General features: G+C 44.9%; 2 protein-coding genes across 13 annotated transcripts; one reads left to right on the top strand and one right to left on the bottom strand.

Annotated features, from left to right (window-relative positions):
- The first annotated feature begins 52886 nt into the window (after nt 1-52886).
- On the top strand, nt 52887-227851 carry RUNX1 (RUNX family transcription factor 1). 5 transcript variants are annotated; one of them, XM_041124767.1, is made up of 9 exons: nt 53317-53381; nt 122719-122940; nt 133825-133949; nt 150830-151083; nt 156233-156389; nt 173637-173741; nt 191742-191933; nt 218588-218749; nt 222305-227851. In XM_041124767.1, the coding sequence occupies exons 3-9, from the start codon at nt 133862-133864 to the stop codon at nt 222796-222798; spliced, it is 1452 nt and encodes a 483-aa protein (XP_040980701.1). In that variant the 5' UTR covers nt 53317-53381; nt 122719-122940; nt 133825-133861; the 3' UTR covers nt 222799-227851. The 5 variants fall into 5 exon arrangements, with proteins under 5 accessions (XP_029876289.1, XP_029876292.1, XP_040980701.1 ...); XM_030020429.2 differs by lacking the exons at nt 122719-122940; nt 133825-133949 and adding an exon at nt 52887-53079 and having other exon boundaries at nt 53268-53381; XM_041124768.1 differs by lacking the exon at nt 191742-191933.
- Nucleotides 227852-254007: 26156 nt separating this feature from the next.
- On the bottom strand, nt 254008-286849 carry CLIC6 (chloride intracellular channel 6). Of its 8 annotated transcripts, none has more exons than XM_030020419.1 (8): nt 285859-286849; nt 285637-285756; nt 285093-285594; nt 260399-260508; nt 259827-259952; nt 258477-258583; nt 257314-257495; nt 254008-255908 (listed from the first exon to the last, which is right to left on the bottom strand). In XM_030020419.1, exons 1-8 carry the CDS (start codon nt 286725-286727, stop codon nt 255747-255749), a joined length of 2178 nt encoding a protein of 725 aa, XP_029876279.1. In that variant the 5' UTR covers nt 286728-286849; the 3' UTR covers nt 254008-255746. The 8 variants fall into 8 exon arrangements, with proteins under 8 accessions (XP_029876279.1, XP_029876280.1, XP_029876278.1 ...); XM_030020420.1 differs by having other exon boundaries at nt 285919-286849; XM_030020418.1 differs by having other exon boundaries at nt 285637-285884; nt 285945-286849.
- Nucleotides 286850-288358: the final 1509 nt, after the last annotated feature.

Raw genomic sequence — 288358 nt, 5'->3', positions numbered from 1 at the left:
AGCTTGAATCTCTCTGGCTACAGTACTTGCTTTTTGATTTGTTATAGAGTTAATCCAGCCAGGAAACAGAAATAATGCCACATGATGCGGGTAACTAACTGACCATGGCACAGCTGAAAAGATCAGTTCTGCAGCTGAATGCATTAACTGAAATTTCAAAGTGTTACCAAAAAAAAAGAGAGGAGAAAAAAAAGCTCCAGAAGCTCAGTCAAACTGAAATTAGCTGTTGAATTTAGAAGAAAATCTGTGAATTTTTTTTCAGTTATTCATTCATCACTAGTTACAAGTTTTGTCACAACTTCAGTGATAAAAGTGGCACCCTAATCATGATATTTAAACTAGTCGCAGGACACAGATGACTCAGCTGCAGTTCAAAGAGCCTCTTGTTTCTGTCAGACCAAGGCCAATAGCATTCACACAGTGAATTCACACATGCAGCACTACTGCGTTCAGCTCTGGGGCCCCCAACATAAGAAGGACGTGGATCTCTTGGAGCGAGTCCAGAGGAGGGCCTCAAAGATGGTCAAAGGGCTGGAGCACCTCTCCTATGAAGACAGGCTGAGAGAGTTGGGGTTGTTCAGCCTGGAGAGGAGAAGGCTCCAGGGAGACCTTACAGCAGCCTTCCAGTACCTAAAGGGGGCCTACACGAAAGCTGGAGATGGACTCTTAACAGGGACTGTAGTGATAGGATGAGAGTTAATGGCTTTAAACTGGAAGAGGGTAGATTTAGATTAGATATTAGGGAAAAATTCTTTACTGTGAGGGTGGTGAGACACTGGAACAGGTTGCCTGGAGAAGTTGTGGATGCCCCATCCCTGGAAGTGTTCAAGGCCAGGTTGGATGGGGCTTTGAGGAACCTGGTCTAGTGGAAGGTGTCCCTGCCCATGGCAGGGGGGTTGGAACTAGATGATCTTTAAGGTCCCTTCCAACCCAAACTATTCTATGATTCTCTGATTCTATCCTATGATTCTCATGTGAGAAATGTTAAGATACACCAAACTGAGTCATTGTGGGCAGTTCTCTGAATGTCAACTCAGTGCTCAGCAGCGATCAAATGAAAAATATTGCTGTTAAGACAGTAGTCGGGAATAAAATAGAAAACATCATTAGGACACATTTTAACTTGAATGCCCGTCTTGGCCCTGTCTCAGAAGTATGTCAAAGTATGAGTGCAGGAAGGACACATGGAGTGTACTATGGAAGAGCATCCATAGAGAGACTAAATAAACTATAATTTGGGAAGGTGGCAGTAGGAAAGGTATAATCAAAAGGGGGTGTGCAGTTACAGCAGGAAGAAGTGACTGGAGGAGGAACTTGGCATCACATGAGAGCTGGGGGACAGCCTCCAAAACAGTCAGGCACAGGTATGGGATATGCCAGAAGAAGGACTTTTTCCACATGGCAGTTTTCCCACATGTTTTTTTTTTTAAGCTGTGGAAGTTTCTGCCATCAGATATTGTGGAAGCCAAAGTCTAAATGGAAAAAAGGGCCATTAGGAACTATGAAACACAATAGAGAAAATACAATCTCCAGCTCAGGACCTCCCTAAAGCACTGATGGCCAGACCTGGGGAGGAGGGAGGAGATACAAGAAGACGTATCCTTGCATGCCCACTATGTTTCTTGCTCATTTTCCCTACGCGTCCACCACTTACCATTGCTAAAAGCAAGGTAGTGAGCTAAAAGGACGTCTTCTCTGAGCCACTGTTGACTATCCTTTAGTTCTTAGGAAAGGCTTAAGGAGAAAAAGCTTTTGCTTGGAGATGTCCTACTACACCTCAAGACAGAGCAGCTTAGTGCTAGGCCCTGATCATCCAGACACTTGCAGACAAGTGACTTCACACATATAAGTAGGCCCATTAAATTCCCTGGAACTACTCAAGTGCATAAAATTAGGCATGTGCAAAAACGCTTCCAGGTGCAGGGACTTTAAAATGCACTCACTGTGGCCCCAGCTCAGCAAAGCGCTTAAGCATGTGCTTAAGCCCCCCTGCCGAAGAGCTTCGGTGTGTTTGGCAGAGCAGGCATGGACTTGTGGCAGAGCTAAACCAGTGATTTACAAACATGTAGAGCACAAACAGTAAAATCACGGGATACTTGTTTAAACTCTGATTAAATACATCAGCAACCAAGTGTACGGTGTACAGCTTGCACACTGCGGTTGCAGGTTTATGAACTCCAGACATGGTGAGAGAAGAGTCAAAATTCTTCTAATATAGACATTCATTTCTGATCTTTTCTTTTACCAGGCTCACTAATTGGACAGAAATTACCTTATTTGTGGGCATCAATTTATCATAGTCATGATTGTATACAGCTATGGTTTTACTCTTAAAATCTCTTCCAGAGCAATAGGATTAGGTGAGACTGTCATTAGAGTATTGTGATAAATAACAAGAAAAACCTTAAAAACTCGCTGACTGCAGAACGGAGACACTTATAACAGAATGTAGTGTTTAGCCCCGGGCCTTGGCAACAATTGAAACAAAATGTTTTGAAACAAAGCAAATTGGCATTTTGCTGACTTTTAATGTACTGTCTTTCCAAGCAAGACACCTGGTTCAACTACACAAAACATCTATTCAGAATTATAGTCTGAGCTTTTGTTATGCAAAAGGTAAATGAGGGCAACATGAACTCTGTGAGAGAGTCAGGTTTGGGGTTTTTTTCTTTTTCCCTAGGGTAATCTGTCAAGAAGATACTGGTTACTGACAGGAAACCAGGAGTCTTTTGAGGATGTGTTGGTTTCTTTTTGGGGGGGTGGGGGGAGACAGTCCAGTGGAAAAAGATACCAAGTGCAGTAAAATACACTAGCTGCATTAACCAAAAGAAATGGTCCCATATTTGAATATCAGATTTTATAAAAATGGCGCATGTTTGTGTGCACACGTGCATGCATGCAGGGGCATACCAGTATATAAGAAGGGGGATTCACGTATGTGAGAGGCTAGAAAGGTAAGTGTCATGGCATTGCTCATGTGTTACCTTAACTTTGATGCTTTCAAAGGCATTTTATGAGATCCCTGCCAGGTGGTGAGGGAGTCGTTTGTGTGTTTCCTTGGATGTCTGCTGGCTTGGGATTTTAATGAATTCAAACCATTCAAATCTGATGGATTATCAAGTTTATTAACCATAAAGATGGACCTAAGTCCAGACTAACGGAGACTGCAACCCCAACTCTGGTATTTAAACTTACGGGATGGTATAGAGTCAATAAAATCCTTGCCTGCTCATTCAGAACATCTCTTTCATCTTGAATTTAAGTTGAAGGGCAAAATATGACATATTTCAGTATTAAATCTCAGCCATGCTGATCAGAAGCCCAAAGACCTTGACCAGTTTGTCCACTCGCTCTTCAAGCTCCTCAAGCTTTCAGGCAACAGCAAAGTAGCTTGAAGCCCTCCGTCAAATAAAGCAGGGTGATCTGTCAAACAAAGTGCCAACATTACAACAAAACCCCCCTGTGTTTGCTCATCAAGCCTCACACCTAAACAAAGTGCACAAAAGCCGTCCACAGCTGATGCAGCCCTTGTTCAGGCTTTTTGAAGGTCACAGGAGAGGCAACAGTTGGATGCGTATGCCGTGTTTAACTGCAGTGGATTGATCACTGCTGTACGTGGAGTTCCTTTTGCTGCTCACAGGCAGAGCCTCTCTGACCAACAGCTAGAAAAGAGTTGCTTGGGAATGTTTCAACAAAAACTATTTTGTCAGAGCTGCTGAATAAAAACTTCTCAAGAAAGACTTGCCTTTGACTAATTTCTCTCCTTGAAAAAACTATTGAAAAAAATAGGAGTCGTCTAAATGTCTCCCTTTGTAATTTCAAAGGAAAATTGGGGGGAGAGGGGAGGAGGTTCTCTTTAAAACCACTTTTCATTTTGTAATACAAGCTGAAATAAAAATGAAAAAATATTTGAAAGTCATTAAATGAAACCTGTTTTGTTTTATTTTGTTGGGTTTTTTTAATTTCAAAAAGATACTTGATATTTTAACTATTTGTCCTGACATCAATGGATTTTTATTTTTTTTTTTTTTATTACTGATTCAAGATAGTAAAATATTCAAAATCTTGAAAATTTCCCATGGGATAGAAAAAAAAAAAAATCCTACCCAGCTCTACTAGAAATCACAACACAAAAAGACAATCCTGACTTTATGCCTGAACATGGTTTTTCGGGATGGTGACCATGAAGGAGGTAAACACTACTGTCAAGGGATGCTTCAGGAAAATCAGACCTGTGCTGGAGCATATGGGTGGCAGATAAACTGGGCTGCAGGATGATGGATCACATGGGTTCTGTGAGATGATTCCCTGGGATAAAAAGGTCTTACTGTAATAGTGTACAACAGACAATTGGCTACTCCCTTCAAATAATTATTTCTTAAGGCAGAAAGGCCAGTCTCCTTTGCTGGTGGATGCCTCTAATATTATTATTTAATTACAATCGTGACAGTATTGCAAAGTGCTCCCATGGCAAAGTAGGACTGGTGCATTTCCAACAATATGGGAGAGAAAGGGATGGGAGTAGGGTGGGCGGCCCAGGCATCGAAACAGGGACTCCAGCCCCAGCCCGGCTGCCCTAAAGACTGGCAGCCTCTGCCTGCCTTGAGCATTTATCCCCCCAGCCCTCTCTTCCCAAAGCTCCTCCAGCCCCGTGCCTGCCTGAGGCTTCCCAAGCATCCTTCCACATCCGTCGCCCTTACTTCCAATCTCGCGCATGAGAAGCCCCTGCCCTGTCCCGGCAGAGCCCCCAGCCCTGTGCAGCTTCCCTGCTTCAGAGCCGCCCAAGCCTCCCTTCCCACCAGCTCCTCCACCCCACCCCAAACTCCTGCCCCGTGGCCCCAGCCCCTTTCCCTGACTCCCTGCTTGCTCCCAAACCCTCTTGCCCCAGCTCCCTGTGCCCACTTTCTGCACTGGAACCCACATCCCCGGCTCCAAACTTTCCCCATCCCTGAAGTCTCTCCTGTCTCCCATCTGGCCTCAGATGCAGCAGATGATTAAAATTAATATAATTAATCCCACTCTCTCTGTGCTAACGGAGACAAGTGCAGGCACTAATTCATGCTCCTGCCCCTTGATGTAATGCTCACTCTTGGCCCACAGCCCACAACCCCTTCCACTGGAGGCCTTTTCTCCTTTTGGCCCCTTTCCCCATCCCAGGGTCCCACCAGAGACCCATGGGACCCCTGGACTGCGCAAAGTTTGGCCCCGTCCCATGGGCCACAGGCTGCTGGCTGCCCCGGGGTGGGTTTGGCTGGCCAAACCTGCCTCCTTGCTTCCTCACGGAGCCGCCTGGGCTCCTGGCAGAGATTTCCAAAATCCAGACAGGCGCTGCAGCTCAAACTCCACCTGGATTGAGCCTGGAGGGAAGAAAAAGCGGACATGTCTGGGAAAAAGGAGCTTTATGGTAATTCTGCAGCAGGCAACTAGACTTTTAGGATGGGAGCCGATTTTCTAGAGGCTTGAAAGGGGACGGGGAGCCCAATATCCATGGGCAACAGCAAGTGCGAACACAGCAAGAGGAGGGTGAGACTAGTCCTAATCTGCCTGGTCAGATCCACATCTCACACCAGATGGATGCTGTCCAGGACAGCAACTTACAACATATTCTTCACTCTGACTCACGGCCTGGGGCTGGAGCTGGCCATAACTGCAGGGGTGAGGGGTTCCTTGGGGCGTGCATGGACAGGCAGCGCTTCTCCCGAGCACCTGGCTGGCTGGCTGGCTGGTGTAGGTGGCCTGGGGGACCGAGGGTGGCATCCTCAGCCCTCCCATCGTAGCGCTTCCCTCTCAGTTTTGGTAAACTACCAGCTCCAACACTGCACGGGCATCAGATCCACAAGCTCCAACTTGGGCATCTCAGAGACCTGCCAAGAGCACCATGAGGGCATGCATACAAAAGACGAGAAAATTAAACAAAATAAAGACCAGGGGAGACTCGAGTGCTCCAAACACTAACAAACAGAAGTGAGAAACATTGCTGCCCTCGCCCAGAGCAGAGCAAATGCGTACAGAACGGTGAAATTGGGCTGTCGCTGAGCGAGCGAGGATGGGGCTGCCAGGCACAATGGTCAAACAGGGGGACACCAGAAAGCCGTGACAGTGGTGCCCCCTTCTCGGGTATCTGGCAGGGCCATGTCCCCATCAGGAGGGGTGAGGATGGGCTGCCTGCACGCCTCGGGCAAACCATCTCAGACCTTTGGGCTCAGTTTATTGTTTGGTGAAACGAAGGCGATAGTATCTGCCTCACAGGGGAGCTGTGAGGCTTATTAACGTTTTGTCTAGTGCTTTGAGATCCACCGAGTGAAAGTCCTTTATGACTATTTTATTGTTATTGTACGGAGATCAAAGAAAGAGCTCTAATCTAATGCCATCCCTTTTATGTTTATACCACCCACTTGTATCCAGAAGTCAGCCCGACTGCAGAGTCTCTCTTCAGCCTGTTGGTCTTTCAAGGCTGCGAGTGTTTGTTTGTCGGTGAGGTTTTCCAGGGTAACTGGCTGCTAGTCAGTCATAGTCTGAACCTTGTAAAAGAATGAGGGCAGACACAAAATTGCATCATTATTTAGCAGGGCTGGAAGTAAACCATTGAGCTCAGTATTTTCTCTAGTTATGTGTTATGTTAAATAGATAGGTGTGGCAGGCCAAAAATGTGCAGTACCAAGGCAGTGCTCTATTTGAAATAATTTTTAATTTATTGGTGTTCAACCTCTGGTCCTTTTTTTATGCATCGGGGGTGTTCTTGGAAGTACAGATATATATACAGGCATGTATACACGTGTGGTTTTAAGCCACAGAAGTCTGTAAGTCACAGAACAGAATACAGCAAATGGGTAATTCATGGATTTTCCTTACCCTGTTTGAAGGAGCTAGTGTCAGAGTGTGATCTAATCCTAAAGAGGGTTGTTTTTTTTTTCCTGTAAGGGAAAGCTACTGCTGGGAATCTCAATTTATTAAGTGTATGTACTTGTTTCTTCTTGGACATCAATTTTACAAAGTGCCTTAATGTGTGAACTGTACACAGTGTCCAAGATGTTGAAAGGTGACAGTAAGTGCACTGTTGACAGGAGACTGTGTGGTCCAATTATTACTAGAAAAAAAAAAAAAGAAAAAGAAAAAGAAAAAAAAAGAGTATGCAACTTCATGTCCAAACCTGAATGGAAAGGAGGAAAAACATGAGCTCTGTAGAACAAGTCATACTCCTGTTCTTGGAAGAAGACCAAACCCCATGGCAGATATGTTTATTTTAATATTTTTATTGTGTTATATATTGCTCTAAAACCTGTTCATTTGAAGTTCAGTACCAGAGGGTACAGCTCCCGCAAGCAACCTAATTCTCCACTTGTGCAGCGATTCACACCTGCCTGGGTATGAATGTAGTGCTGTCTGGGTAATGGAGTTTTCTGTTCAGGGACTGAACTGAAAAGGGGCAAAAACAAGGATTCAAGAAAATAAGTTGTCCCGCACTGGAAATGTCTTGATTCTTGGCAAATCAAAGGGCAGCGTGTTTTATTTTGGATCACTCTCAAAAGATTCTCTGCAGCCAAAACTAAATGTTTGGGGTGGAGGGGATGTTTTGTTTCAGGTTGCTTGCACTTTGTAGTAAGAAACAAAGGAAAACCAAACTGTTAAAACAACAACAAAAAGATCTTTTTAAATGAACAAGTAATCAAGATGAAAACTTAGGAGTTTCACTTCAGAAGTGCTGAAACAATGTGTTTTGATGCTCTGGAAATGTCTCTCTTGCTGTTTTTTACCTCACCTAAAACTGATTACTGAATTCGGCTCAAATTTGCAAAGTTTCTGACTGCCCAAGCCTGTGTTTTCAGCTCCTTTTTATTTGGCAGAGCAAGTAAGAGCATGTGTTTAAGTACTTTTTATAAATAGAGAGCTCAAATAATTCACAACTGTGGGATTTACCATGGAGTAATTACACAGCCTCATCTATCAGCAAACCAAGGCCCTACTTCATGAAAAAGTGAAAATGTGCATATATCCTGGTGAAAATAAAAGAGAGTCTGAGGAATGCAGGCACATCCTGTGAAAATACACAGGCAAACAAACCCACATTTTCCATTAGAAAAGTAAGGGGTAGGATTTTTTTTAAAACTACTTGTGCAGTTCAAATAGAAAGGTGCGCAGCAGATGAACTGCGACCACAGGGGCACTTCAAAGAGACACCAACACTAAGGCAGGTGTGAGATGGGATGTAATTGCAGAGAGAGATTTTGCGATATGGGTTATTTCCAAATTATCACCTATCTACTTTCAGTGCCCCGTGAGCTGCCATATGTGTGTCTATTTATCTATTCATATAGGTAAGTATATTTACATATATAATCTGTTCAACAGTGCCAATACCTGTTTTTAACCATTCAAAATGTCCTTCTACTGCAAGAAACCCCAAACCTACATGACCGTCAGCTCTAAGCCCTTGACCTTGAAGGATTCCTGTGGGTACATTTTTGAACTAGCATTCAACATCAGTAAATCTTGTACTAATAACCATAGCAACTCATAGACTTTATCTGCCTTTTTAGGGTCAGATTTTCCAAAGTCCTGAGTGTTTGCCTACCTCTCCCCTCCCAACAAGGCCTTCCCCTGACTTCAAAGGCACGAGAGACAGGCCAACACAAATTGCTCTTGAAAATCCCACCCTCATCTACTTGGCTGCTCTCCCAGCCCCATCTGAGCATCTCCTGTTACCCTGGGTAGCAGCACATGCCAGCTGCAGGTAGCACAGTCCTGACTTGTACAGTAAATGAGAAAACTACGCGCTGCTGCCCTGATGTGTGTACAGCATTTCAGCAAGTCGTTGGTTAGAATGACAGTAATTTTTAAAGATGATTGTGGGATTACATCACAGAAACTACTCCCCTCTGGGGTGGGTGGCACTGCTGCATTGTAGGTGAGAAATTATCTTTTTTTGGTTCTTCCTGAAGTAAGGAGTCAAATAGATTTGTCAGCAGGCAGTGTCCTGGGACTGCATTATCCATAACAGGAACGCAAGCTCATTTTTACTGCAGTTCAGCAATAGGATTTGATTCTTTTTTTTCCCCAGGGTGGTCTTTTTCTGTGCTAAAAATGCCTCATCATGGTAAAACACAAAACAGAACCTTCCTTAAAATCCCACCGCCTCTCCTGGGGTGTTTGTCTCATCCAACTCTTTGGAGATCCGTGTGACTCATGTAGACTATATCAACATACTTCATCTTTTTCTTTTTTCCCCCTTCATCTTCAGTGCTTGAAGAGAGGAAAAAGTTTGTGAAATAGTGCAGGGTGACAGCAGGGTGAAAGAGAGCTTCTGGAAAGCTGACGTTGCCCTGGCATCTCCTACCCCAGGGGCAGGGATGCATACCCAGTGTTAATGCACCCTCCAACCTGGCACCAAAGCATTACCGAAGCCCGTAGCTGGCATCCACCAAAACTTACCTGTGCAAAGGGCAGGTGCCAGCCTAGGAACACATTTGGCTTGAACTTTGCCCATGCCCCTGCTCTCTGAAGTCCCCGCTGTGGTGGGCTCCTGCAGTTCGTGCTCCCAGGCTGACAGTCAGCCCTGCTACGACAGACGTGAGAAGCCGGCAGGGTCTTCCTTGCCAAGGCGTTTTAGCCTGTGTCTGCTTACTGCCAGATGCCCTGAGTAGCTTTTGTGAGAAGAGACGTAGCCTTGGCCCCTCTGGAAAGCAGGACACTTCCACAATGGATGGTGCCTTGGGAGCTTCACGTGTGTCCTCTTGATGGCTAGTGGTCAGCTTGCTGCGGCACAGGTGGCAGCTGAACCACAGTTTCTGGTTGTGTACACGCTCTTGGCCTGCTACAAAGGCACAGTGAACCGCCAGGAACGACTCGAAGGACGTTCTGTCCTATCCAAACAAGCGTCCTAACCACAGGGACAGGGCTATGGGGACACTTACTTCTTAATCCTCTTTGCAGACCTTCTCTACTTTTGATAAGAAAAATCTATCCCTGACGCAAGAGCTTTCTGGCGAATCAGCACTGCTTGGCAGACATAATCCCAGCTGCACTCCTGTTCAGCGGCAATCCATCCTTGCCTGTATGCTGTCCTGCCAGCACAGAGCTGCACCTACCAGCTGCACCCCACTCCTCTCCTTCCAAACAGCCTTGTGTATACATGAGCAGGATTTCAGGGGGCTTTGACCCAGTTTTATGATTTATAGAATTTTTGCAGCTCTTGAATATAATTTTACAGAAATACTTAATTTAGGTTCCAAGAAAATAACCTCTTGATGCTATTAATTTGCTATACTCAGTGCCCTTGAGAAAGGCTTGTCTTCATGTTTGGTAGCAACCTGTCACATTAGTGACTAGATTGCAGGGTGGGTGTCTGGGGTCCCTTCTGTTCACTTACCGGTTACTGATAGAAGTCCCCTATGTACCTTGTGTTGTTTTGCTGTTGCCCCCACTCCAAGCTGATAAATTCTGCTCACTTGGAGATCAGGCTGTCCAAGGGAAGCTCTGTGTGTTTGTACATGTCTGTGTGTCTTCGTAACTCTGAAAATCTCTTCTGCTACAGCAGTGATTTTCTTCATGATGCACAAGTTCCTTTGCAAAAAACCCATGCTGATTTGCTTTCCCTCAGTCCACCGGGGCCAAACTCTTTGTGCTTCCCTCCCCTTGCCGAAGGGGCAGATAACCAGCATACCAGTGGACTCTGGCTCTCCAGGTTGCACCCTGTCCTGCTGGTGTGGCTCAGCCGTATCAGTGGAGTTACGCTGCCCCTGCAACTGGCCTGATGTGGTGATTTTCCAGGGCCCAGTACACACGAGTTAATTATGAAAGGCTAGGTCGTCAACAGAGGGAAATCAAAGTAAATCTGCAGTTGCTAACCACAGCTAAGGTAGTGTTATGAATCAGTTGAAATTTACACCATGTATTTCTTGGGATCGTCAGCTGCTTCCGTTGAGAGGCAGTGAAGACTCCTGCCCAGCACCTCCTGTGGAGATGCTCTGGATTTGGGTTAATGGTGGGATGCAGCACCACAAATCTGTCTGACTGAACCAAACTGAGCCTTCACAAAGTACATATAGGAAAAAGTTAGTGGGTTTTTTTGCCCTGTACTGTTAGACATGTTATCACTATATTTTCCATTTTACTCTAAAAATAGAAATAGGAGCCAAATTTTCCTGTCCTTTATTAACTTCATTAGTATAAGCTAGATTTATTTTAGTTGAAATACATGTGAGAACAATGTGGAATTATAATTCTACACCAAATTAAGCAAAGACACTAATGGGTAGATTGTAATGATAAATATATAGCAATAATAGAGAAGGAAATAGAGTCAAAACTTGACCTTTAGACCCAGGTCCCTAACCCCATAACTTTCCTCACCCTAGTTTTATTCCACTCAGCTTTATGATAACGGAAAAGCTGAAATGCAAAGATCAGAGTTAAATCCTGACTTTGCAATAACTCACAGCGTCTGGTCCCTCCGTTCCTTACTGGATTGCTCTCTCTGTCACTCTCTAAGCATCATGCTGATGATTTGCAGTGCCACTGCTGTTTGACTACATGACCCATTTATCATCTCCACACTTCAGCATGGTCATTTTTTTTAATCTAACCAATGAATGAAGTAGCCCTAAATCACAAAGTGGAAATGAGGAAAGTGCTTAACTGGATCTAAGAAAAATGCTGGCTAGACTCCTTTTGGGGAAAACAAAATAAAGTTCTTTATTTTCAGTCTCAAGTTTATCACATACTTTCTCAGACTGAGAAAACCTCCCTTACTAGGTTTACAGTTTCCACATTGCGCAACAGCATTTGCTCTGACTCATCTGTACAAATCAGTCATTTTTGGATCGGGGTCCCATTTTTGCAGATTAAGTTGCAGGGAAGAAACATCTAAGTGCTAGAAATAGTCATCCCAGACTTCTTCTAATCAATTAGTCCCCACAGATGGTCAGTTGGAGTCCATGCTCCTGCCTGCAGTAGATGTGTTAGGCACATTCACGCTTCTGTGAGTTTCTCCATGTAAACTCTTCTCTCCATTCCCACCAAGCCCTGCAGCAGGGCATTCCCCAGCGTTGTGTTAAGGACCCACAGATCCCTGCTGTGCACCCGCCTCCTGTCAAACCCACCTGGCGGCTCCTAGCTCTTGTATGCTCAGCTGCTATGGTCTCTGCTACACTAAAGGGTCCTAAACTAACCACTCATTCTTGACACAGAAGCTGTTTGCACATGCTTGATGATCCTTGCCACCCTCCTGTGCATCCTTTCTTGTCCCATTATGGCCTTTTTTGAGAGGGACAGCAGGACTGCACACAGTATTCAAGACAAGGACACACCAGGGTTTTATACTGGCTAGTGGTGACAGTGGTTTGGTTAGGTTCTTCCTTTCTGTGGGCATGGAGCTGATATTTCTGTAGCACTCTTGCCCCAGGACTCCATTCCTGGATGCGCACAGGTGACTCAGAGCCCAGCGCTGCATATTTAAGGTTAAGATCTTTTTTTTCCCAGGGTGACATCACTTTACAATGTTGAAATTCATCTGCCATTCTTATCTTCAGCTCAGTTTCCTTCTGCAAAGTATGAATGAGTCCCTACATCTTAGGGTTCAGCAGTGTTCACCATCACAATGCTCGTAAATGTCTTTAGAAACGGGCTGGTAGTAATACATTCATAGTATTATAATTAATCCCTTCTATTGCCTAACATCAAATGCAAAGAAGTATACTACTTTCAAAGCCAGAATTTAAAAGAAACCTCACCAATGACCATTTGAGAACTGTGGAAGAAAAGCAAATAATTAAAAGCAATTGATACCATCCCAGCTCTTTGCCTGCGAGCAAACCAAATTATCCACAGCACACCATTTTCTTCTACTTTGAAAATGTGTGCACAGGGAAAAAAATCACTCTAAAATTCTCAGGCTCATTAGATCATGTTGAAAAAAGGGTATAATTATGTTAGTACTTTTGGAATATTTTTCACATCTTTCTCTTTCATATGAATTTTTAAAATTTGTATTTGAAAAGTCATCATATTGCAAATTTTGGAATTTTTTCATTGCCTCTGTATCCAGCAAGAGGGAAAAGAATAATATATTTTAAATGGCAAGTGACAGGTTTTTTGTCTACAGAAAATTGCTAATAGTTATGTCAAAACTACACGTTCAAAAAATTTTCAACCTACTCTAGAGGCATCATGGAATGAAGGTGTAGGAGAATTGAAAGCAATTTAGGGCACTCATGAGCAAAAATAGGCCCAAGTCATTGCTCACAAAATGTGTGTGTGGTGATGGATGGGGTAAAGAACAAGGCTAGGAGGTTTTCAAAGCAAAATATCAGAGATTCCTCAGCAGAAGGACAAAGTTCAGTGTGTGAGGAAATTGGAGCTCCCTTTTGCTAAGGGAAATGGAGAAGATGCATCAAAATAATCAACTGCAAAAGTATTTCATAGTCTGTCCTTGACTTTGGAGATAAATGCAGGATATTATCTTTTTCTCCCAAAGATATATGTGTGACCAAGAAACTGGTTCCAGTCGTATTATAACCAAATGAAAGATAAAGACCAATTAACAGAGATGAACATGCCGCTTACAAATCAGGACTTTCAAAGCTAGCGCAAGTATTTTCCCTGAAAAAGGAGAAAAACTGAGCAGAAAATTTCACTTCAAACCAAACAAGTAAACCTGCTTTTGAAGCTTTACGTTGCTGGGTTCAGCCCTGCTCCTAAAGCACAGTTAGCAGGACGGGGAGCCACACCAGGCACACGCTGGACTCAGGTTTTGCCCAACTTGCCCCCCACAAGCCCGGACAGCCAGCCCGTGGCAGCGTGGCTGCTGGCAGGAAGAGGGGGCACACCATGGCCCCAGACGGGAAAGTGTTTGGGAAAAGCAGGAGCCCAAACTGTCCAAACCAGGGTTTGCAGCAGGAAATGTCTTAGACGGAAAAGCAGAGCAGCACCGTGGACACAACAGGAGAGCTGGAGCTGGGAGGCAGAGCGGCTCAGCAAGGGGAGTGCTGGCCGCTGGGAAAGCCTGGCATGACAAGGGAGGCACATCAAGAAACCCCAAAGCACAATCTGTGCGATGAGTCAGGCTGGGGGGAGAACGGCTTAAGATGGAAGGGGAAGAGATGTGTCTACAAGCGCTCCTGCCTGGATCTACACGTACGGTGCAAATTTATTAAAGCCTAGGCAGCATTTCTGGCTGAAGCTATCATGTCTGCTCCTCTTTCCTCGTCTCCAAATTCAGTTTTCTTAGCCGGGCTTGGTTGGCTGTTTTAATCCTTTTTTTTTTATTCAGCTGAGGCACTGAAGCTCCAAGGGGTGTTAACTTACAGTCACTGCAGAAAATCTTGAAGGGAGAACAAAAGCATCCCAACTTTTCCCAGGGCAGACAGGCAACGGCCAGAGAAGCATCACTTGGTCACGAGGAGGGAGGCAAAGCTGATGGGCTGGCTGTGGGCAACCGCAGGAGGATGGGAGCAGCGGTTCCAGAGAGCAAGTGATGGCATGTGCAGCAAATGATGATGAAACGTGGCTGAACTAAATAGTTAGGGCCAGATTCTTGCCCTTCTTTCCTAAAGTCAGCAAAGTTTAGCCGGCTTTACAGCAAAGCCAAGTGGGGCTGAGAAATCAAGTTCGGTGACATCCAGTTTTAACCACCCCGAGTGCCTGCAAAGTGTACACAAGGTTAAACAGAATTTACCGTAACTCGTATTTTAAGTGTCTCTGAACTTGGCCGCCCACACAGGAAACAGCTTGGAGCAGGTGGTCAGCGAAGCCTGCGGATCACGGCTGGCTCCGCTCAGGGTACTTGTGGGTTACTGACTCACTGCCCAATTATGAGCCCAAACAAAAGGCTTTAAGATAAACTTGAAGTCAAGAAATTGAAGAAGACAAGGTAAAGGAAATGATGATCCCAGCCTGTGCCCTAAATGCACGCGATGGATGCGGAGTTGGTAAAAAGCAAAATAAACCAAGGGGCTGTTGTGCTGGGATTTGCTCCTCCTGCTTGCCAGAGCACCTGAAGGAGAAATCATGGGAGCGTGACAAGAAATGGCAGGTGAGGGAAAAGCTGTTCTCAATGTGTCATGCTGCTTCTAGCCTGCTAGTAAAAAACCCCTCTGTATTTTAGAGGATATTCCAGCCATCTCATTGGGCTGAAACTCTTTGCTTGAACATATTAAAAACATTGAAATTCTTACCGAATAATGGCTCCTAGAGTAAAGTCTTGTGAATACTGCAAGAAATTATTCCTAAAGCCGATATTTAATTTTTTTTTTTCTCTGTCACTTTTTGAAGCTAAAAAGCTCACAACTGTGGGAGAAAATCCTTCCAAACTGGAAAAAGTTTGCTGCTTGTTCATCAGCCATGTCACATGCTGAAGTTTTCTGTGAGAATTACTCTCAAGGTACTCAATATTATTAAAATAAATGCTTTTATTTCAGATACTCTTAAAAATTAGACATAAGCGTAAAGGAGAAGAAGTTGGCTTTAGATGACAATATGTCTTTAACCCCTCCTGTGCTCTGGTTTTGCTGTGAATGCCATGCAGTGGGTGATTTTAGGCAGTTCACGATGCAGTGACAAAAACGGTTTTGCACAGTGACTCCTAGCCCTGCACTTTCCATGTTCCTCCCCATGTCTATAAAACGTACTGTATGATGGCAGAATTTCGTAGTTTATCTGGCAGCCAAAGGGACCCCACTCAGGCATGTCCTCTTAGACTGGTTCACAACCCTCTCTGGAAGGGAGAAAGGGCAAGCAGGAGGCTTGCGGGGAGCAGAGTCAGAGGAGGAGGTCAACACAGCAACACTATGCATTTATTTACTTCACTATTTCTCCCAGGCATCCATGTGTGGTGGGGGTTGTTGTTTCATTTGGGGGCCTTCCATTTTCTTACCTGACTGCAAGGTCTGCAGTCACCCCAGAAGTCCCCTGCCAAAGGGGCCAAGGGGGCAGGGTGAGCTCCAGCCCGGACCAGCAGTGACATTAATTTACTTTCTGTTTGCTCTATTGGCAGGTCTCCTTCCTCTCACCATCCCTCCTGCCGCTTTCTCAACAGCATTCGTTTTAAGACCTCCCATTTATTTGATGCATAAACCCCTCCACCACCAATGCTTTTAATTTCTGTCGAAAAAAGAGGAAAAAGCAGTCACATTTCCTAAAAGGGGAGTTTTCATCCAGAGAGCACAGATCACATCATGAGTTTGCATGCTGTAAACTAGGTCTGTCTAGATGACTCACAGCAGTTGCCAGCAGACATACCTGTACAAACACACACCCTGAAGTATTATAAATTAGCCTAGTTGTCTAATGCACTCACTGAGTACCTAATATTGCTGGTAAAATATGTGCTGGCTTTGCTAGCACGGGAGGATGTTGTAAGGTCTGATCTGAAGCCAGTTTAACTCAATGAGCTTTAGATCTGGGTTTAGATGGTGAGAAATGCTCCAAAATAGCTCTCATTCAGCAGAGGACATCAAACCGCTAGGGCGGCTCTTTTCATGCTTCAAGTGGGGATTTAAATACCTGGCAATATCGGGGTCTATATGTTTAGCTAACAATGCTAAGAGCCAGCACCCTCCTTCCCAGATTGGCTGATATTGTGTTATAATCTTGGCCTTGGGTGTGTACCATAAACATCTGACAGAGTAGCAATACAGTTTAGAGGTGTGAACTCTCATGGGCATTTTTATACCAGGATGCTGTGTGAGCTGAGCTATACCACAAAAACAATTGCATCTATAGTAGGAGCTTTTGCTGGTATTAAAGTATTATGAAGAACTGCTCCCCTCTACTTTAAAGTTTCTGTGGCAGATCAGAACCACAGAATCATTTATTAAAACTAAAAATGTAAGAAACCTAGTGCTGATCTGTACTGGGGAACCCTTTCTGCCCTGTGTTATGTGGGTGAAAAAAATAGAGGTCTTTCCCTTTTGGAAAGAGTGGTATATTTCCAAATATTCGTATTCTGTGGTTCAGCTTTCTTCAGTTGGGCAATGTGGTTTAAGTCACAAAGATATAATAATGCAGTTCTGCGGCAATCTCTTTTCTGATATATTTGTGCATGATACAATACAACAGGAAAATTTCAAATGTTCTTTCTAAACTCCCTAATCACAAATTTTAAAATAACCATCCATGCAATGCTTGCCGAGAACATTTCACGTGACATGTCTTCAGGAAAAAGCCTACTATTCGGAAGCCTGTGTGCATCAGGAATTCAGCGGTCTTTTACATCTTATTGGAAATTAACTTATTTGGTTTTTAGTTTCACCACCTTAAAAATGATTGCTGTGGCTGTGCTCTTTGCTGCAAGTAGCTGGCAGAGCTAGGAAATGGGGAACAGGAAGATTTTGGGAATACAGGCTTCCACCCACAGTTATGCCATTTTTCAAGGCATCTATTTCATTCTGTTTACCTGTCCATGTTCTTTTAAGTCAGTGGAAAATAGCTCTATCTCTCAGTGAGGCGGGCTTGGTTGTGGTTACATGCTGGTCACAAGCAGCCAGAGCAGCCTACAGAGGTTCGAATGAGCTTTCAAGCATTGAGCTTACACGGTGGAGCAATTTTCCACAACAGCGTGAAGTGGGAGGATGAGCTACTTGACGCTTCTGAAGTGTGTTTCCGAGTCCCAGGGAGTTGTGCGTTGCCTGCTAGAGTCAGCCTGATGCTGGTACCCAGCTGAACGCTTTAACTGCGCAGGAACTTCTCTTCATCCCACCGTAGCAGCTGTGATAAGGCTCCTCTTGCCTAAACTAGCCCTCTAACAGGGAGGTGTCTGGTTATCCCTCCCAGCTTTGGCAGCCCTTCTGCAGCCTCCTTCCAGAGGTAGGAGCTTCCTTCCCTTCCCCATCCAGGGAGCCGAGGTAATTAGCTAGGACTACAAGTCTTGCTTTATACGGCTGAAGTTGGGTGAAATTAAACCTTCCCTGTGTGAATTCTGAGACTGCGGTGCCCTAAGTGGTTCCAGCATTGGGACCCTTCAGCTTTTACTATATCTTTATTTCACCACAATATCCAGATTGAAAACACATTGCAAGGATTGTTTGGGGCATATGTTAGTGTCAGATCTGTTCTGTGAGTTTCTGAAATTTGGTATTCCCATGTTTGTAAGACAAGACAGCAGTTTCTGCATTAAGTTTTGGCTTTGATAGTTTGATGCTGTCTCTGAAGCAGATGGATATTCAGTTCCATATGTCATCCAGAGCTTTGTTTTGAAAACACCAGGAAAAAAAAAAAAAGAACAACTTTTGTCAGATTTTAGCCTGGTTCATTGACCATCACTAAAAAGTGGATAGACATTTAACAGTTTTATGCATGGGTCTGAACACAGAAACTAGAGCAATATAGCTTCCAAGTATATCTGCAGCATAAATCAGTCAAAAAAATAATCTGAAATTTTTTTATTGAGAAAAGGAATATTTTAAAATAATGAAATCTTCTGGGGTGTTTATGTCAGTTTTGCCACATTGCTTATATCAAAGAGGTATTTAAAAGCCGCATGACTGAGGCATTCTCTTGGAGACGACCTCATTATCACTTCCTTCCACTATAGTTAAAAAAAACCATAAAAATAAGTTTTTTGAAGGGCTTTAGCTACAGAAGAGTTTTCTGTTTCTGGGTCAGGTAAGACAGTTCATTATCCAAAACACATAGTTTTACTTGTTCACACCAAATCTCTCCAGCAAATTTTCTTGGCATAAAATTGAGTCTCTCCCCATTCAGTACATTGCCATAGAAAGGAGAAATTATTTGTTCCATCTTTAGCCAAAAAGACACCTACAGAGTCGTATATCTGGTCCCCACAGCTCCCACCTTCTTTTTTTGGCACCCTTTTCTCCCTGGCACACAGCCACCGCACACAGCTGTACCTCCTGCCCTGTCACGGGGACGGCTGTGCTCACGGGCGATCAGGACCAGAAGCACCGCAATTCGCGGCGAGATGGGTTCAGATGAGTCCTCCCTGAATTTGCCTTTCCTGAGAGCGGGAGCCGGCTCCTGAGCCTTCCCGCCATCCGCGCGGTGGGAGCGAGGGAGAGCTGGGAACGGCAGATGTCTTGGGCTTAGCCCTCCCTCACTCCCGCCAGTCCAGCGTCAGCTAAGGGAGCTGTGGCGGTCTCGTTGCGGGGCTCTGTGAGGCCCAGCAACAGCGTTCAGACCTTAACGCAAGCCCACCAACCTCGCTTGTAAAGCAGTTGGGTATTAAAGGGAGGAAAGCAACTGGAGCGCCTAGGCAGATAGCCACGCTTCCCCATGGAGATCATCACAGGGGAGAAATAAAGGCCTTTAAAAGTTAGCTTTTAACCCTGCAACTGAAGTGCATACGTACCTATTTTAAACCAATACCTTTGGTAAGAACATTGGGGGGTTTCATCGCATTTCGTTTTTTAAAGACTAGCGAAGGATTTTGTACGCACCCGCTGATACTCACATGCGCACACAAGGGCACGCATTTTTTTTAGTCGTTAATCCAGACAAACTAAAGATTATGTTGTCGCATTAAAGGCTAATGTGATGAAAAGATCAAGGCATTTAATGAAGTGCAAAATTCATCCTACTTATGAAAAGAAATGTTGCTCTCTCCAGGGAAAACTCTGTACAGAAAATGTGGCTTTTTAATGAAAGTTATTTGTGTCTGTTTAATATTCTGGACCATGAGAAAAGATTTTTGTTGTTGTTTTGGCATGTTAATAGCGCGGAGTGCCACACCACTTCATTTTTTCTAACAACTTGAACTCATTGGCAGACAGCCCCACGCAAGAGCGGATTACCTCTCTACTTTAATGGGATAGTTCATTAGCAGATTCGGTCATGTAATTGAGGAGGATAGTAGCAAAATTTTAAGAACTTCCTAGCTGCTGTACGCTCAGTTCACCTCCTATTGAGCACTGGGAACCCAGACCCACTGCAGCCTCTGAGAGACTCAGTTAATTACTCTCTGTCTCAGAGCGATTATTCCTGCCCCAGCTTCCTCCTTGCGGAGGTTAAGAACTGTCTAATGAATGTGGAGAGAGAATTAAAAAATCACAACCCCGAGTGTGCAAAGATCAACCGAGTGAGACTTTTCAAGCTGCGTTGTAAAGATGGAGTTAGCAAAGTGCACGTGAAAGAGAAATCCCTCCGACGCAGGCAGTTGCCTGTGACCAGCTCTGCACAAGCAGCATCATAAAAACCTCCGGGGGGCTCTCGGAGCAGGCTGCTTTGCAGAGACTGCTCTGCCTTGTACTCAATGTGCATCTTGAAATACTTACATGCACCGACTGAGTAAGCAGCTTCATATCACACAGTATTTTACTTGCAGTCAAATACACCTATATTCCTACCCTCCAATAAATTGCAGAGAGCTAAATTTGGAATTCCTTGTCAGGGGGATTTGGAGAAAAGAAATGCATTACAGATGAATGCTTTCAATAGTTTCCACAGATTCAGTCTAAAGCTAAAAATCACCTGTTCGCTTTTCCTAAGGTGGTTTTGCCTTGCAGCTGAGAATTGCAACTGATGATATCCTTATAGTGAGCGACAGTATGAAACTATTTATTTCCAGCAGTAAGGTCATTATGTATTACTCACAAGAGGTATGGTGTATTCTGTTCTTGGAAGTCCATATTCATCTGTAAGTTTTACAGGAACAAGGTTGTCAGAAGCACTGAACACTCCTGGCCCGCTAGCGAAGTCAATGCAAACTGGGGATTTACTTGTAGTTATCAGAGTGTGATGACAGCTTGCTCTCAGGAAAACCTGAATTACAGGAGCCATGCAGCAGATGTGGAAAGCTTGGACAACCTCATCGCAATTGTCTGTAGAGGAAGGAATGCTGCAGTAGGCTGACAATTATTTTTAATTTCTAAAACGTTCCTAAACCTGGGATTTGTGGGAGCGAGGGAGCAATCTTCACCAAGCTGTCCTCACACCGTGATGTCTCAGAATAACTGGGGTTTCAGAAAACTGTTCTATAAAATTGCAGTGTTACTTTTGCAAGCACTGGTTAGGGGTAGACACCTCCCATTTGGGACTTCTCTGGCTCAGAAGTAATTTTACCAGGAGATATGGTGGATGCTAAAGGAAAGGTGGAGACCCCTCTAAAAGTTTCCACATACAGAGCTATAGTTGAATGTGGACCAGCTTTGGTGAGGAGGGCTCTGGCAGAGCTGAGGATTATACCAGGTACTTAGGGGTGAACTAAGTCACTCAGTGCTGTGAATCCTGCTGCCCTTCTGCATTTCAAGACCTTTTGGTACCATCTTGCTATCCTCACCACCGGGGAGGATAATCAGGGCACTTCTGTTGATTTAGACCCACTGAAAAACATGTCACTGTGTGACACAAATCCTGTAAGGCTGTAGCGGGCAGCAGGGAGTCAAAACGGACTTACTAAGAAGTTAGAGGTGGCCACAGTGGTTCTGGGAGTACCCTTCACTAAGACACTGTGAAAAACATATGGCTTTCAGCAGGTATTGCCAGGTTATGAACTAGGAGGAGTGAAAGTCCACTGTTTTATTTCAGGTTAGAGGCTGTGATTGTGGTAGTACTTGCTGTGTACTTTCAAAAAGTCATAGTCTGTATGAGAGGCACACAATTTATAAGTGAATCAACACCCCAACCCTGATTCATTACAGCTGAAATGGCAAAAGAATAGGGCTTTAATATTCATATGTTAACAGATGGTGTAAATTCACTGTTTAGGGCTAACCTGCATGGGAAATTTTGCCCTAGCAGCTATGCCAGGGTAGCTTCCTTTGTGGACTCTATTCCAGAATAAAAAATTATTTTACTTCTTAATAACACTTGTACTCTCAAAATGGAAATACTATTCTGGAATAAGGGGATATTTATTCTGGAGTACCACCTATATGGGCAGTCACACAGAATAGTAACAGAATACCAGTTCTGTCCAGAATATTTATTCTGGTTGATTTTTTTTTCCAAGGAGAGAGCCCTGTGACAAATACATACGGGTTGAGCATGCTGGATGCAGAAGGCATGTCTAGGGTAGGAACACATTTAGAGTAGTTCAGAAAGAGCCATTTTTTTAAATTTTGGAAAAATGTCTTCTTCAAAATGTTGAAATTTTAGAATTCCGGGAAAGTTCCAGTCTTCAAAACAAACACAAGACCCTTAAAATGAGTGGAAAACACAAACACTCCCCAAAGCAAAGCTGCCTATTTAGACAGTTACTACTACCACTAGCACATTGACTAGTCATGTTGAATGCTGGAGCAGATTGTTTTTACTCTCTCTGTACAAAACAAAATAAGAGATTGCCATATTTCTGGTGTTGTATCAGAAGATGGACAACAACCCCATAGCTCAACTGAGACGATCCAATTCACAAACGTTAGCCCAGCAAAACACCAGGGTTTTGGTCTGCTGAAGGAGGGCAGCAGCCCGTAGCCTGTCTTTGGTATGCAAAAATAAATCTTCGATCAGGATTAAGTTTACAGTTTGATGGACAACCCAAATATTAGGCTTGCCTATGGAACACAAACTCACAGATCCAGTAGTTGAAAAGGTTAAGACAGAGACTCCTCTTTACAGCTGCGCTGTTTCAATGCATTCTGTGCAAAACCTTTTCATATGTCTGAAAAAGAAAATGCTTACTTTAAACGATTAGGGTGCTGTCCTCAGGGGAAGTTAAAGACATCCATGGTAACAAAATAAATAATGGAGTAAAAAATGGGTCACGCTTTATTACAGCATTTCACGATAACACAGATCTTTTTTTGAAGTGTTAAACTGTGTCTTTTATTTAGTAAAGCATACCAGCCAACACTGGCATTCGGCAATCTGCAATTTATTAGCCATGATCCTCTTTCATCAGAAGTCATTCTAAATAAAATTGCGGCTGTTTTTTATTTACTGTAACTCATTGCGTTCACTAAGAATGATGATCTGGCAGGTGAAAGTGAACAGCAGAGAAAACTGTTGGAGATTTTTCAGGCAGGGCAGTTGCGCTGGTGGGAATGTCATGGGGCAATGGCAAACATGTGGAGGGGCAGCAGGGACCCCGTATGCTGGAGGTCACATGTGTTCCCGACATGGGCAGCGGTGACAGAGACCTCTTTCCAGCACTGGGTTTTGCTCCCCAGTCCCTTGAGGACCTGAGGTACCTGCCAGAGGACAACAGTAAGCCTAGCACTGAGCCTCATGAGAGCAGTTCATGAGGCAGGTACAAGACGAGGTTCAAGGTTAAGGCAAAAATTGATGCCTTCAGGATTTTGCTGAGCAGCTGAAGTTCTCCTCTTGAGATGTAAAAGCTGCTGCTGGGAGTGAGGTAGAGGCTTAGCCTTCCTGAATCTATTTTTAATTAGCACCTCACTTTCTGGGAAATGGACTCTCTGGGATATAGATTATGTAAGGGCAGAGCACCCACTGCAACATGCCTTGACAACCACTTGAAGGAATGACCTCAGTTTGAAAATCTTCCCTTTATTTTCCCAACTGGCAGGTTACCAGTTTTTCTGAGGCACATGGAAGGAGAAAATCATCACCAGCTTTGAGCTGATCACTCCCCAGAATAATCCCAGCCTGTGAGGGAGCCTCCTGACACTCAGCAGAGTCTGTTACTCCTTGTTTCGAATTTCTAAATTCCCTGCTGAAAAGTTAAGCCTGACAAAGATACAGGTACATCCTGCCTCCTCTATCTTTTCATCTGTGCTATCCCTGGAAGATCTTGCATCCAACTTTCCCAATTTTCAAAAATCTGCTCAGTCAGGCAGCTTACTCCATCCTCTATGCTTTATGATGAGAATAAGGGACATTATCTTTTTTCTTCAAGTGTGAGAGGGGGAAGGTGAGAAATACATAAGAGGTGCATTAAAGTCCCAGTCTAGCTGCCGTGCGAGTGGGGCAGCTGCAGAGGCATGGACACACCATGTGTCTCTTGTAACACCTTTGGTGGAAGGGTATGAGTTCCTTGTCCTGGCCCTCTCTGGGTGAATGTCACATCTAAACACCAACGCAACAGGCCGCCACTCTGCCAGTGTCTCCAGCCTCCAGTTACCCTCATTTGTTACATGGAAACATGTATTCAGCATCACCTAGAAGTGGGAGATGTAGCCCCTGCTCCAGCAAGCTTTCCATTTAAATGATACCTCAGTAGTACAATCTGAACATCCAGCAAAGGAGTAAGATGTACAATGAAGACAAATGGAGTCTTTGATACAGTCATGGCAGGGCTTTTAATGTATTTTTCCTCTCTTCTTGGGTTATGTCTTTTGCAGACAGACACAATTTGGTTTGCCCATGCTCTGAGCTATGTATGCACAAGCCAACTGTGCACCGGAAAGCACATGGCCGTGATTAGTGTAGCACTGTGCCCAAGCTAATAAACTGGGAGCCCAGGCAGGATATATTAAGTTGGGCTCACTGCCACCCTAATATGTCTACCTGGCATCCATCTGGTACAACATGCAGGCAAGGCATAGCTCCCTTTTCCTTCAAAAGAGCATGTAGCTGCACTCCCAGTTATCTCCCCAGTGCTTGGGGGGTTAGCTCTGGAGGAAGAAGCATGTTGGAGGAAAGAAATGAAATGGAGATGTCGCTCACCTGCCAGGCAAAGGTGAGGAGGAAACTCTATGGACGGCGATCAACTTGAAAGAAATTAGGGGGGATTAGAAGGAAGACACAGTAGGAACAGCCAGGACGTGCAAAGGCAAACGGAGAAATAAAGACTTCATTCATTCAGCTGTGGTAGATTTTATGGTGGTATAGGCCCAAAGTCCTCCTGGTGACTGAACATGTCGAGACCACAAGAATTTGTCGCTCACTGCCTCAGCCAGATATGAATGTCCTGAGTAGAGGATACCTCTCACACTGCCATCCACATTGCTTAGCCAAACACCAAAAACCATTTGCAGGGGTTTTTTATCCTCTTGCTTCTCAGGTCCCACCCAAACTGGCAACCCTCGGTCACATCCCAGTCCTCTCTGCACTAGTTCCTGGGATGCTCTGTGGTCAGAGGTGCCCCTGACATCTTAGCATCAGCACCAGCTAAGTCCAGCTGAAGAAGAGGAATGGGAGCCAGTACGGGGAATTCTACCATCAATTTCCTCCAGCCACGGAGGTTTGTAAGATTTGGTGTGAGAAAATTGCCAAATAAAGAGTCAGACCTGTTGTGTTGGATAACTCTGGAGGGGTAGGAAAAGAAAATTTTTCTAGACCACAAACTCTATGGAAGTGGAAGCCACAAAGATTTTGGCCTTCCCCTTCATTCCCTCTCTCATCCTACAGTTTCAGTCCATCTCGTACAGCTGTTTCCCATTTCTTTCTCTCCTGTTTCTCTTGAGATCTTGCCTCATGATTGCAGTGTGTTTGATGAAGAAGATCTGGCTAATTTCCAGACTGAGTCACCTCAAAGGGCAACTGCTGAAGCACCTCCGCTCTTAGGTGCAGAGCATCCAGTCTGTACGTCTCTGGTGAGCTGAGGAATTGGTACTGCAGAGTATTCCCCATGGGTTGCTGTAAATAGCTATTTTATTTTGCTGCTACCATTAGACCACCCTAGAGCCTCCTAAGATTCTTTGAGACAAGAAGTCCTCATTTTAGAAATAGATCCAAGGAATCATATTAAGTCCTGGATCAAGCTTGGGGTGGAGGGAAGGTTGAGTTTTGGCCTATTGTAGATAGAGGGCTCACCCAAAATTTTTGAGCTGGAGCTGGATGCTGCCACAAGATGGAAGGGGGGAGCAGGAGGAGGCAGAGGTCCTCACAGGCCCTCCTCTGGGGAGCTGTAATAGATTCCCGCACATTCAATTAGCAGGGTGGAGAGCAGATTAAAAACAGATTATTGTCGCTGTAGCTCATGCTGAGCAGAATCTTCACTCTGTTCAAGATGTTGCTCAGATGTGAGCCAGGGTGGCCCTTTACCTTCCCAGAAGTGATTGAGGGGAGGGCTACCTCTCCCATCAGAATGGGTTTAGCCTGCAAATGTTCACACCATTTTTGCAAGTGGTTCCCTGGGTACATACATGTGAGACTGCAGTTAGTTAAAAAGAATTGTATTTATTCATTATTCTTTCTTTTTTTTTCTCCCTGACTGCTATGTTGCTTTTAATCCATACTAGAAATTTGTAATTTCCTTAAGCAATATGCTCAAGTTCATTTGCATCACGACCATGCAAATGTGTGCGTAAACATCCTGCTTTCTAACAATACTTTCTTCTTTGGTGGAGTTTGGTTGTGAAATTCTGACCTTTATTGTATTCGTGTTTGCATCTTAACTCATTCAGCAGGGACACAGAAAGAAACATGCTGCACAAGCCCTATTCATACAGCAGCAGCAGCAGGGACAACAACAAAAGACAACTAGGATAAGAACACATCTGATGGGAAGCTTTTCAGTCCAAACGTGGGGGATGGATGGAGTCGAGGAATGGCATGGTAACCCAGGGAGTCTGTCAAAGCTTTAGGTAGGAATAGGAATCCAAGCAAGATGAGCAGCAGTCTGCTTCACTGCTAGCTTGCAAAAGTCCTGTCAGGCTGCTTTCCATTCAGCCTTGGAAAAGTAATTTCCTCTCTTTTTGCCTCCGTTCCCTCTGTAACATGAGGGTGGGTGCTTCCTTCTTTCTAACCCATTCATTTGTCTCATATGGCAACAGTACACGTTCGGCTTTGTTTCTCTTCCTGTAGACACTGGGCCCCAGATTGCACCTGAGGATGCTGGCTCCTACTGTTGTATAAACAAATGAGATGGAAGAAAAGCTGGAGGCAAAGAAGGGGGAAGAAGGGGGACATGCACCCTGAAAATGAACTTAGAAACAGAAAGGACACATATTAATTGATGCTATAACTTGCCCCAGTTCTTTTGACTGAATTCATGTTGAATATGCTCCTCTCAGCCTAAAGACAGAGAAAGAAATGATGCCACCAATAAAGGCAGAGTTTGGAGAAACAGGCCCCTGCGAAGTACAGCTAACTATAAGTAGGATCCTAGCAATGCAAAACGAAAGATATGACTGAGGCAATAGCCAGAAATATTTGCCAGACAGAAGAAACAAACTTCCAGGAACTCAGAGGGCATGGAAGTGAGGAAGGGTACAGACTGAAAAATGCAGATATTTGAAGAGAAAGGAAGAACATCAGACCACAAGGCACAAAGCTGGTGCTGAGAACCAAGAGGTGACTCAGAGGACAGAGCACACTTCTCTGTATGAAAGATCAGACCTTAGAGATTTGTATCAATTAACGTGGATCAGCCAGCACAAGATGAAAATGTTTTCACCTTCTCATGCACTCTTAGTCATTTTTGGAGGAGGTGGGCAGGGAGCAGGAGAGGGTATACATATATGAATGTATATTTATACATACACATATATATTCATGGTAGGACCTTTATGTTGCATAGAACAGACCATTTCTGGGCACTTCTCCATATTTAAAAATACGTTCTGGCAATTCAAGTGAATAACACCCAGCCACTTCCACTTTGGCCCGACAACTGCCTTTCTTTTCTTGATTTTGTATGTCTCCCCATAACAATGTGCTAAGCAGAGCCCAGGGGCTTGCCAAAGCAAGCCTCCTCACCACGGTGCCCTCCAGACCCCCGAAGGCTAGCTCTGGCCAACTCTTGGAGGAAGCAAATTCCAGAAGCAAGAGTTCACCCCTGGAGCAGGCACACAGACGGGAATACTCCTCTGCTGCAGAGATTTCAGATATACATGGTTTCTGGCCCCTGTCTAGCACACGCAGTGTGTGTTGGTATATGAGTGATATAGCTGTGCTTTGTATGAGATAAACTTCCTTTTTTATGTAAATAGCTTTCTGGTTGCAGAACAGATCTTTCAAAGGCAAAGTACAGTATAATGAGGTTGTCTGGAGTTCGTGGATAATGTGAACCAAAGCCTCAGGAAAGTAAAAAGTTGCCCATCCTGTAATCTCTCTGCAGTGCTCACTCAAACAGATATGTTTAAGGGGATCGCATAGGGAAAGGAATCTAAAAGTAAGACAGAGAACAGAGTGAAAGAAGAAATACAAACAAGGTCAAAAAAGCAAAGAACATAAAGATTATTTTACCAGAAGATGATACTGAATGCAAAAATATGACACCAAATAAACAGTAATGGTGGTAACTAAATGTTAGTGGTTTTGGCTTTTACACAGCCAGAAGAAATCTCCCAGGCTGGGAGAAGGCCACCATGAACTGCAGTCCTGGAGACTGGCTAGAGGGTGTCCTGCTCTGTTCCTGTCACCTGGGACCAGAGAGCACACTCAGCCTCAGGGCTTGATCCTGCCGTCATTGACACCGCAGAACCTGGCGGGGCGTCTCTGGAGAAGCAGCTAGAAGCCAGGCAGGTGTGTTAGAGCACCACAAATAACACAGCATGCCCATGTTTAAGTGAATGAACGTCACTCTTCTTGACTGGGCCATTTTTTGCTGCAAAGCAGAAAAATATGTTTTTCTTCTTTGTCAAAGTGTTGTCTGTTTTCATGCTTGCTTATCAATACTACAGTGAAAAACAAAATAAACAGGCAACCAAGATGAACACCCTGCATTTCTAGGTTGCTTTCCAAGGAAACAATACCTGTCCAGCCGCATGATCTCTTGTTGTTCCCCTGTAGTAACTTCTGGGGAGGTAGCCACTTTCAACCAAAAGTTTGATGGTAAGTAGAAACACCAGAGATTACCAGGAAGGGCAGGTAGAGCTCAGCCCTATGTGTACCAGAAGCCAGCCAGGCAGCGTGCCTACCTGGGGAGCCCAAGCACCACGGGCTCTGGTGCAGCCACAGCCACCAGCTGTCCCTTGTGCAGCCCCCGGCAGGGGACACAGGAGGAGGAGTACGGCACTTGGGAGGGAGCTGAGGGCATCGAGTCTGGGGACAGCAGACAAAGTAGTGCAAAGGTGAGGGTGCTTAGGGGGCATCGAGAGAAAAGCTGGTGATGGAGGAGGAGGGGAAGATGGAGAGCTGGGGAAGATCTGGGAGCTGTACTGGAGAAATGATGGGAAACCGGACATGACAGCTGGAGGAAAGATGCATTCAGCAAGAGGCCTCACAGAATGCAAAACCATAATAAATAGTTATGGAATAACTTCTTCTTTTCAGTTCAACAAGGGAAAGGAGGCACACAGCTGGGCTTAATGGAAAGACTTCGCCTTGCTGGGGTCAAACAAGCAGTTTCTTCAGACCAAGGCTGAAGGTCTGGATCTGCACCTGCCCTCAGCGGTAGCTCTGTTGTAATGGAGTAACAAGCACCAGCTCCAAACTCTGGGTTAGCTGGAGAGGTGCTGTTTACAGGCATATGGGCGTATCCTCCACCTCGGGATGCCTTGGTGTCCAAAATGTGGGGAAGCTCCAAGGGATCTGTGAGGGGATTTCCATAACTTGGCCCCTTCCCTCCCCCCTTAAACACCTTCCTCTTTTACAAAACTCAGCAAAAGTACTTTTTTCAAGCCCTGCAAGTTCTGGGGAGAAATATGGGGCATTTGGCACTGCTCAGATTTTTAAGCCCAGTTGGAGACTCAAAGGCAAAGACATGAGCTGAGAGCACTGGAATTACTGAGCCTATCCATGGAAAAGTCTAGCAAGCAATAACTAAAGTCACAGTCATTTAAAACCAAACGAGCCCTAGGACTACAACAGCCAAGCGCTTGCTTTAGGCGGTGGGCTCCACAGGTGACAGCTGTGCGGTGGTGGCCCTGGCCTCCGCCACCAAGAGAGACTGAGGTAGCTCAGGGTCGATGGGGCGATCATTAACCCAGTGGGAAAGCCATGTGCTATAGTGAGATAATGCACTCTTTTTAACTGATTCTGTCCCTAAAGCCTAAAACCTGTTGGCTTTCCACTGCTTTGTCAGTGTGAAAAAATAACCAACCAGGTAAGCCTGTGTAAGGTCAGTCATGAAAGGACACACTGATCAGTAGTTTCTTCTCTCCCTGATGTTGAAATGCCAACAGCTCTGCAAAATAAATTCATAAGGCTGCACCGGTGATCCAGCTAGGACTTTTCCAGGTTACAGAAGTGTAAGGAGAGTGTCTCTGCAGCTTATAATTGCAGGGAAACAGGAGTGGTTTACAGCAATAGTACTTCCTGACTGCAGTTCAAACATAACATGATGGCTGCCTTAGAACAAAAACAAAACAAGAACTGTTCAAAATAATTGTCTTTAACACCATTTCAGCAATGACTACTCCACACTGGTGACAGCTTTTGTAAAGTTTCACTATGAGAGAAGTGCATGGTTTCCCGGGAGCTCCAGGCATCTAAAAGAAAATTTTGGCGCTTAGGAGGCTGCGTTAATTCCAGTAATTGCTTAAAGAGTTCAAACACAAGCCTCCCTCTGGCCTTTAGCTAATCACTTCTTTTTCTCCAGGTGAGACAATTTTTACATATCTCACAAAGATGTGAAGAGGGTTACTTAACAATTTTGTAAAACATTCAGTCACGTGCAACCATTAGCTGTTAGGATTGTTGTGTGCTGTCTGTGGCCACCTCTGGACGCTACGCTTTCTGTGTGCTGAGAGCAGGCAGTGCTGCGGCAGACGCTTACTCTGTAACACTCTCTTCCTAAGACCCACCGTAAGAAAGAAGTTTAGTCACAGCAGTCACGTCCAAATAACATTAAATTTCTGACTAGGTCCACAAGACAAGGCAGTTTAAAAGTTCTGATTCAGATTTCATCCTTTTCCCACTAGTCAGTGTCCTGAAAGTTAAGCTGGATTTGCATTCCTTCAGACCATCAGGTTGGGAGACATTTGTCTTCTGATGCACGCAGAATTATCTATAAATGTTAAGATGTTCCAGGTCTTCCGACAGTACGTGTTCCTGGGTCTCTGACAGACATCTACGTACCCCTGCATGAGAGGCTGGGTAAGGAAGACGTAGGTTGCTTTTGGAGAAGTAATTCATGTCCGTAATACTGATGGAATATATTGAAGGTGCAGTTTTAATTAGATGCTTATAAATGCAGGTTTTAATTAAATACTTAAACGATCAAGGTTAATCTGTGCGCTTTTAACCTGACTTTAGAGATCTGTAGTGCACCACAGAAGAAACATACCCACGCAGCTCCATAGCTGAAATAATTTGTTATACTGCCAATAGAGCTGTGATAACTCTTTGCAGTTAATTCTGCCCCCACAGTATTTTCCTCTGCTGTAAACATTACATATGTAACATTTAAAATTAATTACTTGACAGGTAATACTTGACACCTGTAGCACGTTCCAGATAAATATGAATGTATTTCCTGTACAAGGTAGGAGCATTCTGCTGTCCTTATCTAAGTTGTGGAGGAACCAAGGCAGAGCAGTTAAAAGACTTGCAAGTCAGCACAGCAGGTACTGTTTTCTGTCCATCTAGTAAAAAATGCAGATGAGACACAAACCCCCAAATTTTAACCATTGTCTTATGCACAGGCATCCTTTGAGTCTACCCCAAAGTTTGCTGAGGGCTGCAGGGAATGGCAGCTGGTGGAGAGCTGGCCTGTTCACAGGCCATGTAAGGAAATCCAGAGCAGATCAAAAAGCAGAAATAGAGAGTGCAAGTTTTTAGTGATATTCAAAACAAGTTGCATGCAGCGTTTGCGGCGTGTTTTCTGCCTGCAGTCTAGTCCTTGAGTCTTTTTGAACTCTGCGGTAAAGTTGCGTAGGCTTTTTTTCAGCTGTTTCTTTCCTGAGCACCTAGGAATAAATGCTGCTTACCTCGGTAGGTCTCAAACTCCCAGCAGATGAGCAAGCCTGGGCAATTTTCGCGGGAGTGGAGAAGGCTTTGGCACAGGCTTTGGGAGAGCCAGCGTCTGCTCTTAGCCGTGCGGGGGACTTGTCCCAAGCAATTGCTCCAGTTCCAACATGGGGAGAATGAAACAGATGTTTCTGTGCTTTAACATGTCCTGGTGAAGACTGAAATCTTGCTGTTTTGAATACCAGACTCACCAGAGGAGTCCTCTTTCCTGTGTCTTAATTTTTACTGTTGTGGTCTTTTTTATTCCATCTATATTTAGTCAGAGAAGGGATTTAGAGGAATGTAAATAAGTGGAATGTATGTCTGTAAACATATGAACGAACTTGGCAGTCCACTGTCAAGTGGTCTGTTAAATGTGTTGACATGATCATACTGTATTTTGACAGATTTAGGAGCCTGCCTGGTTTCCCACTTTTACTTTCTCTCTCTCTCTGTCTCACACACACACATAAAGACTCATTCACATTTTAAAACCGATCTAACCAGGCAGGCACTATATTTGGCTGTACAATAGACAAACTGAAACTTCTTTTAGATCTTGGGCACCTTAAGTTAACCAGTTACTGTTACAGAGATAGACAGATAATTTACCTGTAGATTACCAGATGGGTAACATTCATTTTCTTTTGATGTCTGCAAATAGCTCAGCCTTGCAGACTGACAAGATAGACACAAGTGGAATCAATAACGATACTGCTTGTGTGTCCTACAGTTTTGTCACCCTGAATCATTTTTGAAAGCTGTGAGGACAGCGGTTGGAGTCCCCAGAAGTCCGTGCTCCTGCTCGTCTGCCAAGAGGCAGTCTATCAAAATGAAAAACATCTTGGGCTGGAGCCTCTGGAGTGCATATGCTGTCTAATATATCCTTGAAGAGGAAGTGTAGTCAACTCCTGCAAATGGTCATCTGTCCTACTAGCCAATAGTATCAGGTGCTGAAAAAGTCCCTCCATATAAATTATCCCATATTATTTAGCCATCTCTTAGACTGGCCAGTAAAACAGCAGGATGTTTGCCAGGCAAACATGATTCCACATAATCAGCCTTAAACAGTGCGGTGGCCACAGTGAGATGACATGACATGTTCTGGGGAAGCAAGTTTTACCCAGAAATTAAGATTGTTTACTGAATTCTGCTGAAGTGAGAAGACAACTGGTCTCGAAAGCCATTTTCCCCCCTCTTCCCCCTCTACCCCTTTTAAAAGCATGATTTTTTTGGAGTGTTTTGTGAGCAGGCATGCTCACATACAGCAGACTCCACAGCCTGCCGGCTTCCAACGTGCACAGCCATCCTGGGGGAAGCCTGGACCCCGGCCAGTTTGCTGAGCCACCCTCCTGCCGTGGGTCCACCTCGCTGCCCTGGGGATGCGCTCGGAGACCTGCTCCCTGCAAGGGCAGCCGGGCTTATCCAGGGAATGGCCTCAGGGCAGCTGGTCTGTCCAGAAGGTTGGTTTCCATTGCACTGGCAGTGACGGCTGTGAACACTGAGCTCTTGCTGCTTTTCAGGGATGTGGTTTTGTTCCATTAATAAAAAAATATGGAAATGCTCAATGATGTCTACTAATGCAGAGTGAGGTGTAAGCACAGTAGACAAAAGCCAGTTCAGGGGGGTTGGGGGTTTGATTTATATATATATATATATATATATATATATATATATTTATATATAATTTTAATGAGAAGAGGCAGAGGAATGACTGTTTTGAGGAGGGCAAGTTGGCGTTGCTTTCAAGCTGCTCCGCAGGGCCTAGTAAAAAAAAAAGCTGACCGGGAGCAAGAGAATAGGTGTTTTCCTCAAACCTTTTTGACCTCAGTGGTTGAATTGCTGGTTCTGTTTTGTTTTCTTTTTAATGTAGGCGAACAATGAATTTCCAGCTCTTCTGTGTTGATCCCATGCGGTTCAAGTAATCATGGTGTTGTATGTGAAGCTGCTGTTTAGCTTTCACTTTTGACAGCCGAAGACCAGGCACATTTCAGAGGTGATAAACTGCTTAGTCTCTGATGGGAGAAAAGGCAAGCGGTACCTGCAGCCCCCTTTAACCACCCATCGCATTGCAACCAGCCGCTGTGCCCTGCTGCTTGCTCTATGCAGCTTCACGCACACCCTGGACACCAGCCGAAGCAGACAGAGCCTTTTTGGTGTTAAATCAAGCCTGTGGTTTGCAGGCACATTATTTGCAAATGTGGCCAGTGACCGGCTTGTGCGTAATGTCAGAGGTGGAGTACTTGGACGGCGTCTTTTTCTGGAGGAAGCGGGGAATGCCCCGGGAAGCTCCTGTGGAAGGAGCAGCATGGGCCACCTCTGCAGCCATCTGCAGACATGCAGCCAGCTCTGGTCCTTGCTGACTCTGAAAATGTGGGGAAGGAGGAGGGGTGAAATGCAAACAGAAATCTTTACCATCTGGCTTTGAGAAGATGAACATACAATGTTGTTGTTTTTTTAACTGACAAGCAGAGAAACTTGGGCTTTTTTTTGTTTCTGAGGGTTTTTTTTCTTTTTACATTGGTGTCTTTGACACAGTCTCCTAAACTCCCTTGTCCTACCTCGTCCCCCTTGCTTGCCTATGCAGAGCCATTACAGGCTTATAATGGAAATATTTTTGTATCTATGTAGTGGAAAACACCCGTTTAGACCGGATGTTTGAGATCAGAAGGACTGACCCAGAATCTGCACTGGGGCAGACATGAAAGCATGAAAATTTCATTCACAAAGGTTTTCTGGGACCAGTTCTCTTCTGCCTAAGTGGAGTCACGCACATGCTGGCTCAGATGCTCCCACAGCATTTCCAGAGCGGAGTCAATTGCTTTTAAAGTTATGCAGGGCTACATCCTTAATGGACAGAGGCCATGAGCGCGACTGGGAACAATTACCAGCTGAATAAGATGTTCATCTGCAAGGGGTGCATTTTTGCCAGCTACTACCCTTGGATGGCCCAGGGAGCTAGAGGCACAGTCAATCCCACGCCTACTTGTTTTCCTTCCCTTCATTGCCACAGTTTCAACTGATTTTGATTACTCTGGCGCCAAATAAATGAAAACATTTCATAGACATATAATCATCCGTCACTGTGAAGAAAGGAAAAATGCTTGTGTACTGTATGTTTATAAATACGCTTAATGAAAAAAGGGATAGCTCTACCCTTCCCAGCCTTGTGCGGCTGTAGCCAGCGTAGCTGCATGTCATGTCGGAAAAGCCAGTTGCTGCTTACATACCGACACGGTCTCTGGCACAGCTGCGGAGCTGGCAGTGCCACGGAGGGATGCGTAGCCCTGCCCTTTCCCTCCCTCCAGGTTACGAAGGTTAGTGCCCGGGGAGAGGTAAGTGATGCGAGGTGTCAGGAGGCAGGAGCGCAGCCTGCGCCCATGGACCGCAGCGGAAACACAGCACCTGGGAGGGAGCAAAGGGAAGGGGAAAGGTGGGGAGGGGGGAAGGAGGAGGATGATTTGCCCGCACAGTCTGCTGCAACTTGCTCAGTCCCTGGAAAGAACCTGACTCAGCTCCCACCGGATCAGGGGACTTCGGCATTGCCAGGTGAAAGGGAAGAGCAGTCACCGCTAGAACAGTACGACAGCCTGCATGCTGCTCTCAGCTCACAGGAGCACCCAGCTTGTCTCACGAACTCTGTGTGCAGGTGCTCATCAGGAGGTTTTTTCTGACTATTTGGCAATGGGCTTTCCTTACATATTCATCAATTTTTTACTATGGGGTATGTTTGGTTTGCCTCTGTTTTGAGGCGTGCACTGCTTGTCACGTCAGGCTAAATACAACTCAATACAGTAATGCCATGCCCTAAGTGCAACCTTTAAAAAGGCCAGATCCTCTTCTGTAAGGAGAAAATAATTGTGCAAAAATGTCATGAAAAATTGCTGCTAGGATCTATCCATTAAGCTCTTTTGACCCTTATTCTTTACATATCAGATCTGCTGATAGGTTACTGTTTGCATCTGGCTTGGACCCATGAACACAAGCATACTGTTGGCCTTTTCCAAACTATTACCTGAGCTGCAGTTTGCAGAAATCATTCACATCAAACTTTTTTCCCTTTGAAGGTCTTGTGAGCATTGAGTGGAGACGAATAAAAATTAAACGGATAAAGTAGACAAATTAAATGGATAAAATATTGCGGCAATATGTCATGCCAGGTGCTTGTGGAGGTGGATGCTGCTGCAGGAGCCATTAAATTGCACCACACGGTGTGCACTTGCAAGACTGTGGTGGGCAGGGAAGAAGAAAGATTAGATTATGAAAGCCTCCTTCTAAGTTGCTACACCTTGGCAGGAATATCCTGCAATAGCTGAGAGATGCAAGCGCAATCACTACTCTGAACACAGTGAGTTGCTCTTTCTAAGGTACAGGCAGCTTGTAATTCACATTTTTCTTTCTTTTTTTTTTTTTTTTTTTGATGCTATGTAGCTGACAGAGCATTTCAGGTTTTGTGACTCTGTTGTAAAAGTAACAGTGTTTCATGTTCCACTGGAAGCGCCACATTATGAAGAAGAGAAAATTATTATTTTTTCAAAGAATGATCAATTTTTCTTGCATCATGATGGAGGATGGCTTTAAAAGATTTTTCTCTCCAGGCATGCTTCAAAGCCTGTCCTGTGGTTTTTGGTGGCTTTCTTGTGATATCTGAAGATTTCAGATGTGGTACCAACACCACAGCAGAACTGCAGTCTGACATGGGCTGTAGAGCAATGTCCTGCCTTCCAAAGTGGAGTGACTGTTTTTTTCTTGAAGCCAGGACACTGGGTGTCCTGGTTTTGGCTGGGATAGAGTTGATTGACTTCCTAGTAGCTGGTGCAGTGCTATGTTTTGAGTTCAGTATAAGAATGTTGATAATACTGATGTTGTCAGTTGTTGCTAAGTAATGTTTAGTCTAAAGTCAAGGATTTTTCAGCTTCTCATGCCCAGCCAGCAAGAAGGCTGGAGGGGCACAAGAATTTGGGGCGGGACACAGACAGGGCAGCTGACCCAAACCGGCCAACAGGGTATTCCATACCATGTGATGTCCTGCCCAGTATATAAACTGGGGGGGGGGAGAGAGGGTGGCGGGGGATTCACCACTCGGGGATTAACTGGGCGTTGATCGGCGGGTGGTGAGCAATTGCACTGTGCATCATTTGTATATTCCAATCCTTTTATTATTACTGCTGTCATCTGATTAGTGTTATCATTATCTTTATTAGTTTCTTCTTTTCTGTTCTATTAAACCGTTCTTATCTCAACCCACGAGTTTTACTTCTTTTCCCCATTTTCTCCCCCATCCCACTGGGGGCGGGGGGGGGGGGGGAGTGAGTGAGTGGCTGCATGGTGCTTAGTTGCTGGCTGGGGTTAAACCACGACACCCAGTCATGGTAACTGGTTCCCTGGGTGTAGGTTGGCCAACACCACAGACTGGCAATGTGGAGAGAAGGGCTGTCTGGGTTGTGTCTCCTGATAGAAACACAGAGCTAGAGAGCTGGAGCTAGGAGCTCCATGCATAGAGCTAGGAGGTCATCACTTTCATCCCTAAAATATAAGCAGGACCAGCTATATCAATGGGCAGGACCAGTATTTCAAGTATTCCTGCTCTTCAGAACTTCCAGTGGTGGTGAGTTTGCAGCCTCCCTAGACAGTTTATTCTAGTGCTTGATTATCCTGAACTATAGAAAGTTTTTCCTCATGTTTAGACTGTGTCTCCCTACCTGCAGTTGAAGACCATCACTCCTGTCTACCTACACTGAATACAGAGCACGGCATACTTCCTTCCTACTTGTTAGCCTGTGACAGCTTTGAAGACAAGTATCAGCTCTCCCTTGAGAGACTGGGAAACAACCCCATCTGAATCTGTCCTACAGACCACATTTTTCAAGGACTTCTCCATTGGCCTCTCCAGTTTGCCCACATTCTTGAGCTATGGTGAACTGTGGAGGTCTCTGCACTCCCTCTGGGTTTTTGTCAGTACTGACTCAAACAGAAAGACTATGTTGTGTGACTTGCCTGTGACACTCAGCACTTGCTTTTTTCTGTAGCCACATGACATGTTCACACCATGTGGACTACAAGCCCCATATCTTCCTCTGCAGAACTTCTGCCAAGCCAGTGTTTCTACAGACAGTGTTTGTGTATCTGGTTATTGCTAAATATATGACCTTGACCTTGCATTGACTGAATTTCACCCTCTTTATTCACAGCGTTGGTCTTTGGGTCAAGATCTTTTAGGATTTTAGGCTTGTCGTCCAAAGTGTTTGTGGTTTCCAGTCTTCCAGTAGCATCAGTAAGAGTGCAGTGTCTTTCCTTTCCCAAGGAGTTAATACAGGGGGATCACACCTGATGCTTGTTTTCTTTGTCCTTGTTGGCTGCTCCTCCACACCATCTTACCTTCTACCTGCTGATAGGCAAATGGACCAGGAAAGCATCAGAGGTCCTGGAGCTGGCTTCCCTCTTTTCCAGTCCTCTGGGAACTTACCTGTTACCTCAGGTTCCCAAGGGTAGTTGCTAACAGCCCTGCAATAGCTTCAGCCAGTTGCCAAACTATCCTAGGGTTTGATTCCATCCAGCGTATCTGATGTTGAAATGCCCAAGGGCACAATCCCCACTGGTACTTCAGCATGAATCAGGAGTGTGCTTTTGAAGAAAACCTCCGGCCCATTCCCCAGGCAGAGCTTTGGTTCACACCGTGGAGCACTCACAGGACGCAAGAACAGGGTGACTTTCAGATGAAACTAAAATGCAAGGTACACTCTGGCCCCACTCAGTGTATGGGCCAGACTAGTGCTACTTTGAGGTAAAACTCCCTGACACACATATGATATAGAGGTCAAGTCCTCAGCACCTGCCGTTCCCTGGCACTATTACTTCTTGCAATTCTTTTCTATGTAAGCTTGAAAGCTTGCCTCCCTGTCAACAACAGGACTGTGTAAGCCAGGTCCTCGTAGCTGCCCGTTTCCATAAACACTTACATGAAAGATGTAGTATACCCTGTGGTTTCTGTTGGGACATGTTATCAGGTTTCCCTTCCAGTGAACAGCAGACTGGCTCCTTCCTTGGAGGGCAACTGTTAGATTACTCCTTATTTGACATAGACGTGCACGTGGGTACAATCTCCACGCAACTGTGAAAATGCCCCTGGGGTACCACTCCTCAAACACCCATTGCAGCCAGGCATCTGGCTGTGATTAAGGTATGGTTTAACCCTATGAAAAATCCCTTCTTCCCTCTTTCCATCATTAAACACAGGGAGTCTGAACATATCTGAGAGTCATCATCTGCATGTGTTACTCAAAGGGTTCAGAAAGGACAAAAATATCTTTTCCTGCACTGACGCAGAAGTGAGCACAGGCTTGCTAAAACCACACCTCCACATTCCCAGGAAAGTCATTCTCATCTGGTGACTAATGTTAAACAGTGCTGAAGTAGGTAGGCTGAGCAGGTAACTTAAAGCAGACCGTAACTGATTAAAAATATATAAATGAATATTGACTTCTATTTAGGATACTGACCAAAGTGGGTTTTCTCACATATTCCTCAACTTAGACAATTTCAGGGCTGCTGTCCAGGCTCTGATATCAAGACATAACTGGCTAACTGCTACCCTGTGGAAATGCTGTTTGAGGTTTTTCTTATGATCTTATGTCATTGTCCATGGCATAATATTTCAATACCACATAAAGTACGTGCGTTATGCATTATTACCAAGTGATATAGAAATGCACAAAGTTCTGAGTAATACAGAAGGAAATCTGTTGTTGATCACTTCTACTCAACTTTGTTGCAGATTGTTTTAATATTTTATTTAATTAGCATTTACTGTGCCTCCCATACAACAGCTGTCTTTCCACTGACTGCCACAGAAATGTCTGAACAGAAGAAAAATGAAGCTAAAGCGATGGAATATCTTCTATTTTGCATGCGTGTATAAGGTAGAGTTGTTGTGTTAGGTATGAGGGCTTTTTTAAAAGGCTCATTTGTTCAACCTTGCAGTAAATTTGTTCTCTGGCTTGAAAGGGAATAAAAAGGAATCAAGAAACAACCTACTTTGTACAAGCAAACAAAAGTAAATTAATAGATACAATTCCAGTCTTTTACAGTAATTGCCTCCTACTTTGTAGCACCACAGATCAATTTGCATTTAGGGGGAACTTCTGTTTGTAGTCATTCTTCACTCTGCTGGCTGCCCAGGAACTGAGGCAGGGTTTTCATTGCACTTCACATTTGATCTTCAAGGGTGTGCATCAGCTCATCCTGTACCACCTTTTCGAAGAAGACAGAATTGAAGTGCCCTTTAGCTTAAAATCATAAAAGTCTCAAAAGGTCTAAATAGAAAAGAAAACAAACTCAGACATTTATTAAGAGAAGGCAGAAAAAGGAAACTTAAAGGAACAGAGCTGGCAGATATTTGGCCCATTCAGCCATAGTCAAGCTCTAGAAAGCTGGTTTATTCTCAGAGCAGCTAGAACTTAGCCACTTCGACGTTGAGTACTCTTGCAGTCTTCCTCGGCAAATTACTGCCACTTTCTGTGCCATTGTCCAAGCCAGAAGGGAGGATCAGTAATGTCTTATATATACCATTTAAATTGTAAACTGTTCAGATCAGTTGCAAAAACTTGCTAAACAGCTGTAGAGTGTCTAAACCCCAGAGGCTGACAGTACAGTTTCTAGGAACAGTTACAGAAATGCACCACTGCCACTTCACTGGTGTTCCCCCTTTTTTACTCCCTTACCTAGTCTGGTTCTGAGGTGCATTCCTTGAGCTCTGTGTCTCTGTTGTCCCCCTCCTGTGACCTCTTGCATGTGCATGACTGTACATTTCTACATGTCTTGACACTGTTTTCTGCACTCTATCACATGCAGATCAGAAGGCAACACTAACCACTCTGTCATGCTCTCCTCCTAAAAGCAGCATGGCTTTTGGGTTGAATATATTTAGTCTCCATCTCATAAAGTCATACCTTCACATGCATCTGGAGCTCCTAAACTGTTCCAGGAGCTCAGAAGTGATTGGGAACATGAGAGATCCCCCATTGGGAGCGAACACCGCCTCTGGAGCAGCTTGTGTTATCATACTGCTGAAGAGTGATGGGTTTGCACAGCGAGTTATTTACTTGCTGGACAAGAATATATATATATATATATGACATATAACTTTGTAACTTTGTAATTATGTAACTTTGCTGGAGTGTATCAGACAGTAAAAGCCAACATCTGCACCACCGGTAAGCCAGTTAGAAAGGACTCTAGGCAAAGCTTTGTGATGAGTACAGGGAAGGACTTTCAGAGAGCTCAGAAGGGAAGTTTAGCTACAGAGACTGCCCTCTCCTTGGCCCACCTGGGTAAATGGAAGATTTCTAGTACCCCCAGTGAGAGAGAGGTTATTCAGACTAACTTTTCAGTGGTTTTTCATTAACGGCCCTAAACGGGCACAAAAGGAAACAGTACGTAAGAGCTGATGGTCTCCTGATTAGCTGGCACATTACCCTTTCTCAGACTCCACAGAGGAAGAAATGAAACCAAACCAGGTGACAGCCGCTCTTCAGATTCTAAAGCAATCGAAATAAGCTGCAACCGCTTTCAGTGGAAGTCCTAGGATTCACTGCAAGGCACAAAGGCTCCCTTCCCCTGAATGTGCATGTTAACACTTTTTTTGTTCTTAGCAGTGTTCACAGTCATAAGACCTTCAAGTCAGATAAATGTAGAGATAAGGAGAGAGTTCTGTTTTTTAAAGGGACAGAGCAAAATAAAGGACATGTAGCATATTCTCCTAGCAGGACAGGTCTGTGAGGGGATTGAGTTGCAGCCCCAGCATGCCTGAAGCTGCGTACAATCTCACAAACTTTACATAGGAAGCTTTAAGCAAATAAGCTGTTGCCAGCTCTCAAAGACGAAATAAATAAACCTAAACAAAATGTGCTTATTTTAAGACTATGGTTCAAAAACCAGGGGCTCCCTTTCAGTGACATTATTTCCATTGAGTTCAGTAGGCATTAGAGCAGGCCTTCAGATGTTTGAAACCGTGATTTCTGTCGATATCTCAGTAAGCAGTCTCCTTTCATGGGTTTCCTTCTGCTGGCATTTTATCCATCTGTGTGGTCTATTCTGAAGCTTGATGTGCTGTGCTGCTGCAATCAGAGGAGATCCAAGGATTCCCCAAATGCTTTCCCCTGAGGGCACTTGGCATGAGACTTTGCCAGGGAAGAAGCACCTTTGAACACTGTTCGGTTGTATGTTTTCAGAGATGAACAGGCAGCAAGTAGCATTCAGAGGTTCAGTCTGGGAAACATATCCCTGCCCCGTTCACTGCAGTTTCTCAAACAGACTCCCACACACGTCCGGCTAAGGGCTGTTCAGTTACACTGCAGGGCAAGAAACTCATATGATATGAATTGACAGTGAAATGTATTTTATCATTGATCCACTGGCAAACTGGCCCAGAAAGATGATAATGACAGCTTGTTTCAAGGGATTTGCTCCTGGAAAGAGCAAGATCACTCTGCTGTTGATGGCAAGTGACGTGGAGCAAAGAGAAACAGAGCTCCAGGGTATCCAAAAGTTTCCAGCAGTCAAGCTACTGATTGCAGGAGGATTTGGAAAGATTTCTTCCCCAGGGATCCCACCTTTCATTCCAGGTCTTTGTTCCACATCATTTTTTTCAGTGAGGTCCTGGCAGGCTGGCAGACATCATAATCCCTCCAGCAAAATGGAAACCTGCACTAGCTTTCCCTGATTGCTTTGAATGTTCACTGAATCTAAACCAGGAGGAACCATCACATGTGTGCCCCATCCCTGGAAGTGTTCAAGGCCAGGTTGGATGGGGCTTTGAGCAAACTGGTCTAGTAGGAGGTGTCCCTGCCCATGGCAGGGGGGTTGGAACTAGATAATCTTTAAGGTCCCTTCCAACCCAAACCATTCTATGATTCTACTGATTAAATAGAAATATCTGCAGTAGTTATTGGGAAAGCATACACTGTTGCCATGATTTATATTTCTGTGCTATTGAGCACTGAAACTTTAGGAACAGGGACTTCCAAAAAAATTGATAGGTGAGTATACACTATGACCAAGAGTTTCAGAAGTAGCTAATGGTACAGAGTGCCTCTGTCTTCTATAGCTTCTATGAACCAAATTAAAGGGACTTAATTTTCAGAAAGGACTAGAATTCCTATTGCCAAATCTTTCCACAAGCTTACGGTGGGAGTATGGAAAATCGTTAGGTGCTACCAACAATTTTCACCATCAAGTCTACAGGAGACTTTCTAACTGAAGGATTATTTCAATAAGATCACCTTCCCTCCCAAACCGAAGAGAGCTGCTTTTTTTCCTACAGGTGTACTAAGTTCACAGTGTTAAACCTCTGTCAACACAAAAAGCAGTTTTGCATATTGTTGCTTTCTGTGTTGTGGTATGATCTTTTTTATGTATATGCTTGCAGCCTGGGGTAAGGAGACTCTGGTATGGTATTTCAGGGAAGGTTTTCCTCATAATTTCTAGGACTACTGCATAAAAGGTTGCAAATATAAAGGTGAAATTCTTTTCTCAGTAACCTCTAAGCTTATAACAACGCATTTCCACTGAAAACTGTGGTATTTTCCTGTATTTAGCTACTGAACAAAGAGTAAAATTTAACAGAGAAGGTTGAACATGATTCAGTGCATGTAAAAACAGAAAGAAGACTTTTCATTTGCAAGTTTCCCTCCCATTCTGGTGTCTGCCTGTTTATTGCTATGCACTACCTTGAAGCTACAGGGAATCTTGTACAGCTGTCATTGCAGCTTTGTAGGTTGGCCAACACATGACAAGCTTATTAAGTGATGTGAACAGCGCTCTGCTGCTAATGACTGGACCTCTCATCAACTCACACTCCTATGACTCACCAGCACTTCTTTCCTTTAGGAGCAAGCCTTAAATGAACGTCACATTACAGTTAACTTTCATTAACTTTCTACAGGATACCTCATCCCACTGACGAACATGCATACACTTAACACATTTTTTTAATGTTGATTGTGCCGGCACCAGCACATCTGCATTATCAGATATACTGGTATTGGGTGAAATAGTGGCCCAATATAGGATGATCTACACAAAAAGCAAGACTGAAGCTCTTCTTTATGGAGCAACCTGACTACACCCCATCTTGCTTTCAGCCCTTTTATCTGTTGTATGAGTAAAGGTGTGGATGCTTTGTGGGCAGGAAGACTGTAGTCTCTGGGAAAACAAATGCATTCTTTGCCTGCTCAGATTTTTCTCATCACAAAAATGTGCCCAATGCAGCAGCCACTGGCTGTTTAGGAAAGCCTTCATTCACTTTCAGTGGGGGCTGGATCAGACCCAGTCATGCCTATCACTGAACGACCACACATATATAGGGGCCAGGCTGTTTGCTGGTCTGTAGGTGAAGGTCATAAGATACAGATACTCTCATAGCCACAACAAATTTTACTGTAATCAAAAGATGGTATAGGTTTGGGATGTTTTTTTTCCCCAGCCCCCTGACAGGGCCCATCAGGATGTTTATAGCAGATGTAATGGTGGAGATGTGCTGTGGCTGACAACAAGAGAAACTCAGACATTGTTTTGCAGGATGTACCCGACTCACAGCTGCCCTCCACTTCAACTTAGTACATCTCCAAGCCAGCAATTGAGACATCCAAGCATTTCATGTTGAGAAAAGGGGAAAAAACCCAGACAGTGCCATAAGGATCACATATGGAAGAAAAGACAAGTAAATCCAGCATGGAAAAATGAGGTAAACTACCCATTTGACCACTCTTTCTTTTGTTAAGCTGTTTCTCAGGATGCAGTCACAGCATTAAACCTTTCCTTCAAAAAGTTTGACAATAACTTTTTTGCACTGGTTCAGGGCAAATTGTCACTTCCACTCTCTTTCATTTAAGGCTGGATGAACAACAGCACTCCTCTGCTTTATTTAGTGGTAAAGGTTCATTTATATGATGCTACATTTCTTTTTCGTGAATGTCTGGCTCTATTTTCTCTAACAGAGTCCACCTGCCCTCATTGCAATTCCTGCAAGACTTGTCCGTATCCCTGATCACGTTCTTCCCTCTTTGAATTTCTCTCTGACTTTTCAATTTCTTCTAACTTCTCCCTCTCTCTCTTTCCTTCTCCTCTTGACTTTTCTCATGTTGTGAAATTGCTATTGCAAATGGATGCTCCTCAATTTCTTGTTCACTTTTTTACATCACAGCCATCTTTCCTCCATGCTGCCTCTTACACCCAAAAGGCCCTTCCAGATCCTGTTTGTTAGGCATCTTCCCTGCTCCTAATCATGACTACACAAAATTAATGTACTAATCATGATCAAATGGGGCAGGAGGAACAGTTAAAGCTAGTTAGGAGTGACTTTTATTAAACACATATAAAGAAATTTGGTGGGCATATTTCAGCCAGGTTCCTTTAGCAGCTGGGTACCTGAATCCTTTGTACAACATTTGGAAAATCTTCCCCAGGAATCTGTTTGCTGTTTACAGGGGCTGCACTGGGCGGGCATCCATCCATCTTTCATACTGGATCGGACCAGAGCTCTGTGTGGAGGCAGTCGCAGACTATTTTGGCAGAGGGAAGTAACCAGGTGCAACTCCCAGGCCACCAGCTAGTTCACCCAGAGCCAACTCATGTCATGGCACCATACTGGGAAGAGGTTGGCATAGCCATAAAAACAGCAGCCTTCCCTGAGAACTTGTTACCAACTTCAGATTTGTCCTGGTTTCAGCTGGGATAGAGTTAACTGTCTTCCTAGTAGCTGGTACGGTGCTATGTTTTGAGTTCAGTATGCGAAGAATGTTGATAACACTGATGTTTTCAGTTGTTGCTAGTAGTGTTTAGACTAATGTCAAGGATTTTTCAGCTTCTCATCCCCAGCCAGCGAGAAACCTGGAGGGGCACAAGAAGTTGGCACAGGACAGAGCCAGGGCACCTGACCCAAACCGGCCAACAGGGTATTCCATACCATGTGACGTCACATCCAGTATAGGAACTGGGAAGTGGGGGCGGGGAATCGCCGCTCGGGCACTAGCTGGGTGTCGGTCGGCGGGTGGTGAGCAATTGCACTGCTCATCATTTGTACATTCCAATCCTTTTATTATTGCTGTTGTCATTTTATTAGTGTTATCATTATCTTTATTAGTTTCTTCTTTTCTGTTCTATTAAACCGTTCTTATCTCAACCCACAAGTTTTACTTCTTTTCCCAATTTTCTCCCCCATCCCACTGGGTGGGGGGGGGAGTGAGTGAGCGGCTGTGTGGTGCTTAGTTGCTGGCTGGGGTTAAACCACGACAAGATTTAATGTATCCGTCACTCAACGTGCTGATATTCGTACAGGGAGAGAGCCCTGTCATAAATGTTAAAGAGTTTTCTGAGCAATTAGACAGAAGGTAGTTTTGCTAGAATCATTTGTGAAATACAGATGCCAAGCACTATTCTCTAAGCCCAGAGAGAAGTAGGAGATAAGTAATTGGAAGTTTTATGACTAAATTACCTGGATTACTTCTCTTTCTAAAGTAGCTACTTCTTATTAAGTAGATATTTAATTTCTCATTTTCTACATTTATAGGAATACAATGAGTTGCTTTGAAAAATATCACCAAGTTCATCCTAAAAAGCAAACAGTGGAACAATAGCTCATTACAATATCTAGACAATCTTACCGATGTGCCTAAAAATATGAAACAGAAGAGAAGGCAAACCCTGCAAATTTTCCCCCACTTGTGAGTAATCCCACTGATTCCAGTAAAATAACTCACATGAAGAAATGTAAGCATGTATTACCTGTTTCACTGTGTTTGCTTTGTGACTTTACTGACAAAAGTTCAAATTCAGTCCTTACAGATTTAATCCAAGTTCAATTCTTACCGCTGGTTAGCATCAGGATACTATTTAGCTGCCTCAAGCTGTTTCTGTATTTTATTTTCATCCAAATGGGGTTTTGCTGGTGCAGATATTGAGACAGGGTGAAGTGGTGGCATTTGACAATGTAAAGAGTGGGCTGGGACTCCGGCTGGAATTTGCTCCCCAGTAGGTGAGGAAAAAAAGAAAAAAGTCAATAGGGTCGGGAGTCGCTTGTTTTTACCAGTGTGCATCAACTCTAATTAGACACAGATGTGTCTGTCCCCAGGGGTAGCACATCCCTGGAACTCACTGATTCTCACAGGGAGTTTAGGGATGTGAAGGACAGATCTGAACTGGGGACGGCCTGCAACCTTTGCAATATTTGCCAGAAGATTAAAAATGCTCGGAAGCTTTATGTGAGCTACTATGTGCAAACATCTTCAGGTGCTTATCTGGATTTTTGAGACCTTTTCTTTTGGCCTCCTTCCCCACAAGTTTCTTGTTATTCCTTTTTTTTCCCCTCTTTTCTGCTTTTTTCCCCACTGGCCACAAACATTTGACTCATTTCAATCCACCAGAAAAAGGCTGATGAAAAATCCTCCAAACTTTATTACTGAAAATAAGTTATTGGAAATAAATGAAACAGCTCTTGTATCCAGGGAGAAAAAGGACCAAAATTGGTGGAGTGATACTGGTCGTGTTTCTGTACCAGCGTACTCCGCAGCAGCACTGATGTAGCATTTTTGGTATGGCTGCAAAACAGGAAGACCAGAAGGAAACAGTTCATTTAGGTCAGTCCTTTTTTTAGCTTAGTTATTTAATCTGGGTCAATTTTGAAATGAAAACCTAAAGCATTTTATTTTGAAACTGCCAGAGTGAGACGTTGGGGTGTTGTTTTAAAATGTTTCCATGCTGTCCTCTGCTGTGTTGACTGACAGCCTCAATTCACAGGCAGATCCAATTTCTCTGAAATGGCATCTTTTGGTGAGTTTTCTCCTCTGCATTTGTTTTAATTATTATTTTCATAACTCTTACACCTCATTCACAAGGTTATGAGAGGCCATCATAAGCCAGAGCTCCCTGCTGATGGCAAATGAGTGCCAGCAGCTCCAGTTTACTACAAAACCAGTTTGCTGTTCTGTAACTCACGCTCTGCTATTCCACAGTGATTTTGCAGGACTGCCTGGCCCATGACGTTCCCAGCCTCTCAGCGCTAACTCCACAAGCGGTTCAGAGTCAGGGTTTCTAACGCTGCCATTCAATAGCATTCACCTTTGACACACGGCGAGGGTTTAGGTTGGCAGCTGGCAGTTTTTTCTTTTAGAAAGGCTGAAAATTTGAGGTCTCTTTCTGACACTGCTGGATAGAGGGAGACTCATGCAGGTGTTGGAAGCCTGCAGCCTTCACTTTGTCTTCCAGAAAAGTAGGAAGCAAGGGACAGTGTTGAGGGAAATTATACATTATGTATTGAGCAAAATACACAGGCAGCTTCTAACCTCCTCTCAGTTTCCTCTCTGCAAGATCTGTGCCAAAAGCCTTAGCACGCAAAGTTGTGACAGAAAGAATCTGGGTCGTGTTTCTTTTGGGTACATATGCGGGTTGGTGAGAGGATGCTGTGAAGAGCAGCGTGGTGTGCCGTGGCTGACTAGGGCCTTTACCCAGACTGGAGTGTGCAAGATTTGGAGTTTGCCCTTGTCTGCTAGCCTCAAGGAGATTTTTGGTCCTCTCACTGTGAGCATTTGCTTTGCTTTAATCTTGCTCTGTGCTGTGGATGGGTCAAGTGGATGTGAAGGAATGACATTCTCCTGGTATTATCCTGCTCTGGCTTGCCTAGGTCCATTTAGCACTTTCCATCACTGCTCGTGTTTGAACCCAACCAGCTTTGTCCAAGGCTGGCCAGGCACACCACGCGTTTCACTCTGAAGTCCAGGCTTTGCTTGTGATGGAGCAGAGCAGCGGAGTGCATCTAACACACAGATTATGCCCCAGGGTCGAACACATCCTGCTGCATTGAGACATACGGTGTCTGTCTGGAAGATCTCAAGGGATTAAAGGCAGTCTAAATTGAAAGGAGGATGAAAACTGAGAGGCTGCTATCAGTGGAGGGAAGGAAGCCGTTGTTTACGTACAGACGGTCACTTGTAGGGCAGATGGAGAGACTATGCGCCTCCCTACATTGTTGTGTCAAACCTCAAACTGTAAACCTGACCTCCCAACACCTCCTGAGAGCAGCCAAAATAATCCCTAAATCATTCTGGTTTGGGCCTCTCAGTAGCTTGTGGGATTTTGCAGCCTGCAAGGTGGCTAGCGTCTGGGGCATACCTTGATGGGGTTGGGTGATTACTGTGCTCTGCAAGGGGAAAAAGTCAGTTTAGATGTAGAAACTGATAAATCTTAGCGCTCAGAGCTTTCCCTGTGTTAATTTGTCAATCCTACCTGTGAGACCTTAAGTATTTGCTGTTAAAAAACCGGACTTCAGTTGAGGGTTTGAGGGAGGGAATGGTGGGAGTATTTCCCAAATTTTGGCAACCTTATGAGATTCCAAACGGGATCTGTTGACCAAGACTTCAGAGTATGTACATGTCTGATGTCAGGGCTTGTTTACTGGAGGTCGTGTTCCAGCCAACAACCCCAGCCAAAAGGGCCATGCTCTGCAGTACTAATGCAGAAAATATATTCCTCAGCACACCTAAGTCTTTGAGTCCTACCCTATACACCAAATTAAACAAATGGCATGATAATTTGATCTTTCTGTTGTCATGTGGTCGCTTGTTAATTTGTTTCATGATGTGTCAGCTTCTAGATCTAAGACTGATACTACTCACTGAAGGTTAAACTTTATCTTAGATTTTATTCATTAGAAAGCAAAGGATGTCTAAGTACCAGTGATGTGAGTTTTCTAAGGGCCTCTGTTTACAGTAACTACAGGACAGCTTTAAAAAAAATTGAGACTGGCATTAACGGTGGCACAGCTCAGATGGCAACATTTGGATGCACTCCTTGGGGCATGAATTGTGAAATGATCCCGTTTATTCCTCTCCTCTGAGCAATGCCAGCTATGCTAACAGTACATTTTGACACAGATTTATTGTAAGGCTGTAGGAACAGCTGATGTGCACCCAGCATAAAATGCTACCATGGTGCATTGAGCATTGCCAGCAACCCTTGCCTGCTTTTTTAGGATTCATGGCTTCTCTGGTGGGTGTAGTAGTGGCCTGGGAGAAGAGTTGTCCATCCCCCTGCTTGAGTGTAGCACAGACCCACGTAGCACAGTCCTTTCCTTGAAAATTAAGGGTGGTTAGACCTTAATAAAGCATATTCCCATGTACTATTTGCAGCTGACTGTTGGCAGAGCAGAGACTGGAATGGCAGGCTACATGTCGAAACACTCAGGCTTTTCCCTTGCATCATCTGCCCTAGCTATGAGATGACAAAACCAGCCCAACTGTTGCTTGTCGCATAGCATAGCTATGCCACAGCCTTCATGGCAGATGACTGAGGTGAAGGTATTAACATAGCTGACATTCGCTGTGCGCTGGCATGCTGTGCTGCCGGCTGCTGCCCAGAGCTCTGCGGATGCTCGTGGCACATGCTCTAGCTGTCTGGGTGTCCGTCCCAGCCCTGGCAGCTCTCCTGCCCCAGCCCGTTGAGTACTAGAAAAAGAGAAATAAAATGCAGCACAAACAGTGAGGCTGTGATCGCTGCTGCCTTCTGAAGCAGCCAGGGACTAGAGCTCCTGCAGGAAGGGTCTCTTTCCCGGATGCCAAGACAAAGGGTCAGAAATAAGGGGCTCTGGTTTTTCCCTGCCACAACAGTGAGCTTGCCCAAGCACACCCCTGCAGCAGCCTGGTTCCTCAGGCTTGCTGAAATACACTCATGTTGGACTCATCTCAAACCTCTGAAGTCACTTAAAATCTTTGTAACACATCCTGCCTTTTGGGACTGAGCAGATATATAGTCACAGGTAGCTCAGCACATTATATATCTCTTCTGTGTCCCTGATTTAAAAATCTCTTTTTTTATATGGTGACAGATCTGAAATCTGAGGGCTTGGCTTACACTCAGGTGAATGTGCCGTAAGGTCCTGGTTCTGCTCTCTGACCAGCCGAGTTAAACTTGTATAATTAGGTTTCTGGGGCGGTTACCGTGAGAAAGTGAAGCCAAAATTAGCTTATGTGCTGGCCGAACGTACAGCCAGTTGCTTGACTTCCACCCGCGTCGTACCGTACGGCACGACCCAACCACATAGGCAGTCGGGGGAAAATTGGAGCCGACATCCACTCCCGGCTCGGCCGCCGGCCGGTACGTTCCCGCGTCACTTAAGACTCCAAACTCGGCGGCCTGGCTTCGGGCTTTCTCCCCTTCCGAGGGAGCCCCGCTCCCCGGGCTGCGGGCTCGTCCCGCCGGCCCGAGCTCCCTCTGCCGGCCCCGGCCCCGCAGCGCCCGCCCGCGGGCACGCATCCCCCCCGGGGCCGGGCCGGGCCGGGCCGGGCCGGGCAGGGCGGCGGGGTGTGCTCCCCCCCCCCGGGAGCATCCCCCCCCAGGCAAGAGCCCTAAGGGAGTCGGCGTTGCGGTCAGGTTGCGTCTTTGGCGGATGCTTGTTGAATTGTTTACATGGGAGTGGAAGGAGTCCAGCTCTGGGAGCGGGGAGAGGTTTATCCCGGACCAGCCAAAAAGTTGGTCTGGTTGCGGTAGGCTTGGGAAGAGCTGGTAAGCAAAAAAAGCCAAGCTTTGAGTTACTGGCTCAATTCAAGCGCAGCAGGGGCTTGAGCCGGGCTCAGCGCGTGGTAGCTAAGTGTCCTAACCTTCCTGGTCTTGCTGCTCAGGATCGCTCTGTTTGTGTTCTGGAAATTCATTCGGGAAAATTTCCCAATTTCCTAGATAATACATGTCGCTAGAACTGACACATCCTTTTGCATCACGAGAAGCTTCTGTTTCAGCAGACTGACTTTTTCTGAGGAAAACATACCACACATGCACACGCAGCTCCCCGCTAACCCTAAAAGGAAGCCAGGATGCTTGGGTAGAGTGCATTTGCACTAGAAATGCAGGCAGTGTCAGGAAAAGGCATTCTACTTCCATAGTTGCAGCAAGCAGAAAAAATCCAAACGCATTAAGCACCTGATTTTGTCTGGGGATCCCTGCTTCTCAATGCTGGAGGTGCTTCTGCAGAGCCCCACAGAAGTCTGGCATCAGTCTGTGCAAGCGGTATCTGTGTGCCAGGGGGTTTGACTGCAAGCTCCTCACGGGAAGAACTGTGTGTTGTTACGTATTTGTGCTCCACCTACCAGTATTTTTGATAATATTGCAAAGGCTTCTTGCTTTTCTTCCGAGGCAGATCTCTCACTCTGGTAGTCACTCAGAAGGTGCGGGGAAAGGCTCGTTCTGCTTCAGCCCTGCTGTCGGTGAAGTCCTTTCATTGCCACAGGTTTTTTGGCAAAGGTTTCATGGGTTTCAGCGTCCTGAACCCCAGGCTGTACAGGTGTGAGCTGTCCTGTGGTTTGCAGCAAGGTGGGAAAGGGCTGCTGCCCACTGTTCAGAAGAGAGGAAAAGGAGACAAAAGGTGGCACAGCAGCAACTTCTCTGTGCTGTAGTAAGTGACTTTTCTCCCCTCTTTTTGCACTGTCACAGCCAGAGCCAGAACTGCCAATTGATTATCAGGTTTAAGACCCTTTTTTTTTTCTTTTTTTTTCTTCTTTTGTGGAGGGAGAAGGAAAGGGAAGAATTGCGGACAGGACAGACCTGTTATCACCTCAAGAGATGCTGAGCTAAATCCTGAAGATTTTACTCAGGTTTTCTCTTGGGTAGGGATCCTTCTGATAGGAACAGGAATTGTGCTAAAGAAGGACTACTGGATTTGACTCTATTGAAGTAACTAACAAACCTTTCCAGTGGGCTCAGAGACTAGTGACCTTCAAGCGCTCCTTAGAGGGTACCATCATACAGGTTCAAAATAATGTTGGGGCTTTTTTTGTCTCCACTGACAGGTTCTTTTTCTTTGTTTTTGATTATTTTTTTTTTAAAAACCTCTTTACAGTGTTCTTTCCCCAGCCAGTGGTCTTTCCTACAGCTGATTCCTAATGTTTTACAGGATGACTTACACATCCTGCCTTAGCAGCAGACTAATACCGGGGTTTGAATTACTATTGAATAAGCAGCAATGAAATCTCTATCAAAATAATCAGTAGTTCCAAAAACCACAAACAACAAAACAAGCGGAGCTGAACTAACTCAGCAAGACCATTTGTAGCATCAGGGACAGTGAGTCATTTTTCTTTTCCCTCCCTCAGCAGCCTCCATCGCTGCCTCGCGCAGCCCCGGGGAGGGCAGGTGGAGTGGGTAGGGCATGACTTCAGAAAGTTAAAAAAAAAAAAAAAAGAAAGTCGACATCACTCAGGTCACGTGATGCAAAGGGACCAATGGAGGCAGGTTCTGGAAAGGGGAACAGTTAAATTTGTAATTTTGGTTGTGTGAAACACTTCTTTGGGCCTCATAAACAACCACAGAACCACAAGTTGGGTACAGAGGCAGTCACACAAGAGCGGGTCCGGGATATTGGTCAGCAGGCAGGGCGAATCGTTTTGACTGCAAACCACAGAGTTTCGTAGAGTGGTAAGCATCATCAACCACAACCGATCCGCTATTTTTTTTTTCTTTTTAAGAAACAATTTCAGAGTTCTTTTAGCAAAAGAACCTTATAATCCGCTTTGTGCTGCTCCTGAGGCACTGGGCTAAAACTGAGCGTGATGGCTGGGAGGAGGGTGGTAGCAATGACCATTCTTCATTTTTCGCTCCCCAAGGTAGAAGAAATCATATATTCCTTCACTGTAAAGAGAGAGTGAGTTTTAAAGAGGAAACAATGGCTTCAAACAGCATATTTGAGTCACTTCCTTCTTACCAGCACTTCTTGAGAGGTAAGTGCCATTCAGACTTTCTAAATATACTTTTTACTTTCCCATACTTAAGAAAATGCATGTTTGGAGAGTATCTGGGGACATTCTTGTAGTACATGCTTTTTCCCACTTCAGTTTTCTTTGAGGCGCTCTCATCGAAGCTAATATCTGAGCTTGCAGGAATACCATCTCATTACTTATCAGTCCGTTAAAGAGATTATAACAAGGACTCATTTAAGCTGTTCAAACAGTCATTGCATGCTTGTGAATTTTCTCTTCATAAATCAAAGTGTGCTAGAATAACTCACATGAATTACTGCAGATACAATAGCAGTAGCACAAGCCCCTTTTGATTCTTTTGGGCAGAATTATGACTTTTTGAGCCACTGCCACAAAAAATGACAGCCAACAGCATACGACACATGTTACAGGCTGAAGCATGGGGAGTGAGCAGCAAGCTAGTGCGTACAGCCAGCAGAGCGTGATGCTGTCTCACTTATGCTAGACCGTCAGCCTGGGTAAAGGCATGTTCACCGGGGAGAAGTCCGAAAAAGCTTAGAAACCTGCTTAAAGTTAGCTGCAACTCACGTGGCTCAGGAAAAGAAGCGGTGTGGATAGACTCAGAGTTTCTGTCGATGCCATGTAGGTCTCAGATGACTGTGAATTATCAGCTGCAGCCACCCTTAGAGAAATGAAGCAGTCCTGTAAGGGCTGGGGGGGCTAGGGGGGTTGGAATTGAAGGGCTTCACCCAGCAATCTGTCTTTTTTCACCAGTGACCAAGCGTGCTCAGAGACTCCTTCTAACATTCTCACAACCCCCTGTGGAGCTAATGGTTTAGTCATGGGTTATTCATACGAGTAAGCCAGGGGCTGGCACGAGAAACTTGTCCGCTTCCTCATAACTACCTTCCTAAATAGCTCATGCTACAGCTGAACTTTTCCCCTTTCCACCCAAGCCCTCTGACCGCTCAAGCCCTTTTTGCAGCAGGGTTGTGCCCGTGCGGATGACAAGGCGCACAAAGCCTGTCGCAGACCACTCGTCAAGCTTGGCTGGGGTGCTGCCGGAGAGCAGCCCTTCATAGCTCTTTATAGTTACGGACTACAGTTTCCCGGCCTCGCTGGCAGTGTCGGTGTGAGTCATGAGTTATTCGTATTAATAAGCGGGCTGGGGAATGCGGAAGGCTCGTCCCAGCTGCTGTGTCACAACAAGCAGCAGCTCCGCCGGCACCCTGCCGCTCCTGCGGCTCAGCGCTCCCCGAGTGGGACGCGGGCGGAGGGCAGCCGGCTGAAATGCTAGCCTGCTCTCCTGCCTTGCTTCAGGTCTTTTTTTTTCCCCACCCGTGTCAAAAGCTTTTCTACATCTGTCTTTCCTGGCACCAGAGGAGAGCTGAATCGCAGCAAGCTGCGTGAGTCACTCGGGCTCGCAGCACCTTCTAGCCTGGGCAAGGGAGGTGCTGAAGCGTGAGCAAGAAGTGGCTAACTGCTCTGCAGCGCTCGCAGCTAATATTTCCTCAGCACCCCTACCAAGCAAAGGAAGCAATACTGCTAGAATAACAAGAAGGATCTTCCTGCATTTCGTCAGCCTTTTTTTTTTTCTTTGTTTTTCTTTTTTTTCTTTTTTTTTTTTTTTATCTCACCCAACTGTTTACTGTTTAATCTGTAGCACAGGAAACCTTATTGAGGAAATTTTGTGCTTCTGATAAAATAACAGAGTGAACCTCACAGGCAGTGCTTGCAGTGAGTGTCAGAGCACAGCCAGTCCATGGGATGGGATGGGGATGGCAGAGGCCTTGGTGCAGGCAGGAGCCCAGAGAGCCTGAGAGCAGTTGGTTGGAGACGAAGAAAAGGAAGAGTTTCATTAAAGCTGGTTAATCCAGCAAGTGATTTAGCTCAACACTCCAGAATGGGTTTTATTATCCTCCTTATTACTGTTCTCATTATTGTAGTTAATGTTACTATCATACCAGTATTTTGTGTTTCTTCGCGGACTAGGCTAGAAGTCTTGCTAGGCTAGAAGTCATGCTAGATACCTTAAGATATTCATCCAGTTTGGGCAATCCAGGTACAGATCCTGGTACATATCCAGCACACACAAGGTCAAACTCCTGCTGTACAGTGCTAGAAAAGCTTGGGCAACAGCACTTCAGTTGAGTTATAAAGCAAATGTTTCAAAAATTGCGAAAGAATATTGTGTTTGAACGTGGAAGCCTGTGACGGTTTTCCAGCAGTTCCCTTTTTGTTCCTTTCTTTACTGAAATGAACTTCGCACAGTTTCAAAATCCTGGGCGCAACAAAAGTAACGCTTGGGCCTCAGAGCAAGAAAAATAATCATCCCTAGGGTCGGTTGTTCTCACCCATATTTCTCAATAGTGTTTACATAGACCAGTCATTCGAAATGTCCAAAACGGTCTCTTTTCTTTTTTTCCCGCCAAAATTTATTGCACTTTCTCTCTTAACTGAAATCGTGAGGTAAAGGGAAAAATAACAAGTTGTTTTCTGCCATGGATTTCACTTTATCAGTCCATGCAGTTCTCTGAGAAGGAAATCCATAACTCTTTTTTAGCCTGATACTATGTGAAAATTGGGAAAAAAGAGGGGAGTGGGAAAGCAGAACCATTGTTCCAGCCCCTGCAAGCAGTGACAGATGTAGAAAGCCTGACATATTAATTGAATGTGGTACACCACAAAGGATATGGCCCTTTTTCTATCACACCACACCAGGTCCTCTCTTCTGCCACTAGGTAAAGAAATGAGGATTATACTGAAACCTCCAGTGGTGTGCTCTGCATGCTGAACACATTCAAATGTTTACTGGCTCTGCTTTTAATGATGGCCTCATTTTCCTAATGGCATCTTTCAGTTTATGATCTGGGCTTGGTGTTAGGAGTACAGGGTAGGAGCATTTCTAAGTGCCTTGCTGCAGTGCAACCCGCAGAAAAACATCGCTCCATCTCTTCCTCAGATCTAGGACTGCATCAGCAAGGCTGCAGTTTAAACTTTTATTCTAGCAAGATTCATAGTATAAGGATGGATTTGCTGGTTATAGTGAGAGCTCGACACAGGTTCATGTGTATTGGGCAGGTCAACACAATGATACCTTTTGGGCAGGGGGACCAAAATGAGACCTGTTGGAGAGTCTTGTATTAAAGAATGCACATATAGTTTTTAAAGGGTGCCTAGATAATTACATGATAACACCCCACCCCACAACTTCTTTTAACTTCTTAAGGGTGTTAGACTGTCCTGTAAGGTTTCCTAATAATTTTGCCTACAAAGCAAGACAGAATAACTAATCTTTTTGCAGGGTTTTTATGGAGCTCTAAATAGCATGAAGCATAATATTTTCCAGGAGGGTACTTTTTCCTCATTTTCCCTTTTGCTGCAAGGTCTAATTATTTCAATATACAAAGAAGGTTAATCCTGGTTTTGCCTTTGTTGTTTTTTTAATTAATTAATCAAGGCAATGAAGACTCATGGTGCAACATTTTGTTGGTTTCTTATCAAATGGAAATGAACTCCAGCAGAGCACTTTTACAACATGGAAAAATACACTGTGCATACTTTCTTCTTAGTTCTAATGTGCCGAGTAGTGCCCAGCCATTGTGGGTTTCTTCCTTTGCAAAAGCTAAATAAAACTGTAGCAAGAAGCTCTTGCTTCACCTGCTCTGAAGGGCTTCCCTGCCTGGACCTATAGACACCTATACTTAAGCATACTGCTTCTCATTGAATGTTAGTGACTCTGGCTTGCCTTGTGATGGGATTTAAGTTAGTGGACTCCTAAAGTCCCTGGTGCTGTATGTGAGCAGAGGGGTGAAGTGATCGGAGGCTCGCTGTTATCAAAGTCTACATCTGCAGTCTCACACTCTCAGCCTACGAGGCCTCCCTAGGAGTAATTGTTTGTCTGCAGAGGGTGCTGCGTGAGGAGCAGGGTAGCAAGCTGGTAATGATTTCAGCCCTCTAGAATTGGTGACATTAAAAGAAGTGATCATATACTAGAAGTAACTCTGCCAAAACCAAGTTTCTCTGGGAGATGCACGGTACCCAACGCTGCCATGTATTTTCATTCACTTGCCCAGTAGAAGAAACCTATCTTCTCACAGTAGCATAAACTATACTGTCACTGCATAGGGGAGAGAACATTTTCCAGCACTTTTGCAGACTGCCTGAACAAAGAGTTAATTTGTGTCAGCATTATAAAATACTAACTTCATCTTGTGAATAGGAAATTGAACTAAAGCCCATAAAAACCTTGGCTTACTAGAAGAAAAAACTTGCACAATGTCTGATTTACACAGCCTTCTCTCTGTTTGAGCCTTTTTTTCATTTAAAAGCCTTGAGAAACATTGCGAGACCTGAACACAGGAATTCTTGTGAAGCAAGGGGTGAAATATCTGACAGAGATGAATACAGTGCTTTGGTAAGATCAAGAGATGTTATCCTAGGCTAAATATTAGACTGAGTGTTTAACCAGCCACACTCAGCATAGTGATGGGTTGTGATGACAGTCTTAGCAAGGATTTAGGGTTATGGCTGGCTTGCAGATCCCCCAGATTGGCTTGCCCTTTATCATGTGGCCATTAATAAGAGATTGTTGGATGATGGCAGCTCTGCCTTGGACCGTGTTTTACCACGAGAGCCAAACTGCAGCTCTGAGGCAGCTCTCTGGTGGGAAATAAAAGTATCTTCCCCACACTGCCGGTGTATACAATACGAATAGAAAATAAACTGCTTTTTTTTCATGACTAGAAGATAATCATGGTTTAGTTTGACTGCTAAGGCATGACCCTAAAAGAACAGTCTGCTTATCTTTAAATGCATGTGAAGGCCAGTGATATTGGCAAGTTTATGAAAGTAATTTATGAACTCCTGAAGAATTTTACTTCAGAACATAGAATGAGTAACTGCATCATCCTGTTATTCGAGTGGGGAGAGCCTATACCTAAACCAAGAATGGCAAAGAAAACACTGTTCTTGGATTTAGAAATAGACATACTTGCTTTTAAAAGCTACGCAGAAGCATTTCTAAGGAAACAGCAAAGGCATTTCTCTGTAAAACTATGAGGTGGTTCCTCCAACAGAAGAAGCTCATCCAACTTTGACACCCTGCCACATGCAGAGGGGACATGCTGGGTCCCAGCAGTCTCTGCTGCACCTCCGAAGCGGTGCCCAGAGGGCCGGACAGGGTTCTTAGCCCCTTGTGCTGTTGTGGAGAGCAATGGTGAAATGCAGAGTGGGCTCAGGAGCTAAGGGGGAATCCCACTGGCAGGAAAAACTCAGGGTGGGCTAGTGCTCTGCAGAAACTGCCGGCTGCAGTGCCTCACTAAGTGATAATTTGAGGTTGATCACCCTTGCGACGAGACAGGGAAACCTGTCTTCCTCCTGCACGCGTGGTGCAAGGGTTTGCACATAGGAGGCTGCCACAGAGTACCTGGCTGGCCCTGGTAGCTCAGTGGAGGAGGAGGGCTGCACCACGCGGCTGTGACAAGCTCCCTCAGAGGCTTGGGCTGCTTGTGTCGGAATGCGTGGGTGCCTCATGGGCTGCCGGGTGAGGCCAGCAGTACGGATCCAGCAGCCCCGGCAGGACGGCAAGGAAGAAGTAGCTCTGGCTCTGGGTAAGAGAATGGATTGAGGCTGGCTGGAGAGGGACGACCCGCTCTTTAAATCCAAATCCCGCCTGGCATCTCTGTCTTCCCTGTGCCAGCTCAGGCCTCCCGGACGCAGGGTGTGAGTTTAAATTGGGGCGGGCGGCGTTTTGGGTGGGATGGCTGCCGCGAGCATCAGGCTGCACACAGAGATGAAGCACTCCGGCGTGCAGTGGGGGAGCTCAGGACAGGCCACGCAACCCCTTCACTGCAGAGGCATGAGCGTGACAGATTTTCTGTGTTCCTGCAGATTGCAGTGTGCAAGGACGTGTTTGCTCAGATTTTTTTCAATTTTTATTTATTTACTTGGGTTTTCTGTTTGTTTTTTTCCTAAAACAGCTCTGATGATAGTTAGCTCACCCACTCACTCCTATTCCTTTCTCTGTGCTTAGTCAACAGGGCAAGGTATGGTGGAAATTTTTCTAAACAGTGGGTGATTACAGCCTAGAACTCATTGCCATAAAATACCTTTGAAACCAAGAGTTTAGCAGGATTCTTAAAACAGCTGGGTCTGTATATACATAACAGTTTCTTAATATGTACCAGCCAGGTAAAGAAGAAAGAAGCTTTGGAAGGGTTAAGTTCTCCCTTCATCTCTCACTGCCTTATTTCAGAGCACAAGCTGATCTCTGTTAAAGCTTGGAAAGAAAGCTTCCCATGTAAGCAGGTCTGTCATCTGCAGAATGAATTGTGGCTTCCTCCATGACATCTGGTACTGGCCATGGAGAGAGACAGGCCACTGGCTAGGTGAATCACTGGTCTGAGAGAAGGACAAGAAAACATTACACTACCTCATTACCTCTTCTGTCATCTTAACAGAATGGATAATATTTGTATAGACTTGAGTCAGCTTCCCAAACAGTCGATGAGTAGTAAGGATATCTCCTCTCTGCAGTGTATTAATGAACTGTACAGGGTGACAACAGCGGTGGTGTTTGGAGCAGTAGAGCACCTACAAAGGTCTACAGTATGTTGGTAAGTCCATGCATACACCAGCATATCCACAGTGATACTGAATGCAAGACACATCATTCTTTCTGCCAGTGGAAAGGAGACTAGAAATTACATATACAGATTCCCAATATAATCAATTTTCAGAAGAAATGCCTTTTCTTCCACTTAGGTCCTAGCAAAGTAAGGCCTGGGCTTGCAACCAAGATGCATTTTAGTACAAAACATCAAATTCTCTATAAAGATGTATTCAGACAATTGAAATAGGAAAAAAAAGGGCATAGAACTGACTGTGAAAGCAGGGAAGTAGAGAGTGACGGTAGCTGCTACCTGGTAGATTTTCCAATTCATCCTTAATACTATCCGCAGGGCTCACCACTTCTGCTTGCAAGTGAAACTGTGAAATTGGGTAGTTTCACTTCACGAAGATCTGTGAGAACATTTTCCCTGGCTTTGATCTAACTGGTTTTTTGTCAGCCTGTGCTTTTTGTTTTGAGTTTCTGATTCCAGTGAACCCAAAAGCAGTCCGAGTCAGGGGCTTGGGGCTTTTTATTTTGCCTTCTGAGTATTTTGTCTTGCAGTGTTTTTTCTGTTGTCTGGTTTCACGCTGAAGCTGTGATTTTGAGATGTGCTCAGAAACTGCCCTTAGGTAGGGTTTTGACTGTAAGTTGAAAGGCTTACCTCTCTTACAAATCTTTCCGTGAATGCAGTGTGAGGAAACTTGAAACCTGTCAAGTTTTATGTGATTTGCTATAAGCATTTCACTCGGCTGTACTTAGGGCAAGCCCTGTGATCCTTGTCAAATCAGCAACCTCAGAAGGCATTGACCCAGCCCTTCAAGTGCCTTTTTCTCATCTTTAAAAGAGAAGGATGACCATTTGCGAAATACCTTGCATGTTCAGGGCGAAGCAGCACAGTGCGGGGCTGAGCATCTGTTTCCTTTGTGACAAATGTCTGCACCTTCTCAGCCCCGGCACCACCTGCATCTCTCATAAGTCCATTTTCTAGCCGGTTTTATGGCATACACCTGCGCTGTGCTGGCCAGACGCGTGCCTCGGAGGTATCAGGGCATTTACAGAAGCCTTGAACAAGCACCAAAGGATGCCTAAGCATTGCTAAAGCACCCAGCAGTTGCCTGCTTTGGCAAAGGCAAGCGCTGCGAGCGTGCTGAGCGGGGGCTGAGAGCGGGGCGTCACAGCCTCTGTAGTGGGCAGACCAGGCTCCTTGCCTGTCAGTGCTCAGGTCTCTATTTATACTTGCTGTAGTATCAAAGGGTAGAGGAAGGCAAGCTGGCACAGCAAAATGAAGGCTTTCATCTGTCTAGCAAGGATAATGTAGACAGATGCAATCGCATGGGTGTAAGTCACCGCCAGCCAAACCCTGGAAGACGTCGGTACACATCGTGGTGGTGAGCGGGGGCGGGAGATGTACCTCTGGGTTTTCGCTACTGTTATTATACGGGCTGGGTAGATTTAAGCTAGCACTGCTTTATTCTCACATGCGTGCAGGCAGGCTTCCCCTTTTCTCTGTAGACATGACCAGGAGCGGAAAGCATGACCCAGAGCCAATCCTTAGGATAATATCCTAGCTCCACCCAGACAGGGACAAAATGGCCATCAACTGCAGTGGGGCTGGGTCTGTCCTTTAAGAACAAAGAAACCTGCAAGAAAAACATGAAGTTGTGAGTAAGACAGGAGATGAACTCTGAATACCAGTATTGACATGGGGGCTGAAAGAAACATAGCATTAAGGTGCAAGTGTAATTCATGTAATGCCAAGTATCAGAACTATGGCTTGAGAATCAAAGTTTTTGTCTTTTACCTAGGAAATATTGGCATGGAACAATTATTTATGGCATATTATGCACAGTTGTAGAAGGAGCTTTGAGTTGGCTGGGATTTTTTCCCTGCTTGGTACTTGTTGGTTTGTACTTAGCTTATACATCAAGGCTGTACACCTCACCCAGTGGACAGGTGAGGTGTATTTCCTCACTAAGCAGCGAGGAGAGACTCTGAAAGAAGCACTCTTTAGCATGTGCCATCTCCTGGTCTTACATAGAAGGACAGACAGGGACAGGACTTCCGTGAGTGCAATCCCAGCTCTGGAAAGCAACCTTAAAAGCACTTCCCAAGTAAGAGGCAATAAGGAGGAGGCCTCACCTGAGCGGTCAGTCTCCATGTGGCAAGGCTGACATGGCTGCTAAGCATCTGTCCATGTTGCACATCATCCAGAGCAGGCTACTGATGTGAGACTACATGCTATGCCCAGTTCATAGGAAGTGCAATTTACTTTACAATACAGTTACTAGATAATATCAGACTTCTGTAAAATGCTTCTGTTTTTCAGGACGTATATGTAAATGAGCTTTGGGTTTTGCATAGGTTGGGTGTAACAGAATTCATATCTGGAAGATACATTCAAGTTAACACTTTGTTAACCCCCATTTGCACAAGGGTGGGCAAATCAGTTACTGCAATATAGGGTGGTTTAATTGCTCCTATATATATTGTCCAAACACTTTGCAAAGAAATTCAGTACCGCTTTGCCATCGCATCTCTGTGGACTCGGAGGCAGGGAGCTGCGGAGGTTACTGCATGCAGGGTCCTAAGTAGACCTACATCCACTGAGCATGCTTCTGCACCAACCTGATTCCTGTTTTACTGCCACCATTTCATCTGAACCTAAGTTTGGGGGGGCAGATAGCATGTGGAAAGCATTCTGCTTATGACTCCAACTAGAGAGATGGAGTGAGCCTGGAGATTCATCAGGTAGGTTGCCCTCTTGTTAAAGAAAGGACCGCACAGAGAGCCGCCGTGTGGTTTGCCACACACGTGCTTTCTAAGGACCTCCACTAATGCAACCTGGAGAGATGGCCACCTCTGAAAGGAAAAAAGACACCTTAGTCTCTGCACCAATTCTCTCTTTAGCTTCTGCACCACGCCTGTAAAAAGTGATAATGTATGGTGCTAAACACCCACACATTTTTTACACTAAGCATAAAGTAACTTGCATATTGAAACCAAGATTCAGGTCTAATGTACAAACGGGAACTTGTTCTGGCTGTACCTCACTGCATTGGGGAAAATTATTTGCTTTTCTAAATTAAACAAGGTGTTTCAAGTACAGTATGTTGGGCTATTGTGGAAACTAAAGAATGTGAATGGCTTGCCTAGGTAAAAAGAAGAAGTGATAAGATAAACCTCTTGAGTTCAAAAGTGGTGAACCACTTAAATTTTAGTGTAACATTCGGAACTTTTATTGTTGTGGGGTTTTTTTTTTCCTAATAGTGATTGAAATGCAAATAGTAATTTTTTTTACAGTTTCATACACAGTCCAAACAACTTTGAATACTACTTTTGAGGAGTGATATTATTTTGTACTGATGTTTTTAGGTGCATCTGTTTTACACTATGCAGCAGAAAAGCTACATTAGCCCCAAACAGCTTCTTTCCTTTACTATGTACGAATAATCTTTGCCAGTATGAACACTTTTGTACCTCTGTAAGTCCATTTCCATTTGGGAGAGGGGTCTGCTGTAACTAGACATGTACCAACATGAAGAGGGATTTACAGCTCCCCTGTGGGGTGAAGTTATGTCATTAAACAGATGTGTATATGAGGAAAGATGATTTAGGTTCACATTTTACTGGGGCAGTTAAAGCAGCCCAGTATTTTGTGTACATGGCACCTGATCCAAGAGCCAATGAAACCAGTGGAAAGACCTGGCTGACACCCTTGGGCATTGGATGAGACCTGCAATGGCTGTTCTCCTCCAGATAAAGGTGTCAACAACCTGAAGTCACATCACTGATGGCCTGGGTCAGCAGTCCCTTTTCTCACAGCTGTCCTTACACCCTCACACAAGTGAAATACAGAGGGGTGAGGCTGGCTCCCCTTCTGTGCCACAACCTGCCTTTTCTTTTGGAGTGGTGTCCTGGCACTTTCTGCCCTTTTTGCCATGCTCACAAGAGCTGCTGAGTAAAAAATGGCACCGTTCGAGTTAAAGATCACATTTCCAGCCACCCTCTGAGGGTCCGGCTCCTTTTTACAGGCTCATTAGGGCAGCCCCCTCCCGCTCCTTCCCTCCCTCTAACAGCTCCACGCTTCGGGCACGTCCCCAGCACGCATGGAGAAGAGCGCAAAGCAGCTCCATAGGCCCGCGTCCTCCAGGTTTCGGTGTGTTGCTGCTTTGACTAAACCGCACCAGTTGGAGATCAAAAGCTCTATTTAAACAGAAGCGGTTGGAGGTTTTTCAGGCTGTCTCATCTCCCCTTTCAGCCTTCAGAAAAGCCCGCTCTAGCCAGAGGGATTAGGAAATACAACAGACCCCCGCTGCGTCCGAGGGGATTAGATGGTGTCGTACAAGCTCGGGGCAGTGGCTGGACCAAGAGAATGTCCTTGGTCTGCCTGCTGCTTTTGTGAAGTCCTGCAAAGGGCATCAGGGAGCCAGGGCTGTCCCTGCTCCCCACCCAGGGTCAGGGAGTCCTGCCTCAGGGCTGGGAGATGGCTTCCCCTTCGGGCACCTCCACCCGCCCTCCACTATGGTCAGAAGTAAGAGCAAAATCTCACATTTTGCTCCACAGTACCTGTGGGTAAATAGGAGCTCCTTCAGGGCAGCGGTGGGATTTGGCTTCACAACCCTGGATCAACTAAAGTAAGTAGAGGGAGGAGAAAGGGCCTTTCTTGGTAAACAGTTTTTCAACACAGTTTTCATCTTCATCTTATGAATTATTCTCCTCTCACTGTCAGACATGCTCTCATTTATTCTTTGCTAATTCCTTCAGCAAATACTGCTCAGTCTCCAGTTTGTTCACAAACAAATCCTGGTATACCTGGCAGTCCCCGCAGGAGAGACTTCCCTGCATGAGTCGGGCAGCTGCTGACTGAGCGGCACGCACAGCTCATCAAGGCAACACGAGGTGCTGGCTCGGTAGGTTTTCTCCCATGTACATGACTTAGGCAAGTAACTGAGCATTACTGCCTAGAACTGTAGTCTCCTCTGAAGGTTTACGCTAGTACAATTTGTTCACACAGCCATCTTGGTAAAAAAGCATCCAAAACATGATTTAACAGAAATTTGTTGTCAGATTCCAACTTGTCTTCAAGGAAAATCTTTTCACTGTTCCTCATATTCCTTTCTGTCTGGAGTACCTCACTTGTTAACATCTCAGTCCCCTTTCTTGCAAGGTCTTGTTGGAATTTTTTATTTTTCTGCAGGAAATACAAGCAACATTAAGGCATCCCTTATTTTAAACTGCAGTTCAAAGAGAGATTGAAATCAGAATTAGAAAAATAACCCATATAAAAACATTAGCTGTCCTATTTTAGGAGATAATTAGCTGTAGCAAAGTTTCCCTCAGTTATTTTTCCTTGGTGAGAAAACAAACTACCTTGTCATTGAGGTTTTTATAAAATGCTGCTGTTTGCAACATTTGCCACGAACAAATTAACCCAAACATTTCTAGTGTATGACTTACATTGCTAATTTTGCTGCTAGTATTCATTTCTGCATTTAGAGACCAAAATGCCTTCAGTTATCACACAGTGAAGGGGAAAAAAAAATGTGGATCATACATTTGACTGCTAAGGAATATGTATGAAAAAGTCCATACCGAGCATTTCTTTCTAGAATGAAGTGCAGAAGGGAGGGTGAGAGAGTCGGGAAGAGAGCAAGAAGGGAAAGAAGTATTTTATTGTGTGGCAGAAGTAGCGTGCCTGATTTAGCCCTTGTAATAGCAAAGGTACTTTTCCTCAGCAAACCTCTGGGATGTAGTACTATTTCCATTGGTACTGCATTTTCCAGCTTGAATAGGGCATACTCCCAACCAATTGTAGCTGACACGATTTCGGGGAATTGGTGGGTGATGGAGATACGAGCCCCAGCTGCTGACATTTGAGACACAGATGCTTGGAGCTGCCTTTGCCAGCCAGAGCCGGAGTAATGCAATATAGGCAACTCCCACAGGTTGTGCTCTGAGAATAATCCACTGGCATTTGTTTGGGTTTTTTTAGAAGCTCGGTGTTTGAACTAAGTCCCCTGTTGTTCATAATGTGATCCTATGGGCTTATTAAATTATCGACCTTTTCTTCACTGGTATTTTCCCACTTTGGTTAGAATTAGATGGATACAGGTGGCCAAAAGAACCATGCTTCTGTGCCTAGCACCTGGTACCAGCCCCCTTTGATCATGCAGCCTCTTCCCTTTCTAGTTGATACAGAAAGTCAGAAAGGGACGGAGGGACTGGCTCCTTGTGGTGCTGGTGTGCAATCCTACTCTTTAATTTCGAAGCTTGCAGATAGTCCTGAGACAACACATTGTGTATTTGGTTCTTTCTATGTGAGTGGTAAATGCACCTAAGAGGTTTCTCATTTTGTTTCCAAAATCTCAAGTTTAGTAGACTGTGCATAGGGTGCTATAGGATCAACAAGTGTGTGTTTCTGTGGGTTCTTGCTTTCTTTTTTCCAGCCTCTCCTAGAAACTTTCTGCACGAGACTTAGCCTGTTAGTTTAATTTTGGTAATGCAATGAAATCAATGCAAAGCTCGAAGGTGGTGTGTGCTGGGTGTGGGAGGGAGAACAGAGGTAGGAAAAAGAGAACTATTTCTAGACTAGTTTCTTAGCCTCTTACATTTTCATGTTTAGCATACACTAATAGATGTGAAACTTGGTAGGCAGCTTGTGTCAGAGTTCTGGTGCAAGTTACGATGTGGTAGATAAAAAGCGATGAGGGTATTAAGCTAAAGGGTTGGTTCAAGTACTAAAGGTTATACCTGCAGGATTTTATTTTTTCTTTTTTAATCCTACTGTAGCATTACCTTTCAGTGTGCCTTACAATAAATAAATAGTACTAATCATGCTGGCTTGCATTCTGCAGGGGATATCAGCACAGCACGGGGTACGTCCTCCACCAAACCAGAAGCCCTTTGCAGCATTATTAATTACTTTCTTTGTGAGACTCAGTGTTGGACCTCTGTGTTACTATGCCTGAGCCTCATGCAACTTTAGGATGCTAACATGAGGCTTTTTTAGTGTTGTTATTTGGAACATAGTTGGAACTGGAGCATAGCAAGACCTGTCTCGAGCCACAGCGGATGCTGATGATGTGATCAGTGACATCATAAATGTTCTAGTTGTGTTTTTAAAGAATTGTTGGGGAAGCACTTAGGATAGGGATAGCTTGAGATCTGCACCAAACACTATGCGTAATTACGCTGTGTATATTAACTCTATTAAATCCAAATGCTCTCATCATGTTGTTAATGTGGGCCTTCCCCACGACCAGTGTAATGTGGTAAAAAGCTCTCATGCTGCTGGGGCTGTGGGAAACTTCTTATTAGAATTTTTCGTGTTCTTTTCTGTGTAAGCCTTGCTTCACTGGGAAATTTCAAAAAGCTAATTTGGGTTGTTTGATTGAAAGCGTGCAAAACCACTAAAAATCTTCTCCATGGAAATGTTGGGCTTATGGTAAAATTTCAGACGGAAGCAGCCTGTGTTCTGAACAAAAGGCAAGTCTAGTTTGTCGCATTTAAAAAGCCAAGACATGCTGTCCTAGGCAGAACTAGCAAAGGCTGATTTCCTACAGACATGGGTCTTGTGGCTGCATCTCTAACATCCGATAAGGCTTTAATCTGATTGAAGGTTTTTCTCTTCTTGAGGAATCTTTAAAATCTCTGTTGGGTGCCCTTCAGCTGGGAGAACTGACAGAGCCTCTCTGCTACTGCCATGTTTCGTGAAAGCCGTAGGAACTTAAGACCACTTCTGCTCTATCAAGTTCAGTTAAAGTTGGCCCACAAACCAGAAAAGCCAGGGGAAGTACAGAGAGAATGGGAGCAATCACATAAGCACTGCCTCCACAGAAAAGCAGGCTGATAAAGGAGCTTTGCAGTTCTGTTTGGTGTGCACTGGGCCAAAGTGATACACAACAATAGTCAAATACATTCAGAAGGTGCTTAAACTAGTCTGGGAATAGGATGTTCCTCACCTTCATGGATAAAGAACCGGGAAAGAGTAGTCATATCAGAAGTCTGTGGGAGAGAGAAGTGGAAACAGAACCTCAATTTTTTTGACTTACAGTTCTGAGCCCAACTATCTACGAAATGATCTCTTGTTTACTTTGAATTTCAAATCTGATCAAGTCGATGTTTTCATCAGAAAGTTACCTTAGCATTACAGTCATTATTTCAGGGCCTGACTATTGTACATCTCCAGCTGCAACTGGGCAATCCACTTCAAATAGCAAACCATAAAGAAAATCCAGGAAAAAAAAGTTTTCCAATTACTTTTGAGCAGCAGGCGAACTTGAAAATATTATGAGTTGTTCGTGGACAATATGGGAACAGGAAAAGAAATAAGACTAGCTGACAAATGATATGCAATACAAGACTCATTTAGCTCATTAGAATTTCAGATCCAGGAGGACTGGTGCATTAGGGTTTTCTCCAGCCTGGCTTAGCACCATCTTGGCAGTAGCTGATGCTTTGCACCTCCCTGTGCCAGCAGAGTAGGGGGACAGCCATGGGCAGGGAGAGCACAAGCAGGGTGCAGTTCAGTCCTACCAAACATGCTTGGAGACTCCCTAAAAACCTCCCGGGGTCCAGCAAAGCTGGAGGTTGGTGTTGTGGGACAGGGAACTGTGAGAAGAAACTATGCATCCATTTAGAGGTGTTTCTCCTTTTTTTTTTCCAGAAAATATTTCAAAAGGAAAGCTTCATTTTTCTGAAAATTTCATTCTAGAGCTGTATTTTTTTTCTGCTTTCTCTAGTGTTGATTTGCCACAGCACTGGGCAGCGCCAGAAAGCTTGCAAGTTAGAGAGCCCTGCTGCAGCTCTGCTGCAAAGCCTGCGCTGCCATTGGCACGGGCTCCATCTCTGCTGACAGAGGCTAACCTTCGGCCAGGCAATTATCAGACCAGGGGCAGAGCGTGTTTTGCTTTTTCCATATCTAACTTCTGAGCAGAAACCCAGGCTGGTACCTCGCTTGTTTGCAGAGACAACAGGCTTCTCCATACGATAGCCCAAGCGACCTTGAAAAACAGAATGTGCTTCTTGAGGAGCCTGAGCAGCAAAGCTTGGTGCAGGGTTTTTTCTAACACTGGGGTGAAAACGGGCAGTAGGAGCTCTGCCACAGGCTCTGGTGCTGCTGGCTGTGAGGGCAGCCACTCCTTTGCCTCCTCTGGTAGCATCTCCATTCATCCAGTCCTGCCTTGTGCTTTCGCTCCAGCCCGCGCAGGGGGACGGCGCAGCAAAGAAATCGTGCTAGCCACATCCCTGCGGCCATCATGCCATGGGATGTCAGCGGCTGCTGCACAGACCCGCGGGGAGGTGAGCAGCTTGGATGTGCCCTTCGTGCCTAAAAGCAGCACAAGCACTTCCTTAATAACTGCTTTTGGGTGGAATAAGAAAAAGCGAGCAAGGTGGAAGCTCAGCCTTTCCTCTCCGACGCGGCCAAGCCCGTACCGCACGCTTCTTGTTTTGCTCATCAGCGGAGGGCTGCAGGAAGGAGATAGGTCTGTCCCCTCCGCGGCACCCTGCCCGGGGTGCACCTGAAGCTGCCCTCCCCGGGGGAGAGGGCCCAGCGGCCCCGGGGCGGCCAGAAGGACGCACACCGCCCCGCGCCCCGAACTTGCGGGGAGGCTGTCAGCCTGAGCGGAGGCATCCTGTTTGTTGAAAAACAAGTGACAGTTGAAGAAGGGTTGCGAGAGCGAGCAAACCGCAGGCCCTGCGCGGGCCTGATAACAGCCCTGCGCCGCTTTTGCAGCAGTTCCGTCCCCGCCGAGCGCCGGCGGGGGGGACGGCACGAGCCTCGCCGGCGCTTTCCTGTTTCGCGCTTTTTCCCGCCGCCGTTTCTTGCTGTTGAGTTCTGCCACATTTCTTCAGTTACTCACTGGTTTCTCAAAAGGGCCCTCCCCTGCTATAAACGGCATGCCTGCACCGTCCGACGGGGGGCCGCAGGCGTCCGTGGGGCTGAGCGGGGGGATAGGGCCAAGCTTTCAAGAAGGCGGCTGCAAACAAGTGCTGTTAAAAGTGTGTACCTGTCGTGGCTTGGGGTTTCGTAAGCTTGTACCCACGCCTGCCTCCCTGCCGGCACTCCTCAGCCTGAGATCTCAAAGCACTTTATGAGGTTTCACCTAACCCCATATTCAGAGCACTTTTGGAGGAGACCAGAACTGGTAATGCAAAGGGAAAGGCATTTTTGGGCCCAGAAGCCTGCAGTTAGGCAAACAGATCTGTATTTAAATCTCAGCGTGATGCAGACCTAGACCCCCGTTCTGCAGCTGTGCATGACTTTATTGCTGTGGCTATTGCTGGCTCCCTTGGGTCTGATTGGAACCCTTCTGCGGTGGTGAAGTGTGTGCATGCGTGTGTGGTTTCTGTTTGCAGCACGAGCCTTGACTTTGTGTACAACTATGTAAATGGTGCTACTCACCTCTTCAAAGCTAAGCACACGTGTAAGGCTTAGAAAGCTCAAGCTCACAGATGCACCAGCTACAAAGGTGTTGGACATATGTAACTCCCTCTGTGGGAAGCCAGGACATTCACTGGGCTTCCCATGACTTAGATTTACTCGGTTTTGAGTGTCTCACCTTAAGGTTCAGCCATGTGTTAACATAAATGGCTTTGCATTCTTTCTCTCTGATCAGAATGCTGGGGCTAGCAGAAAAGGGGTTTTCTTTCTCCAACCAAGAATGTTATTTTTCTTGAGCTTTGCATAAAACTCATCAATATTATCAGAGTGCTCTTTCTCCGGAAAGATATCTTGGGACATGCTTGTTTAAAACAGCTTGACTGGCATTCTTATCAGCATCAGCTACATAATCATTTAAAATCATGAAAAAAAATCATTTGCTGAAAGATGGGCTTCTAGTAAGGAATTCGATTTTCAGGAAAAAAATATGTTGGAAAATTGCTTCAATAAAATATTGATTCACTTTGTTCTTATAAAATATTGATAATTATTATTTATTATTATTATTATTATTAATAATAATAATAATAAAGTGGACAGCATTTTAATTTCAAATGCTGCCAAAACCACTAGCTTTTGAGTTTCACAGTTTTCCCTGTGACTTTGCCCTCTTTCTTTTTACTAACGCACTCCACTGCTGTGCTAGGAGCCCTACAAATGTACGGGAAAGCACCCTGAAGAATTTACAACCAAGAAACCAAATTGAAGATAGGCAAAGGGTATGGGCTTACTGGACCAGGACTGTTGAAACTTGGTTTGTGAGAAGCATGAAATGAAACAAAAAGATAAAAATGGTGTTGGCAAGAGCTAACGTCAGTCGCGCAAGTGTGTGGAGGAAGTTAGAGAGCCCTCTGTAAGGCAAGTCTGTCTGAAGTCACCTCGCTCTCCACAAATTACTCTCTGCCCATGCTTTTGCTTCTCTCCTAGCTGCAACAAAATTGCTCAAATGCTTGAGATTTTTTTGTTGTTTCTGTCCCTGTTGCAGCCTCTCTCGTTTCAGCCCAAATACTGGGATGTCTCAGGTCCTCCCAGGGCTCTGTGCTGTGTGGGCTCCCTCCCCAGACACGTGCATGCTCCTTTCCCCTCTGCTCCTTCCCAGTGCAAGACCTTCCTGGCCCTGGCTCCTTGCAAGGGCCCCAATCTGTGGGGGCATCACAACATGTTCCCCTCCGAGGCCGCCTCCTGCCCCATCACCTGCTCTGTTATCCCACCATAGAGGTGCCACAGCAGCACTGCCCTTTGGTCGCTTCCCCTCTCCCTCCAATCTGGTTACACATTTTCTGGGACTGCAGTACCCCCTACCTTCCTCCCTGCCCGGACCACGGGAATGCTTGCAAATTTTCTTTGCCTTGTAAGTGGGAAACCCCCAAGAAAACTTTCTGCAGAGCTCAGACATTAGAAAGGCATTGATATTCACATGCCAGCAAGCATTTAGACTGGGATCTTCAAAGGAATCTAGGCAAGACACCACCGATAGGCTTCAGAGTAACTTGCACATCCCACTCCCTCAGTCACTCTAAGTCTCAGGGCTTGCTGTGGCATCTCTCAGCATAGCAAGTTGTGATGAGAAAGTGGAATTGGGATTCATGAAACACTGCTGCTGGATCAAACTTACGGACTTCAGCTTATTTGTGTAGTGCTTCAGGCTATTTTTTAAGTGACAGAAAATGAAGCAAGTGTACTTGCCTGTATTTATTGGTAAGGGAAACATACACGACCTTCAGTATTTAGTAACCCATCTCCATTGGTTTCTCTTTTAAAAAGATTGGTTTAGGGTACAAAATCTTCTTTCCTTTTTCAGACTTTCCTTTCCTTGCCACAGAGCATGCCTGGAGAACAGGGCAAATAGCGAGCTGCCTCTTTAGCTGTTGGAGCCAATTAGCAAAAGTTGCTACAAACAGCTGCTCTAGCCAGTGTGGCGGTTTTCCAGGGCTTGTTTTCCTTGTCTTTGAATATGGAGTCAGGAGGTGAAAAACAAGCTGGCAGCTCACCACTCTCATCCCCCTTCCCACCCCATGCACCCCGAGGTGACAGAGGATCCTGCAGAGACCAGGGTCCCACAGGGACTGCAGCCCGGCTGCTGCGCATGCACTGAGCCCCTGTCCCAGGTGCTCCAGCCAGCCAGTGACCAGGGCAACAGCATTGCTGCCTTCGCTTAGTAAAGACACTCTTGCTTTATAAGTTGTAGTAGCTTTTTATTTTGCTGGCATGAAAAGATAGCCTTTTGGGTGTGTGGCTTGCTTTTGCTGAAGGCTTTTGTGCCCCCTCAAAGATAAAGAGTGGAGAAACTTCCAGGCTATCCAGACAAATCTTTTACAAGGCAGAGTTTAAGGGTTGCAGGGTACTTGCTCTGATGGGTTTTGAATGCCGTAGTAGTAAGGATTCTTTCCATCCTTTCCCTTAGGCCATTCACTGGGAGAATTTATGGTTAGGGATTTTTCCTTAGCATTCAGCAAGTTTCTCTTCTTTTCATCTAAGTAGCCTAGTTACTGTAGACTATTGTAGCTTATGAATGTGTGTTCGCAGTATGCAACATAGAGGTACACATACACGTGTGTTTATGTATAGGTATGTCCATACACTGTGTGTATGCACATTGTGTTTTATTTACTTTACACCATAAATAATACATCTTCTGTGTTACACCTTCTAAGTGTTTGCAGGATGTGCTGACCATGCCACGTACTCATTACTTGTCCAAGGACAGGCTTTCCAAGCTGTCCTCATAAACGTGTTCCTCGAGCCTACTAGCTACGCTCTCCTCAGATCACCCGCTCGCTCTGCACCGAGGGACCGTGGCGAGCGCAGCAGCCCCGCAGCCCATCCCCTGTGCCCGCCAGGACGGCGGCTGCAGCTGAGGCCCCGCTCACATCTCTCGCACCATCTCTCACCGACGCGCGTGACAGTGCCGCACCACGCCACATGCGGGGGGAGTGCGCAGAGGCGCAGTGAAGCGGTGGTTTTGCAGTGCATGGCTGCGGGGGGGGGAGACGGGGAGAAAGTGGCTCCCTCTGTAGCCACAATGACAGCTATGTGAGCAGGGAGCCTCAACACTGATATTTTACATCACCACTTGGACCTTGAAGACTGGCCCGAATCAGGCTATAACCCCTGTATAAAAAACCCTGTATAAAACCCCAAACAGGACCTGCTCTGGGGGAGATGCCTCTCTCCTGGGGCTGGCTCAGAGCACCCTCTGAAGTGTTGTGAATCCTCTGTTTTGGGCGCTTACTCCTCTGTGTGGATCTGCTAGGTGGACAGGGATGGAGCAAGATGTCCAGAGCACCTGCTCCAAGCGCCGGGAGGGAGCATGCATGAGAGTGAGGAGGAGGTAGGGACAGGAGGTGGGAGGGAAAGGTCTGAGACAGAGCACAGAGCACTGCTTTGTGGGAAGAACCATCATCGTCCAGCCCAAATAAAGCCCCAAATACTCTGTTTTACATACCTCTTCCCTTCACCCTCTCCTTTCAATTCACAGCTACCCTCCCAAAATCGGCGTAGGTAATAATCTCTTTTTTCTGAACTGAGACTAGTTCTCCTCACTGAGCTGGGTTCTGCGTAAGAGCAGATGAAAGAAAACATCCCTGCCTCAGTTTCTCAGCTTAAAAAAAAAAAAAGCCAGAGACAACAAATGGACATGCAGGCAGCGACACAGACTGGCAGGTTAGCCAGTGCTCTGACATGGCAGCAGCTCATGCCAAGTCTTTGTAGGTGCCACAGCAAAGGAGGAATTGGAGGGGGATAGTGGGACAGTATCACAGGTGTGCCACAAAAGTGAGGGCAGCAAAAGGGAAGGGTAGAGGCATTTGTTTGAGAAATCTCCTACGTGGTTAGGTAACAGCACGAGGCACCACAAGCTGAAGAGTGGTGCATTCGGCCCTTTGATCCTAAAAGGCAGGTGATAAGCAGGGTGGGGCGGGCTGCGAGCCTGTCTGTTCTGTCAAGAGAGCACCACAGGTATGCGGCTGCACTGCTCGCTGCCGTGCCTGCGTGGGGATCAGAGGAAGAGTGCGGTGTGCCGGGCGCTGCAGAGCTAACAGGCGGTGCGAGTGTTTCTCTCCCCGTTCCCCCACTGGCACCGGGGTAATCCTGGGCCATGCCCTGGGTGATGAACCTGCAAGTGTGCCTGTGAATTGCAGTCCTCCCAAGCGGGTGGGTGCTGTGAATAGTCGCTGGCTCTTCCCCAGAGGATGCAGTGCAGAGCCGTCCTTCCTGGCTGCTACGAGTCAGCGCTTGGTACCTCCCTGCATGGGTCTCCAAAGGAGCCTGCTGGTATCTTTATCTGTTGCCAGCATCAGTTTGGTTTGCTTTTATTTAACCTTTCTCTTCTATCAGTGGAAGAAGCTGCTCCTTAGAAGACAACTGTAGTCAGTGGCTTTGACTTTATGGTGCCGTGATTAGCTTTGATTTCATCTTGTAGTTACCAGAAGTGTGAATGCGATGCCGTTTGCCCCGATGAGTTTCATAGAAAGTGAAGCTGCAAAAAGTATTAGGTTTTCTCTTGTGGGAAGGCAAAAGCCACGTACACCACTAATTCCACCACAATCATTCCTTGGTTGCTGATGATAGGCAGGCTGGAGGTAAATGGGGTACTCTGCTGGGCCACAGATAGGGCTAGCTGACCTCATTTTTCCCAACAGCATTTCACATTTATTTTGCCTTTTTCCCAACATGTATTTTTTGCATTTGGCAGAACAGCAGAGAAGTGCAGTGGTGCCACCCGTCACCTCCCAAAATTAGCAGCCATGCTGGGGGAGAGTAGCATGGTGCAGGAGACTGGACTAGAGAGCTGATGGTGCGTGGGAAAAACCTTTGTCTGCCCTTGTGGCTGGGCCTTCCCTGGATGGAGCACTTGTTTATTTACTTTTTTTAATCTTCTTCCTAGAAAGCATTTCTTTACATCAATGCAGTAGCAGCGCTGGGGTGGGAAAGAAGCGTGACAAAGCTTAAAATGTTGAAGTTCAACCAAAGCCTGCTGTAGGCATGAGACGGCTGTCCTTTGTTTTGGCCGAGGTGCGCAGTTAGGACTGCAGTTTTGTTTCATATAAAAATATAATCCTAAAAGGATTACCAGATCTAACCACATATCTGCAGTCTCCTGAGGGGGCTCTGCCTCCACCATCGTCACTCAGAGGTCTCTGCAAAGCTCTGCCTCTCCTGATTCAGCAGAAACTCTCATACTCCAAGGGAGTTCAGCTTCATGATTTCAAGTTGGCAAGCTCCAATCAGAGCTTCCAGTTTAAGCTGTAGGGGAAAACTTACAGCTTGTGTTTTACATTTCTGACCCTCAATAGAAGAGTTGCTTAGGTGTGAACTCTGAACTTCTATCAGTAGCTTTTAAAACAGACTGTATGGTGGTTCATTGTCTATTCCCTACCATCTAATTTGCAATACAAATGGCTTTCTCCTGATAAGGGTTTTCCACTCAGATGCCCACAAAAGCCATTACTTGTTAACTCGAGCTACTGTCAAAAATAGGTCCATTTCCCTTACAGGACTAGCTAAAGGATGTGTCACTATTAAACACTTCTATAATGTGTTGCTGTCTCAGAATATTTCGTTTTCTTAACATAAAGCCATACAGAAGACAGCTTGTATTAATGACTTGCCTGACAGAGCAATTCCACAGAGATTTCATTAAATCTGAGAGGTATCACCTCTTCTGGAGAATTTGTCACAGACCCTTTGTGGCAGTTTCAGACCATCCCTTTAAATGAAGATAAATCCTTCCTAGACTACTTGTGGGTGTCTCTCTCTGGTTTTCTAGATGCAAAGCCACCCCTAAATGGCAGTCTTTTAGGATGAAGGATATTTGACAGCTGCTACAGTCAGCAATTCTAAATCAGCTCTTTTGGTAAAGGCCAGGGCTCAAAGGAATGGGTCCCCCTCTTTTCTTACGATAGTTGAAGTTCATTGCATTGCTTGGGAAGCCATGAAGACTGTGCCAGTGTTGGCAAACTTGGAAGTCCAAACCCTCTGTGCACAGATCAGGTGAAGCACAAGCAGCAAAAGTACATCCCTCCTTAGAGAGCCTGGCTAATACCTGACATGTCTTTAAAGGAGAGAGGGCAATTCATGTACCCGTTCCTTGTCTTTTTAAGAGAAGGCTGTGGGTGAGAGAGGAGCCAGGAAGGATCTTGAGAGAAGGCAGTTGCTGGATGAGCCTTGAGCTGAGCGGCCCAGTAGGCACAGAAAACCCATGGTAGACAAAAGCATTGACTAAGGGACCAAACTTTTCTCACATCCTCGTCAGCTCTCAGTGCCACAGGAGGGTACAGCTGCTCATGCTGTCCTTATCTGGTTTGCAAAGCCGGGTTGCTCCCTTTAGATGCGTTATGTGGTTGGTGCTGGTGGCCTGGATGCGCAGCTTCCTAGAAACCACAAGGCAAAGGCTGCTTATTGTGTGCTTGGTGAACATCTCTGGGTAGTCGGGAGCTTTTTATGCAGTGCTAGAGCATATCTTTTAAAAAGTCCCTGAAATGCAAGTGCCTGAATTCTATGAATTACCATGAATCAGCCTCCGGTAAGCTTGCTGCCTAGTAAATCAGGAAACACATGTTGTTGCACAGCCTGCCTGTGTGCTTTGGGCTTTGTGGTAGGTTGCAAGCGACTAACGCGGGCACCGAGGGCAGCTCCGCCAAGGGGGTTTTGGAGCTCTCCCTGCTGCTGTCAGGATATGCCTTACGGAGGGTTAGAAGCAGGGGGCAGGGAGGCATTGATATGTTGATATGATGGCATGGCTTGAGTAGATGAAAGTTTCTCCTATTGTATAAGAGGAGGCTGCCGGTGAGCAACCTCATTTGCCTTGAGGACAGGTGCATTCACTTTGTGCGGGACATGCTGTTGTGAGCTCTCCTTTTCATGTTCCTTCACTCCAAAGCAAAATGGGGCAGCTGACACAGAGGAGGGTCAATGTTTGTAGATGGAAAAAAGGCATAGAAGATGTGAAGACAGATAGCTGTAAAAGCAACTGCTATTATTCCTAGTTTAAAACAAACACACAAAAAATCTCTCTGACCTCTATGAAACAGTTTTCCCACTATGCTGAATTAGCTATCTTTTCTTATCGGTATGAAATAATTCCTTCCCTAATGCAAACAATATGCTTGCCATAAGAACAACAAATGGCTGTGAAGATCACACTGTAGAAATTTCTGGAGGATCAGCAATACTGACATGACTCCTCTCTTTATGAATTTGCCCCTGCCTCTTCAGGTCAAGTCTTCAAATTCAGCTCTTCAGATTCTGCATTTAGAGCAGAAAAAAAACAAGCTATGAAACCAGACCTATAAAAAAAGCAAGTGATAGTGTCTTGACAAGGGGGCTTGGGCAAAGCTTCTCCTCTGGATGAGTTCCTGCTTGGGGCAGATGCTGCAGAGATGATTGTGGGGAAAGAAAAACGCAAAGAGAATCAGAGGGTTTTGTAGGGGCAAGGAGGAACCATGGGGGGTAGGAGGAAAAAGAAGAAAGGGGATATCAGCAGAAGAGGGGAAATAGAAATGGAAAAGGTGGAGAGGAAAGGAGAGGAGAAGCTGCTGAAGAAGGACCCCCTGAGACAGGCAGGGAGTCGGGGCACACCTTTCCCCTCCGAATCTCCAACACAAAAATCCCCCTGCAGGCTTTTGTTTCTTTGAAGTGCAAAGCAGGTACGTGTGCTCCCCAACAGCAGGGAAAAGGGTCTCCCACAAGTTTCCTCTTACTGCGGCTCTGCTGCTACATGGAAAGCTTGGTCTTTTCTGTGAATATGTGACTCTCAGTGAGCTTTAAAGCCTAAGACCCTGGCTATGGGGTTTGCATGTTTACACTGGCAGGAGACTGGTTCCTATTATTTTACTGCTCTGATGCCACGGCTTCTTAGTACAAAAACCTGGTATGCTATATTAGACAAAGAGATTAGCTACAGCTCTGAGTCCATTTCCCAAGGCACAGGGCAGCAGAAATAAATCTGGATGTCCTGACCCTTGCTGTAGCACTCCTTTGAGCGTGGGTTAGGATGACTCCTGTCAAAAGCAACTGTTGTGCTGGTTCACGTTTGGGGATGTTTTTGCTCAGTCTTCAGGGGTGAATTGACAGTATAGTGTCACGGAAGGTATTCAGAATGAGAGCATGTTATTTCACAATTGCATTCAAGAAAACAAAACTATTACATAATTTTTAATGAAATACGCACACAAAAAAAACCCCTTTCTGCTACAAAATCCCAAATGCCTTGTAGGAGATAAGGAGGTTTACACAGTCGATGATGTTTACTTAAATAGCGCAAAAAAGCCCCAATTCAGAACTTGTTCATGGCCCCCTTAATCCAGTAGCACCTGCCAAAGGACATCCAATAACCCACTCTTTAGCTGGGAGGGCACACACAAAAGAGACCGTGGGGCGCAGGACTCATGTTACAGGCCAGCTGCTTGCCAGGATCGTTAGGCTTCTGGAGGAAGAATGGTCCAGATCGCTTTTGTGGCTTTCAACGGAGTTTATTTAAAAGCTGGGCGGGGGGCAGAAACTGTATGTTTAAGTGCTGAAGAAGAAGAGCTAGTTTATAAGCTAGCTGAGAAGAACGTCTAGACTTTGATTTTATGCATCTCGATCATTGGTGTTAGCATGAGGTTTTAAATGTTAGGTAGTATTTATTCACTATGTACAATTCATCCTTCCATAGGAAACAGGCTACAGCTGACTGTGGTCGGAGGGTATGGTGCAGCTCTGAAGTGGTACACAATATCTGGTCTGCTTAGGGGCAAAACTCCACATTTCTAGAGGTTCCCAAGGGAATTAGGAGTCCATCTTCCACTTACTTTTAACGGGACTTAGGTGCCAAGCTTACTCCACATCCTTTCTGGATCCAAGGCTGGGAGGGGGTCTCAGCTCCAGAAGGACCCTGTGCGGCCACCTGCCCACAGAGGAGCCAACCCACCCAATATCAGTGGAAGTGCTGTAGAAGGAAAGCAGAAGACGATTTTATGAGAAAAATCTCTTATTCTTCTTGTCAGATCCCAGCTTGAAACAAGTGTGGCTTTGACTGCTTCAGATTTTAGCCACAATTGCAGATACAATAGGGCTGGAAGTATTTTGTGTAGTCTCTGATTAAAAAAGCAAGAGCCTCATAACGTGGAAGCATGACCACACCAAGTCCAGCCAAAAATCCCTCTGGTCCCATATCTTCCCCCCAAGGAAGGCAACCCACAGGTACTTAAGGAAAACATGTAAGAAAAATAGCAAGCGTGACATGCTTTCCCTGACTTGGATAGGGGCTTTTTCTGCCATAAACTTGCATAGTTGCTTTCAAAACTTTTGACATCCCCAGCTGACTGTAACTTAAATTATACATTGTGTGAAAAATAAAGACCCCGATGTTAGGTGGTGCTCAGGATTTACATGGGTAGATTAAATAGCTGGTAGGGTTCTTCAGCTCTATCCATCCTCCATCATTTTTCTTAAGGTATTTAAGGTTTCATTCCTCAAATGAAAGAGAGCTTGGATGGATGTGTCCTCTTTGGAGATATGAATATATAATGGCTTTTTATGTAAGGCAATGAAAAAAATTAATCCATTTGTTTAGTAGAAAAGCCTCCTATTTGGAGACTTGCTGCTTAGAAATGGTAGCTGCATAAGAAATGGAGGTTTTAAGGAGCCTAAAGACTCTCTAGCTTCAAATAAACACCCAAGTGATTGTCTTCTGTGAAAATATAATTCTAAAACTATACTGAATATATCTATTCAATTTTTTCATTATGTATCTTTAATGAAGTGTTCTTTTTAAAAGAGAAATGACAAGTCATAGGCTTACGAGGGGGGGGTGTCTAAATTACTATTTTTCTTCCACTTAATTGCTTCCTCACACACACACCGAATTCAATGATTGGAGGTTGCCAGCTTTTCTTTTTCTCCTTTTTGCCTCAGACTTTACACTGAAGAAGTTTAGAAAGCTGTAGTCCCAGAGACAGAGATGCATGTTTGCTTTAATCAATCTGTAACTCTTCAAAATCACGGAAGTTTAGCAAACTGGCAGAATACTAAAAGAAAAAAAAAGGCAAAAGGGAGAAGAGAATTAAGAACTCATTCAATATGTTGCACTCAACAGAGAGGGGAGAAAACTGGAAGGGGAAAGCAAAACTTTAAGATAGAAATTGATTTTTAAGCTAGTGTTGAGAGTGCCCAGATGTTCTGTTTCAACATATTTCAGATGTTTTGTGAAACTTTTCTCTATTTTTGACCACTTGTAATCCCCTGAAAATCAGTATGTTCTTCAGTGAAAGGATACACCCAATTTAAACCACTTGAAGTATGTTTAAAAAAAAAAAACCAAACTAATCTACCAATTGCACTAAAAAGAAGGGGGAAAAGTTTCAAGGAAAGATTACTAAAACATCCCAATGAAAATGGTTTGCCCGAGGTTAGAAGCAAATGAATCCCAGTACATGTTCTCCTTGGAGTTTTTAGTAGAGGCACCATTTCAGTCTGTAATTCCCATTGCTGAGCACCTGGTAACCTTAAAAGGAATGGTAACTCTGGTCAGAGACACGGTCAGCGTAATGGCACCATATTCTGTAGAAAACGTAGAAGAAGATGGATTGATTTCTATTTGTGCTCATAGCTTGAATATAAATATTAATCTGAACTTCAAAAGTGAGTAGAGTAAATACCAAAGGGAGCAACAAAATCACTTGGCTGAGAAGTATGTTTCTTTAAATATTTTATTTGTTGTAACAATTCATGGTAAACACACTTTACATTTATTTCACAGGCCAATGCTTAAACACGAATAATCGTGGCTTTCATACCTTGGTCTTCCTCTAGGGTAGAAAGCGCAGCTGCCAGATATGGCAAATAACTTCACATCTCACGGCTGGAGGCCAAAGGATGGTTTTTTTGCACAGGCTGTCGGGTAACGAAGCTGTGTTGGTGTGGGACCCACCAGGAGAGGTGTTTCTCCCTTGAGTTCCTGACTGCTCAAAATGGATCTGCAATAGCTAACTGTACATGCACAGAGGTGGAATAGCAAAACTTTCTTTGACTTTTCACAACAAACTTAACTGTGGAAACAAACTGGACCCTGGTCCAGCCACACTGGCGTAGGGTTAAGGATGCCGTACTATTTTCCCTCCCATAGATCAAGTTTCCGTTTGACGCTCTTCTACATTCTTTAGGGCAAACAGTAAAACCACCAATAATTGCCTGTTATTCAATGCACACACGACCAACTTTCCCTCTGAGAGCCACGCATCTGCCTCTCCATTACCACTATGAGATTTATATTTTTTTTGGACCAGTGGCTCTTTTTATGTACGTGTCTATTTGATGTCCTACGACAGTGAAATTTCATCTTGCCCTCTAAGCTGGTCCTGTTCAAAGCCATTAATTATCATGCCCTAATCACTAGAGCCTGTTCATTTGGTTGAACAGCATGTGCTCACTTGCTATTTAGAGTATACACTAATTATGTTATTACTTTGTCAAGAGCAGGTACTGGGATAGATGGAGCGAGTCTGTGCTGGGTCTCCAAGGGGAAGCATGGGAAAAGGTGGAGTCCAGGAGGAGCAGGGATTGCAAAGGCTGTGGCAAGGCACCACTGGCTTGTGGCAGCTGGGTCTGTGGGCAAGTTGCTCTGGCAGAGATGTGGTGGAGGTGGATGCTGGAGCAGGGTGAGAAACAGCCAACGATCCGCTTATTTCTGTGCAAGGGGATTCACTCCTTTTACGCCCCGCTGCTTTGGTGATGGGGACTGATGAGCTTAAGAAACTGCCTCCTATGCAACTTGCAAGTGTTTAAAAGGGCTGTAAGGCAGACCTTATCTCACAGTGCTGGTAACCCCAAGCAAGACGGACAGACAAAGAGTGGCAAGTGGGGACCCGCCACCTCCTATTTCACTGAAGGGGAAGTGAGACAGAGGGAATAACCGTCTTGTGCATAGTCATACAGGAAGCTCATGCAAAGCAGAGAGTTAAAGCCAAGCTGCAGGAGGAGGGCTCTCTGAAAAAAGTGGTAAAGTCCAACTCTTCTTTTTATTTCCATTTCAGGTTAACCCAAACTGTAACAAAAATCCCTGTATTTTATATACAGTTTAATATCATATTTATTTCTTTCCACCAAAGCAGAAAAAAAAATATGCTTGGCATTCAAAGAAACTTTTAACTGGATCCCAAACCTTCCCTCATATTTTCAGTGACACAAAGCATTACCAGGACCCAGGTGCTGTTGACAGAGCAGCAGATCAGGGGTTAATACGGGGTCTGTCCTCTGGAGGCCAGGGCTGCAGACTCATGCACAAGACCCAGAAAATACTTATTGCAAACCCTGACTCAATGGCTGGATCACTCCTGCCCTGTCAGGAATTAAGTGTACAGCTCAGTATTTCACACTTGTGTTTTTGTTTGGTTTTCCAATGAGCAGCTGAGGTGTAGGCAGCAGTCTGCATATGCAAGGTTAGCCAGAAAAAAAATTAATCATTGGGAATTATCAAGAGGCTTCAGTTGCTCTGTTTTTAAAAGCCCAAAGTGGATGTTTACCTCTTGGCCTCATCATGTTTTCATAGCCACTTGGAAACTCAGCACTATCATCATCTGCAGTGATCCAAGCTCCCCTGCTGCCAGTGCAGGATAGTTTCCTACTCTGCCCTCTTGATCATTTTGTCCTGTGTAGTTTTAAATGACTCAAGCTATGGTGCTTCCTACCACTTCCCTTGGGAGACAAGTTTGCAGTCTAAATAGGCTATATGGTAGCAAATTTTCCTCCTATTCAGCTTAATTTCTTTCCCCTTGGTTTCATCCCGTAATGCCTATTCCAGACAGAGGCAATGTTGTTGAAGCAGGGGGAAGCAGCCAGAAGAGCTGGCAGGACTTGCGGCGGCACCCCTCGGTGATGGAAAGTGTGACTGCTTTTCGTAACGCAGGTGCATTGCTCGGGTGCGATGATAGGTCCTGGGCTGCTCCTGGCTACTGAGGGCTGTGACCGAGTGTTGGAGAGCCAGCAAAAGCCAAACCCCTCTGTTACCCTCTCCAGCATCATCGTAAGAAAGTAATGTGGAGCAAAGCCAGGGCTTTCCCTACCACAGTCTTACTTCCTCTCCTTCCAACAGTTTCTTTTCCTGCAGACAGGCAAAGGGAAGCAACTTCAGACCTGTGGTGTGCACTGACCTCCTGTTTTAAATTGCCTTCCTACCATAAAGATGTTTCTCATTCCTCACCTTTTCAATCACAGCGTCACCCTGTCCTCTGTCCTCTCAAGCACATCACCTAATCCTTTCCCTAAACGGTGCATTCTGCTTTAGTAATAGAAAAAAGTTAGTCTAGGTCACTTGTACAGGTTTCTAAAATATTTTAGCCCGGGGGAAGGGAAAGGAAAGGGTTTCTCTTCCTTCATTTCTGTACTTGGCAGATTTCTGGTTTAAAAAAAAAAAAGGAGAGAGAGAAGCTGTCTCAACTGAAAGGGGGAGGGGGAAATCTTGCTTAGAGGTGGTTCTAAAAACGGTAGTTTTAAAGTAGGTTTCCTGCAAATTGTGTGTTATGTGCCGAAAGCGTGTCGGTGTGGTATAAAGGTGTTATTGGTATTGGATGGAGATGACCTCAGTCAATGGCTTTGCCAATCATGAGTAATGCAAGTTTTTCAACAATCAGCAGTTAATTTCATTTCATATGTAATATATTAGAATTTGTATGCATATATTATATTTACATGTTGCTATTGCATAGCAAGGAAAGAAGCCACAACCCCTAGCCCCATCTCAAATTAAACTCTCAGGCCTGGTTTTCCCGTGCTGGGGACAGACAAAGCCCAACGGCCATGGGGTAGGAAGGGAGGGAGCTGACTGCATAGGCACACGGCTACAGCCATATCATACAGCCCTGAGCTTGCCCGTCTCTGAGAGGCTGCCAGGGGAGCTACAGCTCTCAGGGTCCCCTCCGAGGGACTGATGTAAAAACTTGAGGGACCTATGTAAAGGCTTCACAGAGGTCTTTGCAAATCGCCGTGCAGGGGAACGCATACCCTGCAGAGCAAGCTTCTTGTTGCTGAGCTCCCCAGCTGCGAGGGAAGAGCAAGGTCCACCTTTCAGAGTGCATGCTCACGTGCCTGTGGTTTGGGTAAATGCACTGCGGGCTGTCTACGGCTTTGTGCTACGGCATAACTGCCTCCGGCTGCCCGCCCCACCTCGTGCCAGCGCTGACTGTCATAGAAATTGGCTGGCTGCGGCTCCCGGTGCCTGCATATCTCCCCAGCCCTGGCACAGAGGCAGCAGCCCCTTGCAGAGGGACGTGGAGGAGAGCTGAGGACTTGAAATCCTAGAATTGATAGGGTTTTTCTGGAATCCTCCTAAATCACTAGGTGAACAAATGGGCTTTTGTTTTTCTGCCCTTTTTTTTTGCAAGAGCATGGAAGTGGACCGAGGAGGGCACAGAGCATGAGAAACCATTCTGCCCTTGTGCCCATAAGAGAAAAGAAGTCACCCTGGTCGCCGGTGAGAGTCTCAGTGCAAAGCCCAAGCTGGAACAGGCAGTAAAATCAGGATTTTAACTTTGGACATCTTCTGCTGGAGAGGAGTATTCTGTTTCAAGAGCTTAACGTTGTGGAAATTTTCTTAGGTAGAAACGGAAAGATGAAAGCTACAAAGTTGTGTTCAACTAGTTCAGCTAGTTCAGCTGTGTTGAAGGGAGAATGTGGGTCAAGGGGAGGGAGAGTAACCTGCTAAAACAAAACCACGTTTTTTGAGCTGCTTTACAAACTGGAGGCTGTGCAATGACATGTTTCTTGTACCAAAGCGAGTTCGCTGGTCTAGGGAAGGATTTACACAGCTAGAAGTGCTGAGGTTGTGCGGTAGCTTCATTCCAGGAGGTGTTGCAAGTGTCAAGGCAGGACTTCTGAGCACGATGTCAGGACACAGCTGCACAACATATTTGTGGACACATGCACCCCTAAAATGCCCACAGGTACCAGAAAAGCAGGGTGAAGAGGAACTGCCTTTTAGAAGTGAGACATGGGATAAATAACCACGTTATCTCGATGTCCAGTAAGTAACCCAGTGAGTATTTATTGTAAAATGTGAGGATTTACTTTATTTTCTTCCTTTTTTTTTTTTTTTTTTCCAGATGTGCAGACTAATTAAATTACTTAGAGAGGGGGGAAAAATCAGTTTGATCTGACTTCAATTTGACTGAAGTCTGGATCTAAAAATGTGGTGCTTTGAAAGACAGAATAAGCAGTTTCCTGAGTCATAAATTGAGTCACACAGACCCCTAATGGTGTTTCCAGGACTGCAGACAAGCTGTTGCTCTTAAGACAAAAAGTAAAACCTTTAAAAATAAACTAGAGTTTGTGGCAGATTTCCAGGGAGATTTGTAATGTCCTGTGAGAGTCACTTCAAAGGTACAGATCCTGCCCCTGCGAGCCTGCATCTTTACATGAAGTGGGTGAAGGGAAAGCTCTGGCGATGTGCAGAAATGGGAGCAACATGATAACAATAGTGGGTTTGCATCCGGGGAAGCCCAACAGCAGAGGACTTTGCCATAAGCTTTCAGCGCGCTTAAAAATAAAGATGTTATTCCCTGAGAGGGTGATGGAATTAGTTGCCACTGCAAACACGCAAGCCCTAGGACATTTGCTTGTGCATGTAGTAATATAACCAAGAAAAATTTCTCTGTACATTAATATGGCTCACTCTCCCAGAGGCTTTAGAAGGTCACTGCTACCTGTCTGTCCAGCAGCCATTCCCAAACAAATAGAGAGCCCACACTGGACAAGGAGGAGAAGCCATTATGGCTCCTATGTGAATGGTCTAAGGCACCCTACCCCAATCCAGCAAATGTTTTAGGAATGACCAAGTGCCACAAACCGCCTGCTAGATCAGGGACCTCCTTTGTGGAATGAGTGGACTGCTTCATACCCTAATTGTGAATTTGTTTGCTGACAGTCCCAGTGGAGACTGGGCTGCCTGTGTGTTCTGCAGTGTCTCCTCTTACCTCTGAAGCTGGACGTTGCGAAAGGAGATGCATTGTGGGGAATGGCGAGTGGGAGAATTCTTTGCTTTCTCTCTTTTATGGATTAACTGAGGATCTTAGTCTCCACAGCTATCAGTGAGTCACCCTTCACAAGCAATAAATTCACACAGCCACAAAAATGCTGCTTTATATTAATGCTTTGGTGCCATTGTTGATGATTTCTTACTGCAACCTGTGCCAACACCACAAACATTCATACTAACATGGGAGCTTCCAAGCCAGATGATGGAAAATATTTAAGATAAGAAGAAAATTGCCAGAAGGAACCTAGAGGCTCCATCTTTAATTTAAAAAAAAAAAAAAAAAAAAACAACCACAAAAAAACCCAAAACCCAGCCCTAGAGCAACTATCTTACACTTCTGGCTTTCTATGTTTTCTGAAGCAGATTTGGTCTTGGCTGTAATTCTTTGCTGGTCATCATTAAACTCCAAACGGGTGTGGGGGAGAGAGAGTCTCTATGACATAGAAGTAACCCAGCACCTCATTCTGATTTCAGGTATGTCCCATGCATTGTCCTTGAGATTGTGGTAAGAATTTAGTCTACAGAGGATGCTCCAAAGCGGTACCTGAAATATTGTCCTTTGTGCTGCCTCATGCTCTGGTGTGTGTCCCATGGCACAAGGGGATCTTTAGGTCTTGCAGCTGGCTCCCAAGCAAGGATGGCTCTAGACCTCCCCAGCCATGTGCTGCCTGTTACACCATGGTGTACCTTGCTGGGTGTCCGGCCCATGGTCCTTTCTGACCTCCTTCTTACCCTTTCACCACCACTCCACACCCTCCTCCCTTTTAGTCCACAGTGATTATCCAGCAGGTCTGGTCTGATTATACACACATCTCTTAGAGTACCTACACTGTCAGAGTATCGAGTGTCAAGTGCGGCTTGCCTTGGTTTTGTGCCTGGAAATAGAAATCCCAACCATACTGTAAGGGGTTTCATTTTACTTTCATGAATACAGTACACCACTCTTTGGCAAGAGAGAACACATTTAGAGAAGAATAGACTATACACACGGATGTGGACCTGTCATAAAATTCATTTTAGTTTCCAGTTGAAATTACCCCTGCTAAAAAGATCTCATTACCATGCGGTCTGACAGCATAAAACCCTGTAGAATAAAAAGGCCACCACCGTGAGGCTGGGGGATGGAAAATGACTGTAGATAAACCAGAACCCGTGTTTGCTGTTTTCACCAAACTCCTCCCAACTGATGCTGAAAATCCCATCTACTGGCCTAGGGTACAGAGAGCCATCACAAGGTCATGCTGCTGGCTTTGTTCGTATGGGCTTGGGACATCCCATGTAAGCGTATGCCTGGCCTTGCCCAGCACGGTGTACCTAGTTCAACCCAGGGGCATCGGAGTGGCCCTCTGGCAGCTTTCACTCAAGATAAGAAGGTTTGGGGAAAAAAGCCAGAAAAGGAATTATTTCCCAGGAGGCCCTGTGGGTGCTGCTGTAAAGGAGGACAGAGCTGGTGACCTGGGTCACCCTGCAGCCTTAATCAGCTATGAGTCAGGTTTTTACGAGCTGGATCGAGGATGCACAAGGTAAAGGTACAGGGAGGTGCTGCCTGGCTCGCTTTCAAATCTGTGCTAAACCCAGACAGGGCCAGGGGACAGCAGCCCTGGCCCTGGGGGCTGTGCGTGGTCACCTCCTGCCCTCTGGTGAGCAGCACCAGGAAAGGGTATGAGTACCCCGGGGCTGGGGGACAAGCTGCCACCATGCAAGGGATGGGATGCTGCAAGGGATGGGATGCCCCACGGGATGCCCCATCCTGGCAGCGGGCCACCAGCTCCTGCCAGAAAGCGGGCATTTCCCCAGGTGGCCACAGCAGCTGTCTGGTACGTAACTGGCCATAGCACGCGTGCCCGTGTCCAGCCATAAGACCTGGCAGAACCCCCCCTGTTCAGAAAGCCCCGAAGCAAGGAGCAGCAGCAGCATGCAATGGCCCAGCTGAACTTGCTGGCATCTGAAGCCTGAGTTTGCAAAGGCGTTTAGGAAACTGTCCCAAAGATTTTTTTGGAATTTTGGCTGTATTTACGAGTCTGTCCCTAAATGCTTGTTTAAGTAAGTGCAGCCACTTAGGTATTTCAAGATGAACTTGTCAGTTCCTCTGTTTCAGTACAGGACATCTCTTCTGGCTTTGCAGTTACTCTCTGAAACACTGCTTGTGCTTTCAGGAGGAAGGTGTGCTTTTCCCTTTGCAATCACTTTTCCAAGGCTTTCAGATTATTTAGGACAGACACATTGTCCAAAGCAAAGCTGGGGAGGATTTCCTGAACACTTTAGGACATTCTTTCCACACATGTCAAAAAAAAAAAAAAAAGTTTGATTTCTTCTCAGGTATGTTAACACACCAAATTAGGCCCTCCGTTATTTCCACGTCCATCTATGTCCCATAAATAGGATGTGCGTAGAGTTCAGCATCCGCCAGTTCCCCTCCTAAGCTGGCCATGCTGCTTTGGGTGCAGCTAATGGCAGAGCCGTGGCCCTGGAACTTACAAGAAAGGTTTTCATGTATATTCCTACCATCAGTGATGTCATGCAGCAGCACTGTTTCACAAGGGTGGGTTTTTTTTTTCCTTTTTTTTTTTCAAGAAAAAGAAATGGATGAGTCATGTCTTACAGGCAGCTCTTTCCCTTCTTGTTCACTCATCATCAAAGTGCAAATCATGGCTTAACTATGTGCATTTGTAAATTGGTTTGGCATAGTTATGTCTAGATCCACTGAGTTTCTCACTTGTGGGAGTCTCCCATTACTCTTTCTCCTCTCTGACTCACTTGCATGTGTACCAGTGATTTCACTACCAGCTGTCTCACTGCTCCAAAAGGTCTAAAATGGGATATATGTACACATTCCCTGAATTAGATATCTATCTCGCTGCCATTTTGGCATTGTGTGCATAACCTAGGATACACCTCAGCCCATTGAGATTTCACTCTTTTTAATATTAAACTTGGGTGCAGTAACTGCTTTTGCAGGCTGGAAAAATAATTAGGACACACATTTCCAAAGAAGTGTGTGGAGCATGAGCCGTGCAGTTCCTTTTGACTCTAGTGGAGGGTTCATATCTAAAGCCTTGTACAATTGCTTTGGAAGTTTTAGGGGAATTCATTACATTGTCTACTGGTTGAGAGGTTATGTTATTGTTTTACTGGTAGCCATAATCACCATAATGAAGTTACGCCTTAGAAAAAGAAGGTCAGAAAACAAATGTGTTCTAGTCATTACACTAATGCTGTTAGATCAGTTTGTACAGCTGTTGAAAAAAACTTTGCATGTATGATAGGATAGTCAGTATTTCAGATTTATGTCAGTCCTGCATGTCTGGAAGTTGTGCTCTGGATCTGCATGCCAGAAGACTACAAGTTCCAAAAAATGCAAAGGAAAAGGTGGCTGCTGCCCTGGGAGACTTGTAAAGTAAGAAGTATTGGATGAGGTGCAACTCACCTAACTATCTAGCTCAAGTTAGTCTGTTCTCTCTTCTCTAGTTAATGTGGAGAGAGAGGGAGAGAGGCACCTCCATATAGGGTTTGTTCCCATCACAAGATAAGTCTCTAAGATAAGTAGGTTGAATCACCCTCTGGCAGTGCCTTTCTAACCTCCAGTGACTATAAAGGGAGCATAGTTTAGACTGGCTTAGACAAGACAAAGCTAAAATTAGGTGAGACATATCCCACCCTAAGCTTTGCACCCAGACAAATTGCTCTGCAACAGCATGACTGGGGAATCTGAGACAAGTAGATTAGGATTGCTGACCATTTAGTTTCTGTGCTCTGTCCCCCCTGAGCTACCATCTTGCTCTCTCAGAGAGAGAGAGAGCCCTACCCCATGGGGGTCACGGGAGGCTTAACTAAATTTGAATTGAGCCTATGGTGCTCCTTGATAAGTTACACATGTAATTGTTCTTTCAGCTGGGAAAACTATGAAATGTGGGAAAACAGGATTTGAATAGGATGATCATAAGGATTTTTACCAGCACTTTCCCCTGGCTTTTAAAAAAAGGAAACTTTGGCAAGGATGCAAAACCCTTGAAGATTGGTCCACCTTCTTTCTCTGTAATCTTATCTACCTCTTCTGCCCTGCAGGCAAAATGCATGGGATTCCACAGGCTGACAGTTCCTCCTTAGTTCTAGGAAAGTACTTAATTATCTCAATCACTTTATAATTGACTCACTTCCACTACTCCAAGGAGATAGAGTTGGAGTGCTAAACCCCCCAGGAGTATAGCTGGGCAGCAAAAAACTTGCCAGTTTCTGTAAGCATGCTTCCAGGAAACCTATCTCTGTCCACTGCTTGGCTTTCTGACTTTTGTCCCCTCATTACTGGCTACTATCTTTTGGATTGGTGCCCTTCTGAATTGCAGAGTTGCTGTCAGCATGTAACTTTGGTTACAATTTGCACAGTTTGTTTTACAAACAAAAAAGTGACATTGGAAATGTGTCCCATTCAGTGCCAATAGTCCTAGAGAGCATCTTGTTTGGATACTCCTTTCCCCTGCTTTCACAGAGCAGCTGCCATCAGCAGGAGCATCACTGGTAGATGAAGAGTGAGCTGTCAGCATGTTGTCATCCAAGTCTGCCAAAATGCTTGTCTGAAATGAACACAATTCTTGGGCCTCCAGAACTGGGTTAGAGTTGTCACAAGACTGGGATTGTCCGTGAGCTCCCCAGTGCTTCCCACATCGCAAGGGCTGGACATGTCATGAGAACGGCCTGTGTCGAAGGATTTGGCAACTCCATCTTAAACCCTGGCCAGAGCTCCCCATCCAGAATTGTGCAAACAGTACAATCAACTTGTAAATCAGCTTAGTGCGATAGGCGCATTCACACAGAAAACCATTTCTCTGCACTTGCTATTTTTGCAATGTTACAGAACAAAACAAATCTTTCATTGCATGGTGGGAATTGTAGGACTTTTTAGGTCAAAGGAAGTCCAGAACTATTTATAAGATGTCAGCATTTCTAGCAATGAAATATATGTACAACCAATCCAAAAGTAGTATTATCTGAATTCTCATAAACAGGCATTGTCATTTTTAAGATGCTAGTTTTAAGAAACCCTAGAAAAAAAGGAATGGATTTACCATCAATTAATCAGCACGCTATAAAAATGTCTAGTCAATTAGACATATCTATATAATTGGTGGACTATAGCAATTAAACACACCGCTCTGGAAACTATGTATTTTCACTCTACATTTTTTTAAATTATTTCTGTAGTTCGTTGGTGGCTATTCTTTTAGCTTTGACATTGTAATAGGAAGAGATATAGCATAAACTGAAATTTATTTTTATGTGCATGTTGAGATGACTGTGATAGCTATTTGAGGAGTCAGCCATTTGCTACAAAGTACTGCCTGAAATGACCGTATTTTCTCCAGTAACCTAAGTATGAGATAGCAGTGCTGACCTGGAAACTGCCTAGTTGTTTTATTCATTCTCTCATCCTTTAATAGCTTTAGCCCCTCTCCCCCCATGCCAAACCCTCTTTTCAGAGGAAATATCAGAGGGGTAACTAAAGAATGAATTTACACAGCATTTGGAAAGTGAAGAAAACTACCTTGCCCTCATGTCCACTGAGAGTATCCACAAGAGTAATTAGTCTGAAATAACTTATGCACTGTCAGTGCACGTTCTTGGTTATATTGAAGATCTTATACAAAGTCGGAGGCATGTTTAAAGAAAGCCAATGGCAGAGGTATATAAAGATAATCATGCAGTTATCAACAATTTTTTGGTGCTTTCCAGTTTACCCTTGTGCTTTGTGATATGATCTCTCATATACCAGACCCAAAATGCATTTCCATTAGTGCAAGCTCATTAGCAGGGTGACTACAGTGTATATATTAATAGCCTACTGGCTACCTGGGAGACTGACCAACCAATTGTGCCTGTCCATAGAAAACAGAAGATTTTTTGTGGCCAGCCATTTCTTTAGAAGGAAAGGAAGAAGTCTGAGTCATCTGGATTTCCTTGATCAGTCCACCTCAGTGAGTAGTACAGGGCGAATTTTGTAAAGTTATGGATTTCATACCCAAACCAGTCTGTGTTAAATAATTATTTTAGATTCCAGATGTTTTGGATTTTCTTTTTATTTATAAAAAGAAAAAATCCTTTAATGGTTAATGAGAGTAGATAAAGCTTTCTTAACAATTTTGGAAATGATTAAAAGGCTTTTGGATGCACCCTCCTTTGTTATAGGAAATCAGTGGAATTTACTCAGCTTTTACCCAGATACATCAGAACAAGCTTTTGGCTGAAGTTCCACTTGCTTTCCAAGTCAAGGTGACGGGTTTTGCTGTGCCCTTACGAGCTAAATCACTCCCTGAGCTGCTGCCTCTGTCCTTACATGTTATCCCAGCAGCTAGAGAGAGGTGAAACGCTCAGACTGACTGTTTCCCGAATTAAATGCTGGCAGGAGAAGGCTTTCAGTGTCTCTGACAGCTGCTGGACAACCTGATTTATAAGCGAGCCTGCCTACTTGGCCAGTCTTGCTGTGAGCAGAGAAGTGTGTAGGGACAGTGGCATGTGTGGGACGGGGATATTGAGTTTCTTAGTCGGGAAACAGGCTCCCTTCTGGACATCTCTGTTCAATGTTTTAATGCAGTTTTACAGATTGAGAGAAGACTCTGTGGGAGGTTTTAGTGTTTGGTAAGTGGGGTGATGTGAAGACAGCTCTGTCGCTTCTCTCTTGAGAACAGCCTTGATCCTCATGGTGCTTCATCTGCTGAGGATCGCTTTTGCTGAGTGCGACTGAGACGACATTGGTGGTGCAAAGATGCAACACCTTTCCTTCTTTCTGAACCAAGTGGGAAGGATGGCAGCCGGGGGCCTTGAGGGGGTTTCTGCTAGGAGTAGATGCTGGTGTTGGAGCCAGGTATTTGCTTGCTGTAATCCTGTTTGTTTACAAACACCGTGCAAAGCCTTGTTTCCCTGACTGCAGCAAGAATCAAACAGACAACAGTTTCTTTGATGGTGGCTCCAAGCCTCTCTCAGCCCAACCGGTGTTTAAAGCTCTCATGAGTTTTTAGTTTGCAGCACCATGCTATCCCTCCTCTGTTGGCTTTGGGCTCCTATTATTTCAACCCTAAGGGAACTGACTGCCGTCTTCACATTTATCCTGAACGAAAGGTTATTCCCAAGCTCTTTGGGGAACAAAGATCTTGACTGTTGGGTTGCCATGCCCTGCTCAGACCTGCCACTGCACAGCCCCATGTTGACTTTACCCTCCTCGCAGCTAGCTGAAGTCAACCCTGGCCAGGGGAGCCATAGGTCCACATTAACTGGCCTGGGGCTATATGTCCCACCAAGGGGCTGAGGATGCCTCTCAAATCCTTCTGGGCTAGAGCAGGTTCATGTCTGGGCTGGGGCAGAGGAACAGGGTCTGTCTGCATATGGGTCGTGTAGATGTTCTCCTTAGTTATGCCAAAAAGCAAGGGATTTTGCAAACAACTTGTTAAGAGAGTTTCTTGAGCAGCAGCGTCTTTTTTGTTTTCACTAAATGGAGTTATTTTCTGGCAATTATTTCAGACCGGAATAGCTGGAGACTGTAGAGTTGTATTTGCATTTTTGTTCAAGTGCCTGCACATGTACTGCACACTGTGTTCCTTGTGAGGCAGTCATTTATTGTCCAAAAAGCTTTGCTTTCCACATCCAAGCACTACAGCAGGAACCTCACAGGCTGACCTAGGTTTGGAGAACAAAAACTGAATGGCCATGTTGATGTAGAGCCACACTTTATTATTGTTAAACTACTATATTACACAAACAAGCCCTAAACTTTCTGCAAAATGGTTGTTTCTTCCCTCTTCTCTACTGCTTTCCCATAAGACTGCATGCCAGTCAGACTGAAATCTGGTCTTAGTTTAGCACCAGAAAACTGCCCTAGTGGTCCCTGAAGGATATTCCCCTCCTCACGTGTTTGAAGGTGGATCTCCCACCCAGCATCTCACTGTGCTGCTCTCAGGAGCTGCTGAGCTGCAGTTCATAGAGTCTGTTCAGGAATCAGACATAATTCACATTTCAGTTATTCCCTGACATTGTCTTTAACAATTGGTCCTTTACAAGCCTGACACTGAGCTCATGGTTTGAGCAAGTACTGGGCATGTGTCTCACTGAAACTCCACACAAAATACTGGTTTCTGAAATGAAATGCCTAACTGGACTGCTACCTACTCATTCTCCAGGACATCAGAATAGAAAAGTATCCTAAAGGCTGTGGTTATGTTGGTTTTTTTTTTTTCTCCTAGCTAGCATAGAAATGTAGTGTAACCTATGTCAAGCAGCATTTACTGGTGGCAGCCAGTGCCAGTTTTAAAAGCAGCAAGAAATGACCCAGAAATAAGGTCTTCAACTAGGGGTCGTGCAAGAGACTCTTCCACAGGCTCTGATAGAGATTGAGACCAGCAAGACCCTAACCAGCTGGAAAGCAAAAATCCAAAGCATGGTGGGAAGACTAAATCAAGAGCAAAATTCTAGCAAAAAGTCATAGTTTTATAAGCAAACAGGAGCAGTGGTTACAGCATGTGTTAGAGTGCAAGCACTGTTTGCTTTGGTTTGGTTTTGATTTGTTTCGAGGGGAGGGTTCAGCAGAAATTTTCAGCTTGCTGTTAAAGCAACACATACTCAGCTGAACTGGGTCCCCAAATCTTTTTTAGAGCCACCTCTTTCGAAGAAAGGGAGTGGGGATTCCCTCCTCCAGTGTGGGAGTTTCCAAAGGCAATCCCCCACCTCTTGGTCATCAGCCGGCGATGCACCCGCCAGGCTGGAAGTCAGAACTCGGTATTTTTTTGGATGGAGTCAGCTCCTAACCTGAGCTCCCACATCCAGGAATAAACATTTATATTGATCTGTATCCAAAGCACATTCCTATGACATCAAATCAGCGCCTTCCAGCTCGTTGGCCTGACAAAGCACGACATTTACAACTCCCCCATGAAAAGCGGAGAGGGATTGCGGCATGGGGCTGTCGTCCGAGCAGCATCACGTCGTGCAGCCCCACGTCGTGCAGCCCGGCAGGGTGTCAGTGAGACCGATGAGAGCAGAGGTGCTTGGTGTCAGCTGCTAGCACTCATTTTCTGGGAGGATAACCTCAAACCCCATCAACTAAATCACAGCAACCTCAACCTCCAGCTTTTTCCCCTGCCCCCTGTCTCTGCAGCTCCAATATTGCTGAGGTTTAACAGAAGTTTTAGACGAGGGTTGGTTTCAACGTTGCTGTTTTGGGGTATGTTTTTTTACCGTCCTTTGCTTTTTCCTTTGGGAGCCCACAGCAGGACAACCTTGGGAGCAGCTAAGCCATCCAGCAGGTCGCAGGGGCTGCTGTCCGGCACGCCAGCCCTCCCTGCCCCACACAAAAGCTGCCGTCTGAAACGGTAGGGACACGGGCTGCAGCCGCAGAGCAGACTAAATGGGATTTAATTCAATCTTGAGGTGGCAGCTCACTGAACAAAGACCTGACTGTGCCTGGCCTGGCCCTCCATCAGTGGGGAGCCTGCAGGACAGTCAGCCTGGACTAAGCAAAATTTGCCAGTCTGGCACTGATTGAAGCTCAAAGCCCCTCGAAGGCCAGGAGCAGGGTCACTTTGCTGTAGTGGGGCAGTAGGGCAAATGCTGTGGGACCTCTGCCATTGAGCCTCGTTTACCTGCTGTAGGCACTGCACTTCAGAAAATGTTAATTCTGTAGGAACAATTGCATCCCTTCTAAACGCACTTGGCCAACCAAAAATGTGGCAAGTAGCTTGCAGCTTACTGCAGGTTATTCCCAACACAAAGAAATCGCCCATCATCTATCATTGCCTCAACCCACTGGTTTTCACTGCCTTCAGTCTGCCTTGCCTGTGACTATCCTAAAAGTAACCCAGGGTTTTACAGGTTTTTAGATTTGTGGGGTTTTGTTTGGTTGGTTTTTTGTTTTAAATGCCTATGATTTCTGACAGCTTGTGGGGTTGGCTGAGCAGCTGCAGCCCCTTCTCATGGGGTGCCCAGTTGCAGTATATCTCCCCACGCCTGGTGTGCCTCCCAGCACCGTCCCTGACAGGGGACAGAGCAGCACTGGCTGCACCTGGAGGACACCTACATTTCTTTCACTTCTTCCACCAGGAGAATGGCATATTTCTGAGCCGGGAGTGCTGAACCCACCTGCCGTGCCCCTGGGCACAAACAGAACAAAAGGCGACGGGGCACAAGGCAGCCAGTCTGGGGACTTCACACACATCATTTGCTACCAGTTGCAAGCTCCTTCTCTGCATGCTGGGGACAGTGCTAGGGGCAGGAGGAGAAAGGAGTCCACGTGCCCGTGCTATGGCCACCAAGGTATTCGGGCCAGTCCTGGTTTTCCCATTTCCCTGGTGCGGGCTCTGATGAGGCTATGCTGGCTTTCTGACCTTTCCCTCTGGATGTGGTGCCCTGAAGGAGTCTTTCCATGGGCCGGAGCGGACTTCTGCACAGAGCTTGCTTGTACTTACAAGGTAGTAGAGCAAATAAACTCTGTTGCTACAAAGCTATGCCTGTAAATTTTTCCTCTCTTTAGGCTTTTTCTTCTCTTCCTGCATTTTTTCCTCCTCCTTTCTATGAATGTATTGTGGCTGCCTTGCAGCAAGCCGGCCAAAAGGATCCTCCACAGCCAGGCATTTTCTACCCAAAATCTGAGGCTCAGTGCTCACTGCCAGATGGTAGCCAACATTGTTTCAACACGCACACTCTTGGTAGAAAAAACTAATCAGTGGCATAGAACTACACATTTCCTTGCCTGCTAATCATACTAGTTTTATTCTGTGCATGTATCTTAGCCTCGTGCTATGGAATATATGAAATTTAAGACACTAGCTACCCCCTGTTTAAATATCGTGCTGCTCCACAACATCGGGATGAGTAACCGGATTGAATCCTGAATCCTCCCCACCCGGGCTGCATCACATGTGAGCCTCGTTAAGAGCATTTAAGCAGTCAGTCACTCACGAGAGAAAACAAAACTAAATGAATGGCAACAACCACACTGGGGAGAATTATGCACGCTAATAATGGTGTCAGCACTTGCTGCCGGAGCTCTATTAATGTGCAAAAGCGTTGTCTGTGCTCGATTACAGCGCAATCCCGTCCCAGCCAGGGGCCCTGGCTGGTGCCGTTGGCAGTGCGTTTGCCGGGGCCCAGATGTGCTGGCCTGGGGCTGCACTGCAGGACCCGCTCCCTCCAGCAGCCCTCCTCTGGGCTGGGGGAAGGAGGGACAGCAAGCGGCAGGAGGGGGACATTTTATTTTGGGTGTTGAGATCAATGGTTAGCAGACCCCATACAATTCCAGTTTGGTATTGTCTGTGACTTGTGCCGTGCTCTGGAGGGCGTTGCGTCGAGCGGACCAGGGCTTTGGAGAATGTGTGGTCACAGTGACGGAGGGGACCTCAGCTACTCCCAAGGCATCCCCTCCGGAGGCTGGTGCCAAGCCGGTGGTCACCAACAGGGTCTTCCCACTGCAGCTGAGGAGCGGGGCCGCCCACGAGGGTCAGGTCCTGGAGGCTCTGGGCTGTGCAGCCACCCGTCTGTGCACATTCATTCTGCCAGCATTGCTCTTTGTCCTCACCTAGCTCTCCAAATCATGTCCAGAGGGTAGATGATGTCTGGTCTAAATAAATACGCTGGAAAGGCTGAGTTTCCTGCCTCCTTCTCCCCCTCCTAGCACATCTGCGCCGGAAGAAACCTAATTTAAGCCCTGTGTCTCTGGCACAAACAAACAGGAGCTCCAAGCCCTCAGAAAGAGCGGACTGTTCTTACTTTCTTAATACCTTCTTAATTCTTGCTCTTCCTTGTGGTTTCAGGTCTCACTGCATTTGACAAGGTAGGCAGCAACTGTGCTTTGAAATGATTTTTATTTGATATGCTGGAGTAGTCTCTGAGTTGAACTCTGCTGTGTGCAGTTTAACGTCCTGCCGTTTTGGATTTGTTTATTCCTTCAGCGGTCTCGAGAATCCCTCCAGCCCGTGCATCCATCAGTGAGCTTGCCGTGGTTTGTAGTGGGTTTATCTCAATCTGCAGAACATGTAGCAGTGCATTGGTGACTCATAAAGGGCTGTCCTGCAAAAGCACATGTTTAAGCACATGTTTAACTTTCAGCACGTTATTATATCTCACAGAAGTCAACGGGACGACTCACTTTCTTAAAGTCAGGCTTGTTCTTAAGCACTGTTGAGGGCTGGAGTCAGAGAGCTCAACACCTCACAGGATCGAGCCCATAACGATCTTTTCTTGCCTGCATAAGTCACATTCCTGAAAACACGCTCTAAAGGATCAAGCTCTGCTACTGTTAAATAGCACACATTCACAGATAGTCTGGGTTTAATCAATCGGTGGATGACTTTGAGCAAATAAGATACCCCTTCCTATAACTCAATTTCCCATGTGTAAAGTAGAGATAATGATACTTGCCTTGTTTGCAGAACACTTAAAGATTTACTGAGAATTCACTCCGTAAGGGAAAGGTTCTATATGTTGCTCTGAATAAATCAATATTAACATATTCTTACACTGGTGAATGCAGAATCGGGGCTGGGAAGTTATTTTTTGGTTTTATGCAGTTGCCAGCTCTCAGCTGTAGGCAATCTTTTCATGAGAAGACTGGAGAGAGGCAGCGTATCTTTCAGTACAAGAGTCACAGCCTTAGGGAAATAGGTTATTCTCCCTATGTGCATACATGTTAAAGCTATTACAAGGTGCCTAAGTAACAAAAATTAGGCTTGCTGTAAAAAAGAAACTTTTATGCTTGTGACACACCTTTTCCTAGGAGAATAAAATCTGTAAGGGAATAACATTCCTGCCACTCCTGGAGGCAGATCTCTGCACATAAAATCTGGATTTCCTGGTGACTTGGAGGCAGTTGAAGGTATTTTCTACCTTCACTTGAATGAAGCAGGATGACATTGTGCCAGATGTCAGCTGATAGGATAGAAACACTTTGACTTGTCCCAGCTAAGGATCTAACTCTTTACATTTAATTGTAAAGATTTTAAGTAAAAGGAAAAGCTACCTGTGAAGTATATTGTAAAAATGTTGTTGGAAGGATGACATTGCCTCTATGTGGTGTCATGAGTAGGCCATTGACATTTCCCAGCAAAATTCAGTTTTGCATCTTTCTAGTGACACCCACATCGTATTGTTTAACTTTTTGGCTAAATTTAATCCAAAAGTTTCTGATGTATTCATGTTTCACTCTCTATTTTTGAGTCTTCAGTTATTAGCGTAGGGATAATTCTGGGTTTCCAACCCTGCAGATATAATGTTGGTAGACTCTGAAACCTGTAAGTCCACTTTCTGCATTTTCCACATCTTTGTGTTTTCTTTTCAGTGGAGATTTTGTCTGCCATGTAAAACAAAGTGATTATTCCATCCAAATCTTTGGAAAATTCTGTTCTTTGGCACAGTGTTGTGTTGTCTGATACTTTTTTTTTTGAGTTTTAAATTTCTGGAAGGGAAACCCTTCCTATGAGGAGACTTAAGTTTCCATCAGTCATGAGAAAAACTCTTCCCTCTGGAATATAAGAGGTAAGCTTGGAAGACAACATTAAACAGAAATAAAATTCCAGATTGCTTCATTTTGAATTTCAGCCCTGTTTCTTTGGAGGGGTTATTGTTTCCAGAAAACACCTTGTTTTTTAAATTTTCTTGGCCTTTTCAAGTTTAGTGCATTGACTGTAGTAGCCAAGCCTTTTGGATACGCAGGAGACGAGAGAAATGTACAGCATCTGTCAATAGATAAATATACGTGTGTGTTATACACGACATAAAACTTTGTTGTGCTGCTATAAACGCAAAGCAATCTTGAAATGTTGCAACACTGGCTTTCCCTCTCAGTTGTTTTGCTTTGACCAAGAGAGGATTGGGATTCTTGCAGAAAGGTGTTTTGCAGATAACTTGTAAGACATTTAGAAAAGTTTCATGTAAGTTCTCTGCCACTTTCATGGTTTGGATGAGCCTATGTTCTCCCTACATTTTCTGAACTCTGCTCCTACATCCATAATACATAGTTCAGCCATATTCATTCAGATTTCTTTTCAATGATTCTGCAAATTACATTCTGATCTTTCTTAAGACTAACCCTGATTTCCTTGATCCCTGAGCTGCAGGCAAAAGCTTCTGTTCTGATTAACAGGCAGTGATGTGTAGCTATCAGTGACTAACTGCTAACTGAATAAATGCTGAAGCCTGCATTCTTACAAGGACTGACAGGGTTACAAATTACTCTTGGGAATAGGTGTCCCTAAATAAGTTTTCCTAATGACACCAGGGCCTTGATTCTGTTGCCCATGCATAGACATCTGGTGCCATTTGAGATGCCCTGGCGTTTTCCAGATGGCCTCCAGTTGCTCCTTGGCATGGCTCCCCTGTGGCATGGGTCCTCCATGAGTCACCTAGGATGTCTGCTGTCACCAGGTGGACATCCTGGACTCCTTAAGGCATCTCAGAGGGCACTAGATACCTGGTAGAGGTATCTGAATCCACTCCTAGTAGTCCACCACAAATAACTGCTCTCAGCCAAAGACTTTCTAGAGATACAAGATTCAAAGAAAGAGCTGTCCTCAAGCAAAGGAACATTTCTGTAGTAAATCACCCAAGAATGGGGTTTGTGGCATAAGAAAATGCCAGCCGTCCTTACTTCTCCAGATATCATGGGACATTTCATGCTGTTTCAGAACAGCTTTGCTCTCTGCAGCTCTGAAGTCACTGCGAAATATCGAACAACATAGAGAGGGCACTGTACAGCTTCCTTTATGCAACTGATTCCTAAATATTTGCTTTGGAAGAAAACAGTCTTGTTGTTTAGTATAAATGAAAATGTAATTTACTTCTCCTTTGATCAAACTGAAGCCAGTCACATGACAGGAGCACTGCTAACGCACGCTGTGTATCTGCTTTTGTCTATTCCCACTAGGCAAGCAGAGATTGCTTTCAGTAGCGAGGCATCCTAGCGCTTGGGCGTGGTACAGAGGAGGGTTCAAGTAATGAGCAAGCTCTCATTTCTCTCAGAAGACCTGGCAGAAGGCCCCGTCTGTTCTTTAATTACATTTCAACAGCTGTTTTTTATATATTTGTGTTTCCTTATTCAAACGTGGCTTATGAAAAAAAGAAGACAAAAAAAACCAAATGATGAGCATGCTTTTAACCAAGAAACACAAAACTCTGCAACACAAGAAGCTGTCATGGACTAGCCAAAATCTTTCCAAGAAAAATTATTTCCTTCCCAGACCCACATCAGTGTTGATGCCACTATGGATGAGGTGGAAAGAAAACAGAACAGGTTGGAACTGGATTAAGAGCAAAGGCTATAATCCATATTGACTTGCGAAGAATCAAACACTGTTAGTTATCAGTCAGTCATCCTGACAGAGAGGTAACAGCCCCACATTCACAGGGTGAATGGACAGGAACAGCATTCCAGGTCATTCCAGGGAGCCTTCATCTTTAAACAGCAGCTCCCAGATCTCACCTCTAGGCCTGAGCTTGGTTTCAGGGCAGTGATTTGCAGTACTCTCACCCATGCATGCGTACACCTTCCCCCAGACATCTGCAGCCAGCTCAGGAAAGCTGTGGTGGGAAGGGGAGCTATGGCTGTGAACATCATCTCTGCTTGCAGAGGCTATCCCAGCCACCAGAGTCCACGTGCCATTTCCCTTCAAAGCTAAATGCCAGCCCATCTGCCAAGAAGTGTGAAGACTCCTCCAGAAGACTTCTTCAAGATCAGTCATTGGGAGACAAAACTTCTCCCCATTAGTTTAGTTGATGTGAGCTAACGGGAAGGTTTCCCTACTGTGGTAAGATGATTGTCTTTGCCCCAGCAAGGGTGAAATTGAAAGGGATCATGCAAAAGCCAATGTGCAGAGGCAGACTTTTTGATTACTGAAAAGGAAAAGAAAGGTTTGCCCTCCTTGGGCAAGCTCAGAGCCTAAGCTAAAAAGTGAGATTGCTCTTTATAGCGTCACTGATGCATGAGAGGTTGTCTTGTTCCGTACATCACATCTGCCTTGTCACTTCTTCACTGCCCAAGGTTGTAAAAATAGGCATGTGGGGATGATACCAAAAGGTCATCTTGTCTCCAGCAATGGTCAGTAGCATATGGTTAAGGAAGGTACGCAGGACTTGGCACTCATGGCCCTTCACAGCTTCTAGCAGTCAGCAGCATAGGGATTTCCTGGCCTGGAAATTGCATATAGACTGTTGTGCTTAGTAGACAGTAACAGACCTTTACTTCCATGGGTTCATCAAACTTGTTCTTTGTGAACATGTTTAAACCTCTTTGAATTAATTTCTGATTTGGCCTCTACAGCATCCTGTGGCATAAGTTCCATGATTTAATTAAAAGCCATGTGAAAAAGTCCTTCCTTAGCTCGTTACAAAAATGCTACCTGATAATTTTTTGTTCTTGTGCGGCAAGAAATAATGAATAAGTGTTGCCTTCACCTTCTTCACTCTATTTATGATTTTATAGACCTCTTTCATACTTTTTCTACCAACACAAACACATGCTGAATCTTTTCTGGTCACCAAGAGGAGGAGAAAATGGAATGCAAAAACATCTGGAATACAAGTGGCTACATGCCATCTAGTTAAAGCAAGATGGTTGTCCATAAATATTTGTGTATGCATCTGTGTAAAGGGAAATTATAAAAATAAGAAAGCTCTGTTATCTTTGTGGTTAATGAAGACAGAGCAAAGAAACAATATATTTAAACTCCAGTGAGACTATGTAGGCAAAACAGGAGGACAAAAAGTCCTAGCCTCTGTTTCCAAAAAGGCTAGCTGTGGAACAAGTTTAGGACCAAGACGGCCAAGTTTGGACTAGATGTTTCCTACTGAGGAATGTGGTGGATAATAATAAAGTCCATTAGAAGTGGCTTTCAGCCCAAACGGGATAATAAATGCAAGGGTACAGTTGTCTCCTGAAAACAAAGCTGGTACTGCACTCAGAAACACAGGTGTTAATGAAATGCATCAAAACTAAAAATATCATAGAAACAAATGTGCCAAAGTGTCAGGATCAGCTGGTGAAAAATATGTACAGGCATTAAAATCAAGTGCATTTCTTGCGGGAGGTAAGCGAGTAACCTCATCTTCAGAAGAGCCTAATATAAAATCTCTCAGAAACATTTGCCTCTGGTTTTGTTTAAAGGGATATGCTTAAGCACAGTTAACTTACAGTTCTTTGCTTTTGTTTGCACAAGTGAAAGCAACATATGTTATTTTATGAACTGCCAGACATCATGGCAGAGAAACGAGCTCTATCCCCACGGTGCAGAGTGGAAGGGGTTCCAGTGCTTACCAATGTTACCAAAAGTACTGCTGAAAAAAAGATAAAGGGAAGGACAACCACCTTTCAAGGCATCTCTTATGCCATTCTCCTTAAAGTGCCCAGAACCTGAAATGCTGCAACCTAGAGAAAGGGTCTCAAGGAGGTGAGGATGCAGGCCTCAGCATTTATAAGATATCACAGTGCTATAGCTGCTATAGTTCATCTTGGGTTTTTTCAGATTAATTTCTATAACAGATTGTTCATCCCTGCAAAAATATCCAAATATCCAGAGTAGATTTGGATCTGAACGTTGTAAACTGCCCATTCAAAATAACTCTAATGGATTGCTTTTGCTAACTTAACATGACACCAACCTTTGGACTTTCTTTCAGTTCTCATTCCTTTTTAGCTTATTTGTGGAAACTTATAATTAGATTTTCCTTTTCCTCCTTCTCCCCCCACCCCAGTGATAAAGTGCCATAAATCCTGGAAATCATCCATGAGTGCAGTCATTTATGAATTTTGCTATTTTTTGCACATTGCACCATATGCAAGACAAACTAACTTAGAGGCACAGTTTCTTATTCCTGGCATGCAGGAGAGTCACTGAGAGATATCATATGGTCTCCTGGCAAAAGTACAAAGTGGCTCTTGTTGTTTGATCTACTGTCTTAAACTTAAATGCAAAATCTGATAATTGGGTCAGGCAGGAGAAGAACCTTACTAATAAAGCTCTTTTCATTTCCTTTTCCTATATTTCCTCTTTTCATCTTTTCTTTCTCCCTTTCTTGGTTGGTCCGAGGAGCTGGAATCAGCTGTTAGCAAAAGGGTTAGCAGTGGAGCTTGGCTTATGGAATTTCATCTTCTCCCCAAAATCCCTTTCCGTCTGTCAGCCTTCAGCATACGCTGTTCTGCCAGTGGATTCTCTTGCTCTCCTGGAGTTGCTTTGAATGTTTTCTCAGAAATATCTCAGTCTTTACAAAACCTGAATTGTTGAATGCGTGGTAAACATTTTCCAAAATCATCACCTCTTTAAAACAAAAATAATCTTTTTCACCTAGGAATCTCTTTCATGATGTTTTTAACAAAGGCAGAGGTTTGTACTCCTGAGGATACACAAGCTAAATAGATACTGAACTTTCTTTGCAAACTGAACGTCTCCATAATATAAGCTGAGACCTGAGCACTCACTCAGCTGAGTGATTTTTTTAAGCAGCAATAGCTGCTTCTCTGCTTCTTCTGTTCTCTGCTAGGAACAGCACAGCAGGAACATTTCATGGTCGGTTTAATTAATAGAATTAGATACTTGATGGTTGCCCATGTAATTAGTTTGGCTGTACTTTCCCTCCATGATTTTGCCTAAATTTCATCAAAAAATATGAAATCTGAATTTTGAAAAATCAGCCTACACACTTTGAAAAGCCCTCGAGCTTCTGAAGCAACTGAACGCCTGCAGCCCCCACCTCTGCAGCAAGCAGGCAGCCAGCACGTGAGGGCTCTGCCTGCAGCTTCGTCTGCTGCGTGGCCGGGGCTGCGGAGCCATCAGCCCGGCACGACTGCTGCAGAAGGGCTTTTAGATCACACGGGAGAGGGCTGCAGGAGCTGGCAGTTGTGGGCCAGGAGTGACTAAGAGCATTTTAATTGATTGCTACGCCCCAGCTGTAGCATGCTTAGCACACAGGAAGCCCAGCAGGGCTCCCAGACCTATGAAAATGATCAGTTTTACTACAATACGAACTCTCATTCGAATTTACTACACTCTTGGACCCATGACTTTCCTCCACATCTCCCCTCTGGGAGGCTTGGGAGTTCTCAAGGCAGAAAACAGATTTGATGTTTGGTGAAGGACCAAAATAGATATTTTTCTCCTCAAGTATTGACCACAAACACAGAAGCTCCTCAGCTATGATGAGGAACAATACTTCAAAAGCTGTTTGTCTCTAGCCAGTTAGGTACAGAGCAGGAGAGGTTTTATGGGTTTAGCTGTGCCTGCTGTCAAAACTGCATCCTGGCTGGTGTGTTTATGGGAGCAATTGCCCACCTGGAGTCCTTACAAACCAAATTGGCTTGCTGGTTGAGAATTCCTAAGTAACTCCTTGCTCAGGACAGAAACTTAGCTGATAAAAAAAAACCAACCCACAAAACAAAGCAAAACCCTTTAGAAAACATGTACTAAATAATGTGTATTGGAAGACGATATTTTTAGCAAAGATCAGCCGTGCTACATTTTCACTGTGCATTCCAAGTTCAGCCTTAAATACTGCATCTTGGTCTGTAGTACGGACACTTGAGCAGCTGGGCAATTTCATAGAAGAAAACATCAGAGCCAGCAAGTACAGAATACATGAGCAGAAAAATAAAATTAAAAGGCTGTAAGGCACCCTCAAGATACGTGCTGAAATTGGAAATCAGGAAGAATATCAGGTTTTGCAGTTGTTAAATAAGGTAGCAGAACAATAATGCAAGGGGTTCAGAGTAATTTTTACTTGTTCCCCAAACATTTTTTTCCTCCATTTCTCGTTTGGAGAAGATTAAACAAACTCATACAGCGAGGCAATAAGAACACAAGCAAGGACTGTCAGCAGGGCTTCTGGGTTATTTTGACTTTTGGCAGACATAAGAGGGCTTGCCTCCTAGTCCGTTTTGTGTGATGACTTAGACCTTTTGCAGGTTTGAATATTTGAGCCAGGGGCCAGCTCACAGTGTCAATTTTCCTCATGTATCAGCATGACAGGCAGCTGTGTTGATCCACTGTCAAACCTCAGCCTCGCACACTACTGAACAGGGACGGGGCGGTCAGATGTCATGTGCATTATGTGTCTTTATTGGCCCCTATTTTACACCCTAAGTTGTTTCCATTCCTACTTTTATTGTCATTAATTACTTCACATCCCATCTAAAGTAACGTACAATTCAAGTGATGAGCCATGTGTATACCGATAACAAGTGTGCCTTTTTAGTCATTTTACAAACTGAACGTTTCCAAATAGGCCTCTATGAGAAATGAATGAATTCATGAGGGCAGCAAAAGATGCTTGTGCTGCTTTGCAAATTCCTGTGTCCTTATCTTTGACAATTATCTTGCCTTTTGTCATTTGGGGTTATTGCTCTATTATTAATGTCTCCTCAATTTGGAGAGAACTGCTTCAGGTTAAAATAGCTGTAACATTATTGGCAAGAAGAGCAGCATATTGCCAAAGCAAACAGATCTGTACTAAGAGCAGCACGCACTTATAGGCAAGGAACGTCACTGGTGAGCTCAGGCCAGACCCAGCAGGCGACCCCGGTGATCCTCAAGCACCAAGGCCAATGCTGTAGACCAGAACAACCCTTTGGGGAGCTGCTTTCCTCAGGACATGCTCCCCTCTCTTTGCAGCACAGCTCCGCAGGAGTTGTGTGGGATGCCCAGAGCCACCTGTGCCTAAGCATCAGCTGCTTGCTTTTTTTCTCTGCGGCCACATCTTGGGGCTTTGTGGCTCAAGGGAGCCTTTGAGGATACCATGGGCTGGAGCTGGACAGTGTCTTCTCCCTCTGTCACACGGATATCGATCACCCGAGCCCACAGTCTCTCCCGGTGTTCACTGAAATGAAAAGTCCCTGGGTGGTGAGCCAGAGGGGCAACACCGTTGTGGCTCCTTCCGTCCAGCAGCAGTCGGCTGGGCTGCAACCGCTCCACCAGCGGCCGCAGGGAGAGAAAGAAAGAGAGACAACAAAAAGTCTTAGCCGTATGAAGTCTGCCAGGAATTGCATGGCTTCAATTATAATCAGTTTGTGGTGTTGGGGGTTTTTCCTATCTTTTTTTTAATTATTATTATTATTCCAGATTCACTGGTTCAGCATTTAATTCTACCCAGAACTTCCTTTGCTTGGTTCCTTCTTGCACACTGGCTGAAGATTGCCCAAACTTTTCACTTGCCTGTGTTTACTAGTTGACTTTAAAAAAAAAAAGTTTTACTTGAAAGGGCAGAAGCAGTGCTGTTTCAGTTCAAAAATAAATGTGAACAAAACTACTCCTGACAGTTAACAAATATGAAATACACTTGACTTCTAGGCTATTAAACAAGAGCAGCAAAATGTTCCCAGCAGTTGCTTAATGCAATTACTTGATTAGAGAAAGGCATTTCATTTCCTAACCGCTACAAGAATAAGCAATATAGCTGTCAATAATTTTGCAGTGAGGGGTGAGGGCTGGTGGTCAGCCTTAGACCACATCTTTGCATGGTCATTAACACATATCCATCAATGCACCCAGCAAAGCCTTAAGATTCTTAAGGGATTTCAGCAGTATGCGAATGACCTTTTCCTTCATCAGTTTCCAGGATGTTTTTCATTACTGAATATGCAGCACATCATAATGTTTTACATCAATCCTCCATTTAAGTCGTATCATGTTATTTTGAGACAGCCTATGATCTTGGCTGCCTTTTGCATTAAAGGGTTGATGTGTAAATGGGGTGGTTCCCTCACAGAAAGCACCATCAATGGGCTGCAAGATGTTGTAGGTGGTAGTGCTTATACAAAATATATATTCTGTCAGGAGAAGAGGGATTTGTCTTTTCTGTGACTAAAGTTGCAGCCAGTGACAAAGGGAGAGGTGGTGGTCAATCAGACGGCATGGTGCTCAGCTCCTGGGGCAATGTTGATCCATTCCCGACTCACTTATACAGTTCTGAGGGCAAAACTGACTCCATCCCAAAAAGACAGCTTCTCATCCCCCGTAATGTCTACTAGTGGGCAAGAGTGGGTCTTTCTTTGCATTTTAATGTGATCAGGATTGCACCTCTGAAGGGCATCTCCCAGCCATCCCCCACCATGCTGGCTCCCTTTCTGCTGAAATAAAACTGAAAGGCAGGGGCCAGGGGGTTCAGGTACATGCCCTGGCCACTGAAGAGCCCAGGCTAGCCTCAAGCAAGCACGTCTCAAACACAAATAGTGTGGCTGTGAGGTCTACAGCACTAGTGGTTTCTCTCTGCAGACCTACCCCTGTTGCTCAGCACTACTTGTACTGCGAGCAGAGCCAGAGTGTATGTCTCCCAAGTTCAAGAGCTGCTGGAGCAGCGTATGGTGGTGAGCCACAGTAAAATGCTCCCCACTTTTCTTTCGGTCACAGCACGTGCAGCCCAATCCAGCACCAGAGCTAGGTGCTGGTAGCCCCACAGTTAGGGTCATCTGTGCCATGAAGAGCCAAAGTCCATGTGCCTACAAAAACATGCACACGTGAAAATGGTGACATCGCTTTGCTTAAAACTAGGCTTCACAGGCAACTATGGGGTGGCAGGGCTGTGTAGTCCATAGCCAGAAGGGACTGTTCACACTTCTGTGCTCCCTACAGCCTGAAAGGCAGGAGCATTTTTGTTTCCATAAAAGGTGGAATAGTTTCCCTCCTTCATCAGTCTTACTTCAGTCATCTTTATAAATACATTCTGTCTGTGTTACTAAAGGAGACGTCTTGACCATGTGTTCAAAATTATAAGTGTGAACTCATAGTGTTCTGTTGTACATAAATATTGTCTGCCACGCTGTCATTCCTCAGCTTTATATTCACACCTTTAAACTCATTTTTGGTATAAATAATAATGCTTCCTTTTAGGGGGCTAGTTCCTGACTTGAGTGATACACGATGCATGAATTTATTGAGAGGACAGGACAGAATTAAAGGCAGGTTTTTCCTCATCTCCTCTCAAGCTCCAGGTCACATGATGCAGGAGGAAATAGCCAGCTCTGCTGTAAACTCTCCACCTTGCTGAACTCTATCACAACTGAAGTCATTCATCCAAAGCAGCTGGATGACTTATGAATTTGGGGGTTAATTTCCATGTGTAAAAAAAAAAAAAACCAAAACCCAACCCCTGCATCCCCCCCCCAAAAAAAAAAGAGAGAAAAAATATTGTGGAAAAATAAACCCTTAAAAAAACATCAATTTAAGTTGGTGCAAAATATTTTTGTTCAACCTGAATGTGTTTCACTTTGGGTTTGGTGTAGCATTGCTTTATAATTTTTTATTTCTATTTTTTAAATGTAGACCAGTCTTCAAACAAGCAAACAAAAATTACCAAAATGAGACATCAAAATATTCATTTTAAAAGTACCTTAGTGCAATTTAAAAAAAAAAAAAAATCTCATTTTGAAAATGTCAAAATGAAATTAACTGCTTCAAAACAATTTCCCCATTTTTCTGGAGTGAATCTATACTCAAATTTTATTCAAATTCCTGAACAAAGTTCATTCTCCTGAAATATCAACTTTCACTGAAAAAAAATCTTCAGCTGTGCTCAGAACTTTTCTACGATGATTTCAGAATTGGGCGCATTTCCTGCACTTCTGCATCCTGCTGCACGTCTACACTGAGATCAATTTTTTTTCCCTTTGCCATGTCTCTCAGGTATTGAGGTTTTGAGTCAACTCCCCTTTAGATACTTTTCAAGTAGAGCTTTTCTTGGCCAAGGCAATGTACACGACACAGTTCAGCTTTTGCTAGGAACTGGGAGATTTTCAATGTTAGGACTACTTCATGCGTTTTAGAGAGATGTGAAATCGAGAAGGCATCTGTTCACAGATTATGAGTAATACACTTGCTAACCTAGTTTGTAAGATTGTTAGCATGCAGCTGCATGCAGGAAGCCAGCATCCATCAGCAGAGAGTTAGTGCTACTACAGCTGACTTCTCTGCCTGTGCTTTTCATTCTCCTGCCTCTCTCTTATCAGTGACTGAATTATTACAAATTGGGTTCAGATCCAGCGTGACACAAGGAAATCGGGAGCAGCTCTGTTGCGTTCAGCGTGCTGACAGAGCAGGTGCTAATGAGCGGGGGGCGGGGGGTGGTTGTGCAACCGTTAGACATGGAAAGGCAAAATCCCCTCTGCGGGAGCAGAAGGAAAATCCCCACCATTGTAACTGCTCAGCCCCCAGTCAGCCTCTGGTGTGGCCCAGCACATGCACCCGTTACCTTACCACACACAGGAGTTGCTTTCTAATTTTATTTCAAAAGGAATTTGAGCGTATGTATTACCATAGTTGGGGAGAAACAGAATCCAGAAGTGCTTTCCTTGATGTGTTATTCATTCTCCTACTTGGTGTATCGAGGGCAAAATTCTCTCTCCTTTCTGATCCTGAGCATAGATCAAAAGGAAGAAAAGACCCTGTATTTGTTGTTTGCATTTTCAGGCTGCAGCCCTTACACACACATATACAACAGTAATGCTTGCGACCTATAGCTGAGAAAAATTCTGTGTGTTTGTAGCAGTTTGCAAACAAATTAACACAGCACTCATTTCTCTAGAAAAGTCATGTTTGTAATTGCAGTTCTGGCTACAAAATGCTACTGCACTGAGCTGAGTGGCCTGCTGAGACTGGATAGTAGCCTTTGCATTTGATACTCCAGAGTCAGATATTGCGTTGGTAGCAAAGTGTCTCATTTTTTATCCGTCCAGTTCCTGGACCTGCAAGTAACTTACTTGCATGAGTAATTTCTCTGAGTTTGCTGTCATGTGTAGATTTTTATGATATCAAACTCCTATCTTGCATTCATCACTGAGTGCCACACTTCATATGAAACCAGCAGGGAGTTTAAGCTTGTGCTATATTTTTTCCTCTTAATCTTTTTAGAAGTTCTACAGTGTTATCATAGGCTTCAGTGTCTCTTTTTCTATCTTTCTGGGTGTGCGCATATCCGTATATATGCGTGTTTTTGTGTATAAATACATATATATTTAACGTGTGCTTGTGTAAGTTTGTGTACACAAAACTGACTGTGCGCAATGCAATCAATCCCTTTTTCATCTGAAATGATAAAACACAACCGCCACAAGGATTCTTATTTTGTGTAAGAGGAAACTGTACCCTGGGAGCCTGAATTCCACATTTCTGTATCTTACATACTTTCTCAGCCATTTCAACTGCAAATATGAAATGTGTCGTGGTAGCAAATGTGAGGAGAGATGCTTACTTTCCAAGTCCCATACCTAGGTACTACACATTGCAACAGCACAGTGACAGAGCATTAGAAGCACTGGAATATAAAGCTGGTTGTAAGGTGGAAAACTATTCCTTTTGTGAACAAAAATATGCATTTGGGTTTTTTTTTTAAACGATATTTTTCTGAAGGAACAGCCCCTCAGTTCCTGAAGCTGGGGGTCTTTGGGGCAGTGCCATTCGGCTCCGTTATTTCTGCCTGGTCCCCCGCTGCGGGCAGTGGCTGTGCGGGGAGACTTCTCTCCTCCCCAGGCAGCCCACGGCGCGATCGATGCTTTTGAAGTGCTGCGCCTGGTGCGCCCAGCCCATTCCAATTTAGGCGGCTTTAACCGCCGCCTTTTAACCAGTGGGCACGTGGGGGTATCTCCGACCACGGGGTGCACACCTCCTCCGGCTGCCCCCGCTGCCTGCCCTGACGCTGCCAAGAAACCCGGGTGAGGGTGGCCAGCACACCGCTGGCCTCAAGTGTTGGCATCCCCCTGCCTCTTCCTCAGCCGCCCTGTCCCCCCACATCCCCCGTAGCCCCCCTGCACCTCCTTGCCCCGCCACGGCCACCGGGCTAGGGGAGGCTGGGTGCTCTCCCCAGCTCAGGCTGCTCTACTATATACATATATATATATACCTCTAGGAGGGGGTTGCCATTTGAGGAGGAGGAAGGAGAAAAAAGCTATCCCTTTGGGTAGCATTATTAAGTGGAGCAAGTGAGGAGAGAAAGAATAGGGGGGAGAGGGGAGAGAAAACAAACTGGAAAGCTCACATGAGGCAATGCAATTGGATGTCAGAGCAAGGGCTTTGATGTTGATGGAGGAGATTAAATGTCCACATAAAGGATTGGACTCGGGTGGTCTGCGCTGTTTCCTCTCACGTGCACGGCGGTGTGACAATTGCTTTTCAAACATTAGAAACTTACCACCTTCTAAACCAGAACTTAAAAAAAGAAGAAAAAAAAAAAAAAAAAAAAAAAAAAAGACATCAAAGAGGGAGGGCTTCTGGGCAGGGTCTGAGCACGGTGAGGGTTCATGTGTCGCACAGTCCTGCGGCTTCCCAGCGATGGAGTGGTACGGTGCTTTTGGAGATGGAGCGGAAACATAGCTGCAGTGTCAGGCAGAAAAAAATGCCCCCGCACTGTGACGTGTCCTGAAAGGAAAGGTCACCAGCAGTGAGTTATTCTTCCCAGACCCTCCGTGCTAGGCTCCCGGGCTTTCACCAGCACACACTCCTGAAATGACGGAGGAGCTGCCAGAAACCAGAGCGACCCAAGGGTAGCATCATGCATGTACCTTCTCACCTGGGTTCCCCTTCACAGGACAGCACCTTCCAGCTCAGCACTTAAGAACTTTCCAGATTTTAAGCACGTTCTTAAGCCATATCACCTCTGCAAAACCTTAGCACCTTATTAATTTTCACATTTAAGTGCTTTGCTATGTTTCAGCCAGAGCCCCTGCCAGTTTCTCTGCAAGTCTTGAGGTGTGAACCACATCCTTATGAACCGCTCTCCATAAGAGAGGACTTATTAGACTATTATTATTATTATTCCTGGGTGCAGTTAGTTAGGAAAGTTAACACTGTAGACGGAGGCAATCAAAAGTCCTTACTGCTTAAGGTTTAACAAAATATACAGATATATAGGGAGCGTGTACTGCTAATGTTTTGCTCCTTTGGTGTCGTTCCTGTAAGCGATAGCTTAAAACACGGTCTCATGCTTCAATATGCTAAATATGGCCCAAAGAAACCCATGGATGTAAACAGGAAAATTTTGATTGATGTTAATGGGCTTTGGATCAAGCCTAAAAATAAGAAAGAATGTACCACAAGTGACAAACTGCAAACACTCCTAACGAGGGTAGTGGAAGCCGAAGCTTTTGCCAATGAAGTTGAAGTTTGAACTTGCAGTAATTTGGCTAATGTGGTTTTGTGCATTTTCTGCTGCAGTCAGCATTTTTATTCTGCTCTGATTATAGGTGCATTTGCAATTTTTAAAGACTTGGGTAGGGTTTTTTTGCATTGAATAATTACAGAATAGTATTTACTGTTACTCCCTCAAACATTTTTTACTTCAGTTATTTATTCTGTTCTTTTTTCTTCTGCACAAATTTTCTGCAATCTCTAATTTTCTGTAAATCAGTAATCTTAACACTGACATATATTTTGATAGAAAAAAAAGAGGAAGTATTTCTATTCAGAAAGATAATGTAATAAAAGTCTGGTTGATTTTTGATGCCAGAAAAAAAACATTCTACAGATTAAACTGAACTGTGGAATCCAGCCAGACACTCCAGGCTTTATCAGGAAAATGTATATACACTAAGCATGCCACATGCACAGCATTTAAAATGAATACGCTAAAACTATGGCTGAAAAAAATTGCATTGATACATATACACCTCATCTATTTGAGGTTAATAAACTCATTTGAAAATATAACTCATGTAATTCAAGCCTACTGTATTTTCTGCGTAATAACAGTCCTGGTTACTAAGCTTTCACTCTCTATGTAGCCCTAAGCCCCTACTTTCAGTCTCCACTTGCTCTGCTTAGATCATAGGTCTTCAATACTGAGGAGTTTCTCTTCACTAAAACAGAAAGCAAGCGAATGAGATGGTGAAGGTGAAATTGCTTCATTTATGGTAAAAGCAGTATGGACAAGTGAATGGAGCATGGTTACCATGGCAATTAGTTCACGTTTTTGTCACCCTTAGAAGGAAAGTTTGCAAATCTCCCTAACAATAATGCAAGGAGTGAAGGCTTGGTCATACTTGTAAGGAAAATATTTGAGTCTATTTGATGTATGAAGTCTAAAGCTTTTCTCTCTCTCCTTCTGGTATCTCTAGAATGGATAAAAGATAATTATATTGTGTGGTTCAAAATACCAAACATAAATCAAAGGATTTAGCATAGTTTTGTAGGACACAGAGACAGTCTTAGCTTACTAAGCTTAAGTTACAGCATATGTTTTTCATTAAAGAATCCAATCCCTGATCTTCCTGAAAAACCACCAAAAATCGTTGTCTATAAGAAAACATCAAACAATAAAATTATCATTAGCTTTCTAGACCATTACGAAATGAGAATCCCTACATTAATCTTACTGTTATTTGGTTTTAGTAAAGGGACCTTCAAAAAGACTTGGGGTGAATAAAGCAGTAAGGTATTTGCAGTGGAACAGACAGCCTGACATTTAAGAGAATTCTCCAGTTTTACTGTAATCAACACAACATCACACATGCAGAAGCAATGATTTTAAAACTAAGTCTGGGAGATAAAAAGGTCTGTTGCTTAAGGGAAAGACCTTGAAAACATTTAAGAAAATGTCCAGACCGTAACGGAAACCATATAGGATCATCTTAAGACAGGGAAGTCACCAAATAAAAGCATATTGGCAAAATTGATATGTGAAGAGCATACAGGTAGAGTTCTGCGAATAAAAATAATTCCTTTACAAGTCACCTGCAGGAAACAGGCTCTGAGGATTTTCCCAAGTGAAATGTTTCAAATACAAAAAGGAGCTACTTCTGGCTGGAGATGCTGCAGGGTGGGGAAGGAGGGATCGTTTATCCAACGGCAAAGGGACAAAGGAGCGTGCGGCAGTGAGGCAGAGCCCGTGCATCAGCTCTCGTCGCCCTCACTGAGAAGCCAGCAGCAACCCCAAAGGGGCTCAAGTGCCACACTTGGACGACAGCCTGTGCTGCCAGGAAAGTGGAAAGTTTTAAAAAGCCACACGGCTGCTGTGGCGGTGGCTCTTCTCTTTTGTAGTCACCTTGGTTTGGCCCCCAGGAGGACGGGTGGCGAGGAGAACGCCAAGGAGGGGGCAGGCGTGCCACCCCTGTGCCCAAGGGCGACAGCAAAGCCCACAGACCCTGAGTAGGAGGGCGGCTGGACCCAGTCCCTCTGAAAGGCCCCAGGCAGGGTACATCAGCACCTCTGAACTTAGCGCAAACATCTTCCACTGGGCTGCCCTTGGTTTTATTTCTAACTTTATTACTTGGTGCTTCTGATTATTTTTAGTTACTAATGGATATATACAATAAAATACAGTTATTTGTGGTGTTTAGATATCTCTAATTCAGAACACATTTAACAAGGACATTCAAGGACAGGCGAATACTTAGCACATGGCAGACCACATGTTATTTTTTCCTTTCATCTGAAGTATTTGGAGCTTAAGCTAGAGTGGATCCTACTATTATTAATTATAGCCCAGATCATTAAAGTCCATTGAGCACTCCCAATTCACTGGCTTTCTCAGACATCCTTGCCAGACACCCACGCTACCCTGGGTGCACCCAGCTATTTGGTGTTGGGAGGATAGTAGTGAAATCCAAGAGGAGTCTTCTGCGGGGGACTCCCTGGATGGGAATGCTCTGCTGTCCATCGCCTCGAGCTGGGGGGGACGCTGCAGAAACAGTGGCGTACATGAACGTGACTGAGAAGGTTTAGCATATACACACCGTGGCGGGTAGATGGTTTTGTTACGTGCAACCAAGATATTCACCCATTCGCATAAGCCAGGCAAAGGCTGTACCCATGGAAGAGTCCTCAGTGTTAGACGTGCGGCATGAGGTTTTGCTAGTGCTTCAACACAGATCTTGGAGAAACCATGAATTTGCAATGGGACATCGCACTGGGCTCATAGGGTCCCTGCTCCTGGCTTCTCCCTGCAGGCTGCCAGGTAATTTATTCCTCTTCAAGTTAAAAAGCTCCCACGTTCCACCTCAGATGTGGTTGCACCTATTTGGTGCTTCCAAATCCTCTGTGATCAGAAACGCTCCACAAAATTCTTTGGGACGAAAAGAGCTACGTAAAGGAAAAATAGTATTGTGTAAACTGCTAAAATAGGGGACAAAGGATCTTTACATTTGCAAATGAGGTGTTGAAAATCCCACTTATATTGGCCTAAGTTTTTTCTTTTGATTGCATGTTCATGGGACATAAAGCAATAACAAACTTGCATACCAGTATAAAATTTGCATATGGGAAGAAGCAAAGTTGCACAAAATATGCAAGAATTTACAGCAGTGTTTTGGAGCCAATATTATTATAAGATGCAGTTCCAGAGAAGTACAGTTTAGCACTGTCAGCTTTTTTTAATTTATTCATTAATTTGGGAAAGAAGATGGACATGCACAGCTTCATTCCAGGCTGAGGAAATGAGAGCTCAGACTATGAAGGAATCACTTTTTTTTTTTCCTCCATTCAACAAAAATCTGCTGGATCCAAAGTGGAATATGAGTGCAAAATAGATTATTGGCTCCTGGCTTTTCTTTTCTTTTTTTTTTTTTTTTTCCACTCATACAGCTAAATAAGAATAATTTTCCAAACAGAAATTGAATCCTAAATGATTTAATAATAAAATCTAATTGCTTAGATATTAGACAGAACATGAACCAAATTCAGCCTTGGTATGTACAAACTTGCCTTGATTAATTCTACCTACTTGCTGAAAGGGCTGGGTTTGGCTGCACTTTTTTTCCCCCATCATAATATTAAAAGCTGGTGTGGAGTGAATCTGAAAAGCTACACTAAGCTAGTGAGAAGCAAATTCCCAATTTTTGCCTGGTTCTCCTCCAGGCTTAAAAAGGGCTGAGAATGGTGCTCTTCAAAAAACATCTCCTAGCCCGAAAGCAGCAGTAAGAGAGTTTCAGCTTTACAATGTGAACAAATCCTACTTCCCTTCATTCACTCAAGAAGCATTTACTTTCAAAAGTGCCTCAGCTTTTTGTTTGGTTCCTACGCTGTAATCCTATAAAGCATGACAAAATGCTCAATGTCTCCTGGAAAGCGCATGGCATTTGCCCTCCACGGAGGTCTCAGGGATTTCTAGGGTAACTGGCATTGTGCCTGTGGCTCTCTTTGCTGTTCCAGGTGTCCAGGTGAACAAAGGAAAAGATACCAGTGTGTGTGATAGCACCCATGAAAGCACCCTGGTCATGTGAATAAGTAAATCAGTGCCCTAAATTAATCCTCCACTTCAATTCTATTAAAAAAAAAAGTCTTTGACTTTCAGGGGCATGGGGGGTGCTGGGTTTTTTTGCAAACGTTTAGCCAAATAGCATTAGAAGAGCATCCCAAACAGAAGAATAGGAAGGAGGAGAGGAAACCTCAGTTCAGTGTAGACTTCGCAAGCGCGGCACGCTGTGCAAGCCTGGCAAAAAGAAGCGAAGCGACAGCCTCTGCGGGCAGAGGCTGCCCAGGAGAGAGGTGTGCATCTGGGCCTCGTCCCCCTCACGCGGGTGCAGCATCAGACCACGGCACAGCGCGGGGCTTGGTGTACACCACGGATCCCACGCTGGCTCCCAGCCCTGGGACACTCCTGCTCACCTCAGGGGCAGGAACTGGTTCTGGGTCAGCCCTTCGAAACTTCGTAGCTCTGCTTTTGGGTTTCCCACCTTCCCTTGGTGTCCACTGCAGACGTAATATTTAAATTCAGTTTATTATATCTTCTCAAGTTTAAAACATGAAGGAGAGAGGAGGCGGGAGGAGAGAGGAAACCATATGTCAAGAAGACTGAATCAAAGTGAAAGTGGTGTGTGTGTGCACATCGGAGAAGGCTAAGTTTGGCCTGATGTTTTCTATTTTGACTGTTGGAAAATTTTGGTGAGATGTGGGCTTGGTGTGTCATCTGTTTAGCTTTGGGGAGTGTGTACATGTCTGTGTGTGTGTGCATGTGTGTGGCGGGGACTGATGTCTTTTTTTGTATGAAGCTGCACCGTTTCATATGGTGATATAAAACATGAACACCCACTTAGAAAATTCATGCAGAGTCTGTCGGGGTATTTCATCTCTGTTCTGGTGGGTTTAACTCACGGGGCACATGCACAAAAAGTCTTCTTCATAGTCAATATAATGTCTAGGAAAGCTTTACACCAGTGATGTCTTGTGAATCAATGGTCCAAAACTGTGGGATTTTTTTAAAGCTTCTTTATGATGAATCCATCCTAACACATTCATCCAGGCTCTGAACAAATATTACAACAGGCATCAAAGGATGGTCCTCCAGTTAATGTAGCTTCCTATCCCAGTCTGCTACTTACCCTAAAAGCCATGGCATGAGTGATTGGCAGAGGCACTGCCATCTTACAGCTCCTCGTTTGAGTCACCCCTGGAAATCAGGCCACTGATCTTCTCTTCTCATGATGAGAAATGAGACAACAACCCAAGGGATTTGTTGTTGTTGCTGTTTCTACTGTCTCCATATTAACAGTCCCAATATTTGTTTATAAAATAAGGTGGCGGGGGGCTAAAAAGCCTATTTAAGCAGAATTTATAGAAAGTTGTACACAGCTCTGCTGAAAACAGAGCCCGATACTTCAAGGGTAATCAAGTGCCTGCAAACCAGCTTTTCCACCACTGCTGGCAATAATTAGCCATTCAGACTGCACTAAAAGCTGCCTGAAGGCGGAGAGACATTGCTAGTTTGGGGAGTTGCTTTAAAAAAAATCCATCAATATTTCTTTGCTGCTGTTTTGCTTTAATTTCATTCCATTTTCTGTGGCGTCTCTGTACAACCTGGAAATTTGTGGTGCCCAAAGAGCAACACTCAGTGTTTGTCAGTTTTTCAGGCAGTAAAGCATTTGACATTAGTGTAGTTTCTATTTTTGTGTAAAATCCCAAACATCTGTTTCACAGGAGATGGGTTTGCTACCAAGCACTACTGTTAGATTTCTCGCCAACAAGTTTCATTGCTTCATGTGGTTTGTGTTTTGTTCTTTAAACAGTTAATTATGTTTTATTCTTTCTTCCATAAAAGCTAAATTTAGCCAAGATCTTCTCTAATCTGAAACATTTTATGGAAATGACAGTGTTGTTAAAAAAAGCATTCTGGGTAGGGATTACAAATATATAAAATAAGTGAGCACAGTCTCCTTTACATCGTATCCCTGCTCACCACTCCATCTTTGATGAGTATGGGCAAAGGCTGTTATAAATGGAGATCAAGTAGCCTACTACACATACACGTGTGTACTAGTACACTCACACACACACGCGAATGGACACGCACACACACACACACACACACACACACACACACAGAGTGGTTTATATGCTGCTGGCAGCAACCGGTCCCTGATTCGCTGAGCTCAAAGAGAGGGATCACAACCCAGCTGATGGGATTTATAAGAAAATTTTGTAATATCTTCAAAGAGCAGGGCTGGAAGAGACCTCAAGAGGTCACTCCATCCATTCCCTGTCCCTAGAAAGATCAGCCTCATCTATATGATTGCTGAGGAGTGTTTTTGAAACTAGTCCATGGAAATATCCTGTACGGGAGATTGCACAGCTGATCTCTGCTGCAGCGAGGGTTTGCTGCTGCCTTGCAGCCACCTGCATGCTTTGTGTGCACCCTGGATTGCATCCCGGTAGCTGCTGGGCACAGAGCAGTGCTATCGGAGTGGGAGCCACTAATCTGAATGGGCAGAGCAATCCTGAACATACACAGCACATCTCTGATGCCAGAGGATCACCTAAGGGAGGGAGGAGTTTTGCCATTCATTCGAGTGGTGTCAGGATTTCAGCCAAAACATACCCGCTTACCATAGGGACATGAAATGCAGGGACAAACGTATAAAATATTGCCAAGAACGCTGGCAGTCTTACTTATCTGCCCCTCAACTTTTATCAAACCAAAAGATAGAGTCTGTTTACAAGAAACTGCTGAGAAATCATTCTGTAGTGAGTATGCTTAAAACAGGTTGCCAGCTTTTCCAAACATTCAGCATCTGTATCTTAAGCTGACTCCTACATGTTTTATATGCTTTCATTTTTCCCTCTGTGTATGGATACAATTTAATGCCTCCATTGTCTCTAGGATGACGAAATGGACAGCAGCCACTTTTAGCAAATGAAATGTGCTTCCCTGTACTTCAGCTCCATCAAGGTGCCATTTCTTCCTCCTTACACTCTCTTTGATTGAACTACTGCCTTGCTGGTCAGACCACACAGCGCTACATTCAAGAAGCAGAAACTCAAGTACTCTCATTACGAATCTTCATGTGCTTTTCATACCGACCTCCAGCAAAACATAAATGGGGAGTGTTCGTATGGAAATCTGTGGGAAGCTCACAGCTATGTATAACCTGAAAACCCTGCATGGAGGAGGACCTGTGCTCAGCCAGTGTGGATCCTCCTGCCGCCATCCCGTGCATAATGGCAGGGAGGTTGTATCTGGCTACCCGGTTTGGTATCCATAGATTTCTGGACTCCTCTACCTCACACTGAGCAGGGGTGCTTCCCCATAAGGGAAACCAAACAACACCCCTGCTAGGTTTGCATGGCAGTGCAGCAGCTGTTACCTTGCTGCTGCTGCTCTGCAGGACGTCCCACCACCTCCTAGCAAGGAAGGAGCTCAGAAAAATTGTGTGGCATTTACATGAACTAGCAGAGAAAGGTGTGCCTCTTGGGCCCTGAGCATGCTGAACACAGCCTGCCCTCATTTGCTGGAGAAAGCAAAACCCTTAAGGTGGTCACAGCAACAGCAAAATGCAGCATGTGAAAAGCAGGCAGGGTCGTGCTGGATCTTGGCACTGTGTTTTCCCACTCGTGCTGGATTTTGCACAAATGTTCCCAGCAAGCTCATGAGGAAAGGTAGGAATAAAAGAAAAAAAAAAGGAGGGCTAAATTTGCTTGAAGCAAAAGAGCCAGGGGAAAGCTCATCAAAATGGCAGCTAACGCTTCGTCTCCCTCCCGAGACTCCCGGCAGGATCTAGCCGTGCTGGAGTTCTCCCTGACAGGTGGCTCAGAGGCGACCCTGACTCAGGCGCAGGATTCCCACTGACGCCCGTGCACACAGCTCCCCCAGCACTCAGCCACTGCAGACAGGGATACCAAGCCCAGTGCCCAAATGCGGGGCCTTTTAGTTATTCAGGGGAGTTTCAGGAGGCCACAGCCCGGGAGGTGCATTTCTGGGGCCTGTGAAACTCTGTAAAAATCAGTGCTGCCACTGGTTCACTTGCTTGGTGGTCTTTTTTTTAATACCATTATTGCTGTTTTGACAAGAAAGGATCATGTGCTCTGTGCACTTGTAGCCTGCACACTTTTTTTTTTTTTTTTTACTTTTAAGTTTCACTGATTCTTCAGGGATTCAAAAGCTTTAAACCGTCTGCCTTCAGCCATCACTTAGACTTTGCTGAAAGACTCCAAGATTTCAGGGGCAAGGGCTTTTAGTGAAGGGGAGTCATCTTCAGTCTCCCTTAGCAGGCACTCTTTAAACATCTAGCAATACTAATTGTTGTTCTGCATAGAGCACCACCTGTATTGCAGAGTGCCAGCTGCCTAATGAAGAATTACCATCAAAATGTGCACCAGCTTCTGAACAGGGGCTGCACTGCCTGCGTCTAGTGCAGCAGGGAAAGGAGAGGGGCTAGAGGCAGGGAAGTATTCTTTTCTGAGCCTTATGTAGCTTTTGTAACACTTTGTTGCTCTGAGTGGTTATACCTGTGTAGCAGGTACCAAACAGTGACAATGTCCGGAGGCAGAATTCAGGTCCGTGGCGTACTCGACACCAGAGTGCATCCTTCTGCGTGCTGGCGTGCAACTGTCCTCGCGTCAGGCAGCAGTACAGCCTCTATACCGCCTGGGTCCCTTACTTGAAAAGAAGTATCAGTGCAGTTCTTGATGACTGTGGATATCATGGTGTGTTTCATGGTTATGGAGGTAGTTAAGCAATTTGAAATACGTATCTTTCATATCCAGGGATTAGGTTTTCCCTGCATCTTTTCTGCATGTGTGCAATACGTATTTATGTCCAAGTTACACCTTGTATTGGGGAAATGAAAATTGGCAGAAATGCTATGGAAATTCACGTCAGCACCCTGTGTTTTCTCCAGAGGTACAATATTCCCCTGTGCTACTCCCTTCATTACTTTGCATGTGTTTGCAAACTTCTAGCGTCTGTCTTCCTGGGAACTGTGTGACACATCCTTCTGAATTTTCTGTTCAGCACTATGAAGCTTTAGCCTCAGAAATACCTATAACTTCCTGGATCTAATTTCGGTTTGGCTATAAAATAGACCACCCAATTGGAGAAGGAAATCTTGTTATCTCCATGCTAATGGTTAAATGATTTTTTTCAGTACTCGGGCTCCACTGGAGAGGAGCCAGATGTGTAGTGGGATACAAACCACTAAGAACTCAACAAAGGCCACCAGATACACTCTTCTACAGGCAACGCATCAGCAACAATACAAAAACACAAAGCAGGCTGCCTTTCCTGCAACGTGAAACTGTTGCTGGCATTCAGCAACACAATTTGAACAATACTGCACTGGGTTCCTCATCTTCCGCTCAGTGCTAAGGTACCTATCATTGCCTTGCTCTTATACAGCAGATTTCCTTGTAAAATTGGTATTAATCAATCCTTCCAATGTGCACTAAATTTTTCTTGACCGTCTCTTCATGTCACCTTTTATTGCCAGGCTCTGCCTTGCTTTTATCTGCCATCGGAACCATGCTAAACTCTTTGGCTTTCTGCGTTGCAGATAAGCTCACCATTGTTTTAAACCCCTGTCCCGGCTCCTGGCTCCGCAAATCCCTTTTTACACAAAGAGGTCAGCACTGTCCCTGCTTGAGGCTCTGCAGAAGGGAGCCCCGGCACTTGGCTGGGCTGAGAAGCGGCTTCCCGGGGGGCCCTCCCCGCTGCGGGCAGGGGTCTTGGCTGCAGGAGCCGGTGCCTCACCTTCCCATTGCCAGCCACAGCGTGCTGCCACCTCGCATCCTGGTTTTCTTCTCACCGTTGCTCAGGAACAAACTCACCGAATTTGTGGATCCTTCTTCACCAAACCTGCAGTGCTGAAACGCTACTAGTATAGCATATATATGTCCTTGTATAATTTTCTGCTTCACACTCTTTGGGTGGAAGAAAAGCAGTAATCAGTCCTCAAGAGAAATGGTAGCGTAAGCAAAGGGATGCTATTCCTTGCTGTTCTCACCTGATCTAATTCAAGACAAATTATGACAGTGGTTTGCAGCGTCTAACGCCAGGAACCATTTTAACATGATTCTGAAGGCAGTCAAGGTGTTTAGGGCACAGCTGGGTGAAAAGATCTTCCTCCTCACACGCATGCATAGGCACACAGTTTCCAGTGAAACAGAATTCCCAGTGAAATATTTCATAAAACAAAAATAAATATAAAATGCCACTCATACTTACATACTGTGTTTAAACTTAAACCACAGAAAATACCATCATGAACTCAATTTCAAAATATTTCAAACCAGAAAGTGTTGTTTTCCCTTCTGAAATAAGGAAACACAATGTCAACTACTAAAACAAAATTTCAGACTATTTGCAAAATATTTTCAAAAAAATTGTTTGAAGCAGGTCCTTTTTGTCATGAAAAGATCAAACTTGATAAATCAGCATGTGAAAAATGTATTGCATTGAAAAATTGACAACTGACTGCAGTATGGATCATCATTCCCACTGTATCCACTAAAAGTAACTTCAAACTGTTATTGAATCATAAAATGGAAGATCACCAAGAAGATGACAAATAATATGTTGGTTATTTTTTTAAAAGAACTGAGGTAAAGGCTTGAAAGATGCTCAGGTTTCATTCTGACTTTTGGTCAGACTGGTGAGGAAGCCCTTCAGTTTATGCTGTTTCTTCTGCATTTACATTTATAATTTAAGAGGAGAGAATAAAGTGGCACTTGGAAAAGATGAGACCAGTGGTGTCCAACATCCCTGTTCTGGCTGACAGGAAGGGTCAGAGAGACATACAAAATCAGGTATTTCAGAAAGGTGAATTGTTTCTAGATAGAATGACTGTAACTGTTCTGTCAGTGCTAGCTGTGTAAAAAAAAAAAAAAAAAAAAAAAAAAAAATTGTAGAAAACCTCAGGAAATACTCTGTTTTGAGTTGACTCAAAGCAAATCATTAAGAATTTTGGCAAAATACTTTAAAAATTAATCTAGAACCAAAAAAAAACCCCTAAGAGTAATGTTTTCAGCTGCCAAGGCTTTTAGAACAATTTAAAAATAAAAGTAAATGTAAAGTATTATTTCCAGCAAAAACATTTGCTTAAAAATTTCATTCTGCAAACAGTTGTAAAGTATTTTGTTTTATATTTTTCACTCCTCTTTGAGTAAAATACATTAAAAAAATAGGCATAAATTCATGGAATGTCATATTAGCCTAAATTTACATTACTTCAGTGGGCAAAAAAATATTTTGGCCATAACATTTTATCCAGCTCTATAAAGCAAGATTTCTTTACTCTGTTTTCTTTTACTCATCCACCCTCCCTACAATTTGTTGCCTACTTTTCCCACTCTTTCTTCCCCACAAGTATTATTGGGGGCTATATAATACGGCATAATCAATGGCGCATGAGCAGCGCTGGTAAGTGAGAGGAGGAATCCCATTTACCGATGGATTATATATCTGACACTACCGTCCAAGTGGCTGCTTTCACGTCTTTTCAATTGTTGTGTCAGAAAATCAATCCATGACTTCAGCAAAATCTTGACACTTTCTCCCATCTACAGAGGGGACTGTTAATAATTCATGACCTCTATTCTTTTTCAAAACTCATTTATTCTGAAGCTAAACACCCCACAAAATGCTCATTGCTGAATCTGCCGCCGTTCTTCTATTGCTCTTCTTCTGAAGTTAAAATAAGTCATAACAGGGTTGCAGGTATTTTTAATGGCCAAATCTCAGGAGAGGATTGGCAATAAATAATTCTGAGGGTGGAGATTGTTTCGCAGTGTGGGACTCTGTTCTGTGCCATGTACGCAGAGTCAAGTCAGCTAATACCGTAACTGCATAAACAGGATGGTCTTGGTGAAGTTAATTTCCTGTAGCGGCTTCTAGATTTTGTGACAAGGCTGAGTGTGTATAAGAAATGTTCTCATATTCTTGACACACGAAAGATAAAAATGGCAGGCTTTCTTGAGGTAAATATGGATATAAATAGCTGAAGAAGGGTTTGTGCACCAGAAAGCTTCTTGGTTTTTCCCTGTTTTTACAGCTGATACAATAAAAGTACTTACTTCTCCCCAGAAACACTTTAACATAAAATATCCATAAAATATCTATAAAATATCTATTAAAAAAACACTTTTAGAGGAGAATTGGTCTGTTCCTCAACTTATGTTTCTGTGGTGTTTCATAGCAAGGGAAGGAAGGAGAAAAAAGACTCTTTGAGAACAGAAGCAAAACAGTGTTCAACATGTGAAGTATTCTGGAACACATAAAAGTTAGGGATTTGACCTTCTAAGTTATCCATGATGGGATTACCTATATCAAAGCAGAGATCACAAGCAAGTAAGCTCATATCCTCTGTAATGAATGAAAATATTTCCAGTAGTGTCCCACACACACTATCTATCCAGGTCAGAGTTTTCAAGCTTAAGTAATTAAACAGTAGATTTCTGAATTTGTGATTGTGGAGCATAATAAATGCTCGTAAGTTCCTCAGATAATTTCATTAAAGCCAGAAAAAGATGGTCTTCTTTTATTTAGTTATCTAACAGAATATGGCTGGTTTGAATGTTTTGACCACAGTAATTTATTTAACCTGCTGTTGCCACCCAGCCCTGGAGTTTATTAGAACTGGTGACTAACTGTAAAGATAAAAAGCTGTGTAAACCACCCTTAATCTCCAGAAACGGGTTCTGTCTTTTTGTCTTCCTGCTTCAGAATCATCCATATATACATCTGTAGGGCTCCTGGGTTTCAAACAGGGTAGGCAACTTAGTATGGAGAAAGGAGATGCTCCAGCGACCTCTCCCAGTTTGGCTATATATATGCACATAAAGACCTTCTGCAGACTCCCTTTCTGCAGTTCAACATGTGCTATTGTCTCCAGCTGACAGAAATTGTGTTTTCATACCTACCGGATGTTCTAAATTTAAATACTATTGGTCTACTGTAAATAACAATGAAATACTTTACTCTGACAGCATTGGAGGCAGCATATGGATTCAAGTTTTAGACAACACTACATGTAAAATGCCTTTCCTTTTATAGCAGAATATATTTAGAGTCTTTTAAGCTCAGCTCCTGAACCGAGTATGATGCATCTTGTCATCCAGCCCAATCAACAGCAGAATCACAACTTCATGTCAGTGCAATACATTGTTAACTGATATGTCAGAAAATCAATTAATTACTTTTAAGTAGCAGTTAAGAGTATCCACACAATACTGCTATGTGAATTATTAAAGAAAGCAAGGTTGAGTTTTCTCCGCAATTGAAACCCTGCCTTAGAAGAAAGTGCAAAATGCTGCTTCTGCCCTGAAGCCTAATCAACATTACTGGGCAGGCAACAGGAACCAAAAGAGTGGTGGAGGGTACAAAACAGGAAGGATGCTGCCTCCCAAAGCAAAGGCACCAGCAATCTGTAATGGCTACAGCTCTTAAGAAGCCTGAATGATAAACCTTCCCTTCTTCGGAGGTACAACAACCTCCAAATGGGAATAATGGCAGACATGGCTCTGAGAGACTAGCGAGCAAAGCAGCAGGAGAAGGGCAGAAAGGATGTTCTGTATCCTTCTATAGCTTCACCAAGGGACCTGCTCAGACTTTGAGCACCCCCTGTCACTGTCTGTTATAGATTTTCACCTGGGACTCTCTCCTGGCATGCTGAAGGGAAACATAGCCTTAGCGGGACATCATCGTCATGAAGCTTTCTGCTTTCTTCATGCCTTAGTCTGTTGGAGGTGCTACATGGGTGAATAAATCAGTGAAGGTGGAGAGGTGACTGTGAGGTGGGATTTGGCTTGGGCTTCTGAGTTTTTCTCCTCTTGTGCTGGGAAAGCTTTGCAGAGTAGAGTCTGGAGGGCTCAAGTAGGTCTTGTTAGAGTGAGCGCATCTGGAATGTTATCCCATCAGTGCCAACATCAGTGACACTGGGCAGGCTGTGTCGTGGTCCCTGCTCTGCAGGGTGGGAGCATGCCCTGGGGTAATGGAAAGTTGATAGTATTTGTTGTGGCATTCCTTTCACATCTGGAAAAAATGTGATGCTCCTGGTTCAGCTTGGCCACAAGCAGAAGTGTCGCATCCAAGTCTGTGAAAGATGGCCTTCACTCTTCTCCTTCCCAGCCTTCTCTTCTTCTTTCTGCCAGGAGCTGTGAGAAGGATTGGAGTAGGGGCAAAGAGCTACCCCATGCTCAGCCTGGTTTTCTGGGGTTTGTCCTGTCCATCACCATAGCCAGGGAGCTCCCGTTGGGTGGCATGCTGGAGGGGAGGATAGAGCAACGTGTCTGTAGTGCTGGGGTGCTACCACTACCCAAATACCTCAGCACATGGTGGGTTCAGGCTCCACGTCATTGCAGCAGCAGCTGCAGAGCAGACACTGTGGTTTGCTTCCTGGGGGTTTCAGTCCTACCTTTAAACTACTCACCAAATCTCCAACAGTGCTTGAGGCCTGACAGATTGCTAAATGAAGATCTGGGAAAGATTTTGCTCCAAAAGCTAATGAGTCATGGTGTATCTGTAGTGCCTGTTTTTTCTTGTCTGTGTGGCCTGTAGGAATTCTGGCCTTGCAGGGTTCAGATACAGAGGTGCTGGGTTTGGTGCTTTCCACACAGCTGCCCAGCACTGGAAAAGTCTAATAAATGACTCAAATTCATGACCCATGCTTGTCAGGGCCCTCTCTGATGGTGCTTCTTTGGCTCCCCAGATCACATCTGTCTTTCTGGCTAAGAAGAGAAATGATAGGTAATTTTGCACACACACACACTTTTTTTTTTTTTTTTTGTCCAAAAACGTCAGTTCATCAAAACTAAAGCTTTTCACAAAAACATATGTACTGGTTTTGACCAGAAAACATCCTTCAGCTTCTGGGATGGGATGTCGGGGTCAAACTAGAGACTGCCTCTGCAGAGCTGCCTGGATGTGGGAGGCCCCAGTCCTGTCCCTGCTCCAGTTGTACTCAGCTATTCCTGACCCGCTCCAACAGGAGAAGCTGGGAGAGCCAGGCGCTTGGAGGCTAGCGCTCTGCAAGCTTCACCTCCTGAGTATGGCTCATCCTGGCCATGCAGGCAAGCCCCCTACCCTCTGGGAAGGTTTGAAGCCCCACACAAGAGGAAAACTTTCTGAAGTATCACACTCAGACAGGACACAAGCTCCCAGCTAGCCCTGCGTCAGGTCTCTTGGCAAACCTCAAGCAACCAAGAAGTGCAAGGTTGTCAAGATGGTGACACAGATGTTGGTGGCTTGTTGAAATCTGCATGGGAAGAGCTCTGCCAGGCTTCTAGGTGTGGTTTCGTTTGGCATTTTGGCATTTTAGCATTTTAGCTGTACGGCGACACGTCTGCCTGATGTTGTTTCCAGTCGTGTATTTCAAACCAGGTTAGTCTACACCAGTCTGGGTCCATGGGCTAGCTTCTGTGCTGGTACAAGGCCAGGGAGAGGAGGCAAGCTGAGCTGACAGAAAATGTGTTGGTTCTGCAGTGACTCTGACTGCGTCTGGCAGTAATGAACTTAAATTTTGCCTAAAGCACGTGGGTGGGTGGCTTGAGGTGGGGGAGGTAATGGGCACTCTCACCTCTTCCCTGTGGCCATGTAATTACAGCCTGGGGTGGCTCTCACCAGAGGACAGAGAGATGAAAACTGCTCATCAGTGCAGATACAGCTGCTGCAGACGTAGCAGGGCAGAGACCCTGGCACTCGGGGTGGATGGAGAATTGGCATTTGGCTATGGCACAGGCTAGCTGGGTTGGCATCGTTGCTTGGCCAGGTCATTGCAAAGCTCCCTCTCCTGGCCAGCACCAATCTGAGACCTTGTGCTTCCCTGAGCCTGCAAACCTGCAGCAGAGCTCAGCACAGGGATGGCCGCAATGCAGAAAAACCCCAAGCGCTGTGTAGGGTGTGCGTTGCTACCTCCTCTGAGAGACGCAGCCGTCGATGCTGGCAAGGGGAGGCAGCTGCCTGACCCCAGAGCGGCAAGTCAGCAAACCTATTCCTAGGTTGCAAGGCTCCGTCTTTTTCTAAAAGTAACCATTTCACAATTCTTTGACTTTATTTAAAGGAGATAGTGATGGAAGGACAGGTCATGTCAAAAAAAAAAAGGATAAACATGCTTTTGATCGCTTTCAAATGTCTAGTAGGCAGCTCCAAAACAAATGAAATTTTAGCTGTTGCTCCAAATGTCTCACAGAGTTCGGTTTCACTGGAGAATGCATCCAGCTTCACCATGGTGAAAGTGCACATAAATATTATCCCTATCCAAAAAAGCCCTGGCATTTTAATTTTCCCAGTAGCCATGTGTAATTTCAGTGAAATCCACCCTCATCCACAAGTTTGGCAATCCCCTCAGAGACGTGGGCAAATGCCCGTGACATCCCGCTTCCAGAAAAACAACCTGCTTCAGAAGAGGGTTGCTAAATGCTCTGCAAAGAGGATGTAGTGCTTCAAAGCTAGTTAAAGATGGTGTTGCATGTCAAAAACAGGACGTGTGCTCCATCCTGTTTCATTCTTACTTGCCTCTTCGGTTTTTTTTTGGTTTGCATTATGCTTTTTTAAAATATGTCAGTCATTTAGCTCAGTTCAGAGAATCCCAAGAATACTTCTGTTCATAAAATGAAACTCTGTGTGCTTTATTGGGTAATCTCTGCACAGTCTTTAAAAAAAGATTGACAGAGGGTGGATGTTAAGAAGGGAAAGGAACATCAGATTACATTCCTTTCCTTGCATGTTTTTTTTGTATAGCACAGGCCACAGAAGCCCATCGTTTCTATAGGGAGCCCAGACCCTTGTGTTTGAGAAATTTAAGTTTATCAAAACATTGCAAGGTACATAAAGGGATGTGTGTGGGAACCCAGTCATTTCACAGTGTTCCCATCGTGCATATTCAGTGAAGTAAAGGTTTTATTGTCAACATAAAGCTGGTTTGGACAGATGTCCTGCAGTATCTGCAGGGATATTAAGAGCCATATATAAGAAGACAAAATGCTGCATAACTTCAGGAAACTTGCTTTTGGTAATAGGGCTATTTTTACAGTTTTGGAAATCTGTATGGCTAATGTCCCTTCAGTTTGAAAAGAGAAGCCATTAATCCGCTTTCACTTTTCATATTACCTGCTAATGGGACGCCATCAAATGGCACAGTGTTCCCGGCTACTTCCATTTTATTTCAGACTGATGTTTACTTTTGCTTTACAAAACAGATTATAAAGTTCCCCAGGGACTAATCTTAAAATTTGTGCAATGGTCCAGATTACTGAGATTAAAAAGTTATCACAGTCCTGACTTCCAGATGATCTGAACACCAACAGCTTCACTGAAAGTCCATGAGAGTTGCAGGTCTTTAGCACCTCCAGAAAAACAGATTTCCATTTTTTAAGCTAATGCCTTGCCAAAATGTATGTCTTCCTTCAATAAATATTGGGTCAAAACCTGCTGCTGGAGCAATGCTTGCAGTATATATGTATACATTAAGAATACCTCTTTTCTTGGCTCTCAAAACCTCCTCTCTGCCCCCTACCACCTCGGGGCTGAAAAGTGTCACAGCTAAAAAGTAGCCAGTGGGACAGTGAGTGCAGTTGATGCAATAAAAATTTAGCTGGGGTTTCACTTGCATGTTCCTTTGCACTGTTGAACACATGCACTGTGAGTAAAAAGCATTCATCAGAAAGGACTGATAGCTTTTTCCTAGGATCCCAAAATAACCAAACTAAAATAAGTGGTAAAGAAAGTCTTTTACAATCTCTTCAATCCTCTATCAACTAAGGCATTATATTAGGGAAGAAAAGTATGAAACCCAAATCCATCCCAGGTCTGTAGTTTAGTTTTCCCTGGAGATCCATCCTCTCTGATGTCAACATACATGTATCTTGCATAGGCCCATCATTCCTTATCTTTATGTAAATGTCCAGAAGGTGCTCACACTCTGATAGATGGGCAACAAGCAATAGGAAAAGGAAGGTGAAAACTGATAATAAAAAAAACCATGAGAGCGCCGAGGACTAAAGGTCTGTACCTTTCAAAAGCTCAAACCTAACACTATACACAGGGATGGAAAGAAGGAACCTTTTCTGTAGAGTTAGCATCTGAAGATAGCAGCTAGCAGGGGGTACTTTATCTGCCCTGTAACAGAGGGGCTATTGCATCTTTGCCGAACCACTGTCGGCAAAGCCCAGGAAACATCTTGCTGTGCAGTTGATGAAACATTTGCCTGAGGTCTCTCACAGTCCTCCTGTGGCAGTTGAATAATGTCATAACCCAGGATTGTGTAAGAGTTGCTAGAGCGGTAGAGATTCTGTTGTTTCATTTCATGTCACTGGGCTTTCTGTTGGTTTCTCCTTTTTTTTCCTCTTTCCATTCTTTTCCTTGGGAAAGGGAGTATGTTTCTTGTGCAGGTCTCTCCTTTACTCAGACAGTGTTAAGACAAAGTTCAAAAGAAAGGAAAACAATGTACCACTTCTTGTTTTCCTGTTCAGTACGACAACAACAGCCAAACACCCCCCAGAAGTTTCAGTATTAGCCTTTCCCAGAAGTACATTTTATTTCATTGTCCCTTTTATACTGGCTGTGGGGCAAGAGTTCCTGTGACTCCACGGGAATTGGAACCTGCTCTCACAGACCGACAGCTTCGGCTGTTCCTGGAATAGCTCAAGCACATGCACAATTTTCCTCATAGGCAACGTTGCATGTGTTGAAGTGTTTGTAGGGCCTATAGGTTTGTGGCCATATGCTGACAAGTGAGATTTTAGCATTTTTATAGAATATAATATTTAAAATGCTAACAGTGGTCTCTACTTGAAATGTGAAATTTGGCCAGCAGCAAATCCCTAGTAAATCTTACAGCCTTTTGTTTCCACACGCATTCCCTGATTTCATTAGAAACATTCCATCCTGGAATCTGGAAAACACAAACCAAAAAAAACCCAAACAAAAAAACCCATATCAGCTATGCATTTGGCAACGTTTCTTTCTGTCTACCCAGATGCAACTGTTCCTACTCGATTTTGTTTCTTCTTATCACTGTCTATGGCCATCTCTCCATTTTCTAGGAGGAGAAATGGATTACAAAAGATAAGGTGAAAAAGTACAGGGAATACATTTGGTATCCAAGCCAACATTCCCCTCCTTAAGTTAAAAACAAAGAGAGGGAGGGGATCATCATGTGAGCCACTAACTGCACAGGGGTTTTATGCTGCTGTGGTACAAGAGATGCTCTGTAAATCTCCATTGCAAGCTAGGTTCTGGTTGTCCTCCAACTGCCTTTTGCACTCTTTCAGTGACTGCAGCATTTTGGCATGCTTTGCAAAACAGCTGGACTAAACTTTGGAGTCTGGTTTAACACTTTTGAAAATCTCTCTACCTGTCTATCTATCCTTTCCTCCATTCATCTATGTACCTATTAATCTATGAATTCCTATGAAATTGCTGAATTTCACACTTGGTGACAAATGTGACAGCCTCTGGGGCAGCACTTGGACAGTTGTACACTTCTAGGAAGGATTATTTCCTCTTAAACACCGGAGAACTGAGATGTAGATCACTTCACCTGCAGAAGAAGTTTCAAGTTTTGCAGATACTGATTCATATTTATGGATTTATCAGAACACAGTGGCCAACTTCTGTTACTGTTTCTCATACAAAATTCCCATCCCAGGGACGTCACTGGAATTATTCCGATGTACAGGGGGAAAGAGGTTGGTCTTAAACTGTCCTGTGTATCTACTGGAAAAAAAAATCTCCTCTTCATAGTCAGAGGCATTCTCATGATACCACTGTCTGGTATCAGTGACTATAAAATACTCTGAGCAGGGGAAGTCTGCAGAAAGAATCGTTATCCGTATCATTACTCTATTTACTGGTAGTAGAACCTTGCACTGTCGAAACAGTGCATCAGCTGAAACAACAGGAACAACAACCTGGTTTCTAACAGCAAAACTCTGAACTTAAATCTTCATCCACTTCCACTCTAATTGGGCAGAGAAAAATCATCTGAGAAGCTAAATGAAAATTACTAGCCTATAAATGCCTGAGGCAAAAAAAAAAAAAAAAAAAAAAAAAGCGAGAGGGAGGGAGAGGAGAGAGAGAAAGATGGGAAGTCTCATGTGAGTTTGGTTAGTGGAAAAAAAAAAAACCACGTACTAAGTATGGCTGCATGTCATTTTTCAATTTGCTCATGTTAAATAATGATCTCTAGGGCAGAGAAAGAGTGGAGTGAAAAGGAAGAGCTCTCCCCTCATCTTGTTTAGTTTCTGCTGGTCTTTTGCAGTGTCTGGCCATTGCCTGGCTATCATATAAACTTAAACATGAACCACGGGCAGTTTGGCATGTCTTCTCCTCTATCCTGGACCATGTACCTGATGAGGAAAAACAGAGCAGCCACTGGCTTTTTTGGTAAAGACTTCTTTATCTTCCTTTTTAAAAGTTTTTGTTTGCATTGTCATGAAATAGAAATCTTAACTGTAAAGTAATAGAAAGGATTGGGTTAAAAAACTCTTTAAAGTAATATAATTTCTGTTGGAGCAAAATAAGGAAATCTCTCACTCTGTGCATGTGTGTGCGTTAACTTCCACAAGACAGTTGAATACATATGGGGGCTTTCGCTAATCTGTTAAGCGTGTTGCAAGCCTTTTTAACTGAATCAGTTTCTTCAGAGGAAATACTTCAAAATAGTTTTTATTTCAAATGCTTGGGATGGGGGTGCCACCAAAGCCGCAGGCAATTGTGCTGCTGAGTGTGGCAGTGGAAGGCGATGTCCGTCCGATGGCACTTAATGTTTGATGGTTTGCAACTTTGCAATAGCAAAGTGATCACGGAGGACCAGGTAGTGCAAATGGTCGTTGTCAGTTGATTTGAGTCCCAGGGTTATGATCACTAATGATGCTGTCTTATACAAGCTAAAGGCTCAGCCTATATGCTTGATGAGTTTTTAATCCCTCAAAAATGACAATGGAGTAAAAATTCTCCCATCAGAGCACCAAAGATAACTTTTTATCACCATGATATTTTAGATAAAATAATAAAAATTTTAAGAAAACATTGACAAATTATGTAGACCCTGCCATGGTCCATTTTGCTGTGTATCTGTAGAGAATAAGACTGCCTTTTCCAGCATCACCGGTACTTCTTGCCAGGCAGTGTGCCAGAGAGAAAGATATCATGCGTTTTGTTTAATATTTGGCATACTGCAAAATTTGTTTCTTTTCTATAATCCTGGGGCTAGTTTTGTTCTTAGTGACTATTTTTCTGCTAAATATTTACTGAACTAAACAAATGGATATCTGTGTGCAAAAGGGGTTTATAGCAAGATTTTAAATATTTTTATGGTTTTTGGTTTAGAAGATCCCATGAAGACAAAAGAATGAAAGTTGGGAATGAAGAAAGGAAAATCTATTATTTTTCATTCCCACTCAAAGATTCCTTCACTTTTCCTCTCCCACCTCGTGTTTTATCAAGTCTATATGGCACCTTCCTTAGGGGGCTGCTGTTAACATCAACTGCAGCAAAGTTTCTGTCTGCAGTTAGACAAGGGGACAAATATTCTTCTGATTTATAGAAGAACCATGAACCCCTTGAACTCTGAATTCCATTCATTCTAAATCAGTGCCAAATTGAGAGGATCACCATTCGTTTCTGTTGCAGAGCACTTGAGAAGATGGCATTGAGTCATTTTGCAATATACCTAAGTGCTAGATAAAGCCTGACACTGAGGACTTGCCATCCCAGCGCTAAAAGGTGACGTGCAAGCTGTGACTGCCAGAGGAGCAGCCGTGTGCCGTGCCCCTGGGACAAGTCTGGCCTTTCCCTGGTTTGCTTCCACAAAGCTTCACACACAGTGCAAGTGCTGAAAAAGCCTGCCACGCAGCTGGGTGATTTATTAGGTTTTTCAAAAGCAGGCAAACCAGTGAGACATTATTTTTCTGACTTGTCCAGGGTATTATGACCCATGCCTAGAATAAATCTTGCTGTTTGTGGGATGCTTTCTGCTTTGTAAGGTATGAGGATCCTTGGTAGTTATCTTTTTCATAGTATCTGAGAAATTAGCCTCTTAATTTCATGCTCACTTAAGAGTGTGGAATAAGAAGCAATTTAAAGAAGGACCGCAGAATCCCAGAAGGGTTAAGGTTGGAAGGGACCTCTGGAGGGCATCTGGTCCAGTCCCTCTGCTCAAGAAGGGCCACCTAGAGCTGGTTGCCCAGGACAAATATGAGTGTCAAGTTAGAAACATTTGTTGTATTTTAGATTCTGGTTTTAGCAGATGCAAGTAATTCTTGCTCTGCAAGACAGCGAAGATACTGTAGATAAATAGAATGTTTAGTGGCTGTCACAAGAGATGGTTTGCGTAGTGCATAAACCAAATGAGCAACTACCTTTGTTTAATATTGTGCTGTGTAGGTCTGATTTGGTGGTGATAATTCACACCTAAAAATCATGCAAGGATGCTGTGTGTTGGCTAAGAAAGGCTAAAACATATTGCTACATATGTCTGTTGCCTAACAAAGCTAAAACTAAGGCATTTGCAGTCCCTAATTTCATAATTGTGCAAATGAGCTAGAGGAAAAACAGATTAAAACATCCTGTTGTCTTTTAAAATGAACTTGCCAATTTATAGACAGCACATTGTGCCACTGGGTATTGTGTGCAACATCTGTAACTGGAAAGCAGTAGGTGAATATGATCTTGAGCTAATCTTGCTAAGCTTTGTTCACTCTACAGCAAATTTCCTTTTAAGAGTTGTGTATTGTAGTTGGTATTCAGGGAGCCATTTGTTATGACTTGCTGACAAGAGTATTTCATGCTCTTGAATATTCTATAAGGTTAGGGTATATTTCAGAGCAGATTTGTAGCAAGACTGAAGTTAAAGGTCTGGAATTACAGCTTTTCTTCTCACCTACCCTGACACAAATCAGGGCCTCACAACTAGAATTGAGTAAGCAGAGAACCAGGCCCGTGGAGGAGTTTGTTGCTTGGGAGAGATGGGAGTCATCCGGTTTTGTTAAGCCTTGCTAGATTGTCATCCTACTGCATGGCATTTCCAGGCCGCAGGAAGACAGTCCTAAGGTGGTCCAAGCCCAGCATCACTGTCCAGAGACCAGGAGGCATCAGAAAGGAAGAGGCAAGGGACGGCAGGCTGCCTCAGCAACCCCACTCGGAATGCGCAGGGGGACCTGACTCATCTCGCCTGCTCCCTCCCTCTCCCTGGACCACACTCTGTTCCCTTGCTGGCACACACAGATCTCACCTTGGACAAACGAGGGCGGAGGCTTTGATACGAAGTTGAGCCTCATTATGACCTGGGGGAGATCTGTGGTTGAGATCAAAGATAATAGATGACATACCTGGTAAATTAAAAACACTTAAGAAAAAAACCACCCAAGAGGAGTAGCGGTGATTTCCATTAAAACAAAGTAACACTTTTGTAGCAATTATTTACATGTTTTAAGTCCAATTGCTGGTGGTGAGGGATGCCAAACTGTCAAGGTAGCAACCTTCTGCCTCTGCGGGAGTCCCCAGCGCACAGCCATCCTGCACGCTGCTCCAGGACCACGCACAGGTCCCCAGGGCAGATCCAGGGGGTCTGGCTTTGCCCAACCTGACGCTCACAATGACCTGCTCCCTGGGTCACACAGGCGGTTGGGACTGTCGCAACACCCCGCAGACCTGCCTCCGTGCGCTCGCGCACTGGTTTTGTTCCAAGGGAAGGCAAAGCATGGGGAGGGAGGTGGTTCGCGCCCCGTCACATCCCTGTCACACCTGCAGTGCTTGCAGGCCACACAGTTCAGGGGTGGCCTCTGACGTCCCCTCTGTTTTAGTGGCTGCCAGAGGGAAGATCTTCATGATTAATGAACAGAGGCCATTCCTCTGTGCCCAGCAGAGTCCAGGTGCCCTACACCAGCCATGCATGAGCTCAGTCCAGCCACATCCTAGGACTTGTAGGGAGGGAGCCCCAGGTCTTGTCCAGGAAGCCTTTCCCCACCTGCCCTGCCCTCACCTTTTTTTCCCTACAAGTTAAGCAGTCATTTCGCCCCATCCCCCCAAATGCTGTGAACCTCCTATGTCCCACAGAAGGTGCTGACATAGAGTGAAGCCTTGGCATAGTATTGATCGACACTGGAAATGGACTGGGGTTTGCCCAGTGTGGATTGGTGTGGGCCCACCAGTCTGAGTGGAGATGCACTGGCATACCTTGCCCGGAGGCTATTTTTTAAAGCAGAAATTTGCACTGCAGTTAAATGAGGATTTAGGCTATGGAGAGCTGAAGGGATTGTCACAGCTTAAGCAGAGACAGTGCTGAAAACAGATAACTCTTCAGTCTCAGTGAGAGTGACACTGAGACCAAGAGTGACACCGAGAGTGACACTGAGACTAAAGAATTTGCTGCCTTTCCTAAAAACTAAAAATGAGCCCATCTCTAGTACTGCTGTGCTAAGGTATCTGGACCTGTTTTGAGTTATCCTTGGGGAATTGAGGGTAGGTCCAGTGCCACCAGAAGAACCTCAAATTGGCCTGTGAAAGGGCAAAATTTAAGAGCTCAGAATAGCCTGTCATGGACACGAACGTCTTGGAAAGTCCTTGTTTAACCGACTGACACAGACGGTTCCTGCAAACATTTGCATCAGCTTAGGAGTCCCCCAAAATAATTAAATTGTGGAAGTCCCCTAAAATAATCAAAGTGTAAAACAGTTTTATGGGTTAAACTGTAATTGTAGCATCAAAAGAAAGTAACACTGAAAAAAAGATATAAAAAGGAATGAAACAATTTGGAAAGTATACTTGTCCTTAGACTAACAAAAATAAAACCCAGGGGAAAGCAACATGCCATGGAGAGTACCACAAAGAATAAACCTTCTGAGTAACTTTGGTGCCTTTTGACTCAGGGAGGGGCACATTTTGAAAGGAGTGCAGAATCCAGCCTGTGGACCTCCTGATTCCCCTGCTTGTGCCACTGTGGGATTAGTCACCTAAGATTTTAGTGAAGGGCAATATATCTAGCTGTACCTGCCATTTACAAACCCCAGGACAACCCAGGGAAGACATACACGGAAAGATCCCAGTACAGAATTTCATCTATTATACACAGGCGTCGCTGTCAGTTGGTCGGCACAGGCGTTGCTTTGCCAATGAGACCAGCTGAGCATCAGGTCCTTTCACTGCAGAATCACTAAAAGCAAGTAACCAACAGCATCTACATACAGTCCTGAGCAGCTGATACTGAAGCATCATTAACATGGAGAGGTCTTACAATGCTGGATGTGTGTATCCTACGTAAAGCACGTCACACACACACACACTTGTACTAGATTTTTCTAGTAAATTCTTATTATCAAAGCAAAAGAAGAATTATAACCTTACACAGAGATAAGACTAGTCCTAGTACATCCTGCTCTTTCCTAGGCTTTGTCCTGTAAGCACATGCTCAGCCTAAAACTGCAAATGCGTCTTACTGGGTGAAGTTCAGCAGAAGATTATATGTGTCTGTGGCAAATGCTGGTGCTAACATACAAGTAAGTGGCTTTTTAGCTAGAGTTTTTATTATTAATCAGGATCAAAATTATCCAAATATTTTTCTCCTCATATTACTGTCATTAAGGCCTATATGTAGAGAGTTTGACAACATGTCTTCCTGAAACTTCTCTAATTGCTAGCCCACGCATCCCACAGCTGATGAGCTGGCCTGTACAGGGAGGATGCTCCCTGGTGAGTACAGGGCGGCTGGCACAAGGCTGACACCAGCATACCCAGGCTCAGACCTGCTCAGGCAGAGTCAGGCACAGGTGGGATGTTAAGTGGAGAAGAAACAATTTAGGAGATTAACTTGTGGCTTCGTCTGTGGCTGTGAGAATGCATTAGTGGTGCCGAGCGTGGTTAATAGCGCCTTCACATCTCAGTCGGGCTTTTCTTCCTCCATCCCCGGTTCGATCAAAGGATGTTGCAGTGAAAGTCCCAAGCATGATCCCCCTAACAGCTCAGAAACAAAACCCTTTTGTGCATTAAATCATTGCTGTGTGCATGAAATCATTGCTGTGCTGAGGAGGGTTAAATATAAAGTGTGCTGGCCAGTGGAGAGCAGACAGATGTGGAACAGGCTTAGCTGCCGGCTGAAGGCACTTGCAGGGCCTCGTGCAGCTGAGACCAGCCCTATCATCTGAGACAGACACTGGGAGAAGCCTAGTTCGGGGCGAGGAACTGCTTCTAGCCAAATGTCTGTCTGTGCCTCCTACAGAAATGAAGTATCTGGGATTTACTACTCCTAATCTCACTGAGATTCACACACCAGGAGAGGTTTCATGTTAGCTGTGAGTAAGGGGGCTCTCTGGGACAGCAGTGTCTGTCCCCCCCCAGAGAATCCGTCTCTAACCACAGCAATTCCTGCTGAGGCTCACATGGCAAGGGTACTGCCTGCTTTTCCTGGAGGGCTGCAAAAATATGAAAGTAAACTAGTTCTATTTCATGCCATGTGCTGTATTTGAAGTAGCAAACTGGACTGGATTCGAGACTGAAAGGCAGTTCCTGTCTCATCCAGTCAAATTAAACACAAAGCTCCAGCTGCAATAGCCTCTCGCTGTGTCCCCTCTGCAAGCCCCCTGAGAAAGAGACCCCAGTCATTCCTTTGCTGCCAGTTTGTTGGGTAGCTCTGCAAACTCACTGCGTGGAGCACTCCCACATGGGCAATGAACAAGCTACCATCATTTACCCCATCACCCTTGAATGGGTGATGGAACAAGGGGAAATGGAGTGAGAGAAATAAAACCCATCCTGACCCTTAAAAACAGGAGATGAAGGGCAGGAAGGGACAGAAGGAGCAAAGAAGCCATCCGTTCACTGAGTGCCTTTCCTAATAATATCACCTGTTGATATGAGCATCACAATGTCATACTGGGAATAACGTCATCATTTTCTTCTGAACACTTCCTGTTTCATCATTCTAGTCTGTCAGAGTTTCTAAATGGTGAAAGTAACACAGGAAAAAGAAAAAGGATGCACTTAGCATCCTTATTTCTCCCAGCTGTTAACTCCAGTCCAAAGCATTGCAAGACCACAACTTTCCTTCTGGCAAGCCTGGGAGGGAGGGAGGAAGCCTCCTCTGGAAACCATCTTTCTTCCTTTCTGTTTTGCTGTCAGGAGCTCCTTTTCCTTAGGATTGAAGTATCTCCGCATCTTGTTGACCTGAACAATGAATCCCTTATGTAGAGGGATAATGGAAGGATATTTTGGGATTTAGAAATCTTTTTGTCTTAATTTCACTGTCTCAAATTTGGGCTAAAGATAGTACTGATTTAGGCTTCTGTAGAAAGTTTTGATATCTCTTATTTATTTGCTGAAAAACAATGTTTATGTCATAAAACTCCCCTGTAATTGAGGGTTTTTTACTGGCAGAGTGAAAGTCTCCCAGTCAAGAGGCCATGGATGATGTCCCACAACTTCCCAGGTCAGCAGTAAAGTGCAATGGGGTGCCTAGGGAAGGAGCTCTGTCCCAAGAATACACTGAGGCTTTCAATCTCCTGCTTATGACCCTATAGGAACTGTTGCAATCATTTATAATTCATACTTAATTTTGACTGAAAACCAAGCAAACCAACCCTGAGAAAGGCAAACCCATACCAAGTAATTTGGTATGATGCAGTGTGAATGCTACCGTTACATTTTGCCTATTAGCACCACGGCTATAGTGAATTATTTGTCCTCAACCGAGTACATTCAGTGACCTGAATCTCTGTCCCATCAGTCACTGCTAACTGCAGGAGCAAAGTCTGGGGCACAGGAGGGAAATCTACCTGCACAGCTCCTAGCATAACTCAAAATATTATCAGGGCTTCTCCAATATGAATTGAGCTCACGGAGCACTCAGGGCCAGCTGACAGCTGAGCTGCAGTTCCTGTTCTGCCAGCAAGCCGTTGCCCTCAGAGGGGCTTGAGGGGGGAATAAAGTAGTTATATTAATTCTGTGCCATCTGCAGAATCCTCCTTACGCCAGAGTTGTTCCCTGCTGTCCAGGTGGGTCAGATTTACTGCTCCTTTTAAATGTCCTGGAACCAAAGGAGCCGAACTTTTTTCTTCCCCTCCCCACTCCTCTTGCTGGTACAAGGCATCCATAGTGTTCCTACCAGAGCAGAAGATCAAAAACCCAAATGTTACAATTAGTCCTGGAGGTTGTTATGATGTGAACCTGAGTACATAAAATGCCACAGAAAATACTAGGTGTGGGTGATGTTATCTGCATTAATCTAGGCATGTAATGAGCATAGTATAATGGCACACAATGCGTATTTTTTTAAGTTTCCAAACCAGCAAGTACTTATACCAGATGGCAGCTTTTCAACAATTTCCATTCCCTTCTCCACCCCACACTCCCCAGTATTTCAAGTAACTGGCTTCTCCTCTAGGGATTAGCCACAGTAGAATCATACTAAATGACTGATTTTCCTCACTTAGCCTTCCCCCAACCGCCTTTTAATTTTGAACTGCGCAGAGAAAGAAATCATCCAAAAGCTCCGAGTGTTTGCATGTGTTTGTTTTCCACAGCCCTCTAGAATGGCCTCAAAATCATCTGGGCTCCTAGGTCATGTGGTACATCCCGGTGATCTTTGGCTTCACTTCTACTATTTCTTAAACTTTCCCCTCCAAGGTGCTTGTCAAGCTCTGACTTGAAAAGTTCAAGTGATGTTGAATCTGCAGCTTCCCTGGGAGCGTATTCTCCTGCCTATTTGATCTTAGGATCAATGTTGCCCCTGCTCTTAAAACTGAACTCGTTTTACTTCAGTTGGCATCTGTTATTTCTTGTCTTATCATTTTTAACTAATGAAAACAGTCCCTCCCCTTCCTTTTCATAGTTGTCTTTTATGTACTTGTAAACCGCAGTCACGCTGTCCCCTTGGCTTCCCTTTTGCCCCAAATTATATGTATGTATTTAATTCCTTTAATCTTTCCTTATAGGTAGTTCCTTCCAGACCTTTAATCACTGTAGTTGCCCTTCTCTGTAATCTCTCTCATTCACTGATACATAGCCAGTAACACAGTGGCCAGGAGTAAACCCGTTGCTCTCCCTGGGATTTGAGTGCTGGGAAAACAAGACTGGATGCTCCCTCGGCTCTAGACGTGACCCCACTGCTTCTGTACCTCCAGATAGCCTATCCCTGCTTATCTTGCACCAACTACCCGAATTCCACTTTGAGGAAGGCAAAATGCATTGCATCAAAATCGCACAGTGATGCATTTCACACGTCTGGTTCAGAGGTATGAGGAGTGTACACAAGACAAACCACCAAAAGGTATTTTTGCAGTGGAAACTTCAACCCAGTCTCCACTTCTACTCACACATTTATCAACAGCTGTGTAAGACCAAGGAGAAAGTGTCTCACTGGTGATATTCTAGTGAGTAGAGCCAGGTTGGGATGCTTCTTGTGAAGTAGAAGTAGAGAGGAGAGAGGCACCCCCTGCCCTCTGCCTGGCCCTGCTGCCCCTGGCTCCAGGCGCTAGCAGCAAGCACACGCCGCACACCTGCGCACTGACACACACCCGCAGCAGGTGAGCACAAGAATGAGCCCAGCCCTGGCTTTGGCCCTTAACAAACCTCCCAGCAAAGCTGAGCCGGCCTGACTAAGCTGGATAAGGGAAGGAAGGGGGGCATCAACACAGGCTGCTGCTGCAGGAACTTCATGACTATTAAATCTCCCCCTTGAGGAAACGGGGAGGAAGGGTGCCATGGACAAATGTCTCCAGGGGTGGTGGCACTGGTGAGGTGCTGCATTGGTCACACAGTTGGACGCACTGCTTTGCTGGGCATTGCGATTGCATCCATGCCAGTAGGAAGGGTCAACCAAATCGCGTTTCACCACCCATTCTTTTGGGGCTCTGCCCGGTCTGAGCTCCTCCTTTGGCTGTTGGTTTGACTCACTCATTCACCTGGTAAAGCCCGAGGAGGACCTGCAAAGCTGGATGCAAATTCACAGTTTAACCTCTCCCGAAAATTGTCCTTTCCCGGGTGTACCCCACTCCCTGCCCATTGCTGCCACCAGTTGATAGTTTGAGTCAAGAGAGATGCAACTCTCTGGGTTGCAGTTTCTGAACAATGAAGGAGGTGAAATGGTAAAAGGTAGCTCCCTTCGTATGTAGGTCCGTGTCCTTGCCATCTATGTCTTTGAAAACATGCCAACTATTCAGGCAAATCATTCCCCACATCCTCAAAACAGGAGTCATGCCTACCTTCTATAATATTTTGAGTGACCAGAGCATGGATTGGTCTGCCCTATTTGAAAAGAAAAAAGGCTCTCGGCTTCCTCCCGGGAAGAACGAGACAGGCTTTTGGCCACTGTTATGACCTGGAGGTCCTAAAGTGGATGGAGAGTCCTTGGGAACTTTTGCAGCGGTAAAGTCGGGTCACAAGTAATTAGATGTCCGGGTTAAAGATATTGAAAGAATATGTGTTATTTCATCTTTCCTCACAACCCCTCTTCTTTGAATAAACTGAGCTGCAGCCAGTTTCCCTGCTTCCAGAGTGAATAACCTTGTATCAGTTAACAGAGATCAAAGGCAAGATGGAACGGTTTAGGCACTTTCCCCTCCCTGAAACAGAGAGAAGTTAGACACCATACACCTGTGTAGTCCTGGCCAAATTTCCCCTGCATCATGCTGGCCATCTCACATCTCATTCTTGGTGGCATCACGTGAGCACTTTACATGCCAGGATGAAATATGCATATTTCATTGTGTGTGAGAGAGCATTGCAGCAAGTAAGGAGAATCCTGACTTTTTCTTTACTGGCTGCTGCTTTTCTCTGTGCAATGTTTCATTATTCCCGTAGCACCAAAATAATTTAATATATCACTGTAGCAATTTTTTTCAGGTCAGTCAGTAAATCACCCATGATGGTAACTGCTATGCAATAAATATTTGCCGGAGCAATTCAGAAGCCTGATCCTACAAATTTCCTTCACAGGCATTAACCCACTGATTCATCACTAGTAGAAGCAAGGCACACTTACACCACTATAAACGTCTTTAAGAAGGTCTTAATACATATATTAAATGAATTCAGGTGCAAGTGGTAGGAGGTGACCCACTGAATAATGCCACGTTAAGCCCACACGCTCCAAAGAATTAAGTGCATGTGTAATTGCATTCCCCAAAGAGATTTTTACTGCATTCGGCAGAAACGCCACTAAGAATGAGGTTGGGCATGTTTCTAAGTGTTGGCAAGATGAGGGTCTGGAGCCGGTTCTCTCAGTTTGTGCTCATATGATACGTATGCCAGCTCTGTTAAGGTGTGCATTTTTTCGTCCTTTCACAAAATGTTTTGTTGGCTGCCTTGTGCAAGTTTTCTCCTGTCCCGCACAAATTCAAACCCTTGCAAACAAGTGTCCATTGCTGCCTGTTTGGCCAGGCGATATTTACCTGTGCAGTGGGAACTTGCATTGCGTTCAGGCTCTAATTCACCCTTTGCAATTTTGGCTGTTTAAAATTCATCCCTAAATTGTTGCTCCCTCTCTCATATTTCCGAAGCTTTTACTTAACTGTATTATGTAAAAAGCTCGGTGCTTTGTGGTCGAGTAATCCTGTACGACAAAGGCAAGGCATGGTAGATAGAGATTCACTTGTGGTTTGTTTACGGCTGTAATAAATTGATGTCAAAATACAAATGTAAGCAGTGCTGAATGTGAATTGGTAAAGTTATAACACCAGTTGCGATTCCCGCTTCAAAAGAATTCCTGCACAAAAGACTGACTGTCCGAGCGCAAGTCTTAGCATTAGGGATGCTAAAAAGTCTTACCATGTGAGAAGAAACATCAGCTTTAAATACCCTGCATCGTTTCCTTACTTTGCCTTGTCAGTGATATTCCCGCAAGCTGCTTGACTCATTAATTCCTATTCTTCCAGACTACCCGCATGAGATATACTAAGGGGACAGTAAATTCCTATGAGTTCCTCTCTTTGTCATGCAAAAATAAAATTATAAGGAAGACGATAAATTAAATTAGCTAAACAAACTAAAAAAAAAAAAACCTACAAAAACCAAACAACTCTTGTGTAGTTAGTGTTAATGGGCATGTAAAATATATAGCTCGATCTGTATCAAAATACCCTCACTACAGTATTTTCCCTATCTACCCTCTCTTACTTAACTCCTCAGCCTACCTTCCAAAATCTTGGCTTCTGTGCAGTTAAAAAAGAATACTGTCACCTTTAGTGTACATTAATGTCCCTCATCTCAGCATTGATAATGCTGCTAAGTTATACAAAACTGTAAGCATCTAGTATTTTTGCGTCTTCTCTTAAATCGTGGCATTTTGTATCTGACTATCCACGTGTGTAATAGATCGGGTTTATTTTGTATTTATAATAAGGAGTTCAGATTAAGACGGGATGCAAAGCAGCGAGTGAAATTCAGCTCAACATATTCATTAATTTCAATATAAAATACTCCCTACCTCTCTACTACAAAAAACCCCAAACGCTACGTGCATATTTTCACATTTTAGGCGATGGATGTAGATGTATGTACATCAGCAAAATAAGTCTTCTTATCTCTGCAATGCCCGTAAAAAGTTATCAGCCACTAATACACCCCAGATGGCTTTTAAGCTGTAGTTTAACAGCCATTTGCCTGTATAATTTTTTTTCCTTAAAACAGAAGGAAACCTCTCCCTAATAATTTAAATTCGGGATAATTTCATACAGGAAAGAAGTAACCGTGTAAAAGACGGAATTAAAAAAAAGGGGGGGGGGGGGGAACCACACGCAAACCATAGAAACTTGGTGTGAAATAGAGAGCTTTCTGCACCAAACTCGCCTGCTTAAAACAGGGACCTGTTGCAAGCGCGGCGGGAGGGCGGGCTGAGCCGCGCTCTGCCGCTGCCGCCCCCGCGGAGCCCCCTGCCCGGGCTGCGCTCCCACCGCAGCGCTTTGGCGGAGGGGGGGGGGGGGGGGGTGGGGCACGGAAAACCGGCCCCGCGTCCTTTGGCAGAGGGGAAGGAGGGGAAGGAGGCAAGGGGGCAGGTCATGCGAAGACGAAGCCGTAACCCTCCGGCGGGGACGCGCCGCGGGGCAGCCCCGGGCGCGGATGGGCAACCCCGGGATGGGCAACCCCGGGATAGGCAGCCTCACCGGTCCCCCCCGGCAAAGGGACGGAGGGGCAAAGGGGAGCAGCCGGAGCCTTGCAACCCCCGCCCCCCAGAGGGGAAGACGCTCCTGCCCCGCACTAGAGGGGTGCGAGGAAACCTACACCCGGCGCTTGTACCGTGAATGTGGTGGCAGGTTCCTGAACTCAGTTGCGCTGCGCGGCTCCCAGCGCAAGGAGCCCTGCCCCGCGGGGCACCCGGCGCGTCCCTCTCCCCGGCAGCAGGCTCCGGGGAGGCAAAAGCCGGTTTCTCTCACCCAGGGCACTCAGCCTGCTTTCGGTTTAATTGCGTGTAAAGCAGGTAGCGCTCAGTGGCGGGAACTCGCGCTCTGCTCCGGTCCCCGCAGGTCGCGGTGTGCCCGAACGCGTACCGACAGTTACTTTCCCAACTCCGGAGCGCTTCCAAAGCGGGTGTCGGCAAAACCGAGGATCGTCTCTGTCCTGTCCTCGCTCCCCGCCCTGCGCGCCCCGGGGTGGGGGAAAGCCGCCGGCGGCGGGGGGTGGGTGCCGGGGGCTCCCGGCCAGCGGCCGCGCAAAGCGGCTCTTCCCGCGGAACCGCGTCCCAGGGGATGCGGCGTGTCGCGTCCCCCGCGGGACCGCAGCCCCCCGTGCGCTCTGGCGGGGACGGGCGGCGCTGGCCGCCGCGGGCCTAGCAGGCAGCTGCCGTCCTCCCCGGGGGTCGCCCCGCGGCCCCCCCGCCCACCCCGGCTCCCCTCCGCCGGGCCGACGGCGGGCGGCGGGCCCCCTCTGCCGGCCCCGCCGCGGAGCTGCACCGAGGGCCGCCCCCGGGGCCGCCGCCGCCGCCTTGCGTAAGGCCCGGCGGCGGGCAGCGGCCCCGGCCCGCTCCCCGCGGCCCTTCCCGAGCCCGGCTGCCCGCGGCGGGAGGCGGTCCCGGTTGGTGTCCCCTCCGCGGCCGCGCCCACCCCACGCACGCACTCCCACCCAGCCCGCCGCAGCTGCTGTCGCTCCCCTTCAAAGCCCGCCCGGCCCCGGGGGAGCGCGGCCGGCCGCCGCCGCTGCTGCTGAGCTGGCGGGGGCGGTGGAGGAGGCGGCGTCCCGCGGGTGGCCGTGGGGAGGGGCGGCCGTGCCGGCGGGGAGGCGGCGGGCACACGGCGGGACCGCGGCCGGGAGAGGAGACACGGGAGAACGAGGGGGGTGAAATATCACGGAGGAACCCCCAGCCCGTGCCGGGAGCGCGGCGGGGACGGGCGGCGGCTCCGCCGCGACGGCGGCAGCGGGTCGTGATCGCCACGTTCCCAGGCTGGGTTACGCCAGCGGCGAGCCCACGACATTCGCGACCAGCAGCAAAAAAATAAAAGAAAAAAGAAAGAAAACCACCAAAACCAAAAAAACCAACCCCAACCCAGCCCGAAAAGACAGCCACGCCTCCACCCAGCATTCTCGCTACCGGCTCCGCGGGCCCAGGCCGGCTGGCGGGTCAGGCGCCGGCGGCCCGCTGCTGCCTGTGCGGCGCTGCCCGCCCGCCGGCCCGGCCTTGACCCCGGCGGTGCTGCCGGCAGGCCCGGCCGGTGGCCGGGCTGTGCCGGGGGCGGGGCGGGGAATGTCCCCCGGCTGGGGTCCCGGCGGCCGCCCCGACCTGTCGAGCGGCGATGGGCGCCCCTCGGGGCCGCGTCCTTGTCCGCGGGGGCGGGAAGCAGCGGGGCGGGCGGGCGGGAGACGCTAGCCCGGCGGCGGTTGCCTCGGGGGCTGCCGGTCCGGGCGGCGGCCGGCTGTGCGGCTGCGACCCCCTCCGCAGGGAGGAAACGCCCCGGAGCGAACCCCGCCGGGAGCTCGCCCCGGGGAGAGGACTGGGGGGAAGGGGCGCCGATGCGTGCCGGGGCGGCGTCCGCGGCGCTGCGGTCACCTTGCGGGCACCAGCCGTTCCTCGGGGGCGGGTGGTCCCTAAGTGAAGGGCAAGCGGGACCTGCGCCGGAGGCAGGCAGAGCCGGGGGTCGCGCCGCTCGGTCTGCCCTAACCACCCCCCGGCAAACCGCAGGCGCGGAGCGCCCTGCACATGGCTGCGGCGGGCCCCGCTGCCAGCGCCTTTGCGGTGGGCTCGGGCAGCGGCAGCCCGCGGCCCTCCCCTGGGTGCGCCTGTGCGCGGTTGCGGTGTCCGCGGCGTCCCGCCGACCCGGCGCTCACCCCCCGCGCCCCACAGTAGCGGCGGCGGCGGGCGCGCCAATTCCAGGAGCCCCTGGCCCGCGGCCGCGCCCTGGCTGCTCCCGGAAAGGGCTGTGATTGGCCGGCGCCCTCCCCGTATGCAAAGCAGCCGGGGGAATGACATTCCTCCGCACTCCGCCCGCCGCAGCCAACCCGCTCCCGGCCACCTCCATTCATCCCGGCGGCGGCGGCGGCGGCGGGCGCGGGGCGGCGGGGCGCCGGGCGGGCGGCGCGGACCCCAGCCCAGCGCGGCGCGGCGGGGCGCGGAGCGGAGCGGCAGGGCCTGGCCCGGCCCGGCCCGGCCCGGCCCGGCGGAGCCCCGGCGCCGTGGGCGGCCGGCCGGCAGGAAGCCTACGTTCCCCGCGGCTCACGTGAAGACCGGAGAGCTCTCCGCTGTGGAAATGCGCTGTCTCTGAGCGGTCGTCTGGGCTGGAGGCTGTCACTTCTAACCCTGGCTGGCAACTTCGGGGGTTTGATCTTCCCCGGTCCTTTCCGTCTCTCTCCGTGGGGGTCAGCGGCTCCTCCACCCGCGCCCGCCGCCACCTCCTCTTTTGCGGAAGGAAAGCTTTCACTCGTTCAAAAGTAGTGGGGTTTGGGTTGTGGGTTTTTTTTTTCCTTAATCGTTTTTTTTTTATTGATGCTGGTTGGTTGCTTTTGGTTTTCAGTGTGTGCGTGTGCGTGGGGGCTCTCCGTGCAGGCTGGCAGTATCCATCCCGCTGGCTGGAGGCGGCCGAGAGAAAAGTCATGTTTCCGAAAGCAGGCTTCCACCTGCTGCGGTTAAAATATTGTTAAGCAGCCGGTTCCTGTGGCCGAATTAGAGGAAGACTGCCTCAGATACCGAAAAAAAAAAAAAAAAAAAAAAGAATTGGCAATGACTGCCGAAGTTGTTGCAGACTGTTGGTTTGACTGCTGAGGAGGACGTGAGTGAGAGAGAGAGAGCGCTGTTGCACACGCAAAACCACAGAGAACCCACAATTTAACCAACATCCCCAAACCCAAGTTTTCAGCTGTGGACCTCTTAGCCTCAGAGCTTGCGATCGGCTGTGACCTTTCTCTAAGTTGATGAAAGACGTTATACCAAAGACAAGTACAAAGATAGAGATTTAAAGCTTGAATGCCATGCACTGAGCTTTTCTTTTTTCTTTTCTTTTTTTCTTTTTGCGCAAGAATGATTGAAAGGTCATGACACGAGTACTCTTAGAGCAACGCGAACCAAACTACTGAAGCTGATTTTCAAGGCTGCTTAAAAAAAATCTCGCAGAGAACATTAATGGATTCCTGTTGTGTTTAAATTCTCTACAGATTATATTGTAAATATTTTATGAAGTACAGTATATGTGTGTGTGCGTGCGTGTGTGTACGTGAAAATATATATACAGTTGTAGCCAGCTGACCTTTGGTCAGAAAGTCTAGCTCGCGTACTGCCTTCTCTGAAGACTGACCCCGAATTTCCCTCTCTTAAAAAGCGATTTTTGCCTACGGAAGACGCTGATGTGTTTTGTTTTCTCTTGGGACTGTAGAGAAATCACCTGGAAGAAACTGATAGGCAACTGACTCTCTGGGAAGCCCAGGCTTTGCATGCGTTTCTGACCGCGTCTTGTATTTGATTTGCCTAATTTTTGACACCGTGCTTGGGAGTTTGGAAGGAGCTTTCCCCCCCGGTAACTTTTGGCGTCACGGCCGCAGACTAGATGCACAGGCGTCGCGGTAAAGCCCCGCACGGACGACCCTTTCGCTTATCGGATTAACGTGATCTGTTCCGCCGCGCCAGGAAGCCAAGAGTTAAGTCTCGGCGTGCTCGCTATCTCAGCCGCCTTCAGCAAAAAATTAACTTTGGGGACTGGCGTAGAAACAAGTTTCCCCCGGGTCCTCAGCCTGTATCCGTTTATGTTGGTCCCCAGAGAGCAGATCGCTGAAGAGTTACGCTCGTTTCGCTGTTTTGTAAAAACTCTGTGGAGGTCTTTCACTCAAAAGGCTTGTTGTGATGCGTATCCCCGTAGATACCAGCACCAGCCGCCGCTTCACGCCGCCCTCCACCACGCTGAGCCCGGGGAAGATGACCGAGCCGCTGCCGCTGCCCGGCGCCGAGCACAGCGGCGCCCTGCCGGGGAAGCTGCGCAGCGCCGACCGCAGCATGGTGGAGGTCCTGGCGGATCACCCCGGGGAGCTGGTGCGCACGGACAGCCCCAACTTCCTCTGCTCCGTGCTGCCCACCCACTGGCGCTGCAACAAGACGCTGCCCATCGCCTTCAAGGTACGTCTGCCGGCTCCCGAAAATCGCGCTTCTTGGGCGGCAGGGGCGGCGGGCTGGCCCGGCAGGCAGGGGAAGGGAAGGGGAGGGGAGGGAAAGGGAAGGGAAGGGAGGGCGGGCTGCGCGCCCCGCCGCCGGCGGAGGGGGGGGGGGGGGGACGGGGCGCTCGGACCCGCGCCCGGACCGGGCCCCGGCTCGCCCCGCCGGGGAGGCCGCGTCGGGGCCGGCGGTGCGTCGCAGCCGACCCCGCGCCTCCTTCCGTCCCTCCTTCCATCCTTCCCTCCGCCGTCGCTGCCACTAGCGACGGCGCGGGAGGGCGCGGGGCGAGCGGGAGCGGCTCTCGCCCGGGCTCCGGGCAGGAGCGAGCGGCGGCAGCTGGGGCATGCGATGGGCCGGGCAGGCTCCCTCCAGCCGCTGCCTCCCTCTTCGGCCCATTCAGAACTCTGGTAGTGAGAGGCGGCTCTGCTCAAGGGAGGAAAAAAAAAAAAAAAAAAAAAAAAGAAAGAGAAAAAAAAAGGCCAGACCCGAGGAGTTTGGCAGCCCTGGGGACCAGATGCCGGCGCAGCCCGTTGCAGACGGATGCAGGCGTCCCGGCACTGCAGGAGCCCCGGGCTCCCCCAGAAGCCGCCCAGAGCGGGTCCCTCTGCAGGCAGCCCCGCGGCGGAGCGCCCTGCCGGGGCTGCCACGGCCGGGGGACACCCGCCCGCCGCCGCGAACCCGCCGCAGCCAGCGCCCGGCGGCACCGGCCGGCCCCGCTCCGGAGGTGTCGGGCTTCCCCCCGTCAGGCTGCCAGGCGCTCTTCGGAAAAAAACCCACATCTTTCCTTTTTGGGGGGCTGTTTTTTATAATAGTAAATGTCGGGGCCTACCCTGGGCAGACCCTGCGGCCGCTTGGACTTGTCCTGTTTCCAGAGCCCTGCAGAAAGCAAGCTGCGCTTTCCTCCCTTGGCCGGCCTGCCTTCCCGTTACCCGGGTTCAAGCGAAATTCATCCCCCCGCCTTGGGCACGCTCTTTTTTGACCTGGGTCTGTCGCTGACTTCTTGAATGCGCTGGTTTTTCTTGCTACTGATGTAGATACGCTTCCGAGCAGGGAAAGGAAAGGAAAAGGTAATTATTCTCGTTATCCTCTTCTCCGAGGCGGGAGCCGCGAAGACATGCGGCTCTCTAGGAGCCCCGGGGTTAGATTCAGGATCGGGATCTGTAAAGTTCGGTCACTGCTAGAGTCCGACGGCCTCAGTACAACTTTTTGGAAGGCGACCAGACCCGAGTCTTTCCGATGGCTTTTGGGGGGAAGAGAAAAGAGGGAGAAGGGAATCAGTTCAGCTCCCAGAGCTTCGGGAAATCCTGCTGAGGAGGCGGCTTTAGGGAAAAGTTTTATGATGTCTGGAGAGTCGTCTTAATTTACGCATATATGAGTCTGGGGAAAAGGAGGAACTAATCGGCAGGGTCAGTTCCTAAATTCGCACATTTAGATTAATTATTATACTGTCACCCACGCACTAGGCAACTGCTGCTAATTACTCGGGAAGCTCTCCTCCTGGAAGGCAGAGTTACGGTGTGGAACAGGCGTGAAAACCCGCTCCGCCCCGCCGGCAAGGGAGATAAGCGAAGTCCCCAAACGCGGCCGATGTTTCTCCCGGGGGTCCCCTGCGGCCGGTGGCCACCGCGGCGGCTCCCCGCCGTGCCACGCGTGACCGTGCCCGGGGCGTGCTCTCAGCCCCGCTCATCTCCCGGCGGGAGCGGAGGGAGGGCGGGGGGGGGGCACGACACGACAAGAGGCGGCTCTTCCCGCTCCTGCCCGACCGCCCAAGCCGCCGGCAGAGAGCGGTGCCGTCGCCCGGCCCCGGCTCGCCCCGGTGCCGAGATGCCGGGAGCCGCGGGGTCCGGCAGCGACCGGGGCCCCGCTCCCCCCTCGCCTCCCCGGGCAGGGGGGGCTTCTGGCGGCAGGCGGCTGTCCTGCTTATGTGAAAACCGCCCGCGGAAAACAAACCCCGGGGGCTGGTTTCGAGAGATACCCAACGCCGCTCTCGTTCCGCGGTCCCCCCCCGGCCCCCCCGGCCGCAGGTAGAGCAGCCCTCCGTTTTAACGAGCAAGCCCGCTCCCAACTTCTGCAAACAGTGTAGAGGGTCAGGTTCTCCAAACAGACGAAAGCAAGTGTTTGTAACACTGAGATAGTTTAACCTAGAAATACGCAACCAAAAAAAAAACAAAAACAAAAACAAAAACAAAAACCAAAACCAAAACCCAAAAACCCAAACCACAAACCAGGAGAGGGTTTCCTGATGAGCTCTTGAAATGTTGTGCTGGGAGGCACCTGCTTGCCGGGGGGCTCGGTGCTCCTCGTCGTCCCCCCCAAACAGTCCCTCCGTGGACCGCTTAGAAATGAGTCCTGAAATAGCTTGCCACCTATAAAACAATCTCACTGGTTTTATACTAAATATTGAATGTTCTCAAAGGCATATTTTAAAGTCGTAATTTTTAAGATCATTTGGACCAGGAGCTAGAAATTTCAGTTCAGATCATTCCTGTGCTGCCAATATTTTATTTGCATCTGACAAAAAAGAGCGGAGTTTTAGCAAGTGTTTGCTAACAACCGTTGCATCAATAAAAAGAGAGAGACAGAGATTTTTCTCATCATGTTTCCTTAGAAAAATTTACTCATGATGTTTGATCTTTAGGATCAGGATATTGTTTCAAACCAAAATTGTCATTTCCATGTTTGTTTTTTTTTGTCTAAAATAAAGAATGATTCAGAGAAACTTAGAAAATAATACCTAATAACTCTAATAAGGTGCCGTATAGATTCGTTGTCGAAACGCTGTTAAGAAAGGATCTAGATCTTAATTTAAAAGGCCAATTTGGTTTGATTGATGCAGCAGAAGTAGGTAATTTAGATACCCGGCAGCACTGCACTCTGATACTCTTCTCATTTCTCTGGAAATACATATTTTTAAGAGCTGAAGAGTACAACAAAGTACTAGATAACTCCAGTCAGCAAGTCCCAACTTATCTGTTTAGTCTTTTTTCTAATGTAAATGTTTGTATTTCTGTTTCTATTGTGTGTGACTTTTAACTCTAGTTTCTTTTCTGGGCTGTGTAATTTTTATACTTGTTTCTAATATTTTCTTCACCTGTCTTATCACTGAGGTTACCTTCAGTGTAATTTGAAAATGGTGATTTAAAATATTTGTCCTGTAAGAGACAACTGACCCTGGATTCACAAAGGTTTTTCATTCCTTAAAATGCTAGCATGTATTTCCTTAAATGAACATGTAAACCTTTGCATCGCAGGGAGAGGAGGGTAATGCCCCAATTTTCCCCTTTCCTTTTCTTGTGCCTTTAATATATGTGCATGCATTAAGGTTTTACGGTAACTTTTTAAGAACTGGGTGAGCATGCTGGGTTCACAGTTGTTGATCTTGTGAGCCAGCATGCCTCATGACACAAAGCTGTGCAAGAAGACTTCCTAGCTTAAATGTTTCAAGCAGGGACTAATTTATGCCAAGATCAGGGAAATTTGAAAAGTGCAATGCTGAGCATAGCACAGGCCACAGAAATGCATTACGGCACACAGAGGAGAACAAAAAACCAAAAGCCTGGGCCGCAGAGGAGTGGGAAAGAGGAAGTTGAAAAAGATACATAAAGAGGGAATTTTGACACAGTGATCTTAACTTTGCATGTGGAAGTGAAAATAAGGGTTATCGGTGACAAATGGGAGAGCACTGAAGTGAGAAACGCAGCCTCCTATAGAAGGAAAGGCTGTGAAATACCTGAGACAGGAGACCTCTCTCATATTATGGGAGGTAGCTACAGCTGGGGAATAAGCATCAGAGACAGATCAAATAAAGGAGCCACTGATCCTGTTTGGAAAGAACAAGTGTGATTAGGAACTAATAGAAATAAGACTGGGCTGTGACAAGTTTCAGACAATTATAACTGCATGGACATAAGCTAGAAAATGCTAACAGGAAGGAAAAATAGCGAGCTGCAACTCAGAGGACATGATGCAGGACTACTTCCTCTTAGAATGTGTAAAAGAGGAAATAAAAACTAGCTAGATTTTTTTTTCCTCTCTTTTCTTTCTCTTTGGTAGTAGTCCTGAGGTTGCTACTGTAGACTCGATTGGGGGAACAGCAACGGGATCTAAAAAAGCATAATAGGGGACCTAATTCAAGATCTTACTTTTTCCAGAGTAAACCAAGAGACACATCAGACATCCATTCGATTGTAGCAGGGTAAAATTGCTTTGAGAATTCAGTCCTGCTCAAGAAGATAAGATAAAATGAATTTTTTTGTCATTTAACCAGTGTGAACATTGTAGATACAAGTCAGAAAATTTAAGGGTAGAAATCTATGTAACTCTCAGCACATTGCATCAAAAACGCAGCGATCCTGTGTTCCTAAATATTTGTTTGGTAGATGCTGGCACCAAGGAGCTACAGCGCAAACATTTCAGACCAGGTGAAAGCTTTGTCTGAGCGATTGCAGATTTCATTAGTTCAGATCACAATTTCCATCCATCAGGTTGCGGGTGAGGTCTTAAGTCAATGATTTGCTTCCGTGCTTCTAAAGGAAAAAAAGAAATTGTTCAGTAAGTTGTGATTAAACATTCAGTTGAGGCCTGCTTTTCCATGGACTTACTCTGAATTTATGCTGGGACAGCTCTGTTTGGAGCGGTGGGAGGAAAAGATAGGGAACTGGTGCAGCTGCGGGGACTCTGACCCTCTGTGTCCATGAGATGATTGGCTCGGTTTTGTTTTCTCTTGAATTTTACATTTCTATCATTGTGCTGACACTACTGTAGCTTAAACATAATGCTACTGATGTACATCAGGCCAGAATCAGTTCCTGTTACTTGAATTTATTTATTGACAATTACAGAAGTATATTTTGGAAAGCTTATTTCATGTATTTTTCATGTCGGAGTACACATTATGCTGTATATTTCAGAGGTGCATCCATGTAAAAATTTTTCTGTAGCTCTGCAAACTAGGAATGGAAGCAATTCCTGTTGTCCCCAAACAGCTTCTTAGTCTACATAGATTTTTGCTGTTGCTGCTTTTTCCTATTTTATCATGTTACTTGTTGATCTTCTGTGCCCCAAATTAAATGCCACGTAAGGAAGCTAAGGCTTCTGCTCCTTGATTTCATAGGTGGTGGCCCTGGGAGACGTGCCCGATGGGACGCTGGTAACAGTGATGGCTGGGAACGATGAAAACTACTCTGCAGAACTCAGAAACGCCACAGCTGCCATGAAAAACCAAGTAGCAAGGTTCAACGACCTCCGATTCGTGGGTAGAAGTGGAAGAGGTATGTGTTTGTTCTCAACTACACTTTGGTCACGTTCACCAGTTATGTCAAGTTCTGGTTACGTGAAGGGAATTTGAAGACAACGTCTATCGAGTTTTCTGCAGCAGGGAATGATGCAAAAACTGGCATAGGCCGATGCCAAAGGCACAGGATTAGCTGTATGTTTTTCCTTGTTTTATCCTAGCCCGTCCTCCCTGTTACTTCAGTTTTTAAACAGTAAAATCTCATTTAAAAAGAAAATATCACATAGACAGCAAGTCACATTTTGACTCTGGAAGCTGCCCCATCAAATTTATAACAGCACAATATTACCCACATTTAAGTTTAAATAGCATATTTTCATTTTAAAATGAGAATTTTCAGCTTGTGTAAAGACTCATGACCGTCTTGGGGCTCCCAGGACTCTCGGCAAGAGTTGGTCCCTGTAACAGAGCGAGTCAACCTGAAATGACAAGTAATTCCTGCATAGATCTAAAAATTTTCCGGGTTCATCATGACCTGGTGAAGGCACAGGGCGCTTTTTCTGACCTTTCTTTCTCTGAAATAGATGTAGAACAATATGCAGTAGTCCTGTTATTATTGCAAAGTGGATAGAGTAGACCAGAACAGAAGAGATGAGCTTAATATCTGACTTGCTGTATCTCTGTGCTAACCAGTAATTACTAGTATGTAAATCAAAAGGCCTTATGAGTATAAATAACAAATAAGAGTCAAAGCTGACTTAGACTAGAACTATATAAAAATGTTGTTAGGAAGCTGCAAGTAGTACCTGACACGTGCGGCTCACGTCGCATGTGAGTGGGCAGGTGTGCAAAGCTTGATCCAAAAGCCCGTAAAATCAAAAGAAGGACCCTTCACAGCTTCACTCTTTGGCTCCAGTCCATAATCTTAAACCCCATAAATTCCAAGCAATCATGTTTACCTTTCTATTATAAGATTATTTTAAGCGCTCCTTTTGCATTACTACCCTTGTTGCTGTGAGTGGAGTCCCTTTGCGTGGGTCGGGGAGGTTCAGTAAAACCCACAGGAGAGAAGCCGGTGAACTGTTGCTCAGAAAAAGCTCGGAAAAAAGATCAGCCTCTCTCTTTTAAGGTCAAGAATGAAAAGCGGTGGCATCTTCCATGTGACTTCATGTGATATTTACTTAACTTATGTGGTTTTCTTCTGTTTCATTCGTATCCTTAAGTAAAATCGGAACGTAACATTACGGTGTTCCAAACACAGCAGTGTTATTTATAGGGACGATGCCGTGCTGTAACACTCACAAATCAAAATGATAGTGTCTTAAGTAGGTTTCTGTTTACTACCTTTTTGAACAATTTGTGCGATGGTGTCTCTCTGAACCAAATTGAGTACACGGGGCTCGCTGACCCCTCCTCACCATTTTCCCCTCCCCCTTTCCCCATGTGAGCATCCGAGCCATCTCCTGATGCGTGGTTGCATGCATGGTTCTTACGAACATGAACAGAGTTATGAGCATGCTTCGGGAGAGTTACAAAGCTGAGCCATTTCTGCTCGCTCGCTCGCTCACTCTCAAAATGTTTTATTCCAAATGGGAGATGGGTCAGGCTTCAGACCGAGGAAGTTACCCTGATTATACACAACAGCCTTTATTTGCCTTTGAAGTGAAATGCATCTGTAGATATTCTTCCAGTATAAATACAGTCAGCAATTGTGGAAGAACATGGCCCTGTTGAAACATACGTGCAAGCAGTAAATATGTTTTAAGAATAAAATACCAATCCAGTCCCTCTGTATCCTGCAGCATTTTTAGCTGAGGATACAGAGGGAGATGTCTTTTAAATCGTGTTGTTTGGGCTGTCTTCAAAATGCATTTGGTGGAAAACACCCGCAGCTGAGAACGTAGCTTCGTAATGCTAGCAAAGAATAATAATAGGGTAATGCAGAGAAAATTATATCCATTTACTGAAAACATGAGAGATGCTGTAATGTCTAAAAGTATCAGTCATTAAACATGTTCATTTGTTATATTAAAGGTACCACCTTTTCAGTAAATGGAATTTGCATTATGATTCAGAGATGACTGTTTAGAAGATTCAAATGAATAGCTGGCAAAGTGGCAGAGAAGCTAATAAAAACAAACCTGTAGTTCAGTTCCTGGCCATGGTAATGAAGCTAGAAATCATAACAGTGAAGTGTGTGAGTTTCAAGGTCAAAATCCAGCGGCTGAGAGAGAATAGTCCCTATTCATACAAAAAGCTTGGTGGGGAGCGTCGTTGAGCCCCTTACCCTGCCATAAGCAGTTGCTAGTGGCCAGTCACTCGTGCACAGACATAAACCTTGTATGTCGTATGATATTCGGGTGCTTGGGATCCTTTAAGCAATGGAGTGATTTGGGAACGCTGCATGCTATTAGTCAGTCTTCGAGGTTAAATCTCATCACCTCGATTGGCTGCCCATCTTTGGAGCAAGTGACTAATGTATGCTTTTGTTTACTTCTCGAACAGTGGATTGTTTTCCAAAGGTGGGGATTGTTTGCATTTGGTACAGGATTTCTGAGGTGCTGTTCTGTTGAATTTGTATAAAGCCTAAAGCATAAGGTAGCTGCTTCAAAGGGCATTGCTTCCTTTGATACTTCGCTAGAGGAAAATTAACCGAAACTTTGTTTGCTGTGTAATATTTGAGTTTGAATAAGTTCAGTTGCCACCAGTGATAATGCAATGCCAGGAGTATTATGTGAACAGTGATTGAAAGTTCACGTTGGTTACAGTCAGAGTGGACGCTCTTTGTGTACCTCGTGTGATTTAAAATCCCTGCCGGAGAATAAGGAACGGCTTCAACCGGTGACAGTTCCCTGTGCATTGGTTATCGCCCAGGTGTGACCATCCCCATTAAAAGCCTTGCCGAACCGATGGCAAGCCACCGCTCTCTCCCTTCTAAGAGAGCAGGAAATTGTCATTCTTGGCATTCTTAATAAATAGTTTAAATTTTCTTCTGTGGGCTTTAAATGAAATCTAGCAAGACAGTCTGATGGCTGTTTCAAATCTAAGATTATTGCCCACATTTTCATCTCAGTGAATAAGTGTCTCTGTGCTGACCGTGGGAGAGTAACAGCAATTCCCCCCATTTGGAGGTCTGATCCTGCCTGTTGGTCAGAGCCGATGTGCCAGCCAAACATTGGCCAAAGCTTAAAGAACTAAACTGTGTTTCCGCGTTCGTTTCGTATCTAACAGCAAGCGGTTGCCCCATGTTGCTCTGCCTGTGTCTGTCATTCAGAATTACAAAAAAAAAAAAAAAAGCACTTGATTTGCTTGACACCCAGAATGGGAGCTGAGAATATTACAGGTCGCCCAAAACATCGAGATGTTGTATAAAAGCAATTTGGCTCGCTTTCCTGAACAAAACAGATTTACATTGGAATTGGCTGGGCTCCAGAGTTACTATTCCTCACCCTAGTTTGAGAATGCTACTGGGAAAACCTGCCTGTCTGGCTTGTAAGCTCAAATAAGTAATTTCTGAAAGAAAAATGTAGTTTAAAACTTCAGCCAATCTCAGCCCCCCTTGCCTGATTACCTGGTTAAAAAAAAATTAATCTTTATTTTTCCCCCTCTCTTCATAAACACTTCAAACTTCAAAATGCTGCTACTGCGAAGTACCCTGTTTTCTTAATGCATAATGAACTGGTTTAGGTTACTATGATGAAATAAATCTGATGCAAAAAGCCTGACACCATAGAAGTTCATTGGATAAAATTAAAAATAAATAGTTATTTTGGAGAGGGAAAGCTTCGTGGCTCGGTAAGCATTACATATTTTCCTCATGGAATCATTAATCCCAGTAACTATCTTCTTTGTAGAACGTAACATTAAAAAAACCCCAACAAATAAACATGTTTTCCAGATGAAAATAATTATTAATAGGTTATCATAATAGTAGCTAATGGGGAAGTGTCTTGGCTTGCTGCATAAGATCTCAATCTAAAGCTGAGAGCTGGAGCTTCGTGATAGCTTTCCAGCAAGGCCTTTTTAAAAACTACATCTTGGAAAGGACTGAAAATTAAGCCTACGTATGTATTTCCTACTAGCTATCGGGATTAGAGTCACAAATAAGTTTTGCGGTAGTTTTCAATTTCCACAGAGCCAAAGAAGTACTCCTTTTTCACAGGTGTAGCTGGTAGGAGAACACAAGAGAGAGATATTACCAAGCATAATCAGAAATTTCTGCCATCGGAACTCTTCCTTCTGGGTATAATTTTGGGGAAGAAAAATCAGTTTAAGCTGGAATCTCAAAAACACTTCAAACCCAGAAATTACTGGCCTGGATTCTGAGTCCAATTACTTTTATTGGTCTTCTGAAGTCAGAATTCTGCTCCTTCTGTGCAGCTTCAGCTTGTGGTTGCATTATTTGAGCACTTTGTTAAAATTTGTTTTATTTTTTACTGAAACGCATTCAAAATTATAAAAGTATGTGCAAAACAGAGGAGGATGCTATTCAACAGGATTGTAAAATCAGTATTAAGCAGCCGGCTGGGTCCTGGTCCAAGCCATTGGAATGCTTCAGGGGATGCGGTATCAGATACTGGAGTAACAATGAGCCGCACTTGCCAGACTGGACAAAAATAGAAGAAATCCAACAGCAATCAAAACTGAAAAAAAAAAAGAGTCAATTGATAGAGTTTAAAAACAACCACTTATTTATACTTCGGATTGATAAGTATGAGGCACTAGCAGGATGCTATGGCCAGCGGGTGGGTGGTTTGGCCATAGAGAAATGGGCAGCAACTTTGAGACGTCCTGCAGCCCTGCCATCGCGTCGGGCACCACCAAGGCTGGCATGGCCTTTGGGGTGGGACAACTGGGCATCTGCAACGCTGCTTGCCCAGGGCTGCTGCTGCCGGTCCTGCCGTCCATGGGCAGCGGCTGAAGGAAGGGGCCACACCGCTGGTCCTCACCCTGGGTGTGTATTAGAGGGTCAGTGTTTGTCACAGGACTCTTCTCCCTCCAGTCTGGCCCGAATGGTGGTGTTTTCTCTAAAAGACAGAGGCCAGGAGCGGTAATTTTATTTTTAAGTGACTTAGGGTTGCTTAGTCGTGTCATTAATTTTAATCGAGATTTCTGTGTAAACCAAGTAGCCGTGGAAGAATTCAGCGTGCAGAGTCCCCGCACTGGTACAGAGGAGCTGATGCCTATTTCAAGCCAAATTTCCTGGGTTGACGTTAGATTGATCAGCAAACCCAGCCCTTTCAGGACGACGGCTGCCTCTGTGCGGGCCTTTGGCAGGGACGTAGTGGCAGGAGGAGGGGAGGGGAGAAGACTTTCTCATTACGCCAGTGCCGCCCAAGTCGTCTTCGGCACACACTCGCTACGTGCAGCCGGGTTTGCATGAATCGCTGATTGTGTAAGAAAGTATATGTATGATGCAGCTCTGCGCGGGGGTTTGACTCGGAAAACATCATGTGGTCCGTGAGGCTGAGCATGACTACGGCTGGCTTTGCCAGCTCCCAAACACTCTCTGCTGGGTTACTTAAAATTGCGTCTGGGCAAAAAAACTCTCGATCAGAAAGCGTCAACAGGAGAAAAATAATGGCAGAGCGATTTGGAGAACTTCCTGTCTCCGGGAGCATTACTGCTGTAAACAGTGGCCATGCCAAGTGCTGAACCACTGCCCTCAGTCCAATAACAATAAATCTATTTTTTGGTTCTGCAGAGCTCTGCTTGTACATTTTTGAAACTCGGGCTAATGATGAAGATGAGGCAGACGCTATCCTCTGAGCATTTTCTTTTTTTTTTTGCCGTGATAAAAGGAGTTGGGCTTACCAAGATACTGCTTAGGGAAAACAAAGTACCTCTCTAGATGAAAAGGTTACATAGTTTCAAGAGATCTGTTTGCCCTTCTTTTTTTTTTTCTTTGTTTTTATTTTGCTTTTTATTTTAGTGTGCCCTCCTTCAGAGGCTGCTTGAGTTCTGGTAAAGAAATACTTATTTTTGTGTGTACCTATATAGCTATATATGTATGTACCTGTATTACAACTCAAATAACAGCTACTATTTTGTCATCAAAATAAAATCATTCTGAGAGACAGATTAGGACCCTGGCTTCAGGGCTGGCTAGTGAACTTCAGCTAACTAGCCTATGGCATGCAGTTCTTCTCAGCTCACTCAGGATTAGCAGGAGTGAGGATGCTGCAAATCAGTGGCTTACAACTGCTGTCAGGAGAGTCTTTTCCAGCATAGTCATGTGCATAAACACTCATCAGTCTGAATCAGTCTCTGTTCCCTTCTAAAAAACCTTTAGCAGCACTAAAAAGATAGACACTCTTTTTCTATTACCTTAATGCCGTGTGACTCCCCACCTCTTTTGCTCCCATCCTACTTCTCCCCTGTTTTTCCCATCATATTATTTCAACACCGCTTTCTCAGCCTCTCCAAATCAACCTCATTCCCTTCATCTCTGTCCTGCATCAATCTCTGTCTCTTGTCCTCCTTCCTCTATTGATGCTCCTCCTGCCCGTCCCCTCTGAGAGCTGCTGCCTCTCAGCACAGGTTGGGATTCCTGTGTGAGCCTTTATCACAGGAGCAGGTTTTGGCCTCAAAGTGTGCTGCTAGGAACTATCCTAAAGTCCTTCCACCCTTTCCTACCATTCCCTCCGAGGACAGGGGAGCTACCTGCTGTGTGGCGCGGGGACAGAGCAGGCAGCGCGTGGGGCAGATGGAGGAAGTTCTAGAGACCGAGGCGAGGAGGAGGGAAGCAGCTGCTCCGAAGGCTTGGTGCCATAAGAGCTCTTCAGTGGGGCGGTGCTTGGAGCGGTGTGTATGCACATCAGTTCCCTGAAGTTTAGGGAGGAACTGAAGGAAACGCTTTGGCAAGGCCACAAAGTTTCCACAGGCTAGACTTTATGCACCACAACTCTAACAAAGCTGTGTCCGTATCTAAGGCCACAGAGGTTGCTCTACGTTGGAAAGTTGTCTCTGGTGGAACTTGGCAGGTTCCAAGTTCATAATGGCAGTGTTATCTCCCCCATCACTGACTGCATGGATATCCATCGAGTGACCCCAGACCTCTTCCAAGCTCTGAAATCAATGCACATTGCATTAGTGTAATGACAGCACGGAGGAGTCCTTCCTCTAAGAAAATGAACTCAAGAGTAAACAGTCCCAGTGCACACTCCCATGCTTAGCTAGCTACTGAAGAAGTGACTTGTCAGGTTGTCTTTTGGCGTTCACCTGCTTTAGGCCACTGCAGGCGGAAGTCCATCGCTTGCTAAAATGGTGCTGATGCTCCTTGCCTTTCATATTCAGAGCAACGCGTTGCTCTCCCAGTGAACCCACACCTTCCTTGTTCCCTGTACCTGGTGCCTCTGCCTGCAGCCATGCCGAGGGGCCATCATCTTCATCATTCCACAGGGCAAGGAACATGTTTGTTCCCAGCTCCTGCACCGTGCCAGAGCACTGAGGTATGTCAGCATCTGGCCAGACAGGTAGCCAGACTTGGGCTGGTCCCAAATGAAAGCCAATGCTGGAAAAAGGGAGAGAGACTGAGACAAAATCCACGTCTCAAAGGGCTATTTCTAGGTTCACAGGACAATGCACCATGAAATGAAGGTGCCTCAGAATAGGATCTGCCAAAAGCCACAACACCCGTTATACCAAGGTTTTCCCAGTCTGACGATCAGGCAAAGGATGAGAACAGGGCTTTGAGGGGTGAAGAAATCATGGGTTCAAATACAAAAGCAGTCCTTGGAGAAGAGAGTGGAACGAGGTCCTCCCCTCACGCCAAACTGCAGCTACCAGCCCCAAGAGCCATGTGTGCACCACCCTTCTGCCTGAAGGACCTCTTCTCCCAGAGGACCTCCAGCCGCTGGAGCCACCAGCGTTGAGGACTCTGCCACCCCACCACAGCCATCTGGCCACGGTGCCCTTCAGGGAGGTGCGAGGTGTACGTCTGAGGTGCATCCTACGAAGCAGGGACCTTCCCTGGGGAAATGCCGTAATGCTTAAAGAGGGGATAGGGGCCACCATGAGAGGCTGTCAGTGGGTGAGCCCTGAGCAGCAGCTCCCGAACCAAACCTCCCTGAGGACAAGGGGTAGAGGAGGGCTCAGGTTGTGGGTTGGGGCCAGCTGACCACGCTGAGATGCTCCTTCCCGGAGGCTGAGCTTGCAGCCTTGAGGGCACGGGGCTGTTTGGCAGGGGAAGCCCCCTCATATATCCACCGCGGCTGCTGCTAGGCACCACCTGGATGGGGGGGGTGGGAGGAGTGTGGGATGTAATTTTGGACTTAAGCATTTAAATCAAACCTGAATCCCACTTCAGGCAGCTAAATCCTCTTGTGAATCTGGGCCTTAACATTTTCATGTGTCTCTCATCGCCTATAAAGTGAGGGTGATAATTTCTACCTCAAAAAGCCTATTAATGGTTTGAAATTATAGCTGGTTAAGGACTATTATTAGGCTTAAGGATCCCAAGGCATTTTCTGTGAGAAGGTGGTAGCTTTGCATTTAAGCCATTTCATTTCGAACTGTCCTTTCCATCTGGTGTTCCTGTTGCTGTTTTTCCCTTTCTCTGAACCATTCAGCAGTGACACAGCAGTCTGCTGAATGATCGTTTCTTCGTTCTACCCTAGAGCCGGATGCACTTTGTGGAGGCTAAGTCATTTCTGAACACTTATTCACAAATAGCCCAAGCTCTGGTATAGAGAAGCACTTGATTTAAAACTAAAATGATATTGCCCTGAGAAAAAAAAATAAAAAATTCTTGATATGTAGTAGGTCACAGCTTGACAGCAGATGTTCAGGTTTTGGGGTAGCCCACTCACAGGAGCATCAGAGATTTCCATTGGAGTCATCTTTGGGGAAAAAATAATTCCACCCACTCAAAATCTGTGTTCAAACATTAGTGACATGTACGTTTGTATAAATTGCATATATACTTTTCAAGTCTTTAAAATATTTTAACAGTAAGGATTGCATTTTAAGACTCAAACTGTAATCTTCTTGTGCTGCCACTCTGCTGCAGAGGCTGGGCACCCCATAGCATCTCATTCTTCCTGTGCTGTAATTATTGTCTCCACCCAAGTTCATAAGAGTTTTATAGTGGTTACTGCAGCAACTCTACTTATAGTTAGAGGCTGCTTGGCTTTTCCATTAAAAGGTCTTCCCCCCATCCAGGTCTTTTAATGCTTTAATCCACTTTGCAAACTTGATCTGCAGGCTTTCAGTCTAAGAAGGCATCCCACCCAAAAAATTCAGTTAAAACAGGTCACTTGGGTTGTCTTTCAGAACAGAATGGAAAAACACTTTTTTTTTTTATGTTGTCAAATATTTTTGCAACTCTGGTGCACACGCTCACACACACATATGAATATACCACCTCCATCACAAAGCCTAAAAGCTGGTATTTACATAGGACTTAGACCTAGGGATGCTAAAGTACAAATAATGCTCCTGCCAGCCAAATTCCTACCACAGCTTGAAATAGTCTCTCTTCTGAACTTAGGCAACATCACAATATAGGGGGATTCCTGGTGGTTTTGTGTGTTTGTGGATTGTTGACGTTGGCATAGAAAAGTGACTAATGTCTATGTTAACTACTGGGTGTCACCCTAAGCTGACTATTGTAGGACACCCTGTCTTCAGAGACCTGCTTCTTGCCACCTCGGTCCCAAATCTCTTGACCCTATGCCTCTTCTCCTCAGTTAGTTCATTTATGTCCTTTCCCATAAGGTCAGAGTTATTCTCCTACCTGTCCCCTGCTGCAGCTCCCTTCCTGATATATGGCCGTGACCATTAATACCCACACCTGGTATCTCCTGCTACTCAACTGCCACAGGTTTTTTTGCTCTAAACAGAATAAGTTGTGCTTTTGTGGCATGTCTGCTGAAGCACATTCACAGGAAAAATAACATGAAAGTAGTAGAAGTAGTAACCTGAGGGAAGGAACCCGAAGAAATCCAATTGAGACTGATGCCTTGCGTCTAACGTTTTCGACATGAACATTTCAAATGAGTGCATTTCAAATCCAAGTTTCTTAAGCACAGAAGGGCCATCGGGTGCCTCGCAGGCAAAGAGTGGAGCAGCCGCGGCAGCGGCGGCTGCACTTTTACACACATTGTCAGGCTGTCAGGGAAGGGATTAGCACAGAGGCCCCTGCAAGGCTGGAGGAGGCGGTGGATGGTATCATCATGACAGCACATGGGACTGGGAAGTGAAACCGCTCATCAGCGCAGAAGTGAAACTGGCTGCGCACAAACTCTTGTCAAATTAAAATGTAAACATCTGGCCAAAAAAAGAGAGAAAAACTGTGGCTGTTTTAGTGAGCTGAGTCCCACCCTTGCAACACTTGAAAATCTGAGCGATCCTTGTTTGTGCAGTGGAGAATCGCTCTTCCGGGGGTGTCAGATCAAATACTAAAGGTGTTAGTTGCTACAATAATGGATAAAAAGCAGCGTTCAGCCAAAGATGTGATTTTTGAGTTGATGGTGACACGTTTCTGGGATGCGACATGTTAGCATTTTTTTGTTTATGCCAGCAGGAAAATGTCCTTTTTCCTGAGGAAAGGGATTTGAGTATTGGTACCACTGTAGCACAGCAAAGCAGGGGAAAACGACTTTAGGACCTGCTACCTGCATGGACATTCTCCAGTGCAAAGAGAAACGTGTATTGTAGGGGACAGGTCTTGTAGCATGCCTGGTACACTTGATGACAAGGGGCATGCACAAAACACTGCTGTGCATCACCAATATGTGTCTGCTGGAATAGCTGCTGAGGGCCTGAGAGAGCTGTGTTTTAACAGCTGTAAGTTACACCAAGTATAGAACCAGCATCTGCATCTGTTTACTTAAATATTTCATGTCCACAGCTTGCAGACTTTGGGTTATATTTTTGACTTATGAAATAAGAAGATTGTCAGGGACAATTTCCAGAAGAGTGTCAGGGACTATCCTTATCACCCAGATAATGGGCTTAAGGTAAAAATTAATTTTAGTGCCTGCTTAGGTTGACAGCGTCTCTATTAATGTTACTTGATTTCAGTTATGTAATTATGGTTGCTTAATACAGTTCCTGTGTTGCCTTAGGTTAAATGTACATACGCTTCACCAAAATAACGCCTTGAAACAATTCCACCCCAGACACAACCTTCTTCTAGCCTTCTTGCTCCTGGAATCCCCAGAGCCGCAGCAGGAGAGGCAGGTGGCTCTGCTGCTCTCCACCACAGCATTTGACTTGTTAGCCAGAAAAAAGCTTGGAGAATGGGCAGGAAGGAAAAGAGAGTGAGGTGCACGTCTTGGTTAAGCACTCGGTGGTGCTTCAGGGAGCTGGGAAGGAAAGGGATGGGGAGAAGCCAGCGCCAGCCACGCTCCCGCAGCAGCGAGTTGCTTTTCCACAACTTATTGCAAAGCAAATTCAATAGTTCATAGCTGGGTCCAAGTTTGCAGCAAGGCCATTTTTGGCCATTTGCATGGCAACTTGGACCCATATAAATCCAGAACAAAACACCTATTGATTTAACACGATGGCGATTTCATTCTGGGTAAGTAGATACTATGTAAACACAGATATAAGAACTTCCTGGAGTGAGACACTCAACAGAAATGTTCAAAAGTATACCTTTATGCTGACCCAGGCCGATTTGGCAGGAGACAAGTGGGTGTATTTCCCAAATCTCCAACTTGACACACACTTACACCCGCAAAACATCCATATAAATACACAAACAGATCCGTTGCCCATGCAATTGATTTGCATGGGCAGTTCTTGCATTTCGTTGGGCAATCACCCCGATTTGCTGACATCTCCCCATGTTCGCATTTATCTGTTTGGACCGTTGGTCTGTGGCAGTCAGACTTTGTAAACCGTTTACAGCGTGGTAGCAGATGAGGTGAATAACAGTTTTTTCTTGTATTTAAATTCAGTGGTAGTGTGGTGCTGATGATAAACAAATTATGTTATTTTTTTGATGCTGCTTACTTCAGCTGCAGCTTTTTTCTGATGAAATAACCACTGGACCAAACATAACAGGCAAAATTATATTCTGACTGTGTGAAACTGTCACCAGAGGCAGGAGAAAAGAGTCACCATCTGAGCACAGAATTTGGACTTGTGCAGGTTTTTTGCAATTGGACATGCAACTTGAACACCTACAAAAATATTTCACTTGTTTGATAAGCAGCAGTTAACTAATGAAGGGTCATATTATGTTGGCCCTTCTCATCCTATGGATTACATTTGGAGTACTCAGGGGCTTAAGTGATAAGAATGGCAAAATTTGGTCCCAGTGTCTAGTAGTCAACATTTGAGAATGAATACGCGAGTGTGTGTGTGTGTATTACATGCTGCCCAGAGATACAGTCAGATATGTTATTAAAACGCAGTAGACATCTTCACTTTGGCAGATAACCAGGAAGATGTTGTGAGAAATTGTAAAGGTGTATAAAATTGATCATTTAGCGTGGTTTAATAAAAGTAAGTACATAAGCACTAAAAAGTAGAAGCTGGATAAAAAAAAAAAGTATCACAATCTTTCTTGCTAGAACCTGGAAGTCTCCCACTAATATAATGGAAATGTTTGTAATATAATTTGTATTGAATTTGTGTATTACATTTCATATTTTTCCATCTATACCTTTTGTCCTTGTCAGCACAACCATTCTTGACTCCTTTCCCTTTTTTCTTCTTTTTATCTAATAATTTACTGTAACAATTAAAAAAAAACCCACAAAACTGTAATGACACATCTGTGATCATTAGAATAAATCCCAAAAGCAAAAGATAGTAATTGTAACCACATCATCTATTGGCCTCCCTTTCCTCCTCCTCCACCACAGGCAAACTTCTGAGGCTTTAACTCCATTTTTTTCTGTCCTTATTTGGATGAACCTTCAATGGAATCAACAGCTCTTTTTGCCTGAGAAAGAGGTGGATTAAAATGAAGTGATAGGTTCAAGATGTGGCCTCTCTTCCCTGTGTCTGTTCTCATTCCCCTCTGCATCTGCCCATGCAGCCACTTGTATTTTAAGTCTGCCTTCCCACCTCCAGACCCATCTGGTCATGACACTGCTCAGAGATGACTAAAGCAGCACACAGGAGCTTCATGTGACCATGTTGTCACTTGGGATTCATTTTTTCCCCCTTGGTTCCTCTCAAACATTCCCAGGGGCTGTAGCTTACAAGCCTATTGCTCCCTCTAGAGCCCTTCAGTGCTGTTCTGGGGGACCACTTAAATAATCTCTCATCATGCTAGATGTGAGCTCACTGCTCGTTTTGCTTCCAGCCTCTGTCAGGTGGGATGCAGACTTCAAGTTCCTGTATTGCAGTGTAGAGCACGGGCACACCACCTTCACATGCTTGGGTCTCGGAGGCTGATCTTCACCTTTTGCTGGTCCAGGAACACTATTGCTGAGCAGGTGCTGGTGGACAATATTAAGCTTTGTGCTTCTTCTTAACTTCTTGCAGCTTTGCACAGCATCAGGGGTTCTCACAAGCAATCCTATAAAGTCATGAGCTGGGGACAACCGGTTTAATCCATCTGACTTTGGCTGTCAAATCAACAGTGACTCTTGAGGGCACTTTTGGTAGTACAGTCTCTAGCAAACCCATCAACAGAGCCTCTAGGTATAATTTCAAAAGTCTGTATTGTATTTTGGCCAGAAATGCTACTGCTTTCCATTATTTTTTGTAGAAGGGTTCTGGCCTTAATGCTCTTGCAAAAACAATCATTACCAAGCAATTTTTTCTACCCTAGTTGTGAGGGGAGACTTGATGGAAGCAGTGACTCTTGTGCTCTTACACACATGAGGGTATGCCTGGTGTCTGTAGGAAGGGTTTCCAAAGGCAGAGCCCTGTCTCGCATCTGGAGAATTTAATCCTTGTGCTCATGAGGTGCTATGTGCCTAATATTAGGAACTGCCAGGGATAGTTACAGAGAGAGCAACAGTCTCTGAAGTTACTCTTGCACCCCAGAGAGGCACAGCTTGACATTGACGCCACCCTTCAGCCCTTCCACCGTGATGGCACAGTAGCAATTGGCTTCAGTATACTGAGGCATGCATCATAGACCTGAGCTACTTTGAGTATGATTTTCTGTAGTTTTATGGAACTGTTTAACCCAGAGGGTCTCAGATTTTGATTTTAGCTAATGAAGGGCTACGTGCCATCTTGCTGTGACTGCTAGGACATCATCAAATTGTCATCATGACTATTGGAGGCATCCAAACCAATGTTTCAGAATGCCTTCTTTGGGTGTTTGGCCCCTCTTTACTGTCACTAGAGAGGTCGGTCCATCACTTAAGCTGTCTAAGTCAGTTTTGGTGGCACCCACCCATTTCTAAGTTGAGCAGAGACACTAAGTGCTCAGTGTAGGTCTTCTACCAATAGTTAGGAGGTCCACTTAGGCATCAGAAGTCGTGGCATCTAGTACAGGCTCTGGTGCTAAGGAGTCTGAACACAGCCTCCACTGACTAATCTAGTATTATTTCTACCAGTTTAGTCTGCTGCATGTTGTATATGTATGTGTGTGTGTGTGCGTGCGCTTGTGTGTAAGTGTATTATGCAAGTGTATGTTGAAAATAAAAATCTGTATCATAATACATAAAAGCAAGGAGGAGACATTTATAGTCCTGCTGTCATCCCAAAACAGGAATATTCATAAAACACAGATTTCACTAACAATACCTCCAATCTAAATCTACCTTTGTCAACCAAACACATAAATGATGAATAATGTAGATGCTATGAATAAAAGTGATAAAACCACTTAATAAAGCTAAATGTAAATGACACAGAATAACCAGAGAAAAAACACAGACAGAATTACTGGTAAGCAGCAATGAGTGACACGTAGGTTTATGGTTATATAGTCCTGTGGTTAACCAGTATGTGGTTAATGAATAGTCTTCTGTCAACAAGAAGTAAGCTAAGTATCTTCCTGCTTTTGGCAACTTGTGTCACAACCTTATACAGGCTCTGAGATCTCTTCTGTTCTGTAGAAAATCTTGAAAGTAACTTCACGTCCCTCTTCTTCTTTATTCTGGTCTTGTAGACTGATAATGTGGCCACATTTTACTCCATTTCACTATTGGTTTTTTTTTTTCCTGCATTTCTTTTCCATCTGGAAAATCCACAAGACCCTTCTAAAGAAACACATTGACTATGTATTCTAGCAGAACAGCAGGAGCACCTTACCTAAGGCATCAACAGCTGTCAAAAAAAAACCCCAACAAATGGGAAGCAAGATGGAAATACTGCAGATTAGTAAGGAGAATAAAGTACATTTTCAAAGTCTCTTTCAGTCTTAGTGATCTAGGTGGTGTATATAATGATAAAGGGAAACTGTTTTTGGAAAGAAGGAAGATCTACAGGTGCCCCTAATATTTGTAAAGTCTAATGCTATGGGTGATAAAGTTTTTTGGAAGGAAGTTTATTGAACTTCATTACTGGTGCCTCATAGAAAGATCTGTTGTGCTGGCAGAGAAAAAGTAACACAGCTGTAAAGCTTTATCATGTAATTTGGTATGTAAAGAATGTCAAGAACACAGCCATCCTTGGTCTGGGTAGATGTAGGACCCAAGAGTTGAGGGCCAAAGGCCCCAAGACAGGGATCTGAAATGACTTTTGCTTCTGTTGCAATTCTTTCAATCTCAGGCACTGCTTTCTAGCAAGGATGTGGAGGTGGGAAGGCACTGGCCTGGGATTTGCGAGGCTTGCATTTCAGCTTCTGTTTTGTCAGGGCTGTGATTCAGGATTATAGTTGGATTTAGTTGCAGCAGCCAAAGTGGTTAGCATCGCTGGCCACAGGCTTCCTGTGAGATCGTGGCCAAGACACTTTATCTCCCCACAGTTCCTCATCTGTAGAGTGGGGAGAATACCTCCCTAATTCACAGAGATGTGATGAGGACAGTTTCCAGTAACAGCTATGTGTGTGTGCTCACCATGATGTTGATGCAGACCATTAGCACCAAAGTAGGAACTGCATTAAGAGAAGTATTGAATTGCAAGTGAATGTGCATAGGGAGGGGGGGAATATTGCTGTTAGAGGCAGGCATTTGTATTTACATTTGTATTTAAATTTATATTTATTTATATAGAGAAACGAAGCAAACAATTAAAATGGGAAGTCGTAGAAGGGAAGAAACTCAGCACTCGGGGGCTGAAGCCAAGTGGTAAAATGAAGCAGGCAGATCTGTATGGGAAAGCTCACACAGCATGTGCCCAGAGGAGGAGAACCTCAATTTTCTTACAACAGTTCCTGGTTATCTAACTTGGGGTGATGTCCCTTGATGTCTCTTACTGATAATGAAGACTCCTGTCAGTATCTGAGTCCTCCGTGATGCTGAGATAACTATGCTAAACCTGCTGACAGGCAATGTTTTTATTGTTGTCCAGGCCAAAGCCATAATGAATGCATATATGAGGTCTTATCAAAGATGCAGAACGTTACTTTTGTTGTTTAAAAAATGCCTGAAGTAAATGCTGGCATTGGCCAAAAGCAAATCTAGGGGTAGAAGGATCTGAAGGCATTGCAGTCACAAGGGGATACGAAACCCTCCCCAGCAGCCATCAAAACGAGTACTTTTCCCAACTTAGAGCCGTGGCATGCACATAACAATTTTGAAAAGACCTTCACAGTTTTCTTACTGAATAATAGAGAAACTAAGCATAATGCTCTGCTATGTCTTCATAAAATGTTTTAATTCTCTGTGGACAAGCTGTAGGGATTTTTTTATTTTTTCCGTTCCCTTGTTTCTTGGCATTGCAGCAGCAGATTATTTTTAAAGGGTTCTGGTTTGCAATATGGAATTGATCTAATGCTAGCCTCAACCACAAAACGTGGGATTTTACGATCTGCCTAGGGGATCTGAGCACCCAGTTCTCTTTAATTTTAACAAGCACTGTTGATCAGATTCCCGTGGCAGTTTTGGAAGAGTCAGCCACAATTTCTAAGCCTCTCTGAACTAACACCCTTTAAAAAGTACAGATAATGTACTAGCAGTCATGTAGATCAGATAAACTGTAACTGTTAGGGGTAACCTCCTTTTTTTACAAACAAAGTGTAGATCATTTAAATATAAATTAATTTTTTTTCAGAAAGCTTTGAGCAGTTGCCACAGAGGGAATGCATCCAGCACCAGGCAGTTGTGAGGTTATACACCCCGCTCTCTGGGCACATATCTATCTTCAGATACGGACAGCTAAAGTGTTTTAGTGCCATTTGGTGTGTTCGAGTGCTATCTGAAATGAGGAGTACACCTTTTCTCAACATGTATGCTCAGTAACATTTTTTTTCCTGTTGCAGGGAAAAGCTTCACACTGACTATCACGGTCTTCACAAATCCGCCACAAGTAGCCACATACCACAGAGCCATCAAGATAACAGTGGACGGACCTCGTGAACCCAGAAGTAAGTGAGCTAATGACAGCATTTGAAGAAGGCCAAGTTGGTGGTTTAGTATAGGGGTTCATCACCAGCCTCATGAAACGCAGCAATGTCCAATGCATGTGGAGCAGTGGGTATGTTTTAAGCCAAGGCTGTTCTACGAATGGTTTTAATTATGCCTTCCCGAAGCCTTATTTCTCATGGGTGTCCAGCTGATCTAGAATATGACTTGCATTGCATTTCTAAAGTATCTACCCAGGGATGACTTGGATCATACCCAAAAGCTGACAGAAGGGATGCTGGTAAAAGGTGGGCAGAGTATACCTTACGCATCATTTCTTGCTAGTCTTGCCTTTCAGATGTTAAGAGGATTTTAAAGCATTGGAAACCAATATGTCATTGATCTAACTTTTCAAGCTCAGCCACCCTGCAAAAATAAATAAATGCCTGAGAGATGACACCTGGTTGCTGCCTTGTGGAGTTCACTGGACCTCATGCTGTGGTATAGCTTAGGAGCACCCATTTTCACAGACAGCCAATCTTTCCTCTTTTTTTTTCCTTCCTTTTTTTAAGAATTAAGTACACGGAGGAGATGAATGGTTTGATATCTCCAGGGGAATACCTGCACCTTTCACATAGGCGGTTGTTTTGTTCGGGTGGTGAGGGCAGGCTGTTTTGTCTGCGGGGTGAAGTGAAGTGAGGGTGGAGCAGATCTGCAGGTATAGATGCTTCTGCAGCACATGCACTGCCTGTTACCAGAGGCAATTGTTAACCTCAGTCACTAGCCCAAATGGGGCATTTTCATGTTTTTATCAAAATGCCCTGATGGAAATTGAGGTTTGTGGTTAGTTTCTTGCACTCCTTCCGCATGCTTGGCAGAAGTTCTGGCTGCTGTTTAAGTGGAATCGTCCTGGGAGAAGAGAGCAGCAGGATTCAAACACCCACTAGAGAATGAGACTCGCAGCTCGGGGTTGCTTAACTGGCGGGGAGAAAAGAAAGGTTTGAAACTTCAACTAAAGTAGCTTAGAAAACTCACGTCTTGCCTGTGAGTTTTCTTCTCGAGCCTTCATTTGTCTGAGTTGCATCATGATGCTGCATGCATTTAGTGGAAAAATCTGATCTATATTTTTTGGATTTGAGGCCAGACTTTAAAACAAATACTGCTGTTGGGGTAAGGCTTCTTATTTAGTTTGCTTGGGGTTTTTTTGAAAATTGTGGTTGAATTGTCCCTGAAAAATATCCCCGGTGAACCAGGCAGCTGTGCACATAAAAAAAGGTATTTGTATATGCAAGTTCCAGATTTGAATATGCAAGTACCTGGGCATGTTCATAGTTTGCAGATAACAAATAAGCTTCAGTTTTTTGAATATGAGTCTGCTAGCACGGTAAGAAAGAAAATCATCCTGCAGGCATACCTACTGTTTTAAATCAATTCTTCAGTTGGTATAATAGTTAATATTTAATAAGATTCTACATTTTAAAAAGGAAGTAGAGATATAATACATACTGAAGCAACATACGTATCTTCCCGACTCAAATGTATGTAAAAGCTTCCTTGTAAATAATTTCACTTTGTTGCAGGCAAATCAGTTCCATAGTGGAGGAGGCTTTATGTGTGTCAGGAGAAGAGGTCAGACTCCCCCCTCAGTAGGAATGTACAGCTCCTTTTATCGCTAAGTCATTCATGACGTGGCATAGAAGGGATTATGCTCCTTTCATTTTTAAGAGGGCTGCAAAGTCCTTCAGTTTGACATCGCACCAAGGGTTTCTGAATCGCAGTGGCTCTTGCCATCGGTCTGGTATCCCTTCTCCTCTTCATACGTTTGACTGAGATACAGACTGGCCTGACGAGATACACCACAGGCCGTGGAGGAAAAAAGAAGTTCATTCTCCATTCTGAGACAGTTCTGGCGAGTTTGGGCTGTACATTTATTTTTCTATACTCTCGCTCCTATTTTGCATTGGTTCAATTAGATCAGTTACATGAGTAGCCTGTACAAAAGTAGATTGCAGGGCTGTTACCTGCACAAACTCACGTACAAGATTCACGGTTAGACGTATCAAAACATGCATGCTGTGTACTGAAGGGATTTAAAATTATATTGGCCTTCTTGTATTGAGACTAGAATCAAAATAAAAATTGCTAGATTAGAGTGTTTCTAGTTTCAGTAATTGATATTCGGGAACGTTCATGATTACAGATCCATGACTCACTTGCTTCAGCTAAAGGAATTACAGAAATACTGAGATGTATTTTCTAAGATGTCCCGATTCAAAAGAAATCTATGGAAGACAGTAATGGGAAAAAAATTAGATATTGCTCTCTTACAGAGATCTAGAAAAAACATGCCGAAGTCCAAAACCAACTCCAGCAACAGGTTTTGATTCTTTTACTTTATAACAGACAGTCTGAATTCTAGTGAGAGCCTGCATTCTCTATGAAAAATGCTGGAAAGTAAGGGGCCATTTCTGAGGATGGAGGCCATCTGAGACAAAAGTCAGAACTTCACACCAGGATGATTTTTAGTTAACTTTATGGGACATAGAAATACCTTTTTTGTGAAACCTTTAAGATTGATTAACTTAAGAAATAACAGAAACATTTTCTTTTGTCTTCAGAGAATGTCAGATCAAGAGTAGTTTCTGAGCCAGAATTAGACGGGTTCTCAAAGTGATTTTTTTTTTTAATGCAAAAGGACAACCTCTTCAAGTAGGCATGCTTGGGGAAGAAACTTCAAAAAGTAATACAAAGCAGGATTTGAAACCATTTTTGGAAAACAGGAAAATACTCAAACCAAAGGCTCCAAAAGCAAATATGCAAAGTGCAGACTTTTTTGGCTTACTGGGATGTGTGGAGGTGTCACGACAGGTGACAATAACATGGCGTGTATTATCACACGTGCCACCTTCACTCTGCACAAAGGCCTGCAGACTTTGGGTTCTTGCATGTCCCATTGTACATTTGGTCGCGGTTATTGTGATGGTCAGGTCTTCGCTTCGCAGTATATTTGCCTATGTAACTACCAGATTTGCATTTACAACTATGATAATTACTCGTGTGCAGGACTTACACCATTGTCCTTTTTTTGCCGTTGAATTTCTGGCTGTGCCTATCCAGATGATACTTCTCATCAAGTTGTCATGGCTTGTAGAGAGAGCCAAGGTACTTAAGAATCTGGCTCTTCCTCCACTGCTTTCATTATGTATTTTTAAAATCTCTTTTGAACTTAGCATTTTCATTCTCCAGCTCTGAATAAATGCTTATTTTCAAATTTTTTTATAAAAAGAAATAATACTGCACTGTCAGGGAGAAGGGCAAGATGACCTAACCCATCATTTTCTTCTCCAACTTCTATGATTCTATGATTCATAAAGCAATTTATGTTTTTATGAGCTAAGTCCACGGGGAAAATCATTAGCAGTAACCAGATCAAGAGTAGTGCTCCTGATGAAAATACTTTTGGTTAGGAAACTTGGTAGAAATAGTATGACTCTTAAATTAAATATTTCCCTTAGGCCATTTGACCTACTGTGTACGTCTGCTGAAAAATTAGGTTTTTCTTCTTTTGACTGCTTCTTTCTGTTTTTCTCATTGAATTGGTTTAACCTACATAGCTCTGAAAAATTCACTAATGGACCAGGTGCCTGAAAATGGTGCAAAATGAAAAGGCTACATGGATTTAGCCCCAGTGGGCCTGAGATGTCCAAGGTTAAGCTGGGCATTAAATGTGATTATCCCGTATTGGATATGTGGTTTTCCCAAATACTTTTTTGGCATCCTTATATCAAAGGGCAGGATGCTGAGGACCAGAGAGAGAGAGAGAATTATATTGCTGAGCAGGATCTGAGAAGGAGCTTAAAAAGCTGCTGGCCCAAGAAGCGCCTTTTTAGGAATGGAAATTTCCTTTTGCCTCCTGGCAAAGCTAGCTGGGGGGGAGGTTAACTTTGGTCAACCACAGTTAAGGACACCCTTAGAGCCTGATCTGAAGTGATTCCGTCTCACTTGTAAGATTCAAGGAAAGCCCATGGCCTGTAGCTGTTCTGAAGGAATTCTTCAAGAGCCCCCTTGCCCGGCCTGAGGTCTTTTTTAGGGAATCCCCAAGGGCTGGTGGTGGCAAGTGCACCTGATCTGCTTATCCTTTCCCCTGCCCCATCCAACCTTTGTCCACAGACCTCAGACTCCCAGAGCAGCGTCTGGGAGGAGAGTCAGCAGAGCCCGCGAGGGGCCGGCCATCGCCTGTCCCGTGGCAGAAGCGAGGAAGACTCTGCACATGTCAGGCTGGGGAGGGATGATGCCTCTGAGGGTTTCACGTCACTTCCACCTTCAGCCTTTCATGCAAGGAAAAGCCAAACCGTTCTCCAAAAAACCTTTTCATCTCAGTGAGTTGAAATAATATTAAATGCCTTCATTTCTTGCTTCCTTTCTGCTGCAAGTGCCTCCCTCCGTTGGAAACTAAGACTAACATTTACCAATGAACAGTTTAGAAAACATGAAAAAATGAATCATTGTGTCATTGGAATAGACCCACCATATAAATTTCAGTGATGGCTTATCAGATACTTCCATTCACCCAGAGACTTACAGTACATACAAATTACTTAGCAGAAAACATGTAGAGGAAAAGGTGGTGCTTACAAGTTGATTGTCCATATAACAGAAACGCAACGGGGACCCTGTCTTCCTCTGCTAACAGTAGCTGCGTGCTCCACAGCACATCACCCTCTCAGTATCATAACCCAGCTTTGCTAATTGCTTTTTAAAAAATCTTGGCTAAGGTACTTGCCCCTGAGAGCTTCCAATCTAAATAGACCGTGTACAGACAAAAGAAAGGGATGGGCTGCAAGAAAAGCTGACAGTTATGCACTGCCGGGTCTGTGCCTGTGTGTTTGTGTCCCTGCATCCTATTGTCTGGGTGACACTGACATGGGTGGATTAGTGCTTAAATTATGGGTGCACTCTGGGGACATTTGTAGTTGGCTTGTGCAATGGTTATGTGCAGGCATGCAGCAGCTGGGGGAAATTACAAAACATAGCTAGCTCAAATTCACACAATGTGACTTGATGCGTTACTGTCTCTAAATGGTTACTGGTAGGTAGGGGATCGCTGTCGGTTTCCTTTCCTTTCTGTGTGTGTGTGTCTCGTTGAAGGATGGACAAGGAAGGGCAATTGAATCCATTTAAATAAAGAGGTATATTGTTGCAAGGGCATGCTTGCAGACTGAAGGAGCTGTTTCTGAACAGGCAGGACAGTCCTGGCAGCCCCCCGGCAGCCAGGCCAGCTCCGCGGTCCCCCAGAGTGGCAAGGGAACAACAGCCTAAAATGTACGTCCTGCGGTTGGGCATGTCTTCCACCACTGTGAAAGCTGTGCATGCCACCAGCCCATTTTTCATAATGAAAGTACACAAAGAGCGAAAGAGCAGAGAGCAGTTTGTCCCTTTGTGACTTGTGTTTTCTGAAGAAAAGTGAAGAGTGAGGGGGAAATCGGCCTATTTCCATTATGCACGCACTTTCACACAACCAGCCCGAGTAACTCCAGTGATATAGCATTGGGCCTTCTGGCTTAGCACAGGACTGTATAGCACAGGACCACTTGACACTGGATGTTAAAAGCTTGGCTGCAGAATGGGACCCGATGTCGCATGTCTGGATGCAGTCAGCTCTGCAGAGCATCCACGGGCTCCTCTGCAGCTCTCGGGTCCCCCGTGTCCCAGAAAGACCTCTCTGCGCCCCACATCCCGGCTGCTCAGCAAGCCCCTTCTCCTCTGTGAGGGGATGGCAGAGCAGCCCCCTTGGGGCAGGGGCAGCTCCGGGCGGGGGCTGGCCCCCTCACAGCAGCTGGCAGGGCTGGCACAGCACCAGCCTGTTGTCTGAGATCCCGGAGTCCCCTCGCCTGGCCACCCCAGGAGGCTTTCACAGGCAGCAGGAACCTGAAGCAAAGCCCATACTCTGGAGCAGTTGGTTTCAGAATGGAAATCATACAGACACACCAGCAGGCATGCTGCCCACAAGCTGAAAAGACCAGTAAAAGCAAAGACCAGTAGTTGCTGTAACTACCCAGTGCAAAGATCCCTCAGTGCAGACGAGATCCAGGCAAGACCTGCCTCATATGGACTTTAACTGGCTAGCAGCTCCTAAAAAGAGTGCTGGTTGTTCTCCATCAGATGTGCAAAGGATTATGAAATTCATATGAATGCTTGGCACTCCCTGGAGTAATAGTGACAGGGAGGGATCCTTGTTGTCCTACTTAATAGGTGGGACCTCAATAGGTTTTTAATACCAGCATCCTTGAAGTTTCACGGTGCAGACACTTCTTTTCTATATTGAAGAGATGGAGCAAGATTATTTTCCCCGGCATTTATCAGTCTCGCTGCTGAGTCAGTTAGAAGAGTTGGTGTTGGGTGATGTGAGGCAGGGAATTTGTCATTTTAGTTCAATAAAATTGTCAAATATGTACAACATGAAATCTTGTGTAAAGACTGCTTTTCTGGCAGTGCGGTAGCTCATATATATTTGCTTGCCTAGTTATTTGGCTGTTTTTTAAAGATACACAGAAGTGTTGTCAGGACAAGCCCCTTCCTCGCATAAAGCAGGTAAACAGGAAACCAGAGTTGCTGTGGTGTGGGCTAGGAACAGCGGTAAGACTGGCCCAGTCCTATAGAAACTATTTCAACTCCTTTTTTGAGTCACTTAATCCCACACAGCTCTTTTTCCACCCCGCCTTGAATTAGAGTGATTTTAAATTGAGAACAGGTAGGTAGTTATTTTTCATTTCTTTTACTTCTTTTGTCTTTGTCAACCTTTTTTTTTGCACTTAGTATTCATTATTTTATTGCCTAGTGGTTGAATGGCTACAAAGACTGTGGTGAATATTTTTAAGTGTTTACCTATATTTGCATGGTAGGATTTTCAAGGGATATACAGTCTCAGTCTAGCTCTGCTGAAATCAGTGGGCAAGTACTCTGTAACTGTGACAAAAGCAGAATTTGGTGAATGTATATTACTGCTGAAAATGCTTCCTAAGCAGTCAGTAGGTCTGACTTTCTCCTGTCAACTGCACATACCTACAAAGAATTTATAGCTGTTAAGATCGGTGAACAAGTCTTTGGGGGGGGACATTTTCCATAGAAATATGAAAAAAGACTGCATAGATGCCACTTGTATTTTGTGTGTGTGTGTGTATGTAAAGAAAAGCATTAATATGCAGCACCCTGGCAAGTAGGTTGGCCATAGGGGATATGAGTATACACTGGTCCCCACCGAAGTCCCTAGTTCACTGACATGCCAAGTGTCTTTCCAGTGAAGTTAGTTGATGGTGCTCTGAATCAAGGATTTCTGAGTCTGGTCCTTCATCCATCATGTTTCTTCAGGAAAGAACGGTTTTTGAACGGCAGTCGTTAAACGTGAGCAAGTGAAAGTTTTGAAGCAGTTGCTGGGGCTTTGAATGAGCTGGGGAAGGGTGGACTTGTAGTTGAAACCCTGCAATGGAGCTGCCTACTGTGGTTTTAAGGGTGTCATATAGCCCCTACCCTCCCTAGAAGGAGGTTAGCTAGCAAAGCTGGGCTGTTAGAGCATCAGTCGACAGTCCCGCTGTCCCTCCAGGGCTGGCCACCGAATGCCTACCGCACCACTGGCAGACAAGAAAGTTTCCTTCAGGGATGCGCTGGAAGGCAGCCGGACCTGACTGCACACAACCTCTGCAGCTTGCTTCCTTCACCCTGCTCTCCACAGGAGGTCGGAGAGAGGGCCTTCTCCTTCTCGGGCTCCTAAGGGAGCTGGGAGAAGGGGGAGGGAAACTTTCACCCTGCGTGGAGTGGCCAGACACTCCCGTTTGCCAAACAAGCTTTTGGCAGTGCAGGAGCTTTTCTGAAGCCTCTGTTCTTGAGGAGTTGCCTTACTTACGGGTTTACCAAAACAACACGTGTCTAAGAGAAAGGCTGGATGAAGCTGTGCGGCACTTTCAGTGAGCAGCCCTATTTTCTTCTTGGAATATGACTGGAAGGGGTGAAAATGCATCTGCGTTGCAGTCCCTCCCAGCTCCGCCTGCCCTGGATTATCAGAAGGTGCAGCAGTTTCCTCCTTGCAGGCCCATACAAAAACACTGCAGGCTTTTGCTTCATTCTCTGTCACCCGATGTGAAGAATGCAGAAAGGACTTTTGCTCTGCATCTCCATTTGTGCCCTTGCTCTTTGCTCGTCCGCTGCAATTGGGAATTGTAATGAGTAAATGCGTTTTCTATTAGTGTTAATGATAAATCTTGGTCAGACTGGTCCTGTGTCAGGGCTGCATGGGTCTGTGCAAAGCATGAGGGAGAGCAATGCTTGGAGGAGGCCATCTCAACTCTGCTTCTGAATCGTAAGAGGAGCTGTCTGTTGTATGAGGGCACAATATGCTTGTTAATAACTGAAACACATCCTAAAGAGAGGGAAGGATGGAAACATCTCCCTTGCCTTCTTTAATCATGGAACAGATAAGAAACAGCCTGTAAAAATGGAAGAGGCACAAGAAAGCATTTAACCAGCCATAAATGAAAAGTTGATATATTTCTCTTTTTTTTTAATAGCACCTGACCTTTATTCTTCCCTTGCAGAGTGTTGTAGTTTCAGTCCATCAAGCACAACATGCACCAGGCCATCTTCTCAAGGCTGACCAGTCCAGAAAAGCCAGGCTGTGTCATAAACTTAGCACATAAAGCTGCAGAAAAATTTAGGCGACAGTGTTGATTTAATTATTAAGGATTCTGTTTGTCTGAGTATGTCTGCCTCTGCTACCTACACCCTGCATTATGGGCTGTTCTTCATTACCTGCTCTACCTATCTTCGCAATCTAGCCGCAAACAGTTTTGGTTGACCACACCACTTCCCTCTTGAAAGTTAATACTGTTTGACTCATTCTGTACTGCTAACACCAAGCCAAAGAAAACAAGCCAAAGAATAACCTGCTTGTATGCAGTTTGGAAACTTCTCAGAGGCCCTGCTTTCAAAACGCTATACAGTAGCTTACTATATCTCTCTGCAGCTGCAAAGAAAATGAGGAAAGCAAAAAGTGGTTCAAGAACCTAAAATAAAGACTAGGCAGAACCAGATGAGATTTATAAGCTTTCAGTGAACTCCAGTTCTGTGTAGGCACAATGGAGCATTAGTACAGAGGAGGGACTGCTTAGTAACCTACAGATTACAATATCTAAACTCATTTTTTCGGAAAAACAGGTATTTTCAACTATTGTGTGGAAACACCAGTCACCAGACTTGGTAAAAGCAAAAGTCTTTAGTTCAAGTGAAGCACGTAGCCCAGCTATATACTTTTTTGGACAGGAGCAAAGTTTTTTACAAGTCGTCAAAGTCTGAATGGTCAGTATCCATGGGGAGTAAATTTACTTTTGTGTTGTCAAATTCCCCTGGTTTACGTAAACGGTGAGCCACAGGACTTGACCTTTAAGTTGCAGGTCCCTTGTTCAACTCTGTCTGAGGCTGAATGATGGAGACCTTTTACTGTCTAGAGATATTTCAGTGGACTGATGAAATAGGTTTCTGTCTAAGCTATTTCTCTGACCTCCAATACCATGATGTTTGTGCAACTCACTTTCCCATTCATTTGTCCTCTCGGAGGCACCGCAAAGGTGGCAAATGCTATCATCCCTCACTTTTCCCACTCAGACTGAGGGAGGGGGTCCAGATTCACTCCACCTAAGCTTACACATTTGATTAAGGTGCCTGAATTAGGAGCCTGGTCCCCTGTATTCAGCAGAGAGACAACTTTCTCCCAAGGGCTGCTCAAATGGCAGCTCAGTCCTTGCTGCCCGAGCCTTGTGTTTCTGCAGCTTTTCTTTGGACAGAAGTGTCTTTTTGTGCCTGTATTTTTCTTGGTTGCTTGCTGAGCTGTTGGTTGGCTGGTTGTGTCTCATTCTGCACCTACTCTTTCATACATATCTTCAACTATGATGTCTCAGCCCACGGCTAGAGGGTATTCTTATGGCGGTTTGTACGTGTGGGAAGATGCAAACTATAAAGAAACAAAAGAGGCTTTTGGCAATGCGATGCTTAAGTTGGGAGTCATTCAAACTTTGTCAAGGAGTCAGGATTTTAAAGTATATATATTGACATGGGGGAAAGGGGAAAGAAAGCAAAGGGTATAATTTTGCAGACTAATTTAACTTTCATGAACAACTTCTCTCCAAATCCCTAATGCTCAGTTCCCTTACTTTTACTTTGCTGTGATGACCTAATTCCTGAGGTGAACCCACAGAATAATTGCACTTCCATGACAGAAATAGAGAACACACATGTGTCAGATTCATCAGAAGTTTTGGTGGATCCATGGCAAGCAAAATAATTGTGTTTTAAGTGGAAATACATTTGTGCATTGCTATTTGTTAGTACAGCACAGGCCTCACCAACAGAGCTGGGGGGAGAGGAAGCATATTTACTGCCTCGCAAAAATTGTCAAGATTGCTTTTTCTGGCTGTGGTACTTCAGGGTGGACGTGAGGCTTTTCATATGTTCGTCAGGAGGCAGGGAGAGAGCTGGAGGGACCCAGCCCGGAGGAGCCCGCAGTCTCGCAGTCAGTGTGCCGGCTGGAGCGAGGGAGACCAGCAGCCTCTGCTTATCCCTTTTCCTGGGGACATTCCCTGCTGGAGCTCTCCTGATGCAGCTGGACAGTGAATCAGTGATGAAGAGGGCTCTCAGCCTGGAATTAGGGCACTCATCTGGAAAACAGGAAACCAAAGTTTGTTTTCTAGTATAGACCAGGCAAGAGGGGCTTGATCCGGACTCTCCCGCCTGCACTCATTTGTTCCAGGGCAGGACTCCCTCTCATGGCAAATTCTCTCTACCTATAGCATCTGTTTGTGTGGTTTTTTTGAAAAGCATTGATTTAAAAAAGAAGAGGTAAGAAAAAAAACATTGCCAAAATATTGTTTAACTACTGTTAAAACATGTAGGAAAAAAATGCACCAGCTGCTTAGGGAACATGTTGTTACAGTAGGGCGACTAACCCCCCAACAGAGGTGCAAGAAGGTACCTGGGGTTTCCCCCAGGCAAACTAGGGAGTTACCAGAGAGCAGGGAACCTGCTGTGTAAATCTTTTTTCACCTTGCTGGTATCACTGGACACTCATTCAACATACAGCCAAATTGGATCACCTGGTGGAAAAATTAAATGCTTAGCAAAGGATCGTACCTGAAACATCTAGTCTGTCTGCAGTTACTCGGAGTAACAAGCAGATTTTTCCATAGAGACACAGAAAGGGTGAGGTTTGCCAGCGAGCTGATAGAATTGCATCTGGAAGGGCTTCCCAGTGTCAGTCTGTCTGTGCTTGGCATTGCTCAGCATTCTGCTTCTGAAGGGCGGCTGGATGTCAGCCTGGTCATCGAGTTGCATAATATCCAGCCCCATTCACACATTTCCCAGCACCTCGTGCCTACGGTCAGGTTGGGTCTGATGACCAACACTGATTCTGCTGGTAATTACAGACATGGCATGAAAATGTTGAGCATAATATCCTGTCTACCACGATGTTCCTTCTGTCTGGAAAGAAGGCTTGCATTGTACAGTGCTTAGGAAAAAACAGCAAAAAAACATAATTGTTGATGAGTCTACTCTAAGCTCTAACTACTATCACCATTATTTTTCCTCACCACAGCAATAATATTTTTCACTGAGGAAAGAGAAAATATCCTACGGTGTGTCTAATTCCTTTTTTAGGAACTTTCTACATTATATTTTTAACACTGTGCAAGATGTTGGTGAGCTCTGATACTGTCCCATCCTGATCCTTCCAATGCCTGAGTGCAGAATAAGTCTTTTCCAAGTGATGGAGGCTAGAGAGGAAACCACTCTACAGATTGGTTTTATTTTCAAGCCTGATTTCCTAGAGCCCCATGGGCTGCCATGTAACAACGGTTAGTGCCTTACGCTAAGCACGTGCATACATCTCTGCAGGATCAGGTCAGGTCTGTTTGAAAACACAGCAAATGATGTCCTAGCAAAGTTATACTACTTGCTCTTTCTGTGCAGATAGGAAATCAGGGAAAAAGAGTGTGCAAAGTATTGTATATCTGGGATACCTGGCACATAGCAAAACCTTACTGGTTTATGCACTTAAGACACTATTTCTATTGTTAGCAAAAAAAACCCTTTTTTGTTTTTTTTTGTCACAAAATGCTTTTTTGTGAGCAGGATAGCTGATTTTCAAGCATTTGCATTTCCCAGCTTGGTAGTAATATAGAAGCACTATATTTTAATTCACTTTTGTTTACAAGAATATATTATTTTTCTTCACTAAAGATAATGTGCTCACTTCCTGCAATAACATGAAAGAGTATATTTTCTTCTCATCCTTCACTATGTACAAAATAATTGGATTTATTTTAGCTCCATGGCACAAAGCAATGTTTACCACTTTACTAACCAGACACAATGAAACATGGCTTATTTTCTACCCCACTAGAGCTGGAGCCAGACCAAAGCCCTGAACACAAACAGCCCTGAAAAGAGGAGATGCTTGGATCAAGGTCTAACATGGCTCCAAAGCAACCAGCTTTCGTTAAACCAAAGCGTCACATCTCATCAGTCACTCCCTACTTCAGCAAAGTCTGGCCAGATGCTGTATTTTCCTGTGTATAATCCACTTTTTGGCTGTGAAAAGTTTCCATTTCCACCTGGGAAAGGGGTGGAAGAGGAGAGAGGGGGAGGTATTCTGCTCCCCTCAGGGAGAAAGGGCTCCGCTTAATTAAACTCCCCTTATACCATCTCCATGCAAGTATAACCTGCTGATTTGGGGCAGAAAACTTGTGGATAATACACACAAAAACCTGTGGCGTTTCTGCTCGGGTCTGCCTCTGGCCAGGATGCTCAGCAGGCATGAACCAGTGAGTCTCTGCCAGACACCTGGTCCCCTAAGCCCAAACCTTTTGCAGGCGTTTGTACCTCCCAATGCACCAACACCAAATAGTCAGATTTGTGAGTGAATGAGAGCAAGAGACAGAAGAGTGTACTTGTCCTGTGACTTGATTAAAAGAGAAAAAAAAAAACATGTCCATTAATCCATTCCAACAGTGTTTACTTGTAAAACGCTCCTGGGTACCCACAGGAATTTTGGTAGCTTCAGCTGGCAGAATGAGAGTAGCGATGCCTTTCCTTAGCCTCTGTTTTACCTGCTTCTCCCCCTCTGAACCTGAAAGACACCTAGTGACACTTTTAAAAATGAGGTTAAAAGGAATGTAACGGGAGACCTGTTTCTATTTCTGCACCTGGAGGCAGCCCGGAGCGCTGCTGTCTTCTCCATGGGGCTGGCTCCGGTGTGAAACCCAGACTGAGCAACCATTCCCAACAAGTGCCCGATGTGCACAAAAGTGGGGGTTGCCAAGGCACTTTGTTCTTGTTGTTTCCACATCCAGAGCCCCAACCAGATGGCCACGGGCCAAGCTGAGTGCTCCACAGTCTCTTAAAGTCTATAAAACTGCATTTCCCTCCCATTAAGTGGGAAAGCACTTTCATGTTGTGTTGCTGTAAAAGTATCGGAAAAGGTAGTGTTTTCTCTGCCCTCCTTGTTTAATATTCTGTGTAAAAGAAAATCCACCTGACCTCACTGAGACAGTATTTGAAACAGATAAGGAAAAAAGTCCCAAACCCCCCAAACCTTCTTGTTTAGCCAAGCAGGCTGTATGTCCTATTTCTTCCAGTGTCCCAAGGGAAAAAAATGCTGCCCTTTTCTTTCCTGTGCTAGTACCTGCAAATTGATGCTTATTAAAAACTACGGGGACATAGGGAGGGAAAGAGGACAGCGATGCCATTTTGTGGCAAGCCAGCTCTCTCTGTGAGCTCTGGGCCAAGGTCGTCTTCATTCAACAGCTGGATGTTTGACTAACTTCCATAAAGTCCCATCTGATTTGCAAAAGTGGCAGATCCTCGTGGCCAAACTGCCGGCTCAGCAGAGCCGCACCAGTTTCCAAGCGCCTTTCTGCCACTCTTTTTCATCCTGCCTCATGCTGCTCTCCTGGAAAAGGGAAGCCTGGGCTTGTGGTCACCGTGCTGAGCTGGGAGGCGAGCGTCTGCCACAGGGTCACTGCCTGACCACGGGCAAGTCACCTCATTTCTCTGTCATTCAGTTTTCCACCTATAAAAGGGGGATAATAATAGTCCTGGGCTTTACAGGGGTGAACTGAGGATAACTTGCCTGCTCTTTAAGGAAGGTATTTAGACGGTAACTTCAAAGTAAAGCTAATAAACACGAAAATACAAGTCACCCTAGCAAAGCTCTGCCTCTGCATTTATAGTGGCTTGGGAAAACCATTTATATTTGTTACATTTTTCTGACACAGTTCTTCACTTTCCTGCTGCAGACCTTCATGCAAAACAGGTTCTGTGTTGCTACCTGCAGCAGTCAGCAAGGAAGAAAAGGTTAAATAGCTCTTCTGATTGGGGGGGACGGGACAGCCACTTTTGGAGCTACATCTTGAGGTGACAATTGCCTGGCGTTGATTCTAGGTAGTTCCCACCAAAAATTACAAGATACGGACCAAAACAACAGCAGAGTTCCCCTGAGAAGGAACCTGTTGGTGCTGGTCTTTCTTCCCTGAGTGCATTGACACGAGTGGAATTTCCACAAGCCCAAGGGATGAGACAGATCTTGGGTGTGCCGATGCACCACTGGTACCCCTAGGCTACGGAGCAGGCCCCGTGCAGGAGGCTGCTAGCTGAGACACCCCCCTTCAATGCCCAAAATTCAGCAGGATGATCTGGAGCAGCGCAGGACTGGGTGGTGGGGTCCAGGAGTTTCACTTGGTGGATGCGTGGTGCAGAGACAGGCAGAGATATTCCCATCAGCTTGGAGGGAGCTGGCCTGGGAACGAGGTGCCCCGCGGTGACCTCGGGAGGATGCTGTGCCTGAGTTAATTTGCTCTGCTCGCCGCCTGCTCGCTGGTTTGTTCAGAGCGAGCTCGGGTTTGTCCGCCCTGCCCGGCATCGTGTGCCAGCTCGACACAAATTTAGTGCCTGAGCTAGATTCGAAGCAGGGAAGTTAATTCCTGCCTCAGCGGCCTTAATGCAGCCCTTGACCTGTTGGCTTCAGAGGAACTGCTCGCCTCTGTGCAGCGCTGCTAGCACACAGCCTTGTGCTGCCGGGACGCTTGGTTCCGCGCCAGGCAGGCAAAACTCCAGATGCTGAGAGGGCAGCAGCAGGGAGGCAGGAGGAGAAGGTGGGGTAGCAGGGGGTCAGACTTGGCATTGGTGCACCCACTTAAAAGCAGAAGATATCTGAGCGGAATTTGAAATTAGGAATAAGTAACATCGGGGGGATGGATTTGGAAGGATATGGCTCTTGGCTCTGCGAGCCCTGGGTTCAGCCTGCTGAAGCTTAAAAAAATCCAAACGTATGAGGTATTTTACACATCTTGTATGACTCCGCGTGTTTGTGTTCAAGTCCAGGGTCAGGAGCCCCAGGCTTGAGGAAGCATCCAGCTTTGCACTGCTGACAAAGGAAGCGTTTGCTCTTGACCAACCAGAATGTCAGATAAAAGTCTTTTTCATCTTTCTTTGCTTCTCCCCTCCCTTTTTTTTTTTTTTTTTGGAAGCTCTAATGGATCTCTTTAATGATGAAACCACTACTATATGTCTTTTTATATTTTAATTCCGCCCCCCCCTTGGGATAATTTACAGCACAGTGTGGAATCTGAGACAGTTCAAGCTGTGCCAAAGGACCTGGCAACAGGAAGAAACGCCGAGCCACTGCGATTTGGAACCATAATACAAGTTATAAAATTTAATTTTAGAAATGCAGCTACTGGGAACTGCTTTTAAATGCACATTTTCCTTCCAGTGCATAAAATGGTCCTGTGTCTTGGTTGAGCTGTTGGGGTGGCTTGAAAGAGTGCTCTGTAGAGTAAGGGACATACAGAGCTCTTCAGAGATCTTTTGCTGCTTATTCACTGATACTCAAAATTGGAAGCTGGATGTTTATGCATGTTTATGTATTAAATACTATGGGGATGCGTGGAATAGGGCACGGTGGATTATTTTGAGGAGGTTTGTGCCAGTCTTTTTCACTGCTGTAGCCGAGTCGCAAGAGGACTCACCATAGGAACAGCACGGGCCACCTCCTCACAGGGCGGATAGAGATGCAAAGAAAGCTGCAGAAGGCAACTCTTCATGACAAGAAAATGAAAATCGGGAGCAGATAGACAGCAAACTACGGTGTTCAGCAGAAACCAAGGATAATGCCACCTTCTTCAAGGGAACAAGTAGAAAAAAAGATGTTTGACCTCTGGACTAGAGATTTGACATGCATTCCTGTCAGGGTAACAGTGTCCTATGGGAAGAAGGGGAAGGGATAAGCCACAAAGATTCACGAGGCAGCTGATTTCCTGAGACAAATGCAACATGCTGAAATGGGATTGGGTGTGGGGGAAAAGGAGGGACGATGACATCCAGTGCTCCACAAGAAGGTCCCCAAGCAGAAGGTATGAAAGTGACATTTTTGGAGCTGGGGATCCTACTCCGTTGACTAAATACAGGTGGGGTTAAGGTATGTCCTCAGAGACTCATTGCAGTCAGTGTCTTGCCCTCCATTTGGAGAGACTGTCTTTGAAAGGACAACTTGTGTGCCAGAGACAGTCTGCTTTTGGGCTTTCTGCTGAAGGACAGTTTTCTGTGCTCTTTATGAAGAAAAAGACCTACTGGGGGATGGGGGAAAATTACAAAGGAAAGTTTTGATTCCACCTGGTTGGGAACATGGCTGAACTATCCCATTTCAGACATTTCACCAAACAGAAGTCTGCTAGGGAGGTTTCCATTTCATCCCCAAAGCGTGGTGTCAGCAGCCTTCCAGGATAAGATACCCCACTTTTGAGGGATATCTCGTAAGACTGGAAACCAATGGACACAGAAGTGGTAAAGTTGTGACAATAGGTTAGCTGTTAAGAGGGTGGAAAAAGAATTTTAAATTTCTGCTTTTGTCATTGCCTACTGGAGAGCAAGTGCTCCAGCAGACGAGGCATCCCTCTTGTATGCTCTGTGTGCTCTCTTTGTGGTTACAGGTTGACACACAAAGGATCCCAGCGCAGACAGCAGCCACAGGCAACCGTTAGAAATGCATTACCTTAGACCTTGCGTACTGCTCACTGCTGCTAGCTAAGGCTTATCTTGAAACCAGTGATGAGATATGTCTCTGCCCTTCCAGCTGAATCTGGACGTGCCCTGATGCTGCGCTGGAGCTGGGCCTCTCCAGCACCTTCCCTTTCCCCTCGAGGCCCCACAGGCCCACAGCACTGGAGCTTCATGGGGACCGTGCTCTCGAGGGCTGCCCTGGGGAGTGCTGGACCCTCTAACTCTGGACCCTCTAACTAACGTGGCCATAACCGTGTCCGCTGTGCACTGGCTGATGCTGTAATGTCAGCATCCACTCTCTTATGGTCGGATGTCTGGCGAGACCTCATGTTTCTGAAGCTCCCGATGCCACTAAGAGAGACTTCATTACTCCAGTTTCAATTCTGCCAGCTTCTGGTGTTTCTTTCCTATTTCTGTCTGTAAATCCATTGCAAAAGGATCCAAAAATGGGATTTGTTTGAGTTTGTTATTTTATAGCCCCAAAGTACTTGTCTAATTATGTACCTTATGACAAACGGGGATTGAATTTTTGAGGACTTATTCCAGTGCAGGTTCAGCACAGGGGCCACTCAACGTTTACTCATTTTATGCATCCCTGCAGACAGTCCTCCTTTTAGAAACGTCTTCTCTCCCAGTGCAAGTTGTAAGAAGGCACTGCAATTTTCAGAGGACCTGGTTCTTCAGACTAGGCCATGTCTCGGGCTGCCCCACAATACGGTTACAATGAACGACTTGCTTGTGTCTCCTGTTCTTGCAGAGAGGTGGTTTCAGTTTAATTTCAGATGGCCGCTAGCTGGTTAGGTACTTTGCCAGTGGATGAGGGGTTAAAAAAAAAAGAAAAAATTATTAAAAAAGAAAATAAGTCAACAGACCTCATGTATCAGTGAGATTTTCTGATCTTTTTCCCCCCCCTCCCACAATAGGACATCGTCAGAAAATAGATGAGCAGACAAAGCCCGGGAGCTTGTCCTTTTCAGAGCGCCTGAGTGAACTGGAGCAGTTGCGTCGTACGGCCATGAGGGTCAGCCCACACCACCCAGCCCCCACACCCAACCCACGAGCCTCCTTGAACCACACCACTGCTTTTAACCCTCAGCCTCAGAGTCAGATTCAGGGTAAGTACCTGAAATCCTCCCCCCCGCTCGCCCACCTCCACCCCCCCAGCGTGTGGAACGTGGGGGCTCGCAGGCACTACCCCCTGTCCCTCCATCTCTTCTAGACTCTCCTTGGCAGCCTTTAACAAGTGAGAGCCTTTAACGAGTGAAAGGAGGGGCTTCCTAACATATGTCTGTATTTCTAAAGACCTGACAGATTTTAAGGGGTCCATACTGTCTCGTCTTCCTGGTATCAGTACAGCTTATGGTGTTTGTTAACCTCATCTATGCTAGAACCATAACATCTTGAAAGCCGTTGTTTCCTTGCAAAGATGCATTATGCCAGGCCCTTTTCTTTGTGTAGGTGTATTTCTCAATGGCTGTTTATCAATTACATTGTGTGCTTGAATGAGAAATACCATCAATGCCTTGCTTTGACCTTTCCCAGGAAGGCAGCAGCAAAGAAAGCTTTGCAAAGTGCTTTGTCTCCTGAAGACGACCTCTCAGTGCTAAGACATTACTATGAGCAGGCTGCTTTGAGCGTATTTCTGTGGCTAGTGGTTATCCAGTGCATTTTATTTGAATGAAAACCTGCAAAATGGTGACTCAGGAGTCTGATTTCCTCTGAGGCTCAGGCTCAGATGATGCAAGTGAAACCAAGTCATCTGGCTTGAAATTTTATCTGCCACCACTAGAGCTGAGTCTGTCCCTGCTAAAACCAACTCTGTCCCTCGTGTCAACTGGAACTTGGTGCGCAGTGAATCAGGTCATTAAACCATCAGCTGATGCGTGTTCTGCAAAACACATACCAAAATGCAGATTGATAGTGAGATGCACCTAAAGGGAGGGTCCGGGACAGTATTAATTTTAGCAAGTGCTGTTCCTAATGGAGTTTTCCTTTATTCTTCCAGCCAGAATGAAATGGCCTTAGTCAAGGTTCTTTGCTGGGGTTTTGGGGAGAAATAGTTACCGTGAATCAGAATAAATTCTTGTTTCAGCGTTTATTTTTAAAACCAGGGTACTCTTTGTTGCATGCAGAAAAGGTTATCGCTTACCTAAGGCAAACGCTTGTTACATCCTTTTATTCCCATGGCTAGGAAGGTCTTTGGCTTAGTGAAATATACTGCAAATCTGCTGTTGACTTTGCTGTGAGCAGAAGCAGGCATTTTTGAGAAGCATGGGAAATAAATCAACGCATTGTCATGTGCCGTACTGTAGAAAGAGGCAGGCAAAAAGACAGCTGGAAGGACCACCCAGCTCCTTCCCTCCCTGGACCCGTGCCAGGTCAGCTCAGGTGAAGGATCCAGTCCTGCACCTCTCCCAGTCCCTGGCAGTCCCCTCACTTAGTTTTCTGATTTGCAGAGCAAACCACGTTGGGTTTCTCCTGCGCACAGCTCCGTTCCTATAAAAGAAAATGCACATATTATTATGGCTACTCAGCAGCCAGCGGCTACGTGGGTGGAGGTATCAGTCGCAGACTTGCATTCTTCAGCTTCTTGGGAACACTATATGCTTAGCAGAGTATCAGGTTTAACGTCAAGTATCCGTCTTCCCTGGTTCCCTGTGAAAGTCCCTCGCTTGTACAACTTCAGAGCGATAGGCTTTTCACGCTTGGCCAGGGATTCAGCTGCTCTCTCCAGAAATAGTTTTAGTACATTGCTCCACTTTGCTCCTTGCAAACAAGATTTTAATGCGTTTTGCCTGTGGACGTAGCTCAGAAAACGATAGCAATGGAGCTGCTAACATTTCCTCATTGATACCCTCCTCTTCACCTATAGAGCTGCTTTCTCCCAGTTCCCCTTTCCCTCTGCCTCCAAAATGTGTGCATTATCCATTGAGCAACTTGTTGAAGCTTGCAGTCACTATCAGTAAAATAAGCCCCAAACTGAAGCCTCCCTCATTTGGGACTATCTCTGCTGCAGATGCCTTTTAATTTCTAGGGCTCGTCTTTTCCAGGTCATGCTATCACAGCGGGGGAAAAGGGCTAGGGTGGGAAGGAGCTCCAGCACCATTATTTTTTCCTCTGTGTTCAAAGTATGACTGGTTTTTGGGCTTATCTCCTGTGTGACCTCTAGGGAGTTGGGATTTTTAAAATTTTTTCTATTTTTAATAAACAGCGCTACATTTCAGAACACAGACCTCCAAAACCAAAACACTTCTGACCTGCTCCATAGTACTGCTATACCTAGCCACACATCTTTGCATCCTGAAACACTTCTGTTGAAACTCTCTCACTTAAGAGAGCACGGAGGGCTTTTTATATAGGCATACAATAAGGCATAAAACCCCATACATTGCTAACTTCCAAGTAGTAGCGTTAAACTTTGCTTTAACTCACACCAGTATGAATCACAGGCTACTTCTCTATTCATCCAAGTCCAATTATCTTTTTTTGAAAAGAAAACTAACTCAAAATAGACATCTCAGACTACTTCTTGGATTTAAAGGGGCAGGTTGCCATGCCACTAAACCTCTGTTTATTTGTTGAGGTTTTCATCTATAAAAGGATTGAGGTTAATTTTAACTTCCTATTTTACCAAGTCTTGAATTTAAGCATAAAGCTGCTTGTGTCATGTATACAAGTCCAAGCAAGTTAAGAGACCATAAATTGCTATAATCGAGTTTTATGCTTCTTTCATATCACAAGGAGGGAGAAAGTACACCTGTTCTTTTAAAAGATCTAACCATAGCCAATTCACAGACCAAAGGGGAACAGAAGGGGAGAAAAAGCTTCCACCACATCACACATGGTTTAAGTTGAAAGATTACTTTGTGCCTGTACCAAGCGTATAATGTCAGAGGATTTGACCTACACGCACAGAGTAAGGATATTCAGTTAAAGCTCCAAACCCAGCCAATGCTTCAACCTTAACTCACCCCTTCCTTTGTACAGAGGGAGAAAGAAAATAGACAGAGCCATGTGAGCTGTGCTGGGGTGTTTAGGAAAGTTTAGGTAAGACCCTTGATGAGCATTTAAGTTTTTATATATAATAACTATAAATATATCTATCTATATATTATGGCTGAGTTTCTTCTAACACCAGCCTGAACCAGATACTAAATACATAATTACTAATGTTACAGTGGTTAATGTTAACCAGAGTAGGTAGATCTGTAATTCAAGAGTTTTACATAAATACAAATTTATATGGTTCCTTTACAGTATAATTTTTTTCAGGGCCAATAGAAATATTTTAAATGAGTAAGTCATCAGGCCAAGAAGGTATTCTTTTGCAGGCATTAAGGCTGAGTTAATAAATTGCATAAATAAATTTCTAACTAGTGGGGTTAGGAATATAATCCAAAACCACGTGCAATTAAATAACTTCAATTTTTTTTTTCCAAATTAGCCCAAACAATGTTTCCAACTGGTGATTTATTAATTACCCATAGGTTAAAAAAATTAATAAAATAAAGCTATTTCTCCTGTCTAGGGAAAACAAATAATTGTTGTAATCACTTTAAGCTACATGCTTCTGGTTCTCTTTATGCTTTTATAGCCTTAAAAATATCTGAGTTTGGTTGCTCACATTTTTTTTTTCCTTTTTTTTAAATTTTGTAACCTTATATGTTAAGTTTCAGCTGGGACCATGCTTTTATGACCAAGTCTAAAATCCCTGGAAACAAGAGGCTGTAATAAAATTACTGACAGATCTTCAAGCGAAGCAGCAGAATTAGCACCGATAGCAAAGCAAGAGAGATCATTTAAAGATCAGCTCTTTGAATTAGCATGAAACATAACGACTGAGAGATTATTTTGGTACAAGCCAGTCTTTTGTCTTCCTCCAGGTGCAATACGCTTTGTTTTAAGAGACATTTCAAGGTCCTTGCTATCGTAATCTTGTTCCACCAAAAACAGCCCAAGTTTATCAGGGTTCCCATGAACCGGTGAAACACAGGAGTGGAGTCAAGGGCAACGTTTAAGCCTGGGGAATTAAAATGGCTTTGTCCCTACTACGGCTGTATCCTGCCCCGATTTTTAATATTTCCACTTTTAAACCAGCTTAATAGGCTGTAGGTTAATAGACTTAGAAGCGTTCACAGCACAGCATTTCAGAGTGGGCTTCAACGGGGCTGTCCTTCTGCCTCTGCGTTTTGCTGCTGCAAAATGCAGTTTTCAGGCGCTTTTGAGAATCCAAATTGACGTGCTCGTAGCTCCCTGCCAAAACAGATAAACAGGCTCTCAAGATTAGGGACTCGCCAACTCTTTCCATTGTGCAATACGCTAAATGCCGATATTTTTATGCTCTCCGTACACGTCTGCGTCTCCCCATCTTCCCTTAACTCGGCGCGCTCGCAAAGCGAGTACATGGTGCTTTAACAGCGTATCATCCCGTTTCCACTTGATTAACCACCTGACCTCTCCATCCCAAAATACACTCCCGGCATGTCGAGCGACTGCCGCCTGAGCTTGGCACCCTTCCTATCAGCGTCACTCCTGCCTCCCCCGGCCGGTGGAGTAGCGGGGAGTGAGTCGCGCCAGCACGCCGGCGGGCAGCACGGGCAGCGTGGGAGCTGGCAGTGGGTACATCATTTCCAATCAGCGCGGCCAGGGCTGCCAAGCTTCCTGGCTCTGGCGGTTCTCCTGGATGTGCGGGAGCCCTCCTCCCCAGCCCCAGAGTACGGTTTCCCCACCATCAGCCAGGTCGCGAATGTTTTGCTAGCAGCCAGGGGAGATCCCCTTCGAGGGAGGTCCCCTCCATCGCACGTCTCCTGGGGCGGGCAGGCAACGTGGCGAATGCATGCCGGGAGCCCACTCCGGGCGAGGGGGAGAGATGGTCTTTCTCCTTTCCCCTCTTTTCAACGCCAGTAGCCACCAAATAGCTCCTGCATGGGGAAAAGGAAGGAGGTGAAGCCACCCCGGTGGCGTGGACCCAGAGCTCAAGTGCCACAGGCACCAGGAGGTTGCAGGAAGTTTGTTGAAATAGTGATGTTTTCCAAAAATATTTTGCAAACCAAATCTGTTTAGGTGGAAGGGTTCCAACTGGCTCTATCAAAAAGGAGATTTTACAGAGAGAAATATCTTTTTACTGGAAGTACAATATGTTTCTTTGATTCGCAGTTATTGCTCAGCAGAGAGTACTTTTATATAATGCCATGAGTAACCTCCTCAGTTTTTCTTTTTAAGGGGTACAGTGTCATTAGCAGCAGACTCACCCTGCTGTCTATTTATTGTGTCATAAACCAACTTGCATCTGAAGAGATGAGCACAGAAGCATGTGAACCAGATTAGCATGTGCAAAACAATTCTTCTTTCATTCAGTCTAATAGAAGTCCACTCTGGGAAAAATCCCTCCTTTTTCACACCCCATACTAACAAATATATATAAACCTCCCATTTAAGGCTGTCTGAATCCATCCTGTAGCTCTGCAGGCACAGGTGCTCCCATTTTTTGTCCAGAGTTTCTTGTGTCGACCAGACTGGAGTATGTCTTAGGAAGGTTGCTCTAAAGCATAAACAAAAAGGGAGCAGCAGCAATGTGACTCTTGCCATCTGCAGAAGCACAAAATTAAGTTGTGTAGCATTTCTGGCCAAATGAGACTTCTCATTTTGCTGTGAAAATAACGTGCTTCATATTTGTATCTTGGAGAATGTTTGTGAGGCTATAGTATATACAGAATATATTGTATAGACTAGAAAATATCAGTCTGGTAAAGATACACACAAGATGTGCATAATATAACTAAGTAACCTGCTGCTTCATAGTGTCCATTTTTTCTTGGCTTCAGCTCTCAACATCGTCTTTTACTCAGTCATTTCATCCCGTGTGCAGGTAGGCTCCTGAAAGCAAGAGGCATGTCGCCCATTTGATTTGTAAAGTTCGTAATGCCATTTGGGTCCTCTCCAAATTCTAATTTTGACAGGGATAAGATTTTGTTACTGTGACATGTTATCTCTGCCAAGACTTTGCTTATCTGCAGGGCTGGTTGTGCTGTGACACACAAGAGGGGTGGTGATACCCAGCAGGAGCCCAGGAACGAGAGCGGTCCTGAGGAATTCCCTCCATCCAGTGTTAGAAATCTCCTCTCTTCCCTCCTCCCCTGCCAGAAGTGGGCCACTAGTTTTGCCATTTTGAGACACCATAGGTGGGATACTGTATTAGTAGCAGTATAGAAAGTTTGAGAAAAATCTCATCTGAGGTCCAGATGAAGTAACGATCATCCAGTGTTCAAGAAAAATTTAATTCAAGTGGCAGCGGGTGCAAAGCGGGGCTGTTAGTATGACAAGATGAATAAAGACCTTACTTTAAAGAAGAGGTTAGCAGAGCCGGGTTTATTCAGCATGCCAAAACAGAGGCCGAGAGGGAAGATAATTACAGTCAATAAACACAGCAGAGAGGTTCAGCAGGAACTTTCAGAAGGACAGTGTTGGCTCAAGAACAAGTGGTTCTTCTTTAGACTGACTATCAATGAATTTAGGCTGGAAATCAGATGGTTCCTAGGTATCAGAGCAGCTCTGGCAGCCTTCCAGGGGGCTATCAGAGACAGAAAGACATAATTTAAGATGGATCTTGCTATGTTATGTAAGTGCAGAACACAAGATGTGGCTGGGCTGCAGGACCTAGGGGATGCTCTCCGGGCCCATATTTTCTTCCATTTCATCAATTCTCTGCACCTGTGGCTTCACCAAGGTGAAACAAGGGACATTTCGTTCTCTGGCACAGGCAGAAGGATGCTCAAGGATCTTCTCAACGTTTTGCTCTGTCGGTTCTCAGTGAGAAGATAAAACCTTTGCCTGCAAACTCCCAGTGCACTCCTTACTCCCACGTGGACCACCAGCTCTTCAGCAGTTCTCTGCATAAATCCCACCTGGGATGCAGGCTCAGCCGTCTCTCTGGCACCGGTGCCGGAGACCTCGCGCTTTGCCTGCTAAGGGGAAGACTTTTCTCATTTGAGGGTGGCAGGAATCCGTCCTGCTGCCCCCTCCATGCACCTCAAGGATTCCTCCCCTTCAGCCACAGATTTGTGCCTCCTCTGTCTGTTCCCACTCGGGGCAGAGCGAGGTGAGGAAGCCAGTTCCTCAACACCTGCCCGCATTGCAGGCAGCACGCCCAGCTCCAGGGCATAAGCCTTGCTCAAGAGCCTCCCCTGCCTCCTCACATTCAGCTCTAGAAAAAAAAAGGGCTTGAAATTGTTTAGCTTTTTCATCAACTTAAGGCACTAATGGAAAGAGTTATGTAATGGTGTTTAATCCAGAAGATTTCCAAGTGTCGATATATTTAAAAGATACCAATCTTCATATTCCAATTGCCTGGCGCTTCCTGAGATTAAAAAAGCAGAAGATAAGGCAACAAATATGTTCTCAGTCCCCAAGCAACATCTCCACTTACGCAAAGTTTTCTTTTGCTTTTTTTTTCCCTTTTGTCCTCCACACAGAGCATCCTAAAGGATGATTTTAACTAAAGAAAAGGAAATCTTGGTTTTAAAGCAGAAATCAAGAAGTTGAGAGATCTGTATTTCGTTCTAAGATTTGTCAAAGTCATTCTGCTTATCTTTTGGCAAGCTATTTAGAGCTTGATTTTTTACAGTGTATTTAGGAAAACTTAGCACACCAGAAAGGTGTCTTAGTAAGATTTTTGATAGTGCCCAAGCACCCAAGCCACAGAGAAATCAGTGACAGCTGTGGAGATGCCATTGGAAATCCCTTTAGCTGTCTAGCTGAATGTTTAGGCAGCTATAAAATGTGGCAGCTCGTGCCCAGACACAGTTTTATTTTTCATTAAGCAGTCCATGTCTTTTACCACATGAGAACAACACTGAGCTGATGGATACTGCTAAGAGAAACAGAGCTTGCAGGTAGGGACAAGTATCCCCGGTTCAGTTTTTAACTTGCATAGCGATCCTCTCTGGTTTGTTTTGGTTTGTCATCTTCCACTGAGTATGCCAAAGTCCCTTCTCCGTTATGTCATTGCAAAAGTGGAGCTGCTCTCTAACCCCGTGCAGGAATCTTGTGCCTGCATTGATGCTACCAGCCTAGTGTTAGTGCTGTCGGCGGTCCCTGTGATTGCCAGAGAAAAGAGTGAATTGCTCAGGCTCACTTCTTGCTCCTTTAGCTCTCTCGTGGTACAGCAGTGCTGCAGTCACCCCTCCAAGGTGGAGCCTCTGCCTGTTCTTCTCTCTTCCTCATTTCTGGGGCAACCAAGAAGGCTCAGCATCTTTCAGAATGGCAGCTTAAATGCAGTGTACCTCAGGGGACATTTCTATCTGCTGTTGAGATTAGCTGGGTCACTAGTCTCTCTTACTTTTCCATGGAAACACCTTTTTCTGGCTCACCGCTTCACGTGCCCCACGCTAAATCTCACCTATGGCATTGGCGTGCTAGAGATGTCTAAAGCAAATATCCCTGCCTGCCCTAGAGGCAGGTGCTTCCACCGTCCTGAACTTTGGATGGCAACGCATGGCCATGTGTTTGATAGCATTTCAGCATTTGAGGCAGCTACTCCTTGGTTTTTGGGTTATTCCTCACTGGCCCTTGAAGCATATTCTTGGCCTTTGAATGGCCCAATTGTGAGGAAGATTAAAAGCGCTGATTGCAAAACTCCAGTAAATAAAATCTCTCTCAGTTCTTTGCTGACAAACCCAGTTTCTTTCCATAGCATTCTCCTCTTTAATCCCCTCTTGGCAGAACATGACATGTTTTGATACCAGAGCTCAAATTACCTTCCATGGTAAATAAAACAAACAAAAAATAAATAACAGCTCCTTACCCTAAAAACAAACACCCACTGAAACCAGCTTCTTATGCAGCTGATGCTGCCCATGTGCCAAAAGATACCACTTCGATTTTGTAATTGAATGTATTCTTTTCTCTCAAATACTGAATTGAGCCTCTCCAAACTTGAAATGCTGAGGGGTTAGAGCAGCGTGACCACAGACACCCATACTATTTGCCATCTAGAAAACAAAGGAGGAGGAAACGAGGAGACCAGCACACCAGTTAGTATTCAAATGTTTGTCTCTGAGGTGAAAACCCCACCTCAGTATACAGAGCCCGCATGGTCTGGGTTGGTGCAGACAGCTAGATTTAGATGGAGTGAAATCAACCCCTCGAGCTCTGCAGGAGGCTGCAGCGGCTACCTGTGCTCATAGCAGCCAAGGGGCTTTGCATTCAGGAGGACTGGCACAATCTCTGCTTTCTTCAGCAGTGGGATTTATCCATGGGGCGGGGGGCTCCTTTCGAAGCATCAAGCGCAGACATGCCCTCATCTCTTCTTCTGCCATGCCTTTAACAAGATGTTGCGTCAAGCAGATCTTCTGTAATGATCCCACGTGGTTAGAGGGTTCACAGGGCTCCTTTTACATGACTGAGTACACAGTACGCCCTTAGCAAACTTATTTATAAGTTTTCCCTGTGTATTCAGTATATTACGGCCCCTATAAATGGAGATTGTTCACATGCAAAGAACAATGGGCTTGGACATGCTCAGTAAAGCAATCAATTATGTGGGGAAGTGCACATTATATAGTCAAATAGATGATCGTCTCTGTATGACCATTTCCATTCTATTTATACAACTCTTCTCTTAAAAGCATTGAAAAACAAAAGCATATGAAATAGATCCATTAAAAAATTGTGGGCTCGCTGTCAGGGTCAGCTTGATTTCCAAGAATAAATGCTCAGGTTTGTTTCAGAGGTTTATCTATGTTGAGCAAGATACTCAGTTCAAGATCAGTGATTCTGCGAGCTCCCAGGATTTGGTGTTCAACACCAGGAAGTATCACAGAGGCTGGATATCTGCAAAAAGAGGTGTTTTGAATGTCTTTGTTTAGGTATCCAGAAATGGAATTGGATCACTAGGCGCACTTTAGAAAATAAACCATTGTAGTTTGCATCCTTTGCTTTTTTAAATAATTACAATTATCAGAGCTTTTAGATATGACTTGGCCAGTTTAGGTTCCCTTAGCTTCTGGCAGATCAAATTCGGGTGATAATTACCAACAAAAAGCAATGAAACAAAAAATTCTTTGCATAGCAAAAAGTTATATATTCACTGCTTTATTCATTGATAAGTTTCCAGCATCCAGAGAAGTTGCTGTAAACTGCTACATCCTTTGGCCCACAGGAAAGACAACGTTTTGTCAGAAGTGATTCTTTGTTTTATTAGTGTAGTCATGATTTACAGCTAGCTGAGCAAGTGTAGCATTTATGATGATTTCAGTTCTCATTGCATAAGGTTACAGAAGTATATTTAATTTTAAAAATCCCAGGTCCAAATGATGATCCTCATTCTGCAGTAAAGCATGTGAATAACTGCTCAAAAGAATAGTCTCTTTGATATTCTTGAGACCTATATATACATGAGCAATTTTACATGCAAAACCATTTGCAAATTCGAACTCGGTATTAATTAGTTCATGGTAGGTATCCACCAGAAAACAGTGCTGCTCTGCCATATGTTATAAAAGTGAACACTTGTGTTAACTTGAAAAGGAACCACACAAAAGGGAATGAGGCATTTCAAGTGAGTGTAAACCAAGATTTGCCAGCTAACGCTCACCTAGATACAAATGGATCACTAGCGTATTGTCATTTTTACCCCTCCTCTGCAAATACTTTTTTGAAAAGCTCTCTTTCAGCTTCCTTCAGCTTTTAAGCACATACCTGGGTGTTTGTGCCAGGCTCTTGTGCTGATGGTGCTCCCCAACCTCCACCCTTGCGAGCCCTCTCCTATTGCCCGGCCAGCAGATAAGCCCTGGTGGATGCAGTAGGGGACCAGCCTGGGACCCGTGGGAGCCAGCCCTGGCCCAGGGAAGCCTCCTGCGAGTCCCCCTTTTTTCTCAGCAAGGGACCGTGAGCGCTGCCTGTCCACCTTATGAAATGCAAGAGCCCCGTGTGCTCCCCGAGGATGGAGGAACTGGAGAAGGGAAAAGGACTTGCAGCTGGGGTCGGGGGCAGCTAAAACTGAGCTGCCGGGGCATAGGGAGAAACCACATGGAGCGGGGTTCGCCAGATGCCTCGGGCCCAGTGGAGGGCCCGGCCATCACTAGCGCATCTGTGGGTCGCCCACGGGTGACCAAGTCCGAGGTGGCAGGGTGCCACATGGGACCTCCCCATGCATGTGTCGGAGCCTGGGGGAGGAGCGGGAGGCCGCCAGCATTGCCCTCTCTTGCCCTCACTGTGGTGACTAACGTGGCCAAACATAGAGCAGGGACTTGGTTGAAGCAGGTAGAAAGAAAATAAAGGCAGAGAGGAGAGAGTGTGAAAACAGGTTTTCCTGGAAAAGGGAAGGAAATATATCCATGGAAAAAAAGAAAGAAAGAAAGAAAGAAAAAACAGCTGTGCTAATTCTTGTGCTTGTTTGATCATGTTCAGAGCCTCCTAAACTCCCATGGAAGGGAACGGTTTTGTTTCATGAGGGTGGTGCATACTGAGTGCATGTCCATGTGATTTTTGTATTTGTACATTAAACATTTCCCCAAGATGTAATTCCTTCCCTCCTGCACTTGGAATAAAGTGACTTTACAAGAAGGACTGCCTCCAAACAGCAAGCAAAGGAGGGCTGTTGGGGCAAGATAGGGCAAATGTAAATGTGTCTGAGCTAGCTGCTCCACCCAGCCTCTCATCTTTATATGAAAAATAAAAAAAAATGTTTCCAATAACCGAAACAGGCAAGGTCTGATCTGCACAGACGGTCTGCAGGCATTTGCCCAAGAAGCTGACGGTTGGCTGGTACATCCTCATCTGATTTATGTTGTGTGTGTGTTAAGCCTTAAATTGTTGAGTCTCTGGCTGGCTGCAGTGGTATTACTGGATGGTTGGTGTATGTTTTCAGCTCACAGAGCTGGCTCTGATACTGGGGTTGTTGGCACTGAATCAATTCCAATCTCACACCTGTCTGAGACAATGAAGTCCTTGTTGCACACATCTCCACCAAAGGCTGTCATACAACTTATTTTTCACATTTGAAGAAGAAGGAAAAAAAAATAAGGGGAAGACTGAGGAAATGCTGTCTCCTCACAAGACACGTTCCCCATGCGTGGATGCAGCATGCCCTTCATTTCTTTATGGGAAAACATATTTACAAAACAAAGCCAGTGGAGTGCTTATGGAAAGTATAGCTTAATCCTGGCAGTTCAATGTGACTAAGGCTTGGTGTCCAGGGACTTACTCTGTAGGACCTTGCCTGGTGGATTAAGCATGGGAGATAGGCACCTAGTTTGTCACACTCTTAGTGGAAAGTTTACCTCCAGCTGTGTTAGTGCTATTAGTAGCTTCTTCTCAGTGTTCCTAGCACCTGTGCCATTTACCTAGCATTTGGGGGCAATTTCTTGACATCTCAGAGGTTGTGAAAGGTGCTGGGCTCGGATGCCAGCATGGCTGAGATCCTCTGCTTCCTGGCACTGAAGCAGTTCAGCCTGGGTGGAGCATCAGCCTGGCTCCAGACACCATTCAGTCCTGAGTTGAAGGCAGGAGTCTTGTCTTTGTCTTGGTCGTCCATCTTTGCCCTTGTAGTCTCCCTTCATCCACTCTTCCTCCTCCAGTTCTGTTGCACAGATGTCTTAGATGTGCAGTCCTCTGGAAACTGTAATGTTTTAGAGCCTTTTCCTGCCCTTGCAGGTTTTTTTCCATTTACTATGTTAATGGCAATTTTTCACCAACTCAGACAGGACACATGTGGCTGAGCATTTCCTTGGAGCGGGAGTTCGCTCCCTACTGCTGAAACAGCCTGAAAATGCGGAGTGGCATTCCAGACTCTCCCCACATACCTGTTTGTCATGTACCAGCAAAGGCTAACTGAGCCTGCTGATTCAGCAGAACTGCTGCGGTGCTGTTAGTGACTGGGTCCACCTGTCCAGGGGAAAGACTGGTTGTGCAGTTCAGAGGCTTTCCTATGTCCTTTTTCTACACTTTCTAGCCCAAGCTCCTCCATTTTTGCCAGCCCCATCACTGGTTGCATCACCGGGGCTGTGCAGATGGGAGTGGGTAGACGGAGGGCTGGGTAGAAGGGGTGGCATGAAATGCAACACAGTCTTGTGTTCTTGTTCCTCCTCATCTTGACTTTTGCAGTCTCCATTCTTTACCCCAAAACATCTTTCGAAGAGGAACGTGGGAAGGAAAAAAGGAAAGAGTGAGGTACTGCAACCCTGCTCATATCCAGTGAGTTTTGAAAGGAGCAGAATTAGACCAAAAGACAGCTCTTCAGCCAATGTAAGTTGGCCTTGCTCTACTAACTAGGACAGCTGAGGATCTGCCCTTGCACCTTGTTGGGGTGGTCTTCAGCATAAAAATAAATGATTAGCTATGTAATGAGTGAATATAAAGACAGATGGTAAAGTATACTTCTGTTGGTACTTGCATGCCTTTGTTTAAGAATACAGAAAAAGGCCCTGCGGTGATGAAATGCAGACGGGAGCGTGATGTTATCTTGCACCTATAAACCTTGCTCTGAGTCCACTGGTGGCCACTATCCAGAACTGCTGAGTTCAGACACACTGGCTTGTACTAAGTAGAAATGGTGCTTTCAGTCTTCAGTAAACAGCATTTTTGCCGCAGGGCCCAAATCCTTCAAACATTTGCCTAGGTAATTGTCTGTTTTTGCCTTCTAGTGTCTCATCATCAGCTTATCTGTAAGTTCAGACTGGCTAAATGAGCATGTGAGGATGGGGAAGAGCTGCTGGAGGATGGGGGAATAAACCATTTCATATTTAATTCACTGGCAGGAGACACTAATGTGAGTGCAGCTAAGCGATCATTTTAGGATCACGTTGGGGAAAAAATGAGTAATACAGCATATTAATTTAAACAGATTAAAGAGCTGCACAAATAAATGAAGGGGGTTTTATTTTATTTCTCTGGCAGTCCCAAAATATCAACAACTGCAAAACAACAACAGCAAATATATAATTTCTGGTTGAATTTCAATGAATTGTTTCAAAATGTTGCCAATTTTTAAAATTGTGAAAATGTAGACAAAAAATATTTCAATTAGGGCAATTTCTGAAGTTGTTTTTTTTTCCCCTGACCAAGCCAACAATCTGTAACCTACAATAACCTTGTTTCTTGCCATCACATTGAAATTTTACATTAAATGTAAATGCCTTGTTTGGTCTTACTTTTACTTTTACTTAAATAATTATTTAATATTTGCTTACATGTTATGATTATGTTTAACTTTGAGATAGTTTTTTAAACAGGAAAAAGTTCCTTTTGCTTATAATGATTACTTGTGATCTTACTCTCCATGCCACAGTTGTCAAACTGCTCAGTTCAGCACATTCAGTGGAGTTTAGCTGTGTTTAGCTAAGTTTCTAAAAAGTTTTTGATGTGTTTGTAACTGCTAACAGACAACAATAATTTTACGTATTTCTGAGCAGACAGGCTAGTCACAGGGTGTAATTTGAAAAGAGGTTATAGCAAGCTAGACTTTTCAAGCCGTTCAGAAGTGTTTAGTATATTAAAAGTTAATTTTTAAGGTGTTTAGTACAGAAAGTGAAACGAAACTGTTATTTGTGTAAAACATCACACATTTCCTATTCCAGAAAGAAATCTTCCTCAGTCTAGCAACACAACAGCTGTTTGTTGGTTAATACTGGGAATTACTTTATTTCTTCCACACTGGGACATTTTGCAACATTTGACATGTGTTGACACTTCTTTTCTATACTGGATTACAATTTTCCTTCAACACTGTTATTCCTTACTCCACCCATTCTGGTAGCACCTACGTGCACACAAACCAGAAATTATGATTGGGACATAGGTACACAAAATTCGGGGCTGCAGCGCACACTTCCAAGTAGCCTGGTTGTCCTGGGTCCCCTGCAGGAGGAACTCCAGGAGAAGGGGCAGGGAGGTGTACGGGAGTTGGGGCATCAGCAGGCTCCCCCCAGGCCTCCTCCAGGCATCGCTGCCCTGATGGGTGGCACAGGCGTATCCTCCCTGTTGGGGGCAGACCCCTCTCCGACCGCCCTGATGGAGAGTCTGTGTCCAGGACATTGCTGGCTGAGCCCTGCGTGTTCAAAGCCCTGCACCTGCTTATTCAAGGGTCTCAGTTTTGGCACCTTGCTTTGGAAGGACTACCAAGGGGCTTCAGCCCTGCGACAGCTTCTCTGTGTGTTGATTTGCTGAGTTTCTGCTTGGCATCTTCAGTAGCACTAAAGAGAGAAGCACTTTTAACTTCAAAGCTTATGCTGCCTCTATCTTGTGCCCTTCAGATTTAGATCTAGCTTGCTCTGAAATCTATCAGTGTAACATTTAAATAGGGCCAGCAGAGCGAACATGCAAGCTGAGCTGGACCTAGTGCATGTCTTGAGCACTTCTGCTCCTGCAACAGTGGCAAAGGGTTGAACACAGAGATGAGTCTTTACCTTCCTTTTATTCCTTCTTCCTCTGCCTGTACTTCTCCAGCCTCTCTGATTCAGGGGGGGAGTCAGGGAGATGTCCTGCTGCCACCCGCCGGGGCCATAGGTCGGGTGGAATTGGTGATGGCCGCAGCACGGCAGGATGCTGCATTCCTCGGCTACACAGCAAGTGCCAAGGGATTTCGTAAAGGAAGCAAAGCATTTCTTAAACGGTATTTTAAATGTATTTCTGGACTGAATGCCCCTGACAACCCAGTGAGTTGGGGCTTTCAGCACATACTTCTGGGCTTGACTCATTTTCCATTTCAGTTTTGCAGATCTCCTCAAAACCAGCTTGACAGTTTAGAGGAGCAGATCATTTAATAGAGTTTTCAACAAGTCCGTTTGAGTTTAGTACTGTAATGAGCAACAGTTTCTTAGTTACCTCCTTTTTAAAAAAATCCATGCATCGTTCTAAGTCAAACTGACTTTACAAATATATGTTCACATGAAGAAGACCTTATTTCACCTTGTAAATCAAAGCTGCACTCTGGAGAGAGGTTTCATACCACTGGGCTCAGTATCATTTTTCTCAAGGTGACCTCAGTTGTTAAAGTATGAAGGTTGCATTTGATATGTCACTTACTTTCTCTAAGTCAATAAAATGAACCAGTGTGTCTTTAGATCATCAGAGATCTGCTTATTACCAAAAGTTGTTTTAATCCTGGTTTGTGTTGGAATTTAAAAGAATCCAAGCAGATTTCATTTTCCATCCTGAATAAGAGTTTGGAGGGTGATACTCCGCTGTGTGTGCAGAGTGCCCCTGGATGAATTCTACTTTATTAGTTTATAGGCTTTCTTCTGAGCACTTGGGATGAGATCATGAAAGTGTAAATGACTGTTATCTTCAAAGGCCTCTTTTATACTGACAAAACTCCACCTTACCGACTTGTATTAATAATCTATTGCAGTCCTAATTAGTTCACATCAAGGTCAGTGTTTTGTGGTGGATAAAATGACTGTAAGCTCCAGAGAGTAAGTTTTTTCTTCCACTACTTTCATGTTGAAAAAGAGGAGGGAGCACTGAAAGTGTAAAAGAAGAGATTGATGAGGACTTTTTGTTTATCTGTAGGCTAAAGAACTTTAATATGGAGTAATTAGTTCACATCATCAGGAGCAACCTGTAAGATACCTGAAGCCACATTGTAGTCATCCCTTTATCACTGTGGCTCCCAGTGGACTGCAGAGACTTCCTCATTCAACTCTGCTCTTTTTTTAATGGCGTCGGTTTTCCAGTGGGAATAATCCAGCCAAGGAACTTTCAGCCTCATATTTAATTGTCTCAAAATGTAGACACAAAGCTAGGAAATGTTTCACTGCAACATGACCTCATGACTGCCTTCTCGAACACCCTAAGACAGAGTCCCACTCAGGCAATGGCTCTGGGGCTGGGCACCAGGGTATCAGCAGTCCCCTCACAGGACCAGCAGGGTCAGGTCCAGCCCACAGGCATGGAGGGTATTGCCCTAGAGAGGAAGGTGCGGATAATCCTCTGTCTGCAAGTAGTGACTCAATGTGACTTCCAGGTCCTGGCCCAGGAGATATCTCTCCACTTCCTTTGGTCTTGCTCCACCCCATGAAAGAGAAACTTTGGAGGTATAACCAGGCTGGGATTCATTTCACCTAACTTTAGACATCCGTGTTTTGTGTGTCTCTGTGTGACACAGTCATCTGGTATCCTTGCGATCGGGGAGAGAAACAGCTGTTCTTCGGGTGTGATTCACCCGCCTGCCTTGGCTTAGAGGTCTCCCTTCGGATGAAATGAGTTGCACCCCACAAGCGTCTCTTTTACCTTGTTGGCAATAAAGTCTAGAGTCTAGACAAGTAGCTCAGAGGTAGACACCTACATTGTAGATCTCTCGGGTGGGATGAATCCTCCCCCGAGAGCCAGGACACCAGGAGACAGCATTACACTTTGTACACAATTAGCACCATAGCTCTGTGTCTGCATTTCCAGGGCATGATATACCTGCCCAAGGCAGGCTGAAAGCAGCTGCTCTCACCAGCAGCAAGGTAGTGAGATGGGCTAATTGACCTGCTTCTCAGTGAACATTGTACCCACCTGAGCCCTACACTTCAGGTAGACCACTTTCAAGATGTGAGCTAACTAGGACAAAGTGGATACATCTACCCCAAGCTGTTCTTACAGGTGAACTTTCCTTGCCGGGGTGACATCAGGTAATTCGCATGTGCTCTGACTCAGCCAAGCACTGAGCTCTGTGCCCTGAGTGCTCTGCTGAGCTGGAGCCGTGCTTTCTGCATGCATCAGTTCTCCGTCTGCTAAAATGAGGATTGCAATAACACCCTTCCTCAGGGGGCAGCGTGAGGATCAAGGAATTAATTAGCTGGGAGGCGATCACGTACTAGTGTGGTTCAGGGAAAGGCGAAGAGGAGAGCAGTAGCTGGGACCTAGAGCAGCAGAAGGGAGAAGCTGGGGAGAGAACAAGCGGGATAGGAACAGAGGTGCTCTGTTGTCCGGCAGGGTTTGTCATACGGACCCTGGCAGCAGGTCAGGGGAAGCTGCCACAGTCCCCATACGATTCCCCTCCAGAATTGGAGAGATGTGATTTCTAGGTGAATTTACCGAGGTGAACAAGGGAGCAGTAACACCCCCCATAGGTCCCACCCCCTGGTGCCTGTACAGGTCACCATAGATCATATGCCCTCCCAGCAGCAGCACACAACCTGCTCTCTCCCTAGTGCCTCAGAAGTGAGAGGAAACCACAGTGCCATGCAGCAAGTAGACAAGTGTGTGTGCATGTACACATGTGTATGTGTACATACACGTGTGTATGTGCTTATACTGGCATCCTTCTGCCCAAGCCATGGGGCTCTCTGCACCGCGTCACCTCTCAGGCTGGGCACAATGTGATGAAGGGTGAAGTCTGCTCACCGCCAACATCCATGTGGTATCTGTCCCTGATTTCCTCACTGTTTCAGTTTGTGCTTTAGCAGTACGCTTAGAGATAGGGAAGAACACTGCAGCAGCATCAAGTCTGGCGGCATGTCTCCTCCAGGGGAGCCAAAAGAGTGGAAGGTCAAGGTTGAATTCTTTTACTTCATTCCTTATTGATGCAAAGAGGGAGGGAAGAGGAGGATGGGTGGTGGAATGGAGTCTCCCTCTTGAACAAATAACTGCAGCTCTCCAGGGTGACTCATACCTCTGAAGACAAAGAACAATGCATCTTTAATTTGCAAAACTCAGCTTTCCAACTTCTGCATGTCACTGGCACCCAGAGACTTTGCAGTTTGCCCATAATGCCATCACGTTCTTCAAAGCAGCAGTGACGCCAGCCCAGAAGGAGTGTGCTTACTCAGGAGGAGAGATGGTTTATATTTCATTTGAGCAGCTTATGTACTAACCTGCTAGGGCAGCACATAATGTTGATTGTGAAATCAGAGTTTTCACAGTTTGGTATTTGGAGTTGTCTGCACTTCCTGATTCTGGTACCAAGTTAGCAATGAGACCTGAGAGGTTTTTTTAGGCGACCCCAACCCCACAGCCAGTTGCCATTAACTAAAATGCTACTTGTTTATTTACAGAGCATTATGCATGTACGGTTCTGCTAGTCTAGGCAGCTAATTCAGGCAGCTTTAAACTGGATGGAATACACACTTCTCCTTCTATCTCCAAAATATACGCAGCTAGAACAGGTCCTTTCTCCTGCTGCCTTTGGTATCATCTCCAGGTATCTTACTATCGTTGGAGCACTGACTTTCTTGACATGGACATGAAAAGAGTGAAAGAAATCCAAACAAACCATTAGGATGTATTGTTTGGTTTTCTCCCTTCGCTGCCATCTGTTTCTAAAGAAAAGCTAGCAAAACATCTTCATGTAAGACCTCAGTCTTTCACTACATTCAGCACTGGAGGACTGATATCCTCAGAGGCACTGGCAGATTTGCATAATTTTTGTCCTCAAGACCCTTTCTAGTGCAGTGCTGAAAAGAAACGAGCTAACACAGAAGATGAGTCAGGGGTAGATGATGCACAGAAACTGAATGCAAAGTACTGAATGAACAGTAGAAATGGTGCTCTGCACCCCAGCACCTAATCACACCACTCTTTGTCTGTGGTTTGCCATGATCTTTACTATATGCTCAATCCTTCTCAGGGGCTGGTACCCTCCTGTATATCCATGCAGCACCTAGCATGCTTTAGGAATTTCTGCATCAACTCTAAGCACCGCAGCTAGAGTAAACAGCCTCAGCAACTGGATTTTGAAAGGTTTCTGCTTGAGGCTGATTTTTTTCTTCTTTATTCTCAAGAGTGTGATGCCTCAGTGTGGAGAAACTGCCTCATTCTCCTAGCCCACAGGCAGATTTTTTAGAGGCTCAAATGCCTCTAGAACTTCTCTAGCCTTTGCAATGCTCCACAAAACCACAGTAATACTGAAATAAAATGAAAGCAAACATTGAGGCAGGAGGTCACTGCCAAAGATCTCTCTCCCAGAGAATAGCTGGGGATTTGGGTGGCTTTTCCACCCCCTCCCCACCTTAAAAATTTCCAGACACGCGACATATCTGTCACTGTCGTTCTCAACCAGAATAAGTCCCGTCACCTGTTAGCAATCTAAAAGGGGCTTTTCAAGGCCGTGGAGAGCAGTGAATGCTCATCTCCTATAAATTTCCAGTGGAAATTAGAAGACTTTGAAAAACTTTCCCCGCAGGCAAATCAGAGCTCGCACCCACCTCTGTGAAACCTGCAGATCTCCCAGCTGTTGCGCTGGGAGGTGACTCTGTGGTGTGACAGTGGTTTCCACAGCCTGGCACACAGAGGGAAACCACCCTGCAGGGTGAAGTAGCTGCTGGTGGAATTTTACAGTTTGTGCTGTAATTTTCCAGCTCCTCATGTTCCAGTGCTGAGAGGTATGAGAATACCAGCCTTGTGCGGCTGCTGCCACTGCCAGTGATGAACTTGTCCTTTGGAAAGTCCCCCTTATTTAAGCTACTGACTAATTCCTTCAGCTGCCGGGAGATGACACACCTTTTCACGGTGCTGCATTGGGCTGAGGATTTGCTGGGTCCCGAGTGAGGGAGGGAGATTGAGTCATTTCAGATGCCTTGCTTCAGAGAGAGACTAGGTCAGACTCATGCAGGACCATATCACGGTCCCTTGCGCTTCTCACACCTTCACCTGCAGCTGCTGGGGCTAGGAGGTAATGCAAGAAAGCAAGCAGGAAGAAGAGGCAGAGACAGGCATGTAAGAGATGTTGGCAAAGCTGGGAAGGAGGAAAGACTGCGTTGAAGTTTTTAGGCAGGCGGCATCTTTCTCTTCAGCACAAAACTACCCAGAGTATTTCTGTGCTCATAGTCCGTTTCCTCTATTAAGCAAGACACCTCTCTGAATGAACAAGTCTCATCAAGACCATTCCTGCCTTACACTCAAAGGAAAGGAAAGTCACACTATAAAAAGTGTTTCCCTTTGGAAAGATTAGCAAATCAGACTCGGGGCGGGGGGGGGAGGAGGGGGGGCGGTGGACAAATCCCAGACTCGGAAAAGCCTTTCAAAGCAGTTAAGGATCCGACTCTCTCTCCTTGTCTGCCTCTGAGTTTGACACCAGTAAACTAATCCCAGCTTTCATTCACCCCATGTCTTCTGCCAGTTGCTGCCTTTAAAGTGCTTGCCAGGATGGTAGGGGAATTGCAAAGCTCAATGCTATGCGACTTTTGGGGTTTGTTGCGTATGACTGACAGAAATTTTTGCAACTTGAGAAAAAAAGTCTGGCAACAGCAGCGGCTATTTCGCAATTCATCTTCATCTCGCTATGCCGAGGATGGGGGGATTTTCACTGACATGGATAGTGGCTAACTAGCTGCTCAGTACTCGGGGCTGACTCCTTTGTCTCCCCGGACCCTGCCTTGGGAAATATCACTTGTAGCAGGTAGTTCGTCCAGGTAATCATATTTTCAAGCAGGCAGGTGCCATTTCTGAGGCAGAGGGGCGAGGGAGGAGAGAGGACATGCAGGCAGCCCATGTGCAAGTGCAGCCCAGCAGAAAGGGGAAGGTGGAAAGCGGGCAGCCTGGCTGAGTCAAAGGCATACCTGCTCCCTCCCGGGCTGCTGCCGGCTTCACCGCCATCCCGCCTTGCGCCACGGCGTACTGACTCACATCCTGCTGCTCCTTTCTGAAGCTTCCAGGAACATGCTGTATCATACTGAGATTTGGCCACGCAGCGCCTCTTGGCTGGGTGCAGGCAGCAATGTCTGACCTGCAGTGACACACGTAGAACCGTCTCTCTCTGCGCTCCAAGGGCATAAAACAGATTCAGAGGTGCACGGGATCCAGCTCAGCGCAAGCCAGTCGCATCCACATAAGTATTTTCCCTTTCGGCTCATAGGTGCAGTGGGACCTCTCATCTGATTTGAATTCGAAGTTTAAACCTTTTAATATGGCTAAACTGAAGTATTTTCTGATCAGAATATAAAATCTTGCAGGGGTTTTCTTTTAGGCAGCCTGGTATGGATTGTTATATTTGTTATATAGAAATGATGAGGAGAAAGATATTTTTGCTGTCATCTCAAGCAACATCCTGACATGGTACTATGAATCACTGCATTTCCACTGAAACTTGCTGATTTATACCTTCCAAGTGCCTGACAGCATCACAGCATTTTCTTTTGGAGGGAGAGGGGGGTGTTGTTTTACATTTTAAAGCGTGTGCCCCCTCTGAAAAAGAATCACATCAAAGCAGCATCCCAGGACTTCATGTTTATTATGTCCCAGTGATTTCTGCGTCCCGTATGCTCAGGATCAGTTCTACAGACGAAAGGATGTTGTGTGCAAGCTCAGGAGATATGCTGTGGTTTCGACTGAGGTCTTGACCCATCCTCTTGTGCTCTGAGCACAAAGGGAGTTCTTCTCTTTTTGTACTTGACTATCAGTAACAACTCTGGAAGCCAAAATATGCCCTGTGTCACACTAGGACTACTCCATTGCCTGGCAGGTGTTTGTTTGCCCTGCTTAACCGTGCCGGTTCTGCTGAGCAAGGGTACCTTCAGGTCTGGGCGTATACATCTCTCCCGTGCTCTTGGATAAGCACCGAGCCCCGAGCTGCTCCTAGGAGAGATGCTACTTCTGTGCGGTGACTGTGCAGCGCAGAGCTGCAGCGAGGCTAATGACTAATAGGTGTTAGCAAAGGTCGTACGAAGGGCTGCGGCGGCTCCGCGAAAATGCACGCTCCAGCTGGGTCTCTTACAGCGCGGGTCCCGGCGGCAGCGGGGCCGCCGCGCTCGCCGCCCGGCGCTGGGAGCCGGGGGCGCGGAGCCGGGCGGCCGCCGCTCTCTGCAAGGTCTCCACTGCCACCTACTGATAGACCGCGCCGGCCGTGGCATCTCTCGGCGAGAGGAGCGACCCACCGCCCTCCGCCTCCTTCGGGTTAGGCTTTTAATTTTCCACGGCGAAAATGGCTGGAAAAAATGCTAAATGCTAGGACCAGAGGGAGCGTCGTGGAAAGGGGAGACCGGCTTTCTTTTTTCGCCGAGTCTCTAACCAAAGCTTGTTTCATTAAACTGTTAAACATTATGCAACATTTGTACAGCTTAATTACAACTTTTTAAAACAAGCCGAACGCAACCTTTTTCGCGGCAATAAAACATGACGAGGCATGAAAGATGGTTCAATACTTTCTGCTTAATAGCTTGTTAGGCATGAAGCTAGAGGCCGAGAGCTCGTGACTACACAGCAAGGTGTGAATTATTGCACCATAATTCTCGCCCCGGAGTGCTTTATTGCAATTAATAACTGTTTTCATGTTTTAAATACATTTTCTCACACCATAAAAAGCAGAAATGGAAAGTACTTGCTAATGGGAGAAATACCGGGAGGATTCAGCACAGATCACCAACTGGAGCAACTTCCTTGGTTTCATGCTATTTTGATCTGCCTTTAAATGATTTTGGAATCCTGTTTGGTTTTAAAACTGTATGGACCCAAAGCCCTGTTACTTCCTTTTGTTGAAGTAGCTCTCCCTGCAAATCTCTTCACAGACATTCTGAGTTGGCAAGCAACTCCCATTTATTTGCAGCATGTTTTCACCAAATTAACTTCAGCCACACAAAGCCACACATTCAGTTCCCCATGCCAAGCTACTAACTTCTGAGATATGCACCTCTTTATTTTGAAAGCAGAAAAGAGATGGATTCAGAAAGAGTTTGCTGCCTTTTTGTGTAGCCTAGTCCTGTGGCAAATTTGAACCCATTCCAGTTTAATTTTGGGTAACCCGAAAGCTGAAGAAAAGCAGATAGCACCAAAAAAAAAAAAAAAAAAAAAAAATGCTATTTGAGACCCCTGATCCAGATTCTACTGAAGCCGCTGAAAATGCAAACCTTGCCTTTACTGGGAGCTGTGTCTGCCTCTTGATACTGAAATGGTGCCATAAAAATGCTATTAGAGTGATACCTTTCTCCACTTGTTATTAAAAAACCGTGAAGGTGATGCCTGGGGTTAGTCAGCACAACTTGCTTTAATATGTGTATATAATATAATGCGCTATATTAACCTCACTGAATAGATTGCAACTTGCTAACCAGTCCGATGTCAAAAAGCCAATCTTTAAGAGCAAATACAGTGATTGGGAATACAGGTACCAAGATGGAAAATTGATTGGTAGTTTGAACTTTCACTTACGAAAGACTTAATGGGATGAGGAGATTAATAATGGGGGTCTCTTGGGCTGTCTGTCACTGTTTCAAGTACCCCAGAGGTCAGTAATAACAGCAAATGGATGAGGCAGGTCAGATACCTTGGTAGTCTCTTTCTGGATGTTAGTAGACACGTACGTGGTCCGTTATCCGGTTTCCAGTTGGGACACAGCACAAAGCTAATTCTAGTAGCACTAAAAGGAAGAAACCGTACTTCAATTTAGTCTTGTCAGTGTTTAGCAAATCCGTGACAAGGTCTTGCTTCCTCTTCTGCCACTGAGGCAGCTGCTGCAGCTTTTTCTGCATCTTCTTACTGTTGTTTATTTGTTTATTGCACTTGGCACTGTTTTACGGACCAGGATCCCATACATGCTGGGCAAGGTACAGGACAAAACCCATGTCCCTTGTCCTGAAGAGCCAGCAATGTAAGAAACAGGAGAAAAGTGGCAGACAGAGCTGCCCAACCATGCAATGACAGTTTGTAACAGGAGAAAACAGGCAGGACGTTCCCTCCTTTCAGCCTGAAAAACAAGGATGGGTGGCAGCACCCCCTTCGCACATACTCGGATCACTCTGAAGACAGACTTTTCCCTTCTTCTCTGCAGTGCTGACCTAAGGACAGAGCACCTGGAAGCAGGTGGTAAAACATTTCCAGCCAAAGGGGTTCAGTGGCTTCTGCAGTGACGGTGTTGCACAGAGCCCTTGAGAGAGGTGACAGAGGGGAGGCTCTGTCACCTGTGGCGTCGGCCTTGGCAGAGCACATCGAGGGCTCCCCAGGCAGGAGGACTGGCCGAGGGAGTTTCCATCCCTGGGCCAGGATCTCTCCAACGCACATATGATTCTAGTACTCGGCCGCATTGCTGAACTGAAATCAATGGGATTGAGTACTGAAATAAGGGAGTAATGATTTAACTAACCCCATTTTAGAACTGGAACACACAGTGTCGTACCATTGCAACACTTGCTCTGCCAATGCTTTGTGGTATTTATCCTAATGCTATCCCTGGAGACTGAATTCCCTCATCTGTCTCCCTGTCATCTTTAATAAACACTGACCATACATTAACAGTGAGATGATGTTGTAATTCAGAATAAGACAGGCTTTGTGCCTATGTCTTTTTGTTTATTTCTACTGAAGTCCATTTAATCTGATTGGATGTTGCTTTTAAAACAGCATGAGTCAACTGAATTTATTTTTAAGGTAGTCTGCCTGAAAAAAAATTAAATATTAATAATATCTGAATTTGAATATGTTACTCAGCAGAAAAATCTTTACAACACTTTAGTTTATTCTGCAAGTGACTTCACTAGTTATTTTTTAAAAGCTTGGAGTTTTGTATAAATCTTCCCTTCTAAACACATGAAACAAACAAAATGTAAAACTCATCTCCATAAAGCACAACAAAATAATAATTTCCAGATGGGCTTTCTGATGGAAGATCAAAGTCCTTCATCTCAGACTTGGGAAATTTCCCTTCCATGCTGGTATCAGTTTTATCTGAATGCAGTTCATCCAACATTTGCTTTTTTTCAAAAAGGCAATTAGCTAGATAAAGCTGCAGGAGAATGCTCTTAGAGCTGAAGAAAATAGAAAAGATTTTACTAAAAATAGTTTAAAAAATCTGGGTAGGTAAGGGGGGGAGGAATCTTTCTCACTTGGATTTACACAAAAATCAGACTTTTCTATACACTGAAAAATGCCAGCTTCATATGCAAAGATGAAATAAGCAGAAAAGAGTTGTTTCTGCATTGGTGCAACTGGCTTGGTCAAACTCCCTGCCATGCATCTCTGGTTTCAAATGTCAGCCAAACTAGTCGTGTGGCTAGAAAATAATAGGTTAGTGTTTTTCCATAAATGTTTTATGCATCTGTGCATTTTGAGATTTTGCTTCCAAGAAGCAGCAGTTTCTACAGAAAGCCTGTACTCATAGGGTGTCTGCATTTTCAGCTTAGCAGTGCCATAGAGTTTGTGTAAGGCTTTCTGTTTCTGAAGTTCAACCACTGCTAGTAGATGTACCCATCACTCTGAATTGTATTTCTGTATTGTAGCGTATACAAAATAGATGTACAAAATACCTGTTCATTTCATTAAGTCTGGGATTTTCAAAAGATTGAGGAAGTCAAATTCCCCAGTCCTATTCATCCACTGAGGAGGCTGCCTTCTGGAGGACACTAGTTTCACTCTCAATCTCCATCTCTCTCTCTCCCCGCCACCCCCCCCCCACCCCCCCCCCCCGCACACAAAATGTTCACCTTGTTTTTCTCTCTTTACGTGCTTGCACAGAAACACAGTTCAGTATTTTTGTCTCCTTGGTGCCATGCAAGACATGCCTTTTTGGCTAACAGGGCTGGAAACACACAGCCCAAAATACTAATGCATCTCAGCAGTGAATAGTCTTTCACCTTGGAAAGCTTAATCTGCTTTTCCTTGATCGCTTTTCCCTGCCCACCGTCAATGTGAAATATCAAAAAGCTTCACAAGAAAAAATCAACCAATCAAAACTCACAGATGCACAAATAATATTTTAGAAAGCAATTCATCTGAAGGTCTCTTGACAAAAGGGATTATGGAACTGAAATGTAATTATCTTGGCATTTAAGTTTCTGTTTCCACCATGTGGTTTGGTTCACATATTTGATTGCAAAGTTTTATCATTCAAAACAGCCTATAGGTCTCTTTTTCATTGCAGACACAAGGCAAGTACAGCCATCTCCACCATGGTCCTACGACCAGTCCTACCAGTACCTGGGCTCCATTGCCACCCCCTCCGTGCACCCCGCCACGCCAATATCACCCGGCAGGGCTAGCGGCATGACATCCCTCACTGCAGAACTTTCAAGCCGGCTGTCAAGTAAGTATCTAAAAGTTAGTCCCCCCGCACCAGGCCTCACCAAAGCCGCGAGGCTGACTCCAATGCAAACCGGTTGCAATATCCTAGGGTGCTGCCGCAGCTTTTCTCCAGTTGCAGTGAAGCCTATTGCAGGCCCGTTGCAGCAAGCCTTCTCCAACGCTTTGCTGGGATTTGTGCAAAGAGTAAAGAAATACAGTTAGGGGCCCAACATATCATTGTCAAAAAAGAAAAAAAAAAAAAAGAGGAGAAAGCAGCCCTTTGAAGATGTATGGAACTATAAAAATAGTTTAGAGTGCTGAAGACCTATTGTATGTGCCAAGAAATGAATGCCACAGATATTTCAGTTCTGTTTCCTTCCCTCGCTCTAAATTCAGACCAGAGCACAGCAGGTTATGGGTGGACACACTGATTGCAGGATGGTCGGGTTTGACATTTTAAGTGTTGCACTGGATTGTCTTGTTACATCTTCGTCAAATTGTACTGCAGAGCTTTACAAGCCAACATAAAAATATAGCATGGAAGTGAAAGCTACCCCCCTGGTTTCCACCATACTCAACTGACCATCTGCTGACTCTAACCCACACATATTGAACCAATATGTGTGTGTTCAATAGCAGGAATTTTCTTAAAATGAATGAAAGCCATATAATTCAAATTTGCACACGGCTTTTACAAAAATATCTTCTTTGGCCGCACATATTGCTCTCATTTGAATACTCAGAGCTTCTTCTAAGATCAGAGAGAATCACTTGAACGTGCGCCAGCCTGTCCTATTGTTGTCATGTAGAGCCTGCTTTGAAAGAGTCACAGGGACGATGCCTACCAAAAGTAAATTATTTGTTAGGCCTGGGTGCTAATTACATCTTAGAGATAGCTGAAAATACAGGAAACCTTTCAGAAGAAAAACAAAAAAGGCAATTTCTTGTTTTAAAAGAAGTCTATAAAAATTCTCATTCTTCATTGACACGCTCTTCTTTTAAAACGAAAAGACTCCTTTTTACTTTCTCCCCTGTGTTTCCCTCCCTTTGGACACCTTTCCACTGGCAAAATGCAGAAGCAGAGAAAACAGAGAAGGGTGAAAAAAGATCTTCATAACAACCAGAAAATTTCAAATAAAACAAATAATTTCATCAAGTTTTTTACTTAGAAAAGTGATTTTTCTTGACAGAATTGTTTGAAATCAATATTTACCAGCTATTTTGATTTTCAAACCCTATACGGGGTGCCTGATGCATGTGTACTTGTAGGTGTAGATACGTGAACCGGGCTGAATGGAGATGTTAATCAGATTTTACCTTTACCAGTATGGCAACTGAGGTTGCCTTCAAATGAGGGAATGCACTCAGTATTGAAATGCAATATTTTTTGCATTGCTATAGTGCCCAAATGTCATCATTGTGTACCAGGGCCCTTACTGTGCTGCGCACGGTATGAGCACCAAAGGCTTCCATGGTGGCTGCCCCCAGGAGTGCACAGTCTTAACAGAAGATAGCCACGTATGCATGGAGTAACTGCATACTGTCTTTCTTTTGTGGCACATGGTGAGCATGGAGTTAGAGCACCGGCGCTAGGGCTTGTCGGTGCTTTTTGTGCCTGTGGTCAAAGTGATTTACCTTGGGGCAGGCATAGTTTCTCCATGACTTGTGAAGAAACCTAGAAGAGCTTCATTCCCATGCCAGCATTCTTTCTTTCCTGTCTTAATTCTGTACATGGGGCCTCATCTCTACACATCTTAAGTGGTTTTTATAATGCTTCCAAAATGTTACTTCTATATTAAATGTCATTCAGTATTCCCAGAAAAATCTTTCACAATATTTTCTCCCTAATCCCATTACTGTCACATACACTTGCTGTCTATCTAAGAAATTTCTCCTTGTCAGAACAAAGAGCAAATTTTTAGGAGTTTTTTAGCCCCTACCATCTAAAGACACAGTGCCTCAAAAGAAAAACCAAAGATATGGGACATCCTTGAAACACCTTGACATTAAGTCTCATTATTCTTCTTTTTGCCAAACTGGGCAGAAGACACTCTCATCTGGTAAGTGATGTGTCCAGGCAGTTTCAAGAAGTTTGATTACTTTCTCAGGAATGAGGTGTGGAAGTACCATTTAAAATCTGGCAGGTTGTCAGGTGCCATCTTCAAGATTAGCTACTCTGAAGCTCCTGCCGTTCCATATCGTAGTGTATCTTGCCCTGTTAAATCTAAAGGTGCTGGGGTCTAGGGGAAGGAAATGTGTTCAGGGGTCCCATTAATCTTCTAGAAAAAAATGGAACACAAACTCAAAAAGGAAGCATACAGCATGCGTCAGAGCTTTTCTAAGAAATTTATAGAAATTCATCAAAGTGTGCTGGCTGTGTCGTTGACGAGCTTTCACAACTTGGCGCTGGAGTGTGTCTGCTCTAGCTTTAAATCCAGTCAGAGCCAAGAGCTTTGTTTTCTCTCTGCTTCTTCTCATGAGTATTTCCTTCAGCGCATGGCTCCTCTTCTGCAGACTCCACGCCTTGTCTGACAGAAGAAGTTGTCTTCTGGAAAGATTTTTTCTTAATTATTATTGTTGTTATTTTAATCATGCATAGCTGCCAACTCTAGGGACTGACACCTTCCATTAATCTGAGTCATGATGAAGATCCTTCCTAAAGAGGCCATTATCTGCTCTGCTTGCACATCAGGGAAGGAGGCGATGGGACCAGGCATACTTCCACTGATGTCAGACAAAGCAGAGCAGAATTTGACTGTCCTATAAAACATTTCACTTAGCAGGATGAGAAAGGCCTCTAGCACACATGAAAGGAAGAAAAAAGGCCAACCTCTAAATATATCATTCTCCTTTAAAAAGGCAGTACTATTGCTGTCCTTTTTTACATACTGATTAGAGCCAAAATTTTCAGAAGTTAGTAACAATTACGTAGACATTATATGCGGACACAGATAGGAAGACCTTAAGTGAACCTGATTTATCTTGACGTTGGTAGTGTTGAGAGTCAACGGGGAACTGTGCTTCTGAGTGCTGAGAGCTGGACTGAGCCTGTGTGTGTCAACCCTGCCTGTGCACGTTCGTGTACCCAAAGGACAATCTCAGCTCCACAGAGCTTCCCATTTGAGTTGGCAAATAAAACTGGGTGCAAGGAGAGATTACACAGAAACTGAACAATTTATATTTAGGTCCCATCAGGGTCCCCGGTGAATCAAGTGATGCCGGGCAAGGAGCTTGAGATCTGTGTCCCACTTCCCCACCCACCCGTTGAGGACGAGGACACTCTAGAAGTGTACATAATTGCATGTGCTGTAAGGTCTCTAAGAGCGAACACATACACGTACAAAACAGGGCAAGAGCTTGGCACTCCTCTTTAATTGCTGCTTTACTGAAATTAATCCAAAACATCCAGATCTATAAGCATTACAATGGCTGCATTAGAGAGCTGATGAGGGATAGCTCTGTTCTGGCCACTTAGATTAACCGTAGACCAGAGTTTGGATGTTGGTTATCGCCTCAAATAGGTGAACCTCCATTCTGCCAGCTCAACGGTTCTCTGTCTCCCTTCCCCACCACCCAGGTGCTTCTGACTTGACTGCATTCAGTGACCCCCGGGTGGGAATCGACCGCTCCTTCTCCGCACTCCCCTCCATCTCTGACCCTCGGATGCACTACCCAGGAGCGTTCACCTACACGCCGACGCCTGTCAGTTCAGGGATAGGAATCGGTATGTCTGCCATGTCCACAGCCACGAGATACCACACTTACCTCCCACCTCCCTACCCTGGCTCATCGCAGGCTCAGGGCAGCCCGTTCCAGACCACCTCACCCTCCTACCACCTCTACTATGGAACCTCTGCCGGCTCCTATCAGTTCTCCATGATCTCGGGGGGAGACCGGTCCCCCCCACGCATCCACCCCCCCTGCACCAATGCCTCCACGGGATCGACGCTCCTCAACCCCAACCTACCCAACCAAAGTGATGTGGTCGAGGCAGAAGGGAGCCACAGCAACTCCCCCACTAACATGGCAACCACAGCAAGGCTAGAGGAAGCGGTGTGGCGACCATACTGAATGAATTTTAAGTAGTTATGGGTCAGGACTAATGTGCTTTCCATTTCCCGGTGCCCGTAGGTATCCCATAAACACCTGTCTTGCTTATGGGCCCTGCCATGTTCATACATCACTTTCAGAAGCAAACCCTCCAGAAGTCAGCACTCCCAGGAGTGGTGGCGTGTATTAGCCAGCCCCTGGCGAAGCGACGTCGCTCCAGCAAAGCATCCCTCGCAGGGGGCTGAGCTTCTGGAAAGGAGGACGCCTGAGTTGGTGGTCCGGAGGTAGCGAGGGTGGGTAGAAAAGTACCCCGTCTGTTTCCAGGCCTGTGGCTTTCTAACGAGCCTGGGCTTGAAGGTCTCCACACCCCTAAAGAGAGTTTTGGTTCACTTCTATTTTTAAGACTTAAAATCTAAAAAAATCTTAGTGAGTTTACTGCATCTTATGGACATATTAACTGTAAGGAAGTATAGGAAGATTCCCAGAGGGAAACTGTGAACGCTTCTGTTTTAGCAATGCTGTGAATGAGAGGTTTTATATGTTGGACTTCATTCTTTCTTTTTTTTTTTTTTTAACCATGTTGTATATTCCAAAGAATATGGAATTTTTTATTGCTGGGGTTTTTTTGTTTTGTTTCGGGTTTGTTTTTTTGTTTTTTTTTAGGATGCAGCTCATCCTGCTTTGCATCTAATTTGTTTTATTTCTCTTGGCACCTTATAAATTGCAAAAAAAAAAGATTTTGCTCTTTTTTTTGTTTTAATCATGCTTGCTTCTTTCTTGCTTTGTCAACTGAAAGAATCAGCCCCTTTTTCAATGAGTTAATTTAACTTTTTCCTCTTGGACTTTTTTTTTAATACAACGGCTACAGCCTTGGGTCATTTTCAACTACTGTACTACTTTGATGAGTTCATTGATATTTATGCTTGATATTTAGACTTTTCTTATTTGTTGATACTATTATTATTTAAATATGCCTATATTAAAAAAGATCAGCAATTGCCTTTTTTGGTAGCAGCCAAAGTCAAATTTATCACATTGAAAAAGGCTGGAATAACGATGGGTAAAATGACCTCCTAATTACCTAGAAATATTGTTTACAATTATCTCACTCTTAATTTACTCAGCTAACTGGGCTCAGATCCTCAAAGGAATTTAGGTGCCCAACTCCCACTGAAATTGTTTAGGCACCAAAATCCCTGTGAATTTCTGTGCCTTCCCATCCAGTGGAGTCATCTCTCCCTACTCCTTCCTCGCTTTTCCTTCGTCACCAGTGGTGACCCTCAGGATCAGTAATCAGGATGTACATATTTCGTAAGGCAGACTCAATATTCCCTAACTAAATACATCCCTATATGGCCCCATTCTGCTCCTGAGCTTGCCTGGGCTTCCTAACAGCGCCGGTAGAGGCCTCCTAGTCTTTCAAAAGTGAAAGCCAACACGCAGTTAGCATGGCAAGGGTGAAGTCCTGGCTCCGATGGAATCGGTGTGAGATTTGCTCCCAGCTCAGCAGAGCCAAGATTTCTGCGCAGTACAAAAGCCACGTTCCAGTGCGCTGGAAAATAGATCAGTTCACGCATCACAAAATAACTTGAACTGAACAGGCTTGTCAAGCTCATCTGGAAAGCAGGCTAGCAAAGAAGGGGCCTTAATGGTTCTCCCGTCACTGTCTTCTGAGAGAAGAGGAAGAGTATTTAAAACTGGTGCATACAATATTCTGTCCTGTAGTAAGTTTGCAAGGCTTATACTAACAGCATTTTTAATACAGAGTTGTCATCGTTGCCCATCGTTACAGCACAAACATATCAGATGTCACTGTAAAGTTTATGGCACTATTTTATTTGAGGGTTTGGTCTGAATGCAGTTGTTGTACTACTCATTAATTACAAACTGCTGATGTTGACACGTGTGCGTTCCAAATTAGCTGATTATTATTTAATGTACCTCTTAAATGAGTGAAACAATTGCAGGTCAACTCAGAGAGTATTTGAAAGCAGGACTTCAGATCAGTGTTTGATGTTTAAAAAAAAATTAAAAGGATTCAAATTAAAAAGATCCTTGGCTGCAGGCAGCAAAACAGCTGGACTTATTTAAAACCATTTGTTTTTCAATTTTTCTTTTTTTTAATATGATTTTGCTTCTTTGTTTAAGTCAGATGCAGTAGCACTTTGGTATTGAAAAGTTACAAACTGAAGAATTTACATTGTCAATAAGGTCATTTTTGTGCAGAAAATAGGGAGTGTTTCAAGAGATCTCAGCAAAAGTTCAAAATGTTTCTGTTAAAATACATGCACGGCCTTGTGCTTTTTATTTAGTATAATATTCTTTATCATTTTCTAGAGTTTGCTCTGAACAAAAAAGGCAGGAAACATCAAAGTTATACCTGAACAGTTAAAAATATATTTTGGAAGTATGGAGACCTTGCTGAATACAGAAATACAGACCCTACCTATTGTGACATTTACATAGTTGGAATCTCACCTCTTCAGTAGCCTAAAAAAAAGTCCTTCATCACTAAACAGTAGCTCTGTTGCAGAATCCATCTTACACATTCTCTGTCGCTGTGCAATTAAAATCATCATTTACTACAGCTCTCACATCTGCCTTGTGACTGGACCACCCAAGTGCATAGTACTGTGAGTGTGAACCCAGAAGCGAGGGAGAGGAGAGGACCTCAGAGGAGCCAGGTACCTCACCGCAGAGGGCAGGGCTGCCGCGGCTGGGTGACTTCAGCCCAGCGGCAGAAGGGAGGTTGATGTGGGCAGTATGCTCCCAGGCCTGTCTGTCACCACAGCCTGCTTTCTGCTAAAGCCCTGTGCCCCTTTTAGCCCATAGTATTGTACTACCCACTTTTGAAACTAAAAGATCAGGGATTCACAGGAACGGGGAGTTGGCATCTCTTAGCCTGGAGATTAGAGCCTATGTTGAATATTTGTCATGTCCATACATCTACTTTCTTTACACTTGTCCTAAAGGTGAAGTTTAATTTTACTCTCCCTGGTGTGAACAGGATGAGAAACTGCAGAACTGGTCACCACACTTACCCTGTGTCTTCACTGACACGTAACAAAACCCTGGGCTTTCCCAGTGTCTCACTTGTGATAATTGCCAGCAACTGCACTTCTGAGTCTAACCTCCCTGTGTATGTCAAGCACAGAACACAGCAGCATCCTCTTTACAGAGGAAAAGCTAAGTTCATTGTCCCTTGTAATTAGTCTGTTTAATCACTGTAGGTTTCAGTGTATTCACACAAGTGCTTATAAGAAACCACAGTTTACTCAAATCTATAGTTTTGTAGTGATCCCCAGTCCCACTGAGGACAGCAAAGATCTTCAAGGCTGTAAAAATGCTCTCATGTTATTCCTCTTGTACCTTATGAGCAATTAGCATGCAGAAAGAGGACATTCGGATAAAACATTTCCCCCATTCACACATCTCCAAATTACAGTGTATGAGTATATTTTTTTATATATCTATAAAATACATATATATTTATATAGTTTTATCATCCCAGTAGCTAAATGGAATAAAAAAAGAACTGTTGTGCTTCTGTTCACAAGTTGCAGTCAGCAGAGTGCCTTAGACACCGTCCCCTACTGAAATACAGTTAATGGCAGTCCTTACTATCAGCTTGTGTGTTCCTTTCACAAGACACAACTCGTTGTCCAGATGCAGCCATATCAAACAACTTCAAAGTAAATATAGGGCCGGGCTCCCATTTGCTCTAAGGCCCATTACTTTGCTCTGAAACAACATTTATGCTCACTTCAAGAGTTCCTGCTACGCTTCCAGGGCAATGTACAGGAGCTTTAGTACAAGGGGGAGGTGGATGCAGAGTGCATCCCTGCTACGAAGGATTTGATTTGTAGAATTATGCCAAATTATCTCCTGGAAAGGACAAAACCCCTTTCCTCCGAATGGCCCACAGTCTTTGTCAGAGTGTTCCGAATTGCCTGCACTCTTGAAACATTCATTACTGCTTTCTGGGTGACCTTTTCCATTGGTGTATTTGAAGATTCAGGTGAAGTAGATCATTCTTCTATTTGAGCAAAACACTTGCTTGTTTTCCTGCATCGTAACATTTTCGTATTTTATTTTTGTTAACCTTGCTTGGTCAGTACCGATCACTTGGCATTTTTCTCTTTGTCCTAAAAGGGTTGCATCAACAGAGTTACTTGTATTTATGTATGTAAATAGATTTCAAAAGCTTCATAGCAAAATATTTAGTGCTTGTAATTACTCGGCATTTTTTTCATTTTTCCGTGTTTTTAATGAACTTACCTTTGTGTTTGCTTAAATACTGTAGTGAGACTTATTTCTTTCTGAATTAGTTATTTTAGGCTTCAAGATTAACTACATTTTATTCACTTTTGTAAACAGTTATAGCATGGTCTCTATTCAACATTCTTCACTTTTTTGTGGTAGGGGAGAAATGAATGTGCAAAAATCTGTGGGTTATTTGTGGTATTCTGGGTTTGACAGTTCCATCTTTCTTTAAAACAAAAACTAAACTTTCAGTCTGAGGTGGCCGTATGGCAAGTCTGAGAGGAGGACACAGTGGGAGACGCACTCCTATCAGAATGGCATCAAAGTGTATTTGTTCAGCATTTACTGGCTATGTTTACAAAACAGATGCTGCAGCATCCTGCAACAGTCACATTTTCCCTTGACACTGTCATGCTGAACATTTCCAGAAGGGGAAACTAGCAGGTTCTGGAAGTTTGCTTTTTTGTTTTTGATTGCAGTTTTTTCTTTTGGGGGGGTGGGAAGGGAGAGGCTGTTTTTTTGGAACCAGATAGGAAAAGAGAATAGAGTAGGTTTTCCCCCACTACAGGAAGTCTCTAGATACCACGTCAGAGTAGACTCTTGCTGTACATAGGGATGGCTGTGTCCAGCGCCACGGGAGAATTCATTACAACTAGCACACAGAGCAGCTGGACTGCTGCGTTAGTTCTAATGAAGACTTTCTTTCTTTCTTTCTTTCTTTCTTTCTTTCTTTCTTTCTTTGTACCACAGTTTCCTCTGTAAATTCAGTATCATAATTAGTGTGAATGACAAATAAAATGTTTGACAAGTATGCACATTGGCCTGGTGTGTTCTTTCATCAGGGAGAAAACAACTGTCTCAGAGAAAAAGTAACCATCAGAAAAAAGGTATTGACCATGTATCACTCACATCAAAAATATGTTTCCATACTTTTTTTTTTTAACTGATTTCATTCTTTTTTAACAAAAAAAGGCATTTTCCTGCTGTGACCTGGCAAAAGGTGGGGAATCCAATAGGATCATCAAAATAGGACTGAAATGAGACTTTGCAGATAAAGAAGCCTAGTAATTGCATTATATCTCTGGCTTCTCGATTAAATTTCAATATTCCAAGGTCATCTACAGCTCTTATTTTTCTCCTTTAATCTTTTGTTCCTTGGATTGGATCCTTTTTGATATTGATGAGTTGAACCTTACTTCAGGAGCACCAAAACAGATAGTTTGAGGTCATATTTCTTATATGTTGTTTGTTTTTCTCTTTAAATAAATAACGAAACAGTAGTGTTAATCAAACATTAATATGGGGGAACCAAGCTTTCAAAATGAAAAAAAAAAAAACCCAGAGTCAATATTGAAAGTTCAATCTGAAAGCCTCTGTATCTATGCATATGTAGATATATATATAATCTTCTAATATTCGCCCTATACAACATATTGCACTATATTAAAGAAGCTTTCAGTAGTATCCTTCTACACATTTATGTATATATACAAAGATTAACTTTCATCTACTACTCTCAGCGAAGTGAAAAACAAGCTACAAAGTAAACTATGAAAGGTGTATTTTTTTTCTGACAACTTGTCAGGTCGCACTCCATCTCTCAACTGATAATTCATATTATCTTTTTTAAAATTAGGGCCAAGACACTAAAAGAAAACAGTTACTGAATTCCAGGTACCTCCTTAGAGGTTAGAAACACTAACACACACCTCTGATGCGGTTACTGGTTACCCTGCTCAGTATGACCATCTGACATTTCTTTCTGGCACAATCCCATGTTATCCTAACAATATTGCCCTTATATTTTTGCAAGGGTCTACCCTACAGATTCTTCTCCTTACCCTATGAAACCCAAGAGTGCTTCTTTAGAGGTGGATGATGAAGTAGAGCACATATTTATTTTGTTTCTTACTTTAACACTACAGGAAAAGAAGCTACAAATAGCGACAGTCAAAACAAAAACAAAAATATTACACCCAAGGGCATCTCAACAGAAATATTTGTTGCTAGATTTTGAAGACTATGTAGAGGACATACCAGCAGAGTTCTCATTTTGTGTAGGAGGGTAAGTTATCAGACTGCCATGGCCATTTTAACCGGATGCACATGAGGCTGCCTGTCCTTGTGAGAAAGGCCACGTCTTTCTTTCTTGACAGCAGCAGCTCATTCATTTGCACAGGCCAGCTGGACTGAGGTGAGTCCCTCCTAGCCCCAAGCCTGCCGGCTTTCACAGTGGTTGTGCCATTCCAGATCGGTGGCACCCGCTCCCTGCAGGGTGAAGGGAGGAAGCACGGGCAGCTGCCCTCTCCTGCCCCTCTGCCCTCCTCCCTGCCCAGGGGAGCTGGCAAAGGGGGGAGCCTAGAGCTGATGAGCAGGCAGTGTGCGCTCAGAGCAGCCCTCTGGGATCCCCGGGCACTGGAGGTGGCCCCGCCATGCCTGTTTTGGCAGCTGAGAAAGGCCAGCTCACAGCCCCCCTCTGGCTGCTTGAGGGGGAGGAAGAGGAAAGGGCAAAGAAGGTGATGAAGACTAAGGCTGGAGGCTGCTGTTTGTGAGAGGAGGGGCTGGCAAGGGTGAAGGCAAAAGGTTGTTGACTTCTTGGTGCACCTCACACCCTGACTGACAGTTTTAATGACCTTTAATTATAAAGGCCATTGTCATGGGTGTTCTCCCACACTGCTTTGTTTGACTTGCGCAATGAGGAAACAGCCGTAAGCCGGGCTCCGGAGCAAAAGCAGCTTATTAAATACTATCAGCCTGCAAGGCACCACACAACTCAACACAGATGTTCTGGAAAGACAACACAGGTGTGTTACCTTCGGTGTACATGGCTTTTTCCTTCTTTTCAGTGGCGTGTCTCACAAGACAACAGGCTTGGATTAGTGGTGCAGTGTACTGTGCCCAGAAGTGATATTCCTTTTCCTGAGCAGGCATGGAAATGCTGGTCACTGGCAAAGCATGTGTGGTCACAGAATGGACAATAAACTCTGTATTATCTGCTCTGAGACAGACCTTGTTCACAGCATTCATAGCTTAGAAGCCTATCACCACTGCAACTGCTACGATACTAGAAGACCTTGTAATGGCACTGTGGTTTCCAGACATGACTAAAATATGACTCAGTCCAGCATTGTAAATGGGCCAAAAATACAATTTATCTGTGGCCCCATATCTTTTTACAACACTGGGCTTCTTACAGGTCTGTAAGATGATTTAGGAACATGTCTCAACTATTACTTCAGACACCCCCTTCTTCTCCCTGGAAGACAGCACCTTTTTTCACTGTTTACCTTCATTGAAGTCTCACAATAACTTTGCCACTGGGATGCCCCATGGAGCAGAACTTCTAACATAGGCAGGATCTCAGGGAAGGAATGTCCGAATTACAGCTCATCTCAACTCTTGCCTGCTGGGGGAGGGAGGCACAGTGTAGATAAAAGCATGTTTAACCCTGAGGAGAGGGAAAATAAAAGCTCAGAACCTGCAGGTCTTCATTGGAATGTCTAGCTACTGAATTAGGAAGCTTGTTTTCTGGTTTTAAGTTACAGGGACACCTAGAAGTCTCCCAGACTGGATTAGTCAGCACGAGTCACTGTCTGGGAATTGTTTGGGTTTGCAAGAGGAGGATAAAACAATTTAGAAAGAAAATCTAATACACAGATTTAAAACATAGCCTGCTTTCAGAGCAGGGAGGGGGTTAGGTCTGATTTGTGGGCTTTATAAAACACTGGCTCCTAAGGGTAGAAAGGCTGTCAAAAGAAAGAGAACCTGTTCCCTGCTGATGCAGAATTGTTTCCTGTAGCATGTAGAAAAATGCCTCCGGCTGTTTTACTTTCAAATGCCCCAAACACAGGAACATCTGTAGCTTTTCTGGGGAAGCTTAGATGGCAATCTTACTATTATCTGCTGCTACACTTGACATGTCCTGTAAGCAGAAAAAAGAGCCTGTATTCAGGGCAGCCTGCAGTTAAGTTCCTCAGGAGGTCTCTGACATCTGGGTGTGCTTCATGTGGCCACCAGGCTTATGCCTGCTGGCTGCTTAGTCCCGTTTCCCCTGTTTTCTCACACCAAAATCCCTCAGGACCAAGACCTCCCAGCTCAGAAGGCAGCTCTGTTGCCATCTGCAGGGATAGAACAGGTATGAGGGTGCAGGTTTCCCAGCCTTAGCAGCTCAGCAGGTGCTTGCCTGAGGAGCACTGAACCCCATGCCACAGAGCCCAGCCCGGGTATTCCAGTGTCCTCTGATACCAACAACCACTCAGCTTTTTTATATGGCCTTCTTCAAAGGAGCCCAGTGGTCAAACTACACTATGTCTTTGCACCGGGTGCACATCACAGGCATGGAAGTCCTTCAAAATTGGCTGAAAATCAGCTGATTTTCACTGAAATAGTAAAATCCCTGCATGAAGACCCTGTGGCAAACTTCACCCTTCCTCTCTTAAACGTCTGTGATAAAGAGTTGCTCTGAAACAAGGCAATATGGGTTATTTTACATGGGGAATGTTTCCTGTTTCACTGTTGCTGTGTAAAGCAGTAGTGAAATTTGCAGAGGGGAAAAGCTACTGTCCTCCTCCTTTTCTTTCTCTCTTCTGCTCCCTCCTCTAACACACGCGTCTCTCATATTTCTCCAGCCTCCTGCAGAACTGGGAGCTCGGTGATGTCAGTCCAACACATGTAACTTTGGGGGATGTATGATCACAGCCGGTCAAATGCCAGCATGTCCATCCCATGGGCATTATGATTCTGGGGCTGGATGAAAGGAAGAACAGTTGTTCTATTTTGGAACAGAAAGTCATGTTTCCAAAACTTTCTGCACACGGCAAACATCTGTCCATGTGGTCCTGAAATAATGTTCAGTAGTATCCTTTTGAAACTGCTGAAACCAAAATGATCTTGGTTGCCAAAGGTTGGAGCCTGCCAGCTTAGCTGGGAATCCTGGGCCTTCCAGGCTCCTCACTCTGTGGGAAGCAGGCAACACTGCTGATCAGCAGCAACGGTGACATGGTTGGGGTGAGTCAGCATGTTGCACCACAGTTTATCAGAAATATTTCTAACCAGCCCCAGGTATGAGTGGCCAAAAGCAAGCTCTTCCTACACAGGCGTATTGGCTACTTTTCAGTGCTGTCAGGACTGTGGCTGTGATCCCATGGGCTCACTTGGGTGACCTTGCAGACCTAAGGTTTTAAAGGGGCAGATATTTCGCCTTGTAGTTCTGCCTTTCCAAATGTGATCCCTTTAGTTTGACTTAATTAGTAAGATCACTTTGTAATGCCCTGTGTACTTCCTAACCTCCCTGGGTCTTTAAGCATATGACCTGTTGGAAAATATTTGTGTCCTTTCTCAGCATCCGGTAACCAAGCTTGACATTTTCTGCTTTCTGAAGTCTTACACGCACCTTAATTCTCATTAAGACACAAAGTTTTTGGGTTGCAGTTCTTTTAGTTCTCCCAAGGATAAAGTTAATAAATAAGGAGTGAATCCAGCAAAGCAGAGGTGCCTTTTAGCCACAAACAGAACATAAGAGACTTTAAGGGCTGGCAGGCTACTCTGTTTCAATGAGTAGCCTATAGTTGAATTGGTATTTGGCTTCAGCTGCTGTCTCCAGAACAAATACCTGCCAGTGTTCTTCCTCACCCTTAAAGAACTGGCTTCTTCTCACTTATGTTTGCTTGCACTCGTTCCTCAAAGAAGGTTATGTCAGTCCATAGCCAGCAACCAGAGAGAACAGGAGATGGGAAAGGAATGAAAGGAAGAAAAATTATGAAAATCATGAAGCATGATTTGGAAGAGATAACTACAAGTATGCAGTCACTTTGCAAAGCGTGTTTGTTCTCCATACGTGTCTCAAGCAACGGTCTTTGGGGCAATCTTTGTTGCCATGTCTCCATTGCTGTCTGTCTCACAGGAGGTGACTATTCTTTAACTCTCCAATGTCTGCTTATCAGATTTTAAAGTCTTAAGATGCATCATTCATCCACACCTTGCCGTAGCATATATACAATTACGTGGTATGGTCAAGAAGTTTCCAAGTGTCCATTCAGCCAGTGTGTTTCCATTAAAGATGAAAAAGGAGTCACTCATTGCTGAGTCCCCTCCTTGGGAGTGGTGAATTTTGCCACTTTTCAAGGATTTTGATATAACAGTGTACTGAGACATGAGTGGGTGGAAGAGAGTGAGCCCTTCAGTCACTTCCGTGAGGGATATTTTTGTGCCTTGTTTGCAACAATATCTACAGGTGTATTGAGATTTGCCTCCCACAAGAAGCTTAGTGGTTTTGGTAACACAGCTACATATGATGGAAGAGTGAGTTGTGTTTGGTCTGTCTTGTGGGGGAGAAGAGGGGCAAGTGTGAGGTCAAATTAATTCCAATTCTTTAAGTAAGCAAAATTATGTTTCCTGTCTGTTATCCCTCCCACCTGGATTTTGCAACTAGGAAAGAGAAAAAAGTTCTAGCAGAAAAAACAAGTTCTGTTAAAGAGAATGAGGTTTTTCATTGTCTGTTAAAGAGGTGCAAGAACAATCCCCAAAGAGTGATTTATTTTTTTTTTCCTTCCAGTGAAGGAAGCTGCAAATAGCTGAAAAAAAAGGAAAACGTTTGAAGGTTTTTCTTCCTATCCTTGATAAAACAAACATATGTTAGAGCTAAACCATCCTAGGAACTAGGTTCTCCTCTGTGATGTTAATGGAGATGGATGCTGCAAGGAGGAGAATAACCTCATCTTCTCACAGTGATTGCTCAGCATCTCTCAGAATTAAATTCCTCAAGTGTCTCTTTTCTCGTTTGCACGACCACTCACACACACTGTGGAGCATTATGATCCAGTACTCTAAGCTGCTGGTAATAACCCACCATTAGAAACTAACATGCCTCCTACAAGTTGCTTATCTCCTTGCCAGTTGTTACGGTGCTATATAAAATGCAGCTATTCCTGTACTTTTCCCCCTTTCCTGTCCATCCGAACGTCTCTCTCTCCATTTGTCCAGCTCAACTGTACTCTTCCATCACCTCTGGTTTGTATCCACCCCTGTGCATTCTCATCAGATGTGTCTCTCAGATGAGTCCATGGGCTGTACAGACACCTGAGAGCATGATAAGGGGGTAAGCCCCCGCTGCTGCAGTAAGATGTGCCCCATCTTGGGTGCCGTTTGTAAATTTAGACTTATGTTTACTGAGTGACATGTCTTAGCACAGAATGTACTTGACTAAGGATCTGGCCTTGGGTTCTTCGCTTGCTGATGACTGTAGCAAAATCCCTTCTGTCCTGTGCCTTGGTTTCCTCATCTGCAAATAGGTAGTGACACTGACCTTCTTTGAGAAGCACTTTGAGTTCCATTGATGAAAAGGTCCACAGAGAGGAGGTTGTTGTTATTGTTGTCTGCAGTTTAAAAACATGCTCATAAATCATCTTTCAGGGATGGTGAAGCAGGTTTCATTGGCTCTGGAGCTGGGTGACTGAACAGAGAAGAATTTCCTTCTTTGGCATTTTCCCCTAGTTTTAATAACTTTGAACTCTTGCTTTAGATCTTGTTTACATTAGGCTGGTTTAGTAACTGTGTGTCTCCCTCCAGCAATTGTCTCCTTCTTCCCCACCTTCCTCAGGTATTTGGTTTAGGTACCAAACATCTGACTCAGGTCTTCCTGGAGAATGGCTGAGCTGGGGTGGATGGAAGAAGGAATTATTTTTCCCTGTTGCTGAGTGGAGGGACTTAACGGGGGAAGGAGGCGGAGGCCGTGACTCTCATGGACACAGGCCCTGGGAACATAAAAAATCTAGGCTGTTACCACACCCATTTGGCCTCTTGATGAAATGTTAAATGCAAACTGTACGGATGGCCTGTGCTAAAAATGTGCGGGTCAGAGAATTGTAATGGGTCCTTCTAAGCTTTACGAGCTACGAGGCTGCGATGCCCGCCTTTCAGGGCGGGGAGGGGAAGGGAAGCTTCTTTGAAAGCAGCAGGTCACTCACAGCTAACACTGCCTCCGGTTAGTTACACACGTGCATTTATCATGGTGGGGCCCACAGAACTTGATCCCCACCCGGAACAGCACAGCTGCTTCCTGTTCGCTTTGGTTTTGAGAGGCTCTGACAAGCCAAGGGGTTGGCCAGTGCCCGGCCTCAGTTGTCCTGCCAGAGCAAGGCCTCCGGCTCCCGAGAGGCTCCTCAAAGACGGAGGCCCGAGCGGGGACCGCGGGGTCGTGGGGCAGGCAGACCCTCGCTGCGAGGGGGCAGCTCCCCGCACCCCGAGCCACGCCCGTGCACCCGTGTGGGCTGGCCGCCCGGCAGGCGCTGCCAGGCCGGGCCCCGCCGCGCTGCAGGCGCCGAGGCGCCTCTCCCGCCGTCCTCAGGGTCCCCAGCGGGCCCCGGCCCCGGCCCGAGGCAGCCCTCGCCTCACAGCCGGGGCAGAGGCCGCTAGAGGGCCACCGCGGCTAACTGCGGGCGGCCCCGCCGGCAGCCGAGGCCGCGGCGGCGCCGCTGGGAGCGCGGGCGGCGGAGCTGCTGGCGACGGGCCGCCCCGGGCGGCTGGGGGCGGGAGGGTCCCATGGCGCTGCTGAGGGGCCGGACGAGCCCCGGTGCTCGGCGGGCTAGCCGGGGCGGGCCAGCCGTGCGGCTGAGCGAGCAGAGGGCAGGCCCAGGGAGGCACCGAACGGCCAGGCGCAGGCGGCTGACGGTAGCGCTTCCCAGCCTGGCGGGAGCGGGGCCTGCTCCGGGGAGAAGGCAGTGCCGCGGTGCCCCGACGAGGCGGGTGAGACGAGGATAGGGTGGCAGCTAAGGAGTGCCTCAGGGGCACCCTGTCTGCTGCGGACAGGTAAGGTGCCCGGCAGACGGGGCTCCGCTCCAAGCGCTGGTGCCTCAGCCCTTCCTCGCCGAGCCTGGCGTTTTGCGTGCCTAGTAGTGCGCTGCGTGAGGAAACAAAGCTTTATAAAACTGGAGTCTTGTCTAGCCTGGGTGTTAGCAGAGCCCTGCATCCGTAGGTGAGATTTTTCCCCAAAGCCGGTACCCACTGACCACCCTGACGCTTCGCTCCCTCTCTGCACAGCCGGGAAGCGCTCTGTGGTCAGCGGGGCTGGAAGGCACCGGGGGGTCGGGGTTTATGATTTATTCTTCGGCTGCGCTTTCGAAGGGTTGTCACCCTCCGCAGGGAGCTGCAGCGTGACGGCCCCTCAGAGCAACAAGAAACTGGAATTAAACAAATATAGGTAATTGTCAGGCATTAAATCTAACTACCTGAAGGCTGAGCCCCCCACAACAGGGCTCTACTGTTTGCCAGAATCTGAAAGCTGTCTGATACACTGTTAAATCAATAAAGGGAGAGGGGAGTGTTTGCAAAATTTGTTGGGCATCTGTGAGCTTAGCAAATAGTTTCTCCGTTCACATGGTGCTGGCTTGCTGTGTTTAAATTGGAAAGGTCGTTACATGAAGTAGTAACTAGGTGCCGGGCTTGAGGGGAGCACCGTAGGCAGGAGAGTGAAAGGCCTCTGCCGTTCACTGGGTCTCACAGTAGAGCCTGTGTAGCCCTTCAACAAGGCTGCAACCAGGCACTACCAGGAGGAATGGATATACATCAGCATTAGCTGTAGGAAGGATAACACCTTTTTAATTTTAAAAATTTTAAAAAGCCGTTGACCTTGTCTGCAAGACATTTTCGCCTACCATGTTCATTGCTGCTGGATGAGACTTTCAAAGCTGTGCCAAGGGTGCATGTAGCTATATATCTCCTGTGAAAATGAAGGGAATACATCCATCTGGTGTTTCTTTCCAAGTTTTAGCCACAGATCCTTTCCTCGCTTCTTCGTCAGGGAAGAAGTCTTGTCACCCACTCTGCCACCGCGTGGGGGACTTCAGCAGTACGACTCAAAGGAAGGATGGCCTGGAGCAGCCCAAAGTGCAGCATTGCAAGGAGTAGGAGCAGTGAAATCCGAGGAAGAAAAGGCTGAGGCATACAGCTGAAATGAGATGGATTATTTTAAAGCTTCTGACAATTGCAGACCTCTAAATCTGAAGGAAAAAAATTCTTAACAGTTTTCCTGTAAGAGGCTTTTCTAATTAACTAAATCCAAACCTGGCAGGAAGGTAAACAGTATTTTATCTCTGGGCTTGGGCCTTGTAATTATGGCCCATTCAGAGAGAAGTCCTAACGTTCCCAGACAGATGGGCTAGCTGCAAATGCACTGATCAGACAACCAGACAGATCCATAAATGCTTATGGGGAATAAATTTCAAGAAGTCTTGATCAAAACTGTCAGGAGCCATAAATGCATCCAGATGGGAAATAGCTCAGAAGAACTTCCCATTGCCACATCAGAGACCTGGAAGCTTGGAAAATGTTGAAAGTTGACTGTAATATGAGGTTCAAAGCTAATAGGCTGAGTTGTCTGCAGTATTGTGTTATGGCTGTAATCTCAGCAATGCATCAGGCGTCCTGGCTGGCTGATAGGAAGACTTCGACTCCCGAGGCAGGCCAATTCCTACTCCTTCAACAATATGCAGAATATTAGTACTCATTGCTTGCCTTCCATTCTTTCACATCCAGACTTTTGGAGTGCCAAATACTTTGTCATCCTGGATCTGCGAGACGGCTTGAGCCCTGTGACAGCATGTTTCCAGTCACATCTGATGAGCTGTCCCTGAGATTTATGGCTTTTTTCAGTAGAATACGAACTGATCCAAAAATCATAAGAAGGTACCATATAACAAAACAGATTGTTCAGACGTGTTTCTCTGCTTTATTGGTATTGTATCATCTACATGTTTGGTTTCACTTCAAGAGTAAATGAGTTACGACTTCACTGTGGCTATAGCAGGTATCAAAGAGGTTCACTGGAGTAGTCCTTTTGGCAAAACCAGGATCTGTAAATGTTAAGCCATTTTTACAAACAATCTGGCAAGCAGTCTTTTTGATAAAACTTTGGCCTAGATCTGAACATATCCCATATCCCATTCTACAAGTTCAGACACAGAGGCTGGGTTGTCTCTCTAAGAAAGAGGCTAATCAAAGGGAGAGGCTCAGTGACAATATTTATTTCTGATGAGCATTCCCAAAAGAAGAGCAGATTGTTTTGCCGATCAAAATCAGAATTTCTGATTTTGATACTGTCTGGCACTAACAGGGTTGAGTGTCCCTTCCCAGCCTCCACTAGGCCTGCCCCCACCCTTGCCCATGGGCTGAGCGCCCCATTTCAGTACTGGCCTGGGCTCCCAGTCCTGCCTCAGCTGTGCTTGTAGGTGTGTTCATCTCTAGCCCTGCTGCTGGCCCTGCACTGATCCTGGCCCTGGCTCACTCCCTCACTATGTCAGAGGCTGTCAATGGACCCTGCTACCAGCCCCTAGCTCTGCTTGCTGCCTTCAGAACTTGCAGGATGGTGCCTGTCAGTGAGGGCACTGCCTGCACTGAATCACCCTTTTCTCCTGGCTCCGCATTCCTTGGGGGTCATCTGGCCCTTGCTGCACCCTGACAGATACCCTGAATAACAAAAATCACAATTAATAGTTAAAAAAGTGCAGCAAACAACGTTATGTCAACAAAAGGCATTTGTGTCCAAGACAAGTTATCTTTCCTGGTATGAATATGTGGGGGTTTTTCACTGAAAATGCACCACAATTAGCACTAATGGGCTCTGCTGTTGATTGCTTCTACAGAGAGGTCAATGGCTCACCAGATGTAGAAGTTAAACTGTTCATAACTTGGGACATCCTTCTGAGGCAGAGTAACAGTATTGAGTGAGGGAAGCCTCTACTGCTGTTGACCACGTTCTTCTCAGGAGCTTGCTTGTCTCCAGAGTCATCAAGCATTTCTTCTCCCAAGGGTTAAAATTCAATTTGAAATAAGATTTATGAAATCCTGAAGAAGTTAATAGAGCTACACGGTGAGAATCATAACATTGTAATGAAAGAAAGTTGTGATCTTAATATAACATGGTTTGACAGGTTGGAGTGGGAAATGGAGGTAATACCCGCGTATCCCAAATTACGTGCTAATGTTTATATAATGCAGTGGAAAGACCCATGAGGTTAGCCTGTAGTACTCGGAGCAACCTAAGTAAAACAAGCACTCTGAGATCTTGCCACCCAATTTCCCAAGAGCCTTGCTTTGCCATTTGGTTTGAAGTATGCTCAGAGCTAGCCATCAGTGTTGTTTCTGATAAGCATTGCACTAAGGAAACTACTGCTTACATTCCTGGTTTTCTGTCTACAGAAAAAAATTTTAAAACTGTGGAGGTTCTTACTGAATCCCTTATGCCCCTTGTCTGAAACCCTGGTGGAGATCTAATCCTCCAAAGCAGCGTGCCGGTACCCTGCCAGCCAGTACCATAAGGTAGACTGCATTTCTTTTGGTAGCCTTAAGCTGGGATGCTGCGTTTCATTGCCATGCTTAATTTTTAACACTAACCATTTCCAAATATAGGCACAGTCTGACTAATTGTGGGAGCATGAAAGTAGGTGTGTGTTCTTTGGCTTGTTCCAGGCCTTGAAGAAGAAACTGTACAATAAAGTATAAAACAAGTGCATTTTCTCAAGTCCACATGTTTTCACAGGAGAATGTATTTTTTATGGTAGAAAAAAAAATAACAGGCAAAGATTTACATACCTACTGCATACTGAAATTCCTTCTGTCAGTCACTTAGATATGCCTGTCTTCAACATATACTAAACTAAGTATCTCAGAGTCATGAATGCATTTATTTTCATTGCTGTCCTGGAAGTTAGATATGCATGAACCATAATTTTAAGTGCTGTGAGTTCAGACAGCTGTATAATAACTAGGAGTAACTCTTACTACTGGCCAGAGCCATACAAGATGCAGGCCTGGGCAGCTGCTTCTTCAGGAGGTTCCAGAAGTGCTGAGGTTTCTACAATGGAAATGCTGCTGACCTGAGCTATCTGCCCAGTAGTGAAAATGGCCCCTGCCTGTGCAGTCCTGTTTGCAAATGTGTTGTCAGGAGACTTTTTTTTTCCTTTTGACAATTGCCAGCCTTGCTTTTACAAGCGGCCTAAAAGAGAGAGCAGTGGTCTCACTATCCAAAGGAAATGCAAAAAAATAAAGAGTACTCCATTGACTTCTGGTAGAGAAGAGGGGAGATAAATGAAAGGAACTGATGGGCAGGCCTGAGACATGTTTGCTTTGCACATATTATTTTATTATGTTTGGGAGGCATTTCTGGTAAAAAAGAGGAGCATAATTAAGTGGAGGAATGTTTGTAATTGTAACTAGGGATAGAAGTCTGGGCCAAGGAGCTACACTTCAGTGTCCCTAGGGTGAGTTGGTCACCCTCACCAGGGCAATAGCTTCCAGAACTGGAATGCAAAAGTTATAGCCTCAAAAAAATAAAACAACAAACCAAAACCAAAATGGGAGAGAGGCAAAAGAAAAAGGCTTTGATTAAAAGTTTTCTTTAAAGAGTAAACCAGGGCAGAATCCATTCAGAAGTCTTCTCCAAAGGGAGAGACAGGAATGGGGTGAAGGGTTTCCTGAATGCACAGGGACAAGGGTAATCTGAGACGTTGCATGCAGTCTTGGTGAAGAGCTGGAGAAACAGATATTGTCTCCACTAGCTTGGAGCTTGAGGACTGGCAAGAAGGAATGGTGAGGGAGCCCACAGCCTGAATGAGACCTTGCTGGTCAGCAAGATTTGACCAACCCAAGCGGGAAGTGGGATGTTACTGCAGGAGGTAAGGAAGCAACTGGAAGCTGAGCTAACCAGCTTCCCCCAAAAAGATGACTGTCGAATAGTAATACACCAGGAGTTAAATATTGTCTGCTATGCTGTTTATCTACTTTTTCTTCTATTAATAAAACATTGTTGTTTAAGTCAACTGAGTCATGTTTGCAAATGAAGAAAATTACCTTGCTGAGCACCAGAAAGTTTAGTTTTAATTTTCCCAAGCTTCTGGATGGGCATCTGGGTTTAGAATTGACCCCTAGGATTTCAACTCAGCCCTTGTTGCCAGTCAAATCCTGACAGAAAGGTTATACAAGTAAATGAAGTTTATCTGTCCTTTCCCCGCCCAAGGCCTCAAACAGCAGTTTCAGCTTCTTTTTTGCATCCAAGCTATGTGGGATCCTGTCAAAACAATTCACTAGTCTCTTTCTTGTGGTTTCCTTAGCCAAAAGCACAGCAAAAATCTGTCCATACTCAGCTCTGACCACTCGCCCAAGCTTTGGTCTCAAGAAACCACCAACAAACAGGAAGCAGTGTCACACTGAAATGTCGGCTCACCTGAGACCAGCCACGAGTGACCGACAAAAGGCTGACAAAATAGCCATGGGAAGCATTTGGAACAAGGCCAGATAGGGTACTATTTACTCAGTATGAATGAATTTTGGGTGAGGAGGTGTTGGGCTGGGGAAATTCTTCGGAACGAAGCTACCAGGTGTCCTCCTCAGGGAGGATTAGTCAAGTGCATCCTTTCAGGATGGCTTAGTATTTTCTCTTTCAGTAAGAAGACCAATCTTCTCCCCCAGCAGTGCACTTGCAACACATTGTACATGTGCTGGAAAAAAAAGAAAAATTTTGTAGTGAAGGTATGGGAGAAGAGAGCTGCTTTGTTCCCAGCATTGCTCTCAGCCCTCTTGCTGTGCTTGGGGAACCTGGCTTGGATTCCAGCCTCAGCAAGGCTTTCCCTGCAGGGAACCTGCAGTTTGTGAAGCAGAGAAGCCCCATCAGTCTGTGGGGGAACTCAGTAAGTGGGCGTATGGAGTTAGCTACATAAACCGCATTGCAGTGGGCGGTGCAGCCCGGTGCCCGGACCAAAAAGCAGCCTCTTGCCCGTTCACATGGCAGTGCTCACTCCAAGCTGCCTCTCTCTCCCCAGTGCGGTTCTGGGACTCCTTTTCCCGGTGTTACACTGCCTCAATGGTGGGAAAGTACAGCCTAGGGTGTACTGTGAAGTTCAGCCACCATTCTGCTATTGAGAATGCCCCTTGAAGCCTTTCCTCCAGCACCAAATGCCTCTGACACACAGGAGGAAAGCTCTTGGCTATCACTCGCTGCAAGCTGAGGCAAGCTCTTGAAACAGAGGTATATCACTACCACTCCACCTTTGGCTGCCAGCAGTCGAGTGATTTAGCCCTGCATCTGACAGATTTCATCCAGGCTGGTTTCACCCCTAGCTCACATTTTCACTTAGTCCCCAGGAGCACATGACGGAGTTTGGAGGCCTTGCTATTTATTCAGTTCCTCACTGTTTGCTGTGCTGACAGCTAGCGTCACTGCCGTGTTTGAAATCTTGGCTCCTGAAGTAGTAGCCCCGTTTTTTTTTCTGTGCCTTGACAATGTGAATCCAGGAGATCCCCCCTGTGCTGCTGTTAGCAGTGAGTGTGCTCAATCCCAAAGTTTGCATACATGTTTGAGATTCTCCTGTTCAAGCAGTGATAGCATGCTGTTGATGTCTTTACTCAGGCAGAGAAAAGGCTTCTGACGTTAGTGACTCTATTATTAGAGTGGCACAAAGCAAACCACAAAAACCAGAAAAAGACACATCGCCAAATGTCAAAATGCAGATCGCTAAAGTGGAATTGGGTGTGGAATTTTTTCTCCAGGTAATGAAGAAAGGCCAAGGATTTATAAAGCAGGGGATGTGATGGCTCATTCAAGCAGAGAGAAATTGCGCATGGAGTTTTGACAAGGTTTGTAGATAGAGGCTTCAGCACCTAGAAGATCCCGTTTGACCACAATGGCAACCAACATGTTGGCTAATATTCTTGTCACTGCAGTTATTTCAAATGGCTTTCTAGCAGCTGCTTCTCCAGCCATGCCTGCAAAACAACAGCATCCAACAGGTAAGGTCTGCTTTAGTGCAAGATCCCAGTGCTGTCCTGTGGTATGCCTCAGTAGGATACCAGTCTCCTATCATGGGTGTAATTGCTAAGTGTGCTGGTTGGAAAGATGAGTTGACAGATGTAAGTAAAAAGAATGAAGAGAAGATTTTTGTATTATGGTAGGGATTACTAAAATACAAAGCAAGATATTCTCAGGTGGAGTAACTCTCATAGCCCCACTGAAGAAACTGGCTTGCCAAAGATTTTTCATTCCTTTTAATAAACCCTTTTTATTATTTAGTATTTTTCTTTTAAATTAAATAATGTAATTATTTATTATACTTTAATAATCTAATTATATAATTAGATTTAATTTTAATTATTATTTAATAATTAATTTTTATTTTGTGTATTAAAGCTGTGTACTTTACAGTAAACTTTACCATTGAGCTGAACTGTACTAGAGATCTGCATTTTCAGTAAGTGCAAGGCTACCTTTTCGAAGTAAACAGACTTAAGAAGAAAAATAAGGTGTGAATCCAGACAAACTGTAGATACAGTTTTACACGTGACATTGAAGAAGATAGTAACGCTTCTTTTTCCTTTTTTCCGCAACCAAGCTCAGAGGCAGATGTCATTGGAGATCCCTGTAGCAGATCAACAAGAAGGGATCCTGAAATTTTTGTCGTTGTTCGATGAAGCACAAAAAAGTGCCATTCCCATAGCAGACCCTAAAATCAGTGGAATGAAAGGTAACTGCCAAAAAGTAATTGGTCTGGAAATTTGCAAATCTGCTGCTGGTTTTGCAGAGTCAAGGTGGTTTATATAGCTGATTCTGTGTATGCCTTTTTCTATAATGCATGTAAAAGCCGGGTAACAAAAAGTGCCAGGCACCTTTTTGAATGAGGTACGATTCTTCCTTATTTCCTTGACTGTTGTTTTTAAATGTGTTTTTCTAAGGGGGTACCGGTGTGTTTGTCTGTGTGTTATGGGAAGACTTTCTGGGAAGGAGAGGTGAAGCAAGAAAATTGTCTCCACTAAAAGGTCTTATAGGTATGCAATTTCTCTGTGATGAAATCCAAAATGGAGAGGAGAGCAAGATGTGAAAAACCTTACTGCAAGCAATATGTCACTGCAGATGTTTTTGAGTATTTTAAGGGCACCTCATTCATTAATAGTGGTTCTGTATGTTTTAATTGTAGTACAACTTGCCATGTCATTCAGCACTAGTGACACAGCATGAGTCAAATAATGAAGAGATAATGAACATATCTGCAGGGCAGAGGTCATGTTTCAGTATAACTGGAAGCAAAAACGCACTCAGGGAGGTGGAGGGATTTAAACAAGAAACAAACCCACAAGCCATAGAATTTCCTTGACTTCTGTTTGGACCAGTGATCTTTTGCTTTTAAATCTTAGAAGAGGCTAAACAATTTCTTTTACTAACACTTCTAGGTCATGTTCCAGCTTCAGAAGGTGAACACTATATAACCTGATTCATGTACACCATAGTATCGTGCTATAAACGACAGTTTCCTCACTATATTCTAGTGTGTCAGATCTACCATCTGCCTCGTTAAACAAGGATCTCACTTCAATCATAAACTTAGTGTAGGTTCAATATTTGTCCATAGTCCTCTCTAAAACTTTTCCACAAAGTAATAGGGAATCCATTTTAACTTAATAAGACCTGAAAGTGTGCAAATGGAAACAAAGAACAGGATTTATGCGCACAGTTGATGTTGAACAGGATTTATGCGGACAGTTGATGTTAAACTTGTTATTAACTGGACATGTTTAAATGAAGAACGTAAGCCTGTGAGCACTGAATGCTGCTCCAAACCATGGAATGAACTTCCTGCTATGAGAACCAGCATTAAATTTTAGTAGTCCATAAACAACACAAATTCTGTGCAAAAAAACCCACCCAACTAAACCCAAACCAAAAAGAGAGAGATTTGCAGCTTTCTCAGGTCAAATTTGGTAGATGTCTCAGCACAAGATAATTTTGTCTGAATTTCATGCCTTGCCTGTAGGCATCTAAAAAGGCTGTCCACTCTGCAGTCAGCTGAATTAGACTGTGATGATACTTTTCACTGCTAGAGCTGCCACAGTGCCTGGTAGGGTTTTCCAACAGCGGTATTTATCATGAGTGGACAGCTCGCTCTGAATTGATCTGGGTTTATGCTTGTGTGACCCAGGTTGTCTGACCTAGGTATTTCTGTATGAGGACAATTTCAAAGATCCCGTCAGAGCATAGAACTGCCTTCCTGGAGACTCAAGACAGCCATGTGTATCTTGAAAGGCAGCTTTTGCATAAGTGGAAAAAATGGGTGAGGTTTTACAGTTGCAAAGCAACTGATTCAGCACAGAATAATACAGTTACCACCCCGCCCCTGACTCTACCTTCAGTTAATTGCCCTCTGATTTAGTATTTGCTTTGGAGTATACTGTGGGCAGTTTTCTGTCAGGTGCATCTGTGTTGTTTCAAAAGCTGCATTTTCAGTAATATTTTTTGTGGAACTGGACCATCATGTGCTCACTGCACAGACTGTTTACTCCCATGTGAGGTACTGGTAAGTAAATAGTGAGTACGCTCCACTGTCTAGTGAATTTCAAAAGATGGTTATATACTATTATATTATTTGCTTCCTGTTCCCAGCTTTGGTGCCCTTTGAGTTATCTTCAGGGAAAGGGAAAGTTGTAACTGTTTTCTAAACTGGGATTTTCATCTCCTCAAGGATTCCTTGAGGATTCGGCTAAAATGTTGTCATTAAACTAACTTTGGGGTAGAAACTAAGCATCCTGTTTGAAATTGTGCGGTTTCTGTAAAGCCTGGAGCATGCTGAAACAGGGAGCACTACCTGAAACTGTCATGTGAAAGTAACTCAGCAGGTGCTGCGTGGCACTGAGACTGAATATTCTTCTCTCTCAGTGCCTTGGGAATTTGAAATCTCAGACATATCAAGCATGTGTTGGATCTGGAAATCTCCTCATCACTCTCCTAGGCACACATATAGCATGGACCACTGAGGTTTCCAAGTCTGAGCTCTCTCCACCCAGCCATCAACAAGTAGATACATTCTGGGACTGCTTACACTGGCTTTGCTAGACATTTATTCTAGCAGACATTATTTTTACTCTCTGCCTGTCTTTTAAAGGCATTGTATTTTGTGCCTATGTGCGTAATTTTGTGTCTAGATGATTGTGACGGAGTAAAAAGGAGTTTAAGGCCCTAAAGATAAATTTGCCTCTGTATGTCTGATATGGTTTCCTTCAGTCCTTTGTGGTCTGCTGCTTATCTTGCTGGTTCTGGCTGAAAGTGGCAAGACAGTGTATATCCACTACACTGGCTAACCCAGATTTGGGTGGCCATGCTTCTCTAGGCAGAGCGGGAGTAGGGATGCATTCATCCAGTACATGCCTGATATGGCCTTTCTTAGGTCCACTGTCCACAGGCAGAGGCTTTGACCGAGAGCCTCAAATACATGTACACGCTTCAGTGCCTTTCTCCGGGCTACTCTGTTGCCTACTGCTCCCCAGTTAGGGCTCAGGCTCTTGGTAAGGCCTGCAAAAAGTTACATGCTTGGAAACTTATGTGAGCAGGGAGCTACCTACATAAGCAGTAAGTGCCTCAGATTGAAAATAAGCCTTTTGTGCTGGTGTCTCAGGCAAATGAGAGCCCCAGTCTCAGGCTGTAACACCTTAACTGCAGTTAGGCACTTACAGACCTGGTGTTTCTGTTGGTTAAAAAACACGGGCACTCTTATTGTTTGTGTGTAGCAGGAGGTAGTGGTTTGAGCACTTGTTCAAGAAGAGAGTTTTCAGCGTCAAATCTGTCTCTTATCTGAGCCACAATGATGTTGTGAATCTCCAAAAAGCATCCAGTTACCAAGATCTGTCAGTCTTAACCGTCACACCAGTAGTAAAATGTTCATTGTACTGTCAAGAAGTCAAAGCAGCTTCCTATCCACTTTAGAAAGTTTCAACAACTCAGTTGTTCATACCCTAATCAGGGATAGAAGTGATGCTGGAGGTGAAGCTGACCTTTGAGGACACATGGCAATGCTACATTTATGGAAAGCCGAGCTGTGGGAAGAGCCAGGTCTCCTAATTTTTCTTATGGATGCATCTTGTTAAATGACAGATCATGCTGAAGTGTGCAGAAAGCAGAATCATTGTCTTCCAGAACAGCTTCTAACTGTGTTCCCTTCCTGCATTTCAGCTTACACCAAGACGTATGGAAAGAAAGTCGAAACGGTGAGAACAGGCATCTCTGTGTTTTCTCTTACTGTTGCCTAATACCCATATAACTCTCATCATTATTCAGTAAAGTACACAATTCTATGTTTTGTGTTTCCTGGATTGCTGGTGTTCTCAGTTTCTAGAGGCTGCTTCACTGACATTGTCCTACATTTGTACGGTTTTGGACAGGAAGGTGTAAATGAAAGTCCATCTGATCCTCCATCTGAACTGAGCAAGGACCTCCTGGAAATAAATCCTTTACATGGGAAGAACTTCTGGAAGCCTTCACTGCCAACTTCCTGGAAAATTAAGAGAGGTAGGACTTAAAGAGTGATGCCGTACCTTGTCTAGCTAGTTACTGGGTCACTTCGGTACCATAGCTAGTGTTGTAGAAGGTGCTAGAAGTGTCTGACTAAAAAAATGTCTGGTGTAAACCATAGCTTTCTCACTGAAACACTTTCCCCTGACATATATTCACAGGTGAGACATCAGTTCAGTTTCTAGGGCCATCCAAACTCTAGATTCATGCTAATCATGCCAAGTGTTGACGAGGCCCACGACAAAGAGGAATCTGTCTGGGCCATGAAAACCATTGAACAGTAACCAGAGAGTAAACATTTTAGCCATTATCCAGTTGAATCAGATCTGACCTTATATTGCCAAAGAGAACAGATGCACAGGTCCCCATGTAACAAAGTGCCTCGCAGGAAAGCTCTCCGGTGGTTGGAGTTGGAGTGCGAAAGACCTCAATTCACCACAGTTTGCCTCATGTCTCTGGACTGGAAGCATTTTCTTTGTGCCTCCTGCAGTTCTGTGGGTATGAAATGAGAATAACAGCTTTCCTTTTTTAAAAAGGGTGTTGTGGAAGTGAGTATACTTCTGAGGCATTCAAACACTACAGCAATAGGGATGAGATAGGAAGCTGGCTAGAAATTAAGTGTTTCAACATTTTTTGGCATGAAATCTGTTGGGATTATTTTTTAAAAGACATCTCATTTTTAACTGGCTTTCAAACCTTTTAAAATGTCAACTTTTTAATCCAGATGAATGATTTTGATTGATCTTCCATTGGATTTTATAATATAATTTCATGGCAAATTCTTAAATTCAGAGGAGAAGGGTATTCCATTTACAACTTCTCCCACTCCTATTTTGGTCATGTGATTTCTTACAAAGTATTGTTCCTGAATACTTATAGGCATATTCTTCAGAGATACAGATGGATAGATGCAGTTTGCATTCTGACTGAGAGAAGGAGCACAAAACCTTAAAGGCACTCTGTGTGTGTGTGTGTGTGTGTGTGTGTGTATAAAACATTATTTATACCAGGTACATGCAGTACAAACACTGCCTATTACTCAGAAAAAAATCTCCCTTCCCTTGTCTCAGTTTGCCTCTTTTAAATTTTTTTTTCTTTCATCTTCTCCTTTTCTACTTCTCTCCTTCTTGTCCCTTCTAGTTCCTGCACTTTGGATTTATATTCCCAGTAGATATGTAAATCAGTAATTTAGTACCTAACTAGCAGTTCATAGCCCTGACTGGCAGTGAAAATCCCAAGTCACATTTTTCTTTTTTGTGATTTGTAACTAATTACTAGCCTTCTGCTAGTACAGAAAAGCAGGCAAAACAGAAGAAGGAATACTTACCTCTTTGGTCTGTCACACTTTTTAAGTCAGTTCATTGTTCCAAAGGTCTAATTCATGATTTTTGCAGCTGAGAATGTTGATAGTGGTAGATGTACTTCACTTCAACTGAACTTCAACACTGTATAACATGTTTGATGTACTGGAAGATTTAAAAAGCCAAGCAACAAGTAAAAAACAATTGTATAAGTTAAAGCGGGCAGAGTAATATTTCGGAGCTTGTAACATCTTGGTCCCTCTTTTTGCACTGCGTACTCCTCAGTGCTGCCTGAAGCTGCCCTTGGGTGGGATCTCCTGATTCTGCCCCTCTTACAGCAGAGTTCAAGCATAACATAAGCCATTCACCTCACTTGCTTATCACACTGTAAGGCCAACTGAACTTGCGTCCCCTCTGGTCTATCTTCTGTGGGCCCTGGGAGAGCTTCTAGCTCAAGGTGTGCACTCAGCCCCAGCTGGCATGCGACCTGAGTGAGCAGCTCCTCTGCATGCCCGACGGAGAGACTCTATGCTGCTTATGCCAGGGGCAAGAAACCCGCTCTTTGAATAAGGAAAATGAGGGTGGACACTAAAGCATTTCAGCGCCTTCCAAGTTTATCTAGAAACAACCTTAACTCGGTGAGAACCACCTTGCTGTGGTATTAGAGGTGTGCCTACGTGATACAAGCAGGTTATTGTGGATACCCCTGCTCCACTGTGAAGCCGGGTATTCTAACCTGAACAGAGTGTCATCTTGGTGAAGAAAATCAGGGTAACTTGGGCACTTTGGACAGCTGAACCAGGTTAGAGTGCTGTCGCACAAGCCTGCAGAGCCGAGGTGACTAATTGTCTTCATGAGGATGCGGGAACACGGTTAGCTGCTACAGCTGCTCTCACCCCTGCAGCAGCTGTGGTTCAGCAGGCTGCCTGTTTTATCGGTTCATCGATGCAGTTATCTGGGTGTGCCTTTGCTACCGCATTTCCCAACGCACAGGCTTTACGTAGAATGAGATGGGAGAGGGAGGGAGGGAGGAGGTGGGAAGAGGCCTTCAGTTTAGCTGAAATTACATCCACAGTGATGTGAGCTCTATCAGAGGAGATTTTGCTGATACGAGCAGAGGAGCAACCTTCAGGAGGGCTCACACTGATGCAGTGGTAGGACTTCCCATCCACATCACAAGGTATAACAAACACTCTTACTGTACGGACACGTCGCCTTGCAGCCTGTTAGCTCAGGCATCCTTAGGCACAGAGGGACTTGTAACACGCTGCCTGCTACAGTACAGTTACGTGTGAGGCACACAGAGCCTGTATATTGTGTCAGGGTGATTTGATATGCAGCATCCTCCTTGAAACCTGTGTAAGGTCCGACTCCTTGTAGCCTCTCACATGAGTACGGCTTCATCACCTGGAGCAATTTACAACTATTTCAGTGTCCTGCAGTGGAGTGAGCTGGAAGATCTGTTCTATGATCATTCCTATAGGCAAAGGAACAGCTGAGTTTTCACCTCTAGAGACCCTTTGTCCTCACTGCAGATCACTTGAGAGGAGTGAAAATTTTAGTAGCTTGGTGCTGAACCTAATGTTTTCAAAATTAAGAACAAGAGGTTGGATGAAAGCAACTTTTCAAATATTTTTCTACAAAAGAAGATACAGGTTTAGTTTAGGTCCTGTTTTACTTTTTAATCTTGAGTTGAAAACCAAGGTTTGGTATTCTGTTGCCTTTTTTCTTTTCTTTTCCAGCACTTCTACCTCTCATTTTCCCCCTTTCATCACTGAAAAAAAAAAATAAAATAAAAGGAAAGGGAATGACAGAAAGGAGAAATCCAGGAAAAACAAATGCCCTCGGTTTTTGAAAAGGAACATTTATTTTGATTTAATCAAAAAGTTGAACAATTTTCAAATTTTGAAATAAGGCTCTTGTTTCCTTTAGTTCATTTCCAGAAGAGATTTTTCTGTTTGCATTCTGCTCATCAATAAAAACATCTTAATCAGCAGGAGTCCCAATTTAGACCAGGATCTGGAAAAACCTTGCTCCTTCACTTCTTTGCAGTTTTCTAGTGAAGGAAAACTGAATGCTGGTCTGAGCCGTGCATTAGCAACCAGCTTGCTTTACCCCATCGCTCATGAGCAGGGCCTGCATTTGGGTCTTTGTCACATGAGACAATTAGGAGTAGGTCAGGGATATGATGTTAGTTAAGGCTGCTGACGGGAGAACGTAGCAGTGCGCGGTGTGGCAAACCTCTGCTCTCCTAGCCCTGTCAGGTGTTCAGGATCTCTAACCAGGAAACTCAGTTTGTAGGGCAGCAGCTCCCATGCGTGGTCAGTAAAGTCACGGTGAGTGTCCACAGAACCACTATGAACCTTTAAGTAGCTTTTAAGGGTCCATGGGGGGCATCTGCAGGGCGGGCAGCAATTGGGTGATACTAGCACTTGGAGTGGCTGGTTGAGAAGGATGTTTGCTAACCTAGCTTTGGCTCTACCATGCTGTGCATAGTTTCTGTTGACTTGAACTTTCAGGGTCATGCCTCACCTTAGCAGTTGATTACAGGTTCTTGACAGCTTAGAAATAACCTTCCTAATTACCTAGAAAAAAAATGGCTTTTAAACTAAACTTCAACCAGTTTTAAGGGGCTTGTGAAATTTAGATATTTGCTTATACTCAAACAAATAGCATGTTGATATGGATGAGGAATACTAACTTTCTTTCATGAGGTTTATTTTTTCATTGCTTTGAAGCTATTTTTTTTTAAAAAATGCATTGGGGGAAATGCATTAGTTAGTTACCCTGCATTTGATTTTATTTCAGCTTGCTTTTGGAAATACTGTGTTGAGCGTAAATAGTGTTTAACCTTCAAGCTGATGGGTCGTGCTGAAGACTAAGATACTGAAGCTGAGAAAAAAACCTTCAAACTTTGAAGAGTTTTCTACACAAGTAGAATTACACAAGAAATACACAAGAGCAATTAATAAAGTAACTGTCTAATCATATTTGCCTTGCGTATAATAGGTGTTTAAAAGGGACATGTAAAATATTGTATTTAAAATGATAATAAAAACATTTTTTTGTACAAGCAACACCACACAGAAGACTACTTGTGCTAATAACTACTTGGAAATCAGTAGCTCTATCTCCGCAAACCTGCCTTTAAATAATGGAATATGACCCCTGCCCCGGCATGGGATCAAGCACTACAAATCTCTGTCTAGATATTACATCTTACTGCATGTCAAGGCCACTCAGACAGCTGGTGATACTGTTAACACCACAGCTTGCTTTCTCTCTCCCTTTATCTCATATAATTTCTTCTCCAGTAAATTGTTTAAAAAAAATCTTTCAATGGTCTTTTGAAAATAGAATAACTCTAATGTGGACAAAGGTATTTTCTTAAAATAATGTATTTTAAGAAGGGCCAGACTCAGACACTCAATATGTGTAGAAGATACAGATTCATTTACTGTGGAATTGTGCGGACACTTTAGCTCACCCAATCCCAGGACAAATGAAGTAACTGCAGTTTTCTGATACACTGGGTCATTTCTATGGCTTCTCTACCCACATCTCCTCCCTGTGTTGCCAGATGTATGCAAACACCAACCATAACATGCTGGTTTAGGTAGCATCATGTGTGCCCAGCAATCCATTGCGGAGGGCTGGAGCCATAAACTTCTTTTGCATGACTAAGAGGAATAAGGAAACCAAAAAACATTAGGTTTCAAAACTATCAGTGGCCACAAGCATATAATCAAATATCCTTCCAAGCAATGTCAGATTTTAAGGAAAAAAAAACCCACCACTCTTTGCTAAGTGTCTGAGGCTTTTTTTCCCTTCACCTGACAGTACTGGAAGTGCAGGCATATGATTCTGATGAAGCCTTAGAAAAAGAGAACAGGGTGAGGAGGTTAAATGAATGATCTGGAGCAAAAAGAAGTTTCATGGTGTCTATAAACCATAAACATGGGCATAACACAAAGCAGCATGGTGTTTCAGGCAGATAGGGCTCTTGCCCTTTTCAATCAGTAAGGGTGAACGGTGATGGGCTGCGGCTGAGCGCTGGCACACCAGCTCTCCTGAGCTGCACCCAGCCCCGGACACAGACACGGGTGCTGTGTTTGGGTTTGGAAAGCAGGCAGGGCCTGGCTACGGGGTGGTTGTTACCGTGGGGCCAGGGAAAGGAAGCCAGCGTGGGACCTTATGGAATAAAAGGGTGATATTTATTCTAAACGGCACGTATTTTACTCACTTTCGGTGTCCCCATCTGCACCCAGACACCCACCCAGACAGTCTGTGTGTGAGGTGGCAGGCCAGTGCCACCGGCTGTCGGGTCCTGGAAAGGCTCTTGGGTTCTTCGCTGGTGACAACAAACTGTTTTCTGGAGGTGCCTTTTATACCCCCTAGGGATCTGTCAGGACCTTAAAGGCAAAATTCCTGCTTCCCATTGTTCTGTTTTCTTTATCAGGATGTTTTATGGCACCCCTCCTGCTCCTCCTCATCTCTTTACCTTAGCTTGAGGCTTCAGTTTGTTCTTTGCTTTCTTGCTGCCAAGTCCTTTGAATGAATTTACTTCTACAATGCCCTGTAGCAATTAACCTATTCATTTTTTCAACCCTTGTTTTTCTGTTTCTTTTAGTGGTTTCACATGCACATTTTCATTCATCTTCACCAACCTCAAGAATTCTGTTACAAATACCCTGACCTGTGCCAAAGAGCGTTGCTCTCACCAACGTCCAGGCGTGATTTGGAGATAGGTACTCTTCTCCACAACCAGCATGGCCATCCTGTTTCCAGGAGGTAGAAAGGAGCCGTACAGGTGTGAACCACACATTGCTACATGCTCTTAGGGCCAGGGAATAGCCCAGGCTTTGTTATTTATTGATGATAAACAGCCATAACCGTATGTAGGGCGAGAAGCAAGAGAGGGCCAGGAGCCATCTCATGCATTTGGATTGCTGCAAGAGCTGCCCAGCAGCGTGGGCAGTCCCTGGCTGTTTTGGATCATCTCCCCAACACCAAACAGTTACAAATGTGTCCAGCCCCAAACCCGCGTGGATGTGGGACAGTTTGTGGTAGGTGGCTCGTCTAGGTCAAGGATTACACGCTGGCCCTTTGGATTTTTATTCATCAGTAATGCGCACGGCCAGTATGTATTGCTCCCAAGATCTCACTGCAGGTCTGTGACATACATGATTGCTCCAAAACAAATGAAAGTTGGGTTAAATTTTGCCTTGTATTCCTTAAAATCTAGGCCACTGTTGCAATGCAGCTTACCAGGAAATTACCAAGGAAATAAAGACAGAACACTGTTCAAATCACTTATGAATTTGTATATTTTCTATTTAAATTTGTAAGGCATATGAAAAGAGTATACAGATTTCATTTTTTATATATATTTTTATATATATATATATATATGTATGTATTTGAAAATACAAAGTAACAGTTAGTAATACGTGATGAGTGACTGCTCAGCTATCAACCCGGGTATGAGAGTTCACAGTTGAGGCTGGGAGGGGAAAGTTATTGTGTCTGTTTTCTCTAAAGGCAAACTAAAACTGCACATTTAACACTGCTTGCAAATAATTGTGATGATAGCACGTTTGCATCAGAACTGTGTAGTGTGTAAGATGAAGACACCACAGACACAATATGTCTGACACTGACTATTACTGTTAAGTAATGCTTTGTTAGAATTCAAGTGTATGTTTGACATGGGCAAGGATGAATGACTAGTCTGTAAGAGTCTTTTTGTGGATATAGCTATTTTGTACACACAGGCAAAATCCATCAGAAGGAAACTTCCAGGTAACCCTATGACTAAAGCATCTCACCCTCTACTCCTATGGGCTTGCTGAGGGCCTGCTCAGCAGAAAGCAGCTGTGGACGTCACTTTTCGTAGTCCATAGATCTCTAATAGTGTGCTCCCTGATGTCAGGCTAAAGGGTGTTTCTCACTAGTACTGACTGCCTTGAACACAGACTCATGCGAGGCTGGAGGGGCTCATCTAATCCATCCCCCGCCTAAGGCAGGAGGTAGGTCTACCTCATTCCTGATAGATACCTGCCTGATCAGCTGTAAACCTCTCAGCAATGAAGTCCTAACAGCTGCCCTGGGAAAGCCAGTATGCTGGAGCTGAACCAGGAAAAGGAAGTACAGAAGGACTGTTTCTTTCTTAGACCCTCTCCTCCTCTTTGCTTTCCAAAACCAAATGAGAGTCATGGAAGGATGACAAAGAAATCCTACATCACTTGCTGGGGACAGATGTTCACCAATTTCTCTCCCTCCTCCTTTGTCAAATATCTGTTATCAGATAGTCCATAGGCCAGTGACAGTCTGCATTCCTCTCTTTGGGAGCACCAGGAGGGAAGTTCAATGGGTTCTGCAGCCCTGAGAGAGGAGAAGGCAGGAATTTTTTAAATTATTTATTTATTTTTAATACCAAAGGAGACTCACGCAAAATGAAGAGGAGTTGTTCTTCGTTGACCTGCCTTGCAGGTGTCTAGCACAGAGGAGAGGGCTTCTGGGACGTCAGATGTGGTCCCACCAACAGGCTGGCCTCTCTCCTGGGTTAACCAGGGTGCTGCATGGGCACCAGCTGCTGACTTGTGGCCCTCCGAGGCTTGCAGAGAAGCAAACAGACACCCTCCCAGTAACTGTGAAGTTTGGCAACAACTGTGAAACAGAAATCAGAGGCAGCAATAATGACAGGTTAAATGTGTGTTAGAAACAGGGCTATTTCGTCTCCAAATTCAGCAGTTTAACGTAAGTCACTAGTCTGTAGTATTGCTATAATTGTGTGACCTACACTGTTTCCCTAACTTCAAGAAATGCTTTAATATTGACTGATGCCTTTAACTTGGGATGCACAACAGACATTCATGTGTGCAGACATCTGTACAGACACACAAACATATACATACATAATTTAAGAATGAGCAAATAATGCCATACAATCATTATAAAAGAAGGATTGGCCAATAGCAGAACTTAAAATTATACTGCAGAATGTATGCTGGCTTTTGTTTTTTCCATCTTGGCTCATGCCCGTCTAAATCGCAGAAGCAATAAAGAATGGAGGCATCTTCTGTTTACTTCATTCTCTTTGCAACATCCAAATACGCATACTCAATTTCTTGATCAGCGGGACAAGTGTTTGTAAATTCATCTCTTGCATATGCATTGTTCAAGTATCTTGAAATCCCTGTCATTTCAGGTGGAAAATCAAAATTTCTATATTTTTTTGCAACAACCTTTTATTAAAAGAAAAAAGAAAAATATCATTACACACATGATCTGCAAAAAACCCAAATCTATTCTTTATGCCCATTTCAAATTTTCAATGCATAAGTCTGTCATTATATGCAACGTAGGGGGAAAGGAGAAGGAAAGACAAAAAAAGAGAAGACATGGGATGAAGAAAGCTAGCTAAGAAGCTAACTCAGTTAAAGGGATTCATTTGGTATAAATATTCTGCTAGAGCTATGCAGAGCTATGTGGACCAGTAGACCACACCTGGAAGAGATACAGCTTAAAACAGCAAAGGAGCTAGCATAAACCAGAATTAACAGAATAATCTTACAGTAATAAACTGGCCCATACTTGGATACTTTGACTGAAACAGAAAGGAAAAACTTGAATTAAAATACTAAATTTCAAATGGGTAGGCAAAACAACTATTGGCCAATACCTAACCCCTCTGTGTTGGCCAGCAAGGATGGTGTGATGTTCATCGTTCATCATCCTTCAGACATTCACCTGACATAAGGTGATTCTCCCTGTATTGGCTCTGCTGACCCTTGCTAACTCTCGAGCTTCGCTGTGCATGAGCTTTGCATGGGCATGGGAAAGGGCTCATTCCCTTGCTGTCCTCTGGAATAGGTTCAGCCAGAACATCTCTGGGGAATGGTTTCACTTGTGGAGGTGTCAGAAAGCAATTCAATCCACTCATCCTCTGGCAAAATAGTAGTCAAATAGGAAACTTTCTGAAGTGACCTCGTTTGTTTGAAAACCAATGAATTTCCAGTATGACCATTTCTCTTCCAGAGCCTGGTTGGCTCCAGAGTAGCCTAGGAACAGGCTGTGACAACACCCAAACATCTTGGTCACCAGGACTATTAGGTCTGTGTAGATGCTCCACAGCCCTGCAAGAAGAGGCTAGGAGCCTTGGCTGGAAGGCAGTGGGTGGTGGCTACCTTGCCAGCATTATTGGTACTAGTGGTGGTATTCAGCAAAGAAAGAGTTTGGATTAAAGGTGGGAGAGACAGGTTTGAATTTCAGCTATAGCTGGCTTGTTGAATTGGCATGGGCAAAATAATTTAACCTTACTGGTCCATGGTCATATGAACTTTGCATACGAAATGCAAATGAAAACACTTCTCTACAGCACTGAACATAGCACTTATTTCATACTTGTGAGAGTCTTAGCGAGTGCAGTCACAGTCCAGATACAAAACCAGCTATTCCAGCTCCAGAGTCACTAATGTGAGGACCTGCCTAGCCATGCTGTAATGAAATGGCCTTGTGCATTAGTGTTCAGTGGCCCTACACAGCTACTGTGTGGCCTCAGAATAGATAAAGGATTCCTCTGCCTTTTAGAAAAGGACTTGAGCTTCTCTGACACCCTTCTTTTCAGGAAGCTAAAAAGCAAATGCAAACCTTGATTATATGGAGCTTTGGTAGGAGGTTGCAATCCGCTAAGGTGAGCTCATCTCCATCCAGGAATTTCCGGCTGGAAACAGTGATCTCCTCAGTGCTGTAAGCATCAATTTCATCAGGCAAGGGGCTATTTAAATAGCTGTCCAGCTTCCTCAGGGCTTTAAGCAAAGATTTTTCCAAATCTAGGTTAAGACAATAAAAAGGTCATTCAAGCTTGTACCAAGGTCTCTCTGACACCGAGCAGAAAGGCAACTCCTGCATCCTGTCTCCTGGCACCAACCCAGCTCATAGACACCCGGCCATGCCAACTCCTGCAATTCCTTTATCCTAAGCTTAAAAGTTAATGCTGGGATAAGAGCTTTAAGTAGCTAAAGGGGGTTCTGAGAAAAATCAGACTGGGGCTGTGTTACCAGAAATGGCTCCTCAAACACCTTTGCAGAGTGTGTTTTTGCAGAGTGGCTCTGCCTTCACCTTGACTCTCGTCTTGGGAGCCACGGGGCAAGTGCCTGCCCACAGGCAGGACAGCAAGGCTGGGAGCTACGACAGCAAGCCACTGGGATGCCACTTTGGGGTGTACGGGAAACTGGACTGTGAGTCCCGTGCTTTTGGCTGAGCACACAGGAGTGGGGTCAGGGCAGCAGAGGCTGGCAAAGGTTGGCTGGGCTTTTCGTGGGCTGGTGGTGCCCCTGTGCCACTGTGAAGAGGGGAGAAGGGAAGAGCAAAGAGAACAGGGCTGACAGCTGGAGGACAGAGATGAGCTAATCCATGGTGGTTGTGAGAGTTCTGCTCTAGAGACATGTGTCATGGGGCTAGAGTCCTCATTATTTACAGAAATACAGTAGAAAGGTAAGGTCTCAGTTCAAGTGGGCTGTCCTTTTAGCAGAGCTGTGGCAAGGTGCAGTGTTAGGAGTTTGAGAGCTGATGAAACGAGGAGGAGCTGGAGTTGGTGCTCCCCTGCTGACAGCGGTATCTGTGTGAACTAACTTTGGGAATCCTCAGAGAAGAGAGTGAATAGGCACAGATTTCCACAGCCTTTAGACTCTGGAAAATGACTGTTTAACCTAAGCTGTAAATGGGATATCTCCAGCACAGTGTGCCAGAATTGTACAGCTCTAATTTCTTCCACTAACTATCAGGGCTGACATAAGGACTGCAGCACATACTTTCGTTAGCATCTTTTCTCGGGTTCTTTATGAACGCAGAAAATTTTGCAAAGACATCATTTCCTGCAGAGTTAGACTCGGGGTGGTTTGGTGCAAGTTTGGGATACCTGAGGAGTTAAAAGAAACAAAAAGTAGTTATATGACTCGCCTTTATTTCCATCTCCACTAATTATTTAATATACATTATTTACACTGCAGTGTCACAATATACAGCCACACAGGACTTTCAAAGGGAACCATCCTGAACTAAAAATCACTTAGCAAGTGCAAATTTAAACCATAGTTAAACCATGTGGATGACCTCCTTTTCCTGAGGGAGATGGGGAAATGACTGTTCGTTCACACTGCAAACACCTCCCAGACAGCCCAGTGCCTCTCCCAGGCCTCCTCCACTGGAGGTGAGGCTGCGTGGAGCGTGGCTCCTGCCATGAGAAGGAGCGGAGGGAAAGTCCCTATTGGCAGCAGCTGCTGCTGCTCCTCCCAGCCTCCGTGCCTGTGCCTGGCCCGCTTGCTTACGCGTGAGCAAGCTCGGAGCGGCCAGTCCAGCAGCTGTTGTTGCCAGGGGCAGATAGGAAGGGAAAAGTGGAGGGGAGCAGCTGCTTGCCTCGTTTAAGTCAGGTTCGGCTGCTTGAGAAGGGAACGCTGCGGAGCGGGGCTGCTGTCCCAGGGGAGAGAAGGTGTGTGGGTGGGGGACATGATGCTGCTGGTCATGATGGTGGGACAGCGGGGTTCGGGTAGAGGTGGGAAGAGCTGCTGGGGTGGGGAACGACAAGTCTGAAACCCAGACCCGTCTGTGTGCTAAGATGGGCCCACCCGGCCACTCAAAATGAGCCCCAGCAATTCTACCATGTGGGAGGCTTTCACTGCCCTTTTCTTCCAACTACCTGCTCCCAGTAAGTGTAATTATTTGTACAGTGTGAAGAGAGAAACCTCAAACACACACAAGCGGAGGAAAAGAGGTCAGGTTTCTGCAGCGGCACGCAGGTTTCTGCACACGCTTGCTGCAGCGGGGTGGATTTTGTGCCTTGGGAGTGACTGTGGTGGCAGAGCAGGGAACTTGGGGCAAAGGCGAGGGCAGCGGGAGGAGCGCAGCCAGCATCTCAGGGACACCCCAGGGACACCCCCTGCACGGTGCCAGGCTTCAGCACTGTTTCACGCCAGTTGAAGTTATCCCTCCCTGCAAGCTCCACTGCAGCGGCCAGACCAGCCCTCCCGAGCCTCCCACATGCAATTATAACATGTGCAGCTCGTTGAGAGCCTGACCCGCCAAAACCGAAGGGGTTTGGTCGCTGACCCTTGTCGAGGGCCGTGAGGGGCTGACAGCAAGAGAAGCGGCCAGGAATACGGTACCGAGGCGGAGCTAGCTTTTCTTCCAAGAACTCCTCGATCTTATTGACATCGGTTTTCACTTCACCATCAAATGTCATGAAGGGGGGGTTTGTTCCCGGGGCGAGGTTCTGCAGGTCAGCAGGCTTTCTGATAGGAGGAAAGAGATGGGGTTAATCACAACAGGAACCACATTTGCAATTTCTATGCTTAATTATAACTAGCTGTTTCACCTTTAAAATAGCAGGCTGCTCTACATCTTTCTTACAAAATAAAACTTAGCCAGCTGCCTCACACCGGTGGTGTGAGAATTCGCTAGCCCATATCTGAATGTGCTCTGAAATGCTTAAAAAAACCCCCAGAACTTCTGTGTTATGTTACAGAGACCTACTGCAAAACAGATTAAAATCTCAACAGCTTCAAAGGACTTAGTCCACTTTATACTAGTGAACCCTAAAGAGGAATTAGGCATCCAGACTGTTCATGTAATGCCAAGGCACGGTGCACATTTCAAATCTATCAGAAGAGAATCACCCTTTAAAATCACCATTTTGGAAAAGTTGTTCTGAAAAGGAGAACTCTGGTTACAATCTCACCTTTTCAAATCCACGGTTGTGACATTAAATATGACACCTTTTAGCCACAGAATCATAAAGAGACGCTGAGAGAATGGGCAATTTCCAATACTTTCCCCATCACTGCCAGCCTGCAATTAAAAAAAAAAAAAGGCATATATACATCTCTGATGATAGCATAATTTGATAGCAGATGCAGTAGGAAAGCAGAAAACCCAGATCTGCTACGAGTACGTATAGCATGTTACTCATCTCTACTAATACGTATTTTCATGCAAAGTTAGATATGATGAAGAATCCTGTCATCCTGGAGATGTAGTTTTTCATTAAAATGCATAATGAATATTGCCATAAGTTAGAAAACAAAATTGAAATCACAGCAGTCCTTCCAAAGGAAATAGTCTCCACCTCATTTGTCTATGTGAACATAAATCTACCTAAGTCACTGCAAGATTAAAACAAGTTAAATCAGTTTATGATCACAGGAAACAAATAGAGAAAGATTTACCAGCATAAATTGTGATGTAATGTCTAAAGCACTTAAGGGAATAAACAGAATAAATCAAATAATTAAGAATTTCAAACTAAGCAACTGTGGGGGGCCCAGAGGAGAGAAGTTTGGCAGTAGCCTTGCTCCAACTGAACCCACCCATCTCTGTGCTTTGCTGAACTGAGGACTAATGAAACACAAGTGCTGCATCCCCCCGGGTAATCCCTCCTCGTTATAGACCCAAGGCTCCCACTTTTAAGACTGAAGTGTGGCTGTATCCAAGTCACGTAACCTCTCTTTCTGTGTGCCCCTGTAATGATGGTCTTTCCTTTTTGCCTGAATGAACCATCAGGTGTCAGTGTAAAGCATTATAGGTGCAACTCACTGTACATGTGGCCACAGAAGTGTTGCTCTCATGTACTTTGTATTGCATTTTCTTAAAAGGCTTAGTTAAAATCAGGTGAAGTCTTGCATAGTTGCTATTGGTTAAGTTAGGCTTCATGCAACATTGTTGGAAGAGTTCAGAGGTCTAATTCTTAAGCTCTTCATATGATTCTCCTAAAGCGCAGTTTTAAAACTTAGATTAAATGTAAGGGTGCAGAAGAAAAAAACAGGTGTATCATTTACTTAGTTAATAGGTTAGTTCATTAAGGTTTGCAGACCTTACATACAAACAACACACATTAATGAAACCAGTTCTGCTTGCTCTTTTACCTTCCTCAACGTTATCAAATGAATCTCAAATATAGTAAAAAGCTCTCCATAAACAAACATTGCCATTGGATTGCTTTACAACGCTCACCTTCACAAAGAGCTCTATGTCTGGAAACGAGCACCTGGTCTGGAGCAGGCAGGTTTCTGCCATGGAGATTAAGGGACAGATGAAGAGGGACGTTCCTGCAGCTTGATAAACTGTCTTATTCTCCCTATCAACCTGAAGGATTCTCCTCTGATAACTCTCTGTTGCTTTCTGCCTCTGGTACTGTGACTACCACTGGCTTTCTTGGTAGTGAAAATCAGAATAGCCTATTGCCTTAAACACTGCCAGGGGATGAAAACTTTTAGAAATGCCAAAACAGCTGGACTGCTGTGTTAGAAAAGTCTTGTTTCGTAGGTGGCAAAAATGAAAGCTGGTCAAAAGCTACGATTGTATTTTTCCTCCTACTCAGAGCACTGCTTTCCAGTGCTGTACAGTTTACAGCGACAAGAAGATAGAAAACTACTGTGTATTTTGTAAAAATGAGACTACAAATGTTGCTAGCATGTGCTTAAAACAGAGCTAAATACATGACACCACCATTTTTTCTCAACCTGCCTCTTATGTCAAGTTTTACCCACCCCCCAAGGAAAAAGGGGTGTAAAGGGTATTACTGTGACCCCTCGGTGCTAGCAATGGGCACCTCCACCCTCTGCCAGGCTGCATTGAGGGGACAAGCAGCAGCCAGGGGACATTGTTTCAGATGTGCCATGTCTGGAGGAGGCAGGCCAGTATCTCTGGCGATGATTTAGCTCCCGCTGTCTACTTTCCAGCTGCTCCTCGCTCTCTGGCCATGGGGGTGCTGCTGCAACTGCTTCCCAGCCTGCTGCCCTCACATAAGCTGTGCTGTCAACAGCCAGCTGTTCACCCAAAGTGGGCTCTCAGGGAAACCCCTTGAGCGGGACACTGAGGGGACAGCAGCCCAACCTGGTACCAGCCTGTGCTTTGGTGTCTTAAATGGTTTATTATAGAGGAATTTCAACCATTAAGCTAAGTCAGTGATGAAATAATCCTACACTAACAGACTGCTGTGGTCTGGGGGAAGAAAGAAGAAGTGTCAAGAAAAACAGTTCCTACAACTCATTTGATATTTTCATTCAGCCTTTGATAGGAAAAAATAAGTTATCTCAGCAGGGTTCATGTACCATTTGGAGAACATTCCAGATAGCTCTGTGGTCAAGAAGAGCTATGTGATCAAGAGTGACAGCAGGGTGAACTTTTCCTGATCAGCTGGCCATTAAATACTAAAATTTTGGCTTCCTCTAACTTTTACTGATGGACCTAAGTAAACGTGGTTGTTGCTTCATTTTGTCCCCCATCACCTTGGTGACAGTGCATTTCAGAGAGCCAGATGCAGCAGCCCCAGCCTGCTCTTCTGGGGAAACATCCATAGGTAGAGTCAGAGATCCAGGTCAGGACAGACGTGTTACTGTGACAAACACAGGCACGAAGCAGGCACTGAGTCCCAGTTTGTCCTTAACTGGGATGACATATAGGCAACGAGGAAGGTGAGGGACTGGGAGCCCTGGAGATGTTACAGAAGCAACCTCCTGTCTTGTTTCTAAGTGCAAACTTTTTATGTTCATACCTACTTGGGAGGAAAATTTACTACAGCACTACAGTTTTTCTATTTTGCAATGGATAAAATAGCAAACAGCGAATCTCTCAGCCTTTTATGTTCACGCCTCTCGGCCTGCTAGAAACCTTTCCCAAAGACTAAAAAAAATCATTTGAACACCGAGGAATTGAATAAAATGGGGGATTAAGCACCGCCAATTACAACAATGCTCTGCCAAGTGTAATGACTTTTTTGACTACTTCTATGGGCTAGTTCTGATGGTGTTAAACATGCCGATGAAGTCTGAAAGGCATCTGACCTTCACATACTGTGATGTCTCCCCTCCCATGTTGCCTACAAGGGACATTAATAGTGTACTGCTATCTTAGCTGTGTTCTGTGCAATGCAGGTACCACAATCTCTAGTGAAGAGCTGCAGTGTTTGCCCAGCTTTGCTGGCCCCAGTGGTTATGGTAAGCACTTAGCTTTTACAGCAGAAAATAAATTCACAGAGACTAGGATGTTTCCCCATTTCTGATGTGGCCATGATCCTTCGCACAGGCTAAGGAGGAAATCTTCTGAGCAGTTTCCTTGTGAAATCATTGGTGCACTTTATTAATATAAATCTATTCTAAAAGCCCATGCTATCCAGGCTGTGTAGTACACCCCAACATCTAAGACAGGGCCATGTCCTCTAGTGTTGCTGTGCCTGGACTGAGAACAACAGGCAGGTCTTCAGGAGTTACTCAGCCAAAAGCCTCGGCTGCTGAGGTTCTATGGTAAAGGAGGCAGCAGCCATTCAGGTAGGGACAACTGGAAAGCTGGTGAACCACATCGAGCTTTAGGAAGCTCAAAGCCAGTTAGTCCCCAGGGACTTGAGCTCTGGGTGAGAGGACAAATCTCTAGACTTGCCACGCCAGGGCTGGTGATGGATACATCCAGGTTTCCTTCAGTTCTGCAGAGCTGTAGGCAAATCACAGTTGCCCACACAACAGCACAAGCAGTGATTAAACTTTCCCTACTGTAACAGTGACCAGCAGTCTGAAGTGACTGCAAGACCTTGAACACCAAATCTGATTCAGACCTTGCCACAGTTTGACCTGGCAGCTCAAAGATGCTAGTTTCCTATAACCTTTGCTGAAAGCCCAGAACATGGATATATTGGCCTGCTGCAGAAAATAGGGTGAATACAGCTAGATAAAATGCCTTCAGATATGTCAACTTGCATTTTGGCTTACAGGAGACAACTCTGTTCTCCTAACTCAGCTCATCTAATCCAGGGAGCTACAATTCCTACTGGACATAAAAGCATCAATGACACATGCCAAAGGTGTTTGTTCAAGTTTCCAAACAGTGTCTGCCATGATGACACCAGCCACTCAAAAATCACAAGCTGGGACACTGAAATAGCTTTATAGCTGTGTATCGAGCAACATGACAATAGCTGAAGTATGCCATCATCGTACGATAATGTACTTTCCAACAAAGCAAGGGTGGCCATTTTACAGAAGCGTGTGTCAACATCTTACCTTGCAGGGACACAATGCAGCAGTAAGAGAACCAGAAAAGACCCGCCTGTCCCATATTAATACACCCAGGAGGATAGCACAGCTAGGGGCATTGCAGACTGGGAGCAAAACTCCCTGCATTTTTCTCCACACCACCACTCAGGGATGTGTAACTTTGAGCTGTGCTTGGTACACGCACAGAATTTAATTATACTTCCTCACTGTTGTGCTTAGTGATGATGCAGGGTGAAATCTTAACTCAGGTGAAGTCAGTCAGAGTCTCTTGCTGTTGATTCAATGGACAACTGTGTTTCCAGACTGGTTATAATCTTAATAACTAGGCAAATGCTGCTGTAATTGTAGGTAATGCTGCAAGTTGGCCTCCACCTGCAATTGTTGTGACATTAACATCCAGATCTTGTGGGTGAAGTGGGCCAATCCCCAAAACACAAAGCTGGTTTTTATGGTCTTCTGCTGCTTAAATAGAAGGCTAACCAGTGTCTTGAATAGGTGGCATTTACGTTTTAATTGTGATTGGTCAGGAGGTCAATATGCTTTTTCTGGTAATACTGGGATTTAATGAGTTCATTAATCAAACAATTAAGACAGCTGTTGCTGCAGAGGAGAAAAATGTCAGGCTATCCATAGAAGCTTTCATTCAGAGCCTTAGGCAGTGATCATATACTGTGACAGTATCAACTTATGACAGCTCTCTATAATCATGTGCCATTACTTAATGGGATTATTAGCCTACACTCCCTGTTTTCATTCATTTTTCAGTGTTCCACACTCTCTTCCATCTTTTTGTTGTTGTTGTTGTTGTTCTGGGTCTTACTCAAAGATGCTGGGAAAGGGAAAAGCTCTCCATACCCTTCTTTCCACTACTGCTTAAGCTCAGGGGTAGGAGCACCACCATGCCTTAGGCTAATTTCAATAGGCAGCAAGATCTTATGCACAAGATATTAAAGAGGGTCCCAAAAGATCTATATTCAGTTTCTGGAGCTGCTGCTGCTACCACCTTGATTCAGCAGCTCTGCTTTCCTGAGTGGTCTTGAAGAGGTTACTTGCCTCCACATCCTCATCCACAGCAAGGGGATAATTATAGTGACTTTACCCAGGAGTCACACACTGTACATCATTCTTAAGCCAGTAGTTTTGGGCCCTCCCTGAGCTGGAGTTCCTCTGCCCCTGAAGCTGTTGTAAGAATTTGTTTTGTAACTGTTTCTGTCCAAACATATCAGGAACCAGGTTTTTGAAGGTTCTTCTATTGACCTCAGATGTTCTGTGCCTTCAAAATTGTGATGAGTGGAATTTGTTTTTCCTGGACTTTTTGTTTCCTTTTGAAGGTTAAGCATGGAAGAAACAGCTCAGAGGGAGCAGAAAAGACTTTTTTATTTGTTTTCATATAATTATATAATCCCTTTGAAGCTACAATAAAAAGGAGAACAAGGAGCATAACTTTCTTTTTTTTTCCAAAAGCTGAACTGCAATTCCATTTTCTTTCTTCGACACGAGGGAGCTAAGTTACCTCCTTTCCCATATTTATGCTGGCTAAGAGGCAGGTTTATCCGGCAAGTGGAGCAGAACCGCTGCCTACTGGGAGACAACAAACCGTCCAGCTGGGACCAGCATTGTGGATCTGCCCCTGCCTGTTCTGCTGAGCTAGCTGTCTCAGGCTGAACTGGGACTTTCCTCCAAGTTTCCTTACTTGATCCTCAACTATCAGGCAGTTTTTGTGTGCTTTTCCTTCTCATACCATACCAACAACTCCCCTCTCCTTTTTCACAACACATTTGATCTCCTGTCAAAGAACAGGAACCACAGCAACCAGCTCAAAACTACTGCCTGGAAAACTACAAGGAGTTCGCAAGCTTGGGCCGCCTGTGGGAAGTAACTTTAAGGCTGGGTGCGACTTTCAAGACCAACAGCTATTTTGCTTTAATTCCTTCTAGAGACTCATTTATTCTGCACTGGCATGGATTAACTGAGCCCACTGCATTCCTAGCACCGACTCTTGCCCTGAACTAAGCCCTGCAATGCCAGCCTGATGGCAGTAGCTGCTGTGAGCAGCTACCACCAGCTCTGCACACGTAGCGGCAATGCAAGAGAAGCCTCTGTGGTAGAGAGCTTTGCTTCCTGCCTTGCTGCACCACTGCGACCAGCTGCTGAACTTGGCTGCACGATGGCCAAAGAGAAAGGGGAGGGGAGCTCCCAGTGCCTCCCCTCTCCGCCTCATCCCTGAGAGGAAATCCCACTGCCCTCTGGTTTACCATGAAGTACCCAAGCCATTTTTTTTAAGAGCATTTTTTTAAGATCACAGGCAGAAAGACAGAGGGAAGCAGTATGACTTCACGCCCATACTCCCCACTAGCTCAAAGACCTCCTTCAGCCTTGGCAATAGGTTCTGAGAAGCACATGGGTTTGACTGCAGCTACACTAGAAAATGTCTATTTTCTAGACATAACCGTGTTCTGTTAGTGTGCTGTTACAGATATATTGTTTTAATTTTAAAAAAAAAGGCATCTACTCCTTGAGGATACAAAGTGTGTTTTACATTCTTGATACCTTCTACAGTATTCATGCAGATTCCTATAGTGTCACAACACTGAAAAAAACCAAAATTGGCAATAATACTTCTGTTATGAATGCAATAAAAATATAGTTACAAGTCATCCTGGTTCACTGAAGGCAACTATAATGCACTTAATAACATATGATATTCTGTGATAGGCACAGAAGCACTGCAGGCATGTCATTTGGGTCAGATCACGTTCAAACCAAAGCTTTTTGCGAGGAAGAGACATATTACCTGGAATTTTCTCTCTCTAAGCACTGTGTTCATTTTGTGGCCTAGAGCTAGGGCACGAACACCCAAACGCTGAATTTTAGAGAACTCTTTGGATGCCACCTACTGGGCTTGAAATGGAACTCTTGACTTCTGCTCTCGGAGCAATGAGCAGGCGTTAGCACATCTCTGTGAGAGGTTCTGCCTCGGAACCACCTCCGCAGCAGGATGCCTTGCCTTTTGCTAACGGCACTCTTGAGAGTACTTGAGATGCTGAAATTGTACTTCCAGGCTAAGTTTCAAGATAAAGCATCTGTAATTTAAAATACATTTTAATGGACAAAGTAAAAATTTTGCCACTTACTATTCAAATACTTCTAAAGAGTCATGTAGCTCTGCCTATCTGCTAATATCCAACACTTAAAACAGATGTTTCCAGCTGCTGTTTAATTTCTCAACAAAATAGCAGAAATATTCATATTTAAAATGTGGACGGTAGTTGAGATTCCTGCACATAAATTGTATTTTTGGTACTTGCCAGGCTCCTGCTGTGTGTGACATCCTCAACAGTGAATTTCAATGAGAAAGCTGTGTTAAACAGCAATTGGACAGTCCTTCAGGTAAAAAAAAAATTAACTTCCCCTTCCCTTTCTCTCTTTTTTAAGAGCAAAATATGCACCTTGATATTGAAAGTGTGCTGTAAGGATTTTTGTTTTAAAAAGAAATGTACCTTATTTTATATTTAGAAATATTAATAACATCTATCTTTTATCTTGAACAGTATTACAGAGTTCAGAGAACACCAAACATACTTAAAGGATTACAACTTTGAACACACTTTTTGTCCTGAACCCTAATTAAGCTTTCAGGTTAAGGAAGCAACAGTGTACGTAACTACAAACATTCTGCTAAAAATAGCTTCTTTCTCTTTTTAAGGTGCTAAGACAAAAAAGCATGCAGGGAAAGGAGGGAGCAAATATACTAAAATGTTTTCTCTAAGGAATGAAGGGGTCCTCTCCCAAGATGTCACTTATAAGGCCCCTTTTTCCTGCTGAAGCTGGAAGTTTGCCCCTGCTGACTCAAATGCAACTGGGGACAAACCCTGAGCGCTCTCCTTGCAATGCAAACAGCTTCTAGTAGTTGAGTAGCTGAGTCTTTGATCAGAAGAGTGTCCATGTTGAACTTCACCCCTGTAGGAAGCATAGCCCTTTTCCACCTGAGCAGGAATGATCCCCTTCTCTACCCAGCACCCACTACCTAAGAAGGACCAAGTTAGGGCTGCAAAGACTATCACAGCTCCAGCCTTCAGCTACATCATAGACAAGTTCTCACTCTACACACCCCTCCTCGAGCATGTGTTTGGGTGGTTCAAGATATGGTCTCAGTAGTGAGATCATTCAGTGCAAGACTGAAAGGATCCCCGTGACCACCCATCCAAACTAAACCATGCTAACGTGTTGCCATAGATCTTACAGGGCATGCAAAATTAGTAATCTGAATGGTCACCTGAAAAATGGGCCCTGTCTTCCACTTTCTCCCCTTTCTCCTACCTCTCTTTCACGTCACAATCAGTCAATGCATTTATGTGTGCCTATAACTTTTAAACAAGCAAGTTGGCTCACAACTGCAAATAGAAGGACGGGTCCTTTAAGTTTTGTATCTGCTAAATATCCTCTTGAATGACAACCTGAAATGCAGCTAGTTATGTTGGCTCAAGTGGATTTAATTTTGTTGTCAGAATAAAGCAGACTTTCATTTTAAGTCCTGTGCACTCAGTAGGGGAGGAGAAATGACAAAGTAGACCATCAGTTGACTTTACATCTCAATGATTCAGTCTGCAAATTGAGGTGCTTTGGGAAAAGGGTATGTTAAAAAGGGTAGGTGTCCAGATTAGCAAGCTGCACAAAACCTGAAGACAGGTACAGGCAGAATTGCAGGAAGAAAACCTTGGAGGAGGAACTAACAACTCAATTTGTGTGCACTTGGCTTGACTGTGACCTGCTAGTACCCCGGAAGGAAAAGCCTGGTTTTGTTACAGAAACATGAAGCCCTCTCCATCCAGGCCAATGGATGCCATGTGCTACAGGGAGAGGCAGCAGTGCAGAGAGTCCTACTGCACAGAACAGAATGTGATTAACCAAAAAGCATATGTCTTCTAGAGCACCAGGGTAGCTGGAAGTGGTTCAAATCACTGGGTATGTTGGCTTTCCTGTTCCCTTCCTCCCCCTCACAAAAATGAAAACACGCACTGGTCCAGGAGGGAGCATTGGAGGTCCTGTCTGGCATTTCAGCAAAACATAAGGGCAAGTTTCAGTCAGAGAGATCCTGGAGAATTATCTAATGATGACAGCCAGACCTGCAGATGGAGCCTGCAACCCAGGAGGCAGGAACAGCAGCAGCACCACCAGTGCTTTTTGGAACAGACTGAATACCCCACAAACTGATAACCCTGAGTGCTGGGATAATGGAAAAGCAATAAAAGTGGTTACAAACTGTTATGTTACACAGTGAAGCTGGAAGCTACCTCGCATAGTGTCAGCCAGAAAAAACAGGTTAGTAGAGACAGATATATACAGAGAGAGCGCAAGCCACTCCTTGAGGATTCATCATCTTGCCTGTCTCACCCACCCATCCACTTTGGATGATGTGCTCTCTGGTAGTGTTGCTTTCTCCGAGTACAGTGCTAAATAGCCCTATAGAGTTTAGGCATCTATTTTAACTTAAGTGAGCTGAATCCCACCCTTGGAGACTACTTATCAGCTAGAGAGAACTGCTGGAAAAAAAAAGACCTGAGTGCATTATTCCCAGCGTCTCTGACCCAACTGCCTGATGGAGCTGTAGGGAAAAGGTGATGTTGCCTTAGGTTACATCAAAGCTGGCTCTTCCATGGAGGCAGGGCAGCATTCAAGCCACAGCACAAGACACAGTACATGGTCCTGAAGAGGTCTCTGCAAAAATCTGGTCCTCTGCCCTCATGAAAGATTAAATCAAACTCAGTCAACCATTACTAAAATGATGAAAATGAGGAACCTATTTTACAACAGAGGGCAGGAAAATCTATTCTTGTTTAAAATTGGAAAGCAAAGACTGATGGAAGGTATGATTACTCAGTGCAAATATTATTTTTTCCCTGATAGTTGGGGGTGATGCTGAAACAAAAACAAACGGGTACAAACTGGCCATGAATGTTTCTAGCTGACAATTAGAAGGGTTCCTAACCACCACAGCATGAGGTTTGGAACCAGGTTTCTGGTAGGATTAGCAGGTACATCAATATATACATGCATACGTGACAGCACAAGAGGAAAAAACCTTTTTGTCTCAAGATGAGATTTGATCCCTTTCAGGAGGGACTTGGACTTACTTCTCCACTGGAAGGTTCCTTGCTGCCCACTGTTTCTTTGCACGTGACATGGACATCACTCCAAGGACAAGACAATGGCAAGTGCCATGCTTTTTTATTCCATGCCACTGAATGTGTCCAAGTGAAAATAACGCATGTAGCAAACTCCGGGGCAATGATGGAAGGGCAAGGTAATGCTCAGTAAACAGCAGCAGCTATCCCAGAGTTTACACTCTAAAATAATTGAATGATTCCTTGGAAAAGGAAATAAGTGGTGGATATGGTATCTCTGACAGCGAGCTCCAGCTAGACACCAGACAGGGTAGGATGCTGTTGGCAATGAAGAAAGTCCATGTGTTAAGATTAGCCAGACAGCAAAAAGTAAATGGTGCCAGAGATTATCCTCTTCTGAGGAAGAACAGAAGAGCAGTTAGCACAAAATGGCATTTTATTTAAAGTGGCTTCAGCCAATCACTGCAAATCTAACTGCTGATGCTGTATGTTTTATGCATGCTTACAACTAGGGGTGGACACACGCTAGTATGGGCCAGTATTCATCTACTGGCCAGGTACAACTGCTCAACTTGCAGAATACAAGGAGCAATGCAAGGATCCCACGGATGGCAACTGAAAAAACACTCTCCTCAGCCCAGTAGCCTCACACAGCATTGGCAAAAGGCAACCGAGACTGAGCTGCAATGGGGCACAAGTCTTGAGGCAGCTACAGGATCCAAACGCAAACCAGGATGGCTGCAGCAGCAGCATCCTCTCCGACAGCGAGGACATCCTCGAGGATGTCCAGCGAGGCCTAATGGAGTACAGGAGGGCTCAGGAGGTATCTCAGCCACCAGCTGGCCTGATAGTGGATAATCATCAAAACAAGGTAAAGGCATGGTACCAGAATGCCACCTGGCAGAACAGCAGCAGCAATGGATAGGGAGAAAGTCTCCTACCTGTAAAAGCAATACCATCAAAGGGTGGGATGTTGACTCAAAGATGAGCATACCTGGAAGATTATGAGCCACCAACGATTGGTGATAAGGAGTGTTAACTTTCAGACAGGTCTAAGTTGCTGAATGTCTGGACCAGACATCAGGCGGCTGCTGCTGGGGCACAGCACACACATAGCCAATCCTCTTGACAAAGAGCCAGATCAACTGCTGAAACCCTTCAGCAGTTGTTTGTACCCATCAGATGTTAATGCTTATCCACAAAACAGGCTACAAAGATTATATCTTAGGAGTCCTGCCTTAAAGTGCTGTCACGATGTGGAGCTCCAGGACACAATACAGCTGCCAAACTGATGCAAATACAGACCTTTGGAAAAGTTGTGGCTGAGATCCTCAGACCGGAGGATTTCTTAGCCCAGCTTTCCTTTTTTCCTCATGGAGACAGGAAAATCTAGACCTTTGTAGTAGCATCTAGGCACTATAAATTAAGTACTGGACAAATACAGAACGAAAAGACTGCTCCTAACTTGAAAAAACAGATAGATAACTTACATGTAGACCATTAGTGGGGATGTGGGAATGCCAAAGGATTTTTGGAAGTCTTTTTATAAAACTCTGTGTAGATTAAGGCTTTTAGCCAAAGCTAGGCCAAAAAGAGATGCCAAGGGAAAGAGAATGAAAGGAAATGAGTGTAGGTGCAAGGCAGTAGAAGGAATCAACTTTTCACCTGCACAGCTTCAACCAACCACAGAACACCATTAAACTGGTTTTTGTGTGACCATGGATTATAGGTAGTAGGCTAAAGGTTGAGTCTACCTACAAACAGGACAACAATTTAGATGTACCTGTCTACTGTGTTTTTAATGATGCAGCTGTACATTAGTGGTTATCTCATTATTAGTTATTTAGCTATTATTACTGATAATAAAACATGGGGTCTGTCCTTGAGCAGGGCTCTTCTGGTACTGAATGTGAGTTCAGGCTGAGCTCCCACCTGCAGAAATAACGAAATCCTTGCTACCTCACATTTTAACATCTGAAGCTTGGGCAAGGTTTATGTCTCCCGGACTGGCCACCTATTAGCATTTCATAACATCTTCTAACAATTTCATTATTAAGGCTTTTCTCATTCTGTTATGTTTCTGAAATTATACTATACTTTCTTTAATGCAGTGTTTGCATTAACTTACTATGATTATTTTCTTTTATTAGATTTCATAATTCATATATTCAGTAAGGCTCTTTGCTAGAAATTGTTCTTTGAATGCTCTTGGTCCTCAGTTCATGTTGAGGGATTAACAGTGTGTTGGAGTTTCTTTATGGGATATTTCTCTCGACTCTGTTTTTATGTAGTGAGCAGTGGTCACAGCTTAAAGGGGTTATATACATCTGGAAATTCTAATCCTCTCTAGATGACAGAAAGGAAAAGAAGTCTGAAGCTGTAATTTCCTCTGGTTTCAGTTCTCTCTCTCCCCTACACACCAGCAGCCATTTCAGAGCAGAGAAAGCCTCCTTTATTCTAACTTTTGCTGCATTATTTACTTACTCACGGTCTGCTGGGTAAGTAATTATTGCTGAAATTAACTTAATTACTTAGTAAGTAATTAAATGCTTTGGATGCATAGGAAGAAATTTTCCTTCATTAAGAAGCAACTTTGTGGCAATAAACTTTTTACCTTTGTCCAGTTACTTTATAAATGTGAAACAAAAGGCCCAAACTCACTCCTGTTACTTAGATGAAATATCCATTTACTTTTGATTTTGATATTACAGTCTGACAAGTACTTCTACTGAACAGTGGGTCTGCCGCACCCTGCCCTTCCAGTTCTGACAAAGATTATAAATAAATAAACCATTAAATGATAATTCTGTAAAGCGAACAAAACACAAGACAGTACAGGTGAAAATTAAAATGTGCAATGTCTTGGAATACATTTATAGAGGCTGTGGTTTTACTAATATTCACTCTTATTTACATTAAAGAGATTAAAGATTAAACTTATGTGTGTATGCACTCTTACAAAGAGAAAAGTAAACCAATTCTGTGATTTTACATACACTGCTGTTGCTAGCCTTGGGCCAGGCCCTTCACAGTTTCACAGGTATTTTCAACTACAGCTGCGGGTCTCTACAGGACAGTTAAAGGCAGTCAACAGGTGCTCTTAAAAAAATTCCTAAAATCAAATGAGTTTACAAAGGAAAAATGCAAAATACAGGTTTATTTTCTCAGATATCTTACAGCTACCTATACCAGGTCTGCAAATAAAACCACTCTGGTAGCTACAGTATTTCGTATGACCTGGGACAGTGATGAGCCCGGTTTCAGAGCAAAACCATTGCTGCCTCTCATGATGGGAAGGTAACTAATTAAACACAGAGGATGCTTGCATCTAGCTACCTGCCATCCACAGCACAGTAAGTATGTGGTAATAATGCAAAAGCAATCAGCAACCAGGAATCCACTGCTTCCTGAGCTCAACAATAATTTGCTTAAATAATTAATAAATAGTTTGAATAATAAGGCCTGGCCATCCCAAGCAGAGATGTCTGACGGAGGCTCCTTGCACAAGCAGATTCTCTCATGCTGCGCTGTGGGGAGGGGGAAAGGGAAATCAGATGCTCCTGTTGCAACACCAGCATTTGGGGGGCATCAGAAAGAGGTGTCCCTGGGGCTGCTTCAGCTTTGAGGGGAGATCTTTGTCTCACGCTCCTGTCGCTCAGGGATGCCCACCTGGGAAGAGACCTGCGGTGCTTCCCGTGCCACATCTTGTGCAGCCGGGCAATGAGGGAGGGGGGCCAGCAAGCCCTGGTAGAGAGCTGGGCAAACTTCAGCATTTTCTCCAGTTTCCATCTCTGGGTCATAGTGCAGCAATCACGTACAGCCTCTTCTTGGCCAGATACTAAATGCTTTAAAGCAAAGCGAACGTCCTTTCTCTTTTTTGGATGCCTAGCCCCCAGCACCAATAAATGAATACAGTAACCCTTTGTGACAGTTTACTTTTACCTAAAACAGCTTGGAAAATTATTTCAACAAATAGTACTTTATCCCATCATAATTACCAATGCATTATTACTTCTTTATCTCTTATTTTACAAGGCTTACTTAGATGATGGTGACAAGTGAGCTTCTAGGAACTGTGCATGGCAAGGAGAACAGACGCAAGGCAAAGAAAATTAAATGCAAAAATAAATAGGAAAATTAACTTGTGGCTAGCAAAGACTGAAAAACTTCATCTACAATTTAGTAGGGTTTAAATTAATCTTGCCCAATTTGGGAATGTTGTTCTCTTACACAAGTAATTGTCATATTGCATGAATTATACTTCTTTTATGTCTCACTCAAAATAGCATTACTTTCAGTCATTGCTATTTGTTTACTTTTTTAGTACAGGATGATAATGAATTATATGTGTACTACTCACAAACAGTGACCGAGACTTTTCAAAGCAGCGTAAGTAATCATTGCCCCTCCTCCAAAACGGAAGCCATTTAATTTTAATGGTAGATGTGACAAAACCTCCATTGCTTGTAAAAAAAAAAAAAAATCAAGTGGTTCATTCAGAAGAGAAGGTTTTAAGCAGAGGCAAAGGGAAATAGCTGCAGAGATGCCCCCTCTCCATTCCCTCTGAAGTGAGGAGAGGGAATGCCATCGTCCACTTTAACCACAACAGAAATGTGCCAGCTAATTAATAAAAATACACAGCCCTCAAAAAGATCACTTCCCCTAATCCTTATCCATTCTTCATTTTAAGATTCAAGATTATTTTCAAAAACCTGCCAGTAGCCTAAGAAAACTGAGAGCCTTTTAACTGAACACAGGTGAAAATCAGAGCTGCGAAATGCCACCCAGTTACAGATCACTGTCTTTAATCTTATACCAACTAGTTAAAGAACCGAATTTCCTTCTGCTGTGAATTCTGCCTACAGAGTTCATGCTGTCTGTGTTTGTGTTAAAGGGAACATTACCAGGTCACAAGCGCACAAGCAGCAAACCAAATGCTATTAGCTATTTATCCTGTTACAAGAATTATGTTTAAATACCTCAATGCTATTTCTAATCCGTATTTAATAACATGGCAAGATGCCAGCTGAACATTCTACATTGAGACAAAAATCTTATATCCTTTTTAAATTCTTACAGGGAATTACTTCAACAAAAGAACATTATACTCTCGAACACGTTATAGGTCTGGGAAAAACAGATTAACTGGTATTTCAATGACACATCCTGTTTTACACTTCACCATATGATACTTAACCTGCGACACACAGCCGTGTTGTTTCAATCTAAATGCAAAAACTATACACGTATATAGAATATCTGTGATTTGTGTTGCAAATTAATAAGTAAATAAATAAGAAATATGCAAATAAATAAGCTATTTTATGCAGCTTCAGGGAGTAGGTTGCTGAAGGCTTCAGAAAATAATTTGCCAGTGGCATTCCTAATTCTGATGTTTAAATCAAGAGGTGAAAGTGAAGGATGAAAAGAGTGTATGGTTTTTTCCCCTCCAACAGTATGTGATATTTTGGTCCACATAGAAAATAATTCAAATGACGAGGTAAAGTATTACATAAAAAAACGTGTCAGCTCCAGTGGGAACTGGCAAAGACGTGTCCTGAAAGAGCAGTTAAAAACTGGACACAAGCACCAGCAAAAACCCATTAGCATGACAGAGAAGGGGGACTGAACTCTATTCCTTCCCTCTCCAGTGTAAATTCAAATTCAAGGCTATTCTTCATCCTGTCCTCCCCACCACCTCACTTCCATTCACAGGCTTTAGTAAACTATGAGAAACACTATGAGTATATCCAATTAAAATATAGTTTTTAAATAAAGATATAGTGCACAAAACATACTGCAAACCAATCAGCTATAACACTGATATTCCTCAAAACAAGGACCGTTGCTGTGGTCCCGGCCCCCAGGGAGCTCCTGGTCCCTGCAGTGCTCCTGGCAAAAAAGAGGCTAATGGTTTTGCTGAGGGGTTGGTAGCATGCTAGTTTCTGCAGGCAGCATAGGCCCCAAATTTTTTAAGTCTTTAGGGTATATTTGGATCCTGTTTTGAGTTTCATCTGCCATCATTACGGAAAGAGGCTTGATTTTTTACAAAACTCTCAGGTTCTGCAACAGCTTTTAAAAATAATTTCAAAAATTACTACCAGGTAAATGTCAATGATTCTCCAAGACACAGATGAGAATTTTTCTGAAATCTGAGTAAATGTTTAACTTCTCTGTAACTACCCCATTTGAATAACATGGAAAAAGGCATGCATTTGTGACTCCAGTCCTGCTGTAGTTTACTTGGTTCTGTAACAATTATATTTCTAGTCTATTTTGAATATTCATATATGTGCTAAAATTGCAGCGTATGAAGAGGCAAAGAACAAGATGGGAAATACCACCTTTGCATCTCTGCCTGTCTGTGAGGCTTCGCAATAACCATCTTCCTTCGCATGGCACATCCCGCAGCAGGCTGGCGCACCAGCCCCAGGCTCCTCGCAGGGAGGAGGCTGCGACGGGTGCCCTCCTCCTGGGGAAAAACTCTGGCAGTGGCGTTGGTGGCAGGTTGTACAAGCTGCCGCTGTTTGCTTTGAGAAGCTAAATATTTTTATGAAGGAATTAAAATGCTTTCCTTTAGTGCTGACAAGGCAGGTGTTATTGAAAGCAACTGGAACTGAGTCACTCGACTTGTTCAGGCTTTTATCAGTAAATAATCAGACATTGCAAATGGAAATGCATACAAGTCCTTATCACGGCGTGACATTTTATTATCTGAGCGAGAAAATAATCATGTAACCTTCAGATGGCATTTACTTAAGCTCCTTGGGCAGAGTCCGAGGAACATGCGATTTCTTACTTTTTAAAAGAAGCAGTAGGACTTTTTAGGGAACACATAGAGAATATAGTCAGCGATGGCACAGGAGTAAGTCTCCATGCTTCACTTCCCCTTCCATAAAATATGTATAATATTTCCTTTCACTACCTTACTCCCTTTACTACCCCCAAAGAGGAGGGGTCTGTGTCTTGCTAAAAAGTATACAGCCACTGCCAAATCAAAGTGACTTCACCAGAGATAAGCATCCTAAACCAGCATGGTCATATTAATAATTTCCATTATCACTTCTGCTTCACAATGTTTAAACTAACTTCGAAAAAAGAGCCATAAATATAATTTTGCATGGATCCATATGAGACTGTAAGAAAGGCCAAAATGCAAAGTCCCTGAGATGGCTAACCCTGGCTTGTACCCATCAAGGTGAAAAGCCCCAAAAGGCAGAATTGTTTCTGGAAGTGGAGCGATCACAAGGTTGCCTAATCCTCTTCCTGTGAGCAGGGTAGCAAAGTGCTGGAGAGAACTGATTTCAAATGGAAAAAGACATGGAAGAAAAAGTTGGGTTAGTATTAAAGATATCTAATAAATAGAATTAGATATTTTTTTTTTAATCAACAAAAAATGGTTTATTTTTACTGTTAGGGATGCTAATAAAACCAAAATCCAGATTCTCAAGTGGACTGGGCATGATTTGTTACACCCATGCTGGGAAGGGGACATGATACTTTTTCATCTTTTTAATGCCTACCACATTCTGGTTTCTCAAAGCACGTGAATAACACATTTCTTATTCCACAAGCAATCCCAAAATCCACAGGAACCAGAGGCTGCTGAATACCATTTAAAATCTACATACTGCTACAATAGGAAATAACAGCAAATAAGCCATTCATTGCCTAACCATAAGGTTGCTGGATATTCCTGGCTACTTGCATTTTATCTTTCTGATGCTGTCTCCACTTTGCAGGTAATTATTATATGTTGATGGTGTCAAAGAGAAAGCAGGAATAAATCTGTAACTCTGGGTCTATGGCACTGACTTGGTAGAGGGATGCACATTAATCTTCCACTTATGCTCCAGGCAACATCATAACCTCAATCACCCGCATCCCACATCAGTATCCTAAGTACAGGGCTAATGATGCAGCTACTGCTGCCTCCTTCATTTTGGCAACTGCGCCTAAACCCCTTGTGAATGATTCTAGAGCTAACACTGACATGTAATATTTTCTCATAAAAAGTTCTTAATTTTTATTTAATGAAGACCATTTGCAAAATTTCACCTGAATTTATTAATAATGTAATTTTAGTACAGTTATATTTTTCAACTAATTGGCCAAATCCCTTTCCTCCCCTCTCCCAGAAAATCATGCACCACACTCTAATGTTTTATATTTGTGAATGCTGTGAGTCCTGTAGACTGGTTTGTTATTTATTTATATGCAAACATGGATCAAGCCTCAAATTAAACAGACAGCATGAAAATTCCCAGGCACAGCTGCATGATGATCACGTCATGCAGCAATCATCAATGTTTCTGAAGAAAGCTGCAGCTCTCCAACAGGATTTATGAAATGAAGGTTCACTTCAGACAACCAAGGACTGAAGGCAGAAAGCAAACAAGGAAAACTTCCATCCTTGCCCTCGGTCTGTGATGATCACAGGTAAGATCAGCCTTTTAATGAAGACAAAACTCAAGGAGCAGAGGCAGTATGGTTGAGTTTTGAGCAGCAGGCTGATCTCTTCAAGAGTTTCTGCTGGTTTCAGCCAGCAAGAAATTCAGGCCGTTCCCTAGGACTGAACCAGGGAAGTGTCCCCTGTTTAGCAAAGGGCTTAAATAGCACGTGACTTTAAGCTTGTGCTTAAAGTAAAACACATGGTGAGGTGCTTATGGAAGCAGTGAGCTGAGAGTAAATAAAAATAGGAAAAGGTCTAGGAATGTAGCTTTGAAGACATTTACTTCATTTCAATACTTTTTTTTGCCTAAAACAAGCCTGCAAAGCACAGAGATCTGCAGTCACACTGAGAATAAATAGATGCTTAAGGCTTGTACAATCCTATGTGCACATGCAGTTTTAGGACTTCCAAAGCATGGACAAAAAGATGCCTCCAAGAAGTATGACTAGATCATACCAAAAAAAAAAAAAATTAGATGCAACTTCATACTTCTGATCACATATGTCTATCTGTTGGTTTGTGTCTTTCTGGAATGGGACTTGGCCTGTCAGTTGTCAGAACTGACACTGGCATAAGCAAACAGAGCACACTGCTGCTCCATTAAGCATCCCTCCAGGAGCAAAGCAGCGAAACTGATTTTGGTGTAGTTTTCAAAGCCATTCTTTAGTCAGCAGCTCCAAGGAACCTTGTTTCTTTTTAGCAGTCTAAGCTCTAAAAAAGTGACAACCTGAATGACCAGAAAGGAAAGCACGAGAAGTAAAAATGAAAAAGATTGCACATTCAAAAAATTTGCATAGCTCTTTCAGGAAAAAGATTGTATCATTGCCTTTCAAATCAAAGTCTCCCAAGCACAGTTTTATTGAAGACTGCTGGAAGAGCACTCAGCCCCCAGAAAAACTGCTGCAGGTGCACCCAGCACGCACAATAACCTGAAGAATTATGAAAGGAATTTGTAATGCCAGTTCCTCTTAAGCTGCATTAGGGAACCTGAATTTGCCATATTCCAGCTGAAAAAAAGTAGCTGAGAAAGGGCAAATACCCATGGGAAGGGAGCCAGCTTCTTGCTTTGTACAACAGTCTTGGGAACAGAACCACAAAATGTCTTCAAACAAACACACCTCTGCTGATTCGGTACTTTTTGTACAGCTGTGTGTAGTGAAAGAATCAAAATCACCATACAAACAGCTAATTAACCAGCAGCCAGAAAAGCAGGGCTATTCTGGTTTGGCTGGGCAGCCCCACAAGGCACAGTCCTGACCAGCTTTGGTTTGATTCGGGTTTCAGCAGATCTAGCCTACGCGGTGCTCGCGCTCTACTCCAGGAGAGGGGCTTGCTCCGGAATGATTTTTTCCTTGTTCTGGGGTAGCTTTCATAAGTACTCAGTTATAAAAGCAGACAAGTCTCATAGCCAACTGTAAAAAAGAATATCCAAAAGAATGGTGGAGGAAAACAACATACAAAAAAATGACAGGATTTTAGTGGCAGCAGTGTGGCACCTGAGAAAAGGTAATGCTTTCTGAAGAAGGTAGACAAAACAGAGCTCGAGAAGCATAAAAACAGAGAGTAAGGAGAAAGGAGCAGACATGTGCCTCAGGGAAAATACAGCATGGTTTTGACAGAAAGTGAAATGCAGCAGCGCTGGTTCAGACGGGAGAAAGAGAAACTAACTGTTTTCTACCATTGCCCAAACCATACCAAATGCTCCCCTGCTCATTTCACGGCCATCTGTCCTTCTGTAGCATCACAGAAATCCAATGTGCTCACCTTTGGCAAGCTCTGGGTAGTTCCCTTTGCTTGCATAAATACCCAGTAACTAAACTTCCCCCAAAACCTCTTTTAATCCATAAATATGAAGCTAGTGTAACTCTGCACATAATAAATCTTTATTTTCACACATCAAGCATCAGTTACAGCACAGAGTCCACTGAATGGGCATAAAGCTAGGAGGTTTTTCCAGGGGTCTGAGCTCCTGCTGCCCATGGACTTCTTACCTACAGCACTTAAAGCCCAGAAGTTCAGTTTATACTTTAAGTGTAAGTTATATCTAAACCACAGACACATCACATCACAGAAAAGGAGATAGTTTTTTGTGCTCTAGTATGAAACACACATTACCATTTAAGTTAACTGTAAGGATATATTAACTGTAGTGTTTGGAGGCACAGATGCAAGCACTTCTTATGCCTGTGTCTCTACTCACAGCAAGGCTTTTACTTTCTTATTTATTAGCACTTTTGATAATTCAGCACAGGTCTAATTATGTCAAGTCAGTCAAGCACATCTCAGGAATGGTGCAAGGAAATTCTGTTTCAGTAAAGTAACCTTGGTCCCTGGTACGAATGAAATAACTCTCTGAGTGAAAATAAATGACTTTGATTTAGAGACCAAGAATGTCACAAAACTGAATAAAGCCTAATACTTTTTGCTACATAAAATCTATTACCTTAGGCTCATGGTCAGCTTTTACTGTACACCATTTAACCCAGAAACTAAGCAAGAAATGTTTTGGAAGATGAGCAATCTCAGAGAAGGCCTTGTGCTCAAGCTGGGTTGTTTGACCGACTGTTTGTGTTCAGCACTTACAGATAAATCACTATCCCCAGAAATCTTTGGAATGATGAAATCTGCAGTTTTGATTCTGGTGTTTAACTCCTATCTGTAAGAAAATTTAAAATTTATTGGTAGGTAACCTTGGAGGTTTGTGGTTTTGGGTTTTTTTTAATTTAGAAATAAACTCTTAAGTCCTACCTAAATGTTTAAATTGCTTAAAATTAACTGAATAATTTTAGTGAGAGTTCCACTATATTCAAATGGTAAGATAAATTTATGACATTTACACAAATTTTCTGACAAATAAAGGGCTTTTGGCACAGAAGGGGAGGGAAAAAAAAAAAAAGGCATACATACGCCATTGACCTTAGAAGACCAGCTAGCAAGCTTCAACATCCACAAGGTGTCCTACCCAATGTGCCAGATACACTTAGTTGAATTACCAAAGACCAATTGGAAAGTATATCTGGATGACCTTTGCAAACATTTGACTTTGAAACACCAGAAACATCAAGTATTACTATCTAAAGGAAATATGATAGAAGTTGTTTCATGGAAAAATGGAAATCAAGTTAGCATCTAATGAAACTCTTAAAGCAATTCTGATATGGTCTTGCTCTTATAGCCAAGGAGTCTTATGTAGTTCAGCTTCATTAAGATCATTTGCCAAAACACAGAGGTCTGCTGTCTCTGGAGACACCTTTGTATAGCCTGTCTGGCATCAAGCTGCTGGTCCAGGACATTATCTCCCATAGATGCTGCTAACCCTGCTAAGTGCTAGAGTATCTCAGATAGCATGAGGTATCAACATTGGACCCTGACTGTCTGAGTTCAAACTAAATTGCACTGCATAGCAACCCAAATCAGCTCAAAAACACAATTGCTGCTACCCACGCTTGTGGAGCTAGCAGGAACTTTGCCACCCACCTCACACTGGGAGACACAAGGTGACATGATATTCACAACATTCAAATACATATATGCAAAATTAAATGAACCAATGCAAAGCAGCAGGAAGCAGAAGATAAAAGAAAACAACAAACCCTCTAAAAAGAACAAGCTTGATCAACAACAGTAAAAACAAGAAACACTACACACCATACAGTTATATCTGAAAAGTTTCTTTCTGATGGTGATGCTTCTGTTTGTTATTCTTAAAACATTATTACTGAAAGTCTACGAAGTACTTTAATGTTAGACAGGTCTAGTGTAATGCTCCAGGTGAGGTAAAATATTCAAGCTTTGTAATACTTCTCCACTGAAATCATTAGAAAAGCAGCTGTATTATTTTCTAGGCATTTCTAAGTTACTTATGCTAAGTCAGTCATAAAAATGCTCTTTCTTCTGTCTTTATTAATTCACAAATATTTTCAAAAAACATGCTTAATCCTAATATTTGGGGACTACAGAGTCACAATAGATGCTCTTATTCTTATTATAGGCTGCTGTCTTATTTTGGCCACGTTGTTCTTCGATAAAACATGTACCCAAGTGCAAGAATGCACATGTAGCCTTTATGACTTCAGCCTCTGCCACTCCCCGATGGATATAAGAGTGTAAACCAAGAATAAAAAAAGTTACAAAAGTGTGCCTGCAAAGGGGGCTGTCTATCTGTGAGTGAGAAAGTCTGTAAATCACCTCTGCCAGGCTTAACAGTAATAGCTCTTGCTGTTTGACACAAAATCAGATTTCAGCTCCAGTGTTGCTGTCTAGCTACTGTACACCAACCTGATGTACAGAGTTGCCTTTAGACCACAGAATCTGTCCCAGCCTGCGTGCTAAGAAATTGCTTAAACTGGGGACTGGCTGGGGAGCATTCACCAAAATCAGCCATTATTATCATTTTATCATTCATCTTTCCAGTATGGCATTGTCCAGCACATCCGACATTACTGTGTGTAAGCCTCAGAGCATTCCTCAGCCTTTTTCAAGTAACAATACTTCAAAGGAGGCTCAGCCTTGAAAAAAAGTAGTGTGCACTGAGGTGGGATAAATCAAGGCATAAACATTGCTTCAGCCCTAACCCCCCTCACCCAGAGAGATGGCAAAGAGTTTTTCTTTCACAGTTAATTCCGCCTGCTACAGAAGCAGCTTCAGCCAACTCAGGAGGTACACTATTTGCATGGGAGGTATGGCTTGTAGTGGAGAAGGTCCCAAATGCCTTCTGCTTCCCTAGATTTAGTTGCTTAGTTTTAGGTCTACTCTAAGAAAAATATCCCACCCTGCTCCACACTTAATTTAGTGAGGGAAGGAAGAGAAGAGGGAAGAAAAACACTTCAGGATGGTTTCTACACACAGAATTTCACATCTGATATTTCATCTCTGTGGATGGATGCTGTTTCCACACCAAGTCCCACTGATTTTGGTGAGATTCCAGGCATAGGCTAGAAAGCAGCTCTAAAGTGCTAAACTATAAAATACCAGAAACTAATTTTAAGACCATTAAAATTTTTCTTTTTTGTCCATTTCCCTCTAACCTAAACCTTCCCTGCCCAAACATACACAGACTGGACAATTACAAGGGATGCTACACTGCTGGGCAGTTTACTGACTCTCTGAATCCAGCCTTCCCAAACTTTGGGGCAACTATCTACATGTTGACTGACCATAGTTCAGTCATGTTGGAAAAACCCAGTATCACATTTTAAATTATATTTTCCAATTTCTTCTACCTCAGCCCCCATGATGTGATGTGTACCCTTCTTACTGCATTCTGAAGATCTTAAAATCCCTTGAGAACTCCTTATGTCACAAGTCACAGCTAGCGATTCCAAACAGATGCTGCGGGGTACATTCCCACTCCTGCCCTGGGTCCCAGCCCCATGGTGAGAAGGGTACAAGCAGAGCACCTGCGTCCACAGAAACCGAGATCCCTGCATACCCATTCCATTTAAACCTAGAGAAACCTCAAGTAACCCAGCACAGGGCCCATCAGGAGAAATTATTGGGGAGAGCACCTTGCAGGTCTGGTCTGTGCTTCTGTGGGTTGACTGTTACCACCAGCTCCCAGGGCCGAGGGGATGGGCAGCACTGGCCTTTGGCCACCGTGCGGGAAGCCCTGTCCCGTCCTGCCTGCCGTCTGCTGAAGGAATGAGGAGCCAGAGGCAAGTTTCTTTTGGGCATTAATAACCAAATCACTTTAGCCAGGCTGGACTTCTGCCTGCCAGATTTAAACGCCACTCTTCACAGAAGCCGCCTGGGGCTCCTGGAGGAGGGGAGGCTCGCGAATGCAGGTTTCCCCAGCAGCGCCTCACACCCTACCTTGACGAAGAGGGAGATGTCGTGTTCCTGCTTCTCCTCATCCTCCTCTTCCTCCTCCAGGGCGGCCGGCAAGCCCGTCTCGTCCTCCTCGTCCTCGGCCCGGCCCCGCACGCCGTTCAGGCTCGGACCGGCCGCATCCCACTCGCTGCCCTCGGGGCCCGGGGACCCGCCGCGCTGTCCCGCTGCCACCGCGCCGCCTTCCCCTGCCTCCGGGGCCGCGGGCCCCGCTCCTGCCACCGCCGGGGCACCGGCTCCCCGCTCCGCCCCCGGCCTCTCTGCCCCGTCCTCGCCGTCGGGGCCGCCCGGCGACCGGCATCCGCCGTCAGCCTCCTCTCCGGCCGGCAACGCCACCTCCGCTTCCCCGCGGCTCTCGGGAGCCACCTCGACCCCCGCCGGTGCCGCTGCCGCCTCCTCGGGGACTGTTGCTGCCGTGGCTGCCTCCTGCACCGCATCCTCGAGGTCTGGCCCCGATGGGGCTTCCTCCCTCACAGGGGCTTCCTCCCTCGCAGCCTCTTCAGGGTCTGGCCCCGACGGGGCTTCCTCCCTCACAGGGGCTTCCTCCCTCACCGACTCTTCGGGGTCGGGCCCCGACAGGGCTTCCTCCCTCTCCGCCTCCTCGGGGTCTGGCCCCGACGGGGCTTCCTCCCTCACAGGGGCTTCCTCCCTCACAGCCTCTTTGGGGTCTGGCCCCGACAGGGCTTCCTCCCTCACAGGGGCTTCCTCCCTCGCAGCCTCTTTGGGGTCTGGCCCCGACAGGGCTTCCTCCCTCACAGGGGCTTCCTCCCTCACAGCCTCTTTGGGGTCTGGCCCCGATGGGGCTTCCTCCCTCACAGGGGCTTCCTCCCTCGCAGCCTCTTCAGGGTCTGGCCCCGACGGGGCTTCCTCCCTCACCACCTCCTCGTGGTCTGGCTCCGACGGGGCTTCCTCCCTCACCGCCTCCTCGGGGTCTGTCCCCGCTGGGTCTGTCCCCGCTGCCTCTTCGGGGTCTGTCCCGGCCTGGGCTGTCGCCACCACTTCCTCGGGGTCTGTCTCCGTCGGGGCTGCCTCCCTCACCGCCTCCTCACAGTCTGGCACCGCCAGGGCCGCCTCCGCCTCTTCGGGCTCCGTCCCCGTAGGGGCCATGGCCGCGTCCTCGGGCTCCGTCCCCGCCGGGGCTGCCTCCTCGGGCTCCGTCCCCGCCGGGGCCACCGCCGCGTCCTCGGGGTCCGCCCTCGCCGGCGCGGAGCCCTCGGGCGCGTCTACCACTGCGGCCGCCGCCACCGGCTCCCCTCCTGGCAGACCCTCGCCCCGCGGGCCGCTCCCGTCGGGGTCTCGCTGCTCAGACCCCGCCGGAGCCTGCCGCCCCGCGCCCGGCCCACCCGGGGTCTCCGCCGCCCCCTCGGGGGAGCCGTTCCCCGTCCCGCCGCTGCCCTCGGGGGCCACCGCCGCCTCGGCCGGCTCCTGCCCAGCCGCCCCCTCCCCGCTCAGTCGCGGCGCCTCCCCGGCGGGAGACCCGTCCGGGGGCTCCGCCGATCCCTCGGGGGACACCCCGGGCTGCGGGTCCCCCGCCGCCGCCCCTTCCTCATCGCCTCCTTCGCGCGGGACGTCGCTCCCCTCCGGCGGCGGGGCGCCAGGCTGCCCCGGGCTCTCCGCCATGCCGGCCTCCCCCGGGGCCGCCGCCCGAGAGCGCAGCAGGGCGGGCGCGTCCGGCCGCCGGGACGAGCGGGGACCAGCGGAGCCGCCGCCGCCGCCGGGGATCAGCGTCGGGCACCGACGGGGGGGACGGCGGCGCCTGCGCACGGCCGCCCCCGGGGCCGCGCGTGTGTGTGTGCGTGCGTGGGGGCGGCAGCCACGGGTGCCCGCGCTCCTCCTCCTGCGCCTCCCCCGCACGGGGCAAGACCCGCGAGTCCCTCGCCGTCCCCGTCTCCCCCTCCGCCCGCCCCAGACCTCTCCGCCCCGGTAAATCTCTTCTCCGCTGATTTTGGCTGCAGCTGGCACGGGAGGAGGTGGCGAGAGCGTGACTGTGGTGGCACCAAGCGCTGCCAGACCTCCCCTCGGCCATCTCCTCCCGACCCGGCGGCTGCTTTCAGGTGCTCAGCGGGACTGGAGCTTTTGCAAAAAGTGGCCAAAAAGCTTGCCCCCCCCCCCCCCTCCAGCAGCCCCACCGGGGCTGGCTGGGCAGGCCTGCCGAGCACCTTCTGCCTGCCCTGCCCGGGCCTCGCCTCCCACCCCAAAGCCCTCCGATCCCCATTTCTGCCCTTGCTTTTCCCCTTCGCTGCTGCTCAGGGCCTCAGGTGCAGTGTCTCTTGCAGCCTCCCAGATGCCCTGCTGCTCTCCCCAGCCACCAGCCTGGCACCCACAAGCCCTGGGCTCGCTGGCAGGTGGGGCTGACAGCCACCCAGGGGCTGAGGGTTTGCTGGCCGCCAGAACAAGGAGAGGGACGCCATTTTCCACACCCAGGCTTACAAAGGGAACCACTAATACCCCCACCGGTGCTGATGCACTGAAACTGGCAGAGCCCTGACAGTCTTGCACAGTATCTTAAAAGTACAGATGAACCAATACCTCATCTCAGCAGCTACATAGTACCTGAAATGTATTCCCAAGCCGGCTGCACCAAACATTGTTAAGAAGGAAAATGTATCCTTAACAACTTGCAAAAGTTGTAAGAGGAAACACCGAAACACTCTGTGTAAAAAAACCCTAGATTTGCATACTTTTAAGTAGTTTTCCTTCATATGTGACCATGTCAAGTGCTATGTGCAAACTGCAAGAGTTTGCATTTAAATGTGATGAGAAATACCGTGTTCTGTGCAGAGCAGACAGCTGGTGTGAAAGAAGCAATAACTTTTAGTTTGGGTAAGGTGGCTGCAGATTCATCTCGCAGGCTGCTTTCTGTTCCAGATGAAAGACATATTTTCACACTTTTGGTAATTTCTCTGGCTTATGGAGGCACTTTACACAGAAGAAGACAATTAGCAGGTTCTGGTGTGAGGATAAGCTTCAGTAGTTTTGCTTGTAGGCAAGAAGTCATTTTCTACGAGATGCAGCCTGCTCTAGTAGCCCACTCTTCTCAAAAGTGATTTATATGAAAGTATTACTTATGCTATTTGAATGAAAAATAGTCCTGGTTTTCTAGGTGCAGAGAGAACAGTGGACAGAAAAGTAAGCTGACAGGAGTGAGGTATCATATTTAAAAAACACGCAGTTAAACATTTTTATGTATGTGTATATAAAAACACTTTTATATTTGAGAGTGGAAAGAGCAGGGACAGACTGCACACCAG

Source organism: Aquila chrysaetos, chromosome 7, assembly GCF_900496995.4.
Source record: "Aquila chrysaetos chrysaetos chromosome 7, bAquChr1.4, whole genome shotgun sequence".
In the NCBI taxonomy this organism is placed as follows: domain Eukaryota; kingdom Metazoa; phylum Chordata; class Aves; order Accipitriformes; family Accipitridae; genus Aquila; species Aquila chrysaetos.
The sequence above is the reverse complement of the archived record's forward strand: the minus strand, read 5'-3'. Positions and strand labels throughout refer to the sequence as shown.

Excerpts from the sequence above, each read along its gene's own strand:
- RUNX1 (XM_041124767.1), top strand. The coding sequence starts at position 133,862 with ATGAACCACGGGCAGTTTGGCATGTCTTCTCCTCTATCCTGGACCATG. Across the intron at positions 191,934-218,587 it reads GCCTCAGAGTCAGATTCAGG|ACACAAGGCAAGTACAGCCA; the intron begins GTAAGTACCTGA and ends TTTTCATTGCAG. Across the intron at positions 218,750-222,304 it reads ACTTTCAAGCCGGCTGTCAA|GTGCTTCTGACTTGACTGCA; the intron begins GTAAGTATCTAA and ends CCCACCACCCAG.
- CLIC6 (XM_030020413.1), bottom strand. The coding sequence starts at position 286,727 with ATGGCGGAGAGCCCGGGGCAGCCTGGCGCCCCGCCGCCGGAGGGGAGC. Across the intron at positions 257,496-258,476 it reads GAGAAAAGATGCTAACGAAA|ATTTGGAAAAATCTTTGCTT; the intron begins GTATGTGCTGCA and ends GTCTTAACCTAG. Across the intron at positions 255,909-257,313 it reads CAAAGCTCCATATAATCAAG|GTTGTTGCAAAAAAATATAG; the intron begins GTTTGCATTTGC and ends TTTTAATAAAAG.